Source organism: Xiphophorus maculatus, chromosome 18 (genome assembly GCF_002775205.1).
Source record: "Xiphophorus maculatus strain JP 163 A chromosome 18, X_maculatus-5.0-male, whole genome shotgun sequence".
NCBI classification, from domain to species: domain Eukaryota; kingdom Metazoa; phylum Chordata; class Actinopteri; order Cyprinodontiformes; family Poeciliidae; genus Xiphophorus; species Xiphophorus maculatus.
This window is the reverse complement of record NC_036460.1, coordinates 18,429,099-18,694,281: the sequence shown is the minus strand read 5'-3', so window position 1 is coordinate 18,694,281 and position 265,183 is coordinate 18,429,099. Positions and strand designations below refer to the sequence as shown.

The 265,183-nt window shown below is 36.7% G+C and overlaps 3 protein-coding genes across 11 annotated transcripts in view; 2 read left to right on the top strand and 1 right to left on the bottom strand.

Moving 5' to 3' along the window:
• Positions 1-53,472: 53,472 nt before the first annotated feature.
• pdgfd (platelet derived growth factor D) lies at positions 53,473-120,295 on the top strand. The gene is made up of 7 exons (XM_023350688.1): positions 53,473-54,055; positions 90,415-90,604; positions 93,595-93,772; positions 102,384-102,422; positions 104,329-104,536; positions 111,078-111,295; positions 116,037-120,295. The coding sequence occupies exons 1-7, from the start codon at positions 53,938-53,940 to the stop codon at positions 116,163-116,165; spliced, it is 1,080 nt and encodes a 359-aa protein (XP_023206456.1). The 5' UTR covers positions 53,473-53,937; the 3' UTR covers positions 116,166-120,295.
• Positions 120,296-147,010: 26,715 nt separating this feature from the next.
• dync2h1 (dynein cytoplasmic 2 heavy chain 1) lies at positions 147,011-252,448 on the bottom strand. Of its 8 annotated transcripts, none has more exons than XM_023351403.1 (97): positions 252,357-252,448; positions 250,812-251,015; positions 250,432-250,605; positions 249,981-250,119; positions 249,312-249,430; positions 248,927-249,071; positions 248,440-248,585; positions 248,219-248,305; positions 247,035-247,169; positions 245,705-245,818; positions 245,516-245,627; positions 244,744-244,868; positions 244,418-244,593; positions 243,873-244,068; positions 243,676-243,771; positions 243,353-243,514; positions 243,118-243,216; positions 242,017-242,156; positions 241,520-241,748; positions 240,860-240,987; positions 240,571-240,686; positions 240,302-240,429; positions 239,890-240,039; positions 239,252-239,457; positions 238,910-239,065; positions 238,706-238,820; positions 238,149-238,319; positions 237,215-237,373; positions 236,555-236,623; positions 236,273-236,427; positions 235,740-235,872; positions 235,538-235,655; positions 235,280-235,392; positions 235,022-235,135; positions 234,704-234,854; positions 231,415-231,620; positions 230,835-231,017; positions 230,150-230,332; positions 229,613-229,836; positions 229,268-229,383; positions 227,475-227,677; positions 227,242-227,373; positions 226,637-226,769; positions 226,267-226,474; positions 225,918-226,047; positions 225,441-225,596; positions 225,099-225,358; positions 222,399-222,645; positions 222,125-222,276; positions 221,864-222,008; positions 221,193-221,295; positions 218,568-218,732; positions 217,806-217,930; positions 216,728-216,976; positions 216,334-216,442; positions 215,706-215,819; positions 215,135-215,277; positions 214,362-214,440; positions 213,745-213,908; positions 212,979-213,116; positions 211,220-211,333; positions 210,949-211,109; positions 210,744-210,867; positions 210,466-210,587; positions 210,212-210,298; positions 208,964-209,090; positions 208,130-208,271; positions 206,659-206,768; positions 206,170-206,190; positions 205,303-205,401; positions 204,754-204,877; positions 201,070-201,233; positions 200,691-200,810; positions 199,333-199,467; positions 197,558-197,701; positions 194,820-194,909; positions 191,273-191,338; positions 191,116-191,166; positions 190,988-191,041; positions 190,619-190,750; positions 189,974-190,046; positions 184,507-184,667; positions 183,879-184,004; positions 176,872-176,982; positions 175,536-175,605; positions 175,177-175,262; positions 172,062-172,137; positions 170,354-170,580; positions 168,980-169,084; positions 165,707-165,823; positions 163,810-163,917; positions 162,495-162,596; positions 156,225-156,314; positions 152,692-152,801; positions 152,536-152,617; positions 150,351-150,467; positions 147,011-147,678 (listed from the first exon to the last, which is right to left on the bottom strand). In XM_023351403.1, exons 2-97 carry the CDS (start codon positions 250,992-250,994, stop codon positions 147,517-147,519), a joined length of 12,936 nt encoding a protein of 4,311 aa, XP_023207171.1. In that variant the 5' UTR covers positions 250,995-251,015; positions 252,357-252,448; the 3' UTR covers positions 147,011-147,516. The 8 variants fall into 8 exon arrangements, with proteins under 8 accessions (XP_023207171.1, XP_023207174.1, XP_023207175.1 ...); XM_023351406.1 differs by having other exon boundaries at positions 213,745-213,905; XM_023351407.1 differs by having other exon boundaries at positions 218,568-218,714.
• An 11,470-nt stretch (positions 252,449-263,918) lies between these two features.
• The window catches only part of LOC111611908, an 11,053-nt gene continuing 9,788 nt past the window's right edge, over positions 263,919-265,183 (top strand). For both annotated transcript variants that reach the window (XM_023350820.1, XM_023350819.1), the window contains exon 1: positions 263,919-263,987. In XM_023350820.1, coding sequence (XP_023206588.1) covers positions 263,985-263,987 — 3 coding nt within the window. In that variant the 5' untranslated portion in view covers positions 263,919-263,984. The remainder of the gene's footprint in view (positions 263,988-265,183) is intronic.

Below are 265,183 nucleotides of genomic sequence, written 5' to 3'. Positions count from 1 at the left end.
TTAGCTTTCTCCCATTCTCTTGGATTTCTCCTCTAGAATTTCAACTACAGAAGGAGAAGTTGAATGATGATGTCGTTTTTCTGCGCTGTTTTAGAACTGTAGTCTGGCTGTAATTTTAGCAACGGCAGTGGAGAAAGTGAACAAAGCTGTTCAGTTCAGGTTCTTGGCCAAGCTGATAATTGACCTGTTAATTAACTTAACATTCATTCCTTTGCAATGGGAAAGATTGCTGTTTACTGCACATGACATTTTGGTAAGCCTCACAGATGGTGCAGATGTTAGCAGTTGGGTAAAATGTGAAACTTCAACCAAGTCCACGCCTTCAGGAAGCAGGAGTCCAGATCCTCTTTACAAAACCAGGCCAGGAGATTTTACTAGGCTATGGTTGCTCATAAAGCACCATCTATTTCAACAGCAGCTCCTCCTTTTATTAACCATCTGATTTTTGGTTAATTTTTATACACTTTCTTTTCCTCAACATGCCCATTTTTTATGTCTGTCCATTCTGCCCTCAAATGATCAAACCTAGAATCAAAGATTTTGATAAAAAATAAAATAAAATAAAAAATAGCTGAGAAAATTTAAACCATAGATGCTTAATTTTACAAGGGGATATAAAGCACTTTCTAAAATACCCACTCACCAGAGTTGTGGTATAAAGATGCCTGAAAAAATAAACTTACAGATTATGAAGTCACTTAAATAAAAAGCAATAAGACGGAGTGAAACATAAATTTCAGCTTTTGTATACCTGGAAAATATTCTGTTGAAATCTTATTGTGGCTTTTGCTGTGCTGGGAACTCAAGATTTCTTTTGCCACCCTTTCCCCCCATCCACCTTTAAAAAAAAACTTTCTGGAAGCACCCCTGCGTCTTTCCCAAAGCTGTTTTGCAGCCTCAATCTGCTCAGCTGACTGAGGGACGACTCAGGCAGTTGTCAGCTGTGGAATGTCGATGCATGACAATGTCAAAACCTAAGGAGTGAAAACATCTGGGGACTGATGGGGGGACAAAATGGGAGAGCGCTCCACATGAAAAATCACACAATCATTTAATGAAAGCATGAAATAATGAGATGTTCTGAACATCCACAAATAAGCAATAAAAGGACCTAGCCAGCTGTATGTTGTTACAGCACATTATGTTACAGCCATGTCCCATTCAGGGTCGTTTTAATCTAGTCTGTTGGTAACAGGTTGGTAAAGCTGACAGACGGTCTGAGATCGAGTAGTTACACGGTGGAGAGCACAGTTTCATTCTTCCAGATGGCAAGACGAAAGGGATGCTTCACGGATTGTCCCGGTGAAAGATGCGGTCTGTGCTTCTCTGAAGGGTTTCCCCAGCCGGCGGCAGAGCAGACGAGTATATCAACAAAGCTCCAAAAATTGCCAATTTAACATTTTGCCACGCTATTCTTAGAGTCCTGACTTATTGAAAAGATACATTTTGTCAGACCATTCTTAGTTGAAAAAAGATGGCTCCTAATTAACAGTGTCATTTCTTAATGCTACATGGGGCTTCATGTGTTGCATAAACATGACATGAATTATACAATAAATGCATGCTCTAAATTAGCATAAACTCGAAATGTGTATAGAGAGCACAGCATCAAGTACCCCCAATTAGCAATGAGACTCTGTCCATGGTGCTGAACTCAGGCTGCAGACTCAGAGATGTAATGGTAACATATGGTAATATGTATACCCACTGCAAGTATTAGGTTTACATTTTAAAAAGTGTTTATTCTGCCTGAATGAAAACTTTTGTAATTGAATTTTGTATTTTGTAATTGTGTTTTTTACTTGTATTTGTTTCCATCTTATTCTTCAAAAAATGTATGATGACCATCAGTAAAATATTAAATTAGATGTTCTATCCTGTTTTCCTCTAGTTTTACTTGAGCAATTTATTGGATGGCTACGTTTTTGCTTTTACTGGAAAATAAATGAGTTGGAGTAGTGCTACTCTTACTTGAGGACAATTGTTTGGGTACTCTACCAATTTCTGTCTGGCAGTACTCAGGTCAGAAAGGTGGAATGAAAATGAACTCATCTTTTCAAAAACAGATGATTCTGGACTTAAGGGATTTTTTTTTTTTTACACAAAGCCAGGTTGGTTTGGATAACTTCTTTCATCCTAATAGATTATATCATGATTGGAAAGCTTTTTGTAACTTTTGCAATGGTTGAATAATATTAAAATTAGTCTGTTGATCTGAAACTTCAGTGTGTGACAAAACAGCAAAAACAGAGGGAAACTGTGAAGAACTAATACAACTCAAAGCAGTGCATGCTGACAACGGTATATCCCCTACAAGAAACACTAAACACTTTTGAGAGTATACTTCATCTCATATTTAATATACAGAATCCTAAATATCTGTCTCAAATACAGATTTGATTAAATAGTTGCTTCTTCACTGGGAAAACATGCAGCACTATCATGAGTAGATTATTCATGATTTTTTTTCATAAAGTTGGTAACTCACCTCAAGTATAGCATGTAAATAGTAGTGAGACCTGTGGCATACTTACACACTGTCTGTTCATTTTCCTGGTAGATTAAATGAGGATAATGAATAAGACCAGCAGTATAAGTACATCTTTACTTACAGTCTGTTTGCATAATGAGATTCACACATGTAGTCACACATATCCAGACACTTGCATTAAGCTGTCCCATGAGCCAATAGTTCTCATGGAAATACATTTATGTTATTGTTGGCATACTCATAGGGAGTGTAAAGATGGTTTTGGAGAATGTGTCTCCCATCCTCCAGAAATTCTTAAACCAGACAATATAGTAGCTGCAATGATTAAGCTTCCTTGAGCTCCCTTCAGCAATGATCCTTTAGAAAATAAAAAATACTTTTTTATTTTAAGAACAGCAACCTGCAGTAAGCAAAGAGTTACAATGGAGCGTTGAAGAGCTGACTGTAGAAGTCAAGTTAAGTTTATTTGTGTATAGAGGCAGTTTATGTGATTATTGTGATTATAATTCAACAGACTATAAAAAACTCTAGGAGGCTAGAAATGAATTACAGAACAATAGATTAATGTAAAACAGAAATGAACTCTCTTAATGTGCTTATCAGTTAAAAAAAAATAATAAAAACATGTTCATGTTTTCAAACGTGAACACAAACAAAATGAACTTGGGGTTCATTCAGATACAACTTTGCAAACATCATGCTGCCACATTCTTTTTCAGTTTACTTGGGTTTTTGCCATTTCTGTAGAACAGCCTAAGCCTAGAAGGCTGGCAACCATTTTCAATGTTGTTAATTAAATTTTTTGGAAGTTGACTTTGGAAGTCATCTATAAAATTTAAATGAAGAGGTTGGAATAATTGCCTTTGTAAAATTGTTGCTCATGTCTTTCTTTGTTTGATATTGTGCTACCGATTAATAAAATTTGGTTAGCAACTACTGTAGTTTTCCTCTTAGACCCCATGGACACAGCAAAGCATACCTAGTTTTATTTGGTCTTACTCTATTTAAAATCACTGAGGGATCTTTTCGTGGTGATTTCTTTTTTATCTCAATAGACTTGAAGGACTAAAAGCCAAAATATTTTTTACAAAAAAATAAGAAAAAAGATTATGCTCTATGAAGTTTACAAAAACATTGTTTGCTAAAAGTCTTAACCTAGATATATCCTTAAACTCAGAACTTAGAGAAATATGAAGAAATTCTGAATGTACTTCACATTTAAGATACACTTGAAGGGCAGCAGACATCAAAATGCTACAGGGCTGAAGACTACAGACAATTAGCATGTAGACATGGGTGAAGATTTATTGTGTTATTGGAATCAATGTAAACATCATTGTTTAACTTTATATTCTATTGCCTTCATTTATAGAATAATATGGAAGGCAGCAATCTAAAGATGCTTATTAAGGGCTTATTTGCAGAAGTAAAGAACTCTGTTTCTGTAAATCTATTTAACTTTGAAAAGTTTTTATTTCTTCAAATTAAAATGGTGATGCAACAAAATAAGAAAACCAAATTCAATTAATCAGTTATACAACCGCAAACCAAATACTCACTGTTTAAAAATCCAACATCATGAGTCAGAGTTTATGCACTTTAAATAAAGTGATTGTATTTTTTTAACCCCAGCTGAAATTTCGAATCTTTAATATTAATCATTCTGTACCTCAAACATTTTTCTACTCTATAAATACAGTGACGGATCAGATTACGTCTCTGTAGAACCTCATCTCTTTTTTCTATTTTATAAACAAACAGAATATGAAAGTGTTGGCTAATCCTTAAGGCATTTTAGTAACAAATAAATAGTTTCAATGATTCAAGGAGAAAATCAGTTTGCAATGCTGCAAAAAAACAATCATACGGATGATATTTTATTGTGCTTTCAAATAGCATTTAAATATAGTATCTGATACCCTGCACTAAAACCCAAATCTCGAATCAAAGCAGCATTTAGTTTAATAAACCATTTCGATACAGAAAGATAGCACTCTTGCTCTATGTGGTAAGGTTGTCATAACAGAAAATATGTCCCAGCCTCCCACATCTAGCAACATGAATAATCTAGATATTTATGTCAGTATTGAAATCTGCTGCCCTCGGGGCAATCTCTTTTGTCTGATGAATTAGTTACTTAGTTAACAGTCAATACACCATCTTTGTAATAAAGACCTATTAAGAGTAGGTCCCACTGGCGTGATGAACAATGGGAACTATAATTAGAGATAATTTTTTTTCTGTAACAATAACAAGAGCCCTTTTTATCTAGTGTTCTATCTATTTTTATATCAAGTGTGTAGCTGTAAAGTTAAAAGGAAAAGAATATGGTTGAAATCTAGCAAAATAAAATGATTTGATTTAAATGGTTCCACTGCAGTTCTGGCTGTTTTGTCCTAAAGGGAAACTTCAGCCTCCTGGTGATGGTCAGAGAATGGCAGCCTTGTTTCTGTCATACTGGAGCAGTCTGACAGAAGTTGATAAGCTTTTACATTATAGTACCATATACTGCATTGGAGCAGCTTACCACCACCAGTGAATGACTGAATGTAGAGCAAAGTGATTTAAGCATGACTTTGTACAATAATTAAACTATGAATGGTTTGAGCTCATTACATTACTAGGTGTCGTTTGCATCTAATCACAGATCTTGGGCAATTGGTTACTCGAGATATTATTTAGAGGACTAAATGCATATGCACACACTGTTCAGATTCATCATTTATTATTTTTTCCTGCATTTTATAATTAGGTGTTCCTTCCCATTGGTCTATCACATAAAATTCTAATCAAATAAACAGATTTGTATGGTTGTACTGTGACAAAAGTGGAAAACCTATCTGAAAAAAATCTATGTGTGGGTGTTGTGGTGTTGTAGGGGTAAAGCGTGTGACTAATACATGGAGGCCTTGGTCCTCGACGCGGGTGACATGGGTTCAAGTCCCAGACTGATGACCTTTGCCACATGTCTTTCCTCTCTCTCATAACCCACTTTCCTGTCTGACTATTCAAAACAGACCTATAGAGCTGGAAAAAAAATGCATGTTTCTGACTTTCTATTGATCTAACTTATATTTGTTGCTGCACGTTTTTTTATCCATCTAATTATATTCTTTCTCCATACTGAGCATGTGTCATCAATCTACAAGTCCTCTTCCTCATCACCTCTTCTTTCCTGAACGCTCTTTAACTCTTTTTTCTCTCTGCTCTTCCTTCTTATCCTCCACATTCACTGTGTGGCCTATAATTCATCCTCTTAGCTACATTCCTTCACTTTTTCCACCTTCCATTGACCCTAGCACATTTTATTGCAACCAGTCATTAGGGTTTTATCAGAACCTACTGGCTCTCTCAGCAGTCTCGCTGTATTATTGCAAATCTTCACGTAATGCTTTTGCACTCAAATCTCTTTCCCTCTAATGTGCCATATGGCACTAGGTCAGGTCATCTCATTTCTGCTTGTTTTGCTAAGAACAATCTATTTTTGACATATCTAGCCACTCCCACCAAACAGCTTGTATCCTATTAAAAACTGACAAATGATGCTTCCCTCCACTGAGTCCAACTCCTCTGATTTCAGACAATATACCACGTTGAAAACATGAAAGTTCAAAATGAACAACAGCAGGAAATGTTGGCTTACTCTTCAGCCCACAATCACATGCACTTCAGCTCTTTTTAAGTACATAAACACAATGGTACAAATGTGCAACCATTACTAACATTATCCATAAACATAAACAACCTCACTGCAGTGAAGTGAGATCTTACATTTTTGAAAGTGAAAGATTAAAAGCGGTTTTAGACAAAAATTTAAAGATGTATTCATGGCTCCAGGTTCAGCTGTCTGAATCAAGATCCCACACAACATTTCACAGACATTTGAGGGTCTGTGAAGGTCTTTTTTCAGAATAGTGAAGATTGACTAAAGTAACAAGCTCATTCTGGTTACAGAGTGTACTCAGTCTCTCTTAGAGCTGTGAAATTAGGTTTCTCTGTGCCAGTATACGGTGACTTGGATACAAGTGTTGTCATGGTTTGATTTAGTAACAGAGAGGCAATGTGTGGTGTCAATGTGATTGACACTGCGCTCTCCTCACATGTGGTTTGGATTTTTGTTTACATTAAGAGATTTATAAGTATTGCATGACCTAAATGAAGAATAATATTGGATGTGGTCAATGATTACTGACCGCATCAGTAATATGTGGTCAGTAATTATTATTTTCTATATATATATATATATATATATATATATATATATATATATATATATATATATATAGAAAAGAACAGCTGCTGAGCTTTTGCATAAAACTCTTCTCAATGCATACAGTGATCACATCATATATTGCTGCCCTTGTTGATATGTATTTAAAAAAAGCCTTGAAATATATTCAGTTTTCTTGTAGTGACATTTAAATTCATGTTAGGTGATTTCTTTCTGTCAAATTGCTGATGTCACAATTATTAGTGTGTTTCAGGCAGGAACATGCCTGCCTGAAACAGGTAGGTATGTTGGCCTGAAACAGCCAACACTCTTACAAAACAGTGACTTTTGTAAGAGTCACTCTTTTGGAAGAGTACAAAAGAGTACAAAAGTCGTCCACAGCCAACAATCTTACAAAAGAGTGTTGGCTGTGGACGACCCAAGTGAAGGCAAAGGAAAGCAAAAGTGAAGCAAAAATAAAGGTGTTTATTAAAATAAAAGACACCTTACAGAAACAAAATCCAAAGTTCAAAATCCAAAAATGTGAACTGGAAGGTAATGCAACTGAGAAAGTCCAAAACCAACCTAAGAGCGGTAAGAGTATGAAGTGTTTTCTTAATATAATTATCATTCATGTAATGACAAAGTAACCCAAAGTGTTTGTTGCTAAAAAGCTCAACTTACATCTCATCTGACCAACCCACATGGTTAATTTAATAGACCACCCACATTTATGTTTGTGATGGTCAGAACAAAGCCATTTTCCTCACCATTAGACACTGCTAGTGTCTAAAATGTATGTAAGCTTTGTTTAGTGCCACTAAGTCCTAAAGTGAAGTTTGAATTTAACTTTCATTCCTTTCTATCTTAGGGACTCTATCTTGGTGGGTAGAGGGTAACTTAGATCCTCATGGAGGTAATCACTTCATAGTCCATTTTCTACACAGCTTACTACATTAGTTGACATCTGACAGAAAGTTGATGATTCACTTTTGTTTTTTTGTTGCTATTCAATATATTGTCTTCAAGATATTGTGTTGTCTCTCACTGTATTCGAAATTTAAATTAACAAATCCCACCAAGGTACTTGGGAATATGTGCATTTGCCACTCTTGAATCTGCATGCTTGTTAAGTTGCCCTCATCACCTCATTTTGGAGAATCCTATTCAAGTTAGAGGGGAGCTGGTGAGGCAAATGACTTAGTTGGGCCAGTTGCCAACACCATTAAATGCCATCCCTGGGTGGCTGTCAGAAAATGATTACTCTCTTGTGTGATGGTCCTGAACCTTGTCTAAATGCTCTGCCTGGGTTCTGGCAAGGTAGGATAAACTCAAACTGTTTGACAGACCGTAGACAGCAGTGTCCCAAAGGCTGGCAGGTCGTTCAATCTACAAATCTGTACTAGCACGTGACTGAGTGGTGTTACTTTCTGTGCACAAAAATGCAAACTCAGTCATATTCCTACGAATTGGAACATACAGAAAGAAGAATGATAATGAATAGATTTTTGGCATATTTTGTCGAGGCTATACATAAATCTTTTCTAACACAGTTTTTACTGAATGGCTACACACAAAATTCCCCACTGTATTTCACAGTTAGTTCTCCTTTTCAAATCTGTGCCAACTCTTTTCTACTCCTCTCTAATCCTGCCATGGGCCAACATAAAACATCTGGGAGTTCACACTGTGTGCGACTATGTTCAGTTCACTCACTTCACTGCAGCCCATGTGTCTCAGTGTGTGTTGGCTTCTCAACAAGCCTGCCAGGCTAAGAGACCAACATCTGTGAGTTCAGATGTTTTCTAATGATATGCTAATGGTGCTGGAGGGAGACAAGCATAGAGGCTAATGTAGCGGTCACAAACCTCTGCTTTCATCTCTATACCTGCTTGTATGACGTGCCCAGCTTTATTTGTCTTTTCTCCAGCAGATTCTTTAAATTCTACATGTTATATCAGTGTATATACTGAATTAAAATGACCATTAACTAAAAATATGAAGGCATTTTCAAAAATAATTTACCTTTTGTGTGACTTCTTTTTGTCTGATGTGTAATGCAAGATTCTAGCAAAGAGTTTTGGTTCAACTGAAAGTAAAATTAGCTATTTTGAAATAAAAAGTGATTGAAAATGGAGGAATGGATGATAATTACGTCATCCTTATATAGTCGCCATTATGTATTCACATTGGGTGTTTTAAGTGTAACAAAAATAAATAAGTGGTGTACAGAATGTAAAGGGTATAGCCAACTAATATCTTGGTTGGTATTTTTAGTGAGCATGAACACTAAAAGTACCAAGATGACCTTTTATTTACTCCAACCGCATTCTACGTCACTTCAAAATATTATTATTGGACATCACATAATCACTTATCCATGCTGATGGTATTGAAATGTCCAAAAACATAGTAAATGAACTCGGGATTGTTATCCTCTAAACTGAAGGTCGCAGTTCCTTGTAAATGGCATTAGTTTACGTTATGTTGAGTTGGTTTATTTGTTTAGGGTGTATTCACACCTGACTAGTGATGGTTATTTCAGCTCTTTTCAGGGAACCGGCTCTTATTGGCTTGGCTCCCAAAAGGCGCAAATCAGGTGTTGCTCTGTTTGGCTGTTCACAGATTTTTGTACTGACTTCAGGGGTAATAAAATCCGTACTGAGCAGGGTATGCCACCAAAGTGATCTGATTAACTGCTGATCATATTCATTCATTGGCTCGTGCATACATTACTGAAAACTCCAAACATTATAGTTTAGCTGTATTATAGTTTAGTTTAGCATGACTGAAGACATGCGTTCTTCTATCAGAGAGCTGCTCAGTACAGACTAATCATGTGGATTACAGAAGGTCCAGGAGGACGGATCACACTCCCCTTCTCATAGATGGAGAAGTGGTGGAACGTGTGGACAACATCAAGTTCCTGGGCCTCCACATCACGTCTGACCTCTCCTGGAACACAAACACCTCCCACCTGGTGAAGAAAGCACAACAAAGGCTCTTCTTCCTCAGGAAACTGAGACGGGCTGGACTTTCCTCACGGCTGCTCGTGAACTTTTACAGGGCGATGATCGAGAGCATCCTCTGCCTCAACATGAATGTGTGGTATGGTAGCTGCACAGCACTGGAGAGGAAACAACTGACACGGGTGGTGAGAACAGCACAAGGCATTGTGGGATGCCCCCTCCCAGACCTGGACTCCATTTACACAGACCGGGTCAAGAAGAGAGCTGGATCCATAGCCATGGATTCCAGCCACCCAGGCCACAGACTGTTTGTGCCGCTGCCATCAGGCAAACGGTACAGGAATATACGGACTACAACAAATAGACTAAGAAACAGTTTCTTCCCCACAGCCGTCAGAGCCATTACTCCCTGCCGTCCCCCCCTCCCACACATATCATAACCTCGCAGTCACACATACATATCCCCCACCCCCACACGGCCATATTGTTCTGCACTTTGCACTGTCACATTATCTGTACTTTGCCATAATTGGACCTGCTGCTACTTCTTTGGTGTGGTTGAGTGCCTTTAGTTAATTTAGTTGTATATATTGTTATTATTATTATTGTGTTTGCTTATTTATACTGTATATATTTGACCTTTTGCACGGGAGCTGCAATGGAAATTTCGTTGAATTCTGTTCAATGACAATAAATGCTATCTATCTATCTATCTATCTATCTATCTATGAGCAGCACCAGGAACACATGCGGCAAGTTTTGCATTGGAATTTAGCAGAGCTGCTAGTAGCAGCCTGTCGCTTGGAAGAACAGACAGCTATAAAGAAAACAGAAACGGTTCAGCTGTGGTCAGCTTTCTGATTGGTCTGTCGATCTGCCCTGACAGTGTGACACATCGGAACTAAATAATATTAACTTGTGATGTGAATTTTATTTTTTCTCTGGTCCTCTTTAAGCAGGCCAAAGTTCATTTCCGCTGTTGGTGAAGGTGTGAACTCAAGCAAACTCTAGTTCAGACCAAATAACCGGACTGAGACCAAGATTTTTTAGGTCAGCTTCCAAATGAACTCTGGTGCAGTTCACTTCTGGGGCGGACGCAGACCGGCCATAGAGTTCATGAGACCATTGAGGAGCTTATAGCTCACAACCTTCAAGTGGTCCAGGTCATTGTTCTTGATCATGCCACTGGTCTCTGCCTCTAAAAATGACCAGTAGCTGTCATTTTCTGCTCCCTGCCTACACTGAGTTACTTTGAATCTTGGTTCACGTACCTGGACCCTGATTACTGCCTCATAGATTCTGAATTTGTTCCGACAGTTCTGCTTGTCCTATTGCTGTCCTAACCAGTTTCCCCGACCTCAGAGTATTGGACTGAGGACAATGAAACTCCTGCCTTTTCCATGGTGAGCTATGAGAAGTGGATCATTACTAGAGTTCCCTCTAGTGATGTCATCATTTCTGGTTTCCAGTGTATAGTCATCCCCTTTGTACGTTCCTGCTAGTAATAATTACATTACTAGTTTATTAACACCAACGTCAGTATTTATTCTTTTTTCGAAACTGAAAAAGCCAACTAAAGTCTAAGTCATAACATTGATCCCGATAGGGCTGGAGCTTGTCATTGTTTCACAATATTGTTTTAACAATACAACCACAGAAATTATACCTTGGTTTGTAATTCTTTTTGCAATATTGCCAGACATTTTAGATGCTTAATAACATGTCCTTAGAATCACCCTCAGCTTTAAGATGAGAAATGGTAGAGCAGTAATAAAAAAAAGCAATGGACACAACCCATCTCCTCTGTCTCGCCATCCATATGCAACAGTATCTCTGTAGTTCTGCTGCACACAGATAAACCACATTTGGAATGTGTTTATGACTTCTACAACACATTTACAATCTTTAAACATGACTTGGGGCCTAGAGGGGAAACAAATGTGAGTAAACCCACAGCATAATCAGCCATAGCAAAATAGCTTTTTAGAAATCATTTTAGGTCACAGAAAATGTCCTGCGTAATCGATTGGCTTAGTCAAGATTTGATTAGATTATTTCACAATCATAATGCTTTTGGATATCACAGTAAATAAGAATGCTGACTTTTGGGAAATATGTGGAGATAGGTTCAGTCAGTCAGTGGACCAGGATCCACACCTGTGTTGGAAGTGTGAAGCAAGTGCCGATGAATATTTAAAAGAAGTAAAGGTTGTCCAGATTTCTGCTGCTTAACTCAACGAACATTACTCATCCCCATGTATGTGTGCAAGTGGGTTGTACCTGTTAACACGAAGAATTTATATTACCATGGATGCTGCTGAGTGTAGCTGTGAGTCTGTTTCATTGTGTTGGTGTCTTAGCTGTTCCAGCTACAGTTAAAAATAAAAAGGAAAATCCACCTCTCTTCTGGCATTTCATTTGTAAGCACGGTTGGCTTCAGCATGGAAAACATGGTTTAGCCAGAATTGTTTACAGCCATTGCAACAATGCAGGGAAGGGTTTTCTTTGTGCCTGTAATACTGTATTCATTCAAACACAAAGGATATTTTTTTCACTGTTTGGAATCAGACAGGTTCTATTTAAACTTCACAGTAACTTAGGGTGAGCATTTTGATTTCCAAAAAATACGGACATTTGGCCCAGTCTTGAAACTGACATCCGGATGCACAAACTTTAATATGACCTGGAAAATAACTTTTCAACAACTGTGATCTGCCACTGTTAATGTACAAACAAGTCGGCAGAAACAGAGAAAAATTATAAAAAAACACAAATTTCTGAAAAAATAGTATTTTTCATATTTTGCAAAAATATGCTATTTTAAATCATGAAGAAACCAATCCATTCTTTAAATAGCAGTTTTGGAGGTTTTTAAATGGCACGTTTTGTGTTTGAAATCAGCTCATTTACAAAGTAAGTCTGAGGTTTGGGCCAATAAGTTGAAGGTTGAAGTAAACACATGGCTTATTAACATCTCCAACACATCACTCAAGTCATGCCAGTAATGGGCGTTAGAAACAGATACTTCAGAGATGACAACATCCACCAGAGAGCGGTCATGAACTCAGGATTCCCTCACTCATGCTTACCCACAGACGTCATCACAGTCACTGTTGCACAACCTGCTGCATTACAGCCCAGGTTAAAGAGATCTACCTGCACACACACAAGTTCTGTTGGGAAACTGAAGTCGCCTGCCTCTGTTTGTTCCCTGCAGCGGGCGTTTAATGGGACAGAATCTGATCCCATTTCATTATCTTACTTCATTAAAAACACTTATTGTGCTTTTACACATCTGTGTTGATGCTGAACGTCAGGGTCCTCTCAGTGGGTCGTTACAGTTCATATGTAATGTAGAATAGAAGGGCTGAGAATAATTTGAGTTCAGAAATTTCAATTGGGTAGTTGTACAGCACGTTTTTCACTTGTTTCCCGTCTTTTCTCTGTCCAATGTGGTGGTCAGGTTTGAGAAAATGATGAAAAAAGATTGCTTCCTATTTAGTATGATTTTCTGACATGATGCACAATGAAAGTCTATTATAAAATAAAACTTTACACCATGAGTTAAGACATCTTAATGGCCATATTTCAGTTTTCCAAAGTAAGAGTGCTATAAATGACTGGATGAATGCCAAATATTTAATGACATCTCACATTTTTGTAGATGACTGCTTAATTGTATTAATCAATTTAAACCTGCAGACATCATCTAAAGTATTACTAAATAAGTTTCACAAGAATCTCACACCAGTCTCCTTCCATTAAACAAATTAAATGACATTAGACCTCACTCCTTTTAAGTGTAGATATACACCGTGTTCCAAATTATTATGCAAATTATATTTAAGTGTCATAAAGATTACATTTTTTGTCGTGCTATTAAATTTATAGATGGTATTGTGTGTCAGGGCTCTTCAAATCACTATAATTAATTTCAGAGAGTTGGGTTGATTAGTTTGTCTGGTGAGCTCAATTAAAGAAAATCTACTTAAGAAGGATGTTCCACATTATTAAGCAGGCCACAGGATTCAAGCAATATGGAAAAGAGAAAGGATCTCTGCTGACGAAAATCATCAGATAGTGTAGTGCCGTATGACAAGGTATGAAAACATTTGATATTTAACAAAAACTGAAGCGTTATCGTACTGTGAAGAGATTTTGGCTGATTCAGAACAAAGATGGGTTTGTATAGATAAAGGCATAATGAGGAAGGTTTCTGTTAGACAAATTCATTGGATTAAGAGAGCAGCTGTTAAAATGCCCTGACAAAGCAGCAAATAGTTATTTGTAGCTGCTGGTGCCTCTGGAACCTCAAGGTGGAGGATCCTCCAGAGGCTTGCGATGCATGAACCTACTATTCGGCCACCCCTAACCAGTGCTCACAAGCAGAAACGGTCGCAGTGGGCCCAGCCGTAACCCTGGATGGTCCAGATGGACGCAGTAGTGGATTGGTGGTAGATGGCCACCACATCCCAACACGGCTGTGACGTCAGCAAGGAGGTGGTGGAGTCATTTTTGGGCCGAAATCATGGGGAGAGAATCATTGGTCGGCCCCTTCAGAGTCCCTGAAGGTGTGAAAATGACCTCAGCAAAGTATATGGACTTTCTGACTGATCATTTTCTTTCATGGTTCAAAAAGAACAGCTGTACCTTCAGTAGCAAAATCATCTTCATGCATGACAATGCACCATCTCATGCTGCAAGCAATACCACTGTGTCATTGGCTGCTATGGGCATGAAAGGGGAGAAACTCATGGTGTGGTCACCATCCTCTGACCTCTGACCTATTGAGAACCTTTGGAGTTTCCTCAAGCAGAAGATCTGAATGCAGTTCATATTAAAACAGCAGCTCTGGGAAGGTATTCTAACATCCTGCAAAGAAATTCAAGCAGAAACTTTTCACAAACTCACAAGTTCAATGGATGCAAGAATTGTGCTGTGATATTAAAGAAGGTCCTGTGTTAACATGTAACTCGGTCTGTTAACATGTTTTTGACTGAAATAGCTTTTGATTTTAGTACATGTGACCACTTAATGATGCACATTCATAGAATGACCGTTTGTAGTTCTTTATAATCCATAAAATGTTTAGAAAATCTGCTCTACATAATAATTTGGAACAGTGCATTTTGAGTTTTTTTATTTTTGAAAAAAATACTGTTCTCATGGGGAGCTTTGTTCAGTCAAATTTGATTTATACTGTAATAGTTCATGACTTGAAAATTATACTGACCATCATTTGAATTGATCATTTAAGAAAATCTGAGAAAATATCACTTGCATAATAATTTGAAACACAGTGTAGAGCTGTACTAGAAACACGGTGAACAGTCCAGTTATAGCCAACCAAATTTAAGTGTGGCGTATAACTTGTAAATGTGATGTCTTCACATCAGATAAAATCATTTATTCTCCCTTCACGCTTCCCGGATGTCCTCAAGCAGAAGCACATCTGCCCACACAGACACACTCACTCTCACATCAGGCCATGTTTAATGAGGTATTTCCGTTGGTAGTGGGGAGCTAAATGCCAACCATCCGTCAGTGGCCTGCCATGTGTGACTTACTCTTTGCCATCTCTAAACATCACACCGATACTATCCTCACACTCCTGAGCTCCTATCTTTGATTGCCTTACTTCCTTTTGTATATTTTTAATTTGGTCTATGCTCCCGCTTTTCTCTTCTATCATCAATTCTCTCTCACTTACATCATCAAACCCCTTTGGTGTATCTATCTGAGAACTGAACTCTTGCTGTTAGCAGTAGGAGAAGACACTAACCTTTTATGACCTTTATCTGCAGTGCAATCAACGTTCTCTCTCTAGGAAGATATTTTTTTGTGTTGAATAAATAATACCACTTTTTAATCTGAAAGACAAACAGTATTTAGATTTTTAAATCTCAATTAGGTCTTACTGCAAATAAGAAAGAAATGACAAATGATGCTATTGCTATAACTTTCAACTGCAATATTTGATCCTGATCATTGCACATTTAGTCCAAAACTGAAACACAGACATGTGACAAAGTAAAAAAGAAAGAAAAAAAAAACAGAGAATCATAGAAAATGCAGCGCACTGCAGATAAATAACAATGGTTCAGGAATGTATAGGACATTCTTAGACTTTGTGATGAAATAGTTTTATACTGTATAGATTATTCATTTCTATCCCATCTCTTGATATGGATTTCATACACAAGGATCTCATCAGCTGTGTGTCAGGAAACGTGCATGAGAAATCTGTAAGGATATATTCACACCAGACACACTTGGTCCACTTTAAACGGAGCAGAGTTTGTTTCTGAAACAAGAAAAATGACAAGTAGAAAAATGACAAGTAGATAAAGGAGAGGAGGCAAAGACAAAACAAAATATCTACTTTTCCCCATGTTTATGGGAAATGAAAAAGAAAATATATACATTTCTTGATGGAAACGTATGTGTAACGACAAGAAAAAACTAAATATATATTTATGCTTTTATTTCTTATTATGTCAGTTTTGGACCTTCATACACCTCACCTTCACAACATCAACGGCCAAAAAGACTTTATGACATTAACTTATCTTCACATGGTTGTTGCAGAGATGGACCTCAGGGACACTAAATGAGTTCAAATCCCCACAGTGGGAAGATCAAAAGTAGCTCAGGGCTTAGTGGAGTCATGCTTAAGAAAATCAACTTTATTCAAATACTCACTGGATGTTACAAAAAGGCTGAATGCATGGTGAGTGAATTTTATGATGACACTTGGGCACTAGAGTGCATGATGAAACATGTTTCATTGAAAGACCTACTCACATAAAACTGAACATAAAGCTTCTTCTTATATTTTAATTATTTTTACTGTCCTTGCGGTGAGAAATTATTGTATAAAAGTACTTTTCCTGAACTGCTGATATCTTTCTTTACACAGGAATTTATAGCAGTGCTTTCACAAAGTGTTTCCAACAACAGGGGCATGTTTAATGCGCCTGTCTTTTCCTCCTTTAGGTAAATCCTGTGCTCCCTGCCACTTCACAATACCTGAAAGAGAACTTATATCATTTTCTCCCATCAGATGCCTGTTCACACCACAGTGCAGCCTCTAGGTCCTTACCTCACTTCAAACTTTATGTCTGAAAATGCCAGATATTCTTTTAGATTCAGGGCAATTCCTTTTCAATTCACACCAAGTAGAGATAAAAGACACTACCTTACTTGTGTGACATACATAAATGTAGTGCCTTTTCCCCTGAACTCCAGTAAAGAGTTTATGCATGTGTTACCTATGTGTTATGTGGAGCTATGGTGCTTTATGAAATACAGGTCAAAAGGACACTTTAACATAGTACTATGGTCATATCTGGGTTAGTATGACCTGGTAACCAATAATTTGTAAAAATAAGGGTTTTTCTGTATTGTTCCCTGCCACAGCAACTAAGCCCACTCCAAGAAAGGGGAAATGTGCAGAATGCAGTCAAAGAGATAAATGATTTTTATTCTTTAAAGGAGTCAAGCCTATCACATCACATTCCTTTGCTATTTTTTGTCTAGTTTAATTAAGAAAGCAATCCCTCCTTCCCCTGAGCTGCTGCGCTTTAAGTCTCACTTGTTCAGGGAGAAACAACAATTAATAAATTATCATGATGCGAATGGGTAATGCTATAGCCATTTTTTCCCCTAACCACAAATGCTTTGTGGTACCCCCATACCCTGGAAAATTACAGTAATTCTGAATTTGTGAGTGCATTTCTCTTTAATTGATTATGGAACATTAAGGCTCAGAAAGAGAGCAAACTTTAAGTGAGATTAAAATGAGGACACAAAGTCCAGTGATTGAAACGTAACAACTGGGAGCGTGAAACAGAACTAGACTCCTTCTATAAAGTGATAGATAGATATGAGTGTATATGTGTGTTATGCAATTGGATATTTACCTAAAAACACTTGATAAAAAAACATTTAAAAGTTATTCTCTTCCCAGTACATGGTGCAGAAATATAGTTAGTATGGCATGTTAAACTGCATACAACAGTCAAATACTTAGAACGTGTCACATATACGATATTTAGTACATAACTTTAGTTTTTATACCCTTGTTGCTATTTTGTTTGTTTTGAAGGGTATTAAGTTAAACATATTTTTAAGCCAAAAAGAAAGAGGTGTGTGAACATCAGGAAGTGCATATTTGATCAAATCCAAAATGCAGCGCACCTTCAGCATAGCAAAATAGTTTGTTCTATTTGTCTGTCATGCCTGTGTCAGTTGTGCAAGCCTATTTCATGGTGGAAGCTGCTTGGGTGAGATTAAAACTAAACAACAGAACAGACAAGAACTGCAGATGGGAACATCAGGTACTCAAAGACAAGAAACAAAACTGTCACAGGACCACATTTTACTTCATGGCAGGGTGTCAGAATTAGTGTTTGAGGATGTTCAGAAGTGTGTTTGAGCATTAGCATTCATACCAGCTGCGTAGTGAGACGGATATTTCCCCTGCTCTCGCCCCTCTTTCGCCCGGTGATGCTGACGTTGCAACGCCGTGATCTAGCCTCCAGATCCTCGCACCGGGACCAGGGTAAGTTCTTTTTTTCATCCCAAACAAGTCACACTCCACAGCCTCAATAGAGCTGGCGTCAGCAGTCACTCCATTTTCCAACTCAGACGTGTGACTCTTAAGTTTGTCCAGCCTTTTATCGAGTTTATCAGTGCCGTTGCGCAGCTCCGTTTGGATTTCTGTAGACTTTCCGTCCATTTTCTTCAACAATTCTTGCCTCATTGGCTGTAATTCCTCCATAATGGCATTCTGGTTGCTCGTTGCAGTTTGTAATTGTTGCGTTTGAGCAAGCTAGGTTAGCTTAGCTGGCTCCCGCTTGTAACAGCCGTAATTGTGTAGTGTCTCTTTAAGATACTTTAGTATTGCTAATGACGTCACAAGTATGCGCCACGGCTTCTCTGTAGAGAGCGTGGGAGAAACGTGCTACGGACATGTTAGCTTTCTTTAGTAATGTTACGGGTTGTTTGGACTCTGCTAATTTTCATGTTTGATATTATAGCAGCCGTTCAACCGGGCTTGTAAGGTTGGTGAAGAGCGTGTTTATTAAAAGACAACACTGTGGAATTCCCAGTACCAGTGTGGTTGTGCGTTTTTGATCGCCCAGACGAGGCTGCCTCCTCCTCTCCTCCCTTAAATACAACCCAAGCCTTACACACTTCAGAGGCCCTTGTGTCCTTTCCCAACTTGTTGGCTTGAGATTTTTTAGGCATGGTTGTTTGTTGTCTAATATGTACACAAGAGCCCGTGTGGGTCTATATGGCATAATTTTTATACGAGAAGTAACATAAATGTAATGGTTCGTGAGCTCACAAACCCATGGCATTGCCTCAACCGGAAGTCTTGTTAATAAACTTATTTGAGAAAAGTATTATTCCAGACACATGTGTACCATCTTGTTCAGATATTGTCAGTGTGGGACTTATTCCTTCATCTGTTATATTACAACCAAGGCATTTTCAGCTATTTATAAATAACTGAGACTGAACTATTTGGCTATTTTCTTGACAATCAAGAAGTGCCCTAACTTAGTCATTTTTATTTAAATTACTAGTTTTCTTAATTACCCTGAGCAGTCATTGTATTTATACATAACCAAAACTAAACAAACTGCTAACACAACAAAAGCAAACGTACTGCAAAGTGCTTTTACACTGCAAGCTACCTTCACCCATCTCCAGACACATACTAGGTTGACCATAAATGTCCAACAAAGTGGACACTCAGAGTGTCCACAGACACTTTACAGACAATTTTGCATATCATCTGTAAAGCTTCACTTGTGCTTTTAGATCTTGTAAACATCAGCAGCAGTGCTGCATTGCAGCCTGTTGTCTGTTTCGTCTATGAACGGATCCGAACCACCAATTAGGAAGCAGCTCAGGGAAGACATCACATAAAAAAAGACTGTTGTATTCTATGAATTGCACAGTCAATTTAAGTATGCCTATTGGTCCCCTGATAATCAATGAAAACTGAGATATTTCATCAGTCAATGAATGCCCCCTGGATGGCCTGAACAGAATGTGAAAAGTGGACATTTGTTCACTCTGCCATACGTATTGGTTGGCAGATAAAGATTTACAGTCATGCGTGGAGACACTTAGCCATGTAGCTAGGCGGAAACTTGAATCATATACACAAACTCTTGATTGTTAGACTAAAACTCTTTCTATTGAGCCACAGGCACATCACACAGCACTTGTGTTCTTGAAATTGAGTGGTGCATTTTATTAGCTTATTTTTTCTGTGCTTGAAATATGGAGATAGATATGGAGAAGGTGCCTTAATGTGCATTTGTATGCAGTCAGTTGCATTAGCAATGTTCAACCACCCGTTCAGTCCACTCTCCAGATTGGTATTGAGCTTTGCAGCAGTGGTATTATTCACACACACCCACAGAACTCCTGAAGCTTGCCCCTTCAGTGATTAAAGGAAAAGACAACAAGAGTAAAAACAATGGCGAAAAACTGTCAGTAACAAATTATCATTTAAAAAGCGTGCCGTTACACTAAAAACATGTTAAAAATCAAAGAATATGAATTATATTTTTCCGTTAGAGCCTGAGGGACAAAGCCACTGAGCATAATAAGGTCACCCACTACAGAATGGTCAAGAGTTTTGCTCATTACGTGCCATTTCAGTTCTTGACTGAATTGTTGTTGCAGTCACATATTGCATTGCTCTTCTTTTTGTCAAAGCTGGATAAAAAAACTAATTATTTCTGGAATTAATTGTGGAATTGTGACATTGCAAAGAAAGACAAGTTAATTCAATCAATTAAGTTCAATGAAACCTTATTTCTCCCCAAGGGGCAATTTAAGAGGACAGTACAGCAATACCAACATAAGATATATACAAAAACATAAACATGCTTTATGTTACATAAAACATATGTTATATAAAAACTGTTATATGAGAAAAATAAAAATGTCTCTTGAAATTAAAAGATACATGCATTTATACATGATGGACAAAGAGGGATTAGTTAAGAGTTGAGAAATGTGCAGCCTTTAAAACAAAGGTATGGGAGGCAAGAATGCACAATATAATGGATGTGAGGAGTCTTTAATTTCTCGCACTAAGCTGCTTGTTTACTTGTTACATAAAGAAAAGTTCCTTAAAGGTAGTCCAATGGGGGCGTGCTGTGGTGGCGCAGGGGGTTAGCACGCCCCACGTTTGGAGGCCTTAGTCCTCGACGCGGACGTCGCGGGTTCGACTCCCGGTCCCGACGACCCTTGCCGCATGTCCTCCCCCCTCTCCCCACCCTCCCTCCTGTATGCCTACCGTAGAAAAAAAATACGAGCCACTAGCCACAGAAACTCTTCGGAGAAAAAAATGGAAAAAAAAGGTAGTCCAATGATCCTAGAGCTCACAGTGACAATTCTCTTTAGGTGGTTTCTGTGCTGAAGCTGGTGGAATGGAATCAGCACATAATGGAGAATGTGATGATACAGAACACCATTAAGATGCTTTTTCTGACTCCAAAAGAAATTAACTTGATAAAGGCGGTACTGGCTTTGCTGCCATTTCCTTACGATAAGCTTTGTGTTGGAAGAGAACTTCAATAATGGTCGACAATTGTCTCCAGAACATTTTCCACATGCTCTTTCACTGATGGTGGAAATGACGGTAACTTGGTTTCTTTATTTTCAACATTCTGTTGCAGACATAAAGTGTTGCACCCGTTCACAAACTCCTGTAGGACCTGACAGAGAAAAAAAAATTGTGTCACTCAGCAGACTTCACCAGTTGACCATTGGGCTAAGTAGTTATGCAGTTACCAGTACATATAATTAATAGTAAAGGCGAAAGCGTTGGGTAAAGCCAGTGCAACGGATGTTGGAAATGATATTGGCTGCCACTTTCTGTAATCTGTTTGTTAAAAAGTCCAATATCCACAAGATAATCTTGTCATCCAAGTGAAAAAGGGAGGAACGTTTGGTGGGCAGTATGTGAGGCTGCATGGTGTTAAATGCTGAGGGGAAATCAGTAAACAGAAGTATGGCTGAAGAGTTGGAATCTCCCAGATGTTTATGGGTAGTATTCATGATGTATGTTTTGCATTGCCAACACCTCTCTCAACTCAATATGCCAGCTGAAGTGGGTCCATTTGAGAGTGTGTGACATCATTAATGACATAAGAGCCACAGGAGAAAGGTCTCTGAAAGCTTTGACTGGGTTTTTTGGAGGAATGGAGACAACTGTGAGATGTTTCCAATGTGGGACTGTACATGTCAATAGAGTTCTGGAAAAGGTATTGAAACACAAAATCCCTGTTGTTATGCACAGGTTTTGAGGACCCTGCCACTGATGTGGTCTGGGCCAGGTGAGCTAATCGCGTTAGTCCTTTGAAGTGTTTTCACTACATCCTGAATGCTGAAGGGTAAATGCAGAGTTGCCAGTGTGAATCTGGGCAGTATTATCTGATTTATACCCGATTAGAGAAGACGCACACAGAATACAGTGAATGAGGGGATGACTTTGTAAAAACAGGGCAAACAAAATGCTAACTTTTCTTCTGTTTTTAACATTCTCTCACTGAGATCAAATCCAAAAATGTAATGGACTGTATCACATTGTTTTAGAGGGCAAAGTGCAAACTAAATATCTCAATATACTGAAGAGCCAATGTAAAGGATTAACTGTCTTGTACTGGGATGTAAATTCATGCAGTATTCCAATGACTCAGAAGAGATGACGTAGATTTTTTTCGGCCAGTGAACACACAGCTGTGCACTGTGCTCAGAGCCACTTGATCCAAAAAAAAAGACTTGCTCAATTACTTACAAAAACAACTGAACCGAAATGAAAGATTCTCTCATTTCACTGAAAGAGCTTGAAAGAACCATTTCCCTAGAGGCAAACCAATCACCCCGCAGACTCTTGGCAACTATTTACTGACCAACATTAGGGCCAATGTGGCAGAGGAGGACAACAGACTGTCTGTGAAACAGAGACTGGAGTAAAATTTGCTTTTAATTGAATTTATCAGTCAACTACGTGGAAACTGAGGATGAACAAGGGTTGTGGGTTTAGGGCTTTAGTTCAAATGAGGCCAAGTGTCATATTTGGCAGCAGTTTAGTGGTAATGGGGCCTCTGAAGCAGTCTAGTAAATGTATATCAGTCTGTCATTACTCTTACTTTTCTTTGCTTATTAGTGGCTATGTAAACAAGTAAAGAAAAGTATATAAGTGTACCAGTTGCAAACTGAAAATTAACCTCAAGAAGCTTAAAGCAATCCATAACTCAAGTGAATAATTCAAGCCTCTGGTGATGTCTATGTCCCCACCTCTCTCCCTGACTGTGGCACAATGGTGCCCTGTGGGTTTCCTGTGCTGACAGGAAGAGAGCGGCCTTTCACAGCCGGCCAAGGCACACAGCTGAGCGGAAGAGGGGCCCCCTTTCTGTGCTTATCTCTGCCTGCTGTGCCCCCCCACCAGTCCTTTCTGGATCACACTTTTGCTCAGACTTTTTTCTCCCTCCTCTCCTTTGACCATCTTCTCTATCTTTAATTTTCTTCAAAATAATTTTTCCTATTTCCTTTTTTCCCTTTTACCCTTCTCTCTCTTAAAGCTATAGACACATTGCATGTTATTGTTTACATTTGGAAATTTTGCGCATGCACCCCATGTTGGAAAGCAAAAAGATTATTCTTTTACCAGCCATCCATGGCCATGCTGCTGCGGTAGAACAATTTCCTTGATAAAATGAAACCTTGAGATGTAGATATTAGTAATTTAGTCAGTGCACCACAACAAAGGGAAAATCATTTAGAAAAAAAACACTCAAAAACCACTCATCGTTTTTTATCGCTTTCTGTTTCAGCTATGCTTCACACAGACTTGTTGCCAGCAACTGACAACAATGCTACCAATGTATGAGGATTCAACCTCAAAAAACACACAAACATTTGCCACATGAAAATCAGAACATTCAGTCCATTACAATTTTGAAGTTTATTTTGCAATTATTAATAAGTGACTGCTGTGGTAGCTAATCTGTGGCAGCAATAGCTAATTTACCACAGCTGTGGTATATTATTTCATTTAAACACCTGCACTTCTGTGCCAAAGTTGGTGTGTAGGTTCCCTTTATTTTCTTTTAACTGGACTGAAACACACCGAATTCTGCAGCACATGTTCACGTTAAGGTTGTCGAATTCAAGCTATTATCTAATTCCCTGTGCCTCACTATTTGTTTTTAATTAAAACTTTTCAACTTTTTCCTGACTTTTGTTATCTACGTGTCGAAGTATTGAGAATTAGTAGCAAAGCACTCTGTCCTTTTTCTTTTATACATCACACATACGTTTAAGATTTAGCGCATTATGTTGACATCTTGACAGCTAAAACCAATGACAGTAAGTCAGTGAGCCGTTTTTTGCCCTCCAGCAAAAGAGATTCATAGCGGGGTCATGCACGCGTGCCGTCACGCTGCAACGTGTTTACAGTTTTCCAACAATATTTTTCCAGACTTCTTTTCTTTTCTTCTTTATTGAAACTCCAAGGTGCTATTTCCCAGACTTTCATTACATTTTCCAAGCTACTTCTTTGCAATGATTTCCTTTAGACTTGTTCATCTTTCTGATCTCCTTCTTGTTGGCTGTCATCTTCCTCTTTTTATTCTTCTCTTTTTTGTATCTTTCCATGTTCCTTTTGCTTTATATGTACACTCAACTCTTTATCATCACAAGCAATTTTATTTCCTTTCCACACAGTCCAGCTTCCATTGTCCACATGCAGCAGTGATAATGTTGGTTCACTATTGTTTCTATGTTGGACCTATTTGTTTGATACTGACTACTGTAGACTGGGAAAACCCCTCAAGAGCTGCAGTTTTGGAGATGCTCAGAAATATCTGTCAAATTCTTCTGTTTTGTTTCTAACTCATCAACTTTGAGAGCACAATGTTCATCTGATTCCAAATATGTATTACACTCACTAATAGGTACCTTAACAGCCATCAATGATTATAATATTATGTCGGATCAGTGTAAAAGTGCAATTTTTTTCCTCTAACTGTAACATTACATTTTACAAAATGTTTTGTGTTTTTGGTCAGTGAGAATTACCATAATTATTTATTTTGCTAAATACCAGAATAACAAAATATATCTGTATTTATTATATTAGTTAAAAAGAATAAACAAAGCTCCAAAACTCACATGAAATTTGAATCCATTCTCAAATATTTTAAGATTTCAGCTATTTGCAGTGTACTTTTATCGCCAGTTGTTTATGGGGTTAGAAGCCTAATACCTCCAGCACTGGATTCATACTGAGTATGACTCACTCAGCCATAAGTGATTCATACTAACACTAAAGAATAACTACACCTAGAAACCTAATTGAACTAGAGTAACAAAGAATAACTAGACACAAGAAATAAACACAGTAAAGTAGAATCACAAAGGAAAGACTGAACTAAAGAGAAACAAGATTGATCTAATGAAAAGAGACTAAGATCCTAACAACATCGAATGGATTTTTTCAATTTTAAATCTTCCAACAGTCACAAAGATTTTATTTCATATGAGGTATCACATCCTAAATAGTGTTATGGTGGTACTGCAGTGGATTTCAGTCTGATTTTGTCATTTCATCTAGATCCCATTTAGTAGTCATTCAGGTTGCTTTCGTTGTAAGCCTCCTCGCAGAAGTGTTAGTTGACATACTGTTGGTGGCAAAATCTTGCCTTCCCAAATGGATGAATTTCTCCCAAGGCTAACATAAGTTTTTTTTGTTTCTCCTCCCCATGTTCAGACCCAAGTAGCCCGAAGAGCCGCACATGACAAAGTTTTGTCATGTGGTTTAACCACACCTGAGTAAACAAAACCTCCTTGCACTCAGCAATCAGACCGCAGCCATTGGGCACCGTTCTCCTCCAGCTACATCATTCAAACTACATGTTTTTTCTATAACAAGAACTTTCTGGTTGATTCAACACTTTACAATACTTGCTAGCTAATTGCAGACCAAATACAGCAACCAGATTGGCCTCAGAAAATATTGTTATACACTTTAAAATAACCTCAAATATACACTTTAAGTATTTTGCATGCAGTACCAGTGATGCCAGTTTTTCCCTTGTAGAAAGGGCTAGGATTAATCTTTGCTGTTTTCTTATACAGGACAAATAATGGTCATACACTCCCATGAAATAGAATAGTCTAGCTTTATGAAATATTAATACAGTATGATGTGAAATTTCCCTTTCAAGCTTTTTCTCAGGTTTATTTTGTTGTTTCTCCCCCTTCATTCCACAATGTGCCTTTGAAGTCGCTTTAGATTAACTACAGCTCAGTTCAGGTAGTCGAGCAGTAACCTTACGTTCACACTTTGAAGAGACATTGAGCAAGCCTAAAAATAAAGTTGCTAGAGATGGGAGGCAGCAGGTGCTCTGCATAACAACTAACCCAACATAAGTGTGAAACATATATGAAACCTGCCATATTTTCCTGTTCAAGTATCTAGGCAGCTGCCTAGCTCATTGGCTTACTATGTTACAGACTAGACCAGTTAGTGGAAAAAATCTGTTTAATCAGCTGTCTGTTCAAACAAAAGAAAATAGTTAAAATTTTCGCAATGGGTTCTCATCATGTAGATAACTACTTAGGCCTTTGCACCATCTCCCCTCAAAACGTGTAAGTCTTTCCTCCTTTTATATTTAATCTTGTTGTTATCTGTTTAGTTGGTTTGGTGTCTGTATGGAAACTTTATCATGGCACATGTGAAATTTATTTCTCTATAACCTAATAAGTTGCCCCACAAAACCATCGGAAAACAAATGGGACTTACATAGAACATCAAATTTGCATCACAACTGTGGTAGAATAAATCATTGAATAAACCCACTAGTGTGTGCAGGCTTCTGTGGTTTAGTTTACTTTTTAGTTAACCTAATATTCTTTAGTCTTATATCCATATTCAAGTATTTCTTTTAAAAGTTGTGCTATTTTTATGGCCGATTTCTTCTCAGCTTTCATCTCTGTTTTTCTATATTTTATTCATGTCCTAAGTGACTTGTGTGCCCTATGTGCTTTGTACGTTCCCTTCGCCAGATGTGTTCCATGCATGTCATTTATTTGAAATTATTACAGATTTAGATCGTGGAGCTTCTAGTTTTTCATTTATAAACTCTCATTTGACTCTTTTTCCACAAACACACACACACATAAACAAACTACATAACCCCAACATCAATATGTCAACAGTTGTGCTGACTGATTGTCAAGATCAATAGACACCTTGTGTATTATGCTAGAACATCGCTCAATATAAGCTGATCAGCACTTTCGGCAGAGCTGTTTTGATGCACCTGTGCCATTCTGGGAAATTGTGCTTCCCTGGCCCTGTCTTTCTTGAAGTATAACATGTCACAATGTTAAGCTGAGTTTAATAGGTGACACAAGAAGTTAATATAACATCTCAACAGCAATAGAGTCAAGCTTTTGAATCTATTTGCTTCAAGATTGTATTTTATCCCAGTACATGCATGTTTTTTTTCTGGGTGCATTGGATTTTTCCTAAAGTTGAAAACCATGTATGCTTTCATACACCTGCATCCATCCAGAAAATATTATTGAACTGCAGGTTTACTTGTGAAAGGAAGGAACATTGAGTTACCGTTTTCAACTTCTAATTACATGATGGGGATTAATTGAATTAATTTAATTTGAAAAAGACAGAAATCAAGAACCTCCAGAATGAAACATTTACTTTATGGATTATAATGGGATTTATTATAAGGAATTAATATCATGAATTATATATTAATCCCAATGACTTTCTCATTGTGTCATGAAATTATTTTGTTTAATGTAAGTCATTTTTGGAGTCAGTTCTGGTGGCGATGGGAGTGGTGGTAACATGCTCATGAGTTTGTTCTCTCATCAGTATCCCAGCTGCAAAGTTTTGGATATACTAAAGCCTCTGCAGGCTCTTAAGTGCACTAAGACAGTTCAGTCTGCAGGACTGGACTATGTCTGACGTTATTGGAGTAAAACTATGACCATACCTCTGTATGGGACTTTGAATATTGTTGTGTTTTATTAAAAACCATGCGGGAGAATTGTTGGGGCAGAGCTTTTTATTTTTTTATTTACTGACACCGCTAGTCAGTTCTGACATTTCAACAATGTCAGAACTGACATTTAGCCACAGTAAATTGACATTTATTATAAAGCGGGTGAATTTCATCTGCTGTTTGCAGGTAAATCTGAGACAATAAACAGCTGCCAGTTGGTTAATTATATTGTTTGGCAGTTAACATGTAACTGCACAGTCTCATGGTTCAGAGTCCTGGATTAAACTTCAGGTAATGCTTCAAGCTGTATCAAGTAATTACACTGCTCATACATATCTATTGCTCTATTTCTAACAATATAAACTAGTGTAGCTGTATGCAAATAGTAAGACGTGTTTAGATATTTGTATTAAATATTAATAAAGATCTTCAAGTGTAAGGATGAAATCTGCCTTTAGTGTGTGTTGGTCTAATCAGTTGCATCTTTAAAATGATTAAAACAGTGTGATGTAAAATCACTTATGCTAAACCTAATAAACATGGATGTCTATTGTCCACCATTTGATTTGTGATATGCACAGTTGCCAATGGTTACCTTAATGTAAGCATGTGTATACAGTATAGAATATACCGTTATATTAAATGAATTAGAATATTATTGAATGTGACTCCTTGTGACAAAAACTGCAATTTGGAATCCTAAAATAATGGGAGAATTCATTCTGACATTCCAATTTCTGTTCCAGTTCTGACCATCTTTGTTACTCTAAAACCCACAGTTATATCAGCCCTAATATTTCTCCAAGGAAGTCTGTCATTAGAGTAGTGTGTGTTAAGGAGTCATGTGATGTTCGAAGTCTCACTTTCCATCACATAATCAGTATGTTTTGCTTATGAGGTTTAACCAACATACAATATATTGCCAAACAGATTCCCTCCAGCATCTCCTGGAATATTATTTCCAAGGATTAACCTGGAGCTCCACAATTCTCTTTCTGATATACTGGTTGATTTCTTTTGTCTTTCCCATCATATCAAACAAGGAAGCAGTGAGTTTGAGCTTTGAAGTTAAAATACATCCCCAAGTGTGCCTCCAATTAACTCAAATGTGTCAGTTAACCTATCAGAAATTTCCAAAGCCATAAAATCGTCGTCATCTTGACTTTCCCTTGTTCAAAGAGGTATTTATCATTCTTTTTATAAACTTTTGAGTTTGAATAAATTAATAAATCAATCTCTTACATATACTGTTTAAATGTTGTGTGATTTAGCAATAGGTTATTTTAACTGACCTTAAACAAGAGCGATTTGGTTGGAGTTAACTTCAGACAATGAAAAAAAGGGTGTTCTGTTTCTTTTCAGCATATGTAAATTTCTGGCTTCAGTTGTATAAAAGACGGGTCTTTTGTGGCACAAAAATACTTTAAGCCTTTCATAAAAACATCTCTGTACTTCTAAACATAGACATTGCCAGGACTCCCACACAACCTCCCACTAATGCATTAACCATGTCCTTTTTATCTGAAGGTAATTCTTGTATATTTGACTCAGAATTGTTGACAGATGAAACATTTTCCACTGAAAGATTGTCTTTCAGAGACAGCCATCTAAATGCATTTTGAATGAGAGCATAGGTGGATGTGACAAGAGAGAATAGCCTTTTTTACTCGCAGTATGCTTGTTATTAACTATTGTGTCATTCTCTTACAGCACGAGCACACAAACATTTAAACCTTGCACCTTTTGGTACAAAGGTTTCCTGTTGCTTCTTTTAGAATGTTAATATATGGTCAAGAGGATGTGTGTACTGTAGGTGCATTGTTTACTTTAAGTGTGAGACTGGGCTGGACATTAATTTTGGCAGTAGATGTGAAAAAAGGGGCTCTCAGGCTATATCCACCTTATTCCTAGCCTCTATAAGGCTTTGTGTGATTTAAGAGGTGCAACTTCCACTGCCAACTGGAACAGGCATTTGTTTACATGCTCGCAATGTGCTAACCGTCTTTTATCAGAGGTTTTAGGCTATAAAATATGTGGGAACACCAGGTATCACAGCTCAAATGTGGCAGTATTGTTTTACCGCTACATAACCTTTGATGCATCCCTACAATTTTAACCTTCCCTTCTCCATCCTCCTTTCCAGACTCCATCCCTCCATCAGTCAAGACTCATCTTATGAACTGTCACCAGATTTGGAAACAGACCAGAGCTGTTCTCAACCGCACATCCACCCAAAAATGAAAAGATGGTTGTTTGCAAATGGATCCCTGCTCCCATTTACTCTGCCAGCCAACAAGTTTGGCTTTCTTCCAGGGATTTTCCTCTTAAAGGATACTCAAGAAAACTTTCATCCACATTCTTGGAACCTTTTACCATTTGATCAGTTATCAGTCTCTACACCATCTGTCTCAAAGTTAAACCTGTTCTTTCTAGCACTTTGTACCCTCCAGCCAAAGGGTGGAGAGCATCTTATATCAGATGCTCTCTAACAGTGAATCTCACTTCCCAAGCTGCAGACAGGACCACATCCGGTCACGCTGCCTTCACAGTCCTTTGGATCGTAGAGCTCTGTCCCCTGGATCTTGGGCACCAGTACTTGTTGGACTGGGAGGGATGAGGTCCAGAGGAGCGGCACGGGGTTACACGTTCCTTCATCCTGGTTCCCTTTCTCAATTCGGACATTGATAGACTCTCAACTTCTTTTTCATCTGGCGGTGTCCATTGAGGGGGGTACTGTTTTTTCCCCAGGGTTGTGTACTGGACTGTGAGCATGTGAGTGTCTTTATTTTCTTACCTTCTTTCATATGCAGGGTCTGAGTGGCAGGTGCAGCTTTCAAATGGTGTTCATCATCAGCAATCATGGCAGCAGTATTTAGATTAGCAGCTTCCCTGAAATAGACGTCAGATGGTTAACCTAGGCCCAGTGGTAACTGGTCTTTAAGTTGTTCTGATCCTCAAGTTCAAATTGCTATTTCTTGAAACTGCATGTGTTCTCCTCAGCCAGTCTTCTGCTGAAGATCTGTTCCTGGTTCTTCCCTCCGCTGTTGCTTGCTGGGTGTCATTCGGAGTCTCCTGGTCGCTCCTCCATTGCTCCCCTGGATCCTCAGTTGTAGTGTGGAGGGCAGAGATAAGTTAGCAATCTGGCTTATTAAAGACTGAAAAAGATCACAGTGGGGCTATTTAAATTTTTTTAGATCAGTTTAGTCTTTCAGAAAGAGTTATCTATTGCAGATAAATGTATTTAGGATTACATAAAAATTATGAGAAAAGACAAGTTAAAGAAATGTAAAAAAAAAATACTAATCAGAAAGAAAATTGGTAGACTAAGTTAGTTTTACATCATCTGAACTAGAGACAAACATTGACTTATTTAAGAGTATTAACCCTAACCACCATAGCCATCTGTCACAAAAGACCCAGGACTCTCGTATTTTCACCAATTGCCTGAATAACTGTGGCACTCTTGACATAGTGAAGTAGTTTTGAACAAAATACAGCTTATACCAGATGCTCTCTAACAGTGAACCTCACTTCCCAAGCTGCAGACAGGAGATAATTGTACAGGAGTGGTTACGAGAACTTTGTAGAAACCTGCAGCAACTGTATGGCTTCTACAATTAGGTACTACAACAAGGAGAGGTTTCCAAGCAGTGCCTGAGCAGAGAAATGTGTCTGTGGTGTTGCCAGAGAATCCGGATAGATGTGAGGGAGCAGGGATTTATTTGAGACACCAGCTACCCTGTGGTCACAGATTCCACAAGTTCTTTATTCTTGACTGGTGAATCATGAATTAGCAGCAGAAGTGTTGATGCTGTTGAGAGAGACTCAACCTAAGGAGGAGCATATATAGCCTCTGGGAAAACCATTATTCACAATCATTGGTGACAGAATAAAGTTTTCTCTAGGCCTTAAATTGATCCCTGTGGAATGGCACCTCAAAATTGTCTGGATTCAGCTGTACATTGTTTTAGGCCACATATATTTCCATTACAGCTGCCAACATGTTAACATTGGCAGCCATAATCTGAAAATTAATATTACATGATATAAATTAACTGAACTACCTATTTTGACCAAAGAGCCTTCCTTCTTCGGAGGGTTGTTCACAGCAGCGAGTTATGAGCTCTTCACACGGAGAGCGCCGAACTAAGCAGCAGCTTCAACAATAGTTGAAAAAACTCAACTTTTTTGTGTTGCGAGTACATTTATGAATTTGTGTATATATAAACTTCAGGTACACATTGATTTCAACACCTGGGAAGGTTCACCTCTGTTCCATATTTTATTTATGGATATTGATGAAGACAGAGACGGAAAACAGCCGGGCAAGGCAGCAGGCTAACAGGTTAAGGAAGGGAGAAGGAAACAAAGCTGAGACACTGGAAAACGTTAAATGAAAGGAAAAACCTAAAACTACCAAAAACAATAAACAAAAAGAAACTTGAATCTAAGGAGAGAAGTCTTAGCACAAATTGAGAATAAATGAGCTTGCACAAGGAAAAAACTAACATGGTGAGATGTAAGCAGATAAACAATAGAGAGGTGATCAAAACCGAAACAGATGAAAACCAAAGTTCACACTGAAAACCATCCACTAACAGGCCTCTGTTATCGTTACCTAACACTTATTGTAGACTGCTGACATTACAATAGCTGTGTCCAAATGACTGGCTGCTCCTAGAACTTGTTTTATTCTGTTAAGCTTGCTTGAAAAGGTTTACTTGAAATGTGATTTTTACTTTGATGTGGAACTTCATCTGAGTTAATTTCAGAAGTAGCCTACTTAGTTGTTGGCTGGTTTAAAATTCAAAAAGGCATGTATACTTTAATGAGTGTGAATTCTTATGTCATAACAAAAAAAAACTTGTCAGATGGTAAATTGGTGAAACTCCTTATAACTTTTTTATAAATAATCATAAAAAATTATAAATGTATGAGAGACAACAGGGATCCATGGCATAGTTAGTAACTGCATAAAATATTCTTAAAACAGATATGTATTTTTTGACCAATAAAGTTAGTGGTAATGGTAGATCACAGATAATTAAGACATTCAAAGTACTTTGAGAGCAAATCTGACAGATCACTGCAGTTTATGTCAAAAGAGCTGTTCACAAAGTTATGAGACCTGAAACCTTAAGTACACAGAGAGTAATGTTTCTTTTAGGTGTCCAGGCTGTAATTGTCACTGTGGTAATTACAAAAGAAGACCACTTATCTAAGGAAAAGATCATAAATTCTATATAAATATGTAATTATTTATTAGGTTTTCCAGTCTTGTACTTTTAATTCTGTCCAGGTAAATTTCCACTGGTTCTCTTCATATGTTAAATAAGGATATTCTTTATGATATATACTATGTATTATGCACAACCCCTCCTGTAGGCATTTTATCTATAGGTAGGGTTGCTCATGTATTTTCCCCCTACAGCTCATGCAGATATAATGGCTAATTAAAATGTTGGAAGACCTTTGCCTCTCTGATGGTATTTTTCACTGGGCTCCTTGAATTTTATTGAATCCTCACCTCAAAGCACAGAGGGAGGGAAGGAGAAAAGGGAGAACTGTGGGCAAGGAAGTGTGAGGGAAACAGAGGAAGTAGAAAAAGGTAGAAAGAGCAGCACTGCAATGCAGGAGAAAGGGGGGAAAAGAGAGAGATTAATGAGTCAGGGAGCAGAACAGAAATGTGACACGGGCAGAAGAAAAAAATACACATTTTGTGTTGTAATCTTTTAGGTATTGTTAGGAAATCACAAAAAGTGTAAAGTATTATATGTTTTAATGTTAATATTTTTATTTTAACATCAAATGAAAGATGAGAAAATAGACAAAGGACATGAACTTAATTTGCGGCTTAACAGCTGGATTGCACACTCCCAATACTGGCAGGAAATGCATTTTGGAAATGTGCATCAAACATCCTGCAACCAGTTCGACCTGTTGAGATGATTATAATGAAAATGATGACGTGCATAAAAAAAGTGGAATTGGGAATGTGGCTTTATCCGGGGTTTCAAACAGACTGCAGAACCACTTAATGGGGGTGGGGAAGCAGGTGGCACAACTTCAAAAGAGGGATAGTTCAATTACTGTGGCATTCTACTAAAGATCAGTGTTTGAATGAGACAGCAAACTGACAGTGCTTGGGCCTTCATTGCTGCATATTTTCAATTTTATTTTCTAACAAAAGTTATCACCTTTTGTTTGGTGTTAAATTACAAAAGTGTACAGGAGAAAATTCCTTTATTTTATATATTTTTTTAATGTACCTTTATAAATACTCCCAGTTCTGTCTGTGTAAGTGTTTGCAGCTACAGCCCATCCCCTGACTTTTGTATAGTTGTTGGCATTAAAATATAGAACCTTAAGAACCATTTACTGACATTCCTACTTCCTTCTTTCTTTGGGAATATTTACCCACAGTAAACTTGTAAGTTGCTGTTCGCGCAGGTCTCTGGCATTTGAAAAAGTGCCAGAAACAGAGCTGTGGTTGGTACAATTGTCAGCTCTGTCCACATTAAGTCTGGCTTCAGTGTAGGGGTTTCCTCAATCTCAAGGATATGAAAAGCTCTCTTGACAAGAGCTAAAGCACTTAGTGTTGACATTTGTTCTCCTAATGGGGTTTACAGGACATCAACAGGGGTAAATTTGGCAAGGGTGAGTTCCAGCTCTGGAGTATTGGCTGGCACACTTATTCTTTGGTGAAGCACAGCTTGTTTTTGGGTAGGGTTGGGACTGACCTTGGCCATAGCTGTGTCACAGACCTTTGTTGGTGCTGTGGTGAGATCTTTGGCATTCACAGGCACAGCAGTCACATGCCTAAGGTGCAGTCACTGTGGTGAAATGGCATACATCTGAAAATGATAAGAGATAGCTGCAGCAAAGTTGGATGTGACACTTTGTTAAAAATCACAGCCACTGTGAATTTTCTCCTGTGCCAAGGCCTCTGCTACACCATGCAGTGCATGATTCACAATAAGCAACACTGGAGGACCCAAACACAGGAACGTAACTTGAGGATAAGAAGAGAGTAAACTATCAAATCTTTAATAGCATGCCCAAAACACTATCAAGGCAAAAGGATAAGATTGGGGCAGCAGTACAAACTATGAAACAATGAGGCAATCAAAATCTAGATTTTATAGAAGTAATTGCTTTGAACTACTACAAAACAGATTGACAAAAACTATGGAAATCACAACTATATAAACTACATATAACACCATCTCTTATGTGCCACACTTTTTCATGAAGTGACATTTCTCTAATTAGTCTGAAAAAGGACGTTGCTGAGATAATGACAAGGTTTTTAAAATGTGTACTTTTTTTTTGTTCAAGCCAGACAATTCTTCGCCACTATGCAGTTGGGTGCATACAGACAGACCACATTTATCATTTTGACAGTTGTGGCAGTATCTCAGAGGAAAGTTTTTCTCAACAAACAAAAGAAGTCATTTCATTGAGAAGTGCTCGGAGACTGATGAATGGCATTTTTTTTTACACTCAAGGAAATGTGATTTGTGTGCACAAAACTTTTATTGTGTGAAAGAGTAGGACAAAGGCTTCGTGGACAACACTGTGGTGATGCCAAAGTGCAACATTTTAATGTTAACATACTAAAGTCTTTCAGTGTAAAACAGACTTTCCTGGAAAAAAGTTTCTACTAACAGCATGTGCAACTTGTGTTACACTTAAGTAGCAAAAAAAAAATCATACGAAGTTTGGAACATTTGTTTCAATTCACCACAAATTTGGAATATTCTACAACAAACTGGCACCATGTGTCTCAGTTGGCAGTCATTAGTCTTTCACTGTTTTTCATTTGTTTTATGTGTGTGTTGTTTTATTAGCTGTGTTTTAATGCAACAGATGCACCTTAATATCATGAGGGTCTCAATCAAAAGGGTTCCTATTGTTTCAATAATAACAAATCCATCAAGTCAAGTCCAACACAGAGTGCTATTTTAAAAGTTGTAGGACCAAAATAACCAATTGAGACTCACAAAACACTTTAATAAAATACTTGTGTTGATGATAAAACATCATCAACACAATTATTTGTGTAAAGTGAGAGAAATAAAATATATGGAATGAGAAACTATGTAGATAAGTAAGAAAACAAAGATTTAGATTTTTTAAAAGAACAAATTTTAAATAAAATAAGTAAAATGTATAAAGCACTAAAGCAATAGTGACCTAAACAACATACAGAAACATAAACAGCAAACAATAAAATCTAGATTAGTATGTGAGAATGTCATCATAACAGCATTTTGAACACTAACATCCTAAACAGTATTAGCATGATTAAAAATAGTTATCAAAGTTGCTTACATTTTTAAGAACAAAGATTTAAATAAAAATAAGCTGTAATAATAAGAGGTTATAAACTTTAAAAAACAAACTGAGTAGAAGTGTCTCAAATTTGCTTCTTAAAGTATTCAAACACTCAACTGCCTTCAGGTCTTCAGGAACGGTGTTCCAAAGCTGAGCTCAATAATTGCCTTACCGTGTCTTAGCTCTCACTCTAGCACCTTTCCAAAAGACCTGAGGGGATTGGAGGGCCTGAACGATGGAAGCAAGTATGATAAATAGGGTAAACAAAGTCGATGAAGAGGTTTAAATACCAGTGAGTTCACATTAAATTGCTTTTAAAATGGACAAGTAGCAAATGCTGCTACTTTAAAATTGGTGTTATGTGAGCTCATTGTCTGATTCTTGTCAGCATTTTTGTTGCTGGATTCTGAAGTAGTGCTGTGGTTCTGTAGTTCCATAGGGAAGACCAGAATGTAGATGTTTACAGTAATCTACTTTTGGCATGAATTGAAGGGCTTATTGCCAGTGTTTGAAGTTGAGCTGTGAGTTGGCCCCTCTGAATGTTTGTGACAATAACTAAAGCATCGGTTTTGTCCTGATTGAGCTGAAGAAAATATTTTGCCATTCAAGAATTAATATGTAAAATATAGTTAAAAGTGCATCAATGGCGTCTTCAGGAGATACGGCAGAATTGAGCTTGGTGTCATCATTGAGAGTATTAACATTAATGCAATGTCTCCTGATGACACCATCCAATGTCAGTAGATATAGAATATGAATATCAACAAGACTGAAACCTAAAATGGATCCATATGGAATATCAAAGTTTAAAGTTGAAGATTCTGATGAATGTTAAATGTTGAATGTTTTTGCATTGCAAAAACACAAACTCTTACCAAGTATTTTTGTCTATTCTCATTTACTATCGTTTCAAGCGCAAATATCTTAGAATACTTGAAATAGGGCAAAACCAACATAAATGTAACAATCTTTCAGCAAGATATAGGAGCTAGTTTTTAGTTAAGATTTTTTTAGTATTGGTGAGAAATTACTAATTCCACTGGCATATTATTTCACTTCTAACAAGACAGGTATTTTTTGGCAATGCTGTTAGACATTGAATTACAGTTTAGGTGATTAAAAACAGGTTTATATAAAATGTGACTTTCAGGTAAGAAAAAAAAATATTTGAAACTGCAAAATGTTGTGGCATCAAGATTTTTTTTCTTACAAGGCATTTGAAAAGGATTGAATATTTAAAGAAATGCACATTTTCTGTTTGAATAAAGAAATGGCTTCACTTAGCATTTTTCAGTCAATCAGGACAAAACTCACAAGTGTAATCTTATTAGCCAACAATGACTTTAAGGTAATAGTAATTTTTGTCAAGTATAGATAAAGTTTTATCTATCTTTATCTTTGCCCTGGTGAAAAATGTGGGAGGTTGTTTAGCTAAGCCCCTTTTCCACAGGAAGTGGCTTTAAACACTTCTACAGGCCATGAATCTTTGGCACAGACAACTCAGGTTCTGGAAAGTGAACCCCTTTTGTGTACAATGAAGGGTTCCTAGGTTTCTCTGGGAGGCAGCCATTGGTTTTTCACCCAGGTGCATCATGACTCACATGCAGAACAGCTATTTTATCACACTATTGTATTATGGAAATCTTTGGACCTCATTTGAATAAATCTCGCCCTCTTTTTCTAGAATACAATGTGTTAGAAAAGCATAGGTCTTGAAATTATCCTGAAGTGGTAAATAAAATACTTGTACAAAAAAACAACACACACGCTAACTTGGAAGAAAACTTTTGTCTCTCTCCCCACCTCTTCTTGTTCCTCTCCTTGGTATATTTAATGGTTCAACATGCATATCATAATTCAGCAATTGTTTTAATATTGATTCAAATTATTGCTTGAAATGTAAACATGGTCTTTTTTTTGTTTATATTTGCTTTGAAAATAGTACCTGAGAATATCACCTTTAAAATACTGTTGGAGATAGGTCAGTGATTCCAAGTATGTCTATTATTTATTTTCCTCTTAGGCTTTCATTTCATTACCTTAATATTTCTTAACTATATTCATTTGTATTAATTTTTGTTGTGTCAGGCTCTTCTCCAAACACCCTCAACTTTACTGTCTGTTAATCTCCTTTCCATTTTCTATGGATTATTTTTTTGTAATCTTTCTGTAGGCTCTCCATTACGTTTTTCACACCTCCCACTACTTTGAAATGCTTCCTTTGATCTTGTCTGTGTCATTTCTTCTCTTTTTGCCCTAACAGCATGTCTTCTGTTAATCGTTTCAGCTTATCTGTAGCTTTGTGATCTTCAGGATAGTCACTTGGTGTCACAGCTTCCTGCTTCAGCTGGCAATCAAATCAAGCTTTGTTAACATTGAATATGATGCATCCAATATCAGTGTAGATCAAATTGCCATACGGCTTAAACTACATATAAAGAAAATTTACATTGGTTTTTTCCTTTAAAATTTTAAACTTCTTCTTTAGAAGATGAAGGCCTATTAACATAGCAATTTTTTTGCCATAAAATGTAACAAAACTGTTCTTTGTTAGTTTATTTAATTAGACATTCCATAGAATTAACAGATAACAGTCGCATGATGATTTAAAAATGACAACACAATCAACTTGGTCTTAGGGATTTAAAGTCAGCCTAGACCCTCCATATCTTACTACTTTCTAAGAAAAATGAGCAAGCTAATCTTATGGGCTACTTTGTTGCAAGGTTTTAAAGCCAAGGAGTTTTTGTTGTACTAAAATTCCTTTTGCCAAGAAAGATTATTCAAACCATGTTAAGTACCTGACCTCCCACCAGATCTTTGAGAACATGATTTTGCACCGTTGACCAGTCTAAGCAAAGCTACACTTTGAAGAGTCTGTTTATTTGAAAAGTCCCCTCCTCGCCTGCTGTTACTGTACCACATCTGTTCATCCTCTTTGCATAATGAAGCAGTTGGCAGTGAGTTGCATGGCACTAATAATGTTAAATAAGTTGTTGTGGTATATTTATATGCTTGAAGCTGTACAATGAGGCTGTGGATAAGGATCTCTGTGTCCGTGCTTTCAAAATGATCTATTTACTAATTAACTAAAATGTAGATAAATCTAATTTGGGTCTTTGGAATATGTTTGCACTGTGCCAAAAAAGTGTATACTTTGTCTTCCAGTTCATCTGTCAGAAAAAAAGATAAAGCACCAAACACCAGCCATGAGACCTAGAAGTCTAGAATGGACAGGTGAGAATACTCATTTAGTGACTATAATTAGACTTTGTATGAGTCTAATTATAGTCTTAGTATGGTGTAGAACTGCGTTCTATAAAAAGTGCCCTGAGATCCTTGCCTCTTTTTAGAGGAAGTGATTTTTTCATTTTCATCTATCCTTTTCATGTTAGTAATACCTTCAGCTAGGATTAATGATATGCAAAGTGAGCGGGACGACATTAGGTTTTACTAGATGTTCACTACAGCAGACACAAGGAAAAGTAAGTAGCAATGCCAAAAATATTTACAGCACCCAGTTTCAACACTAAGCAGCTAAATAATACATGTAATGATAAGCATAAATATATGCTAAACCTGTGTAACCAAAACAACATACAGCAGCGCTTGTGGAATACCGTCTCAGCCACACAATCGACCTTTAAAGTTAAGGAGCAAACTCTGCTCTTTTCAACACTATCAGCATAATCTCTCTAAAGTTATTAGAGGCTGACTGCCAGGTGATGCGACAAAGGAAGGGCATAATACACTTCAATGAAGAGCAGCCTTTGTTAATGGCTTCAGCGACAGAGGCATTGTCACATAAAGCAGCAATACGTTTCCGTTTCCAGAGCCAATTCCAAAGGCAGCAGGCTACAGCGATGGGGGCGATTTTATAGAATGTGGAGGAGTTGTCGAGAAAGAAGGAGAGGGTCATACATCTGCAAACCATTTCCCCTGCAAAAATCCCCAAAACCAGAGGATGGGGCTGAATCCATGTAAAGGGAGTCGGCTGAATAAATAGCATTATCACAACAAAAAAATAAAAATTCTGTTCCAGAAAGCCAAATCAGAGCAGCAAGCTTTGTCAAGCAGGGAAGGAACAGAATTGGCAAGATCAAGCAAATGGGAAAGAAAGGAGCGACCTTATGGACTAATGCACATAGCAAAGTTCAGATGGCCCAAAAGAAACAGAAGTTGACTTTTGGAAAGGACTGAGGAAGAGACGTGGGACTGGGAAATTTCACGGGTGCGGGATAATTTATCAGCTGGAAGCGAAGCAACCATAGATTCAGAATCCAGAGTGATGCCTAAGAACTTGAGCTGTTTGGCTCGCCCAATAGTTTTCTCTGACAGAGGGATGCAGATACGGCAAAATAGTTGCAGTGGCAACAAAGAGCCATGGGAGGGCAGATAATTGTCTTTAAAATGCTTTGGGCTAATAAGGGAAATTGTGTTCACTTTAATCCTTTAAGTGAGCGTAAATCTCAGTCGTGGGTCATATCTTCACTCATACTGTATTTGTTTTATGGATAAAAATACAGGAAGCAATATTTCCCTTCTTTATGTTTTAGCCATGTTACTTTGCAGAGTCTCAAAGACATAATTTAAAGCAACACTTTGAAAAAAATAACAAAAAATAAAGTGTTGAATTAGTAGTTCAGTGCTGTTTCAGAGTCTTTTCAGCTGTACACTACACTGTGACTTGCAAGTGGCTTATTTTCTGCCCATATTCTTTTTCGCAGAGTTAACAAGCAAGATGATTTTGGATACAAAATGAGCTGCAGACTCAGCTGCTGTTGATTGCTGTTTGTGCTAAACCACAAACAGCTCATGGACCACAGCAGCTCCCAAGAAAAGAAACAGTCATGAGCTACCGCTCAGACATATTTTGAAACATTTGAGTTACAGATAGCAAATGTTTTTTTTACCCTCAAAGCAAATTTTTCACACATAGGACTCAGAATACCTACATACTCAGCAGACTGATTCAGGTCGGTTTGTTCCTGCTTAACTATACAGTAGGTATTTACTGGGGCTAAATATCTACTGTTGACGTATCTTCACTTTAGTAATCTGCAACTGAAATGGTTAAATATGTTGTGCTCTCAAACAAGAACAACAACAAATCTGGTTATACCACAAGTGGTTATATCAAATGTGCTAGCTCATTTAAAATGCTTTTTACATGAGTCCAAATATAAAGAAATTAAGTAGATTTTTTACAACATCGAGGCCAGTCACATATCTCTACCATTTGCATGTGTACTGGGATGAAGACTGAAAACTGCTGTGCCACTATATCGGGACAGACTAAGCTACCTTTTGTTGCTTTGTCATTACTTTTTTTTTGTTTTCCATCCTGATGATCACCTCATTCTAAGACTGAAAGTTCAATGTTTTTCAAACAGTCTAGGTGCGCCCGAAAGTATTGAAATAATTATTAGTCTAACAAATCTAACAAAAGATAAAATCAAATCACCTGCCATGTTAGCCACTCCACATATTTAACATCCCGAGGTGAGGGAATCTTTGTTGGTGTGTACATGGTATCGATATAGCAAAGCCTGAAATAATGTAGCATTAGTTTTCATTGCTATAACATTTCCATTCCATTGCAGTGATGTGCCATCCATATGTATATATAGTTCATCTGAGTTGTTGAACTCATCTTTCAGACTTTCCTCATAATCTATGTCATCAATGATCAGCTGGGAATTTCATTAAGTAACAGTGTCAGCTTGTGTTGGAGTGTTATTTATTTAACTGAGGCCTGTAGTCCTTTTGATGTGGTTGTTGGTTATTTTATGATCTGCTGGATGAATTGTTTACATGCTCTTGGAGCAGTTTGTAGGCCAGATTCACCTGGGAAGTTTCACCTGTTCCAGCTGTAGATAATGGATCCAGCTGTGGTTTGCTGAAGTACCAAAGCCTTAGAAATTGCTTTTTAATCTTTTTGGGACTGGTGGATATAATTTACTTTATTTCTTATTTGTTTTAAATTTATTTTAGTTCAAGCTTTTACATGTTGCTTTCGGAGAACATTAGCCAACTTTTTGTTTACATATATGTGCTATTTAAACAATTCATTCATTCTACAAGTTCAGAAGAGAACATTGGTACCCTAATAATATAAAGCACCACTTTCTGCAGCTAAGATACAACTTTGAGTGTGTGTGTCCAGGGCCTTAGTTAGCTTACACAAGTGAGTGTAAGAGTTTCTGGCTTTTGTGTTTTAGATTGTTATCAAGGCAGCAGTTAGTTTTTAGTATGAGTTTGTGGCAGAGTCACGAGACTCCATGATGGGATCCTGGCAACTTGTCATAAATTCAGGGTTTTATTTGTACCTCATATTCTTTTACACCCCCACCCAAAGTAGCATTATGGTTGGTTCAGTTTAAAATGTGTAAAACTTTTATACTGGGTAAAGAACTGACCTTTTTACCCTGATTTTACTCCTTTTAAGAAGTTCCTGCTCTTTTCGACACTCTGCCTTTGGGACATCATCACAACAATACCTTTCCATTATACAGTTTACAATTGTCCTTAGGAAAGGGTGCTTTGTGAGAGAAAAGATTGGCTGGGGACTACTGTTTCAAGGAGGAGCTTTGGGGAAACGGGATGTGCTTTGTGGGAGCAACCATTACTCACCCTCAAATGGCTGCCATGAGAGATTCAAGGATTTCTCAGACATGCATGAAAGAATACTCCAGGTATGTTTTAATGAGAGAATATAGCATGAAGCTAAAAAAAAAAAGAGCCATGTTTACACATACCACCTCCCCCTTTAATAATCAGCAAATAACACAGATTTGTAAAAATGTTTCACTCCAATAACACACACATGAAAAATCTGAAAAGTATTCCTTGTGTCAATGTTACTATTCTCTTATAAGGTCATTATGTTAATGAGGCATGAGTTTGTACATGCATGGATAAACTGGTGTCCTGTCCAGAATGTACCCTGTCTCTCGCCTAATGCAGCGAATGTGGAAAATGGATAGATGGATGTTACATAAAAGCATTTCTTATTCCTTTTTGTACCTCCAATAAATTTGGTTCTATAACACTACTGGTCAAATTTATGAGACATGGTGGTGGGTCTACAAAGCTACATGAAGATCCAGAGCCTTCGGTTGTAGGTTAAGGTCTGCAATATTTGACTGGTTCTTTAAAGAAAAACTACCCTTCAGTTTCTACATTTTAGAAACCTATGAGGGAAAATAACTACTGCTACTTTTTAAGATATGACTAAATAGAACTTTTGTTGTTATATACTTCCAGTCAGGTAAGGATTTTATATAAAAAGAAGAAAAAAACCTTTAGTGGTGTATTTTGTATTTAGATATTGCAGACACTGAATAGTGAAAATAGAAAGATTTATGCAGTTAAGCATTCAAGCAGGAAGAAAGATTACTAATGGACAAATCATGTTGCTGTTTTGAATACAAGTGCATTTGGCTCTCATTCGTCTTACTAATGCATCTAATATGTCATAATGAATTTCTTGGAAGAAGGGTGGATCTAGAGAGCTAGACATGGTAAAGGGATTTGATGTCTGAGAATAAAATGTATGAGGCAGATGGTACAAAAATTCCAAGGTGACAGCAAAAAATGCAGTCCAAGATAAAATGCTTAAAAAAAAACATTCCTCTCATCCAGCAAGGCTAAATGTAGGCTCATTAAAAATCTAGACATTGCAGTGGGGCAGAAGGGGTGTGATGATGTACACTGGGGAATGGGACAGAAGGGCAAGATGGACAGGAAAAAGATTTAAGAGGAAGCAAGAATGAGAAGAGGTAATAAGGAGTGTTATATGGAATAAAAAACTGAATCACAGAGGAAGCACTGTAGGGCATTCTGCTTTGTGCCACAATGCCAAGGGGTGCAACCTGCCTTCATCTCATAACAGCCACCAGCTTACCCGGTCTTTTTCTATTCTCTGAATGTTCTCACCCAGAATTCAATAGTCTGCACCTTTTCAGCCAACAGAAATAGCTAAATGCCTCATTGTGTTTAACTTCCATTTAATCTTTAATTAAAAACTGAAGCGCAGGAGTGATAGGGTATGCTTAAGACGCAAAGGAAAGACAGGGAACTAATGAAACATCAAATCAAAGGATTAATTTCTTACATGCCAAATTTCAATCAATTACCACTGAAGAAAAGAATTAGAAACTGACAATGTAGTTATAAGTTTGCAAAGCAACCAGTTCAGGTTGGTATACGAAACAGAAACAAAACAGGACATTAAGAAAGATTATTGGCCTTTTCAATCTCAAAGCAGTAGTTTTACAATTTGTTTTGCTATGAATCTTTAACCATAACTGGATTTTTTGTTGCAGCAGAAACAAGTGAGCTTGGAGGTTAATCATAATTAGCTTCAGTATCTGGTTCTTGCATGTCGGAAAATTCATTGGTGAAGCAGCAGAAACAATGACCTGATGAAATGTGCGTGGTGTGTTTTTAAAAAAATACCACAACATTGCAGACCTCAATAAGAAGAACAGTACACAATGGTACACAATGGCACCCAGAACAATAAGAGCCCACTGTACCAAACTAATAGAAAATAATATGTTCCTCTGTTTTTCCTATTGCTTTGGAAGTTAATTGATAACTGGATCATCCTGGCATCAACAACATATGTAATGTTGTGGATGCCATTAGGATGGGCATTGCTCTCCATCATGTTTTTCTCTACTTCACAGTCCATTGTAGAGCCTTTACGTGAAACAAAACAAGACATAGAAGCTTCAAGGCTTCTGCTATATACTTGACTCGTGTCCTGTTTGCTGCAACTTGTTGCACTCTTCAATGAGTGGGTCAGTAGCACCTTAAAGGAATATATCACCATCAATCAGTGTTCATTCTGCAGACATGGGTGGACTACTTCAGCCTTTGCTCATTGATTTGTAGTGAAATGTGTGGTTGTTGGTCTCTTTGTTCTTGAATGGTGTTACTGGTGATTCAGTCTTGTTGAGAGACTTCAACAAACTGGTATTGGTGGATGTCATAGACTGTCCTTTACGTATTCCCACATTTTACAGCATAGAACTGACCGTTAGTAGGTTCAAATGTAAAGGATGTAATGGAATTTGAATCTATCGACAATGGATGCTTAGGTATTCCCTAAGCTGTATTTCAAATATTTTAGATATGCTCTATGAACAATTCTACCAGTAGTTACAGTCTATAGAAAAAATTGTGATAAGTGAATCCGCAAATACTGATTCATGAATAGATAGGGGTGCACTGGACCTCATTTAATTTAGTTCTCAAAAACAAACCTTTCCATACTTACAAACTTAACCCTTGTTTATTATGTTATTCTTGATAGTTTATACAGGTCTATATAATGTAGAAGACTGTATCTTCTATGTTCAGGTAGTTTTGACTCCTAAGAACAAACAAGAGTAACTGGATACAATAATCCAAATAAATGCTGGCAATATTTAAATATAGGAATATTTCTCAATTATTTCAAGAACAGCACAACTCAGTAGAAGGTGTAAAAGTTTACTGGTTTGATACAGCCTGAATTCTTTAGGTTTCTGTCGACTTGTTTATGGAATATTTGCAAGCATTTCAGCGAGAACCGATAGGCAAGGTGAAATTAGCTGTACGAAAAGAGGAAAGTAAAAAAGATAGAAACAACGACTTGAGAGGAATGAAAGCAAAAGACGAGAAAAAGCCTTGAAGGAGAGAGCAGCTGTTCAGAAGATAAGCCACAGGGCAGAATTCAAAATCCATGACAAGGGAAACCTCTGAGGCCTGAGTGCATTCACTGGCACACAAACATCTGAAGAGTAGGATGATCCCAATGGATAATATATACATGCATGTGTACAGACACATGTTCATCTGTCATTCTGGGTAGATGAGTGCAATATAGGTTGGTACTATTCCGCAGTAAACACACCCCTACATGCACACGCCCACACACACAGTTATTTGTACTACATACATATTTGGAAAAACAGATATGTTTATATGCAGTCTAGAAAATTGAATGTTATTGAAAAGCTCCTTTGTTTCACTAAGTGAAACAGACTAGTTTTACAAAAAACTAATGTTTTTAAGCTATGGTGACTTTTTGTTTACAGGTAATGACAATACAACATTTAAGATTAGAAGATTAAATCATACAAAAATAAAAATGATTTCAGAAATGTGAGAATAATGGAAATATATTTAGTATCTGCTTATTTTATTTTATTTTTTTTCAAAATGTGCTTTTATTCTGGCAAACAAGCTTCATTGGAAAACATATTCTAACTTACTGAATGTGAATATATGCAAGCGCCTAAACATTGCCATGTTATATCATATCAATTAGAAGTTAACTACTTAGTATTTGTAGCTAACTATTAAGAAAATGTTTACCAATTTAAGCAAAATTTGATAAATTATATTTCATATGTGTATGTTAGAGGTTGATTTTGACATCTTGGTTTGATAGCACTTTAAGATACATCTTCAGAACCTTACACATGAAATCTTGAACCATCGATCTGAGAGGGAAAGAGGAAAAAAAATACATTTTGGCTCTTTCACAGAGACATTAGTTCAACATAATGTCTTCTATGAGGTTAAATATTAAAATTTGTAACCTTCTTTTTGAGAAAGTTTGTTTGTAAACTATTCTTAGTTGAAAAAAAATCTATATAGGACTCTACACTATAAGTCTGCAACTTGCTTGGTAAATAATTAATATAATTGATCAGTTTTGGTTTTGGATATGGGTATCATGGGTTTCTGCCCAGGGTAGCAAAACTTGTGCAACACCCAAGGCAAAAAAAAGAGAAAGAAATTAGTCAGATCTTCCCTAAATTTTGTATGTCCATATCCAGTCACCTGCCACATTTATATATATACACATATGAATATTCCAGCCCCACTATCTTGCAAATATCCAATACTTTGGACGCAGACACACTCATTGCATCAATCATAGGGCAAGTTAATTCAACCGTCATATTAGCAGCAATCCACTCTATTATATATTGCCAAGAGTATACATGTATTTGCCTTCACATAGAACTGCAGTGTGTTTACCTCTTCTTGGACCCGTCCTTGTTCTCCTAACCATAAGCTACAAATCTCCAGTAAAGTTTGCTTATATGCATCTGCTTTTTTCAGGATCCAATTAACTTCCATTTTTAGTTTCTTGTGTAAATAAATGTTTTAAACCTTCTCCCAGTCTCAGTGTCGTGACTGCCCGCTCTAGTCTTTGTCTGGCATTATGACAAAGACTAACATAATGAAAGACACAACGTTTTGCTTTAAATGAGTGATTACTCATTCAGTCACAGAGAAGCTGTTTTGTTACCAAAATGTCCCAACAGAAGATGCACTAGATCCAAAACACCAATGTACTGCATGGTATCACTTGTGAAAACAATTCTGATGCATCTAATCACTGCAGTGCACAGACTGTATAATAGTTATTTATGTGCATTGACCTGCGTCTAAAAGCTAGGCTGCTTTGATACAAAAATTGTGCAAAGTGAAATATGTCACAAATGAAGGGACAAGAGTGTAAGAAAATGGATGGACGAATATCAACCATTGCAAAGCTGAAAATTGAGAATATGTTGGCTTTTCACACTGTCCTGCAATGCCCCTCACTTTCCGCTTTATATTATATTATATTATATTATATTATATTATATTATAATATATTATATTATATTATATTATATAACATTATATAATATTATATTATTGTGTCATCTATTGTAAGGAAAATAAAGCACATTTTCACATTCCCTGAAGGATGAGAGTAGTGATAACTTGAGACAAATATATCCTGCCTGTTTTGATGTCAGTACTATGACAATTTCAGACATTGTAATGTAACACTTTTTGGTGATTATTGATTAGATTGTTCCCTGGTGTAGAGATGCTTTTATTTTTTTCCCTGATGATGCTTTCAAGGTTGTCATTTGGCCTCTTTTATATCTTGCTCTCTTTGGATTACTATTTTTAATAAATGGAATGCATGTTCTGGCAAGTGAAGGATGCCATGAGCTCACTGAAATACGCAAAATTGTAACAACCTTTTAAGTACTCCATTACGCAATCCTGGAATGAAAACAGACATTTATGTGCTAGTGCGAGTAGTAGCTGGTAGCTCAAACAAAATATAGAGCACCTAGGTACAAGTAAACTAAATGTGCACAGCTCTTTCTGAAGTAATTTTGTAAAATAATCAATTTATAGGAGATATTTGATAAATCACAGGAGATCAATTTGGAAGAAAGCTGAGGTTTCCTGACAGTGGAAGGCAGAGGGCAGAGTATTTGGGGAAAGTGTGAGTGTGTGGTTTGAAGAAAAACATTATTTTGTTTTATAAGTCCTATTTCTTCATAAAGAATAATCAGTACATTTTATTCTTTCCAGAATAATGTAGAAAAAGTCATAATTTTTATGGGCATTGAGATTCTTTCTTTCTCAAAGATGATTAGGCTACTATGAAACTTGAAATTATGTGTGTACTCACATAAGAAAAGTTTGTTGATCCACTTTCAAATGGACTATAAATTTTAGACAAAGACCCGCGAGTGACGGTCATTATACCCAATCGACAGAAGTGACGAGGGTGGGACAGATTAAAGACCTGAAAAAAAAAACAGGAAAAACAATGGAAGTCCCACATTCTTCATAATTGTTGTGCTATTATTAAAACTGCAATAGAATGTTGAATGTCAAGAGCAGTGCATACAGTTCAATTTAGAAGCTCAAAAATAATTTTATTGAATTAAACTAAAACTTCCATTTGCGTAGTTTACATCCACAGAATAAGTTCCTCAGCACATAGATGACAAATTCACATTTATTCACACCACATTCAGGACTGATTGTAAGATAATGTTTGCACAAATACACAATTGAAAGAAGAAAATCTGTATGCAAGCAAAATGAAACCACTGTGATTAAGATAAGCTAATTTGGAGGTTTGGAAAAGCAAACGAGTGAGACTAGAAAGTCAAGATGTTAAAAGGCTCAACCATAAACCTATCCACTATCAAACACAAATGCCTCCTGTTTGCAATGCTGTGCTTATATCCTGTTAGGCGCTGCGCGTAGTTTAATCTACTCCGGAGAGGGTTTTATCACAACGCTGCTGTTGCTGTAGAAGAAAGGTAACATTTGATTGCATAGAGAGAGAACCATCTTATCAGCTATGATAATCCCTTTGATTCAAGTTGGATTAGTTGTCAGAGTTTTAGTGACAGCACAGTGAGTGTTTTTAACCAACCAAATCTGCTATTACATCAGATATGCATAAATTATTTTCATATCTGTGATCATTTTTACTTTATGACACTAGTAGAAAGATTTCCAATTTTTTAAACTGCTGAAATCATTGCTTGATATAATGAGTTGTGTATTCATTGTCAAGGAATACAAACATCTAACTACAACCCCAATTCCAAGGAAGGTGGAACATTGTGTAAAACAAGCAGAACTCCTTTTCAACTTCTATTCAATCGAATACACTACAATGACAACATATAAAATGTTCAAGTGGAAAACTTTATTGTAGTTTTGTAAATAGTCACTCATTTGGAATTTGATGCCTGCAGTACTTCCAAAAACGTTGGGACATTGACTACGAAAGACTGGGAAAGCTGAGGAATGCTAATGAAAAAAAAACAAAAAACACTTGTTTGGAACGTTTCACAGCTGAAAATGCTAATTGGAAACAGGTGAGTGTCATGACTGAGAATAAACAGAGCATCCCTGAATTCACAGTCGTTCACAAGCAAGGATGGGGTAAGGTTCACCACTTTCTGAACAACTGCATGAACAAATAGTCCAACATTTTAGGAACAATGTTTCTCTTCGGACAATTCCAAGTTATTTATGGATTTTATCATCTACAGTCCATAATATCAACCAAAGATTCAGGGAATCTGGAGAAATCTCAGCAAGTAAGCGGTAAGGCCAAAAACCAACATTGAATGCCTGTAATCTTTGTTCCCTCAGATGAACATCAGGTCTGAACTTTCGCTTTCCAGCTGGAGTAAAGTAATCATTGAAATCTGATGTGCCACAGCAGGGATACGTCTCAAAATTAGGTTGTGGGGAGGTGGGATGGGTACTACTGCCTTAAGGAATTCAACTGTCTTAGAGAGCTGACATGAAATTGTTAAGCATAAATGCACTGACTCCCATTTCTAATTCCAAGAGATACATCCTTGTCAAAGTTAAACATAAGGTCTAAAAGATTTGTGCTTAAAGTGATAATACTTCCTTAACCTTTTTGTTTTACAAAAAGGAACTGCATGTCTTTTGTCCTGGGTACTTACTCCATGAGAGATTAATATCCTCTTACAAATAACTAAGGAGTTATCTAAATCTATACAGTGATAGGGGAATAATAAATAAGTTTAATTTTAAATAAAAAATAAAACAGTAAAATTGTTCTAAAAAAAACCAATAATTAATTTGAGTCTCTTTAAGAAGTCTCTGGATCTAACTTTCAAACTTGTTTCTCTCACTCTCACTGGTGCAAAAATGCACATACTTTACAAAGTTCTTGTCCAAACATACTGAACAAAAACACTGAACATGTTCTGAGAGAGCAGGATGTTGGTCTGTAAACATAGGTTTTAAGAAGAAACTGGTGAACAAAGTGTCTTGTTTTTAACTGTGCGCTTGTGCATGTGGATATAGAGCTGAATGTGAGTGGGCATTGCAAGTGTGTCCACCATTAGCCGGGTAGAGAGTGTCCTTCCTAATCTGCTTTCCCCTAATTAAAAGCCTGTGACTAAAAGGAGCAGCATTGGAGCTGTCTGCCAGGGAAATAAAAAAAAATGAGAGATGATTAGGGGACAGAAAGACGGGAGGTGGCATGAAGCAATGAAGAGGAAAGGATGAAAAGTGCAGAGAATGGGTTGTTGCAGGGTAGAGGAGGGATAAGGAGGTGAGGAATGTTGATAGTGAAAGTCACAGCAGAAATAAGTCATAAGAGGCATAGAAAGACAAATTAGAGAACATGAAAAGAGGATAGAGACAGCAACTGGAGGGTAAGGACATGAAGGGACCACAAAAGAGTTAGATGAAGACAAATAGTGACTAGGCTCTAGTATATGCTCCACAGTAGTTTTCAGTGATATCTTAAACTCTACATCCTTATGGTTTAGTACAGTTTTATACTGCCCTCCACACACCCAGTCAAACAGAGCAATGTTTGGGTTTGGTGAGCCTGGACAGTTGCATCATGGATTCACAGTTGCAAAAATGTGCAGCAACTGCATGATGCTATTATGTCAATATGAACCAAAATTTCTGAGCCCAATACAGGAATATTGTAACTAACAAACTGGATAGTGAGTGAATATTTCCACCACTTTCCTTTTTTGTGATCAAAATATTTTAGGTTTCAGAAAAAATATACATTCAAAGGGTTTGAGTAATCACCTGTGATAGACAATAGACATATGAGAAATACTGGCAATAGATGCAGGAGAATCAAATCTCTGTTTTGTTACAGCAGGTTTACGATCATCAGATTACATTCAAAGCTTATTGAAAGAGCTGTGGCTGCTGTGGACTTCCTGGTAAACCAAGAGTGAAATTGTTTCCATTTTTAGACCACTGAAATGTATCAGATTAATAAATCTTCAGTTTCTCAGACTGAAATGGCTTTCATAAAAACGTGTACTTCCAAGTCAATGTCATTCACTGGATTTGAAATAGTGCTTGAAATGTTCAAAGCTTAATCTTGAACCATACTGCTTTGCTCAAGGGCACCTAATTAATTCCACCATTTCAGTTTGTGAGGTGGACTGAACAAACGCATAGCGAGAAGGAAGCCTGTCTACATGCATGCAAACAAACACGCATTAGACATAAGCTTCAGGGAAGAGGAGACAAATGCCAGATCATTCAAGCACACACATGCTGTGGACACATACTAAGTAGAGAGGGAGTGGGAGATATGGTAAAAGACAGATTATGTGCATGTCTGCTACTGTAAACCCACTGCAATATAATCCACTAATGAATACCGTAAGCCTCTCTTTATAGAAGAATGGTATTGTAAAATTATAGTAACAGTAACTGATGTGCATTAACATGATTATGCTATTTTTTACATTAATGTTTCCCTTGGATGCTGTTGCACAGTCATATTTTAAGTGTGGTAAAAAATGTGTTCTAAGTTATCTTTATCAGTGTGTACATTTATATGAGGTGTGATACTTTTTGTGCCCTCCACCGATCTTTATGTGCATGTGCAGTTCCCTCCCTGAGTGCATATGCCTTTGAAGCTCAGCAGAGTGGTTTAATAGCCTTTAATTTTAATTAATTTCTTCTCTCTATTAATAACCTATATAATTCCCTAAGTGATTCCAACTTTTAGGTGCTGCATTAGTCATTAGCCAATTGCAGGCTAAGGGGAAGTCTTTGTGCTGAATAAGCTGAAACGGCAAGTTGGCAAGTTCATCCTATAAAGAAGAAATAACTCTTGAAATTAAATGTGACTGGAAGTTAAAAAAAAACTAAGGAGGAGTCACATATTTGAAGCCCCCAGGCACTGGCTGTGACTGAGTGACAAAAACAAAAGCTGATCTTTAAAAAGATCACATGAGCTGAAGCCAGTATTATTGTACCTATAAAAAGAAAGCCTGGTTGGCAAGCCTTGATTCTAAAAAAAAAAATAAAAAAAAAAAATCATGAATTCCAGTCTACCTGTAGCATCATGTTCAGCTTTTAGCAAGTTACAGAAGCTTTAGCAAGGTGTCATCATGGAGCACTTCCACTGAGCAGCACGTTTTATACAGATTGAACAACATTGTTCGGTGTATGTGCAAAAAAAAAAAGAGCAAAATATCTTGGCCTAATTCTGGGAACATATGCTGTTATTTAAATGTACAATAAAGGTGGTTAAGTGTAATTTAGTTCAGAGAAGCTAATAACAGATGTTAAAATACATTGTCTTAAAATAAATTACTGAGAAAAAAAAGAAGGATATCACTTCCATTATGTAGCTTTGGGTGTGATAATAAATCCAGCTCAAAAGATTACTTGCAACAGCTGGTTCAAGAGAACAAGGTATTTTGTGATTTTAATCATTTTTGGGAGAGCAGGGAGAAACAGATGACCCTCCTGGTCACTTAGAGCAGTTCTTCTGGAGAATCCCCATATTATAACAATAATAAAAATATGTTGGTAAAGTTTGTATTGTAACTTATATTTTAATCTAATATGCCCCTCACTTTACGCTTTATATAATATGTGTGTGTGGGTGGATGATTGGCTACATAGAGTTTATTTGTGACTTTAAATGTTTTGTAAAAATAAATAAATAACTCTTGACCGCCTGTGCCAACATCTGTTATTGTAACACACACTCCACAAATACACACGCGCGCGCTCGTGAATGGAGAGCGCGCGCCGCTCTGTTGGCAAACTTTGACGCGCCCTTAGTTTCACAGTGTAGATGCGTTAGATAGAAACTATTTGTCAGCGACTGACTTGAATTTTTTTATTTTCACGGTGATAAGACGTCCGACGCCTCTAATCTCATTGTCTGACCGTGAGCGGAGCTATATTATCCTCCACCTGCTCTTCCTTGTTTCGGAGTTTGCCCTCGGTTTCAACAGGAGCCCAACTTTCACAGCAAGGCAACTTCTTCCACACTTTGGTACTTTGGCACAAGCCGAGGCATTGTGTCCGCACCTCATAAGCTACTGGAGGGCAGCACTTTTATTTCCTTCATCTAAAGAGTAAACATATTGGCAGACACAAGAGCTGTTGAAAGAGAAGCGGTCAAAGCGTCGTGCTCGCTGGGAATTATAAGTTAATCGTTGATTTGGAAGGTGAAGAGGACAGTTTGTTAAAGAGGGCAAAAGTTTTAACAGCACCATGAATGGAGCGATGGTTTTCCAGATGTGGATCATTTTATTGTTGGCCACTTTAAGCAAAGTTGGGAAGGCTCAGGTCGCCAATGCCAAAGTGTTGAGGGGCAACAGCAGAAGAGACGGTGAGATGTCTTATTTTTTCTCTCCACTATAGAAGGTCGCAGCCTTCTTGTTTGTATGGAAGATGTGAATAATTTTAGACAACAAAGGGAAAAAAAGGTTTTGGGTGTTATTTTTGTAACAAATGATAGTTTGTAAATGTTCAATGAACAGAGGAGAAATGAGCAACGGAAATAACTAAATAAATGTTTAACTATCCCAACGAGCATCAACCAGTGGAGAAAGCAGAGGAAAAAAATAGTAGTTTGTGGCAGACTGTCATCTGGGTGCTTAGATCCCGTCTTTGGTTCTACAACTTCCCTAATCCAATTGCATACTTTCTGGAAGTGTGCCACACTTACTTTTTACTTACCCTTGAGGCTGAAGTCATGCAGCAGTGCCTATGATTGTACACCTTCACTCAACCGCAGGGTTGCTTTTAGCTGGAAAAATTGAAAATATGTGAGTGCATTATATTCTGTCCAGCAAAGCTGCTCTTTCAGGACTGCACTAACTAAAATCACTTTGTGTCTTTGTTGATGATGAGCAAAGCATGATGCATAAACATGAAGGACTTGAACTTTAAATGTGAATGTATTAAATGACCTCTGTTGCACAATCCAAAATACAGTGTCTTGAAAAAGCATTGATGCTGGTTGAACATTTAGTCATGTCACAGTCATAAACTTCAATGTGTTCTATTAGGATGTTATGTGATAAACCTGCACAGAGTAATGCATCACTGTGAAGTTCAAGGAAAAATATTGCAGGGCTCTAAACATTGTTTTTCTTGAATGAATATCTGAAATCTGAATGCAGCACAATCAAATGCCTGTTTGTATCAAAAATTACTAAACAGAGTCCACAAGTATATATACAGTAAGCACAGCTGTTTTGTAGAAGCCTCACAGATTTGCTAGCGAGCATTAGTGAACAAATATTTGGATTTTGAATATCCGTTAGCACTGCTCAACCCATCATCAGGAAATGAAAATAGTATGGAACAATTGCAAACTTACAAAGTTGACTTAACAAAGATAAGGTAGTTTAATATAAATGCCCACCACACATCTCAGATTTTTAATTGTGAAATGTTTGGAGAGCTTTTGATATTTGCTTTCTATTTCACAGCTATGTGGTTTATGACATAAAATTCTAATAAAATGCATTACAGTTTGTAAAGTGACACATTTAACACAAACAGAAAAGCTTAAAGAAGGGCCGATGCTTTTAGCTGGAAAACAGGAAAATATGTGAGTGCATTACCACATCAAACTATATTGGCTTAACTTGAGATCCATTTTAATTCTGCATGTATCTGTTAAAATATAAACACTTACATTTATACATGCTACTTGTTTCAGCATCAAGAAAATGCTAGTTTGAATGATAGCAAGTGAACTGTCAAATATACTCTTTCTGCTTGTCAAATGATTGTGTGTAAACTGAATTATCTCACACAAACAGTCACAGCTGTACTAGAGTGGCACTGTGAGAAAAAGCTGACAGGATAGAAAAAAGTATCTGAATGTAAAAAGTTAAGGTTTTTAGATGATATCAGATGAACCAGTGGCTGACAACTTACGTTCCCAGCTTCACATAAAAATTGCATAGAAAAGGGCAAGAAGATATGAAGCTAGAAGATCACTAGGATACATTATTAACATAATAATTTGCTTTTGAAGTAATTATTTGTTATAACTGTTTCTATCCAAAGCTGACGAAAGGAGTTTTAACTTATTCTCAAAACAGATATAACACAGTTAACACGATAAAAAATATTGTCAAGACTGTTTTCAATTTAAGAATCTTTAAAATTTAGTTAGAAACATCCAAGTCCTAAGGGACATGTTTAAAAGGATCCTTTTACTTACAACTAGTAAATTTCTGAGTAGTTCTTCACAGGCATCTGACAGCTAGTTATTTTACTTTCCATGCTGACCTTTTTGGTCTTTTTCAAACTAATGGGTTTGTTAGTGCCACACAGTCCCTACATGCATAGTGTTACTCTAATAGTGTCCTGTGTAGATCATTCTGTACCTGAGGAAGCTTTGCTACATTGCCAGCTTTGCTTTTTAAATATGTTTGTCTTCATTCCTTTGAGAAGTTAGTTGGAGTTCGTGGTGTTACAAGTTAAAGTCACAACTGGCAATAGACTTCACTCAGTTTCAGCATGCCCCTCCAAGATACTTGTGGCTGAGAACATCCCTATTTTGGTTATCTAGATTGCTAAGTGTTGTGAGAACTTTTGTTGTACACTTTTTCACTTGAAAATTACTACAACTCAAGACAAATATGTAGGTCATAATTTGAGCTATACCACAGCTCAAAGTGATTTGATATTGCAATAAACTTCATTTATATTTTAGACTTTTTATTACCTTTCATATGTATTACTATTAGTCCCATCACACTATTGTGTATCTCCTTAGTGTTTCAGTGATGTTGGAAAAATGTGCAGCCTTTGGTAAATACTGTAAGTCTTAAGTATGTGACACTACAGAACACACAGCTTGTTGTGCTACTAAGCCAGACTACCACTAGTTATACTTGACATGTTGGGATATTCAGTTGTGATGCTAACAATATGTGCCATTGTGACACAATTTGCATAATTGCATTTGCTTTTGAAATGTTTCAGCAATTACCTATTTATAATAATATTATTATGAACAACTAAACTCATCCTATGCTATGCAATCACTTTCGTTGCACCAGCAAAGTTCACTCACCTTGACATGGTAAATGCTTGGAGTGGCTTTGACACCAGGGTTGTGTGACGAACTTTCCGACTTATTTAGCTAATGATTATTTGACTGTGGACAATCAAAGACTTTGTAAACATCACTAAACATTCATCAAGTTTAGAACAAAATGAAAAAAGAAGGCGACATGAGAGCAAAAGTATCCTTCTCTCCTGAATATTGTAACATTTTTTTCCAATCAATTCAACACTTGGAGTTCATCTTATAACCGATGGGTTGCCGGTTTGAGCCCCAACTCTATCTGCCTTACTAGTTGTGTCCTTGGGTAAGACACTTTCTCTGCCTTGCCTGCTGGTGTTCTTCAGAAGGCCCAGTGGTGCCGTTGCATTACTGCCTCGCTTCTGTCAGACTGCCGCAGGGCAGCTGTGGGCAGCTTACAATATGTAGTGTGTGAAGTGGTCTGGGGTCCTGTTAAAGCATTACACAAGTATTGGCCATTTACCTTTTACTATATGCCTACTTTATACCATATGTCATTGACATGACAAATCTCAAAGTTATTTTCTCAAAATGCTAATTTCTTCATGCTTAGACCCAAGTCACACATGTTTTTAGGTAAAGTAAAGTAACAATATTTTAAGGATTATGAAGTAAGATACAAAAAAAAGACTGCTTTACATACACGAATAGAGACCTGAGTGAATTTATTCCTTCATATCTTTGTTCTGCTCTAACAGAAACTATGCCAAATGACTTCGCTATACATTAAGGATGATTGGTGCTACAGAATGTTGTTTGAGCTTGTTATGCCTTTTAAGAATATTAACTAAATCTTATTTTAGCACATGACCAAGCAAAAAATTGTTTCAATTAATTGTTAGTGTTCTGCTATATTCATTTTGCTCATCCATAACTCACAGTAAAGCAGTGCCATTATAAGCTGAATGTGGACAAAACAATACTTAACTGCTAAGAACTAGTGGTGTACCTTTGATGACCTCTGTAAACTTGCATTATCTTCAGAATAATAGCTCTAATGCAGCCCCACTTTTATCAAAAGTAAAGCATGTGGGGGCTAATTTCACTTAAGTCTAGTAAGATGGTTGTAGAAAGTTCAACTTGAGATTTTAAATGCCTAACAAATTCAGCAAAAGAAAAATGAACAGTCCAGTAAAGTGTTCTTCAGATTTCTGTCAGTTTTGATTTTGCTACATGTGCTTTACGGTGTTTTTTTATTATTATTATTTCGATATGAGTACATACAATATTTCTAAGTAGTAGAATTATTTGTGTAGAAAATCTTGTAGAAAATATTATTTTACTCAGCTGAACTGCTTTGCTACAAGTGAGCAAAGAATCAACAATTATGCAAATTATCTCAATTTTCTAAAGTCAACACACTTATAAAATATTTTTATGCCACAGAGTGTAATGGTCAAAATACCACTGAATAAAGCAGCACAGTTCTCAATTGCTCTGACAACTTTTGTAGATGGGATTCTAGCTTTATTTTAATATGTCACTTGGTAAGAAGTAGAGAGTGCAAATCCTAAACAACTTCATGCTTAGACCCAAGTCTAAGCATGACGCTCAAAATGCTAATTTCTTCATGCTTAGACCCAAGTCACATGTGCTTTTAGGTAAAGTAACAGTATTTTAAGGATTATGAAGTAATCCTTAAAATACAATTTTAAAGTATTAGTAGGATAACATAAAATTAGACTGATGTGATCAAAGTTTTTCAATGGTTGATCAGATGCAGAATTTGAAGCAATTCTGTTCTTAAAGTAGACTGATTGATTTAAAGGGGGGCAGTTATGTAACATTGACTTGTTGGAGGTTTATTTCATGTTATAATATTATTCCCTCATCAAAAACATACCTGGAATGTTGCTTGGATTCTTTGGTGCATGTTTACAAAATCCTTGAATCTCCTGTGGCAGCTGTTGGTGCCACCTATTTCCACAATTATACTGTTAGTAATAATTGTTAATTGGAGCTGCAGTTTCCAGAAAAACTTCTGTCTCACAGAGCGAGCATCCCTCCCTCATATGTGCCCCACCCAGCTCGTCCAGACTAGTGGCAGCATTACCTAGCAAACACCTTTCTGAGCTTATCATATGAAATAGTTCTCAGTCCAACGCTTCTGAGAACAGTTCTAAATGGATTAGGCACTTCTTAAAGAGACAGAGGCCCATTTTAAAGGTGTCAAATTGCAGAGTCAAATTTCTTTTATACACAGAATGCTACAACTGAAAGTAACATAGTTACTTGATTGTGCTGTAAAATGTCACTATGTGCCTGGAAAGTGCATAATACTGCCTCTTTAAGAGCTCTTTAATCCACAACAGTCTTGCTATACATCACTCTCTAGAAGCTCTCATAGCCAACATATATTTATAAGTGTGTGTTTGTTTTCCTCAGCTGACAGGTGGAACTTGAGAGCTTAGTTCCGGTATTTGATTGACTGGTTCTGATTAGAGTTGCTTCCATGTGCATAACCTCATGCTGATAGGGACTCCCAGGCATTCACTTGTCCGCTGACTACTGTGAATGAGCCTGTGTGTCCCAGAGCATATTTATTAAAGGAGGTGTTACTTCATAGATATTCTGACAGAAAGTTATAGTCCTCTTCAATTAATCCTGCCTCACTAGGTTCCCTTATTTCCCTCTTAAGCATTTTTGGCACTTGGCTAATTTTTTTTCACCTTTTCTAATGTCTGTATATTACCAGTCTGGTGAAATTTAGATCAACCTCCAATCTTTTCCCTCTTTCATGACCCAATTTCTAAAATAACCCATGAATAAACACAATAAATGCAGCAAAAAATATAATGCAAGCAGATGTTTTGCTGAAGTCCAATTTTTGTTCTTTTTTTTTTGCATGGTTGCTCATATTACTAATGAATTTGACTGCAATCAGTGTTCAAAATGACCCACTTTCAAAGAAGAAGAATGTAAATATGCAGAAGTAATAGTGGATGCCAACGTTATTGGGTCGACTTTAAAGGTATTCAGCAATGGGAGCCAAGAACATTCTTACAAAATCTTAGCAAGACAAAGAGAGCTAATAAATAGACAGCACAACTAATAGCAATGGCCTTTTGTGGCGGATTGGTGGCAACTTCTGTAGAAAAGTCTGTAGTCAGACCAGGAGTGGTGTGATTGTGATGTGATATTCTTCACTGAAATGGATGTTTTTTCATAATTTCATAATAATAATTTTCAGCCACTGTTTAGTTCCAGGTTAACTGCATCTGGTCTCTTCTGATGCAGAATTATTATTCATATCTCACATTAATAATGTAAAAGTTAGACGAAATGTGATATGCTTGTTCAGACTGCAGATGCTTTAAATACTATCAGATGTGCATACGCTGTAAAAAAAAAAAAGAAAGTAAAAAGTCTCTAATTTAGGGTGGTTACCAGAATTTTGCCATATTTATACTGTAAATTAGAGATGTTTTTTCTACAGTGTAGTACCACGTAAGGAAGTGGCAAAATTTGATTTTCTTTTGGGATGAAAATATTGGAATTGGTAGATTCACACTGCACTGAAAAAGTTGCATATAGGCTGCATTTAGGGTTGAAACAATTAATTCTGATTAATTGATTATTGAAATAATCATCAGCTAATTTAGTCATCAAATGATTGTTAATTGGAGTATACAGACTCTGAACAATATAATTTGCTTAAATAACTACACACTGAACAGAAATAAAGACAAAACTGTATAATAAATATATAGATAATTTTTCCCAGAGCTCCTCAAGTGGAATTTATGTAGCTTCACCTGATTCAAAATCTTATAAAATAGAATCTCCTATTAGACACTTTTTGCTGTCTGATTAGTTGATTTATCAAAACAAAAAATAGTTAACATATTAGCCTTACACTATGTTTATATTTACTCACACAAAGTGCTGAGTTTTTCTCATGTTGATGTTGGAATTTCTTTTAGCTGCACATAGTACAAATGATTAAGCATACACAAAAGTAATGCTATGTTATTGTAATATAAAATATTTATTTTTCTTTCAGGAATTGGATTATTTACTTACTTTATTTTGTACCTGGCCCAAAATACACCCCTTTTACATTGATTTATTATCTCTTTAGAGATCCTGCCGCTTCCTATCTAAAGCAAACTTCTTAGATTAATAAATATAATTTTAAATCTAAATCTTTTATGAGTATAAATATGTTCAAGAGCATACGAAATGCTTTAAATGAAATTTTAATTTTCACTAATACCAGCCTCTTTAACATTCCCTTTTGTCTTGGTGAGGTTTAACCGTGATTTTACAAACATTGTTTTGTGTTAATTCATTATTATTTTTTGTGGTTAACAGTAATGTTACATATTTTCTACAGCTACAAAATTTGTTTTTTTTTCTTTCATGTTGATGGTGATAAGGGAAAACAGATAAGGAGCTACTGGCTGGGTGCATTGCTAGCTACTCCTGGCCCCTTTCCACATTCCCTTCATCAATTTTCCTAATTTATTCACTGAAATATTCCGAAAGGAGAGATGTTTCCAAGTTTCAGATTAAGTTTATTGTCCCAGTGGTTATTACAGTTGATGCATCATTGGTTTCCAGATTCATGGTGAAATGTTTCCACACCAAAGACATTTGTAAGTTATTGTGGTTGCCTCTGCCACTTTGTTTAGGACTTGCTTGCATTGATTATTTTAATCCTGATCCTGTGGTCACTGCACATAGCTTATCAAATGGACAGTCTGATTTTATTCACTAGCCAAACAATCAGTTTATCCCCAGTTAACATACATTTGACCAGTTGTTAGAAGAGGACACAAATATGGATCATGCATTACATGTTTGCTTAAACCTTTTCACATTTTGTCATATTATTACTAGAAGCCTTGTTTATTTCTGTGTTTAGCACCCCTGAGTGAATTTGGTGTACCATCTTTTGCTGCAAGTATGTTATTATACTACTACAGTGCCGATTTGTAACCTTGAACTCTTAACCTATTTGTATGGCAACCCAGCCCAACGTCAATCAGATTAGATATAGATTTTGGAATATCAGTTTACCAGATTCACAGGTTAGACTTAGAACAGGACATTGACTGTGCCATCTTAACTGAAGCATGCTAAACCAAACCATCCTCTTGTAATTTTCTAGGTTTAGGTTCGGCCAGCTGGAAAGGGTCCTTTTGCCCCTGTCTAAAGTCTTTTACTTCATCTGGCAGGATTTCTTTTTAGCTCCATTCATGTGACCACATCACATCATGAGGACTCCACCATAATGTTTCACAGTGGGAATAGCAAATTTTAGGTGAATTTTAGGCACAGCAGTGCACAGTTGTGGAGAACAAACCTTTTTAATTACACACTGAGGGGCTCATTTAATAAATAGGTGACTTTTGCAGAAGATTGATTGGTTTGACTGGATTTTGCTTCGGGGTATGGGAGTTAAAAGGACTAAATACAAATCAGAACAAAACATTTCAGATTTTTATTCCTTCCAAAATTTGAAAACCATGTATCACTTAACAAATATGTACCGTTTTGAGATTTTTGGTTGTAACATAACAAGCTGTGGAAATTTTCCAAGGAATTAACACTTTTTCCAAGGTGCTGCATAGGTCAAAGAACTGTATTACACATATATCAGTCTAGCACTAAATATGACAAACGGATGGCAATACAAATGCTAATGCCCTCCTTTCTAGAGTATAATGGTTAAAAGCGATACAGGCGGGCGAGGATCAAGAGGCAGCTCTGGAAGCTCTTATGTGAGCAGGAGACGACACTCCTCAAACATCTGTTTCAGCAGCAGTCACTCTTAAATTTTCCAAGAACATTTCTGATGCTGCTTTGTATTGTAGTACATTGTTGAAGGTCGTCTCTGTTCGTGGGAGTTCTCATTTGGCAGTCGTTGCGAGTATGAAACTATCTTTATATATATTATTACTAAGATGGAAAATACACCAAACCCCATATTATCTCACTATTGTTACGCTGGACACATTTCTAAGATCTTTGATTCATATAGAAAGGCATAAAAACTATGTATGAAATATATTTCTGGGTTTGCTTATCCTAATGTACCTTTAAGCAGTAATTCAAAAAAGTTTTGAGGGCAAAGTTTGAATAAGACATTTGTGGGCAATGATAAAATCTTTCTCTTTAAGGCCTGAAGTTGGAGAGCAGCTTAGGCGCTGTAGGTGGTTATAATGTGACAAAATGTAAAAAAGGCACTTCTTTTGATATATCTAATATCTGTTCCTACGAATAAGGAAGTCACAAAAACCATGATCTAGAACAAGACTCAAATGATGTTTGTGATTGACTTATGTTGACTTGCGTATTATTGTGTACACACAATACCTTTTATTTACTGCTTTGTTTCTTAAAAACATTCATAATGCCAAGCAGAATTCTTTGATTTACAACTTATATTCATTGTTTAATTTTCAAAAGAGTTTTGACATCAACAAAGTGTGAAAAGCTCACATATTCACTTGTAAACTATGAAACATACCATGAAAAGTTCTGCCTCTTTTTATTGGTAATGTTTGTTGTACAGCAGCATTTCTCATAATGAGGTTCTGTGGTAGACGTACAACTGAAGCAATAATAAATGACGTACTCTAAGGATTTAGGAAATTTCTTTCTACCATGTTACTACACAGCAGATATGTGAACAAACATGCTCCAAACAGGTGCAGTTGAAGTGTTACATGGGAAAAGCAGTCATGCTTACAACCAGTGTCATGGTTAACTTCCCATACAGAAACAGGTTTGACTTACTGGTTTAAACATTTAATGTCAAGAAGCCATTATTTAGTCAAAGAGGAACTGAGCTTAACAGAGAATATAACGTCTGTTCTTGGTCAGGCCAAAGCTTCACCATGTTTTGTTAAAGGGCACTGGCATAGCAGTCTGAATCCTTTTCTTCTAATAACGCCCTTCTTATCTTTTGCCTTCCTCTCTCAGGCCCGTCTTATCATTCTGTGCCTCTCTACATATCACTCAATCTCTCCAGTTCCTTCTCTTTTAATCTCTCTCTGTCTTATTTCTGATTTTATCTTCTCATCTTTTTCCTTCTGTTTCAGCTGTTTTTAATCAAAAACTGCAGTTCTGTTAGCAAATGTTGCAAAATAGCATTGCTCGTATTCACTTTGGCATCAGACAAAACTGTTACATAAGCAAGGTTAAGGCATTAAAGTCAAATGCAGTTTGTAAACCTTTAGAAATTTACATAAAGCATAAATCTATAATGTGATTGATAGGGCAAAAACTGCATATCTGCTTTAAAGTTTCACTCATAATGATTCATAATGAGAAAAAACTTACAAAGTGTAATCTCAAGTGTAGTGGCTGTGGACGCAAAATGTTTATAATGTTTATAGTCAAGTTTATTTGTAAAGGACATTTTCAGCAATGAGGCAGTTCAAATTGCTTTAACTCATAAAAACATCATATAGTCACCAATTATAAAACAGCAAACAAACATTACATTTTGTCAAATACTATAATTAAAATCAAGTAAATGCACAATAAACACGATCAATGTTCTACTTACTACTAATCAAATGCAGCTTGAAACAGGTGGGTTTTAGCCTGAATTTAATGGAAGTCAGTGTTTGGTCTGTTTGCAGTTTTCTGGAAGTTTATTTCAGATTTGCAGTGCTTTAAAACTGAATGCTGCTTCTCCATGTTTAGTTATTGGGATGCAGCACAGACTACAGCCAGAAGACCTGAATGGTCTGGAGGGTTGATACAGTAACAATAAATCTTTAATGTATTTTGGTGCTAACCCATTCATTCAACCCAAGATGAGAAGATAAACTCACAGAAGTATTTTAAAGACTGTTCTCTGAGGTACAGGGAGTCAGTGTAAAGACTTTAAAACTGGGATGATGTGCTCTATCTTCCTGGGTTTAGTATAGAAAACTAAATGCACAAAGGTGGTCATATAGGTGTTTGCACTCAAAAAAATACAGAGAGGGGCAAACTAAATATGTAATCATTGAATGGAGTTCATGAGTGGAAAATCATATTGTACCCTGCATGTAAGCACACCCATGCGTGTGTAACGCTCTCGTAAAGGAAATTTTACAAAAGTCCTTATTGGAATTAAAACACAGTTGTGACTAATGAAACAGACTACACACTTTGACAGGGCAACACATTTATATATTATTCTTAATATAAATAATACATTCTACTTCTCACTGCTGAGCAACTGAGAGAATGGCTTGTAACATATTAAACTGATGTTTGATACTCATTTACCTTTTATTTATCTTTGGCAATGTTAATGTATCTTATCAGCCCCAAGCAAGGATATCCAAGCATAGTGTCCCAATGACAGGTTGTCACCAAAAATAAATAAAAAAACACTCTGCTGCTTTAAATGGTGTGCAGGAATTGAACATGTCATGACATTGTCTACTATCACATTGCACAATGGAAGGTGCCAAAACGTTTTCTTTTTTATTTTATTTTTTTTATTGCAGCAGAATCCCATCAGAAAGGGTCAAACTGACATTTTAGTCCAACAATGAATCGTCGTCAGTCTCAATATAATGCGCTTGTGATGTGAAGCCGATGCTAACAAGAGACAATGGACATTCGTCTGGACAAATGAAAACAAAAATCAGACATTGGTTGCCGCAGGTGTGAAGCTAAAAAGGTTTTCCCAGAAAAATATGTAACACTATTTGATATTTGTTGTAAATGATTACTGGTCAGGAGAGAGCTACATTGGGAATTGGTGTGCCTGCATGCCAAATGTACACAGACCACCAGTTCAAGCTCACCAGAGACATTTTCTATCTTTCATACAATAGACAATAATCTCAAAGTGTTTATGTAGTTGATTTATTTCCTGCATTTTATAGACTTCTTATGTCTAAAGGTAATTAGATTGACTATTAGATATTTCTTCTCCTGAAATGTGTTTTCCCAGAACCTCCTATTTTACTGTGGCCATTTGTTGTGTGTGTTTCTATTGCAGGCTCCAAAGCAGTTCAATTTTTATAAATAACATACCATGCCACTGAGCAGGTCACTTCTCCTGTTGTGAAAGCGATTACACTTATCAACTTACATAGAGTCACAACAAATGCTACAGAAACCTGGAACTGCAATAAATGTTCTTGTTTTGTCACCCTTAATACAAGAGGAGCAGAAACAGACGTCCAATTTGGATTAGAAGTTACATTTCTGAAACATAACTGAAGTCAGACAAAAGGTTGTGACACTCACAGATTTTAATAATTAAATTCAGAGATATACTTCCTGGAAACAATAACCTGACACACATGCATCGCTGTGTTTTGTGTCTTTCTTTAAAATCAGGAGAGGTTACTCCTTCGTCCTCCATAGACATCGATGATTTAGATTATGTTTTTGTTAAAATTAACAGAAATCATGAGTTTTACACACGTTTTAGCTGAAATGGCTGAATTATTTTGCTTTAAAAAATTGCCAAATAGAAGGGTTTAGCATTCTCCATATGTTCAAGTTTGTAGTAAATGAAAAGTAAGTAGTAGTCCTCACAAAAGCCCTTTTCTGGGAAAAAAGAATTTCCCTGGTAATGTGTATTTATCATGGGAATTGCAGTGAGTAGTAAGAGGAGTAATAATGACTGGCAAACCATTCTGGGTTCTTGAAAAAGCTTTGACAGTCAAAATAGACGTTGGAGTTGGAGTTAAGTTACTTACCAAACAAAAAGGTCACGTCACTTTCTGGAATGAAAGTCAGGGAAATTTAAAAATAACTAAATTAAGCTTGAAGAAACATTGCTAAAGAATTGGAACTAAAAATATATAGAGCAGACTTGCTCAGTCAGAACATTTAAGTGCATTCTTATTTATTTTGTTTTAAAAGTAGTGTTTACTTGACTTTATCTCCAATAAATTACAGCTCTGTGAGAATTTTGTGGGATCAAAAGATTGTTTTCATTTTTTTTATTAACTGGTTTTGACTTATTTGACGATATTTAATATGAGATCCTCCAAATCATAAAACACTGTGTATTCATTTGGCATGAAACAGAAAAATCCAGTCTCCTCTTTTTGGGCAATGATGTTAGTGAGCTTGTTTACCCAATCTTGTCATATTAAACAGCAGGATTTAAAGAGGGAAGCAGAGTCGCTGAAGTTATTTGGAATTCATGAGTCACATTGAGTCCCATCCCAGTGTGCTAAACTGCCCACCCACCTCAGCTCGCTCACATCCAAACACAATTGCAGAACCTCCCTTTCAAGGGAATCCCCCAATAAATAGCTGTCATCATGAAATATAAACATCCACAGTCCGCCCGAGCCAAAGTCACCACACCTCTAAATGTTTGGCAGACACTATTGTCATCTCCTGCTCACAAATATTAGGGTGTTCACCAGTAAGACATTGTGATGTGGGGAGGGGTAGGAGTTTAAATTCATTTCTTTCTATTACAAAAACAAAAACAGAACAAATAGTGTAAATTATGTCTTGCAAAAGGATGCATATGCTGATCCATAAAGTGATACTTGGATTTTTATATTTAGTGTGGGCAGCTGATGAACAAATCTAGAAAGAACCTGAAGGGCACAGAAGAGGAGGAGGGAAAAGGTGTTTGGAAAAAGATATGCCTAGTTCAAAGACCGGTCTCTCCACTTTTCTGCTTCGTCAGCTTCCAAAGAGATAGAGAGGACCAATGGCAGGCCAAATTGATGGAGTATAAAAGAAGAGATGGATGAAAGCAGGAATGATTGAGGAGTGGAGAGGAGAGATAAGACATTTCTGGAAAGGGAGAGCAGAGCCAAGTATAGTATCAAACATAAGCAGATTATCTGATCTCAACATCTGATCAGAATCGAAGCCAAATGAGATAAAAATACAGGATCATGACTTTTTTTTTAAATTCATTCTGTGTGCTCAGGGAAGTCAATGTAATTTAGCTTCTTAATCTCATACCTTAAATATGCATCTAGGAAATCCGTTGCTTTGACCAGATGTATACCAAAGATTATACCTATGAAGACAAACAAGATTTACATATTATACAGATTTTTGTACTTACTTATTGTCTAAAGGTTATGCTTTGCAACCTGAGAAAATCTTGAAATAATAAATCAATATACAACCTTTATTTATTTTATTTTTTTTTGCAGAAATCCAGCCTCGGAAGTTATGCGGGTATCTTTTACAGCTAGTGTTCATTTGAACAATTGGGCATTAATTGAAACAATACTAGAAATTCTCTCAAACAAAATACCTCAGTCCATACAAGCAAACCCCAACACAAATGTTTAAATGATAATCATAGCGGAGAAAATGTCAACTTGCACTTTTGAGCTGCTGACATTTTGTTTTTTGCACTTATTGTTCCTAATGACTTGTCTGATGTAATAAATTACCTGAGGAAAGCTGGATAGGGGTCAAAATTACAGCCATTAACTTCTTCTGTGGGTTGTTAGGTATGTGAACCATATTGCAAAAAAAGAAAAAAAACAACAAATACAACATTTAATGGGGATAAGAGACAGTGCAAAAGTTTTGTATTCAGCTGAAAATTACTATTATGGACCTAATAGAGGGCATTAGCTAGTATGAGTGTACAATGGCTTAATAACCTTCAGCAAAATACAAGTATTATACAAAACAGTGCTACATGAAAAGTGTGATGGTGGTTCTGTGGCCTCCAAGCCATGACTATCTTCGGTTTTCACTATTTGACAAATATCTGAATAGCTGTGTTTCTAAGAGAAGGCTTTTCATAATCTTCCAGAAATAGAAAATGTTTTTCTGAAGAAAAAAAAAAGGCATTCGGGTGACATAAATAAATGCTTCGAAACATCTCCATATCTATATTTTTTGTCTTTAAAGAACTATAATGCCCTGCGACAGACTGGCGACCTGTCCAGGGTGAACCCCGCCTCTCGCTCGGAACGTTAGCTGGAGATAGACACCAGCACCTCCCGACCCCAGTAGGGACAAGGGTGTAAGAAAATGGATGGATAGATGGAAATAACTATAATGCTTGCCATTTAAACAATATTGTCTGCACTTATGCAGTCCTGTAGCATCATCGGTGCTGAAAAAATGTCAGATTTTTTTTTTAGCCTGGAGGCACAGAATTCACAATTTCCAAAGAAAATAGTTTGTTTGCAAAGTTGTGAATTGTGCAGACTCATTTATCTCTTCTAATGTGTATTGTCTTCCTTTGGCAATAATAACTCAATTTACCATCCAATAAAGCACTTCTGAAAATGAGCTGAGTTGGGGACACAGTGAAGGAGAATTAGGAAGCAGGCTAGAGGGTGTTAGAAAGACAGATGTTTAGTTTTTGTGGAGCACAGTAAGCCTTGGCAGCGGAAGCATCTGAGTTTCAGTGGATGTAGTTAAAAAAAGGAAAATATGACACAGAAAGCAAGCAGTATTTGCATAAAACAAACATTGTCAAGAGAAGGACAAAGTGAAATCGTTAGAAATTAGAAATGAGTGAGCAAAGGGAGAATTAAGAGAACAAGAAGACTAAACAAGGACAAGGTCTTGAGTGGAAGATTAGGACAAGCAGCTTGCAGCCAAGAAGAAAAGGCAAAGAAAATGAAGGGGAAATTCTGCAGCCTGCCTATATGTGAGTTTCACAGAAAACAGCTGACAAGTGCATGAACAAAAGAGCTGATGAAAGATGGAGTCGGGAAAGGGATGAAATGAGACAACAGAAATAGAGCATGATGGATATGAAAGAGACACAGTAGAGGTGTGAAAAAAGCAGTGATGTGGGAGAGAGTGCATGTTATCACAAAAGAGAAACATGAGAACCAGGGTTGTGCTGCATAAGCAGAGACGGGAAAAAAATTAACCAGATTGTGATAAGACAAGTACAGAGGGAGAGATGGCTTTAGGAGGGATTCAGAGGTTCCCTAGAACTTAAATAAAACACTGATGAATGAGAAATGAAGTACAACACATGGGAGTAAAACAGCATGCATGAGGCAGCATGTGCTTTGAAAGTATGTAGATTAAGTGCATAGTGATCTTCTCTAAGTGTTGGCTCTGTCCCAGTCCTTAACAAACAAAGCTTATGTGGGTAAACAGCAAAGAGATGAAAAACCTGCTGATGTGCTGGTGGGAGTGTGTTAAAGATTCAAAGATGAGGGAAAGGCTGCTTGTTCATGTGTTTGAGAATAGATTTTGGATGACATTATTCCCCAAACTATAGAATGTAGCAGCTCAAATATTACTCACAATGTAATTGCCACTAAAACGCATATAATGCTGGTGAGAACTTTAAATATTCTCATCAAATATTCAGCATCAATTTTTAAGTAATTTGGGGATTTTACTGATACAGTTGAACATTTTCCTTTTCCAGAATGTAGGGACTATATAACAGAAAACTGCTATGAGCAGAAAAACAAGAATTGCGTGCAAAACATACATGTAGCTTTAAATGTATGCATACACTATTAACAATATTTGGTTGGACATCCCTTAGGAAATTGCAGACTGCTGACATTTCATTGCCGTCAACAACTTTTGATCTACCTAGATATTTAACTTGTCTTCCCATCAGAACTTATAAAAATTAATTAGCTTCCCAGTAAAGGTTCGGTTTATAAACCTAGTCTGTTACTCTTCAAAAGAGTGAGAAGTCAGAAGCTATTTTCTAAGATTGATATTAGCACCCTCCAAAAACTAGCCTTGATGTGTCTTTGAGATCACTGTCCATTTTGTGACATGCAGTTATGTCAAGGTTTCACTCTACTGACCAAAACAGTCTCCTCAAATGAAAATAAATGTGTTGTGTTTGTTTAGGAGGAACTCAGGCTCACCCCATCACACCCTAAAAGGTACTAAACACTTGTATAACTGCCTACAGTGAAGTGATTGACTAAGAGGCTGCTGACCAAAAAGGTCCCTACTTTAATATTATCTTCCAGCATGACTGAAAATTACAACTACTCACATGGACAAACCAACTACCTTGAGAAAGGTTTTGAGATAAAAAGATATGCAGAAAGAGATAAAAATTGAACTGTTAAATTGACTACTCTTAAAAGCCAGGTCTGTTGCAGATAACAAGTCATTTTAAAGGAGCTCTAACATTTCTGACTGGTTCAAATACCCTGAACCAGTCCAGAAGCCAAATAACAAGCTTTTATCACTTCTTAATGGACATTCATCCAACTATGATCAGGGATGTACACATTGCTTTGACCCTGTATCTATAATGTTGATTGTGAGATTTAAATAAATACGTTCAAACTTTTTCATTTGACTGAAGGCTGTGTATTTTAAAACAAATATTGCCCAGGAGAAAGGAAAATAATATTTGAAGTTCAAAACTTACATGACATTTATTCTCATAATTTCTGTACATGAACTTGTGCTTGGCTATGTATGTACATTGCTTATAGAGTTAGTTAGACTGGTACATCAAGCACAGACATCCCCAATGCCAATGTCGGCATCCACAGTCTACAAGAAATATTTTTTTCAGAGATGTTACATGAATGAGCAGAGTCCTGAAACACTTGACAGCTGAATGAGTGGAAGCACTTTGCACCAATCTGACAGTTGAAAAGAATGTGATAAAAGGTTAAAAACAACAAATAAAGCACTAATATATATATATAACAATTCAAGCTGCTGATTGTACTTCTATAAGGATCCTTAGGAATTAGACTTGCTTTATGTTTTCAGCAGCACAGATGGTTGGCTTGACCTGCAGGTTTGTCCTCTTAGGCTTCAGTCTTTTATGTTTATCTCCCCAATGCAGTATGTTTATGCATTCAGCTCCAGCTCCCTCTGCGCTTATGGGAGCTGCTGCTTAAAAATTGTTCACATCCACAGACAAAGTCTCCAGTTATTCTGAAAAACACTGAATATCGGCTCTGTTTGCATCATATAGTAAATGTGCAGTGGGGGAAAGGATTATCAGCCTCAAGAGTATGGCAGATGTTTTCACTCTGTGAAGTTGTTATTATTATAGCAAATAGTCTTCATAGAGACACATAATGAGGCAGCGACTACCACAGAGTCTTGCAGGTCTTTTTTGACAGATTTTATCAGCACAATAACACAGCAACTGTACAATACATATAAACAATGTGTGGCTAGAATCAGACTGAAGACCTGGCTAAAATAAAGTCTTTGTCCAAATAATCAGGATGGTTCTATAAGTTTTGCATTAATAAATGAAATCATCTGTTGAAAACTGAATTTGTTTACCTTTGCTATGTTTCTTTGGCTTTCTCTGGAATTTTACAAATTGGTTCTTTAGGGTCACTCTGGCTTTCTCTGAGGGCTCAAAAACATGCATATTAGGTTAATTGGTCCATCTAGCAGATGCCTTTTGGTGTGATTGTGTGTGCATGGCTATTTGCTTTGTGTCTCTCTATGTTGCCATGTGATGGAATGGCATCCATTTCAGGGTATGCCTCACAATCTGACTGAGGTTAATAGGGTAAACAAAATGGAAAGATGAACTTTTAGAAAAAGGATTTTTCATTGAGTTTGTTAAACTGTCTTGGCTCCCACTTGACAGCAATCCAGTAATGCAGGAGGTTGGAGTGTTTTATCAAGAAAAAAATCAGAAAAGAGTCAAGCGTTTTAAATGTTTTCACTTCCTCCTAAAACACTAGAGACACACACCCCTCCCCACTAAAAGAACCTTGAAATGAGCAAAATAGTGTTTGCAGGACTATGCAATAGTAAGAACATGACAAGTGTCAAAAGTGACACTACAGAAAGATGAGAGCAGAAGCTGCTTTCACCCCCAGGAGAGGCATCCCAGCTGAAGAAAAGAGATAAACAGTGTATGTTTTATACTGCGTGTGTGCGTTGAAAAAAGTCTGCGTTTGAGACATCCTCTAGTGCACTGAGAGAGCTACGTCTTTGTTACTCTGACAATGCTGCCCTGACACATTTGAAAAAGACTTTTTCCCCCCCTCCTCTGTCAAACACTTTTATCTTTCCTTCTCTAACTGTCAGCGTTTCGTCCCCCTCCTCTCTGATTCTTTATTTGTACATCTCAGCATTTCTTCTGCTGCCCCCATACCCCCAATCTCTGAGTTGTCTTCATTAGTTTTCTCTTCTGGTTTCATTTCATAGTCAACTCTTTGTTGAGTCTTAGTTTTTTTTTTTTTTTTTTTTTGGTATCTTGGAAGCACAGAGTGAGGAAGAGTTAGAAGCAAACATGGGGAGAAAAGCAGAGAATATGCAATGTGGAGAAGAGAGGATTGGGGATAGGGGACACTGACATGAGAAAAGGCGTTTTTAGAGTGCTATCAGAATAATGAAATGATAGGCAGAAAGCTTGAAGCTAAAAGAGAAAAATGGTTACAAAGAGGAATAAAAAACAGCAGAAGGATGAAGTTATGTGCTACTGCAGCGCCTGCAGCAGGATAAGTGATCCCTGCGGTAGATAGAAGGTCAGACACACACTTGACAGTCAGATCGCAGCTTAACCCTGCATTATAACTACACACATGCAGGCAACGCTGCACTTGGGCACATGCTCCCTGACACAAACGTATACAAATGTACACTCACAGACACATCCAGATGATGCAAGGCAGACGGCCTGGGAGCAGGATGGCTGTCAAAACAACAGCATCTGCTCAGCATCAAACACAACGCTCCAAGCAAACACACACAAGCATATATCCAGCAAACAGCGCCCAAGCAGTCCTTAGAGGGATCAACTCTGATTTTTGATAAACTAATGCAAGCCCAGCTGGGGCCTGGCAAACACACTCAAACTCGCACACTTTAAGAGTGCAAGGTGCACATAGCTCTAACCATTTCACACTCATTTTTCTGTTTTAAATGTAATCGTTACATTTAAAATTGTTATTTTTAAATGAAGAACTGCAAATAACGGTTTATGGAAACCTTTTATTTTTTGTTTTCTTATTTTGTGGTGTTATGCAGAAATATTTAAGCCCTTTTGCCCTTTTCACATTTTGCTAAGTTCCTATCACAGACATCAGTGCATTTTATTGGACATTTATGTGATAGAGCATCACAAATGATGGTTTAATTGCGTACAGGGAAGCTAAGGATACATGGTTTTCAGTTTGTTTTTCTAATAAAAATCTTAGAATTTTGGTGTGCGTGTGTACTTAGTCCATGTGTATATTGCCCAATACGAATGCAATTTCCATCATCTAGAGACTGATATTTATGTCAACTTTTCTTTGCAAAAATAAACTCAAGCTCAGTCAGATTGGCTGGAGAGCATCAGTGGCCTAAACACGTATGTTTAGGTCTAGCCTTCATTTCTCAATTGGATTTAGGCCTAATTTTCAACTGAGTCAATCTGTCACATGAACGTGTTCCTCTAAACCATTTCACTGTACCTCTGGTTGTATGTTTAGGCTCCTTGTCCTGTTGGAAGGTCGACCGCTGTCCTCCTAAGTATTTTGCAGACTCCAATGTATTAAACTCAATCACCTCTACCCAACCATCTCCAATCTAAACATGATGATCCTCACAGGCTGCTGCCAGTATTATGTATCACTGTGAGAATTTTATTTGTGTAAAAACTCAAAACCAAAAGTTGTCCCCTTTACATATTTTTCCACCTGAGCTGCTGATATTGCTAACTCCTCCAGACTTAGTCTTCACTTATTAATGCTCTCTGTAGTCAGTTGGTAAGTTTCTCCTAAGTTGTTAAATGTGCTGTACTCTTTGTTATAACATGAAGGATTAAACAAGTGATGTTATGGTTGTAATGTGACAAAAACAAATGTATTAGTAGTTGCAAGTCAGTGTATCATTGCAAACACTGGTGCCTCAAAATTTCTGAATAGATCCAGATAAAGGTAGATGGAAAAGTTAAATAAAATTTAAATAATCTCTTAATTGCTTGTAATCCAGAAAACACATAATGTAGTCAAGGTATTTATACTTTTTGCGATTGTGACCTCATTCAACTTTCATTAATTGTTAAAAAGTTAGCACATTAACTTTGCCATTCAAGGAGCATTTATCATCAACGATAGATACATCAAAGACACAAGCCAAAAGTTAGTATCACCAAGTTCTATTTTATTTTGTTTTATTTTTTGCTTCATTGGGTCTACAATATTGATGCAATTTTTAAATCTTCCATCTTATCTAATTTGTCCTAAAATAGATGAATTAGTGCCCTTCATTTCTCTTCATTATAGAGAGACATTTTATTGTTTTTGGACAGCAGTGCTTTGTCCTTGAGGCCTGATTTGTCACAAAATGCTTTAAAAATGCACAAAGTCAGTAATCTGACCACAGTGGGGAGATACTGTTAGTCAGCAGGTCCTGTGGTTTACTCACAGAGGGAGAGAGAGCTGCTTGGTCAGGGAAAGAGGAAAACACACATTTATTAATAAAAAGAGATTGATGTAGTCAAAATAATCTGGAAATAATACTTCAAAAAGGCAGAGATCAAAAGTGGCAAGAATTAAGACATGCAATGAAACATTGTCATACTCAAAGCGGTGAGGTTTTGAAAGGAGATAAGAATAAAACCTTTTTTCTTTAAATCAAGAAACCTTTCAGCGACTTTACTGAACTGACCTGATCTCTCAGTTGTGTTCCTCGATCAATAAACACTAACGTGATTGTCACCTCATTAGCCAAAAAGACCTAGCTTCACCTTCCAGTTAATGTCCAGTTCTGGCCGGTGTAGCATCGGTGTAGTTTGCTGAGTTTGCTCAGTAAGCAAGGACTTTGTCTTTTATTTAATTTAGTTGGGTAAAAATTTTCCACTGTATTCTTTAAACTGACATAGGTAATCTAAAGGGTCCCAAAACCTTTAGAAACCACTGCATTTTGTAAAGGCAACATCTGTTTGTCTGCTTTAGTGTAAATCAGGGCTAATTGATTGTCCTCGTCAGCCCTGCTGTTCAGACTGCGGTAGCTGTCAACAGGGGCCGAGTGTTTCTCTAACAAGCTGCATGAACACACACACCTTCACAATCTCCTAAGCTCATACACTATTATGTCAACTCCTAATGTGAAGATGGGCTCAGTAAAATTTAGCTACGAACCTTCATAGAAGCACATATTCACACCTACAAAAGGTCGGCAAAATGCAGGTGGCATGATCTTGTCCCAAGTGGTTTCCGTGACATTTGCCAGTTTGACAGATGTTGAAGATTTCTGAAGAGAATCCCCCTGCCTTGATTGATATGTATTTATACAGCAGCCACACTTTAGGCCTAAGTAATAGAAAATAAAAATAACACTATCTCGATTCTTTTGCAAAAACAGTCAGTAACACTTATTAATGTAGAATAATGCAAAGGCAACAGTCTTCATCAAGCTCAACTGTAAAGACATATTTGTTCACACAGGGAGGATGTAGTCGATGAGGTCTCAGCAAAGGAGTTCCACCGTGGGAGGCTACAAAGGGAGAAGATTCTCTCATCCCTCATCCTTTCCTTCTTTCTGTCTAGCCCTTCTTTCAACCTCAACTCTCTTCCCACACCCACAGACTTCCCCCTCTTTGCTTTCTTCCTTGCAATGATGGATTTCTGCCCTATCCATCATCCTGTGCTTCCTTTTCTCTCTTTCTCCTCCTATTTTCTGCATGTCTTCTTCTCTTTATCTCGCTATTTGTCTTCCAATTTCTTCTCTTTTTTTATGGTAATGCTTTTATTTTTGTTCATGTTAAAACATGCACAGTGGGTATCAAAAGTATTCCATCCCGTTTTAATGTAAAGTTATCATCATACAAAGAAACCATAATACATTCTTCTAATGACTTTCCTACATATTTTGTGTCTCTTAATGTGTATATTTTATAACTGACAAAATTATTTAGCAAGAAAAAATTAGAAAGACTCAATTAAGTGTGTTGACATAAATTTAAAGGGCTCTATGAATGTCTCAGACAATGGAAACTTGACGAGACGGAGTTGAAGGAACCATAATGGGAGGAAAAACCCCTGCATGGGATATACCATGGATAGATAAATGCAAAAGCCTGGCATTTTAAGTACAAATTTACTGTAGTTTTGCATATCATGCAGAATATCCCTTTAACCAACTTGTTGTTTTTGCTGAGTTGTTTCTTTTTTTCAGCAGTTTGGTGTGTAAAACATGATGTAGTGCAGTGCTGGTGTTTTTTTTATTTTTTATTTTGGATTTTTTTTTTTTTTTTTTTTCATAAATTGCATAGTATGTAGATTTGCCGTTAAAACTTTGTAGATGATGTTTGAAGTTGCTGCCATAATGTACAGGATGCTGTTGCTAACTGGTCAGCTATTCCAGTTCAGGGAAGGGATTTGACCTTAAAACAAGCTATAATCCATATTATTTACACATTCCAACATAGTCTCTTTGGTTTGCACAGAGATGCATTCTACTAATTGTGTGTGGAGCAAACAATATTTGTGTGTGCATGTGGTGTGTGTGAGAAGTGTGTGTACTGCTTCTGCATTCATGTGACAAGGCTGCCAGAGTCGTTCAAACGCAGTGTCTCCACTGACCTGTCCTCAGTGCTGACTCAGCCAATGCTGCTCTTTCCTGCATTATTCAGCAAGCTCAGCCAAGGTGTTAAACAGGAGCGCATCAGAGCAGAGGATGGGTGCCTGCTAAGTGGACTGCCAGCAGATAAGGAGAATGGAAACGTTAGTTTTGTGCATTGCAAAGGTTGGGGAAAGGTGGACATTTTTAGATAAATTACATTTCAGCTTTGTTTTAGAAACATTCAAATGAGTAGCAAATCATAGTTTATTATCGTTATTATTTTTTCTTATTTTAGTGAACTCAAATCATAAAAGATCTGACATGGTATAACAGTATTATCAAGCTGTTAAAAAGAACAAGGCCCTTGTAGTTTAACCCCTAACCTACAAATATTTATGTACTAGGTTTCCATGTGTTTTTCCAGTCTTGCAGATCAACAGCACAATTAAAGTGCAACTAACTCCCCTGTGAAAGTATCACCCCTCATACCATTCAGCTGTGCAAAATGCCTGGGTGGACATAGTGCCGCCTTCGAGACACAGATCCACCTCGGAGCTGCAGTTTTCAAGCTTTCAAGCTTCCACCTCACAGAGCACCTCTCCCCTGCGACGTCCTCCCTCAGCTCCTTCAGACTAGCCAGCAGCAATTAGGAAAACACCTGTTCAAACTGTGCGTCTGCTAAGCTCATTGTATGAGCCACTTCTCAGTGTGACCCTGGTAAAAACGTTGTTAGAGGTTTAATAGAGGAGTGATGTTGCAATGACTTCTTGAAGGCAGAGTTTTAGAAAGAGAGCTTAGCCATTAAATTATGAAGTCAAATTTCTTTTAAGTCATATTTCATATACAGTATATAACATTTTTATTACAACTGAAGTTAACATAGTTACTCGACTGTGCTACAAAATGGCAGTTTGTGCCTGGAAAATGCATAAGACCGCCCCTTTCAACCACTGTTATGTTCTGAAGAACATTGCGCTCCCTAAAAGAACATTGCGCTTCCTAATCATTCTTTAGTCTCAGGTTGTGTTCTAATCAAGGGAAGAAAAAAAAATCTGACCCACTTATACCTAAGTAACAGTTTGAGCAAAATGAAGGCAGGGCAGTAATTCATTAGCAGACGCCTGTAAAAGCTGAATAGGACGAAGTTGGTCCAGCTAGTGGACAGGTGTTTCTACCATAGCATATTCAGCAACACTAAAGCATTTTTTACAAAGGCTGACTTTGTTTTTGGGCATATTTCTTCATTAAAATGCTGTGCTTAGAGGCTATCTGAAATTATCTAAAAATATTCCCTTTTTGATCTTTAGAACCACCCTTTCTAGCAGAGAGCAGACCATCCCCCCCTTTTCTGCCCATTAGGCTAATTTGCCCTCTCAGAAGGTGTTGAGTCACAGATGTCTAAGAGGCCCTTGTGGAAGTTAAGTGGATGCTAATGCTAATCAACAGGCCCAAAAGGACCATTGAAACCTGCTGGCAAATATGTAAGAACCAGCAAAAAAGATGCTGCAGTGGAGAATATTGTAAATGCATTGTGATTTGCTGATAGATATCTTGAGGTGTTCCGCATAATTTGACAAAAATAAAAATAAGAAATGAAGTTGTACGCATGGCAACAAAACACTAGAGACATTGAGCCAAACAGATGGTATTTCGAGGATAGATCTGCAACAGTTAATGCCCTGCCTTCTTTATGAGTCAACCTTAGACATGCTCTTTGGTGTAGCCTTCACAGCATTTGAAGCGTTGAGGCCCCTTGGGGTCTGACTTGTTCTTTCCCTTGTCTCTACTCCTTTCATTTTTCTATGCTACATGCATTTTCATGTTTCTTTTTTCTTCATCTTTGTCCTTCTCTATCTCATTCAATCGCCTTCTGCTCTTGTGTTTTTTTTTTGTTGTTTTTTTTGTCTCCAGTAGGTGACTGCCCTTCGTCTTTGCTCTGTTCTGGTCTAGTTTATCATCCCCAATCTACCTTTTTTTGTAATTCTGACTCCATTTAGGCTGACGTTTCCGTCCTGTGAGGATGTCTGCTCTGTCATATGTGGTCCTTATGCTGAGCAAACAGGCTCTGGTCATGCCCACGTTTGTTTGTCTAACCTTGCCTGTCGGTGTCACAGGGCATGCCTTTGTTTTGGCTTCAAAGGTATATTCACACTTTCTCACACAAATTCACACACTCAGCTGCTCTTAGACAAAAATCTTTGCACAGAAGTATGTGATCACAACGAACCCTTTTTGCATGCTGATGCTGTCACACTGAAAACATCCACCCACACAGATGCACACGGATGTTACCCCCTTCATAAGTAGAGACTGCAGAGACAAACACCCCACAGTGTTTCTGACTGAATCAAAATTGTCCTCAGGCAGGGGGGCTCTAAGGACAACTGTTCAGTTTTAACTTTATTTTTGCAAAGACTGAGGAAAAGACAGCTAAATTAAGAAAAAAGATAATAGTGATAGTACAAAAAGGAAAGTGATTGATGTACAATTATGCAAATCATAAATACGTTTATTAATTGTAGGAACAATACTCATTCAACAGTCTGAAGGTTGAGCAGAATGCACTGTTGTACATTTTTACTAAACAAGCTATATTGTTCCTTTTATGTAAGAATAATCAGAAGTGAATGTTTCATGTGAGATAGCCTAAGAATTACAATATTTGGAAGTCATATCCGATTGAGCTTTATTCACCAAGTCTGTGCACACAAACAATGACTTCAGTTCTACTTTGCCCTCATTGAAGATGTTTGAAATATAATAAAAATGATTTGTTTTAGTAAATTTGAGTATATGTATGCAGTGCTTTTTTTCCCCAAAAACGAAACACAAGGTTGAATTAGCTCAAATATGAGCTGTATTAATCTGAGCATTGTTACTCACCAAGGAGATGGTCTGGGTTAAGAAATTGTCTCTATGGCGGCTGTTTTTTGTAAACAATTTGTGTCCAGAATGTGTGGGGTTTTCAGACAGTTAAGCTGCCTTTTTTTCTGACTTTAGACATGTTAAAGTCTTGGATGGAGAGAAGGTCAGCCTCAGTGTTCCTTTCTGCAGACTTAATTGTTTCTTGTAGTTTCTAGATGAGCCAAGCAATAGTGATGGGCAAAGACAGAACAGACTGAATAAAGGTAATGTAGAAGATGACCAGCAGCTCATGTGAAAGGTTCTACTTTTTGAGTTACTGAAGAAAATGCTCTGTCTCTTGCTCAAACCTTCTTCCAAATGATATTAGTGTGAGGGCAATTTTAGGCCTCCAGAAAGTTGTTGGAGACGGTGAGTGGTGGAAGTGTGCTGAGTGCTCTGTAGAAGTCCACCATAATCTCCACTGTCATAAGCAGGTAAACCTCCAGGGTTCTGATAGTGGACCCACTGATCTTCCTCCTGTATGTATGCAGGCTTGTCATTGTCCTGACAAATTTCAGGATAAGTGTTATCATTTGTGTAAGGAGAAAAAATGTGTGGGGAGTGGAAATAAGGTGTGGGGAGTGAACACATCCTTCAGGAGCACCAGTGCTGATGGTTCTTGTATGGGAGAAGATGCTCACCTGGTGATGATCCACTAACAGATGGTGGCTAGCACTCTGAGTTGGGTAAACTGAAGTTTGTCTAAGTTGTTGGTGTTGAAGTCCAGGATCTGTGGAAGAGCAGGATCTTGGTGCACTGCCCTGGGTGCAGAATGAAGTCGCTTACAGACTTTCAAGGGCAGATAATGTGTTTCTTGGGGACCAGGGTGATGATGGAGAGTTTTGAGCCCGAGGGAACTTCATGCAGCTTCAGTGACTTGTTGAACATCTGGGTTCCAGTTGGGGCCAGTTGGTCAGTGGATGTTCTCAGGTATGAGAAGAAGACTTCTTTCTGGAGCTTTCTCAATCTTCTGACTCTAAACAAAAGCATATTTACATATTTACTTCTTCAGGGATCGTAAGTCTAGAGAGGAGGTCAGAGGAGAGGAGGATGGAGGATACATGGAGAGCTTTTGGGTCAGAGTGTGATGCAGATGAGTTGGTGGGAAGTGTGAACGGCTACTTTTCACACCTGCAGTAGAAGCTTTTAAGGCCTCCTGCAGGAGGAGGATTTTGCTGAGATTGGAGGAATGAGCTCCTATAATTAGTGATAGTTTTGGACATTTCCAAACTGATGTTGGGTCTTCTACTGCAAAACTGTTCTTTGCTTCAGTAAAAGCCCTGTTTGCTGCTCCATAGCAGGGCTGATGTTGGACATGGTGAAGCCTCCCATATTCATATGGAAATTCACAGATTTATATAAAATTCACTTGCAGATTGTTGGGAAATATCCTAGTGCATCTCAATCCCAACACTTTTAACATAATTCCAACACTAATACTACACATTTACAACATTTAGCATCTTGGCCTTAAGAATGATATTCAAAGTTCACTATAGTCTAATAATCTGAATAAGAAATAAGTGTTGAACAACATACGGCATGCTCTTTTAAAGTACTTCATATTTTAAAATACTTTGAAATATGAATGCAAAGTACTCTTGACCCTTAATGCATGAGGGTCAGAAATGATGTGGTTAGGTTGTTTCTTTGCTTTATCTTTTTAACAATAAAGGTTATCTGATACCTTCACACATTACCTTCAGTTTTTTACCTCAGTTGTTTGTATTTGTATTGTGTGAAAGAATTAATGAAACCTTAGTGAAAGGTTAGCACTAGCGAGTTAATTAAGATAGCTAATTTTATCCAGTTCAATTCCATTCAGTTTAGCACCGATTTAAAACATATCTCATGAGGCACTTCTAGACTCTTACTTTAAATTGTGCACTATCTTAGGTGATTAGCTCGAACAAAAACAAAAATAAATGTTTTCTAATAATTCAACAAAATGTTACAGTAGCACCACACAGTCCTTAATACATTTTCTGTTGTGGAAATGTAAAACTATGACATTTGAGCAATAGCTTGGACTCTATGGAAGGATGTTAACACTAAATTATTATGTCCCTTGGCACCCATTTATCAAGAATGACATCAAAGGAAATGGACCATGCAGCACTGCTTTCAATAGAGATTACTTCTAACTTGGTCAGGCCTGTATTCTTCTCTGCTAAGTCACATGGTCAAATAGGTATTTTTAATAGTTTTAAACAAATAACAGATATTGCTAATGCACTTTTAAAGAATAAATATTTAATATTGTGTCACTTGGGATTATGTCACTGTTCCTACTCTTCCACTTAATATTACATCGACCTGTTGCTTTCATCTGTCCTAATTCTCTCTCTGTCTTGTTTCTGTCCATCCTCACAGCTGAGAGATATAAAATTTGTGTAAAGTATGTTAAAAATATGCAGCAATTAACCACATAAAAACATGACTCTTTAAATTAGATTTGTTTTAGATTACACACTGCATCTGATCAGACTTATTAGGTCCATCACAACTATGAAGTATCTTACAGTGTTAAATTGAGTGACAACATTTAAACTCAAGTTTATCACTTCAAATACCAGCATGTGTTTTATGATTCATCATCTAGTTAAACAAATGATTACAAGAACCACAAATAAACCACTTTATTTTTCTTGTTGTGATCACATAGCAAATACAGCACACAGATGCAGGGCAACAGGGACTTTTCACTTTTCTATTAGTAACTAATGCCAACCTGTGTGGGTTATACAGTAACCTGTAACCAGTAACTACTGTTTGTCAACCACTTTGAAAAGCTTTTTTAAAATTTCCTATGATATATTTATCTTTTTCCCTGTTGTGTTTTTGTGCCCATGAGAGCTTTCTTTTCTGCTTCTCCATCTCTAGCTCTGTCATCTAATGACAACACGATTCAAATGAAAAAAAAAATTGCACCACAGTGTGTTCTCAAAGGGCTGCACACTGGCGTGTGTTTGTGTGTGTATGTGAGGAAATGACGGGAGGGAAAGAGGGGAAGGAGCAGGGAGGCACCTAATCCATGCCATATCTCTGATATTGATCATATCATTTACACTTGCACAAACAGCTCTTAAATACGGAAAATGCTGACTAAAAATATTTTTTCCTCCTTTGCTTTGTTGTTATTCATCACCCCTATGCTCACCAGCTAGCTCACATAACCCTATTTATAATGTGTGTCAGTATGTCATTCATGAATATTGTGTGAAAAAAGATCTCAGTAGTTATAATCATTTATCATTAATTTAGCCTATTTAATAACTTTATACATTTGCTAAACTAGCAAGCTGCCATTAGCCTACTGTGTGCATTGTTCTAGTGTTTCTCTGTGTGTTGTCTCTTGCATGTGTGCTTGCGTATTGATAATTATTTTTACTTATAATTCAAAAATATAGTATGTTTTCTCAGCCAATATATGGCTGCAAGATATACAGCTGAAATGGTCCTACACACAGACTCTTGCACTCCCCCCACACACACACAAAATAGATATTGATATTGTTCTATTGCTGTTGTGCAGTTTTTCTTCCAACTTTCAGAATGTCTCAAGTGTTTAAAAAATGTTAAATATGTTAAAAATACAATTATTTATATAAAACCTTGAAATCATTAAGTGAACTCAAATATTATACAAAATATATTACAAATGAATGACCGAAACCAAAATGACAAAAGTAACTGCGAAACATATTGATTCTAAAATGGATCATTCTTGTCACACTTATAGAAGAGTGTAGGGTCCTGTCACTCAGGCATAAGGGTTAAGTAAACTATAGGGGGAAATGCAGTGAAAATGGAGCAGGATGGAGACACTGAAGAACCAAAGGAAAAGTAGTTGCAAGCACATTTGGGGCGATATTTGATGCTGACCAAAGCTGACACCCCTCGGTATGCAGAGCACACTCCTGAACTGTGTGCATGTCTGTGTGTCTTTTTCTTTCTTTTTACATGCCTCTATGCTCTTGTGAGCGTGACTGAAAAACATGCAAGAAAATTTAAAGCTGATTTGTCATGAGAGAGTGGCAAAACAGTGGAGCCCGCATCAGCTCTGATAAGCAGCACAGCAATGCACATAGGCATAGGCACACACACTTGAGATCCACTCACACATGCATTGAGCTAACATTTAGCCAGATGGAAAGGGCTTTGGTTATTTCTCATGGGTGGAAATACGCTGAGGGAGGAAGTAAAGACTCACATCTACAGCCAATGCACATTTACAACACGGAGCATATATAACGCTGAACAGATGCTAATAGGGGTGTAACGATGCTTAAAAGTCACGAGACAAGACAAGGCACTATATTCAGTTCACAAGAATGAGACGGGACAAGATTTTAAAATAACTTTCAAGAAATGTCTTTGGCCTTTATTCTGCTTTTTATTGATTTTGTCAAACTCACAAGCTGTCTTTCTTTTTTGATCTCTTTTTATATTTTCAGACCTTAGCAGTCCTTCAACTATGCATAGTCTGCAGCACAACAGTTACCATTTCCAAGTCGCTATTGATATGATGTGTTGTGATTGTGATGTTACTCAATGTACCCCAGAAACTTTGCCATTGGTTGTTATAGCTAACTCAGTGACACCAATCCTGTGTGGCGGAATGGGGCAAAACTATTGTGGAAAGCTTGTGAACCCAGGGCACTTTGACACAAATCACATAGTATACAAGTCAATTTTTCCAAATAGTAAGGAAATATATGTAAAATATTGCCAAATGGTAATAAAAAAATACTACAAAAAATGGTTTGTGGTTGACCTAAATTATAAAAGGTTTAGTGTAATTTATATGGTAGACAGTGAGAAAGAAAAGGTCATCTCTCTTACAATAATGTTTATGTAAATGTCAGTGTTTAACTCTATGTGGCGAATTAAAAACTACTGTAATAGCAACTTAGGCTCCATTTGTCATTGAAACTGAAAGAGTTTTCTGATTTATGGGTGTAATAATCTTGTCATACAAAATATTGGAATATTGACAATTCATAATATTTCTTGATGAGGTGAGTTCTACCTCACTAGCAATTTGTGATCATCATGGCTTCGCCTGAGGAAATTGCAACAGAAGATCCCCCAACCACACTGAAATCATGTGTAAGAACATTGAACATTGCCTCACTTAAACAACAGATGACTGGATGTATAGGCTGTGATTGTGCGGTATGTCACATCACAGTGCACATTATCAATAGAAGCAGAGAAATGTTAAATGTTATGCTGCAGATAAGCATTATTGAAGCACTGTCCTAAGGTCTAAAGAGATAAAAAAGAAATCAGAAAAAAACAACAGTTTGTGAAGTCTGTTGCAAAAGTTATAAAAATGCCGACTATAGGCCCTCTTGTAGCATACATTTTGTCTTCGAAGTTTTCTTGAAATCGATGAAATCTTGTCCTGTCTCTTTCTCAAGAACTAGACATGTACAGTATATACACATATATATATATTTTAATTCACATATTTTTCACTGTTCTTACCTGTTTCATCGACATGAATGTCATGAAGAATGCAAACATCAAGATTCCACTATTTACCTATGGTGTTATTCACAATCGAAAGATGGGATTTTAAAAGCACTGTTGGCTTGTTTTTGGTTCAGAAAAGTTTAGTTTAAGAAGATGAAAGACAGACTGGATATGTTAGAAGATGAGAGACAGAAGAAATTGGGTTGCCTTGTTTTAGGCATTATCTTGTGGGAGTTTGTTCCTGAGTGGAAATGTATCAACTGTCAGTCAAGAAATAAAAATGTGTTTGGTCTGCACAGAACAGACACTTTTATTAAAAATGGCTGATGTTTAATATTGGGTAAATGTTTGCACCACTGTGACTTCAGCAAGTTCAACTCGTATTTCAACTAAATCAGAGTCTTGAGAGATTAATATCCTTTGTTATCAACTCCTTCAGTGTGACTTGCTGTACTCCAGCGTGAGATCTATTTTTCAGCCTCTGATGCATCATGTTGCTGGGTGATTAGAGTGTGATTGGCACTTGGATCAGAAATAGATCTTGAAGCCACGGAGAACATCACACCCTGGCACTGGAGGTGGGAGAGCCAAGTTTAATTAGTGAGAAAATACCCACATAAAACCAACCTGACAAGCCTACATGCAAATCTGCACAAAGTATCATGAACTTTTCTCCTGAAACCTGGCACATCCACTCTTTCGTCTGCCCACCACACATACGGGTTTACCACACAGTCACGCATCATCATTGTCACAGTTACTTAAGTGTCTGATCAGGAGTCTTAAAGTCTAATTGCTGAAGTCAGATAATGCGTGTCGGTACATGTGAAAGAAAAACAAGAGAGAGTTGGTGTGCTTATATGTATTTAAGGTGTGAGTCAGACTAAGGAATAGAACAGCACCAGCTTTTCTGCAGCAGCAAACAAATTAACCTTTAGATAAGTTTTGAAGATATTAACTTTGTTTAGTTGAAGAACTGTGGTGTTTTCAAGTGTGGTTTAATGGAACTGATTTTCAAGTGTAGTTGCTTTACAAAAACTTGAGTACCTGTCTTTTTTACATTTTATCCTGCTACAAACATAAATTGCACGTTTTTAAGATTGTATGGGATAGAAAAACACAAAGTGGTGCAGAAATGTCAAGAGGGAGTAAAATAAAACACGTTTTTAAAGTTTTATTTTTTCAAACAGATCATCATCTGTATTTCTTTATGTTGTTATTTAATTTCAACTAGCACACCCTCACAATGAAACATGATGGTGGCAGCATGATGCTATGAGGATGATTTTGTCTTCAGCTTGAAGTGGAAGAGGTTGATTAGAGGTCATGGGAACATGGATGGAGTTAAAGTGTAACTAACACCGCAGTGAAAGCATAACCCCAACCCTGACAAACTTTGAAACATTCAAGCAAAGGCGGCGAAGCCAAGAGACACTGAGGGGCATGGCCGAGTGAAGAGATGAGCAGAGGGGGTAAGCAGGGCTGTGGTCAGGACGAAAGAAGCACTTTTGCTTACTTTGTCACTATATTTAGAAACTTTAATATATACCAACAAGTGATAAATTAAGCATCTTTTTCCTGTGTTGATAAGAGACTTATCACACAGAAACATATAGATGGAACATAAAGATAGAACCCTAAATAGCCTATTTAGATGGTTTATCAGCAAAGAATTGATTTGGAGGTTAGTTACACTTTAAATACTGGATGGTTATGGAAGCAACCTGTAAGAGGCAGCTAAAGTGAAAAGAGTCTCACCTTCAAGCAGGACAACAACTTGAAACATGCAGCCAGAGGTAGAAAGGAATGGTTTAAATCAAAGTATAAATATGCTAGAAGGACCTTGTCAAAGCCCAGATGCAAATCCATTTAAAATTTGTGAAAAGAATTAAAAATCCATCTTCAAATATTATCATCTAATGTGACTGAGCTTGAATTTGTCTGCAGGGAAAAATTATGGCATCACATTCCTGCCAAAAACCCTGAGGAGTGTATTAAGCAATCACAATATTAATCAAGAGAGCACATAGCGCTTATCGTGGCCACATTTATTAACTGAGAGCACATAGCTCTGGCCAAGCCCAGCCCTGGCTGTCACCGCATTTGAGCGTAAAATCCAGCCAATCAGATCAATCAGAAGAATCGCTGCCTCCAGATGACAAATATGACCACTAAACAGAGAGTGCAATTTTCTGGCAAGAGCGAACAGATGGTTGGAGAGAGCATATTTTACTGCTCAATGATTATGTCCAAAATTAATGGGACCATTCCTTATTTTCATTCATAATATGATTAAAAGATAAAGTATTAGCATCTGGAATAATGACAAAAGGCCCAAAACCCAAAGACATACATTTAAAAAATATATATTTTCTCTTATGAAAGTAAGCTATTATCATTTTTATTGCAAAAAAAAATCATAATAAAATCATAATAAAAAATCTTCCTGTAAAGACTAGACATCTTTACAGGAAGATGTCTGGTCATGTGAGGAATGAGACATTAAGGCAGAATGTTAACAAGAACTATGCTTCTCAGGGTTTTAGGCAGGGAAGTGATGCCATATTCCAGTCTTTAAATGTTCAAAGTTGGCAGCAATATAACCAAAGATTTAGGATAAACTGCTCAAGGCAACAAAACCACATCAAAATACAAGCAATAACCAATAAACTTTAAAATATTTACAGTGTAAAATTGTTGACATTATGTATCTGTCCGTCCATTCGTCAGTCTGTCCATCCTCACGGATTTCATTAGACTTTCCTTACTGATTGCATTTTGCTTTTTCCCAGTCATTTATAAAATAACATGGTATATTGAAGGTGCCAAAGCATACCATATGTGGATTTTTCTTTGTAGCATTATCCAAGTAACAAGGAATTACATGCATGAGTAAGCCGAGTAATAGGTTACTTTCTGTTTGACACTAATGCTTTCTTGTCTTCCCCTATTTTTTGAATTGGTTTTGTACATCACCTCTTTGAAGCCAACTGTGCTATGATCATGAAAATAAAAAAACTTATCTGGTAGCTTGAAGCAAAATAGTGGTGTGGTTTTACTCTAAACTGGAACTAAATAGTTTTTATTAAAGTATTTTCCAATAAAACCAACAAAGGCAGTCTGAAAACCAAATTTGGGATATAAAATAATATATACTTTCATTTCTTATTTATCCAAGGGTCAATAATACGACTTTGTAGCAGCAGCCAAAAGGTGCCGTATGAATAGGTTTGCACAGTTTTTCTTCTTGAACTATTTGTCTTCTTTTTAATATGCTCATAAATAAATTCATACCACTGATGGTTAAAGTCACTAGGAACACACAGAGAAACTGCAGTTGTAGTTTTACAAGGATTACATGTTTACCTTTTATGATGCCCTCTATAATATCACAATGCTAACAATTGTGATATTACTGACAATGCTGGTTGCAATTGATGCATCTCACTCTTTTCTTTCTGGTTTGTCATATCACTCTTGAAAAGGCTTTGAATCCTGGCCAATGCCATCTACAACAGGGGTGATCATCAAGAGAAATGAGAGTATCCAACTGGCTAATATAACAACAGTACGCAGAAAGTGAACGCATTATATTTAGATAGTACCAAAAGATTAGTGGATTATAAATATAGCATATAGCATCCAAGTTATGTACTGTGTATGTTTTTAACTATGTACACATACACTGCGGTCTTGATTGAAGTTCTATATAGGCTCTAGCTTATAACTTGAACAATACCCAAGCAGTCCTTGCATGACACAGATTATGTGGAGCATAAAATAACCTTTCTGCTTGCAACAGCAACATGTGTGTTAACCATAATGACTGTAAGCTGTGCTGAATTCCCTTTAGACATTAGTGAGTGAAATTCTCTGATACATAAGCACTTTCATGACTGAAGGGAGCCTCACAGTGAAGCGTCTGATCAACAGAGTGTAAAAATTCCTTTACAAACAAATTCATCTTCATCACGCATGCTCACATACACTGACACGTCCACCCCAGCACACAGCTATATAACTATAGTATGACATGTTGTTTCTCCAATGAACTGCAACTTTAGGTGCTTATGTTTTGGATCAACATATCAGAGAATCAGAAGATAACCAGAATAGCTACGATGAGTAGAAAAATACACTAAGAGAGGAAATTGAGTGGTGGGAGAGGAGTAAAATTTAGGCAAAGTTTTCAGCAAAGAGGTAGATGAGAAGGCTGAAGCTTCATCATCATCTCTCAGGGGTGCATGCTGCGGCACCTTGATTACGGATTCAGCTCTCCTGCAGAAAAAAACCCACACAGCAGTCAGAAAATATCGCCCTGTCAGCCCAGTTCAGCACAAATCCTGACCTTCTGACGGGGTGTGTGCAAAGGGGGTGTGTGTTTAGGTGGGTGCATGTGAATGTTTTGTGTATAAGAACACAGTTTTGTGGGCAATTGATTTTTGAAGAATGAAGTATATGTGTATCAGAAAACACATGACAGATAATAATCTTCTTAAAGCTCCTAACAAGTCTTTTTACAAGACACACTGTTCGTTGAGGTTAAATTAAAACTTATTTTTACTTGTTTTCTGGTTTCTATGGAAGATTAGCATACATAGAGTAAGTGTAATGTTTAAGTTATGAAATCACTTAAAAGCTCTGACACAGTCATTATTGTATTCATGTATCATATATTCTTCATCACATTTTTCTTTTCTTTTTTTTTTGCATGTTTTAGCTTTCTCTGCTGATGTTTGCTAAAATCCAATATTTTGATTCTGTTTGTGTGACTATTTGCTCTGAATGCGGATGTGTCTGTAAAATGGATAAACGTACTCATCAGTTGTAACCACTAACAGACAGCAATCACCCTACCACAGACTTGTACCACAAGGACGAAAACATCACGGTGACTCCAGCGGGTGGCGTCATCTTCAGCCCAAACTACCCCAAAGCTTATCCCCGCAACCTGTGTCTGTCATGGAAACTGCTAGCACCACCTGGGAGCCTCATCCACCTTCAGTTTGATGAACAGTTCCACCTGGAGGAGCCTGTGAATGGAAAGTGCAGGTAAAACACAAGATTAAAGAAGACAGAGAGAACAGATGGAGATGGTGGGGATGGAATTCAGATTATATGATTACGACAGATAATATGGAAAGACAAAGAGTAAGACATAAGGTACCCTTAAAGAGAAAAGGAGAGAAAGACAAAGGAAGATTGAGATACTGAGGACAAACAGGAGGGAGCACTGATGCATCACGAGCATGTGTAATGGAGAAAAGTTGTCTGAAAGACAAAAGTGATTAAAAAGTTTGAGACTGAGTAATGGAGAGAATGGCTTAAAGTAACACATCAAGGACAAGTAAAAATCTACTCTGTATAAAATGTCAATCTAAAAATTGAAACTCTTTCACATTTGGATTATTTCCTTGTGTAATTGTAATACCACTCCAATGACAGTTCTTTGTTGATAGGATGTGACAAATGTTTAGAGGGAAATTTTTCTTTTTTGGCAAAACCTTAAAGAGTTTGATGGTTGAACAAAAATATGTTTAATCCCAAAATGTAACTCAGCTGTCAGTGTAAGCGCCATAATGAAAGACAATCTTGCAGTCATAATAAAAAAGGAGGAGAAAATATCTAAGGCTGAGAAAAGGAGAAAAACTGTGTTGCTGAGTACTTTGGATTTTGATTTAACATCAGATATAACTACTGTGTACATAGAAGCGAGTGAGTTTTAATTACTTCTCATCATTTTGTGTTTTAGCTTGATGGCTTGAAAAATGGCTGTAAAGTTGTCAGATTAGTGTAAAATTTAGGATGTATATTTTTAATGTTCATGTGTTTGATTTCCTGATATTTGCTTAAAACAACAAACTCAAATAGGATTCTCATATGATTCAGTTTGACTTTGACTTCTAATCTAAAACAGAGAGAAGATTTTACTATTGGCTAAAGATGTCTCCTCAGAACTTTGGTCCATTACACAAAACAATTTGAAGAACATATAAAAGCTACAGTGTATTTTAGTCCACTGGCTAAAGAAACAATATATATATATTTGTAGATTTGTGGCCAGATGCTGCAGTGGACAAACATAATCTAGAGATGTGTCCACAGCAGGAGCAGCGGTCCAGTAATTAAGACTAGAGCTTTAAGTCCAATATACTTGTGATTTATTTCTATCTACGTGGCTACTTTCCAGCTTATCTGTAAAAAGTGCCTTGAAAAAAGTATTTATATTCCTTGAACTTTAATTTTTGAAATACCTTAGCCCACTAAACAGTATTTTTTAATGCAAATGTTTTAAGTAGATGTTGTGGGCTGAGCTTCAAAGTAAAAAAGGAAAATGTTCACCTTACCGGTAATAACAGCATTTTTCATCTAATAGAGGTAAAACATTGTGTGTTTCTCTGTCAACAGCAAGGAGTTCTCCATGTTGAACTACAGTAGCTTTAGTCTAATCTAAAACCAATTGTAATTTTTACTTTTTCTCATGGAAGGGTCTCCATAGTTCCTTTCATTGTTTGCCACTCAGGATGGCCGGCAGGTTCTGATTGTGAAGTCGTTGCAAACTCCCTTTTTAGAACGAATCACATTCATTAAACTTTGGTTGGCTTTAGTTTTCTGCAGAGTTCCTGCTTGATGTCAATTGCACCAGTGACAACAATGTGAAATGATGTGCTGGACTTCCTTATCCAAACGCAGCAGTTTCTTTACTAACACAATATTTCAACAAGTGTTTATGGTGCTTTGAGAGCACAATAAGATTGGCCCTGTAGTTTCATACCACTATTTTCAATAGCTTTTCTCACACTTATGATATGGTACTTCAGTCAAAATACCACGTGGTACATTGACTTATAAGAACTGACATTACAACACACAAACACAGCATGTATAAAAACAACCAACCAGTTAAAATGGGAAATACTTGACCACTTATATTTAAGTGGTCAAGTGTTATAATATATCTGCATTTCCTTTAAGTGATGAATGAATAAAATCCTTAACATAATCATAGCTATAATCTTGGTGATAGATTTTATAATGTCTGTTGTGTGTTGCAGCATTTTTGGTCATGGTCTGGTCTTTCACTAATTTCTCTATGGACTGTATTTGATCCACTCGGATCTAGATTTGTTTGGTTTAGGTCATTATCCTTTTGTATCACGAAGTTGTAGTTGTAGTTGTTCTATGAGGCATGATCAGGCATAACATTGTGACCACCTGGCCCCCGAATGTTTGCGTTGGTATCTTGATGTTAGCAACACACCCTTAAAGCCCATAAAGTTGTGTTTTGGGACCCTCATGGATCAGACCTTAACTGGATTAAGATTTGCCGAATTTTGAGGCTAATCTAACTAATTTATTTCTGAACCAGTTTTGCTTTATGTCACGCCATGTTATCCTTACTGGAAAAGCCCACAATTATAGTGGAATATCATTCCCATGAAAAGGGAATGATATCCCTTAGTGCTGTTCTGCAACACCACTAGGGTATGTGGTATGTGTCAAGATAGCATCCTCATATGCTATCTTGAACTGGATGACATAAAGTTTCCTGGCAGAACATTGCCCAAAGCATAACTCTGCCTTTCTTCCCAAGTAAATCTTGGTGCCATTTGTTCTCCGGGTCAGCAATGCACAACCCTCCGGCCATCCACATGATGTGAAAGAAATGGTGATTCATCAGACCAAGCCACCTTTTCCCATTGCTTTGGGCTCCAGTTTTGACTGTGATGCACCGTGCTTTATGGGACTTTTCTAGCAGAATCATCTTAGTGTTGTTAAGACAGTGTCTTAATGTAATGCCATGGAGGTCTCTATATATTTATAAATGCATCACTTCAGGATTAATTATCACATCTTGTACTATTTTTTTAGTCAAACAATATAACATTTTATACAATATCAAAATGAATGAAGTAAATCATCATTCTATGCATAAACACAGCTATTGGTCTTTTTTATGTTTATCCCATAAGTTTTTTCCATCTGCTGCCATGAATTGATCTGTTTATACATTTTTATCTTTCCTTTTTTTGTTATTTCAGTTATGACTTTGTTGAAGTGGAGGAAAAATCACAGACCAGCATTATAAAGTGGGGTCGTTGGTGTGGGCAGAAGGCACCCTCCAGTCTGACTTCAAAATCCAACACACTCAGAATCATCTTCAATTCGGACGATTACTTTGTGGCGAAGCCTGGATTCAAAATCTACTACTCACTGCTGGTAAGGAAGCCTCACATGTTGCAGCTGCAATTATTAGAGACACACAAATATGTTTTTAATTTAACATGTTTGTCTTTAAGCACTTACGACTGAATTTGACAGTAAGCAAAACGATGAAATGAAGTGCAATAAGATATGGTACCACAGTGGTCATAGCAAAGCTTTCTGTAAAATACGAAGCTGTAACATGTAGCCAAGCCTTTCCTATCCATCCATTTGACAGAAGAGGAGAAATCGAGAGAAATAGGACAGGACATTGGGAGGATGCAAAACTGTTCTCTTAGAGGCTGGCAAATGAATGGATAAGGTGATTTGCTTTGTCATTTTGTCAGGAAGCCCAAAGAATAAAGAGAGAGGCTCTGAATTTAAGATGTTACTCTGCTCTGTAATCAACGGGCTAGAGGGGAAGAGCGAGCAGCAGAAAGTCAAAGAGGCATTAAAGAAGGTTCCTAGTAAAAGCTAAGAAAGAGGAAGAGATGAAGAGCTCCTGGCTCTGTCGATTATCTGAGAAGAAAGAGTCATGAGAAGAAATAAAAGTCAAGACAAACCAAAAAGAAAGTGAAAGCATTCTCTTTTTATTTGTTCATAAACCTTCATTTGTGGTGTCATTTTTGTACTTTATTGAGTGAATATGAAATAAAAAAAAAAACTTTCGCTGTTGCTCTTGCAACAATTTGTCCTTTTAGGAAACAGATATAAGATAAATATTTAAGCTACATGCATTAAAATTGACTACAATCACTTTTAACAATTCCTAAAAGTAAATTATATAAAAAAATAAAAATAAAAATTCCCTTCTCACCCACCGCGGGTGGTTCTTATCCTCTGAGCTCGGGTCCTCTACCAGAGGCCTGGGAGCTTGAGGGTTCTGCGCAGTATCTTGGCTGTGCCAAGGACTGCACATTTCTGGACTGAGATGTCTGATGTTGTTCCTGGGATCTGTTGTAGCCATTGGTCCAGTTTGGGGGTGACTGCCCCGAGGGCCCCGATGACCACAGGCACCACTGTGGTCTTCACCTTCCAGGCCCTCTCCAGTTCCTCCCTGAGGCCCTGGTATTTTTCTAGTTTCTCGTGCTCCTTTTTCCTGATGTTGCAGTCGCTTGGTATTGCTACATCTACCACAACGGCTTTCCTCTGTTGTTTATCCACTACGACAATGTCTGGTTGGTTCGCCATTACCATTTTGTCTGTCTGGATCTGGAAGTCCCACAGGATCTTAGCTCTGGCATTCTCCGTCACGTTTGGGGGTGTTTCCCACTTTGATCTCGGGGTTTCCAGTCCATATTCTGCACAGATGTTTCTGTACACTATGCCTGCAACTTGGTTATGTCGTTCCATGTACGCTTTCCCTGTCAGTATCTTGCACCCTGCTGTTATGTGCTGGACTGTCTCAGGGGCCTCCTTGCACAACCTACACCTTGGGTCTTGTCTGGTGTGGTAGATCTGGGCCTCTATTGCTCTGGTGTTTAGGGCCTGTTCCTGGGCGGCCAGGATGAGGGCCTCTGTGCTGTCCTTGAGTCCAGCTTTTTCCAGCCATTGGTAGGATTTACTGATATCAGCCACTTGGGTTATTTGCTGGTGGTACATCCCATGTAGGGGCTTGTCCTCCCATGATGGTATCTCTGGCACCTCAACCTCCATTCCCTGTTGTCTGAGACATTCACTGAGCACATTGTCTGTTGAGGCTTTGTCCCTGATGTATTTATGGATCTTAGTTGTTTCGTCCTGGACTGTGGTTCTCACACTCACTAGTCCTCTGCCTCCTTCCTTGCGGCTCGTGTACAGTCTCAGGGTGCTGGATTTGGGATGGAACCCTCCATGCATTGTTAGTAGTTTTCTAGTCTTAATATCCGTGGCTTTTATCTCCTCCTTTGGCCAGCTAATTATTCCAGCAGGGTATCTGATTACTGGCAGGGCATAGCTGTTTATCGCACGGATTTCGTTCTTGCCATTGAGCTGGCTTCTCAGGACTTGCCTTATTCGTTGGAGGTATTTAGCTGTGGCTCCTTTCCTTGTGACCTCATCGAGGTTGCCATTTGCTTGTGGTATACCTAGGTACTTGTAACTGTCCTCTATGTCTGCTATTGTTCCTTCTGGGAGTGAGACCCCTTCTGTGCGGATGACCTTCCCCCTCTTGGTGATCAGCCGACCACACTTCTCTAGTCCGAATGACATCCCAATGTCTGTGCTGTAGATCCTGGTGGTGTGGATCAGTGAGTCGATGTCTCGCTCACTCTTGGCATACAGCTTGATGTCATCCATGTAGAGAAGGTGACTGATGTTGGCCCCATTTTTGAGTCGGTATCCGTAGCCAGTCTTGTTGATAATTTGGCTGAGGGGGTTCAGGCCTATGCAGAACAGTAGTGGGGACAGAGCATCTCCTTGGTATATGCCACATTTGATGGACACTTGTGCAAGTGGTTTGCAGTTGGCTCCAAGGGTGTTTCTGTCTGGTATATATATATATATATATATATATATATATATATATATATATATATATATATATATATATATATATATATATATATATATATATATATATATCATGTATACAAACACACACTAAATGAATTTTATAATATAGAAAATATTATGATGTACAGATCTGTATTTATGGTTTTCTTATCATAAACCTAGTACATCTACAAAGAATTTAACTTCTCCAGGTTACAGTTTGGTTGATGTTTTCACTGGTTTATGAGAATGATATAATTTTTTCTTTTAACGTAAGAGTTTGCTAAGCCTGCTTTCTGAAACAGGGCCATGGTCTGTCTATTTGCCCCTTCATCTATAACAACAAAAGGTAAACAATTGGCTTTCTGTGGCCCATGTCTCGTTTTACCAAAAAATATCCAAACAGTAAAAGTTCAAATTGCCAAGCAGCCTCTGAAGTCTAGCCCCCTGCTGCAGCTACCTGAATGAACTGCTGACATGCCTCTGGTTTCATTTTAAAATGCTTCTTCTAACTTTCCTGTTTTCTCTGGCTTCATTTTTTAACACCTCTTTGATCCCAATACTTTGAGTCCTCTTTCCTCAACAGCGGCTTTGATACAGAGGAGTGTTGTTGTCAGTGCAGCCTGTTAGTGTTCAGGTATGGTGTGCTCTCTCTCTCTCTCACTGAAAGAATGTCAGAATTTTATTTTCCAACCAGTCTGTCACCAGTCAGGTCCAGTCAAACTGAAAACTCTTTGAGTCTGGTCACCACCCGATTTCACTGCGCTTAATATTTATGATTAAGCTGCAGTGCAGTTGAGCACACACTGAAATTATAACACATGTCTTTTAGATTAACATTGAGGATAAAATATTATATCAAAAGGAAATTTTAGAGCAGATTTAAAACATGTCATAACAGATAATTATTTTATTCCTCTATTCTTCCAGAATAATCTAAAGTATTAGGATGTCTTACAGCAGCTTAGGACTACTGATGACATTTAGCTTTTGTGTCATTTTATATTTCCATTAGAGCATAATGCAGATGTGTTAATACACACCATTCTAAATAAAGACCCTCACTTAAATTTAAAGTTGCTTCCTAAACAACAGCTACTCTAACTTTATCCTGAAACTACTGAAGCGTGTGGATTTTACCACACTTCACTTGCTTTGTAGTGGTGCTCCATAGTATTTTTTGCTGTGTGGAAGGACTATTTGGAAGGATCTGGTCTGTCTGAAGCTTTATAGTAACACGAAAAAGATATTTTAAGCTGTCTGACTCTGTAGGCCTTTGCTAACTTTAAACCAGTCAGCATTTTTTTCATAAATATTTTACTAACAAGCTACAAAAAAACAAACTCTGTTTAGTTAGCTTTTTAATGAGTTTATAGGAATTCCTATATTTTCTGAATAATCATAGTTCTTAACTTTCTGGATGGTAAGATGGATGCACCTCGGTGCAGTCATGTCCCAGGCCTGTCCCAGCTGGTAGTTGGTGAGAAGCAGATTACATGTTGGAAACTAACTTGTGAATCACAGGACTAATGCTGAGAGCCAGACAACGACTCAGGCTCGCTTTCTAATCTGCAGTCACCAATTAACTGCATCACTTATGAATCTGGACTGTGGGAAGGACCACCTGGAGAAGACCACCTGCAGAAATTCAAACTCTAAAATAGACTCCAGTCAACCAGCTGGGTATACCCTCAACTATCTTGCGCTGAGTGCTACCTTTCAGTCTGTAATGATGACAGGGAAATGTGAAAGCCTCCCATGATGAAGTTCTGACCTAAATATACCTACTTACTTACTCTGCCACTGTGTAAACCACAAATAACTTTCTTATCTACCCCTCTCAGAGTCTTACAGCTTTTTTCCCCCTTCCTCCCTCATTTTTTGCAATCTCTCCTCTGGTCAAATAATCACAACCCTTTGCATTACGAACAGAAACCAATTCTTGAGGCCCTTCTCATTAGATCAGTTTTACCCAATTTTTAAAGAGCTCCTGCGTTTGAGTGTGAGTGTTGCATCTTTCTATCTTTAACAGACATGCACACACTCACACACATAAATCCCCTCAAGCTAGACTGGAGCTCTGCGTGTGGCTTAATTTAGTAGGTCTAATTTGTTCTCTTCAGACCTGTCGAACAGATAAGGAGAAGGAGAGGAGGCACAAAAAAAAAGTGTGAAGGAAGAAGAGTTAGAGGGAGAGAATGAGGAGAAGCAGTACTGGAAGGGGAGAACAGGTGTCTGAGATGCTATCAGGATGTCAGCTAATGACTAAAACAAGCCAAACTGCGAGAGACAATGAGAAAACTGGCAAGAAAGCCAGTCGTGAGGTACTGGGCTATGTGGAATAAATTGGTGTGGACCTGATAAAACAAAAATCCATATAGGAAACTAAAACAAAGACAGCATATAGAGAGGAATAAAGGCAAAAATGGAGATCCAGAAAGAAACTTAAGATCAGTCCTATCATTAAACTACAGCTATTCCGATTGGGAAGATTTTCCTTCGTTGCTGCTTACCCATTGCTCCTCACTGACCTCCAGCTTTCTGAAAGAAGACTTAAACCCTTTTCTTTTACTAAAAAATGATAAAATTGACTGTTCAGAAGCATTTTTTGTCACAATAAACATGTACAACTTTGATTTGGAAACTAAACGTGTATTACTTTAGTAAGGCAACAATGTTTTAAATTTAGTTAGACAAGCTGCAAGCACCATGTCTGGTCAAGCAACCAAAAGCAGGTTACTAAGTACTAATTAACTCAGTAAATAACCAGCTACAATGCTTTTCTTGGAGCAGTTTCCAATGTTTCTCATAATTTTTCAATATTTATGAAAGACTGCTCTGATAATACTCATTTACGTGTAATATGTCCCGTTTGATCTAGTAGTTCACCACACAAGCATTTATTGTGTCACAACAATACATGCATAACATTTCTTTAGATAAATCTCTTAAGGGGTGTGCTGTGGTGGCGCAGGGGTTAAGCACAACCCACATATAGAGGCCTTAGTCCTTGACGCAGCTGTCGCAGGTTCGATTCCCAGCCTGGCGACCTTTGCCGCATGTCTTCCCCCTTCTCTCATTACCCTCTTTCCTGTCAATTCACTGTCAAATAAAGGTCACTAGAGCCAATAAAATCTTTAAAAAAAAAAAGATAAATCTCTTAAGAAAAATACTAAAACTGTTAGGTAGAAGTGTGCAAGTTCAGAAGTGTGATACTAAAGGAAAGATTTATTGCTGCATGAGAATATTCTTTAGGTTATAACCTGAGAATAAGCTTCAGCTCAGGCATAGATGAAACAGCAGAGATGTGGTCAGTGTAATTTATCCTCTAACTTGAATGTCCTTCCAGCTGCTCATGCGTTGTAAAAGCTGATGGGGAAACGCATTCGCTTTCCTCGCTGTCTACCCCATTCTTGATTCTCTGCTGTTTGAGTGTCCAATTGTACAAAATGGAGTTGAAAGGGGCACCTTCCTTATGTCCTTTCCACTGGGCTGCTACTGTAAATAAGAATCCATTCCCTCACCACCAGTGAATATGCCAAGGTACATTTTTTCTTTCAGTGAACCAAAGTATTAAAAGCAAAATTGAAAGCAGGACTGTCTGTTTCTCCCAGCAACAGTAATACATCATATAAAACAAAAGCGTGTTAAAATAACACAGGCTTTATGTTAACTCTCTAAGGGAATAATACGATGCTTCAGGTAGTTCCACAGGAAATCAGTAAGTTTGTTAACATCTGATCATGATAAAAAAGAAAACATTTTCTTTTAATTCAAGGGTGTCAACATAGAAATGGTCCTGTCTTTACCAGTATGTATATTTTTTTCTTCAAAATTTAACCTCAAGTTGAAAACATCCCGACATGTCGTTGTTTATGAAGTAAAGAAACATGAATAAGTAATGACACCCTCAAAATGCCAGATACGTACAAACTATGTAGAAATTTGTAGAATTTTAAGAGACTGTCTATTCTTACTAACGTCTACAATTAGAGTTACATTGAGCTACATCTTTTAGCTACTGCAGCTCAGAACAGTCTAATTGTGATTGTTTGGGAATTGCTGCATCTATAACTTATCCAAGAGACATCCCTGTTAAATTGAAAAAACAAAACATACATTTAATAAATTATCATTGAAGTTTTTTTTCGCACTATCTGCTACAACTGAAAGTATATTTTTGTTTTTTTAATGAAAATAATGATAGCTTCCAGTGCTATATGGAATTTAAGATGTGTTGATATGGAGGAAGATCAGCATAGCCAGCTGCTGCAGAGGCGATTAAACCATAATAATTTTAACATAGATTTTTTTATCTTAAAATTGCATTCACTGGGACCTATATTTACATAGGGAACAAAGACTTTGTTCTTTGTAATATTACAAGTGTGGTTGATTGAACCAGAAAAGTGATCCAGAATTTGGTTCACATTCAGCATTTGGTTTTTGAAAAAAAAAAAAAAAAAATAGACAAGAATGCTGTAAACATCTTCTTGAGTTAGTCAACTTCCCTGACCTTAGTAGGTCTTACATTGACTCAGATGTATTTCCTTTAGACTTAGACTCATCCAAGAAATATTTTCTAATTGCCCATCCTTTGCTAAGTTTAGTTCTCCTGGATTGTAACTTTTAAGTAGATTTAGGCCATAAATTTAGAGATCCAAGTCACCGCAGAGTGAATAATAGTAGTGCTGACAATCTTATAGGAAACACTCTGACCTCAGTCACAACTACTTTGTACATCTATGTTTGTGAGTGCATTTCAAGCCACATACAAGAGTCTTTTAAAACGACCTCTGCACACTGACCACCTTTTATCTCAGCCCTATTACATCTACAGCTCACCCCAACACATGCAGCAGAACAAAGTGAGTGCGGGGTGTTCATTGGAGTGCATGGAGACAGATTTACTGTTCCACATTTATCAGTAAGGACATTTAGGACTTTAAAAAGGAGACAGATCTAATAGCTAGCGCAACTTGATGTGCTTTGTGATTCCTTAAAGATGTCTATAAATGCAAGTATGCGAATGGGAATATTCAAAACAAACTTGGTCAACCGTGTCCAGAACAACACACTGTGACTGGAGTCTGATTTGTTTCTCCAACAATTGCACATATCTGCATAGATGTGCTATGACTAGGTTCTTTGGAAACCCTCTGCTGGCAGCCAGTCAGGCAGACACCTGGTTTTCCTGGAAAACATGTGAATGCTCCACCCAGTTCTTTGCAAGTTCTTTTTAAGGTCAAGTATGTAATAAAAAAAATAGAAAAGTAGAGGAGCACTGAACTGTTAGGTGGGAGGTCACTTCTTAAACAATCTGACTTTTCATTTTCTTTGATGTTAAAGACCTTCAGCTGACCTTTTGCTTTATGTATTTCAGCATGACTTACAGTAGCTTTAGTCCAGCTTACATGTGGACACTGAATAGTTAAGATGATTTGATTTAATGGGAAACTTAAGAATGACTGACACATCTTTAAAACAAATGTGGTGAACTGTCTATTTAAACTTCTGTTGATTTGTATCTTTTAAAGTCAGCCGCCAGTCAATGTTTTGACTTGTGTTGAATATGCTGCTACTTGGCATCAAAGTAAAAGAAATCATTGGAAAGTACAGTAATTTTGATGGTAATTAGCTCAACAAAAAGCAAATCCCCTTGTCTTTCCTATGTCCAATTTGGAACTACAGCTAAGTTGGGTGTCATGTCATTCCTGGATAGATGTTTTGACATCTGGGTTAAATTAAACTTTGCGAAGCTGCTACTAGGATTTGTTCCTGGTCCTAATCCTCCACCTAATTATTTTCTGGAGGTTTTCAAAATATTGTGCACCTCGCTTTTCTTTCTGATTAAAGAAGAGATGACGTGTCTAAATGACGTGTATGGTCTGATGTTCTTAAAACTGTTATTTTCTGTTATATTACCGGTACTTTGGAAATGTTAACACCAAATTTATTTGCATACCACTAAAGCCAGCCCAAGTACCACCAGTCTTGCTTGATCCACTGTTTGAACTTTATATTGCACTAAAGCCAGAAAACATCAAAAATAATTAATACACTAAGTGGGTCAGGCCTTTACAAATAATCCTCCAAATAATTATTTTAACTGACATTACATTTACTTTATCTTGTTCTGTTTTACATTTTCTAGGGTGACACCAATTGGGAAGCTGTCACTGAACTCATGTCGGTGAGTTATTACACTAGCAAATAGAAAGCTAAATAGAAAGGCTTGATTTTCCATTCATCCATCCATTTTCTAACACTCTTGTTCCTAGTGGGGTTGGGAGGGGTGCTGGTGTCTACCTCCAGCTAACGTTCCGGGCGAGAGGCAGGGTCACCCTGGACAGGTCGCCAGTCTGTCGCAGGGCAACACATAAGGCTTGATTTTGTTATAGTGATTTATGAAAAGACTAAATGCATACTTTTGTATTTGTATTTTTAGTGGAAACTTTAAAGTTAGAAATTTATTTTATATATTCTGTTTTATACTAGACTGATATTGCAATAAAACAATTTTTTTTTCCATAAAATGCTTTTGTATTTCACATAGTAAATGCATGCAGTTCAGCTACTTTCCAGGTACTTCATGCTGAGACATTACCAAAAAAAGAAAGAAATCCATTAGACTTGCATTTATGACATATTTTGTGACTAACACACACACATTAAACATAGGGCATATACCATATTTATTATATTAGTGGTTTGAAATGTAGAGCCATGCTTACTTATTCTAAATTAACAGTGGGATATTTTTATGGATACATTGAAACTTGTGGGCTTTCATTTATTGGTTCATGATGTTTTTTACTTGCATCTGTTTGCTTTGTAGACCTCTTAATAATTTCAATAATACAGCCATGCTAAAATTTGATTACACTCTCATTCAATTTTAAGGTGTTGCATCAAAAAATAATGCCTAACCTTCTAGTCTTTGTTAGGTTTTAAAAGAATTTGAAGAAACTTCAAATCAAAACAGTTAATGGCCTGTTACACAGTGTTATGTATTTATTAAAAAATGAAATCACTGCAGGGACCATGTGTAAAACGCTACACCCTGGAAATGAATTTCTTGTGGAACCTCAGTCAGCGGCTATAACTTGCAGTAATTATCTTTTTCTTGACCTTTTCACTACCTTGCCTCTTTGAGGAGGATTGTTTTTTGTGTTAATGAAAGCTACTACTTCTTCAAGATCAGTGGTAATGTATGTCCTTCTTAGCATTCTATTAAGTTGGACCTTAATTTTCCAGATCAGCAAACTGATAGAATTCCTTATTTTACAGAAGTGGGAACACTTGTTGATATTCAGTAAATTACCTGCAACGGATTGGCAAAACTAGCTGCATGCATTCACTTTTTAATTATTTTGTATTTACTAAAGCATTCAGACATTTATTAGATAAATAAATAGATGCTAACAATAACCAGTGAAAGTCAAATAATTAGGTTTTTGCTATCTCTTGATTTATAAAACCTGATAATTGTATAAAGCTACCATGCATCTCCTCCTAAGTCCATTTATGTAGCTGCTGCCAACTAAGCAGCAGATGTAAAATGTGGTCCATCCGTTATAGCTATTTGTCCTTTTAAATTGATTATGCAAAGGCAGACATTTTTCAGGTGTTAGCCTCACATTCATAAAGTACTACATCTTGATATAGTGGCTTTTAAAATTCCCTTTATAGTATTATCTTGAGTTGGGCTGATCTATTTCACATTTTAGAGAAAAAAATGGAGGAAGGCATAAGGTAGTGTGATTGATTTATGCCCACAAGGCCACTTAATTTAAGCTCTTACAGTAAATATTAACAAATGTTAAGTCCCAATGGAGTACTTCTGTTTTATTGTCATCTTTAATCAGGCCAACTCTCCCATATAACCTTTATAAATCATTTCATTACTTACCTTAGTCCTTTGAAACATGACTGCTAATGTCTCAGTCCCAGTCTACGTAAGAGTTTTACTGCCTTCTGTGGGTATTTCTTTGCTAATACTTAGTCTAAAAAATACATTTTACTGAAAAGCATTTTAATTTTGTTATTTTTAAATTTGAAAATTTTAGTTTTAATCTTTCCTCCTTTATTTATTGCAGGACATGAGTGCAAACGAGATGCCAGTCACAGAGGCTCCTCAGACACTGGAGGACTTGGATAGAACCATAGCTGCCTTTGACACTGTAGAGCAGCTTCTTCAGTCTTTGAGTCCAGATACTTGGAGACAAGATCTGGACAATATCTACACTCAAACATACATATATTATAGATCCAAGTCCTATCATCTGGCAAGCCGACAGAATAAAGGTAACAGTAACAACTCTGTGTTTTCCAAAATTTGTGAGACTTTAACTTTTAAGAGAAAAAAATTCAGAACCCGGTAATATGCAGTGGGAAAACTGTGTGATGTGCCGCGACATGTTCTACTCACCAGAGCAGAAACAGAGAAAAAAAGTTTAAAACATCAATTTCAATAGAAATACTTGAGTTTATGAAGAAACCACCCTCTGTTTATAACAGTTGCTAAACATATTCCCACTTTTTTTGTCATTGGTTTCAGCCAAGAACATGAACGTTTGAAAGAAACACATGGTTACTTAACATTTCCATCACAGTGCAGTATTTTTATAGCACTTATCGACTACAGTACCTCTGACCCAGAGCCACAATCTAGATCCACTGCGTAAAAAAAGACCTCAGCTCAGGCTTCTTTATGCAGCAAGAATGAATTTTAAAAAATCTGTGTTTGCTGTGCCCAGCTGGAGTGCATTCATTTTACCTTAATGCAGTGTTTCTCAATTCCGGTCCTCAGGCCCCCCTGCCCTGCATGTTTTAGATGTTTCCCTTCTGCCACACACCTGGATTGAATCCGTGGGTGATTAACAGGCTTCTGCAGTACTTGATGCTGCAGAAGAGGTCATGCAATCATTTGGATCAGCTGTTCTAAAATAGAGACACATATAAAACATGCAGAGAACGGGGGGCTGAGGACTGGAATTGAGAAGCACTTCTAATTTCAGATTTAGATTTTTTTCATTCTTACTGATCTGGAGATTAAAGTCTACTGTCCTACCTACAGCAAACTGCACAGGTGTCAAACTCCAGTCCTCAAGGGCCGGTGTCCTGCAGTTTTTAGATGTGCCACAAGTACAAAACACTGGAATGAAATGGCTTAATTACTTCCTCCTTGTGTAGATCAGTTCTCCAGAGCCTTGCTAATGACCGAATTATTCTATTCAGGTGTGGAGCAGCAGAGGCACATCTAAAAGTGTGCCTCTGCACCTAATAATTATTAGGTGAATAAATTAGATAGTCAGGAGGAGTATGTCAGTCATAGACACTCAAGCATTCTGTATCGTGTGGTGAGTAGATCACCATCCTTGCAGACAGAGCATCTGAATAGAATAGTATGTGATAAGGTAATGTTTTTACTGAACCATTGCTGCTCCAGTTGAGTAACATTTGCATTGATTATGTGGCCTTAGTACATATCTGTGACATATGTGGCAATTTAGAGACGCAACATTAAACTGGTATAGCTGATGATTATGTTTGCGAGATAATTTTGTGGCCATTATTACATGGCTACAGCTAACATGAATAAAATGTTTAAAAAAAAAAGAAAATCTTTAATAGTTCCCAATCTGAGAAACCTCAAACAGAAAAATGTGCACATCTCTTTTAGAGGTCTGTGATTTACTTACTATAAAGCTTTGCTTGACGAAAACATTAAATAAAACTAGAAGCACTTGGAAGCTGCATTTAGCTTTTTTTTCTGGAATGTAATGTTAAGAAAGATTACTAAGAAGCCAAATGTTGTGAGTGTAATGTAACCATGGCAATCAGTCATTTTTAGCTGAAAGCTGACAAAGTTTATTTGATCATTCAAATGATCTACACCTACACTCACGTTTACCCTGACTACATGAAATAAAGATTCAAGTCCTAGACCTAGAGATTGAGTTGAGTCTTGAGTATTTAAATCAAATTCAAGTCAGTTCTATGCCACTGTTTTTGCATTATTAATGTAAGAGTTAATATGATAACTTATGTACACATTTGCAGCAGTGTTTATGTGAAAATACCAGTGTATAACCCTAGTGCTTTAGACTCCATCTCTTCCAGCTGTGCCTTTATATATTTCTCTATTGCTGTATGTCTATCTGAGTGATGTTCTGTTCCTTTGTAAATATTTGCACCTGACAGCAAATCTATTTCTATTTAATAGTAAATGTGTGTGCTCTGTTGGCATGGGAAGGATTTCTGTGCGAGGAGTATTTGCATTTTACTGTGAAGCTTTAAGCTGGGTTGGCACTTGGGTCCTTAATACACCAGTGTTGTGCTCTCTAATTGGAAGTTCAACATGTACAGCAGCACACAATCTGCCACATTCAGGAACTTAACTTTGCTTTTATTAAGGCACACAAAAATGTAGACCCATCTTTGTTTTTGCAGAGAAAGTTTGCATGAAGATAATATTAATTGGTATGCATTTGGAACACACTATTAGCTGCGTTCACAAATTCAAATCAAACCTACACAATACATATATAAGTACAAGTACACAACACTATGCACATTGATGGCAGCACAAAATAGCTAGTATTTCCTACAGTAATGTAGGGGGCAGCTTTTTCTTCATGTTGTTGCCTTTATGTGTGACAGTCTTTCCAGCCACCTTTCTTTTTTCTTTTTTTTTTAGTTCTTTTCCCTCCTACACACTTTCACGGGGTTCCACACCACTGCTCTTCTGAGATTACACTACTTTAAACAGGCACAGCTTTAGCTCTGCCTAAGCAAGGAAGCACACATGTAGACACCTATGTACAACTCTTGCAGCATCTGTCACTTCTGAAAAGATTCAACTAAACATAATAGAGGCTTCAACAAAAACTAAGAGTTTAGGAGTAACAAACACTTATTTTCATACTCCACTTTGCATTCTTTCACCACCTTTGTTATGATCATCCAAAAATGTTTATACAATTTGAAAACTTGAATAATTGTTTGGAAAAAGTTTTTTAAGGTCCTATGTTAAGTGTTGTAAGTAAACAAAAAATATATTTTTTTATTAATTAGAAAAGGATTTCACTATATCAATAAAACATGAACTTGTGATATTGTTGAAATTTGGGTTGACAATATTGATAACAAAACTCAAATTTTTCTTACTCCTCTCCTTCTTTTCCATCAAAAGGTTTCCATCACTCTTTGAAATGTAGAATCTCACCCATTAAATTATACAAACGTGTTGGCATCAAGGGCAACAAAACATTTTTCGAATGGCCAAATATAGTATTGATATGCATAGTGTGAAAATATAACACTCTAGTATTGTAGTATTTTTTAAATATATTTCAATGTACCTCAGCATTACTGCTGACCATGTCCATCACATTATGACCACTGGGTTCCCATCTGCTGATGGATACGTCCAGCAGGATGAATCACCCATGTAGCAAAATTTAAATCAACTCAAGCAGGGATAAATTTATCTTAAAAACTATTGTCTTCTAATAGGTTGTGAAATAAATTAATCCCCAAATGTTTTATAATCTCCAAGTAAAATTATCTTTTAAATGATAGACTTTTCCTCTTTTGTAAATATGTGAAGTTCTTCAGTCAGAGAACTCTTCAGAACAAACAATAAATATTCTTACCTTACGCAAACTACAGACAAGGCCAACATATACAAACTTGTATTCGACTTCCTTTCAGTCAGCTTATAGTGTAGTGGACTCTAGCTGATCATTGGGGAGTTTGATTGTCACTATAGAGGCCGATGCTCTCAAGAAAATCAATTTAAGAAAAGTTCAGTGAGCACATGCCTGTATTCAAATAGCCCCTCATTGTTTGATCCCTGAACAGCTTCAGAGTTCCTCCCTGTGGTGAAGAAGGTTCCACTTCAAAAGGATTGGTCAATTACTATGGCCTGAATGGTTGAATGTGGGGTGGGAGTGCTTGATGCACCGTTGTTGACTGTTGATGATTTTAGAACTTTTACTATTGTGTCTCTTTTTTTTTTTTTACCGTTATGTTCTACTGCAGAGATAAATGCATCAAGAGTTTCTTCTTTCTCCTTCTCACGTTCCCTATTAGGCTTCTCTGTCATCATATTACCTGCAAAGTCATAATGTTGCCTCTCAGTTGGCATCTCCATTGGTGATCAAAGATAAGACAATGAACTTTGGTAGGTCATGGCAGGAGGAATCATATTTCAGCACTTTTTCCACATAGAATGAAAACCTTGAAGCAGGAATGTGCATTCTTTGTAGTTGAGATTTCACCTGCTATCCTCTGCTTCAGTGTTTTTACATAAGTATTGGGAATGTTTTCTATAACACACAGACAAATAAGGAAAAAAAATATGACTGAGCATGCATTCCAAGTAGGGCTTGCCTTTCTTCTGCTCTTTCACTAAGGGTTTCTGCTTGAGCCAAAACAATACTAAAAATGTAATACATTACTGCCTTAAAAACAAAGATGTATTTATTTTTTCTGACAAAGCAGCTGTAGACAGATTGGGGAAGTACAAATATCCAAACATTGCAATACCGCAAACCACACTAGTTATCTTGAACTGAACCAAGACGTAGGTTTGTAGATGGACCAGAGCTTGCGTTTTTTGTCCGCATTAGCGTTCGATTGGAAAGAGAACTAGAGTTCCATTAAAGTAGACTGAACTGGAATAGAGTGAATGCTCCCTAAATCACAATCCTGGAAAAGATAGTTTAATCCCAACTGAAAGACTCCATCAATGTACATAGCATTTTGGGCATATATTAGTCTGGTTTTATAGCATTTCACAGTGCAGAAACTGCTCTTTTGAGGGTTTTATTGATATTTTTCTGTAACTAATTCTGTTAACACTGTACTTATGTTTTTCTGAAGTTTAGTCTTTATACTCAAGTTTATTTTAACAAAACTGCCTCCATCATGGTGAAGTGTAACTCGTGATGTAATTGCTGCCTTTGCTATGAAGTGTGTTGATTATTACCCTGCTCACTACAATCACAGACCACTCAGCTCTGTGCTGATTGTTCTTCTCAGGTTTCTTTTTTTTCTGTTCCATTCGTCCTTCAAAAGTTACATTAGATTATCCTTAAGAGCATTTTCACATTTTATTTGACTGATAATATGTAGTTTTTTAGGAAAACAAAACCAATTGTTGCACTTTAGTCAGTTTAGACATTTTAACTGTAGTAAGGCAGTGATAAAGACATGTTTTATCAAAGTTGATGCTTTGGAGTTCTCCCTTTTCTGACCTATCTTTTCAAATTCTCATAATATATAATTTCCATCATTGTGTCTGATCCTTTTCACCTCCCTGAAATGAGGCATGGCAGAGGGTCTTATGTAGACAAATGAGGCAATTTTGCAGCAGACTGATGACAAGAAGAAAGACCAGAATCATTAGATTGATCTTTGATGAATTAGGGCCTCTCTGCTCTGCTTCGTTTTCTGTCCAATAGTGTGTTGTCTTTCATCTACTCTTCTAACCATCCCTGCCATCCATGGTTATAGCGTTATGGCATTTGTCCTCATAACAATAAGAAGGACTTTACCTCCCAGCCATTTCATCGTATCGATTCCAGTGTACAGTATGCCTAGAGTATGCCTTCACAATGTTGGAACAGCAAGCATTTGCTTGTAGTTGCTTGTAGTTGTTGTTGTACAAAGTACAAAGTATATATATATATATGATGTTGACTGTTTTTTGTGATTATGTATATTTATCAACTTATATCAACTGAAAATAGTCTAGATAAATGTTCTCATGAATGTTCTCTTTACACCAGGGGTGCCCAAACTTTTTGAGACCAAGATCTACTTTTTCTGTCACCAGCCGGCTGAGATCTACCTCATAACACGAAGATATAAAAATTGTAAATGAAACTCTATTGACTTATTTCATATGCAAATATTCATTAGTTATAGCAGCAATATTAAAGTGATAGAAAACCTATTGCAGTTTCTTCCTCAGTGAGATTCTGACACTGGGAGGAGGTTACTGGTTTGCAACCAGAAGCTGGTTGCAAACCTGAGGCCAGCAGGTATTATTCAGTTATGGTAGATCTGAACTTTGGTCTGATGACCTCAATATGAAATTTCAGACTAATAGGAGGAACCACAGAGCACTGTTAAGATAAAAACACATCTTATGATGTTGGGATATTTTTCCTCCAACAGGATCCAGAGGAATGTAAAGTTTACACTCTGAAAACATTTTATTTATTTTTCAACACTTTATAAAATAATTCATATCAGACTCACTGACCTCCAACACACCAAACAAAATTGCTTTTGAGAAAGAATTTAGTAACAGTAGGAAGGAATGAAACTCTCTTTAGACAAGAAGAACCAACAGAGCCAGACTCCATGAAGAGATGGAAAAATTAAAGAGTAGCGTGATAGTAAAATGCTCTGCCTCTCAAACAGTACTATAAACAAAACATAAGTAAGTCTACACTGGAAGCAAAGTGAATAACATGGCACTGTGACCTATTTAAGATATGACAGACATTAATCTTTGAGATGCTTGCACAGTGTTTAGAAGATGGTGCTTAAATTATTTTCTGGGTCTCACAGAGAACAGACAAAAGGAGGGTAAAATCTTTCTTTGACTGCAGGAGGTTTGTGGGTTGATACTGGTAGTAAAATTGTAACAGAACAGAATAGAATATATTTTAGTGATTCCACAGGGGAAATTGCTTATTTGATGACAAGCTACTCCATCTATCAGCAATATAGAATTTATATTATATATATATATATATATATATATATACAAGTTGTCTTGCAGAAAATAATTAGAAACTATTCTCTGTTTTCTCTTTTAAATACCCAGTTGATCTGAATCGTCTCCATGACGATGTCAAGCGGTATAGCTGCACACCTCGGAACTACTCTGTGAACCTTCGGGAGGAGCTGAAGACCACCAACGCTGTCTTCTTCCCTCGATGTCTGCTGGTGAAACGCTGCGGAGGCAACTGTGGCTGCGGGACCAATAACTGGAACACCGGCTGTACCTGTCAGCCCTCGAAAACCACTACAAAACTACACGAGGCAGGTTCTTTTGTAATGTAAAGGTGTTAGTTGATGCACAACTCAAAGGACATAAATGTTAAATACATTTGGGACTTTTAATTGATTTTTTTTCTTCAAACTGCTCTTTTCCAGAGTGGAGTGATTGTACAGCTAACATCTGTAGCTAATTTTACAACAACAAACCGAAACACAACACATAACATAGTGGATTATCCATTATCAAAAGTCAGCATGATTTGTACAAGTTCAAATGCAGTACAGTACATACACACTCACTTATATTTGGTCAAATGACCCCTATCGAGTTTCACCTAGACCAGGTGCTTCTTGTTGCAACCAACCACCTTCTTCCACAATTCTTGTTTGATAAAACACCACTATTCATATCATAAAAGGTGGAATTTGGCTAAATTGTACGGTTTTCTCAGATAGATCTGGCTTTTAAATATATGTCATAAATGTTCAACATGGTTCAGATTGGAGCTTTGGGAAGGGTAATAGAAGGGCTTGGTGTTAGCCTGCTTTATCCACTCCTAAAAACATTTTGAGGTCTTTCTGGGACCAGCTGCTCAACATGGACTAAGCAGATGTTTTCCAGAGAGAAATGTTCTGGTTAGATTAAATAAGCAATGACCTATTTTGCCTTAATGACTCTGAGTATTTTTGGCATAGTCATGGTATTTCTACCAGAAACTTGTTGATGGCTACAGGTAGTCTGTGGTTAAGGTGGAACAATTTTAACCAAATTCTAGTGAGTGTGTATACATATATTTGAGCCTGTATATAAAATTGACTCTCATAGATTAGATAAGCCACCAATAAAACTTCAGATGTGCACCTAAGTCTTCTTTTTAAAATATATATTTTTTTGTCTATTGATTCCATCATGAAGAAAGACTGGCTCAAATATACAACTTATGCATGTGATCAGTGCTTATAAACTTCCAATAGAAATTCTTATCTCCACAATCTCCAAAAATGCCAAATCCTGAATACAAAGGAATTTCCCTGAAACCTGAGTGAAATGATGACTGATGGCTTTATCCTGCTCAACAAAAAGACTGCAGAATAAATGTATTTTGAACTTGATGCCAGCAGTGTGTTTGAAAAAAGTTGGGACAAGGTCAAAGAGAATCCCATAGAGGATGATCTGTTCTGAGGTAACGGATTCACTGCTCCATCAAACACTCACTGAATATATTTTAACCAGCAGAAACTTCTATTTTTAGATGAAAGATGGCAGACTTTAAGGAGTTAATTATCTTCAAAATATAAAATTACTAGAACAGTGGAGCAATCCAGATACATTGCTAAATTCATGGAACATGACTGAAAAGCATTGCTGAGTAGTTGTGCTCTATGGGTCTTCAGGCCATGCAGCTTTAAAAACAAACATGACTCTGAAGTGGAAATGGCCACAGGGCCCCAGGAACGCCTCTGAAAATTATTGTTAGTGAGCAGAGTTCATACGGAGCACATCCCAGCTGTCACAGGCATACAGCGTGCACATCGGACAGGTCGGCAGCGGAAATTTAAAATTCTTTTTGAAATCGAGAAGGCATCATGCTTGCTAATGAGCACGGGGACTAACAGGCCTGTTATCACAGCACAGTGAGAAGTGAACATCTGTTGTGATATATATTAAGTTACAGCAGTCCATGTGGCTTGGCTAACTTTGACATCTCCATTAACAATGAATGGGTGAGTCTCCCAGCAACATATATTGCTATCAACATGGTTCCTGTTTCAGATGAGACCCTGCTGATTTAATAAGACTACTAAATTATAATTGGTACAAATTTCATACAATCCACTGAAGATGGATTTCTGCTGTCCAACTTAATAAAAAGAAGATTGGAAAATGTAAATCATTTGAAACTACATTTTTTTATCTCCTTTTTGTGCTTAAATTGATTTAGCTATAAATAGCAGGTTTTTGTCTGAACTTTCAAAATGCTGCTGTTTTACAAACGTATCTCCATAAATTAGATGACCTTTGACAAGTTAATGTGTTTCCACAATTTGATTCAAAACACTCATATATTTTAAACATTCATTACACATACATACATAAAGTGATTGGTTGTTTCTAGTTAGCACTGGGAGAAGGCAAAGGAGCAAGATTTTATTTTTTCACAAATTATCTGCCTCATATCATACTGCCACAGCATACTGACAATTTTAACAAATATGTAAATACCAAAATTTTGTAAGAGTTGCATACTGCAGCTGTAATATTAATTAACTAAAAATAATATTCATTTAAAATATATTAATTGGCTTGTTGTTGAATTTGATCACTTAATTGTTTTGACACAACTGAGACATAATTTTAAAATATTCATATCTGAAAATACACCACTGTTTATGGAAAATTGCTATATGACTCACTTTTTGAGTGATCACTAAAATAAATTCATTTTTCTATGATATTTTAATTTGTTGAGCTGATTTTATAAATGTAAGGATTGTAGGAATGTAAAGTATAACAATATGAGTAAAAGTGTTAAACTTTTGCTTTGTTAGTAAAAAAAAACAACAACAAAAAGACAAGCAAATACCCAAACTCAATACCTGTAAATGTGTCAGTGCCCATAAAACACCTAAACAAGATCTGCTGGTGAACATTCATCAGGATTTTCAAACATGTGCTTCTATTTAACTTTTATTCACACTTGAGTGAATTTCTCAGAGCGCCTTAAAAAGATGGCGAGAGAGTAGGAGACCATGTAAAAGAAGAAATATATTGAGGCGCTCAATGTGGGAGGAGAAGGAAGAAGAAGCTGAGCGTGTAGAGGCCGGCGCTGCATCAACAGCAAAAGCAACAGTGCACCAGTCTGGCTCTTTCTCTCTGCTTCTCATTTCCTTCCAGTCATTCCATCTTCTGAGCATTCTATCTTCCATCCCCTTCTCCCTCTCCTTTCATTCTTCCCAATTCCCATTTTCAATTTGTCCCTTTGCAATGCACCATTCTTGCTTTTTAAGCCTGTCATTCATTTCTTTTCTCTCGCTTCCCTCCATTTCTTTGTGCCTTTGTTCTCCTATAGCTTCATTATTGAAACGTGGTCCACAGGGCTCTTTTTCAGCCTTAGGCTCTTCTCAGAGTTAAAAACCACACAATAGGAATTTAGACAAAAGTGGGATTTGGGATTGTAATTGTTCTCTGTCTGTGAGTGTGTTAGCATGTAAATGTGTGGAATACAGTCAAAAAATGTGCAAGCATGAAAGAAGACCATTTGCCCGGATGAACAGTCAGATTTCGTATCTTCATGAATATTTTTCTGCTATGAATTTTTTGTGTGTCTGATGGGCAGCTTCTTCTGGATTTCTTGGTCTCATTGTGGATCTGTTACTGCTTCCTTTAGCAGCTACTACCAAAGGAAACAGCAACTGCGACACACAAGTATTACCGACACTGCAGCTTCTGTGCTGGGAAATCACACACACACACACACACACACACCCACCAATTCCTTCATCCAGCCGTGTTAAATAAATTCACTGCGTCACTTATGGACGCAGCAGCAACAATCGTTGGGAGTTGTTGCTGCTGTTGCCTCGCAGCCAGATGGTACTGGATTCAAACCTTTGGACAGGGACTTTCTTTGATGAGTTGCATGTTCTCCCTGTTCATACATGGGGTTTTTCCAGTCTCATACCTCCTATTCAAAAACCTTTCATTCTAACCTACCTTAACGTGTGCGCATGCAGGGTTGTCTGTCTGCCTTATGATGGAGCAGCATCTGACCAGTTTTTTGTTTTATAGAGTAATCTCTAAGCACATTTATGTTTCTTTGTAGCTTCAGGGTTTCCTTTCTGTGCCATGTATTTGTTGGAAATATTCATTTTTTATTGAGATCCCTTGGGACCTTCTCCTGTTTTCCAACAAAAACAAAATAACAAAAACACAACCTGGAAATAAGAAGAAACGAACGAGTGATAAAATACAGGATTTCCAGCATAGCTTGTTATTTTCAGCTGTCGGGGTGGTTGTTGTACCCCACATTTGTCCATCCTTATCTGTTTAACTCTTTTTAAAGTAGAATAGCTGCAGCATATTCTGTAACACACAATTACTGAACATATCGCCAGATCACTCTAAGACGTTTTCTTATATGTGATAGTATTTTTAATACACCAAATCCCTTTTGAAACCTCTTACAGGTGTCCAAGTTAAAGGTTGTCAGCATTGCTCCCATCCTCTGGAGTAAAGTTATTTCCTCCCCTACACTGCTTGGTCAGTGGTGTTTGATGGATCCTTGCCCACACTGCAGATAAATCTGGTGTCTCAGAGCACAACTGTAACAGTGTCCTAATGTCATTTCTGATGAGTAAGAGAGAGAAAACCTCTCTGTCCACCGTGGGTAGCTGTCTGTCTGAGAGAGGAGTGTGATGCACATAGAGGGGTTGGGACCAACCACTCTGTCCCTCTGACCACAAGAGTGATAGACAAGCCCACCTGGCACAAAGTCTGTAAGGACTCTGTTGAATGCAGCCAGCCAGACGCTTCACTTATAGATCAGCCTACTAACTTTACATTATATGATAAGTAGAAAATATATCCATTCTCCTGCACGATGTGTCAAAATCTAACCTTTTGGCAACTTGCTCCTTTATTTGAGTCTTTTGCTGAAAAAATTCACAGGCATTCTTTCTAATTAAATAATTCAAGAGATTTAGTTGCATAGTCATAGTGCGTTCTGTTTGGCTCAGTTGTTAAGTTTTCATCCATTTTTATCTCTTCCTTTGTCTCCTGTAGGTGCTGAAGTATGCCCCAGAGACCACTCCGTACCAGTACCAGCAGCGGGTGCGCTGGGTTATTGATGAAATTTTCCTCTCGCATCATGAAATGTGCGAATGTGCGTGTCCGCTGCAGCCTCCTCGCTGAGACACTGATTCCGGCTCTTGCATTTAGAACTGATGGATGAATTATTTTCCCTGTTTTGCAATAGACTCTATATCCCAAACAACACCGCTGACAAACATGCAGCAGAAAAGAGGGCAACAATCTGACTGATGCACTGCAGCTTGCATTGTACAAAATGACATTTGCTTCAGAAAGTAAATGACTTTCTCTGAGCATAGATTGCTTTCTTCCTTTAGAAGTGGACAAAAGTTTCCGATGAGACAATTTCTCATATTTCTTTAAGCCTTCTCTGTTCATACCAAATCTTAACTCAATGTACTGTGTCTTACAGGAGTATTAAAACCCTTCAACCTTTGTCACATTTTTGTCACATTAGAACCAGGAATTTCAATTTGTTTTTGGAGATTTTATGTGATAAATCAAGACAAATTATAATTCTACAGTAAAAGGAAAAGGACACATATGTTTCTATTTTATACTTAATAATCAGAAAAATTCCTACTGAGTCTGATGAAACCTGAACAGCACCCCCACAGTATGATGTTGCCACCGCCATGTATCACTATGGGTTTTTAGGGTAATGTGTTTTACTCTTTTTATAATTACCAAAGTTTCTTCTTCCAAATAGTTGCCGTGTCCCAAACATACATTGGATGAGCTACAAACGGGGCATCTTGTGACTTTGTTTTTCAACAATGGCTTTTTTCTTGCAATTCTACGATAAGGGTCAGATTTGAGATTGTTTAACTAATTGTTGTCCTGTTGACAGATTATCCCATCTAAAGTGTGGATCTCTTCTCTACTCTTTCCGTCTCTGGTTATTGCTCTCCATTCCCAGCCTTTCAGCTTTGATGGACAGTCATGTCTTGGTAGGTTTATGGTTGTCTAACATCATTTTGAAATGATGAGTCAAACAGTTCTCCTTGGAACGTTGCTTGGAGTATTGTACCTGACAATTAAAAAGGGATATATTTATCTATGCCACAGATTTTATCTCCTTCCTATTCTTTAATTTCCCTTCCTCCCCAAACTACACAGTACCTTTTGTGGGTGTAATGGTTGTGGAAAGACAAAATGTGTAAAAGAAAATTAAGGGGTGTGAATATGTCGGTTTAAACTGAATAATGTTTTTCTTTAAAAGGAAACAGAAAAAAACACATTTGAAAGAAATTAACTGTGTTGAAAGTTACTTTAGGTTTCAAATGGCTTTACTAGTTGCCAATCTGACTTAAGTGAAACTAAATCTACCCAGTGAACTCTTTACGCTTTCTGGGTTTTCCTTTGTTTCATGTTTATGCATTTGCAGGGTTTTGTGTTTAATGACTGTTTCGAGGAACTTCATGCAAATCCTTTGCCAGGAGGAGGCTGAAATGAGTGAATGAGAGGAAGAAGGAGGGAGGGAGAAAGTTTACACCAAAATAACACATTGCTAGTTGTGAAATTAGGCAAACTAGAACCCTTCATGTCTGAATTTTACAAATTTCACACAAACATGAAGTACAAAAACATTCACTCTAGGGAATTTTAGGCTCAAAACCAATACATATGTGCAAAGTGTGGCTTTATTTTGCTCAAATTTAATTCAAATGTTCCCCTTGACTTTGTGTGTCGGTCAGTTCATTCACCCCAGAACACTCATTCCCTTCATCACTCACCTTATAAGACATCAAAGAAAGCATCAGATCACGCTGCAGGGCCAAGCCCATTTTCATTCCTGAGCTTTCCTGGCATTCCGGCTGCTAAGCGAAATCCTGCTGCAGCGGATAAAGCTGTGAACCTCGGACCCCAAACACATTGCAGAGGAAAGAGAGCTGGAAACTCAGGAAGAGCAACAGAGAGGAAGTTTTTTTCTAAAGGTGTCTGAACAGTCAGAACGTCTATTTGTAGATTAGCAGTATTTCAGGGTGAGACACTTTCTGCACAAATAAGAGCAAGCCTCCTGTGAAAATACAATTAATACTTGAATGTGTGCGTGTGTCAGTCTAATAGCTCAGGAAGAGACCCTTTTGTTTTAAAAGGTGGAGGGTTATGAACAGTCTGTGAGAGTTGGCAGCAGCTGCGGAAATGTGAATGGTCAGCGTGTGCAAGGTGTGTGCATGATATCAAACCAGTCAGTAGCAGCAAAACAGTGTACTGTTTGCAAAACTGAGCAAATATCTATAAATGTGGTAAACTGTTCATCTGTCACTTTTCTTCTAACCTCTCCCATTCCTCCTTCCTAACACACAGGCTCATGTGCAGGCTGGATTTCAACAGAGAAAATTAGATTTCACATGCTACCTCACCTCTAAAAGCTGAAAAACATAAGAGCTTGACATAGAAATGGTTCTGCAGTCAGACTGTAACCCAATCAGTGCAGGGGGTTTGCATGCATGTGTGTGATGCAAGACACGGCTGTTAAGATCCTGGACATTTAATACTTTAATGTTGCCAGTTGGCCAGTAGTCACGTTTTTAGGTAATTTATACCAGGCAACACTGATAAACAAGTGTGGGTTAATTTATTGGCTCCCCTTATAGGGATGTGTGTAAATCCTCTCTGTGTTTCATTTTATTCTGATGGTGAAAAGTTTAGACAACTACAACTTTTAAAATGAGTACAGTTATTCTGTTGATAAGAAAACAAGCACAGGTGGTTGATACAAATGGAAATTTTATTTTAAATAAAGTTCTAAACTTTCACAGTTGTCAAATTAAAAATGGAAAATATTTGATAAAACACTATTTCTCTTTAATATTTTTTTTTCTTATGTTTACTTTTTCTTTCATTTAAATTTCATAGCAAATAGGACCAGAGACATCCAGTAAGGGCAACTCATTCATTGAAGTTAATGAAATACAGTAAGTGTTTGAACGCATTTTTGTTCGGGTTTTTTTTTTTTTCCTAAAAAGCTTAAACTTAGTGTCATCTGATCAAAGCACACAGTCCAAGTTACAGTCCAACTAGAATTTAAGTTTATGAACTTTGGACAGGTGAGCGTTATTCTGCTGCGTCTCCCATCAGAAATCATCTAATGGCTGTTATGGAGACTTTGTGACCCCAAGGTGACACTCCGTGCTGCTAACAGGAAGCTTTGAAGATTGAAGATTGAAGATTTGTACCTCCCTTATCGTCTTGCTCGATGTGTAGTGACAAGATAAATATGGTTCCTGGTCCAGCTTAATGCCAACTGGCTGGAAGAAACTGGCCTCTATGTCACCTCACATTTCGAGGGAATCAGGAAGTGAGGAACTCTTAGCAAACAGTCTAAAGAAAAGAAAATCTGACTACTATATTTATTACAAACAAAATATAACGATTGTAAATATATGTGCAAGAATTATTTGTATTCAAATTAAAAGTTGTATTACTTGACTTTTTTTTTTTCAATTTGAGATTATGGTGCTAGAATAATCGTAATATTTCTAAGAGGCGGCAACAAATGTGTCTATATCTGAATACACGTGTGTTGCATTTAAAAATGAAGGGGAAACTCAACGTTTATGAAAGGGACCAAACATTCCCCTGTATGCAGCAAATTGTTTATGCATGACTTTGCTTTTAACTCTAGAAGGAAAAAGAAAGACTGATTGGGGTAAATTAGTGTATCAATGTCAATAAAATATCTGGACATTTTATTGATGACACTAAAAAGAAATATTTTACACAACCTAAAGAGTAAATGAATGCAATCAATTGCAAATGTATGCATTGTAAAAATATGTGAGTGGATGTGTGTGTGCATCCTGTGTCTGCCACTTTCTTTGTGTTAACAGCACATTCCATTGTTAGCTCCAAAGTGACGCTTTTCTTTTAACAGATAAGAGGTTTTGTTTTCTCACACAGTTCCTTACAGAAACCTTCACACATTCATTTGGTTCACTTACGACAAGTAACGGAATCAGTGCCACACAGTTTTACTTTTTAAACAGATTTATTCCAATATTATTTTACTTATGTGCAATCAGATGACTGTGCTGTTGTCAACTCAGAGAAAGTTTCTGATGTCAGATTGGCAAAACAAAATAGTCAATGTCCTTTGTTGCATTGTGAAAAAAAATTATAATAATGACCAAACTCTATGCTTCACTTCAGTAATTTATTGTTTCTTTCTGTTTTGTTTTATTAAAATATCAGCTGGCTAGTTTTGATAAATAAAATATTTGAGACGGCACCGTGTCCAGTTCTTTGTTTTATTTCTAAAAACTGTTTTTGCAAACAAAATTGGAGAAGCTCCAAGTTTAAACATGAGAGCAGGGAGAAAGTAAGAAGATATAGAGCAACAGATGTGGCGTAATGACACAGAGACTCGTCTGTTGCTTAGGTGTCAAAGACCTACTCACACAGTCGACAGAGAACAAAGATCACCACGGTTATCCAAAAATTTACTCATGTGTTATCTACCAGCTTCTGGTTTAGGAAGGGTGGAATAATGAAGAAGTTTACTCTTTGTAATCTGAGAAAGGGAATTTATTGCAAGTGTTGTGACTGATTGGATCCTTTGAGCTGCTACCAGTTCAGTCAGATACATTAGATCTGGGTTCAGATAAGATTGTGAAACTACAGTATATCAAAAAAAACTTATGTTTTATAAACAGTAATTAAGTTGGTGTTAAATTAGCATTTTTTTTCTGGTAACAAACTGCCACAAAGTATAAATCAGGTTTTTACTTTAGTGTCGAATGTCTGTTTTAGAATACATTCACCACCAATGACAAAAAAACATTTTCACTTTTCTGCAAAATTCAGCAACTGCACATGTAGATAGATAAGGCAGTTCAATGTTTCGTAAACAGCGAGTCCGAGCAGAGACTAAGTCTGAGCGGGAGGAGAAGTTTTGAGTACAAGCATTACAAGTTTTGAGAAGAAAGATATAAAGTTCTGCTTTCAAAATAAAAAGTGAGCAAAAGTATTAAATGTTTTGAGAACAAAAGATATGAAATTCTGCTTTCAGACTGAAAATGTGTGCTCTTGGATTATGGCAGAAAAATACCTCCATAGCCCTGCCTGTGTTGCACTGAAGGTAAAACGAAATCTGAGGGTTTTGGCCAGAGATTAAAGAGGCAAGAATAAAAGGTCAAGGTCCCAAGATAGTACCCTTCTCAAATATGAGGTGAAACAAACAGCATGTGCTTATTGTCAAGAATGCACAATTGTTTGGTTTTTTTTATTCTGACAGTACATAACCGTGTATTATGGTCCCTTTGTTTTGCATTTCTATGCATACACAGTCAATCTGCATTTTGAATCAGATGTTGAAATAAAGCATAAAGTACATACAAAATGCTCCAAACATCAATATTTATCTGATTTCACTATAGATTATTGTGTCAAAGACTGATTTAAATAAATGTCCTATGTTACCAGATTAATGGACTGTTTATGGTGTCTCTTGAAGTGTGTGGATGTTGTGCTACTTAGACACTGAAACGTCAGCCAAAAACATCTGCATTTTGTCATTTTTTAGATTCGGTTCTTTTTGCCAATTTGTTGCCATTTTTCAGACAAAATTCCTTTTCATTACGAATAGCTATCAGAACTCCTAATATAGACAGCACCTGTGGTTTCTGAAGAGTGTTTTGTTTTTAGTAAGCAGCTAATTTAACAAGACTGTCCAACTGAAGGACATGAAACAATGTGTACTGTTGCAAAAGTTAGCAGATCTTCAAGCTGATCCACAATCCTTGTGCAATTTTAGGGATAAATGAAGGTTCATATTTACCCCAGTTTATGCAAATTGTGTTCAGTGGGTTAGAACATCTGCCTCACTGGCAACCAATTTGAAACGGCACACTGAATTGAAGCCTGTCGAGAGCCTTGGAAAATACCTGCAAGCAACAGATAAAAACAACACACCATTATAAAAGTGTACCTTGGGAGAGCAGCTGTGACATTAACTCAGAATTACATTTGTAATGCTCTGGTTAAGAAGGCCTCCTCTAAAAAAATAAAAGAACCAAGAGATAAATGATAGACTATGAGGTCCCCCTTGAAAACAAAGAAGGATCAAAAAATAAAAGAGTAGTCTACAACAAAATAAATAAAACCATCTCTAATTTCCTAATCTTTTCCAAAAAGATAGTTTCTAGTAAACTTTTAAGACTCAATGATCAGAAGTTTTTCTTTCTGAGATTTTGAAGGTTTCTCAGAGACTTTGGGCACAATACTTTTACTTAGGTGTTGACAGCTGAATGTATAGAATGTCATATATAAAAAATAAAGAAAAATGGACAAATGTTCTACCATAGTAGCTACAGTTTATCCCTTATCTTCAACCCACTCCAAAGATTCCCTATCAAATTCAAGTCAGAACTCTGACTGGGTCACTCAAAAACATTAATGTTACTTTCAGTCAGAAGAAACGTTTTGGTTAAATTAAAAGATTACTTTGGGATTGGCAGGTGGTGTAGCAGTAGAGCAGGCGACACCAAACAGAGGCTAGTACTTGATGTCACTAGTGTTCAGCTTCTAACTTGGGACATTTGCTGTCTGTCTTTTCCCTCTTCTCTCTGCCCATATCCTGTCTGATTACCGTAAATAAAGGCCTTTAGATGAAAAAAGAATAAACCCAGGTTTTGAAAAGAAGGGGCCATATATTTAAAACAGCTCTCACTTTTTAAAATGCCAACACTCCCAGCCTTAGCATTGTACCCATGCATTTTTCTACATTTCTCAAGGCTGTTTCCTGTCTTTTTTGTTGCTGTGACAACCCTTCCTGTGCTGTTATCATGACGCAGCAGTCTCCCACATACAGCCAGACAGCCACATCCCACAGTCTACCAACAAGCTAGACATTTGTCCATCTGACACCCATCACTGAGCTCCCCCCCCCCCCCCCCCCCCCCCCCACAGAACAGAAATTCAACAAAGCAAAGTAGACTCTTGAGTCTAGAGGGAGCAGAGCAAGACTGAATACAAAACACACATGGAGGCAAACAGGAGTGATCAGCATGAAGATTGAGGTTTAAAAGTGGAGCAAACAAAGAACAAGACAGTAGGGAGAGGGAGATCAATCAGAAAAAAAGGTCAGCAAGAGTTGGGTTATGTTGTTTATTTGAACTCATCATTCAGAAGGGCTTGTACTATGTCTGTTGGCAGCTTCTTATCTTTTCCTTGTAGTCCAGAAAATATACTTTATATACCACTCATTTGTCCTGCAGAATATCCTGCCCTCAGGTTGGGATCTTATTCTTCCTAAACTTGCACACGTTTGTACGTAGTCATTGAAGCTCCCCTGGTCTTCATTACTGAATAATCTCACCGATGCACTCAGCCTTTCCTGCACTTCATGCTGGTATCCTGCTGTTATTTCCATCCATGACTTACTTCAGAATGAAGTATTTAAGTATCTTTTCCCTCTCAGGCTCAAAATACTCTTGGCTTTTCTAATCAGTAAACTGAGGTTACCTGGGCAACAAAGAAATGAAAACATGAAGAGCACGAGAAATTAGTGTTTCTCAACCAGCATATATTATTTTAAATGTGCTCTGTTACATTTGTCATTTCCTCTAAAAACATCTTTGATACTCAGACCTAGAACCTTAAAAATATAGTAACAAATCAACCATGAATCAATTCCAGAGACATTCTCATATTCACAGACAGCACTGCATATTTATTACATGTTGACATGATCTGTGCAGGTGCAAATCACAATTATAAATCATGAAGACAGAAATGCATTTTTGACTAACAAGTCAGTACTGTCAAAAACTTCTAGCGCTGAAAGCGTACAAATATTTCAGTTAGGTGCAGTTGCCTCTTAAAATACAGATATTTATACTTGCACAGCCTCAACAGCACATATAAATTATTTTAATTTATTGAAATTAAGTGGACTGCATATAAACTGTGCAATTTAGTTCAATTCAGCTTGTTGTCAGTCAGAACTGAGGTATATTTGTTGTGAAAAATGGGTGGTTGAAAAAAGTTTTGCCAAAAGCATGAGATAATGTAGGGTGGAGAGATTTTTGTGTTTAATTAGCATGGACAACATTTGAAACGAGAAGAAAAGAAAAATCTGAATGGATGATGGATCCAACGAGTTGGGAGTTATTCCTGACTTGAGTTGAAGAAAAGCAATGAAAGACGTTTTTGGAGAAGAGAAGACAGAGTTAAACAGAGAAAAGGCTCAAAAATAAAAAAAATAAATAAAAATTCAGACACAGAGAGAAAAGGCGACACATGGACAGATGATGAGGAGGTGGAGGAGAGCCGATGAAGTCACTGAGGCGTGTAGAAAAGAGTGGTGAGAATATGACCCTCAACTGAGACACGATGTAGCAAGACAGCAATGGTCTACATCACCAACACGGGAGGGTTACTGTCAATCTGGCAGGCTGTTTTTGTCCCCAATCAGAGGCTGATTTCCATCATGAGAGATAGCATTCCTCTCTATGACAGCTTAATGTTGCACAATTTCCACCAAACAATAGCAATGGCAACAAAATTGCTTTTCCCCCCTTTACTGGGATGTTTCCATGGATAAGAAGCAAAGACTACAGATGCAGATTTCACTCAGATGATTTTGACCTCACTTCTGTCAGAAGTCCTTCGTATGTCTGAGTCTAACATTTCAACCCGTCATCATTTAAACTTCTCACATTTTGTCACTTTACTGCCACAAACATCAATTCGACTACTACTGTGTACTTTGAATATTAATGCACATCATAATTTTCTTTCTTTTTTTTTTGCATGTGAAAGAATTTTATAAACATGCATCACTTTATTTCTTCTTCACACTTAAGCACTTCTTTGTCAGTCAGTCACATAAAATCAAAATTAAATTCACTGGCATCTGTGGTTCTAGTGAGGAAGAAAATATGTAGAGGTTCAAGAAAACCAAACACTTTTGCAAAGCACTATATTTTATAACCACTGAACCACACACAGATATAAGCAGTCACCCATCTACAACACCCACACCATTATTCTTGTGTTCGCCACAAACCTCAGGTCCTTCATCCCTGTCCCTCGCTCCCATCCTACCCTTCTTTCACCCTACATTATAGAACAGCTTTCATTTAGGTATGAATATTAGATATTTTTCCTGAATTATAGAAAACGACCGTAAGTGAGGAATATGCAGAGATAGTGATAAAAAGGAGCGCTGTACTTGTCGGTCTTCACCCGCACTTTCAAAATAGTCCAATAAAAATGACATTCTCAGATCCAAACTGTTCCATTAAATAAATGATTAATATAAAGTGCAAGCAAAGAGGTGAGATATCTGTCTCTCTCTCTGAGCTGTTTTGCATCAAAGACAATAAAACTGCAGGATTTCTTCATATTTCTGACTGATAGTCTACAGAGGCAGGTTAGTGTGTACTCAGAGCGAAAATATGTTATAGCTGTTCTCTTGTTTGGGATATTTCACCCAAGTTGGCTTTAGGATGCATTCGCTGATGAATTATACCTGGAATGAAGACAAGCAACAGTTTATTCCTTAAAAGTGCCTGGTGTTAGAAAGAAAATTTATGGCAGCATCATATTGGCAACTGAACAGAGCAAGGAGACCTCTGAAAGACAATAAGGAGGAGAGTCCAGGAAGAAACAACAATAAAAGCCCAGAGGCACCAGACTTACTTTAATTTGATGAAAGTGGTTCAGCTTACGCCGTGTGTGTGATCTTGTATTTGATACATTGTATCATTTTCCTAATACATACTACATGGTAGGGACCAATCGTTCCTTATGGGACCCGAAGCCAGTGTCCCATAAGAAGATGTGCTGTGTTTGTGTTAGGGGCTAGGTATAGGACTAATGTATGAATTGAGCTTAAGTCAAGTTTAGGATTAGGCATGCAGTGGTAATGGTTAAGTTTAGGATAAGTGTCACAGTTGGGCTATAGAAATGAATGAAAAATGAATGGAAGAGTAAGTTCTTGTGAAAGTAGACGTGTGTGTGTGTGGGGGGGGGTTGCGTGTGTGTGTGTGTGTGTGTGTGGCCTTGTTTTTGATACAATCTAAGGATTCTTCCTTTATTTACTTGAAGTACCTGGTGCATAGGTGGAATGAGTTTTTCCTTGTACTTTCATTATTATTCCGGTGACTTTTGCAGTCAAAGAAATGTATTCCAACAAAAGCAGTAATAAAAAAAATCATAGACAAACAAATGCGCAGAGAGAAATACAGTTGACACTGTCAGTAGATTACACTATTTAACCTAACTTGCATTCTTTTAAACTGCTAGTACAAGTCAGAATGGCCTGCACAATTAGCAATAATAGTGAATTGTTTTACAAGCAGTTGGAGCATCGAGGCAGTTACATATTAAAGGAATCTAACGTAAGCACTGAGCTGAAAGGTATTTTGTCTGCAGCAGAGATTATACACAGATGAAACCACACACGGCTAAGAGACAACAAGGAATTAATGACTGGGTGACCTGAAATGTACTTTTCCTCTTAGGTTTGATTAATTGGAGTTCCTGTCTGACTCTGTATTTGCTTTGCACAGGGATTCCCGAGAGCTGCTCAGTAATTCATTTGTTCATACTATTGCCTTGAAGCAAAAAGGTCTTGGGTTCAACTGGTGAATGAAAACTTCTGAATCTACAGACAGCAATGAAAATATACTCAAAAACATTCCGTCTTACTCTGACCTTTAACAAATAGAAATATGTTTATAATTCTAACTGAAGTAGAATATGAAACATTTAGTCTAATTTGATGTCAGACAGTGATAGAAAATAAGTCGTGTTTACAAGTTTACCTTATAATCCAATTTTAACTGTACCCACTAAAGGTTTTGACTCTTAGTCTAAACCGTATTACACAACATAAATATCTAAGCCTCTGAAAGGATTTGCATGTTTCTTACTGTGAGAATAATGTGATAAACTTCCAGGCACCAGTCTGTAAGACCAGTGCACCAGGAGCAGGAAGAAAGGTTGCCAGTCATCCTGCATTCACTGTATGAATGCAGGTGAGTCAGGACACCTGTCTCTAGTGATGGATCAGTCTGCAGGAAGCAACATGAGTGTGACACTCATCACCAAGTATCTGAGTAGACAAACTGTGGTCAGCTCTCTGTACTGGATGACAAGCACCAGCCTTGACACAAACTACATAGACAATTTAAAAAAAGAAATGTTATCTTGTTCTACATGGTTGGAGTATCGACTGTTGGATTTGTCCTATGAAGTGAACCCAGCATCTAAAGTTTATTTTATGCACAAATAGGACGTATTGATGGAAAAACACAACCTAAGGACAGATGAACATAGACTGTTAGGTAGGATACAGAATGTAATAACACTGATCTTAACTACAGAGAACACAAATGTTTTTCAGGTAGCTACCATCCTTTCAGCCAAATATGAGAAATTCAATATTTATTTAGAAAAATCTATTGGATCATTTTCCTCAATAAAATACGGTTAACTCCGTGTCTCGCCTAAATAACTGGGATATATTTATTTATAACTAGGATTTTATGGATATGTAAGAACTTCAAAGCACAACAACGTCATGGTGATGTGTATTAAAGAAAATTTAGCTCAGTTCAAGTGCAGATTACATCTCTGTAAGGAGTAAAGTCATATCGATTTACATTGTCTAGGAACGTTATTCCATTCAGAACTGCTTATGTTTCTTTTTGAGATGGATCCATTTAGGTGTCAGAAATATTTTTCCGAGATTTTGGTTTGCATTGACCCAGCTCCTGCACATTCATGATGCCGATCTCCTGTTTTACCAAATACAAAAGGAGCGCCAATTGTCTGTGATCTAATTACTGGATCACAAACTAGTTTGAGATTATTTAAGTTATAAAGAAACAATCCTAATCTAGAGTAAAACATTAATCAACTGGAACTAAAGGACCAAAAGTGAATCAAGAAAATGCCCAGACTATACAACCAGAAGCACCAGGATGGATCCATACTTTCATGTTGCTTACTTCAAATCATCTGAGTGATACTTATTATACCAGTTAATGTATTTTTAGTATATTGTCTAATTGTCTAGTTCTGGTGAGCCTGCATGAATTTTAGCCTCAGTTTCCTGAATTTAACTGTTATTAGTAGGACCCAGCTTGGTCTTCTGCTGCTCCCCATCTGCTTCCAGGATCAACATGTTGTCTATTTACACCAGGAATTGTTCCACATGCCTTTATGGAAATCAGTTGTTCAATGATAGCAAGGCTGTTTCCTCTTTTATGGGCCATTCTCTATAAGCCTGGGAGATGGTTGCCATAAAAATCCCATTTGAACATCAGTTTATAGAATATTCCTTCCAGCCTTGCTTGTTTATCTATTGTTCAGAAATGTAAATAAGAATAACCCAAAATTTTCCAAAGTGACTAGTCATGACGTTATGTCTATTATAATGAAAACTTGAGGATGCAGCTGACTTGTACACACTAACCTTACATAAGAACAGCATTTAGCCTTAAATGAAACTGTTTTTACTGATCAGTTACTTGTGTGACTAAATGCTAAGGTATAATCTACCTCTGAGGTGAAGATTAATGGTCTTAAATGCCACTATGTAGCAACTATGTACAGCTAAATAACAAATAACACATTGAAAACTATTATTTTTCAATAACAGAGGAAATAGCATTACTTATTTCCTCTGAACTTGTAGAAGGACTTTTTTAGCAACTAAAAAAAAAAACCCAAAATAAAATCATCATCCCAGTTGCAGCTGGGGAGATCTGCCTGTGGTCTCAGCAAGAGTAAACACATTATAGTCCTTCTGCAAACACCTTGAGAGAATCTGAGCATTCCAGGGTTGCTTTCCAGGCTGGATTGATAAACACATCCTCACTTGGTTATAGCAAAGGTAACCACTATGGAGTCCCTGTTTACTTTATGCTTTCACTATTGGTCTATAAACAGCTGCATTAAAAAGTACTCTGGGACTTATGAGGCTCTATTATCATAATAAAACTGAGTTTACTCTTCATGTGTATAATATTTCCTTCTGTTTCCTCTGTAGATAAATCAAATTGGTCTTGTATGAGCACATCAGTGGTTTGGGGATTATTCTCACTCCTACATTGTCTCTAACTCACCAGCCAAAAAATCCCAAAGTGAGTCTGGAAGCACAATAATGATTAACTTACCAACACTGCCTGAAGCTTTGCATATCTCAGCTACAACCTCTGCCTCAGAAAATACTTCAGACCTTTCTTTATGCTTCAGGGTCATGCTGCTCCATCAGATTCTTATTTTATTGTTTTTAATAAACATGACTTTTGTTCCCTGTTCAACTGTGTGGTTCCTTAATGGTTCATGCGCAGGTGTCAAAATGCATGGCAGTCAAACATAAACTAGCAAGAAGTAAAGCAAAACACAGGGATCAAACTAAGAGAATCAAGTAGTGTAGCTCCTAACATGAACAGTCAATAAAAATAAATGTAATAACAGTGCTTAAAAAACTTTTTCATCATCACCACAAAGAACCATCACTCCACAAGTGTGGAAACTGACTGGTTTTATGTCAGACTTCCTGTATTTGCTATGCAAACACAAATGACCCATGAGCTACTTGGGTGCATAGAGCTGAATGTTGAGCCTGATGGAAAATCTAAATTAATTGAAAAATATATATTTGTCACAGCCTTATAGGTACCAAAACCAAACATTTCCAAAAAGGCTATGAGTGGTAACAAGTAGTTTGAATCTTGCACACACTTTTGACTTGATTGTTTGAAAAAAAAAACCTTTATTTTTTGTAAAAGAAAATCAACAAAAATAATTACTAAAAATGTCTCACAACTTAGTTGAAAACGAAAGTTAACTTAATCTAATGTTTCAAGTTCCAAAAGTGGTAAAAAATTTTTTTTTTACAAAAGCCTCCCACCAACATACCAGACATTTGCCAAACAATAGACCTCCACCAAGCACATTACTTAATTACTCAAACTAATGGGAAAGTCTAACAGTTACCAAAGTAATTTAAACAATTACAGATTTTGGTACTAAACTAAAGTATATTTTAACTGCCTAAAGAAGAAAACTAAATTGGTAGAAATTACAATTCACTAAATTTAACATAAATGGCCTCAACAATATTCCTGATTGGTTTACATATAAATGTAGTGTATAGTAACAAGATAAGCAAGCCACAATGGTAAACTATGGCTGGTACTTTGTTAGCATGATAAAATGTTTTAATTGTGGGGGGAAAAAATTACGTTCACGTTGTGCAATGGCCAAATTGTAAAAGAATTATCATATACAGGTTGGGAATAAGATGAAAAGTTACTCAGTCCAAAATGAGTAATAGCCTTACACTTTTGTTCTTCATGTATTTTGTTTCTAATGAAAATGTACATAAATTGATATCAATTTTATTATTATTTCATTACACACATCCCTAGATCCAGAGATGTCTTGGCGTGGGTGTGTGTATGTGACATATGATTTTTTATTTATCTTGCAGATTTCATTTAATGAAATAGAAATCTCTCCATTGCACTTTAGCAAAAATGGAGGAAAGGCCAGGGGCCAAACAGCATCTTTCCCAGGGTCCCTAACAAACTGGAAAATGCCCTGTTTTATGCTAACAAAAAGATAAATCACAGACTGCTATCTGGGGAGAGGAACATCAGTTTGAAGGACTAACTCAGGTGGATTCAAAGTAAAAGCCATAGATTTTCTCTGATTTTGAAAGCCAAATATCTGAGACAGAAAACATAATACAGGAAAGAGTCATGAGAACAGTTCCCATCTTTGAAAGAAAGGAGAAAGGACTCAATGTGTGTGTGTGTGTGTGCGTGTGTGTGTGTGTGTGTGTGTGTGTGTGTGTGTGTGTGTGTGTGTGTGTGTGTGTGTGTGTGTGTGTGTGTGTGTGTGTGTGTGTGTGTGTGTGTGTGTGTGTGTGTGTGTGTGTGTGTGTTAGGTGAACGTGATGATCAACATACAGGGGTGCACCCAGGTGTATGCGTGTTTAGCGTTTCTGAACCTGTAAGGCCCATTTTTCCTAGAAATACTATGTTGTGAGGATCCACTGCTCCTGTTTTTGGATACGAGTAAGATTATAGAAATGAATGTAAATGGTTGGAAATCACTGCAAAGTACCTGTGAAGATAGAAAGACATATGTGTGTTCCTGTACACTCTACATATGGAGAACCATTTTGACTATTTTACCAACAAAGGACATGAGTTTTGTGGAAAGTGGGGACATGTTCCGTGTCCTCACTTTTATTTCCAATTGGAATGTGCTCTACTTGTGAAGTATGTTTTGGTGAAGATGTTAAGAGGTAGGTAAAAATGTCTGGGTCAGGCATAAATTAATCAATGTCAATACAAAGTCCTCAGCTGGACTTTGTGTGGTGTGTGTATCTGTGTGTGTGCGTGTCAGCACGTTCACCGCAGCAAGCAGGTTATCAGCTCTGGGACAGGAAGTCTGCTCCCTGACACCTCGTTGTGACCGCCATAACTCAAAGCTTTCAGCAACCACAGAACACACAGAAACAAACTCCTGACGCTGATGCTAGGAGAACAAATATTGATCCTCTTGCCTGAGGTAGACTATTAAATATCAAAGACGCACATAAAATTACAGCATTATGTCCACACTGCCTTCACACTGTAATGATCAGCTAAATAATTTATGATGAGTGTCTGACCTGCTTTTGATGAACTTGGTGGAAACTTCTGGATCAGTTTTCATGTCCTGAGACAGAGAGATATTACTTCTATTAGTGCATTTCAGTTTTCAAAGGGGGAAAAAATTGTTTTGGCTCTCAGCTCTCTTCGTGCTGCCTTTGATCTACCTGATGTTTTTCTAAGATAACAGAGTTATCCAACAGGGCTTGGAGTCATTAAGACTGGCGAACACACTCATCTGTTAATTCTCTGTAGGCCCTTCAGACACTTGATAAGACGGGGTGAAGAAAAAACAATACATGACACACTTAGCTACTTTATCATGTAAAAGACTAGTCACTGCTTTTTACTTCAAATTTTATTCTAGGGGAAAAAAAATCTTAGCTATTTGCAAAATCTTTTGAAACCAATATATTTACCTCTTTAAGAGATATACCAAATAGAAACCTAGTGGTGAGGGATGAAACAACTTTACATACGCAGCAGACAGTGAGTGAATGTGCAACAGCTGTTTTTCATGGAGGAAATATTTCATACAGTTAGCAAGAAATTACAGATCTTATAGTATCCAATAAAAATGCTCTGCTTTTTGGGGAGTTAAAATAAGTTAACACAAATTCCACACAATAGCACATAAACTAGAGATTCACTCATCACTTGGTCAACAAAGGGACCATAAAACAATGTCCATTTTAGGACAGCCTCAGTTCTTTGGAAAACTTCTCATGACTTACCAAGAAAATCTGGAGTTTGATTGCCAGCAGAGGAGTTTCAGTTTGAAACTGCATGAAGTCCTAGTTCAAGTTTGTGTTTGCACCAGATACTCAGGCCACTCATGGGTTATCTTTCTATTTGTTGATGGTGACCCATTTATTGTGAACTTCATCTGCTGTCCATTCACAACTTAACCCCCACAACATGTCTGAACAAAATAAAACAGGTTTGTGAAATAAATAAGAGAGTTAGACCACAAGTGATTTATGTAAACACTGTATATCCTCTGTTGTGTGACTTCGAAAGGTCTCTGGTCTTCTCTCTTTGAAGTCTTCTAATCAGGAAATTCAATGTCTGAAAGGTTTGTGAGATAATAAGCATAGACGGCCATAAAGGCTTTGGTAACTTAAAGGGACAGCATCATCTTCAACTCCTTGTCAACACAAAGCATTCTTTCTTCAGATGCTGAAGTTTTGCCTACAGTTCTCAGAGTAAAAAGGAAAATAAATTCAACTCTTAACGGTGAATCATGTGTCTATCAATAGGCTGAAATGCCAATGTATTGCAAACTGTATGCACTCAAGTGGGTGATAAATTCACTTAAACAGTCTAAAGCAACTTTTGTTTTTTTTCACGATGAAGATGTTTTTGCAATCACCATGGTGCATTACCACCAAAGCAGCTGGAAATACCTCTGAGGCAAGCGGTTTTGCGTCATCCTAATTTTCAATCAGGAGATTCATAATTGTGCTGGAGAAAGTAAGACGGAAAAGGAAGTGTGGCTCGTGTGGGTAGGAGTGTTAAAAGCATTTTGGACCCATTAACAGCATTTTCTCCACCCTCCACAGCCTTTTAAAAGCAATGCGCTCTGACACTGTGCCTCTCTCAGTGATGTGTACTGTAACTGCATGTACGCCTTAACAAGAAAGTGTGAAATCATTTTGGCTGAGGATGAGTCAATGCAACACTCCTTTAAAAAAATTGTCATTTCCCTCAGTGGATCCCTCTGTTTCCCTCTCATTCTGTCACTCTAAGGTGGACAAGCATGAAGGAAATCCAAACCCCCTGCAACAGCCTGTATGGGTTATGTTTCAACATATTTGAATATATGAGTATTAAATATTAGTTATAACAATACCGAGAAAATCAAGTGTTTAAAATACACATTGAATAAGGTGAAATGCAACTAAAGTTCAAGACACATACACAGATCAGGATGACATGATTAGGTGATCATTACTCATGTTTGTCCTGTTTAAACTTCAGATATTTAGTTTGATGTGATCCTCTCTGTTGAAGAGAAAATGAGAAAATTAAATAGATCTCATAATAACATAAACTCATGTTTATGTGAGGACAGAATAAAGGTAAAATGATGACAGGAGTTACACATTTAAACTTCCTTTAGTCTCCTACAATGATGTTTATCAGGATTAGCATGGTTAGTAGTGGTAACTTAATCATGAAAATTTAGAACATGCGTTTTTCGTCTCTGTATGACATTTTTTAAGTGCATGAATGCTGAGGTTAAAACAACCTGGTAGGCTGGTCAAACAGACATCTTTGTTAGTTTGACAATTTTTAAAAACATTACACGTCCCCTTGGTCAAAACAGAGGATATTAGGGCTCCTGTTTCCACCCCACTGTTTGGAAAACAATCTACAAATTAAGGACATGGTGAAAAATTTGCAACACGCGCAGGTACTGCTTCCCAAGGAAGTTCACCCCAAAAGCAGGAGGCAAAAATGCAAGACTCTAAAATTGAATTATCTGAATGAATCTAAACAAATTTCTTCTTCAGATACACAATTCTACTAGATTTTAACATTGCTGCGTGAATTTTTTAAGGGGGCAAAATTATGTCAAATCAACTTTTCTGAGCTTTACATGTTGTTACAATGTTATTCCCTCATCAAAAACATTCATGTTTAAGGAATCCTTTAATCTGACCTGGCAGCAATTCGGGTGGGCAAAACGCTTGGTCTCATCGAGTGTCGCCTTTTCCACGCAGCTTCTCCTCTGAACTGCAGTCTCCAAGTGAAGCACCTCACAGAGCAACCCTCCTTATAACTCCCCCACTCAGCTCCTACAGACTAGTGCCAGTAGCTATTAGCAAACAGCCGTTGGAACTGCACATCAGCTGAGCTTATCATACTTTTCAGTCCAACTCTCCGAAGAACAATCTTAAAAGCTTAAAAGAGGAACGTTCTTGTGATAATCTGCAAAAGGCAGCGTGTCGGGAAGAGCAGGAGCTTCTTAAAGAGACAATTTCAAGGTGTTAATTTACAAAGTCCAATTTCTTTTATCCTGTTTGGGATTTTTATAACAACTAAAGGTGACATAGTTATTTAGCTGTGCTTTAGAATGCCACTATATGTTTGTAAAGTACATAATACTGCACCTTAAAAAAAAAGACAAATTAGGATATCCAAATTTTTTTTTAACAACTTTGTCACATCTGCACATCCATATATTTTTAATCTTTCACCTTGACTAACCATGTCTGGATTTTCATTGTTTGATCTATCTGTATTTTGTTGTGGAAATACAAATAAATATAGGTGCTGAAAATCCCATGACCTTGACCCACCCCTCTATTACCAACTGTCTCTACTCATCTTCCTGAATGGCCTCCACTGGTCCATCTGTTTGGTCAGACTGCATCCGTCTGCCGGCTTGGCTGCATTTGTCTCCACTAATGAAGCATGTTAGTAGCAGAGACGCCGAGCTGATCAGTCCCTGGCTGCAACTCCTCATAGAATCACACAAACAAATACACAGACCAAGTGGTTGATGTAAGAGCATCAGGCACAAGAGCTCTGTTGCATTGGAGCTGCTGGTCTGAAAGTGAAGAGTCCAGGGGAAAGTGAGATTTCTTTTGTCAAGGAGAAGAAAAGTATTTGACTTTTTCTAACAAAGGTTTAATAAACTAAGTATATATGAAGGACAATTTGTTGAAACAAAAATCAAAAGAATTTCAATGTACGCCATGGATACAGCAGCTGCTTTTGATTCCTTGGGCAGAAGAGAGCTGAGCAGAACTACTTTGGGACAGGTTTCAGTAACACTCTGCTGATGCAACAATGACGATAAGGAAGAAAGACAACTCCGCTCCTTCATTCAAGCACACACACACACACGCACACACACACACACACACGCACACACGCACACACACACACACACACACACACACACACACACACACACACAAACATAGAAAGAAAGAGGTACTTATGAAGCTACACAAAACATACAGTGGTATATTATTTATGCAGATTTTTGCACATTTTAAAATGGTGCAGTAAATTCAGTAACTGGTCAAAATGTTTTGTTTTATAGGCTTTTCTTTTTTCTGTTTAAATAACCTTTTTGCAGTATTTGCGGCTGATATCCTGATTTGATTTCAAATGATCATTTACAGTAAAAAGTCATGGAAATTTATTAGAGGTCCTCAGAGACTTTGATTAACTTTAAAAAACAGAAAACAGAAACAGAAAAAAATGCTTTATCCACATAGGTCTAATTATACAAATACACATTTATAGAAATATGAGTATATATTTTAGATCTACGTATAAATAGAAATCATATCAATTTCTATATCTATGTATGAAAGTTGATGCGAGTTAAAGTATGTGTGCCTTTACTTTTTAAAATGGGGATTTTATTCCATCCACATCTAACTGAATAAATGTACTTAAAACTCAAAGGTTGGAATAAAAAAAAAGAAAACATTGTTTTGAGTTTATGAAGCTGCATTATGCATTCATTTATTTCAAAGCTTTATCCACCTCTCTACCAGCGAGCTGATAACTGTGACTGGGCCAGGATTACATTTCCATGTGGACTCCTACTTTATGGTCTAAATATATCCCTTGTGAGTACGTTAATTATTTTCTGTTTATTTAGCTCCTCTTTGGGGAAGTTTCCTTATCTCTAAAGATAATCCTCTCCTGTTGAGAGAAGAAGCAGAGGATTAATTATCATTTACCTGAACGGAAACTAAGACTACATACCTAGGAGATTGGAGGATGGTTGCACTTGAAGGGAGTTACCTTGCAACAGATTCTGCAAACATTGTCATTCTGTGCTGAAGTGATGAGAAGGTTTCTTTAACCAAAAAAACAAAAAACTTCATATATTAGAAGCCAACATTGGACAGGATTGTGTAAAAGAAAAAAAAAAAACATCCTTATTATGCTGACCACTGATGAATTACAAAAACTCCCAACCCTACTTTGTTGGATGGAATAGTGGTACTTTTCTCACCATTTGATGATGTTTGATTTGCCAGCGTCAGCACACAGATGCTCTGAATCGGCAGGCCTTCACAGCTTGATTGGTATGGACAGTTCCTGACAGCGCCTCCCTGCTTACAACACCACAGCCAAGGTCATAATGACGCATCCAAAATGTGAAATGGACACAGGTAAGAAAAAGAAAACAGTGCTTGTGTCACTAGCTTCAGAGATTACAGCTGAAAATTAGCCAACTGTGCAAAATTTGCATATTTACAAAAATGTTCACTAATAGTTTCTGTCTTTTTATGTTTTAAGAAATAAAACTTTAAACCCTACATTGGGACGCTAATGCGACCCATCACTCATACTGTACCAGTTATGGGAAGTAAGAAAGCTACCACAAGCAGCCTTCATGCAGTATCACCTTCACTCTGGGGTGCACAAGCGTGTGAGCAAGTGATCCACAGTTTGTCTAAGGGCTGGTCGACAATCTGTGGCCATAAATCTGCCTGGCTGTTACCACGGTGATTTACAGCTTCATAGAAACCATAAACATCAGCACTGAGCAGGTCCGCTGCCCTCAGAAGGCTGAATTAAGTGGTGAGAGTGTAAATTTGTGTGTGTCCCCAGCTTGGATGCGTATGTGTGTGTTTTCTCAAGGGCATCCCTGGCTGGAGATGAGTGTCGACTTTTGTAATTGGCCGAGGTCCTGAGGGGTGATTAATCTACGCCGGTCCATTGGCTGTGACGGCAGAGAGGAGGGGTTACTGCAGCTGGACAGTTAGCTGCTGTCAGCTCTCTAATCTGAAGCATTCTTCAATATTAGATGGAGGCCAGGCGATCACCAGGGCCAAACTGGACTCAACACTTCTTTGTCCTGCCTCCTAATTTAACTTTTTAAATATTTTGTAACCATTTGTCCTACTGAGGGTTTAAGGATCTTCTCTTGATCTTTCCCCATCTTTCAGTCTGCGACTAATTTATTTTCAGGAATTTATTTGAAAATGTATATTTACAACAATATTAAATATCCAATTTGTTGGATTATTATTGTGAAAAAGGTTATAGAGGATGTTCTAAAATGAAATTACTGAACGTTGTAATAAAGCTCTTATTTAACATTTCGTTGTACAGACAGAATTATGGTGCTAGATGTCTGTATGGTGCTACATTTCTTGATCATTCTTTTTTTTAAAAAAAAAAACAGGTTTTTGCCGAACAGCAACTTCACAAATACAGATTGATCTTAGGTGCTCAGGCCATCTGTTGAGCATCTGCACTGAATGGAAATAGTTTTGAAGAGACTGAAGATCTGGGTAAAAAAAGTTCCTTTTGAAAACATGTTTGGAAAAGTTTAATAACCCAATATTATTAAGCTTCTATGGAAAACATCAATAAAGCCAAGGTTTTATGTGGACACATAACACTACTGAGCTGACTTTCTAAATACTGTCTGAACTTTAAACGAAGGCTCAAATAAAGCTGGAAACACAGATCACAGGATATTGAAAGAATATATATATATATAATATAAAAGAAAATAACTGAAGAATCACATCAGTGGTCTTAAAATCCAACCCTCAGGGGCTGGTGTCCTGCAACTTTTAGATCTGTCTCTGGTTCAGCACATGTCGAATGGCTGGATGACTTCCTCTGCATGCAGTCAGCTTCTCCAGACTCCTGCTAATGACCTCATTATTTGAATCAGGTGTGTTGAAAGAGAGACACATCTGTCTTGGAAGCCTCCTGCAATAGAGCTTATTACGTTTTCATTAGCAATTCAAACACAAATTTCAGATTGGGAGGAATGCTGTATCAATGCATTTGAAACCTTTAAACAATTTTCCTAAATCTTTTTGTTTTGCCACACACTGTTGTAAGTGGTGGTTTTGTATCCCCATGTGTAGTTAGACTCATCTTTCGGGGCTGAAGCCCGAGATGTTTTTTGGCTAGACCTGAATCTCATAAAAAAAGACATTTAAATACATATTTGTCAGAAAAACCTTCACCGATCCTCTGAGATGCAACTATGATTCCTCATGTGTACTTTAATATTAATTAATGTGCTTGCAGAACGTAATTCAGTTAACTTCCTCTTCTCCAAAACTGTTATCGACTCTCATATTGCTGCAGTGACAGCTGAACTGAGCTGGTTCCATTGAATCATGTTCCAGGCTCAGAAACATATCTGTCATCATTTATCAAAACAGTGAGGTTTTGTTTTGTTTTTTCTTTTAGAGCAGATGAGCACCAGATTAGTTTTTCTCTTCTACAATAATTCCCCATAAAACTGTTGGGATATAGTGACAGTTTTATTATATAGGTCACACGCTTTGTGGATGGCACTGATTACAGAAAGAGCATGTTCAAACATATGGTGTTAGTCTTTTAGGCGCATGTTTTTAATACCAACTAAAGTAATACATTGCAATGATGACTGGAAGGGCTGTTTATTCCACTGCATTGGGTATTTGGACTGGATTTTTGATTTTTGGCCTGTGGTCCATATTTGACCACTGATTAGATGTTAATGCAATGAGTAAATGATAATCCACTAAATAATTTGATTTCATAGACAGTTGTAAGTGAAGTCATGCAATGTAATTATATAATTTTTATTCCCTTCACAATCTTTCCATAAGTAAAAAGCAGCATATAGTCACCTTCCTAAAATAATGGCCTAAGGCATTTTTTGCCAGACATGATTATTTTTGCCTAAAAGATATTTTTGGAAAAAGGTGGAGGTTTTTTTTTTACCCCCAAAAACATTAAAAAAATTATTATTTTCCATTATTTTAGGAAGCTGACAATCATCTCCTCTGTGTTTAAATATTGCTGAGCTGCTAAAGCTCCGATTCAATTCCATTACGACTGATACGTTTTCAATAGATGTTGATCTCATTTGTGATGTTTGATAAACAATGTAAAGCTAGATAGTAAAATTAAACTAAAGATTTTACTCATTTTCTAGCTTCTTTCTGTTTAAATTAGCACTTCCAAACCCATACAGATAGTTCTTTTTATAAGTTCTCAGTGGGATTTAATGTAATATTTACTACAGTAATGATACAACTGACCCTGTCATACACTCAAGTGAAAAACAGAGTGTCAGAACCAAAGAGTTTCATTACCTTAGAAGCCCAGTTATTTTGAACAGACGGAGAGGAAACAATATATCAACCAAGTATAAAAATTATTTCGGATTAAATGGTAGAAAGACAGCATGTCGAGATGGAGAGAATAGAGATGAGTCAGTGCAGAGAGAGAGAGAAAAAAAGAAAAAGTCAGACATTCCCCTGAAGTGCGTCTGCGTCTCCAGAGAGGATCACAGATTTGAGAGCAAGTGACCTTGTAGTCATCTGTCATCCCCTCTGACTCAGCTGGAGGCCGATTATCTCTCAAAGGGGAAAGAAAAAAAATTACCCACCAATACACAACACGTTTGAGCACAAAAACCATTGTACAGCACACTGAGGAGAACATATGTGTTCCTCACACATTCTCATTCACACCTCCACGCATACAGATATAGCTAAGGCATGAGGTAACTTCCTGCAGCATGCAAAATTTGTTTTCCACACAGAAACGACTGCCGCTCTCCCTCAAAATGTTCCCTAATTACAACAAAAGGGTTTCACTCGCTAACATCCCTTGAACTTTATTCAACTTGTCAGCTACTTTGACTTATGCACAGTATCTCATACATGACACATCAGAAGAAAATGAGAACATGTTTTGATCTAGATCTATGTTCTAAATTAAATACTGAGCAGAAGGACACGGTTCACCCCGGATAGATAACATTTATAACCACATCTAATGGCCTTCTCTAGGATTGCAATGCCATCTGTCAGCTGAAAATTTTGTGAGAATAAATAAATAAATTCCACAAGCAGCAAGATCAAGATCACTTGATCAAGGTCTTTTTGACCTGAATAAGTTTTAGAATGCCATCCAAAAAAATAAAAATATAAAATAAAATGAGTTATGGCAAGAAAGACTTGGCAAACCCAAGGAAAACTTATTGACTGCCTTCCTGGGTAGAACTGGGCTACTGAATGGAAAGGTAGACTTTAAATAAAAAACATTAAATAAAAAAAAAATCAAATTCAGTTCAAGTAATTATGTGATTTTTAGAAATGCTTGTGTCCTGTCAGTGAAAATGGTTTATATTTAAGAATTGCTGAATAGTCATTCCCTCTGGAGTAAATGGTCTTTAGTCATTGCAAACAAAAATGTTGAACTAGATGTCCAAATCTGTCAATTTTATGCATTTCTTAATTGTGCTTCCCTGATTGAACAATTTTTATCAGGTGAATCTGATGTTTTTTTTCTCTCTTTTGTTCCAAACAAGTTTGCACTTTGATTTGCATAATGCTGTGAAAAAAATTGAATAGCAGAGTAATAAAGTGAAGAAAACAGTATGCATTCGGTGTTAAGCACTCATTTATCTCACTGTAGATTTCACATGACTGTGGGAATAGTGTGTAATGCCGTCTTGAGCATTTTCAGGTGTACATGTTGCCGAGATTGGACTTCTTTCCATTAGAAAACACTTCCAGACTGAGCTGTCACAATGGATACATTACATAACCTTTTGACTATATTCTTCATAAACATGGTGTCAGGATTTTTATTTTGATCACTCTGACACTTTGAATGACACAAAGACTGATTAATTAACTATTCGTTTTTGAACAAGTGACACACTTTCGCAACTGGGTTTTGCAGTTTGTACTTAACCGTTTTGAAAAATGAACTAAATATCTTATATCTTAAATATCCTATCTTAATGGCAATGTGAGAAATACACCAAAGTGGCTGAGGAAAACTGTGAACAAGTAAGCAGAATATTTGAGGTGTTGCCCCCTATTAACTCAAATGTTGTGAATAAATCATCGGAGCCTTCCTGGACTGCTAAACGTTATAGTAAGCTTTGTGTGTAAATATCTGACTTTAAATAAATAGACAGTATCGTCTAAAAATCTTTTGCATATTTGAAGAATTTATCATAGATTGATAATTTTTAGTAATGTGAGCTGAAACACGAAACAGCCTGATTTATTGTCAATTAGTGAGAAAACTTGTATAATTTGATATAGTATATGGTTTCAACTTTCTAGCAAAAATAACACAATTTATTGATTTGATTAAACTGGTTAATGTTTCTAACCTTATGAAAAACACTCACTAACACTGCTTCTATTTACAGCATAAAATGCCCCAGGTAAGGTTTCCTACCTTCCACCTGAATCCTGGGAGCTGCACCTGCTGCTGCAAGGAAGAAAGGAAGAAAAGCCAAAGGGCAGAACTACCTTTCTCCCTAGACCCCTAATTATTTTTCCAACAGGCATAATTTCAATTTCGAATGTTTAGATTCATCTCTTCAATATGTCTATTTGACATTTCTTCTCTATGTGTAATTTCAATGCTACATATTGAACCATCTAATACAGCTGCACAATGTTATCAGAAAAAAACAAAACAAAAAAACAATTGAAAGCTTTCTTTTGTCACAGCAATGCATTTATTTGACACATTGTTCTAGTCCTTTATGTATGAAAGAAAGTCCTCATGATCCTGCAACATTTTATTTTTATACCTGACAGGGCGCAAATTTTTAGAGTAGGGGCTTTTAGTGTTTTAAATATAATCTGTGCTCTCTTCTACAGAATGGAAAAAGCCATTAGAGTAATGCCATAATGTCAGTAAGTAATGGTTAAGAATTCATGAGTCAAGATTCAATTTTATTAAAGTTATTCAGCCAGAGATTATACGCTGAAATTTACCATGATGGGTTTTGTATGTCTGAATGAAAGAGTTATGAAGTTAGACAAAATAAAACTATTATTGCGCTTTAGTCCAGATATGAACTCTGAGGCCTCACAGCCTGAGGGAAGAGACGGCTCTGATGCCTGCCGGTACAGCAGCAGATACTTATGTGTGGCTTGCCAGAGGGCAGCAGGGTGAACAGGCAGTGGCAGGTTTGTCTTTTAGTATCCTGTGGCCTCTGTGCAGACACCTCAGGTCACCAACGCTGAGACTGGCGTCCTATCTCTGGCTGCACACGCATCCCATGCCAGTTTATTAACTTTCCAGTTAGGACGCCACTGCATGTGCCCTGTGAGACAGAATGATGTAGTTCCTGCCAGGAGGGTCTGAAACAAACAATGTGACTTTTAACAGGAGCAAACCTGGGTATGAGCAATCTTTTTTCAACTGTGTTTAGGTTTGTAGTGACTTACTGTCTGTCAATATGCCCTTCTGTGTGTTTTACTTTGAGGGTTTACCAGCACTAAAGCGATGTAGCTGTCAAATCTAAGCACAGAATCTGTCAAACCCAGTGAAGGACAAGTGATAAGTTGGTTTACAGACATTTGGCTCTAAGAAGTACTTGGCTGAAAGAGAAACCAAAATATTAAAAAAGAACAAGCCGTCATTTATTTAGCTCAGACGCTAAGAAACAATTCCATGCTGCTGATAGATTTATGGGTAAACATGCTTAAAGAATGTCTGGAGTGACTAGTTACTAATTTAATTAATATTTCAATCAGATGTTTTTTGTATCAGACAGGAGTTCAAGTGTGTATCTTCATTGAGTACTAAGAAAAAGTAAAATTCTGCCTACTTGGAGGGTTCCTACATTGAAGTTTTTTTTTTTTACATTTGCCATATTATATTTACATACCCAGCAAAAATAGCTGAAGGTAAAACTAACAAGAATAAATGGTAACTTGCATAAAATTGACTGGTAGGAATGAAATGTTACAAATGTCATTTTTCTTTTTTTTTAATAAAGTTTTTTCTGTGTTTGAAATTTTTTCTCCTGGTGTTACAAACATCTATTCTCTAACAGTGTTTGTATAAACTAAAACCATTTAACTTTTCCTTTTTCCCCCCTCATTCAGTTATGCTTTCATTTCATTAGGGATCTCTTCCATTTTGATCTCTTCTGTTGTGTTTCCATCCATTCCAACTCTCTTCTTGTGCAATTTGTAATCTGCATTAGCACTGTTGGCTACATCAAACCCATCTACTGATGTCAGACAAACTGTGGCCTCTTCTCTTATCCAGCAGTTGTGTTTGGAGGGAAGCAGCAAAGTGACATGTTTGGACTGCATATTGTCCTGATAAACCGGCAATATCAATGCCAGAAAACCCAGAGAAGAGTCTCCAGTGACAAATTTAAAAAGTACAGATTGCATAAAATGAAAAAACAAATCAAGTGTCACTCATATTGTTTCCACTGAGTTAATTTAGACAAATGACATGATGTGCTCAGAGTGGTAATTTTACTTTCGCTGCCCTGTGAATGAGGCTTATCTGGGATTCTTTAAAAGTTAAAAAACTAAAAAAACTAAAAAATGCACCACTGTAGTTTTATGAACACTAACACATACTAAAGTGCTGTCTGCCACAAGCTAAAATACCAAGGTGTGGATATTTTATTGAGGAATAAATAATAAATGTGGTGCAGAGAATTAATCCGACCCCAATCGCAGCAGAATAGATTACATATCTGCACTGGAGGTAAACAAATGAAAAGTTCTAAGTTATGTTTTGTTTGTATTCCTGCATTTTAATCACTTCTATGGTTTGAAAGATGTGTATATGAGATATGTACATGAGAAATAAAATGTTTATGTCTGACATCCAAATGCAAACATAAGCAGTGTATTGTCTCAGTGTTTACAGCTCTAAACACAGTGAATGGCGGACGTCAGAGCAGAAAGAAGAGGGGAAGTTCAAGAAGAATAGAGAATGTCTCAAAGAAAAGAGAGCAATTAAAAATAGAGGCAAAGGGGGAGGCAAAATCCATTTTTTGTTATATAGTGAGAAATGATTGTAATGGGTATGCGTCTTGTTGTTTATGTAAGACTGATTTAAGACCAATTTTACCAATTTGCAGATGTAAATTATAATTTTGTCAGCTGGTTGTGTGCTGCATTTGAATTTTTCCTAAGATGCTTTCTGAGGTTTACAAACAAAATCAAACTGACTCGCTAAAGCAGGCGCTGAAGACCATCACAGGAAAAATAAAAAACACCCCACAATAGTTATTTGTGTTTTTTTTTTTTGTCTTTTTAAACTATGCATCTCTCATTTGTTTTAAAGACAAACCCTCTGAACACATCACCTTGGAAACAAGCCCCTGGTAAATTATTTTCTGTTTGCTGCAGTGCTTAATGTCAATTTTCCACCTCTGCTTGCAGGTTTAGTCCTCAAAGAATAAGAAACAGCTCTAAAACAGCGGCTGCTGTTTTAAGTAGTTTCTGAATTTCTGAAAAGCTTTTAGAAGACAAATAAATAACTCAGGTGAGATATCATGCATCTCTAGAAGTAATTCAGACTAGTAGTTTGGTCTTGCTTTTCGAATGACAGTCTGTGCTCTTATTTACAAGTCACTTTTGTTTTAAGACCTCATCATCCAATTTGAACAAGTAGTTGAGGTGATAACAGACACTAGATCCTCTGTCTCTTTAAAACATTAGATTTCATTCAACTTTCAAGCAGATAAATCTTCTCAAAGTGCAAACACACTATTAACTTCAACTTATGACTACAGACACTGAAGCTGCTCACTACCAGGGCATCATGGCACTAATGATCGAGGACAAACGACAACATGAGAAGTCCAAAGGAAAATTACTCTGGATTAAATTATTCAACAATAACATTAGATATTATAGATATATTACCCGTATTTCAATCTGGAGAGACTCAGACGGAGATGAGAAGACAATTAGAAGAGTTTATTGACAAACAGAATTTAAAGTCTTTGGCGCTCGGGCCCCGGCTGGGGATAACGGTTATCGCAGCGTTAGCGATAGGCTTCAGATGAGCATCCTGATGCTGTTAGGAACGTCATCCCCCAGGGCCCGGCACTGGTGGTGGAGGTTGAAGAAGGGTGCGGGCCTCAGGACCGGGCGAATGGAGGAGAAGGGGTGGTGGTGGGTTGAGCTCGGCTGGAGAGCGAAGGACGCCATGAATGAAGGTCCTTATCAGCTGGGACTTGGTCGGTGATTGGACGTGACGTGGCTTGGTCCGGCGTTGATAGGTCGACGATTGTGGGCAGGTTGCTTCAATTAACGGGTCCCGGTGGGGATGAAAGAGTCTTCCAGTTTGAATTTGCGCCTAGGCTTCATTTGTAAAAACACAGACACACACTTTTGGTGTCTGTGACTTACCAAAAGAGGTCACATGCTAACTGCCACTGAATAGCATAGACTTCCCTAAGAAAATAAATATTGAGGGGGTTTAATATTCTGAGATTTCAATCCAACCCTGATCTATCCACAAATTCTTTAAAAAAAATCAGATCTAACTTTGAATAGATTATTAATGTCTTTTGTTTTATAGTTACGATGTAGCAAATATCAGTTATGTGAAAGCAAATTTTGCCTGACCAATACTTATTCGAGCAAAATGTGGTAAATATGCACAAGTATGTTTGAACAAAGACATTAAAGCTCCTAAACTTGGACTTCTTGACATATAAACTAACGACAGCTTTACTTTTTGTCTTTGATGCACCCTTCCTTTATTTTAATACAAATCACTCATCACTAGTCCTACCTATCTTTCCTTTTAGCTGCTCTTTTCCTCTTAAATTATGTCAACTGTGCCACCCTTACTTTCCTGTTTCACTCAGGTTTTATTGTCTTTTATTACTTTTTCCTGTTGCCTACATGATCTATTTTCTTTCTCTCTCTCCCTACGTCCCCATGTCTCTTTCCCCATCTGACCCAGAGGGCCTTGTTTCACAGAAATCCAATCCTCTCACTTTTTTAAACCCGCTGTTCCATTCCGCTCCCATTTTGTCACACTGCAGTGCGCACACAAAACCCCGCTCCTCCCTCGTTTCAGCTCCTTTCTCTGTCTCCACAAAAACACACAAGCTCCCAGTCAAACACGAGCACAAACATATGGGCTGACATATTAACAAACATTTGTACAACTGCATTAACACGATGGAAACACTGGCCAATAGAGAAAGAAGAAGACCTAATTAATCCATCAATCAAATTTAGAGCTCTTAGTTGGATTTGTACACACAGAAACACACATCCACCTCACACTCTCCCATGTTGCTGGACATTCATCTCAGCTTCACTGACTCCATTCAACCTCGACTCACAACTAATCACACAAAGGTTAGGGACTGACTTGTGTGTGTGTGTGTGTGTGTGTGTGTGTGTGTGTGTGTGTGTGTGTGTGTGTGCGTGTGTGTGTGTGTGTGTGTATTTGAGAGAGGATCACAGTCTGCTGGCTTTTCCTGGTGATCTGTATTGTTTACTGTGGAAACATTTTGCCCCCTGACACTGAGGAACAGAGGATCAGCTGCTCTCTGAAATACACTGAAAATTAGCCGAGGGCTGATAAACGAACTAATTCTCATTTTGCAGAACCTAAACCATGACAAAACTCATTTGAATACATAAATCATGACATTTTGTTATAGGTTTATTTTCGATAAATAGGGTCTATAAATAACAATAATGTAACAAAATATTTTGAAGCAAAACATTCAGAATTAAAGCCTTTCTTTGGAATATAACATAACCTAAGTGTTTCTGGTGAATAAATAAGAATTCCCTCATTTATGAAATGTGCAGAATGTCCAGAATCAAATTTGATTTAACTAACAGAAGTAAATACATATAAATTCATCTGCAACCTAAGAACTGAACGATAATAATGCTTTTATTGTATTAAGATGTCAACATCAACCAGAGAAGTTAAAGTTTTTGTCTTATGTTACTTCTTGTAGCTCTAGCAACAAAATGAGAACCAGAGCTGGAGACTGAAGACATTTTTTTTTCTCTCTATCTGTCTGTGCTTGACCTGGTCATGACGATGACACCCTTTCACTGTTGTTTGAGAAAAAGAGCCGCTCCGGTCTGTATCCACTGGTTGAGGTTTGGTCCACAGGGCAAGGAGATGTGAGTGACCACCTTCACTCTCTCTGCGCTGGTGTACAGCGGCAGCCAGATGCTCTCCTCTGAATCCGTGGAAACAGTTGCAGAGATCTGGAATAAAAGGTAAAAGTGCAATATCTACATAAATATATACTGTATGTGCAAACTATGAGGGGCCGTTTAGGACAAAATTTACGTTTTGTCTCTCACACACTACCAAAAACTCTCGCATACTCCAAAAAAGTAGCCACGCACACTCCAAAAAATTACGTTTTGTCTCTCACACACTACCAAAAAGTCTCGCATACTCCAAAAAAGTAGCCACGCACACTCCAAAAAATTACGTTTTGTCTCTCACACACTACCAAAAAGTCTCGCATACTCCAAAAAAGTAGCCACGCACACTCCAAAAAATTACGTTTTGTCTCTCACACACTACCAAAAAGTCACGCATACTCCAAAAAAGTAGCCACGCACACTCCAAAAAATTACGTTTTGTCTCTCACACACTACCAAAAACTCTCGCATACTCCAAAAAAATAGCCACGCACACTCAAAAATTACTCACGCACATTCAAAAAATACTCAAATTGCGTATACACACACTACTAAAATGTCACACACACACACACAAACGTTAACTTTCTCGCTCACATACACTACTATCAGCTCGCGCACATACACACAAATGTTAATTTTCTCGCTCACATACACTGCTAACAGCTCGCACACACACAGACGTTTATCTCTCACATACACAAGACTAAAGTTGAACACACACACAGTACTAAGACTCGTTTTATGTATGTGTGAGAGCGAGACTTTTTATGAATGTGTGAGAGTCAGACTCTTTTTGAATGTGTGAGAGCGAAACTCTTTTTGAATGTGTGAGAGTTGTCACGGGAGAGGCGGGGCATAATTTTTGGATCAAACTGCGCATGCGTAGATCCTAAACTATAAGTTTCGATTGTTGACTCACTGTATGTTCTATTACTTAGTATATTTGTGCTTTTAAATATATATAGAACGTTTAACTTTCTTGTAGATTAAATGTGCTATAGAAATAAATGAATCTGATTGATTGATTAAAAATAGCAAAATTGCTGTAGTACAATCTGTCCACTGGGTGCCAGTATTACAGGAATTATTAACCGGCGCCAACTAGTGCCGAAGAAGAAAGAGTTTGCTATACCGAACATGGCTAACTCTAATTCGAAACGAGAGAGAATTGGTCAGGCAGCTGCCATTTTAAACACCGCTCCGGAACGGAACAGAGATGAGAGTTCTGAATCTACTGTAGCACTGCGGGCAGTCGTTGAATCGTTTAATGCGCCTGTCAAAGTGCTGGTTGCCTCCGGAGAAGATAGAATGGTGTTTAAATGTAATTTTTTTGAGTATGCGAGAGTTTTTGGTAGTGTGTGAGGGACAAAACGTAATTTTTTGAGTATGCGAGGCTATTTTTTGAGTATGCGTGAGTTTTTGGTAGTGTGTGAGGGACAAAACGTAATTTTTTGGAGTGTGCGAGGCTATTTTTTTGGAGTATGCGAGAGTTTTTGGTAGTGTGTGAGAGACAAAACGTAATTTTTTGGAGTGTGCGTGGCTACTTTTTTGGAGTATGCGTGAGTTTTTGGTAGTGTGTGAGGGACAAAACGTAATTTTTTGGAGTGTGCGAGGCTATTTTTTTGGAGTATGCGAGACTTTTTGGTAGTGTGTGAGAGACAAAACGTAAATTTTGTCCTAAACGGCCCCTCATAGCAAACCCTGCCTCTCGCATGTTGACTGTTGGAGATAGGCACCAGCACCCTGGTGACTCCACTGAGGATATGCTTGTAAGATAATGGATGGATGGATGAATGTGCAAGTTATAGACGGAATGTGTGTGAAATGTGAACACTGACAGCACTGTTTTTACACGTTTATCACATGGTTGTTTTTTATTACGGAGATCTGTACCAAATACACATTTGCTTGTGCTTTTTCTGTGACTTAAACAGCTTTAATTTGTGTGTACCACATGTGAATTTTAAATGTGGTCCAAGAAATTCACATGTGATTTTTAAATTTTAAATCATGGGATGTCACCATAAGGCACTGTAAAATAGCTTCAATTTTAGAGTTATTTTACTCCAAAATTGAGTAATTAAAAATTATTTAATCTGTGAATTTATGCATTAACTGGCAGATTTATTGTGTTGAAAAATAATTAGTGGCAGCCCTAAGAGCTGCCCTCTCCATTTTTCTAGAGAATATACTGCGTTGCCTGACAGTAAAGACTGCAACTAGTAACTCAGTAAAGGCATGTTTTACCTTTGTACCCACTATTCAATATCTGTAATGACATTTAAACGTCACAGATTAAAGTAGAATATAACCACCTTCCTCTCCTGTTTCCACACTGATTCTAATGAAAATGAGGTAGACACAAAATGCAAGTCCACTCAATTTGCACAGGCAACGGCAGTGCATTAACAAGGCTTTTGCTTGACCTATAAAACTGCTGACAGGATTGTGGAAAGAGAAGATTGCTCAAATAAAGGGTGCACCTCAGCTGCAATGTTAAAATGAAATCTTAAATGCACATTTAGTCTTTTTTAAGCAAATCACTTTGACTACTACATTTAGATAAAAATAATTAGCCTCTGAAATTTACTCAATGTGAGCAATTCTTTTTTTACAAGTTAGAATGTCAAACAAAGGTGAAGTAAATTGATTAAAGTCCAGCCAAGTCACAGAAAACCTTGCCAGCTTTGTGAATGTAAGAAGGTTTAACAACACTGAGCTACCTGTGGAGCCCAGGCCATGTAGCATGCTGGGACAGCCGAGACGCTGGGAGAATCGTGTTGGTTCTCACTTAAGTGGATCCCGTCAAAACGACATCCCTCCAACTGGAGGCCACCAACCTACAAATCCAACGGGAAAGAAGGAAACAAAATGAATCTGACTGTGATAATGAAGAGGAGAAACAGCATCAAAGAGAAGAGTAATGACAGCAGCATAGTTGGGGCTCATGCATTAAAATAGCCTTATGGAGCAAATATAAACTATGAAAGGGTGACGAACACTGAGGTCACTTGTTAAAGAAGTTGCAAACAGATCACATGAGAGACACTGTTTGGGTGACTCAGGGATTTTCCACAGAATGCCAGACAAAAGAAACCTTGGCACCAAATCTGACAAGCACAGACGACTAAAACTCTAAATCACTATAATCGGAGGAAGAAAAAAACAAGGGAGTGAGGGAGAGACAAATCTAGAAGAGAGATCATTGTGTGCATGCATTTATCTGTGCGTAAGAAAGCTCAACAATTATCCTCTCTCTCTTTTTGTGTGATGTTTATTTCCTTTCCCTCCCTGCAGCTGCAGACTCCACCCTTCCTTTCTTCCTTTGTGTAGTTTAGCAAAGTGCATCTTAAGTCATGCCAAGTTCTATTGGCATAACTTGAAATGAAACCTTACTTTAAAGTATAAAAGACAATAAAATTGCATCAACCTCTGTCACAGCATGAAGGACAGAAATATGCTGTGCTGTTAGGATGATTTACAGCTTTTTTAAATCTTAAATATTCCTGCCTGTCAAATATCTTAATCAAGCAAGACAGCTTTCAAAGACACCAGACATGTCTGTCTCTAATTATTGTGCAGAAAATATTTTGCTTTTTGTCTGATTCTATTTTCTTTTCAGTTTCTGCTTCAATCTTTGAAAGCCTTGCTTATTGTCTTTTGCTAAATTATTTTGCAATTATCTGTCATTCTACCATACACCATTTTGATTATGGTTCCAGTTTTCTGTAGCCCAGTGGCAGGATCAACTGTTGGCACACATTATCTGCAGTGTAATATGCGCAGCGTATAATTACACTTAGACTTTGACCTTATCTTCTCCAAAGACTCTGCTCTTCTGCAGACACTTTGGCTCGTCACTTTGACAAATTCAACACTAAGTCTAGACCACCCTTTGTCAAAATCTCGACTTTTCCAGATTTTAACCTAAGGAAACATCAATCCTAGCCTATGCCTTGGTGTCCAAACATCAAAGTTCAGCTTTCCCTCAGACCTGCAGCCATTTGAGAGATACCTGTGTGGGGACAAATGCCAGTCATAAATATTTTGTCCTTGCAAATCTGAAGGTGTAGGTCTGAATTGTTTTTTTGTAGCGTTGTAAAATAAAAGGGCAAAGAATTTAATCTTTGTGAATCCATTGAGAAGAATTGTCAAATTATTCAACCTGCAAGTCTCTTATTCATCTGATTGGTCAAGGTCAAGTCAATCACAAATTTCCTGATCCAATCGGATTACAGGTAGGTTTAAAGATAGTAGGTCGAGTTAGACGTCTGACTCCGCCCTCAAACAGTTTTAATTAGACAATCCTTCTCCTTTGCTCCAAATGTCTCATTTTACTCACAGACGTTTTACTCCTACAATGAAGTTACTTTTAAATTGGATATTTGACAGAGACATGTGGAGAATGTCTCTGTCTCTAATGTCCCTAAATGTTTATTTAAAATTAGGATTGGCATCATAAAACCGTAATGGAGAAGATTTTGTGGCATGTCAAGTCCTGTGGTGTCTTTGAAGTATTTAGTGGGGAGAAAATTCAGTGTCCAGTTGTGTTATAACCAGGTATGTTACTTTCTTTAACATCACAGTCTTGTTGTTAATACTTGACCAATGCCCCCAAGTGGTCAGATAAATCTCAGCTGATCAAATCAGACTGTGAGGAGTTTTCAAGTTTTGCTGTCAGTTTGAAGAATTCAACCTCTAGAAACAAGTGAAAAATCTGCATAGGATAGAAGGAGATTATGAATTATTACTCTTGATCATTGTTGATATATTTGAGTCAGAGTTGCATTGATTCTTTAGTATCAGTGCAAGAGTATGTGCAATTTACATGATATGTAAAAGAAATTGAGCATGACCTTCATAAATAAAGTCATTCAAACTGACTGTCAGCTGCTACATATACTCTACCTTGACTTGTAGCTTGGCCTGAGCAATTGGACTCCTCCAGGAAGAGACAAACACCAAACTATCCATGGAACAGCCTATGGATCTGAACAAAAAATGAAAAAAGTAATGCTTTAAACTGTGATTGGCTCACATAAACATGCAAACTTTCATTCCTACCTGGCCGTTTCTTGTCTCAGAGCGTTCAGGAAGGTATCAGGGTGGAAGAGCTCTGATAAATCAAGAATGTCAGAGAGGAGAACCTGTCTGCTCGCACGTTCAACCCAACTCTGTGTAAAAAATATACCAAGAGGCACACACAAAGACACAAAGATTTATAAATCTTTTAGAAAATAAACAGACTCAGATAATATATAATTCAAGCATTACATCAATTTTCTTCAAGTCAAAAAGAAAAAGTTTACAGGTGATTTTAATATGAGAGTATTTACAATGTACCTATACTAATAAAATTGCTTGGATTAAAAATTTTAAAAAACTATTTACCACTGAACAAGTTTAACGGTATTATTTGGTCATAAAAATGTTCAAAATGAGTCAATCGGCAACCTGACAGTCCATGTCTGAGTTAGATAGTACATTAGAAATTTAAACTAATAAAATAGAATGAATATTTAATATAAATGTGTGATTAATAAGCTACTCCAACTTTCCTTGCATTTTTTATTACCACACAACAACCTGAAAATACCACAAACACAATAACCTGCTAATGAGAACATAATGCATAACTAGAACAACTATTATTGACCTGCTTTTAATCAAAAGAATCCAAATTGTTTTAATTTTCAGCAATCAATGTCATGTGACAGTCATCCCCAGAAAGAAAAATAACAGCTAGGCATTTTACTGCTCTCCCTATGCATTGCTAGGCAGGCCCCAGTAAGCATAGAACACAGGGCGCTATAGACATGCAGAGTAGTAACTGTTTGTACAAAAAAATACATAAACGGAGAGAAAGGGATCGAAGGAAAAACAGAAATAACCAGTATGTTATGAATATTTGCATAGCCAGAGATAAGAGCCAGAGATAAGAGTCCTATGAGCCTTATCCATGATGGTGATCTAGGGCATCAGATCAGACATCTGCTTTGATTAGATAAGCAGCTTCCTTCTGTGTCACTGCAAAAAACCATTTAGTTTTGTCCCCAGGACAACTCATCGGGTAGAACACTGTCCTGCTTCTTTGCATCTTTTTTTAGTTACATTGATGTTTTTGGGAAAATGCTGCAGGACTTCAGAAATGAAGTCACTGGAGCATATTTTTTATTCTTAGAGCAAAGCATCTTTTCATTTATGCACAGACAACAAAAGTGGAAAGATGTAAGAATCAATGTTTGATTGCGGTCTCCATCTACTCTCTCTTCCTTTAAACGACTGTATTTAAGCAACTGCACTGGCTTCATCATAGCGTTTAAATCAGGCATAAAACATCCAACACGACGAACACCGAGCATATAGACACTGTGTCCGAGTCAGGGCTGTGAGAATTAGCTATTCAGTGTGGTACGCTTCTTACAATCTAACTTCTCCACCTTACTTTTTTTCCTTCACAAGGTAATCTTCATACTCGTCTATTTAGATAGATGTAATTATATAATAATATAAAGTTGATTAATACAATTTCATTGCTTTGTCTCATTTAGCTTTCTCTGTGCTGTAGGTACTGCAAGCGTATCAAAAACGTCACAGCAGCCTAAACTCTGGGTCATTAACAGACCAAAATCTGTCACAATCAAAGTGAACTCATTTTAATCTTTGTTAGCAATGGGTGATTTTTGGCATGGTATCAGTCTGTATTAGAAACTGGGCAATGATCGGCTTTGACAATTTCATGGTTAAGTAGCTCTGACTAGTGATCAACGAGTAGGAAACAAAAAGATCTAATATATGTTTTAATTTAGCTAACACACCCTATATAAATGCTAATGGTCACATTGACATGACAGACTTTTGGGTAAAAGTTGTTGCAGCAGAAAAAAAAATTAATGGGAAATTCACAAAGCAGAGCAATCTCCATTTATTGCCCTGCTTTAAATAAAGGTTTAAAGAAGGGCAATAAATGTGTTTTGAACACATAATTAGCAAACAGATTCTCATCAGGTCTCAGTTATTCTTTCAGTAGCCATAAGCACAACATGTGGAATGAAATAATAAAACAAAATTAATGTTTTTTTTTTTTACTTTTTTGATTAAAATTTGCATAAGTTATGGGAAACTCCAAATTTTGACCTGACATAATGCTCCTTAAAATGTGTAAGAGCTACGTCTGACTGGAGAAATCATGTTGGAAGCTTTTAGAAGTTTGTTTTTTTCTATGAATGTGCATAACACACCCACCCACACAACCTTTGTGTTCCAGAATAACAAGGAAATTGCTATGGATCTAATTTACATAAATATAAATTAGTGTGTCCCGGTTTTTCCCTAAATCAATGCATAATACCTCAGTTACATATGTGTTATATATATCAGAACAGACACTATTTGCTTGTTGAAGATATTTTAGAGCAGATCTCCCTCACCTTCTACTTACAGAATTACAAAGATGCCCAAACTCAAATTTTCTTAAATTCAGCACCAGCAAATATCTTAGCATATGTGCCCCTATGTTTACAATTTTAAGTATACTGAGCAAGTCAGTCTAAGCACAAAAATTGCTAGAAATGTGTAGACCTATAATTTCTAGAGAGGCTCTGCAACAACAGGGAGAAGATCAAAGAAAGGCTGAATATATTACATCAAAGTTCTTCTGATTTGTCTAAATTAAAGATTAGTAGGTTAGGGCTTTATAAAAAAACAACAAAAACAAATATTAGATTTTTGTCACAAATTATCTTATTGGTACAGCTCTAACTTCGAGGAATATATGCTAAAGCTTGGCAGTGTGTACTAATTATACACAGGTTACTTGGGGTAGAGTTAAAACATCTGAGCTTGCTTATTGCCAAGGTTGATTCATATGTCCTGGGACACTGTGCTGCTGGCTCTTGGTTCTTTAGCAGCTCTGGATGGCTCTGCTTTGATTAGCTGAGAGAATACAGAAAAGCTGCTAACACAGTTATCACTCAGCACTGATGAGCTGAAAGAGACAGTGAAGGACACTGCAGCCTCCAGACAGACACACATGAAGACAGATAGAGTTCAGGTAGACAGTGAGGCTAGAATAAAGGATAAAAAAGAGAAGTGTCAGGAAGACATATGCACAGAGAAGGACAAGCAGTCCTGCAAACGGAAACAGGCACAATGCTTTGCGATGCACTCCAATAATGAAATGCATCCACACAGAAATGAATTATTTTCAGATGCCTGAGTGTCTGTGTGTGTAGTAGTCTGTTGGAGCATATTGAGGTAGGCGTGTAGTCAGACACAGCTGAGAGGAGAACCCTTATTTTCTGTCACTGACCTAAGAGTGAGACTTCCTACACCGTTCTGCTTTCAGATAATGTAGAAAACTGAAATTATTTCTCTGGTGTACTAATTAATAAGTACATCTACAAATAACTACTATGATTATAAATCAAACTTTAAAATCCTGCATCCACAGCATTTTTTGGATGAATGATAAATAAAATAAAAAAGCATGTAAGAAATTTTAAATGCTTTATAGCATCCATTACTGGGCAAAAATCCTGAGCTTGCAGTTTTTAAGAGGAGAGCATTCATTCCATGTATGCACACTGTTGCCTTACCTGTGTGGCTAGAGCCCGTGTTACAACAGCTCTAAGGTACTGCATAGGCTCCTCTGGTCCTTCCCATTTATTCTGCCATGTTATAGGACACTGACACAATGGTGAACACATAGAAAAAGACAGAAAATTAGATCTTAGACGATATAATGAAGAAATCACCCCACCTAATATGTAATAAATGTTACTACAGTATTTATTTGACATTAAAAACATTATAACAAAAACACTCTTATTCTCTGCTCTCTCTCTCACTGATAAAATCATTTGCAATTATATCTAGACATAACTGAGAAGCTTTAACTGTGTTCAGTTGTTCTTTAATTGCTCCTAATACTTGCTTCACAAAAGTAGATTTAATATTTCACATGTTTTTTATGTATCAGGTAACTGCACACCCTCCTCCAATACATAATCATACACGTAAGTAAATAAAACATCAATAAATCATCAACTCAAGTCATATCATGCTCAGGCTGTCATTACATATAGATAATGCCTAATACATTCTATTATAATAGAATGCATTTGAACTATATTGCTAAAGCAGAGAGTGGAAAATATTGCTGCATTATGCTTATAACATTAATTTTAGATGATAACTCAATAATTTCCTTTTAATGTGTGACTTGAAAAGCATTGTAAAGGCACAGACAAATGTAATAATTTTTTATGTTGGTTGATAAGGAGTGTCACTATTTTCTTGAAAGCAAGTAGTCCTTGAGTTACCCGGGAATGTTGATGGAGTTTACTTCTCATTAGGCTGGTTGAGACCACTCATTTGCAAAAACCACTGAAGAAGCCGCAACTGCTTTTAAATAATTAGTGTAGCAGCATTGTGGGTACTCATTACAAAAAGAAACAGTGACAGTGTCAGACAAATTGGTTTGGAAGAACTGTGAGAGTACCAGGTTAGCTAACTGTTTACTGCTAACGGTATAACAGTTGGCATCTCATTTATAGCTTCCAAGCTGCACTACATGAAAGGGTCTCTTTAATAAGTATGGGATGTATTTGGTTGTCTCTTCTTCAAAAGCTAAAATACCAAACTAAAATATTCCTAAATGAACAAAGATTTAAAAAAAAAAACAGTTTGAGATTTGAGACCTTTCTTCTCCGATATAGAAAAGATATAGAAAAGAATTAAACTGATCTACAGACTAAAATATTCTACAATGTTCACATTTCTAATTAAAACAGTTTGTGATTTGATACCATTTCCATATATTTAAACTAAATGAGAGACAACAGTTATGTCTCAAACAGCTAAAGCATCCTGCAGTACTTACTGTGAACTCTTGGACAAAAACAAAGAAATGTCTAACACTTATACAAAAATATAATTATGAGACTACAGATTGTGAGTTTGGAATAATCCGAGGATCGATATCAGAAACTAATTAGGATGACACTGTAAAGTAGAAGTTAACGTTTAGTCTGTGTCAAGTCTAAGGTACAAGCAAGAGATTTAAAAATGTTCTATAATCATTTATCATTTTGAAAAAAGATGCCAAAAAACAACAATAACCGAAAAAGGGTGGTACCTAAACTACATTTTTTGATAATTTGATCAATAATATTTTTTAACTTATTCAAGAACCTAAGTTTTTCCAGAAAATATCGATATTCTTTAATTACAGCTGGTACTGAAAAGCTCAAGGAGGCCAAAGACTGCTTAACTTCTAATAAAAAAATGTCTTACCAGCATTCAAATTATTGACCTTTACCCTAACTAAAGGCAGTGCAGATATTTATTGCTGTTTTGCAGTACTGCTTACCACTCTCCTCTGATGGGTATCTTGGCCACTTTCCAAGCAACTAATTATGTTTTACTGCACAGCTGAGCAGAGTGGCAGTGGAGCTGATCTCTCACAGCTATGCATACCATACTTTTACATTATTACAATCCCAAACGGTCCATTTTCCAAATAGATAAATTACCTCTCCAGCTCATTCTGATCCTCTTCCCCTAGTTGAAAATGGCCCAATCAGTGACGGCTGGTTGAAGCCTGTGATCTGACACTTATGCATCATAATGTTTTCTGAAAAGTCTCCACAGTTCATTTACAAACAGGCTTTCTGATGCAGTGGCAACCATCTGCTTACTAGATAAATATTAGATGTAATTAGGTCTTTTTGAAGTAGTAGTTGAGAAAGTACTGCTTCGTGTCTTTTAGCTCAGAAGGTCATAAAAAACTCACTTTATTTGGTTTTATTAGTAACCTTAACTTAAACTGTTCTGAGAAAAACAAGCTCTACAGAGGCACCAAAGTCAGCATAGCTATAAAAAAATTATTTGCATTGGGTGACTTCATTTCAGTTTGTCACTGTGTGTCCTCTTTGTACTGCTGGGGGAACATTGGCTTACAACGGTGATGTCTAATGCATTGCCAAATGTGGCTACAAAAGTCATCAGATGTTTGATAAAAAATTGGCAGCAAATAAATGTAGTGTTCATCTAAAATGCCCTGGCCTGGCAATTCAGAAAAGCACAATCAAAGATGAAAGTCACTCCTGTTTCTCTGAAGCTCTAGAAACCTTTTTTTTTTACACTTCTCATTATGTGTTTGATACAGTGACATGCACATGTACATGAATCAGTCATGATTTTTTTATTTACCATGGACAAAATGCGTACCCCTTCTGATTAATAAAACAAAACACTTAAAATTACCCAATAGTGTCTTGTAATAGGAACATCGGTGGTAGACCTGTTAACTTTTGTGGGTTTTCAGTTTAAATAAAGTTTGACACACAAATCCTAAAAAATCATCAAATTAGAATTTTGGGCATTTGATGCTCTGGTGACTCATTGTTGCGCTCTTTGGGTTTTTATGGGAACTTTTTTCAAAGTCTTCAGCTCTTGTGCAGGAGGAAGAAACTCTACTGGCTGGGTGTACATGTGAGCAGATTAGCACAGGGGTCTCAAACTCCAGTCCTCAAGAGACAGTCCTACAACTTTTAGATGAGAGCTTAATCCTACATACCTGATGAATCAAAATATTTCCTAAAAATGCATCAACTCTCTACAAAGTTCTAAAATATAAGAGTCAGGTCTGCTGAAGCAGAAACAAGGCTAAAATTTGAGGACGCTGGGCCTTGGGGAGGGGAGTTTAGGACCACTGCTTTAATTTTCTCAAAACCTGTTAGGATAAGTGTTGTCAAAATGTGACTGATCATGATGGATATAGATATCATAAAACAGGTTTAGCCAGCAAACACGGTAATGCTACTTTAACCATCAGTGCTCATAAATGTGCGGCTTAGCTATACAAACATACTACCTGAGAATCGCCTGATGTTAACAAACCGTTCTTTATCCGGTGCAATCTGTTCAGCCACCAGAATGTAAACTGGCTTCATTAAATAAATAGTTAACTTCCATTTGGAAATGTTTTAACACAAAAGCTGTTATTAAACTGGTTCTGGTCTTGCCATGCATGCTTACATTTTGAAAAACAGCTGTTCTATAGGTTTGTATAAGAAAAAATGGAAATAGAAATTTTGTGGAACACCAAGCAAGTATCTATATTAAGAAGCGAGTGTGTAACACTACTTTTATATCATTGCTGCAATATTTGAGTAGCCTTTGAGTCAATTCTGTTGCAGTGAAGTACATTTGAGGTACATCTTGGCTTGTGAAAGCCATGATCAAAAATTACTGCAGCATGAGGACATGTCCAAAAACTCTGGGGCAGTCTGGTCAAATTGTGTGCTACAGTAAGCCCCTTTCAAAAAGCACTTTGACATAAAGACACACTTATGCTGGCTCCATGTGTTGTGTGAAAAGATTAAGGTGCAAGGGGGGGTTGAAGTCAACTTACCATTACTTCACACCTCAAATTTACCTAGTAAAGAAGTCACAGCTGTGTACCAGCTGGCTTGTAAAATGGTAGCTTGTCATTGCAGCTCCACTGTGTGACAGTGTTTACAGAGACTATGTGGCCAGCTGGGTTGGGATTCAAAGCAAAAACACAGATAGCAGCTCTGTGTACTGCATGTTTGACACATAATGTTTTTTCATCAAACAGACACTGGAGAAATCATGATGAATAGCATAAACTCAAATGTGTAGTAAAGCAATGCCAGAGTTTTATTTTCCAATACATCAATCAATCAATCAATCAATCAATCAATCAATCAATCAATCAATCAATCAATCAATCAATCAATCAATCAATCAATCAATCAATCAATCAATCAATCAATCAATCCCCTATGCCATTGTATCTTCTTCTTTCTTGAAATGACAGGCAGACACCCAGCAGTGTGGCAGGGACGGTACAGATCCCGTGGAATATCTTTTCACTCCTACTCAATTATCCCTCCATTAGCAAAGAGTGATTAACATATCGATATTACTCTCACAATTACGTTTTCCTAACCATTTCCCAACTATTTTGATAATGACAAAGAGATACCATACATTATGCTAAATAAGGCCAGATAAAACTTCAGACACTGACACTTGTTGTGGCATCAATGATATGATTTCAAACATTAGGAATGGTGCAAGCAAAAATTGTGCAAAATTAGAACTATTTAAAACCTTGAAACAGAAACAATGTCCAAGTAAAAACAAATCAAATATGGTGTTGAATCATAAGCTTGCCAAATGATTTTTTTGGGGGGGTTTTGTCACTTCTTTTTATTTTTTATTTTCTTATACAATATACTGTATCCATATTTAGGATCGACATTGGATGTTCAAAAGATGGGAATTTAATAGAAAAAATTAAATGTCAAAATAAATAAATAAAAAGCAACACAGATATACAGGTCCATGTGATCACTAAACCACAGAAATGTTCAACAACTGATCCTAATCTAGGGATCTTTAAAGAAATGTTTGTCGAAGATTATTGGAACAAAATGCACTTGAGAACTTATCTTAGCATTTTTTAGATGTCTTTAGGACTAGACTTTGAAGTATAAAAACAATCATGTTGACAGATGAGTTCAGATTTCAATTCTTCTAGATAGAAATGTGATGGGATGTCTTATGCTAAAAACCCATGAATTTGACTATCTCTCAAGGTCAACTGAAGTATTCATAACAGCTACAGATTTCCATCAATAAAGTGACTTTTTCAGTGACACCACAGACATTATATGAGATATTACTAGAATTTAACTTGCATCAGACCTATGAGACATGGGGTGGCGACAAATAATTTAAAACCTTTAGCCCTGTTTAGAATAGGAGGGATATAGACTTTGAACACAATGGTCTATCTATTCCACTATCGACAAATTCTTAAATTGCTCATATTCTGGGTATGTATCTCAATTAACTATAAAATTTCATATGATGTCAATTTCTTTTCATCTGCTTCCTTTATTTTGAGGTGAACATTGTTATAGCATGTCCCTTTTGTTTACTTTTGGTAGATGTAAACAATTATTTAAAAACTAAAACAATTATTCTGAGTTTTATTGCACACATGCAAAATTATGGCTAATTTATTGGTGGTACAATTTTATCCTAATTCAAAAAAATTGGCCTAATTCTAAGTTATACGGACATAAATCATAGGAAAAACAGTAAAAGGGTAATAGATTGGAATAGGGAAAAATAGAAAGCATAATGAAGTAGCTGTAAACTAGAGAATGATAAAGTAGAAATGTGAGTAAGAGGGTGAGGGGGACTTAATACCTGCTGATCATTACAAAAAAAGAGAGGAGAAATGTAGTGAATAAGGATTTTGGCCCAAGGCTTCTCTTAGGGGATTATAAACACAAAAGAAATGAGATGGGAACTGGGAGTCGGTTCCCTTCCACATCATCTTTTCCCTTTTGTCCTCAATTCAGCCTTAAGATATACACAGATACAGATTGTGTTTGTAAGATATCTACATGTCAGAGCAGTATACTATGTACTGTATGCTACACCATGGCCTTGATTTCTCCACAAAGTGTTTTGCAATAACTCTAAAATAATTGAGGGAAAGGAAGGCATTATGATATACAACAGTGGATAAAGACAAAAATATATAAATATTTAAAAGCAATGTATAAATCTTTCTGTGGAAAACACATTAAATCTCAGTGACTCAAGTAGTTTATTTTTTCAGCAAGTGAAAGGGAACTCCTTCAGGGAAAATGTGAGGCAGCATCTTATTACTTGCCATTTTATAATTCACCAAAAAAAGAAAATCTGTACCTGAATAGACAATTTCTCAGCAAGACTAAACTACTTTTATAGTTGGTGATCTTACTTAATGCCACCTCTGCATATCTCAGTGTGACCCCTTCTGGGAATCTTTTTCTTACCTCTTGATTTAGCAAGGCAGTGGCCAGTTTCTGAACCTCAGGGGTTAACAGTTGGGTTCCTCTGATGACCTTACTCAGTGCAGCGAGAGACTGGTGAATACTCTGTGACAAGAAGTACATTTTAAGTACAGGACATCCTGTCCTTAACACAAACTGTACAGCTGCTCACTAAAAGGTTTACTGTAGTTACCTTGTCCATAATGACTGTATGTGCACAGCATAGCAGACTTCTTTTTTATTTTCACAAATTTTGATTTCTTTTTAAACTTGAATTTGAAAAATGTTTTACATTAGAAACATATACTGAGTCAACTTTTAAAGACACATTAGGTCCTTTTCGTAGCTTCGTACAGAGGGTCTGGGATCTCGCCTATTGAGAAATAACTGCTTCCTGAAGGCAGAGACTCTGTTCATGTTTTAAATGTTACCCAATCACTAGTGTTTGGCTGTGTCTGTGTAATGTGCCAGCTTGATGCTATGAAGCTTACAGAAAACGATGTGCACTGTTAACAACCATTCTCTTCTGCAAAAAAAGAAGTGCTGAGCCGAACGAGACAGCCGTTAGTGTCAATTCAATATTTGGAAGAATGGCCAACGCGGACTGAATGGCTTCATTCACTTCCTTCGCTGCCATTGCTAAAACTACAGGCACACTACAATTCTAAAATGGTGCATAAAGTCAATGACATTGTTCACAACTTCTGCTTCTGTTCGCTGACTGGCCCAGTAGAAATTCTACCAGGGAAATCCAAGTAAATGGAAGAAATCCCAGCATGTTTAAATGAACAGCAATGTCATGGTAGCTTGTCACTTGTGCCCATTTTTAGGCGATGTCTTGACGAGAGCTCTGTAGAATGCCTAAGCTTTAACTATTACTGTTTGTATAACCTAACCAGCTTAAAGTTTTCAAAAACTTTGAACTTTGGAGTTCATGATACTTTCTGTTCACTAATGTTTTCCAGCAAATTATTTGGAGGTTTCAAAGTAAAGTGGGGTGAACACAAATGCAAGTCACACTTGTCATATTTTAATTTAAAAATAATTGAAAACCGTGTATATGAACTGTGTATGTGTAGCTGCAACATGAAAAAAATTTGAAAAGTTCAAGAGTTATGAATGCTTTTGTAAGGCACTGTAAGTGAGGCAAAGTTTGCCAAATCAATAACTGATTTAAAAGCTTATTGTGTCAATGGCATTTATGTTGAATCCCTGTGCTCTTTAATGAAATCCTTTTCACAAACATACACAATACACACAGAAATCAGCAAACACCATTTAAACAGAATGAGAAAATAGTTTTGTCACAGACACACACCTGGACCAGGCGAATGGCATTAAACTGCTCCAGAGCAATGAACGATAGGATTGGTGACTTCTGGCCTTCTGTAGGTGGCTCAACCTTCTGATGGATCAGCGTAGAAGCCTGATAGAAAGCAGATAAAGACACCATCAGCTTTCAGAACTGCATGGTATACATCAAAAACAGAACATTTTTCTGCAGTGCCGTTAGACTAAGAGTATGTGCATTACTAATAAAACACCAGGATTTAAAGGTTTAAAAATAACAATAAAGAAGCTATTAGGTGAGTAAACGAGGTAACAAACTCAGATGTTTAGATTTATTTTAATGGGGGAGTGTTATGTGTTTTCCAGACACACGGTGCCATTTTATAGGACAATCAAGTAACTATGCCAACCTCAGTTGTTATAAAAGTGCTACATATCTCAAATATGACATAAAGTAAATTTGACATCATAATTTAATGATTTGAAAGTGGGCCTTTGTCTCTTTAAAAACTCCTGTTCTTTCTCAAACTCCAGCTTTCTAGAAGTCATTTTTATTGAGAAGTAGCTTGTATAATGAGCTCAGCAGGTGCGCGGTTCCACCAGGTGTTTGCTAATTGCTGCTGACTCGTCTGAAGGAGTAGTCAGAGTCTGACTACTCTAGTCTGGAGTAGGAGCGTAGGAGTTGCGGGGGAGCGATTCTCTGTGAAGCAGAAGCTCGGAAGAGGAGCTGTGCCTCGAAGGTGGGGCTAGTTCCACCCAGGCATTTTGCACAGCTGATGGTTTACATGGAAATTAAAAAAACTTCTCAAACATGCTTGAAAGAATCAAGACAATACTCCAGGTATGTCTTTGATGAGGGAATGACATTATAACATGATGTAAAGTTTAACAATGCCAATTTTACATGATGCTGCCATTTTAATAGAGTGAAACTTTTTATCCGTGCTGTTCTGTACGTTTCTTGTACAAACTCACAGTTAGGAATGTGAGATGCATGAATGTGGATGTTGAAGAGTGAGACAGAACAAAACTACGATAGCCTAACTGCAGCAGTCCCATTGTCTGTTCAAAAATGTAACCTAATAACTGCATGAACATTCTCAGTTTTGTTTAGATTCTCTAGATTCTAGACTTCTCCCTCAACGACAAACATTTTTACAGTGAACAAATAGCTTGTATGCATGAAAGTGCTTGAATGTAATATTTACAAGATACACTTCAGCAGTTCACATACATAATGAACTTAGCAGTGCAAGTCACACTCTGAGGCACATACGCACTGATGGTCAAACACTGTAGGCCAACTCATGACTGATAAGCAGTTAACTGAAAGCATACAGCAGCAGATTCAGAACTAAGTGACACAGCTGTAATGAATGACTCAGACATTCTCTGTTCCTCTCTAGGTAAAAACAACTCTGGTTAAAATGAACTACAAGAGCAATGAGAAGCTGCGAGGTTGAGCAAAGTAAAGGTGCAAGGAGAGAGCAAGCATGTGTGCTTTATAGCACTGGAGTGAATAAAAGAAGCAGAGCAAGAGGACGGGAATATGGAAGCTAAATTATTTAATATAAAGGTACATGTCCGTTTCACTAAAAAAGAAAAAGGTGCCTGTCTCCAAGCAACCACACACAAGAGTGCTGGCTGACTGGGCAACCTAGGATCTATTATACTGTGACTGTCACTGACGACTAATTTACAATTATCTCTTGGCTACTTGCTTTGATATTAGCGCTGCAAAATGCTGGGGAATTCACACATTTTCAATTATTGCATGCTGCACTCTCCAATACAGAGAAATCACAGACATTTTAAAATACTGAAGCAGAATTACAACATTCCTGCCGTTTGCTTTAATAAGAAGACTGAACTAAAACCAATATTAAATTCAGAAAACCAGAAATAATTTAAAAGCATGAACTGACCTGGTTTAGTTTCTTCCATAAGTTGAGAACAGGTGATAGTCCATTTGACCACAGCTCCCGATCAAATTTGGAACCTGTTGCCACTGAGCGGCTGAGCACACGCAATTGTGAAATCACCTACAAAAAACATTAAAAAGTCAAACAAATATGCAAAGAGGGATATTTTCATTCATGTATCTCTAATTAGTGTGTTGCATGTAAAACTGAATTACATGCAACCTTTTGAAACCATTTTTTGGATTTTACTAAAAGACCTGATAAAAGACAATTCCTATTGGAAATGGAGGCCTAGACATAAGTAAACTGGGCATTGGAGACTATCTATCTTGTAGAAATTTTGCAGGACTAGGAAAAACCTTTTTTGTTCCTATTAAGCTGTAGTGTACCAGGATAGCTTCTTAGCTGTCATTTTTTTCAACAGAAAGTATATGCCATAATCTAGCAATTAAGTTGATGAAAACTGACATTACTTTACCTGGCAGCTAAAATACTGAGAATAATTATTAACCAGCGACAGTAAACTAAAGGAAAGCTAACTTTTCATTTACAGCCACTATGACCTGAGCTAGGTCAGTCCCACAAGAATTTGACTTTAATTTTTTAACAGCATGCTCTAAAATTGCAGCATGTGCGTGTGAGTGTGCGAGGTTAGTTGCATAGCCCACAGACAGTGACATCGGTCCTTTGGGGAACAGAGAGAGTATATTAGGGGAAAAGAGAGAATTAAAAAGAGAGTGCATGAAAGTGTTGGTGACAGATGACAGCAGGAGGGGCGACAGTAACATATGTGGAAGACAGGTGAAGAAAGAAATTCAGAAACACACATACACACAAGCAGATCTATGTAAGAACCTTGTAAGTGCTACATGAATTAAACTTGGTTGTTGGTTTCAGTGATCACCAAAGACCGAAGATAATTACAAATAAACAAGGATGTGCAAGAACTAAATTAGTCTATTCTTTTTAGAGATGCAAAAATTCAATTTATGATTAATTGTTGATTAATTGTTTATTAGATTAAAATTAGTTCCATTTCTATTTGCTAGTAACTCTTTCAGTGTTGTAGTGTGGCCACCACCTAGAAGAGGGCGAAGCTAGTTTTCGTTAGGCGGAGTTGATGCAGGGGTAAAGATGGCAGAGGAATCCCAGAACAGGAAAGACAAACTCCACTTTATGTGGATCTGTTTTGAAAAAAAAAACATTTGACAAGTCCCTTATGTTTCAACTTATTAGTGCTCAATCAGTTGTGTGTAGTGCAGCATTAAATTCTCAATTAGAAATTATTGATTTACTATGAAGGCGAGGATGTGATGACACAGCACAGAATAACACAGAAAAAAATCCAACTTGATGAAGAAAGACATGATGAGAATAAGCACGGTTGATTTTGAGGGCTGTCATGAGTTAATGGACTTCATGGAGCAAAGTTATAACATTCCTGGCCACCTTTTTAGAGGGATACTGAATTGAAAGCATGACTAACAGCACAAACACAGATTGTAGACTGCCCTGAGATTACATCACACTTTTTGTCCTTTTCTTTGACACGTGATGACAAGTAAAGTCTGTGGTTCTTACTGTATGAATGTTTCTCTGTTCATGGGAGAATAGATGTTTCAAATATTTTATTCTTTTAATCTTTGATTTTTCTATTCAGCATCCCAGATTCCTGTTTTGTTATATCTTATTAATATGTCTAAATTCAATAATATATGAAAAAAAATATTTTCTGTTTATACAGCCAGTATGTGGTACAGCTGACACACACACACACACACACACACCAAAAAAAAAAATCTGTTTCCTGTTATGTGAAGAAGGTTTACCCTCTTGCTACAAGAGAAAACTCTGTTTTCTTTTTTTAGATCAATGATGTGGATCAACAAGATCAATCAATTTCAGTTCAACTCATTAATTAATAACTTGCATTAGTAAATCCTTTTCTGTCTTGTCAGTCCTTGTTAATTTATTGTTCATATTTCCCTGAAAAGATTTATGAGACTGTTTTGTGTTTAAAAACAGTAAACAGAACCATTCACTAAGGAATAAGGTAATATTTAAGTCTTAACTAAATCTTCTGATCTTCAAAACAAAGTTCTTCATTTATGAAGCCAGATAATTCTTTGCCTGAATATTGTAGTGAAAAATGCAATGATTCAGATTTTTAACAAGTCAATAAAAAACAGAACATAAACATGTAAACATGCTATTATTAGTCTAGAACTTAAGGAAAATGTATGAATGAAAACATTGCCAGCTTGATCAACACATACATTGTTTATCAATGCAGTTGTATCTGGAAATCAAACTTATATAATAAATGTATATAAGAAAGCTAATTTTGCATTATATTAGCTTTATTAGAGTTAACCTAACTTAGACCACCATGTTGAGAGTAAACTGGAGAAACTCTGGTGGGACAAAATATTTGTTGGTGGAAAAAAAAAAATAACTGGACAAGAGACTGGACTGTAGTGAGTGTATCAGTGTAACACTGATGAAATGCAGTGTTATTTTACTGCACTTTGAAGCTGCCAAGATTTCAAGCATGTACTTGGCATTGATTTTATTAACTTTAATGATCTACTGGACTGGAACTTGGGAGAAAGTCTAAATATAAAACTTGGATCAGTATCAGGTAACAAAAAAAACAAACTGATTGGGACATCCTTGATACATCACAGTGAAAAATAGTAGGTGTAATTTTATATATGCCTACCCTGCTTGTAATTTTTTAGGGCTAGACATATGAATGACAGTGAGTTTACCCTGATCAAGGAGACATACTACTCAGTTCATCAGAGACTTGCTACACACCTTCCGGTTTCCATTTTTGTGGAGAAGAGTTCATGATGCAACAGAATATATTTGCCCCGAGGGCACCTCAAAGGTATGCAAAAACAACTCAAAGATCAAAGTTGACCATGAAAAGTTGACTTTTACATACTTTCCTTTTTGGGCCCTAGACCTCAGCCCCCCTGAACTTCTATGAGGAAACCTTAGAGGCAAGAAAACCAAGCACTTCTGACATCAAAAGAAGCTTATTGAAACACTGTCAAGTAATGCTGTAATAGAAAATCAAATTTCAGGAAAAGCCTCTTAACTTGTGGTTAGATTATGGATCCCTGTGTGTAAAGATCCATCTACTTTATTTTTTATTGAAAACTATAAAGATCTACACCATTATGTCTGTCTTCAGGAAAGGTGTGGTGCTGATTGGGATGTGTGAGAGAATGAAGAAGGAGGGAGCTGTATGGTGGTGTCTGAGTGAACCTGGGAGCTGATGATTCTCTGTGAGGATCGCTCTATGTTGGCAGGTAGACCGAAGAATGCAGGTCTGTCATCCTCTGGGAGATTCTCCACCACACTACGGTAATCCTGAGAGGACACCATACACATCATTTCACACACATAGCCATAGTATCAAAAGAGAAAGAAAAAACCTGCTGAGTTCCTATTATTATAAGTCACTTTCTTTAGATTTAGCTTAACTTATGCTAAATCTTGTAGACTGCTGCTCAATTTGTTTTAATTATTTTATAATAAAGCATTACAATTGCATTTTAAGTAATACGTTTGAGAAATAAAATTACTTAAGTTTGTGATGTGGCTTAGAAAAGCTAACAATATTGCTAGCTGATATAGTACAGTAATATTCTGTATTACTTTTTAACAAAAAATAACACACTGTCCATAAAAAATATCAATAATTTTTTAAATATAAATAAAAAATAAATGTCAAAACTTGGGAGTAGCTAAAAGGCTAATCTGTTAGCCTCTGTTAATGTCACCTAAGGAAGCGGTCAACTAATCAGAGTTCCTATGGCTGTGTTCACTAGTATTTTTCTTTTTAAAAAAATCTTATTAAAAGGTTTTTAACAAAATATTCCGTAGTATTAGCAACAAATTTTGCGTGACTGCAGACTAATACATAAACTATGTGCGCATGAATTTGTGAAATGTTTTGGAAAAGAATAAAAAAGAAGTGATTCCTGCAGAGGGCAAAGACAGACAGGAAAATACATGTTTTATTATTTTTAGAGTTGCTATAATCCTTTCATATATAGCATGATTATAAATCTGAGCTGTAGTCATCAAAGAAAAAGTCAAGCAGATTAGTTTAAAAAGCTTAAGAGTCTATATTGGAACATGTCAAATGGTGCTTGTACTTCAAAATATCTACAACAGCCATCTGATCACTTTAAACCTCAGTGACCACTACCCAAATTGACCAGAACAAAGAGGAATTAGAAGATAGGAACTGTACTTTTATAAGGAAGCTTTATTAAAAACTGCATGTTTGCAAAATCTTTCAGTGGGAATTAATGCTTTATTCCATTATCACGGTACAGTTGTTGGTGAAAGGAAATGCTTTACTAAACAGCATATTTAACCTGAAATTTGTCTAACACTAGGTAACAATATTAAACGACTACCAAAGGGTTCCAATATTAGGTCAGAACAATCATTCAGTTTACATTTGTTTTTTTTGCTTGCTTGGGAAGCAGTTTTAAAATTGAACTGCCCTATCACAAAAATCATACCATGCTGCAATAATTGTATTCAGTCACACACTCCAAGTACTAAACTACCTATTACTGCAGTGTTAAATTTGTTTGTACCATTTGTGTCATCTTAGCAACTTACCATGATGGAGCAGGAGTTTGGGAGGCTGATTTGAGATGGAAAAATGCGTCCCCCTCCTTTACTCCTCCTTTGTCCACCAGAATGGGTGGATGAAAGGAGTCTTGCAGAGAAGAACTGCTCGAGGTAAGAGCGCAAGATGTGGAGATCAGAGGGGTTGTCTATTCGTCCACCATAGATGGCGCTCTCCAACAGGCCATGGACAAACTCCCATTGGAAAATTTTACCACCTTTGACATAAAGAATATAAACAGAAAAATGTAAGCTATAAAAATGTGGAGTGAGTTCACTCAAATGGAAAACAACCCTGTCTGGGTTGCATTGTTCCCAAACAATTTGTTCAAAAGAACATTTTGGGGGAATAAAGTGAACAGAGCCACTTCATTTGTTGGAACAGCGAACACTGTGATTTGCTCATTGATTGTATTACACAGTGAATGAGGACTGTAAGATTTAGAAAGGTGTTCAAATGGCTAAAATCACACTAAGAAAAGCCAAGAGTACTGCTTGGTTGTAGTTCAGCTAAAAAAAGGTCTTAAAGGTCAGATGAGCTCCAACTTTAAAACAGATATCCATTAAATCTCTTTCAGATAAAAGCCCAAAGACCCGAGATCATACAGTGAAACTGCAAGATTCACTTTTAACCCAATGAGGACACATCCCATTGTAAAGAGGATTATTCAGTTCACAGTTTTGGTTCAAGCATCTGTTAAAAAGATGAAGTTTAAACCTATCCAAACCTCTCACCCACTAAGCAGACTGAGCTCAGTAGTGAATTATAAAGAAAAGATGAAAACATTATGTATTTGAAAGTTGCACTTTAACACTAAGAACATATATTAAATGACTATATGTCTGCCTGTGACGTCACATTCAATGAGGATACACATGACTCAAGGAAATATAGTATGTATATTTTCAACCTTGTAGCTATTTGTTGGAGACATTTTCTGATTTCTGAGACAGCTTGACTTAAGCTAAGACTGCCTTATTCCTGTGGTATATTAAGCCAGTGTTTTATTCCTGAATTTAAAGAAGTATTATATAAAAAAGCTTGTCACATTTTAACAGAAATTATTAAGATATGTCAGTAAGTGTGGTGCCAATGTTTTAAAAACAATTATTTTATTAACGTGGTATTATTTTCCACACTAAATACATTTTGCTTTTAGGATATCCTATTTTTATTTTTAGATTTTAACAGAAATGCCAATAATTATTGATTGCAATACATCTTGTTAGACTGTTTAGCTTCAATACATAGGGCAACCAAGGAGCAGTTCTGATGAAGCACTGGGAAGAATCTCTTAATGATAATACAATTTATAAAATGAAAGATGTTGCTTTCCACAGCACAATTCTATATGTGGGGAAGAAGTGGCTCAGTGGGAAGAATACTGTTCTCTCTTAATGCTAAGTTGCCTACATAACTGAGTATAAGTGTATGAATATATGTTTCTGATTACAAATCTGTACATTCGAAATGAGTGTAAAATCACTTTGAATAAAGGTATGGCTAAAAAAAAATCCTTTATAAATTCTGTCCATTTACCATAAATAGTGCCACAGAGGTAAGCTGATTCATATTTGCTATTCAAGAGTGATATTTTCAACAAATACTCATCTATGAGGAGTCTCCACATTTTCCAGTTATTAATTTTCTGCAGATGCAGAGAATTACCTACAACTGTCCAGTTTGCAATGATCCTACCTTCAAAGAGCCTGTCGATGATCTCAAAACCAGCACGGAGGTCAGAGAGGGAAAACTCATAGAATTTTGTCCATCCCTGAAAATAAAACACATTTCACAGGAACTTAAAGCTGAAAAGATAAAAGATAAATTGTGGTTTGTTAATTTGCAACCGGATGCTCATAAATGTAGTGCTATTATGTTTCACTGCCTCTAATTTGTGAGACATTTATTTCGTTTTAAAAAACAAACTCTCAACACAAAGTTGCAAAAAGCAGCTAAAGTTAAATATGTGTTAAATATAAGAACATCTGGAAACACTTTTTACTTGGATCCAAACATCAATTAGCCGAGTGTGTGGAACATCAAGTACTATCACGTCTATCACATTTGAGTATAATTTATGATTCACCCCTGAAATACATCTTGTTTTACTAACAAGACAAAGAAGAGTCGTATAAAAGAACAACTTCTGCTCATCTGTGAGCTTCTAGATCCCATGCACATTGTATATTTTGAACTTTGACTCAAGTAAAGCCAGTAGTCCATGTTTTAGTATTGGACTGGGACTACTTTTTGCACAAACTTCAGCTGACATAAGAACAAGAACATACTACACTATGTTCTGGAGCATTGAGAAGTAAAGGTGAGTTTTAGGGTTGAACAGTCAAAGACCAATCTGAACCAACTCAGATTATCACGCATAAGAACATGCTTAGACAAAAAAGCAATTACCTAGTGCTGATCATTTCAGAAAATCAACAGAGATGTTAAAATGTAATGGAGTGTGAGGGCTGTCTTAGGTTGCATTTATGTGTTTAATGCACTTCACAGCAATTCAGTCAGCAGATGTAATCTGTTTACTGATGCTGTAGTTGGAAAAGGCATTGGAGCAAAACTTTGAGAGTATTTTTAATAACTATGAATGATGAAGTGTACACTGTTTTACAGTAATTTTGAGCTTCAGTTTACATTCATTCATAGTGATGGGACTGGTCTGTATCACATTTGATAAACGTGCTCACAGATGAATGTCAGCATTAATTCTGTTTATATATCACTGACTGCTTATTGCTTGCTTTGACTGGTAAAGATATAGATACCTCTATGAAGGTATCTACATCAAGAAACATATCTCCACTTTTTACACCTTTTTTTGTTTCTGTGAAACTTTCGGTTGATATGAAGTGTTTTCTGCACAACTGTATGAAAAGAAGTAATATAGAACAAAGGATGAAAAGCAGACAGGGAATTAAATAAATAAAAGTGTAAGTGAGTTTGAATAATTAGAGGGTTATTCTGGAATAGGATGATAGGAACTGAGAGACATTACAGGCGAATGTAACAAGAACATGAAAAAACAAAGTTTAATAAAATGACAAATATCAAAATAAGATTAAATGTGGATAATAATGAAGGCTTTATGCAAATTGTAGAACACAATTATTACTTCACACAATAATATATAAGAATAAATGCTGAAAATTTGATAGACTAATAAGGGTTAGTTTAAAAAGTAAACTCACTGTGGTATGAAGGGGGTCATAAGAGTCATTATGTAATAGTCATTTTGTAATTACACCACAATAATAATGTCTTTCTGTCTCTCTCTCTCTAAATCTTTTTTATTTTGTAATTCACCCTCAGATTTATCAACAATATATATATATGTCTGTGTGTGTGTGGGGGGGGGGAGTGTAGGCGTGTGCATGCAGGCATATGTAGGGGTGTGTATGTATATATACAGTATATATGTATATATAGGTAGAAAGGTCAACAGTCATTTCTTAGAAAACATAAAAATGATATAATATCTATGTGAAGGGAGAGTGTTGGAGGTTCTGGTTTGTGCTTCTTAAATAACTGTACTTTTCAGTTTTTGTCACAAAATGTCACTATCGATGATACTTGCTCAACGACCATAACTTGCCATCAACTGACTGCATTTCTAAAGTCTGTACCTTCTGAATATCCCTCGACAGTGTCTGACATTATGGAAGTTGGGGAACCAACATTTCCATTGTCTGACAACTCAGGGACCAAAAGCATTAATTCAGTTGTATTGATCCATTAGTCTACCCGCAGCATGAACGAGAAGTATCAGGTCAACAGGCTGCTCTAAATTCTTAAGGTGGGCGCAGTTTTAAATTGTGTGGTGTGCAGTCTGGCCAGCAGACAGCCTTTCTATAAAGGCTTATACATTCATGCACAAGGCAAAACACAGAGAAACATTCCCCAAAGCCTGAGGCCCAGCACAACGTTAAATACGATTACAGAAGTCAGTGAGGAAAACAAAACTGACCTCTGGGGAAACAGTTTTTTCTTTAACTATTTATCGTAAGTGCTTGTGGAGTGGACAATATGTGTAAATGAACTAGTTATAAATTCAGACAGGTGTTTGCATATAAAGATGTGCACAATGATTATGAACACTATAGTTATGCATCTAGTTAAAACTAAAATGAAATGACAAAACTGAAACCAGACAGGGAGGCTGCCAAGAATTGAAAGAAAAAAACATTTTTTTTTACAAAGAAATTACCCTTTAGTACTGCATTAAATATTTCCCGGTAGAAGAATATGTTATATAAAACCAAACTAGAACTTTCAGCCACAATTTTAAACAAATTGTTGGACATTAAATCAGACATCAACAGCATCAACATCACTGTGATACCAAGTTTATATAAAAATTAACAAAAGAAATGACTTTGCTGAAAGAAAATTATGGTTTTGGCATGAAGAGGGATACTGCAAAGAGACATTCTCACAATCTAGTCAATTTAGCAAATGGGTAAAGATTGCCATTTAGGATTTGGCATGCTGATAGACATCTACCAAAGAAGACTTAATTCCTAAATTAAATCTAAATGTGGGATTAGTAAGATATTTGCAAAGGGTGTGGACACATATGCAACTAGGTTAATAAATCTTTTTAATTTTTATTTTGTAATTCACCCTTAGATTTATTTTTCAGATGGAATGCACATACTAAAAACCACAATAAACTAAAATAAAATCATTTTAAATGATTCATCGCAGTCTCAATTTGTTATGTCAGAAATACCTGGCATTTTAACAAAAGAGTAAAGATCTTTTCTATCCAATACATACTTGCTGGGTTTGTGTGTTCTACCTGGGGAATGTAGTTCCGTCTCTCTTGACAGACAGCATGGAACCAAGCCAGACAGAATAGAGATTGGGCTCTGGCCAGATTGCCTCCTACACATACAAAGTCATCAGCATCTCACAGTCAAAACAAATCCAATGCCCAGTCATATGTACCCTAATTTTAACAATCATGTTGTTATATTGTTGCAGAGTGTATTGTACAACAAAAGGGCAGGCACTGTTCTGCGGTTACATAACAACAAAACATAAGAAGGGACACAAAGAGCATGGCTTTGACTAGCTGAATAACTGTTTAGTACTATTTAGTCTTTGCTTTGTAATATTTGAGAAGTGAAGTAAAGAGAGTGAAGGACGGGAGACAACCTTTACTGATCTGCTCAGGAGTCCAGGACTCATATGTTCTCAGCAGATTCTTTTTCAACCCTGGGGGAGCCTGCAGATGTCAAAAAAGCAATTAAATAACATAGTTACTGATAGAAAGGACATTTTTCTTTACCTCATAGTAAATACAATTCAGAGTTTCTATACAAATCAAATATTGGGGTTAGGATATGATATGACATAAAATAATTGAACATATTTTTTTTTCTGAGTTGGTAAATGTAAGGAAAAGGCAAAACATAAACTCAGAGGAAGACACATCCTCTGAACAAGGTCACTAAATAAGATACCACAAGGGCTTAAAAACATTTCTACAGTCAACAGATACCCCACTGTTATAGTAATCTGTTACCAACTGTCAATTTTATTGAGATGAGAAAATAATACAAACATCAAGTAAAGCAATAAACATGCAAGGTTGTCACTGTTGGATGCCTCATTGTATTTACCACAGGGAGACCTGGAATGCAGAATCATTTTGGTGCTGCTTAAAACTAGGAGTTTTTGTTATTTGGCAGTTTATATTAACTGGACATTAGAATGGGCTCTTTAAATATTTGAGATATCTGCCAACAGTATGTTCAATTTATAACAAAAATAAGGAGTACACAATGACATTTGTTCATGTATTATCAGCCTTGTTGAGCATTTGGTAGCCCCATCTGGAGGTTTTGATAATACACACAAACACTAATGCATCTACTAAATTTGCTAAGATTTGCTGGATATGTGTTGTTAACCCAATAGGTTAATTGAGCCTCATCAGGGTGACTTCACATCTTGAAAAGCAACCTAATACCACAAAGTCTGCAAATTTTGCCATGTCAATTAGCAGAATTTACAGTATTGATTTTAAGTTTTAAATGATAAGGCTGAAAGCTGCCTTGCAGCCAAGAAACAATGTGTCTAATACATTTGTTGGCAGTGAGATAAACTCAAAAATCTGTGCAAATATGTACAATGTCTGTAAGCTTGGCCATGAAATACTAGGAGCTTGCCTGAGGAAAAAGACAGTGGTCTGACTTATAAAGAGAAAGCAGACAGACAGAGGCTGTTGGTGCAGCATGCTTGGCTGCTGAAGCAGCTAACCCCATGAGCATGGCTCCCATCAACAACACACTGAGCACTAAAGCATGCATCACATACAAGCTGTGCAATTCTGCATATCCCTACACAGTATAAACAGCAGAAGAGAGACATGTGAATGCTGTTCACATTTCAGTCTGGAGGATGAGTGGAGACATATTAGCATAGATACATAGAAACTGACAAAAAAATGCTAATATTGTTTAGCCTTACAATATTATATGTCACCAACCTCATAAGTGATTTTAAGGCTGGACTGCAGTAAAATTGGGGGAAATCTTGGGTGGACTTCTGCTGTCAGCCAAAGACGGAAGTTTGCTTTAGGATGCAGGACATTTAGTTCCTGTGAAGGAAAATGAGAGGAGAAATTAGATAAATTAAAGACACCAAGAGCTCAGAGCAGAACTAGACTATTACTAGACTATGTCTTCTCAGTTTTGATTTACATCCTTACTGTGGCAAGCTGGACCAGCAGCGAATTACTCTCCCGAAATAACTGAGGGGATATTGGTGTCCAATTAACATGTCTTTCATGCTTCTAGAAATGGCTTAAAACTCTGTTCCCCGAGACTTTTTATTGGGGGTGTTACATCACTATGGAGTGGTAGGGATGCGCCTACTAAATAAACTTTAAGAGCAGCAAAACCTAAACTAATTCTTGGAAATAAAACACATGCTCTACAAGCTTGATTAATAGCTAGTAAATTAAAAACAAAATCAGTTTTAAGTTGTCATTAAAGAACTACAGTTTAATTTTCTCTTTTTAGATTTAAACAAAAGAAAAACCCTTAAATATGTTATGAGTAGCATGAGACAGTATATTTCATACATATTCATATACTGTACATGGAAATACCATTAGTCGTTTTGTGATATTTATTTCAAGACATAATTCTTTTTTGGATATTGTTTTTGTGTCAGAATTATTAAGAATGATAGTCTTAAGGAACCACATATGGTTCTGGAACAACAGGTTTGAAGAGCCTTGAGCAATTCAGTCCTTACATAACCAAAGAAAGAGCTGTACCTTTATTCTTGACATAAAGTAAAACTTGTTTTCAGTGTGGGCTGGACTTTGTCATGGCTGTTCCTTGTTTATGATCCTTTTTGTGCTGTTCATGGACAGGATATAATGGTGTGGATGTGGAGACAAGCGAGTCTGCTTTGAGGACCTCGGGGCCTCATTTCTGCCTAATGCAGATGATGTGGTTCTGTTGGCATCTTCGGGCCTGATTGCAACTAAAGACTAAACATGGAGCTAAATAAACAGACAGGCAAACAAATAAATAAATAAATATGATAACCATATTTTACTGTGTAATTGTATATAATGAGAAAAAGAGCACTAACTCTTTTTCACGGGAACACAGCAAAGTAGAAGCTAATCATAATGAATTTTAATGACTTTCTTCATTTCTGCCATTCATTTTTTTCCACTGATTCTAATCTCTTTAAAGCCTTGAACTGTGACTAATTCTCCACAATTACAAAACATTCACCTACTTTTATACATAATTTCTATCACACTTTCCTCTCTTTTCTCTTGTTTTCACAGTCTTCATTGTTGTCCTTGAGTTTTCCGCATTTTTTTTTTCTACAAACTTCACTTTCAGCCATCCCCCACATCCCCCACCTCCCTCTGTGTTACTCAAAGGCGGTTAAAAATAGCCTCCTGGCAGCTCAGGGTCTTGTGTCATCAGATTGGGTACTCGAACACAAGGGCACACACAATGAACTGTAATCAATGTGTTTCTGCATCATTTGCCGCCTAATTCATTCTTGTGGAAGCACACGTGATCACAGATAATCAAAGAACACGAGAAGTGACAGCCCTCAAAGGAAACTCTTCATACCCTTGCTGTACTTGCATGTGTGTTTTTCTGTGATTTGTTTTTAATCATAATTCCACTTGAAGGAACAATGGCTGCAGCATAAAATACAAGAGGACAAAGAAAAAAAAGAAGATGTATGAAGGGCAAATAGAGATGGAAGTAAAAGTCAATCTCTTCTAGTATCTGGACATGAAAACGTGTCTTTGCTAGAATTTATTTATGCAGTTCAGAGACTGAAAGCCAAACCATTTAGCCAAAAATAGATAAGGATATATTTCAAGCCAACAGGCTTTGCAACTGCACACTACCGATAAGAATTATTACATGTAGAAAGTCCTGATAATACTGCGACACCCTATTTAGAACAGTGATAAGAAACAAATCACAACACATTAAATGGTGATTGTCACTGCAACAAACACAGATCACCCATAACATCACTGTAATTTATAATACACAAACATTTACAAACAGACTGTTGGACCGATCAGTTTGTTCTAAAACCTTCCAGGTCACAAACAACCTCATCTACATAATCTAGTCAAGGGTCAAATGTCCCTTGCTGGTGGGATCCAGCTACAGATTGATTAAACAAAAAGTAAGAGAGAGAGTGGGGTTATAGGCTTGACTTAGCATTTAAGCTTGTTAAAACAATGGGAAGTGGTGATTTATACATGCTGAAATGTTGATTTCCCTGCAAAACCTGATTTCACAATATACTTCTCAGATCTTAGATAAAAAATAGAAATGAAAATGGTGACAAGATCAAATGAAGGACTACAATCAAGAAGCAAGCCCTCTTCTAATATTCGCCGACATTAAATCAATAACAATCATATTTACTCAAGCGGCCCTTTAAGAAAGTGAAATGGTCAACACTGATCTAAACAGTTCTCATCTAATTCTGTGGAAAAGTTTCACTGAAGTCTGACAAAGGTGCTGTGAATTTCTAAACTGCAGTGTGTCTTCTCTGATCTAATAAAGTCGGTTACAGTTTTTAACCAAATGTTTGGTTAACTCTACCCAACTTCAGTCCTAAGCACATTAACCCAGTATTTGGAATACCAAAACAATTCAGTAGTTTTAGAGGTGTAGATAGGGAGAGTAGGGATCTAAAAAAAAAGGAATGATTATGAGCAAATGGGAATGAGATGACAGCTGTACTGTCAACTTAAATTATGAACACATACCATCTTGCCTCTTCTTGCTCTCTTTAACGAGCCAACTGCTAAAGAGAATGAGGTGAGCTCAAACAAGACAGATGGTGAAAAGATGCAAGATCATGAAGAAGCTCAACTCAGACATACAGTAAGACTGACCAGATGGACATAGATACTGAAATACAGAGAGATGCTCAAACATAATACTGCCATTGTAGATTTCCCTCTACAAACAGCATCTCACTATTCCTTATTCTTCACTGCTTTGTTCTTTCTTTCCTCCACCTTTAACACTATTATTAATTTGGGTTGTGTAGCTTTTTCATTTTAAGCTGATACCTCAGTCTTATGAGTGGATGTGCAAAAAAGTAAAGCCACGAAACAGATGAGTAGTTTATGTCATGCAATTGAAGAAATAAAATTGGCAATAAAAGTTGAAGAGTAACAAATGCAGAAGTGGAAGGAACTGGATACAAAGGACACACAAGGAGACAGAGTGGTGAGAATGGTGAGATGGATGAATGAATGTAATAAGCCCTCTTTTAAGCCATCATATGAGAGCATCCTGAACAGAAGGGGATCTCTGGTCCACACGCCCACATCGGTGAGAGCACACATATATGCCATCATACAGACACACACACAGACCAATTATGACCAACAGTTATGTCTCCCAGTGAGAAATGACCTACTACTTTGATACAACACTAAAACAGAGCCCCAGGAAAACCAGGGAGCACAAACAAAATCTAAGAAATGGCAGGGAATAGATAAATTCACCCACGATTCGATATTCCCCCAAAAAATAGACTCCAACCAATGTCATCAAAAAAAAAACACACACTTACATGTATATCTTCGAAGGCAGGAGACACACACACACACATAAGCACCTCCAAAGCCACTAATATGTCCTGACAGGTGGAATGCAAAATGTGCATGAGAAAGCAAAGGACAGAAGGTAATTTTAGATATGATAATTTGGCCAGGCAGCAGAATGCGCATGCAGGGGTGTGCGTTTGTGTGAGTTTGTGAGTGTGGCAGTGTATTATTACAGATAAACACTAATTAGCTGGGATGAAGCAAGGGACACATATGCAGCATTAGGACAAAACATCCTCCAGGCTGTACTTTCCACCGACCTTTAACCCTAATTCCAACTAAAACAGGAAGTTTTGATGCCAAGGCAGCCATCACTCTGGAAGACAAGAAATTGACTAGGCTATAGCTCTGTCCATATAGCAAACTGTTTTTTGGGTGTAGCACTGAAATGATTCCATCACAAGAAAGACTGCAAAAAAGGGACAACTTTCACCTAGCTTGACCATGATCCCCAATATTTTTAATGTAGGTAAATGTACCCAAGTTCTACAACAACACACTTTGTTGTGGATGGTGTGAGTGAAGAAAATTATCTACTTTCAGTGTTGATGAGTTCCTTAAGCTCAGAGATATAAGAAGCTATGCCAACAAATTGAGACACCTCTGTTGTTCATTCAGGATGTGAGAGAGCACTGAATGTTCAGCAGATAACATAAAAGCTAAGGACAATATAGCAAAATTATTCTCTAAACTTGAAAGGACTGAACAAACTGTTATGGAAAAGCCTAAATTTGGCTGACTTTGCAAATATCAGAGTTAAGGTACACTATATATCTGTATTCTCTAAGGCGCTCTCTCTTATTCTTGCACCAACAGCAATTCTGTGCTCTCCCTTTCTCATTAAATGCATTGAACAGATTGATTGCTGGTTTAGTGTTTGGACCAAAACAGTATAGACTAAAAATCAGTGATTTCAGTCCATCAGTTTAAAAATCTTTGACAAGGCTAGAAACCTACTCACTATACCAAAGGTCAGAAGCAAACATTCTGAAACAGCCTAAAGGTTTTATGCACCAAAAAATTGGAATAAGCTTCCTGTACAATGCAGGTCTGCTGCCATCTTGAGTTCCTTTAAAACAAGGTTAAAACGTTTTTATTTGCTGTTGCCTAAGCTTAAGATAGGTTATTATTTTATTTTTAAATCTGTTTAATATGAATCTATTTTGATGTGTTTTATTTATGTTGTTATTAATTCCAATTATAACAACATACACATAACCTCAAGTTGACTTTGGCCAAAAGATGCTATAAAGTTGCTTTGCCTCCACTGCACATATGTGGAGACTTTTCTACAAAATCTAATAGCCCCTTGTTCTTTCATGTTTCTGTGCAGGGAACAGATTTCAGAATTAAGTAGACTTGCAATGAGCTGAATAGTCCAATGTGCCTTTATTTATTTATTTAAATCGATGGACTTCAAGAAATGTATTTCTCTCTGAATCGGCTACATAAGATAATGGCAACAAATGGATTTTATGTCTTCAGTTCCACACTTCCTTTGAGAGGTAGGCTTTGTCTAAATTCAGTAAATTGAAACAGAATTTTCTCTCAATTCATGTTGCGAACCTGTGCCATATTTTTCTAAGCTTTGCTTCAGTTTATTACAACATTTTATTCAGTATGCTACATTGATCTTATTGTGAAGAGTGAAAAAAAACAACAAAAAACCCCCAAAACAAACCACAAAACACTTACATATATATATATACTGTACATGTTAATATCACATAGCACAGATTGATCAAACTACCTCTGAAGCTTCTCTCCCACAGAGTCAATAAGTTCATGGCACCACGTTATGAACTCGACACACAGGGAGTGACAAATGACAGTGAAAGGCTAAAGTTTTCTTTGACAGCAGACAGTAACAAATGTTGAAAAATTGTAAACTTTAATGTGTTGCATCGCTAGCCCGTGTGCAAACATCTTTGCGTACGAGCTCAAAATTTCATATTCAAGAATTACGCCAGCCGCTCAGCTGGATGAGGACAGGTGACCAGTGACTCACACAAGTTCCATAGGAAATGAATAGAGAGGAACAAGTTTTTGGTACTGGCTATATGGCAGCTACTCAGGGCAGCATCAGAAAAGGGTGGGGCACACAATAAATAAAAAATAAAATATATCTCATCTGTAAGTTTGCTACTATTTGCATGTATGTGTAGTGGAGTAAGCCTCCACTGCACAGTTACTCACTTACTACACAGTTGCTGTTGAGTACTAGGAGACTACATTATCTGCTTTCTGCTACAAAACAACAACTGATAATTACTTGAATTTTAATTGGGGTGCGTGAGGAGAGGCTTGCCCACGGCACCATTTCCACAAGAACCACAGTGCTAGAGTGTGATTATTCTGATAAAATTCTTTAATCAATTGACAGCACCAATACATACAGTATATTCACAATTAAAAACATTGGTTTTATGTGACTGCTAACTCTTACTCACTGATGAGAGTATTTGTTATTTCTGCCCTGAGTTGCATTAATGAAATATTTTTCAACTGACTGAATTTTAAAATGGTGATGGAAAAATCTGAAGGCCGTCCGTCATTTTAACAAATTACAATTCACACCGCTGACAAATGGACCACTAGGTGCAGACATCCAAACATTTTCAACTTAACACACAGAGTACACATAACTAACTCAATCAAAAATGTTCATCTGAGTATCATCTCTGACCTGGACTCAATGCATCTCGCTATCCGTGAGCTGACAGAGCGCAGCAGGATTATGGACAGGAATACATCTGGTGCACCAGAAGGAGTACATATGTTGTGGGATTTCCTCCTGCTGCCCCTCATTCACAGAGCTTTTCTGACTTCTGATTGCTTCAGTTGGGGAAATGTTTCCCAAATTCAAAACTTTGGCTGAATTGGCACTTGTAATTCCAGTTCATTAATCCTCCAGATCAACATCAAAACCCTGACACATTTGAGTATGCCCATTCTGGTGGACAATTCAGGTCAATTGACTCTCCTTTTCTTCTATATATGTAGATATTGGAATGTTTCTAATGAGGAAAAAATATTGCAAAATTTCTACATCACCACATAATCTGCAAAAAAAAGTGAAATAATGGAGGGACTGAAGAAGTAAAGATAAAAATATGTTGAAGCTTTCCTTTTGATTTTTATGTATTTTGTGAAACTCGGCCACAAAACTCTGAACACTACATCTCTAGTGAGAATGGATAGTTTGAATCCAATTTGCTAATAAAATAATCTTTATGTGGATTAATTTTTATTGTCATGTATCAAAAACAACAAAACACAGAATTAACAGAAAACAATATAAAACAAATATAATCTAGTGCTTAAAGCCATATCCCACAAAAACAGCATAAACAGAAAGTACCTACCTTTTCCAGAAGGGGCAGCCAGGCTGTGACGAGGTGAAGATTTTTCAAACAAAGCCAGTCTCCATTTCGAGAACATTCTCTAAGTGTGGCCAGGGCCACATCAGCCTGTCCCTGACCCATGGAGATCTAAACAGGTAGAGAGGAAGGGTTGGGAACAGGGGGAGACAAATGGAATCAGTGGGAAAAAATATGTTCTGTCTTTCAGTCCAATGCTGTCTTGTACAATTAGAGAGCTGAACTTTTGCCTAATATTTTAATTCACCTATGTCCTCAGTCAGCATTTTCTCATTTAAAGCCAGTGGCATAAAGTGGATATTACTTATTTGATTACTTACATACACTATTTAGCCATAATACTCCTTAAAACTTGACTTTCTTTTCTTAATTTAATGCTAAGTAACTTAAGGAATAAAAAAATCTTTAAACACCACTTTCCCTTAGTCGGTGTATTACAAAACCTTATTGGTAGAACAGTGACACAGGATTTATGTTAAAACTGTGATACACAAAAACATTCAACAAGCTATTGCACACTAGTCTGTGGATGTGATTGTGCTAGTCTGTCGAAAACCCTTTTGCCCCTGTTAATCTCCTGTGTGTTCTATATTTGTATTCTGCTGTTCCCTACCTCATGGTAATTGTCCCTGCCAATAGTTTCTGCTGCTAGTTCTGCAAGCTCCTGGGATGGGTCTGCCCCTGGAGAGATGATGATTAACACCGGCTCCCACTCCATTGTCTCAGTGTAGAGACGTCGCAAATTCAGAGGAGGAGGGGAAAGCTCTTTCATACCTGCACAAGAGGAGGAGACATATTAAATGATAATGAGGAGCGTGAAAGATATATCTGTGAAATGTCTTTAAATATTTTCTCCCGCCCCATTTTGCTATAGACCCATGTGTCTTTAATTAAGTGAACTAACTAATTAAACCCTCAGAATGGAACATCGGCATTTCAACATCATAACCCTTAATGTGTGAAGATAATTTAATAATGAGTGTCAAAGTAACATTGTTCATGTGCTAGATGGACAAAAAAATCATGGAGCATAGCAACAAAACAAAATTGAGGCAAATGGAAACACATGAGAGCTGAGACAGATTTGGTGCACCTTAGGTGTAGTAAGATATGGAAGTTTATTGGCAAACATAAAACAAGGAAAGTCCATGAATAGAGTAAGTTACGCAGACATGTTGAGAGAGAAAATGTAAGGAGGATGGGGAGGCTAAAGGGAAGGCAATGATGAGGAAAGGGGAGAGGGCAAAAAAGGAAGACACTAAGAAAGACAGAGTGAGGGGATGGGAGGGTGACGTGCTATGCATATTGAGAGGTAGGATTGCGGCAGCAGAAATCACCACGCAGCAAAAGAATACCTCGTCAGCCAGCTGGTGTTTGGAGAACAGTCTCTTATACGTAGGTATAACTCTAAGTGTGTAATTGAGTCTGTGTTGCTTTACTGAAACCTTTATGCTCCTGTGATATATTGATTTTGATGGTGAGGTATGAGTCAACCGTGAAATGCATGCCCACACAGCACCAGAGTCTGTCCTGGAAATTCCGATGGGATGTTACTCGTGGATATATTAAAAGATGTGTTAATGTGAACACACCCATACACTTGCGCAAAATGCTGTCCACTTTGATTGAGGTGAAAGATCAAGCCTAAACATTAACTTGGTGTGTGCTACCAAATTCAAAGTGATTTACTATGGCTTGCACAGTAGAACATGGACAAAGTCTTGGGAGAATGAGTTGAATCGCTAAAATGAATTAAAACAGATGTTTGTCTGCAAAAAATTAAGCATTTGCATAAGATCTGCTAACAAAAATTCATACACAACTGGCTTTGGCATGGTCAGATAATCAGTATTCGCACTGCAGCCCAGCATCCTCTGCCTGTGAATAGAAAAGTTCACCTTGGACCCCATAACACAGAACAGAAAACAGGGTGAATATAAGTGAAGAAGATAACAGCCCAAGTCTCACTAAGGCTGCTGTAAAGGCCAAGACATAGATTCAATACAATATATTTTTTAAGTTCCCTACCAAAGTCACTGTGTATATATAAGTGCAAAAGATTTAGTACTTTTTGAAAAGTCCTGCATATGTGTGTGTTGTGTTCACTGAGGCATGCCTGTGTGTGTGTGAAGAGAGAGCAGTGCCCAGGCCTGGACTGGAGGGATTGAGTGAGATTAGCTGTAAGAGGATTACAGACCATGCCTCATTAGCATACTGATTTACTGCCAAAAACACATACGCATACACAAAAAACTCTTCCGCCGTCCTGTTCTGATGTTTCATCCCTCTGTCTTGCATGTTTTTCCCCCCAAATTCAAAACCACGCGCAATCTTATCCATCTCATGGCTTATCCACTCACTGAATGAGTTCACTGGGAGTTTGAGGACTATCGCTGTGTCATGATTAAGTTAGCATTTTAATACAATCCCCAACAAACAAACAAGAAAAGAAAGAAAAAGGATTCTAAAGATTTTGAAGAACATATGAAAGCAAATTAAACAATAATCTTATCATACCGTCTCTTTTAATAGAGATGGTATGATATGGTATATCATACCGTCTCTTTTAAAAGAGATGGTATGATAGAAACCAGCAATCTATATGTAAAGAATGATACTTTACACTACCAGAGAAGAAATGTAGAAATGGTATCATTGACACTGTTGTTTTTAAGGTCATCTTGCTTTATTGGTACATTTGGCCCAAATACTTAAAACATAACCCTATATAATCCTACACAAAAATGAAAATAAACTAAGCATAAGAATTTGTTCACAGTTTAAGTTGTCATTATAAAGTCTGGAGCCAAAATATTATAACTAATCAGAATTAAGCTTTGTTTGCCAAGTATGTTCACACATACAAAGAATTTGTCCTTTGTTGCTGTAGCTCACAGTGCAACATTACACACTGTGACAACATTACAAACAGTAGGCACATATACAACCAAACCATTATATATATATATATATATATATATATATATATATATATATATATATACAGAAACACTTACATATCTGTAAAACTTTCTAAAATGTAAAGTAAACATTGAAAAACAGATGAATACAAAAAATGCTAGAGAGAAAAGTGTCATAATGTGGATGGCAAATTATTAGGAAGAGGAGAGTTATTCTTATTCATATTGTGTGAACACAGAATGATCCATGTGAGAGCAGAGAGTCTAAGCTTTTCAAGCCAAATAAATGTGATGATAAATTTAACTGGGCATTGCACAAATATCATCCAAGGCATGCTAGTGGAATCGTCTTATTATTCGTGAGTTTGAGATTCACACATGACATATTATTCAACAAACAACACATTTGTCAAAAACACAAGCAGATCAATGTTTGATTTCAAGGTAAAAACTTACTTTTTAAATGCAATGGTCCATTTTTATTTGGAATAATTTAAAAACACTGGTAACAAATTAATGTCTGTCTTTGTTTCTTCAATGTTATGTAAATCTATTCAGTCTAGGGAACAAATACTGCTGGTTTTACAATGGTACTTCCAAAAAGTTATGTTGCAATTGTTTGATAGTTAATTAGGAACGATATAATAAGCACTAACTAATAAGCACCACCTGTAAAAAATATTAGTTTTTCAAACGTTAATCCAGCAAACGTTAATGTTTGCTGGATCAGAAACTTGTTGTGGTTGTGCACTAATTACCTGAAATGTTAGAATCTGCATCTGGAAATAATGTCAAACCCAGTAAACTGTTTCACATAAAAAAAGTTTAAAAAAGTATGACTTGCTAACTGATATGTTTAGTTACCCTGTTAGCACAAAGAAGGTAGCAGTGTACTTCTCTGTATTACAAAAACTATAAGATGACAAATTTAATTACATCAAAATAATTAAATGTGCCAGTAAACAGTGGCTGTGCTCATTACATACCAAAACAGATTTCGGCGACTAAGGGCTGGATTTCAAACATCAGGGAACATTTTTGTAAATTCTTCAAATCTGAAAATTGGAGGTTCTAACCTCTACATATAACCCCTATCAAATTATTGTTAAATTATTTTAAAATTTTGGAAGACAAGATTTTAGTCAGACTCGTAAAATGACTTTTTCATCATCACTTTTGGAATATTCTGCGAATCATCCGGACAAGGATATATTTGTCATATATTCTTATAATCAGCGATTATAAGAATATTAGTGTTTATTTCCTATGACTAAAATTATGATGCAAATACTCCTGCAATAGCAATTTTATTATACAAAAAAAACAGATGAAAGTGAATAATAACGGATGTAGAAGGGTGTAACCTCTGAGAAAACAGATTAATATGTTAGTGCAATTATTTTTCATTGGCAAACATGTTAGAGGGAGTAGGAATCTAATAAGGTCTAGTTTTAGTCATGTGGAAACAAGTTGAAATCCTGGTCAGTGAGCCTTGATCCATGTGAGAGCAAGAAAGTGAATGACTAAATACATTCAATGTAGGTGAGGGTCACATGTCTCCAGTTAATATTCTCCCCACAGTCACAGTTACAGCAAGACTCTTCCAGAGTGAAGCAAAAAAAATGTCAGTGCCAGGAAGAATATGGGCATGTTCTTCAAACCATGCAGAGCCACAATGACACAAATTAGCAGTAGGAAAGAGGTTTCTCTGAGATTTAGCAAATGTAAGTATTCGTTAATTTTATTTTGAACTGCAGCATAGCTATAAAACAGTAAAAAAAAAGACAAATTGTAAGGTTCATTCTGTGTAAAGGGTGTATTGTATATAAAGGAGGTAAGAACATTGATCAGTAACTTGGTTAATGCAGACTGTCATCTTCATTTATCTCGTTACCAAATTATGCAAGCTTATATATCTTTTATTAGCAGCTATTATATCTTAATACTGCCATCATTTTGGGTGAATTACTACTCTTTGCTGATTTGTGTGGCAGCTTAATTTTTTCTCAAAGCCACCTATTCAAATCTTGTGTACATAATTACCCTCTCCCCCTACCTCCTCTGCCCCATTAGGGTGGAAATGGTGGATATTTCAAGGACACTGATGACACATGTTGTAAAGCCCTGCTGCTACACTTTTAGTTAAAAAGGAACCTACATCCTCAGGTTTGTCTTCCACCAGAGGATGGTCATGATAAATAACTGAGATAGGCACCAAGAGATAAAACCCATCCATCCATTATCTTTCTCCCAATCCTTGGTTGCGTTGTGGAGGCAACAACCTAATCAGAGAAGCCCAGCCACTGGGGCCAGCTCATCCAGGAGAATACCAAGGTCAGTCGAATAAAATAGTTCTCCACTTCCTCTGGGTATCCTATCACTGCAAAATGGCCAGAAAACTTCACCAGGGAGCCATCCTGTAGGCATCCTAACCAGATGCCCAAGTCACTGCAAATGGCTCCTCAGATGCTTACATTTCCTCCAGTTGAGGTAGGGTATCTTCTCGGACCCAAAGAAGGCATACTATCCTTTTTAAACTCAAAACTATGGTCTCACATTTGGAGGCACCGATCTTCATCCCATTCACACTCTGCTAAAACTGTTCCAGTGAAAGCTGGAGATCACGATCAGATTAACCAAATAGGATCATATCATCTACAAAAAGCAGAAACCCAATCCCGAGGCCACCAAAACAAATCCCCTCCACATCTTGGTTGTGCCTAGAAATTCTATCTATTAAGGTTATGGACATAATTGGTGACAAAGGGCAGTTGATCCAGTATTCCTGAGGCTTAACTATCCTTCCAGAACTCCTGAGTAGACCTTATCAGGTAGACTTAGGAGTGTGATGCTCCTGTATTTGGAACACTTTTTGTGGCCATTACTGTGTTCTGCCAAGCTAGGAGAATTGCCCCTATTACATTCTGTTTATAGCTCATTTTTATATCACAACCAATTTTATTTATGTGTGAATTTTGAAAACACATTTATCTAAATTTCTTTCAAAAAAGGTTATTCTTTTCTTGCTCTGTTATTTCGTCAAATTATATGCAATAAACATTAAGGTGTGATAATTAAGAAGTGCAAATGCATTTGTCTGATAAAGTATGGACCCCCACAAAACCTTTAAAAGTTAAACAAAAAATTTAAAACTCTTACCAAGAGCTTGAGAGGCAAAGGCTGTCATGGCGCTCTGAAGACGGTCAGGTCTCACTGCCTGAATTAACAGCAGCTGCATATATGGTAGAGTACATACAAGTAAAAATAACAAAATAAAATCAGAAAATAACACTCTGCAAAAAAGGTTGAATTCACCTATGTCGTAGGAGTTAAGTCATATATTTAAACAGTTTTACTTCAACATACAACTGGTACAATCATTGTAAAAAGAATGCACTTTATGCCATTTCTAGGGTTTTAACATATGCAGGTGCATCTCTGTATATCCAAATATACATAAAGATTAATTTATTTCAGCAACTCAATTAAACAAGAGACACTTCTTTATTTTTTAACTCCACACATAGTGATCAATTTCCAAATGTTAGGTTAATATAACTCAGAGCAAATAAAACCTCAAAACTTGCATCTCAAAACTTTTAAGTGATCAGTCGCATAACATATTGTTGAAAAAGGGTTAAAATTATTAGTTTATCAGAAATAAAAAGTGATTGACAGCTTGCTGTCGTGACAGAAATAAGAAAGATTTCGCTGGCCAAAACAGAAAGCCAGCGTTAATCAAACAGCTGGGAAAATCTGATTTAGTTTCATTACTTCACAGCTAAAAGCTGAATGGAAACTGACCTGCTGGAAGAGACTAATCTTTCTGGTGATGGAAGATGGGATTTCCTGTTCACACTGTGAGCTTTGCAAGAAGGACACCCAAAGGTCTGAGTCACTCAAACACAGAGTCTGGTACAGAGCTGGGAAAGTAGCCTGCAAAGCAAGAGGTGGTTAAAAATGACAAGGATGAAAGTTATTACATTAGAGAAGCATATCTAATCTTCAGATGGGGAAAGATTTGTTTACTGACAAACTTACCATCAAATGTTAATTGACCCCATATTATACTACCAATGTCTCGAGTTGAAGTAAATATCTAGTGTTCAGTTTTAATGTTTGATCACCTTTTTAAATAAAGCAACCTGTTAAATAATATTTTAGTGCACATACCTTCAAAATGGCCACAGCTCCATGCCTCTCCTGATCAATCCAAGAAGGGAATTCCTGATGAAAAAAGAAAAATGTTAGAGAAAGAAATATTTGTTTTATGGTGCAAATGAACAAATATACATTCTTACCTCCTTTTTAAACATTTCTCCAACAATAGATCCGATTAAAACTTCCCATTCCTGCAACAAACAGCTCCATCAAAAGTTGCATCTGGGCAAAACCAGAATTTTTGCAGTCAAAGTGTCACTAACTTCAGACACCCTAAAAAAGCAAACATTTACTCACATTCTCCTGGAAGAGTTCAGAGTACATCCCTTTCACAAAATGCATTGCAAACATCAGTTGGTCAGCCTGAGACAACAATAGGGAGATGAGTCATAAAGTCAATTAAATACATTCAGTGTAACTGTCTTCAGTATATCAAAAATAATGGATAGGTAATAATGGATAGAAAACTGACTAAATAGTATGTTGACTGAAAAAGAGGATATTGTTGGTGCAGAGCACAGTCTGGCGAATTTGTAAAAGCTCATAAGAGATAGAAAAAAGCTCTCCAAAGACTGAAAGTATTGCATGGGCTGCTGAATCATCCTTAAACACTAACAGTCCTCTGGTGTACCTACCTTACTGTCTTTCACATCTGCTAGTGAATTAGAATAAAGATAACAGATACAGCCATTAATCTAGATGCTTATCCTGCTCCCACACAGAGCAAAACAGACAGTTGCCAAGAGATTTTAACTGTTAACACAAACCCTGTTAATCCAGTATGTGTTTTCCTAAATATCTGAGAATTATATTTTGAGTTCATGTTATAAAGAGAGTGAAGATAGGACTTTATAAATGAACGCTGGTCACTGGAGTGACAGTATCAATTTTATTTCCTGTGTAACAACACAGCAAAACATGGAAATTGTGCCCCTATTTACACCCACAATGAAATACAGGCATACTGCCTCACTGGTTGACATGCAAATTTATGTAAATCTAATTTTTATGCACTTAACAACTAGCTCGCAAGGACAGCTAAATTAGAATTACAATACAAGAGTAATATATGTCGACGCTGTGCTTTGTGAAGTGGCAGAGTTAAGAGACCTTGTTGATCTAATCACTTAGCTTCAGTCAGATCTCCCTTATGTGTAAACCAAGTACATATAGGAGCTTAATTTCTATTTGCATACATAAATGCTGCCATTTAAGAGTTTGATAATGGTTAGTATAAGCTTAGTAAATCTGAGAAAAAAAATAGCCTTTGGAGACAAATTCGGAAAGTTTTGATTTAAATGTTTGAGTGCTAACCCTATATAGGAATTCTACTTCTGCAATTCCGGTCTGTGTAACTTTGTATCCAGTCTGTACATTTAAATAAATACAGAAGAATGAAGCAGCAGACAATATACAATAAGTAGTTCAACAGGTGCAGATGTAGCTTTCTAATATCAACAGTTACAGCTCTACGTTTAGCTGTGAAATAACCTATAGACTTAGGCTTTCCCTATATCGCAAGGACTTTGTTGCATGTTATGATTCACAAATTCAGCTCTGATTTGGCAAGATGCAGAAATCAGAAATTTCTTGGTAATCTTTGGACAAATAATAAATATACCTTTTTTTAAATTAATAGGTCTGCATTCACACTGCAGCCTCGAGTGACCCAATTATTTTTTTTTTTTTGACGTAATGCGACCTGCATCTGATCTTTTCATAACAGTCTGAACAACAGAGATTCTTTTCGAATGCAACCTATATCCTATACATATCCGATTCAAATGCAACCTAACGTCCAGGTCGCTTCCATCTGACCTGAATGTCACTGATACTTGACAAATCTCACTACTTTGCGTCCTGATACGCGCAAGCGGGAAGAATAACAACCATGACGGACTATAATGAGGATTAAGTTGTTCATATGCTGGCTCCGGCTGGACAACAACTTCAAATATGTAAGCTATGCTCCACCGTTAACATCTGTGTTTACTTCTGCAAAACAAAGAAATCTGATTTGACAAGAAAATCAGAATTGGATCACTTTAGGCTGCAGTGTGAACGCAGCCTAAATGTTTCTCCATTTAGTACTTTATTTCAAGCATTTGGGACACACATCGGTTTCTCCTACGTTTCATGTTTTACTGAACAGAGAGGTGGAAACTGTTTAGAGCATTTCTAAGTAACATTTTCATTAGATTGGCATTTTTCTTAAACATTTTGGTGAGCCTGAAAATCACTCTGTCAACACATTAAGTATAATCTTCAACTTGGCTTGAAAGTATTACATTTTATTTGTGGCGTAAAGGTAAAGTTTTTTCTTTTTTAAAAAAAAAAAAAGATTAAACAGATTTATTGTTTGGTTTCTTGGGGGCGTTGGGATAAATCAGTTCCTGCTGCGCCATATGCAATCAGGTAATGCTCTCTTCAGTGAGAGGTGTCCCATCAACAGTAATCAACAATAGGCATGACTCAGTGTGAGATTGTGATGGTTTTACCAGAGTAAAATTACAACAGTATCATGGTTTTAAAACAAAAATTTCCAAACATTTAATGAAAAAGATATAGCATATCCCAAAAGTTTTTATTCAAAAGAGAACAGCAAAAACATTCCTACTACAGGTAAATATGTTGACCCTTGTGTTTGTAAAAAAATTTACCTTTATTTATAGCCATTTTGATTTTTATAAATATAATATACTGCCTGCTAATTTAGTAGTAGTTTGTAGGAGGTTATTGTGTACAACATACAGTAAGTAGAACTTTAGTTTTAAAACAGGTTTATCTTAATAAGCATAATGGGTGGTGCACAGTATTTCTGCACCAGAAATATTTCCAAACTGACATGTTAAAATTTGTAATTTAATTGAATTAATCTGTTTTTATACAAAAAAAAGTTTATTCAACACTACGCAGTAACAATCTCTAGCCTATTGATCATATAGAAGCTTCACATGGATGTTTGGTTTAGTTTTTCAAGCTTTATCATTAGTTTCCCACAGTGCAAGCTATTCACCCTACCTATATCTATTAATTTGAACCTGCTATATCTCTTTTATGCTCATCATGTGAGCTGCACACATGCTGATCCTGGGTGAAGAGAAAAGATTCAGTTGTTTTCTCTCAGGTAGTAGCTGAGCTGCTGCTGATCATACTGTAGATGTGTGTTGTTAACTAAATATACATATATTATCCTTCACCTGCAGTTCTTGAAAATCCCACAATCCCACAGGTGATATATCAACATAGCAACACTCACAGAGCACAAACATTAGAATTAACATCCATTGCCTAATCAATAACCCTGTTGTTACCCTTGTGGCACATTGTTAGTGTGTTGGCTTCAAAGGTTACACTGCAGAAGGGAGTTAATATCTAAGGTTATGTGATGGCGTCTTTGACCTACAGGATCCGTAAGAACACTGTTAGAGATTAATGTACATCTAATTAAACTGCTAAATAATTCAGGGTGTTTGTCAAGGTAAGAGTAAGACGTCATATTTCTAATCAAAGCACTTTATATTAGTCCACATTTCTGTTTAGAATATGAAACAGTGCATAAATCTAGTCTCAAGAAGAAAAGATAGCTCTGTTGCTAATAGAGACAAAGGAAGTAGATTTTGTGAATATATGAAAATATTATTTGTGGACTGTTTTTATATTTTGGATCAACTGCTTATCCTTAATTTGAAATAAATTTGCCAAAGAACACGATGTTCACAAATTGCAACCAGTAGGAAGTATTACTTTGTCACTATCATTCATCACCTGAACAAATAAAACTGATTAGAAATATTTTTATAGATCCTCAGAAATTCCATTTGCTCACATGAATGTATTTTACCTTGAAAAGTGACCGGCAGACATATTCATACACCATAATTTTTAAGTTGTTCTCCAGGGCAGAAATCCTGTCTTCGGTATTTAGGTCCTCCTAAAATGTGCAGAGAAATATTTCATGGTTAAGTTTGATGGGCATTGATTATATAATGAGGATTTTTATTATCAGAATGAATTTTAAAAAAGAGACAGATAAGTTTGTTTCAGTTCTTTTAAATTCAGTGCTTTACACTGAATTTGAGCAGCAGCCTAAGGAAAATTTTAATGACGGTATTGATTTTTAAATGTGTATTTCCCAAAGCTTGTCTTGCCTTTCTCTACTTCTGGATTGTTTCATTAGGTATTCCTCTAATGGACAAACAGACAAAACAAAATCTGCCTAAATATACATAAACATAAAAGGACATATTTGACAAAAATTGACGTTTTGACTACAAATTAGGACTTCATAGAAAGAGCACAAACATAAACCAACAGGAAAGTAGCTTCCATATGTATGTGTGTGCTTTGCAAAGCAGGATGTGTTGTATGCGTATGAAAACAATAGTGTGTTAAATCAGCCATTACAAGGTAAAGTCCTCTTCCAGATCTCAGGAACCACATGCAGCACTTGGCAAATTAAAAATGCTCACTCACTACACCAAACAAGTGAACAACACAAAGTGAATTAGACTCTGTAAATCAGTGCACCTATTATGATCACAATTGCTGACAGTGTCCACAGGCGTTCCTGCACGCACACACACACCCCAGCAGTGGCAAGCTTCTGCTATCAGGTGATACTCTTGGATAACAGCGCTGGCTCTGACAACCCACACAGGATGTCAGAAATTAGTGCTCTCTATCTCACAACTCTTTGTATACCTGCATGTGTGTGGGTGTGGGCTCTCATTATCGCAGTGTTTTAAGCTCAGTTCGAAAAAAGCAGTCTGTGTTGCTCTCGGGCTGACCTTACTTTTAACCTCATCTCTTGATTTTTTGCGACGTCTCCTATTCATTCAATTATTTTCACTCTTTGCTGATTTTTTATTTTACAGTTGTACTTTATAGAAATTCTATGGTAAATATTTTTTGCTGTTAAGCCATGTAAGCATCAAAGTTTAGCCTAACATAAAAGATTCAGGCCACATAAAAATACTTGTTCTGCTGCATTTTAACTCAAGGATAGCTGCATGTTCATGCAATAAAGTTATGATAGATAAAGAATACAACATCAGCATCAAGGGTGTCTGCTGCAAAGTAAAAAAAAAATCCTTGGAAGACAGCAGCAATAGTTCATCACTTCCTTTAAAATAAAAGTAATCAATGACCTTCTGCCAGCCAAAAGTACACAGATTTTCAAAGCAACAGTTTGACATTGGATGAAAGGCATTGAGAAATAAAGTATGAGAGGGTCGGAGAGGTGCTGTTGGACTACATATTGTGTCTGAACTGTTGCCAGGCAACTAGTAAGGGCTTCTACAAGACATAACATGTTAATCAGGGAGCTACAGTGTTTTTTTGTTACCACTTGACTAAGAGAAGCCAGCCACTTCTTCTGCTGTTGGGTGTTTCTTCTAAGCTCCCCAAACACTCTGAAAAACAAGCTTAGCATAACTTAATTTTCAAAAATGTCATACTATCCCACAAAGCTGGACCAACTTCATTTTAATCACACAAATAACCAAGCCAGTTTCAACTGAAAAAAAATACATATTTAACCACCTAAATTAAATGTACCTGGTTCCTCAATGAAGAAAGTCTGGTGTTAGTACAGTTGATTGAATACAGCACCATCCATCATGTTGTCAGATATATTAACCCAGCAGAAGAATAGTTTGCACTTTTGTCACATTTTGGAAAAGATTGATTACGAACAGAGATGCCCATATTGATTGGACAGAGATTACAATCAGACAATTTTCCTCAATTGGCTCCACATATTTTTCTCCATTTCATAGATTTCAGTCTATAAAGACATTGAACACTCACCGAGTTTATAAAATGACAAAAGTTAGTAACCAGCACTGTGTTGCATATGATTCCTTTTTTTCTTGGATTCTAAACTAACGTGAAAGGACACACAGGAATTTCTTTTTTGTCTTTTAGGTGTTACATTTTCTCAAAAGTAATGAAAATAAAGCTGAAATATTTCTTATCGACAAAAAATACCACAATCTACAAATCTGGATTATTTTCTTTGACATTACAATTTCACTGTCCTCCCTTCCCGGCTGGTCAAGGGCCTTAGTGTCATCCTTAAGAGAAACCTACCTTTCACAGCTCCTATATATAACATCACCCGATCTGCATACTTCCTTGACTACCTTGAAAGTCTTGAAAGGCGATTCTAAATTAAATGTGTTATTATTTTATTATTGTAGTTCTTACAAAAAAGGCCTGGAACCAGCCAGTCAGACATAGAGAACAAAGGGAGATTGGTATCAGTTCATCTCCAATTAGAGCTAATTCCAGTGTGATATTACAAAAATCATTAAACTAAAGAAAACAAATGAGGTTTCTCTACAACAGCTTTAGTTCTTAACATGATGTAATCCAGGTTTGGCTGTATCAACACATCAATGAGTCTTTGTGTTTCTGAACAGAAATAAGAACTTTCTTTAATCGGGTTCATTTTGACTTTTATCATTTTTCAAGTTTTATAATATGTAGTATTTCAATATGCGGTAAAGAATTTAAGAGTGTTTTGATATAGGTAAAAATGGGACAAGTATCAAAGCAGTACAAATGTTATCCTTTTACCTTCTTGGCCTGGAGAGCCCTTTGGAAGAGGCGCAAAAAGGAAGCAAGACTGAAGCAGTACATGTTGTTGATCTTTGACAGGTCTGTGATAACAAAATACATTTTGCTGGCACTCTCTGCAAAGGGCAGGTAGGCATCTCTCTCCTAGAGAAAGAAAAAACATGTCAAAAACGACAGGACAAAAGATGAAACCAAGAAACAGTAAAAGAAAATAAATTACAGATTGTAACGACTTACATAAAACACAACACATTGATGATGGACAAGAGAACTGATATGTAGATGATAAGCAGAAAGCCAGAAAAGATTTTTTTTTATTAAAAAAAGGATGGGAGGAAAGAGAGGGAAGCTTGAGGTCTGATGGGATATGGAATGTGAGAAAAAACAGGACATGCATAAAAGAAAATGAGAAGAGAGAATTATGCATCAACAAAAACAACTGAGAAAAAAGACTAACATCAGTTCTGGTGTAACACTGCTCCCTAAAGGATTATCTGGTAATGCACCTTCAGCACATATGCTTCCAAACCTGTATTCCCTTGGTCAGCAGTACTGCATGTTCTGTAGTTATTTAGACAAGGTTTAGCTGTAAGCTACACAATATTTTCAGTCTAAATATCACTTTCAATACATTTTTCCAAAGTTTGGATGAAGATCTGTTCCAAAATAAAATTGACTTAGGTCCACATATTTAAATGAGACATGTTATGCTTCCATTTAAACAAGTTAGGATAGGTCAATGGGCTATATGGCAAAAGATATTCTTTACACGTATTGCACAAAATCCTTCTAAGATACTAAGATTTAACTCACTCCATTCAGCTTATTTTGAGCTCAGAATGAGCTGTAATAAGGCTTTAACAGATGCGCAATTGTATAGCCATACATTTTTGAACAGAGGCAGAGAAGCAAAAGGAGTGGAACCTCCTCCTCCTTCCAAAAGGAGTGGAACTCCTTCAAGAATGAAGCAATTTCTGAATACAAGTCCACAACAAAACACTTGTCTTTTCCAGCAGTCACAGTACAGTGCAAATGGCAGTAAAATCCGCTGACCAAATGTGCTTATCTTCTAATAATGGAGAGGGCACAGCTCCACTGGGGTTTCTAGCTGAGGTTAAAGGTGCATTCATCTTTCAATATGAATTCCATTTATTCTTTTTTTATTTTATTTTAGGAAAACTTACATTTTAGGAAAACTGTATTCCAGTGCCATTCTTGCTGAACCATGGATATGCTTGTCTAGCTTAGGGAAACTCATTGAAAGTTAATGATTGTACTGTGAACAAAGTAGCTTTAATGCTGCTGGTAAGTAATGTCTGGCCACTAAAGTTTGGGCCATTTATTCACTAACCTGCCTGTAATGTGTATGGGTCATTCATGGCTCACTAATGTCAATTTGATAGCATAACTTATTTTATCACACTGTGATAAAGAGTTGTAGTATGCTGACAACATGCTAGCTAATGTTAAAACAGCAAGATAAATGCGGGTAACAATGGCAACCAGTCTGGGTAAAGGCTAGCCTACTCTTTGTGCAGTGAAGTTGCGCATGCATCTGCTGTGTTTACAAGCAAATAATACCACTATAGGATTGAACTATAGAAATGAATGAAACATGAATAGAAGTCAATGCAAAATTCCTGTCAAGATAAAAAGACACTGCATATGTGTGTGTTTATAAAAAAGCAGTTAAAACAAGCATTACCAACACATGTAAAGGAGTAAACTGCAAATTTTTTTCCGGGTGATTTTTGAACACAAATGACTTACAGTACCTGGTCCAAAGACACCTGCAGCCTGTGTGATTCCACCAATGACTCCTGGATGAGGGCACTGCTTGCCTTGGTTTGGTTTAAGCTGTCAATCAGCTCCCTGTTCTCAAGAATATTACCTTGAGCTGTAGCCAAAGTCTGATGCAAAGAACAACAGACAGATGGACAGGTTGTAACAGATGAGTGGGAGAGATGGGAAAAAGAGAGGGATGGGAGAGAGAGCGGGTATGTTGTTAGGTTTTTGTGATTTTATCTCAAGTCTGTAATCTGATAAAAGTTGCAAGAAGGAGTGATGCTAGGGCTTCAACAGCCTTGTGTAAGGAATTTTAAACTCTTAAAATAAGTGTTCACTGAGTTCTAAAATTCTCTCACTCAGCTCTGAGGAACCAATTCTGAAACGAAGTGATAAAATGTATTCAAATAAATTCAAGTAAAATAGATGAGAAACCAGCAGAGCATGGAAATGTCAAGTCGAATATGCTCCTACGATTCAAGAATAATTACATGTCTAATACCACAGAAGCACCGACATCTGGCTATTGGCATTAATTCTCTCTGTGTATGAGCGTTTCCAAATGTCCCTCTGACCACACAAAAAAGGATTTTTATGCTGTATTTCTAAGCCTGAATATCCATCAGAATGGTGTGCAACTTCAAATGTGAAAGTACATCAGCATTAATCTGTTGTGGTTACAGGAAGAGAATATTATGGTATTAGACTGCAAATGATAACTGATACCTCAGCACATAATCAGAAGATTATGTGCTGAGGTAGAAACATCATGATAGAATCTACATGGCACATAATGCCATTTTTAGATGCTTCCACCTACTATATTGTTGTGAAATTATTACACAGTGTTTAATCTGTACATTTCCAAATAACACAGAGAAGTAAAATGAACAAAAGGAAAAGCACAGCCATTAAAGCCCCCCAACCCTGAGGCACCCACTGATTAAGGAGGATGGGTGGTGCAGTAGAAAAACCCCTCTTCCTGCAACACAGAAACATAGGATCGATAATGAGGGCTGGTTGTTTCTACCTTCATCTGATACATTGGACAGGTATAGTGATTGCAGCAGTACTCACTGCTCCTGATTCGCCTATACACAAAGTCTTACAAAGTCTAGTTCACTTTCATCACACTAGCAGTGGAACTTAGCAACTTCAACATCTGTAGTGCAGTGGACAGTAATTATTCCAGAAACAAAAGCTATGATTCCAGAAACAAAAGAATACAACCTGTCTATCTGTCCACATGTTTTTCTTTTTGGTACACAGGTTAATAATTACATATGCATAAAACAAAGATTTTAAATTGTCAAACATGTATGGCTTGTTAATGTTGTGAAATTTCTACCTCTAGCAAAGATTCTTCCAGTTGTGCCAGCTGTATCTTCTTGTCCTCTTCTTGTTGCAGCAGTCGTGTTTTCTCAGTCTCCAGTTCTGGCTTCTCATGCTGGATGGTCAAGGCTAGCAGCTAAAACATTCACACAAACACAAAGGCAAGATGAGATACAAAGCAATTACTACTCAGACAAAGCTATTCTAATATTCTTAAAAGTTCTATAGATTTTGGTCATTGGATATTAAACTCATAATTAAGTCAAAGTGCATTTTGGAAAAAAAAAAATCATACACAGGCAGCACATTCAGTACCTCTGCTTTATTTCCCAACAGGGTTGTTAAAATATGTAGCTGACGAGCTTTTGCCTGAGTGTTTGTGTCAGCTCGGATACCTGTCCTCGCAGACCTGCCCTGGTCGTGGTGAAGTTGACCTCTGTGACCACTGAAGCGGCATCGGGGGGGATGACGAGACTGGGATTCCGCGTTGCCAGGAAGAGACGGAAGTCCTCATTGTAATCAATAACTTTGTCCCCAATCTGAACCACATACCTGGGACCTGTAGGTATGCGTGTGGGTGCGTGAATGTCAACATTAAGGTGCGAGTCACTTCATAACATACTGTTGTACTCAGACATGCAAGTGCGCCTATAATGGCCATTTAAAAACCTTTCTATTCTCATATTTTGTCCTCTGCTTTTTGTCTTCTGGTTTCTGCAGTGCAGCATTTCCAGGCCTATGTCCTCACTCTTTTTTCCACCTTGTTAAGCATCAAATCTGAGTGGATAACTTGCCCTTTCACATAGTTCTTCTGTCTCCACTCGTTCTAATTTAGCTTCAAATTGACAACCTCCTTTCTCTGGATGATTCAGAGCCTTATGAGTCATGCTCATTTTCACAGGTAAGGCTTCCAGTCGGAGTTATATTTATGTGATCGGTATGCAATTACCTACAAGTAAACCAAGAACTTATAAATATTGTTGGTTATATCACAGAATCCAAAACAATCAAATAGAAAACAAGATATTTTGTGGTTTTTTAGTTGTTTTTTTTAATTTTCAGTCTAAATATCATATTAGTTTCTAGACTGTTTTGATAAATTAAATAGATCAAATAATACATTTGGTCTATTTAATGAATTTATATGAAGACATATATACGTACACCTTTATCACCATATGTATATTCAGAGGTCTCTTTTATTAAAATCTCTAGACCATAAAGACATTTTTTCAGGAGCTAAGAAAACCAGCCACTTATGGGAGGTGCTGCCCTTATTCTTGGATAGTGCAAATAATGGAAATTGATAGGCAAAGAGCAAGTTTTTATAATAAACCAAAGTAATTACTTTAAGAGATAGCAACATCAATGTGACACACTTCATTTCTTCTTTAATATGTGCTATTTATTCACACTCTATGATGACATTCACCTATTCAATTCTGTGAGAGGCTGCTTCAAAACACTGTTTTTAATTCCTTCAAAATCCCCCTCCTTTGATAAATTTGGCACTGTGAATTTAACATTTTGATAGTCAAAAATGTGTGTATTCACTTTAAGTCATGTGCTGGTTTCTAGTTTAAAGGTATACCGAGGTTTGCATTTGTATATTTCTCCATTATCAAATTAACACTAACAATAAAAACCTGTATTTGGATTATCCCTGCAAGATTTTCCAAAACACAAAGTTTTTATAAAAAGATAAAAACACTGGAAAATGTGTTTTTTTTTATGTTTATCTGAGAATAGAGCCAAGCACAGGGCTATCTTTTAAAATTGCCCTTCTGCTGAATTTCTGACCATTACTGACCTCTCTGGCTGTCTATTTCAGACACTCCTGCCTTCTCCAACAATATTTATATACAGCACCACCTGCACCCACTGACATATTAGTTGATAGGCTGTATATTCAAATAAATTAATATTCGCTGAAAGTTTTATTTCAGGTGAACATGAGCACAATAATCAAAATTTAATAGTCAACAAAAATCTCAATATTAAATCATAAATTCTAATTTAAACTGAGAGGGTTTTGTTTCTGTTGCCACAAACAACTAAACCTCTGCTCCTTTTCTCCCAACATGCCTTCATACAGTTATTGGATGAGGCAGAATGTCCTTCAGATTTAACTGGCCGTGTTTAGCAGCAGTGTTGACGACGTGCTGAAGCATGTCAGCAAAGCAACCAAATCATGAGGACAAACATCTTGTCAGCACAGTTCTAAGCATTTCTCTGTGGTCTTATGCTTGAGGTGTGTATTGAGAACTGCAGTTTTATCTCTGAAAAACAGCTTTCTCTGACTGGGGAGAAAGGAAGAGGTGTGTCATTTCACACCCGAAGTGCTGGATTTGTGTCTGTTATATAAAAGCTCTTTGCCCCACTCGTCAGAACACACAAGTCCGGCTCTTTAATTTGTTTGGTTGGAACAATTTTTAGAGCTTTTCCAAATATCAGATTTTCCTTTATTTTCCTTGGTTTCACTCAGTACTAATTAGTTTAACCAACCTCAGTTTTATTTTCCACGTATCAACAACATTGGGATCCAATAATTATTTTTTGCCACCCATTCTTGCCCCCAGCAATGTGAAAACTGCTCGCCCTGGCGAGGTTAGCGTCGAGTTCTGCAGAATCCCAAAATCCAATGCAGCGACCTACATCGCCAGACAGCAAGAACGGAGCTGATCAGCAGCCATTAATAAACTCTGACAGACAACAGGCTTTTGATGGATTTCGACATGCATTTTAAGTTGCTTTACTGCATTCAAGGATGTTTTAACTACAGTTTAATTTGGTGACTGCCAAACCATAATGAATACAGCTGTGGATGGAAAAGCTAAAATCTTGAATATTGACTTCAGAACTAGAGCAAATCTGTTTATATTTCAGCTCGATTTTTCCTAACTGACTGGTTTCCATGGATATCTGCCTCCTGGAAAATGAGTAAAATACCACATTCTGCTTGGATTGCTTTAATTAGTTACATAAATAAACTCATACTACTTTAGCTTGCCAGAATGCCAGGTGATGAGTTTTTGTGTTTGTTTTTTCTCTCGAACCTTCTACTATAAAGCAGTTGCATGAGAAAGTACGGGAGGGAGTTTAACTGGTGGGATTAAACTTATAAATCTGTCAAGCTTGCGATAATTTTTTTGTGGATGACACCAGTGATGCAGCAGGTCCGCAGGAAATTTCATTGAGTCTTAACAAACGATTTTAGCTGTGATACTTGGTCTGCAGCAGTCCTCTTTTTTTTTTTTACAAACCACCTAGAGGTGTTTTATACTGTAGTTGGCAAACTAAATTCCATCCAGTGCATGTCCAGAGAGACTTCACAGGTAGAGGTTTATTCTTGAGAGACTAGATTTTACTACACATATTACAAATAGCTGTTTGGAAAATCATTGAGTGGCACTTAAGGGGCAGAGCCCATCACTTTCATACAATGAATTTTATATTTGACCCAAAATTGACAACCAATCTGTCTCTATAAATGAAATAAATAAAAATCAATTGTTGAAAATGATCCTCAAAATTTGTTTTTTTACCTCCACATGTGCATCTGTGTAACAACATCTAAATAAACAATACATGTTTTAGATACTATTACTAAAATAATTACTACTACGTTTTATCAGTAGAAAGAAAAATACAGATTTTCGATTGTATGCCTGATGTCTCCCTTTACAAGGATTGTTAAGCAACTTTTCTTATAAATCAAGACTAAAACCCACCTGTTTAGAGTTGCTTTTGAGCCATAATAAATGGAACACTGACCAACATATATGATGTGTATTGATGATTTTGATGATAGCACTCAACAAAATGTAATGTGTGTCACTAATTTTTCAATTGGTGACTGTTCGTTATGATTTTTCATTTTTTGTTTTCATGATGTGAAACACTTTAAACTGCCTTTTTGCTGAAATTTGTTATACAAAAAAACTTGATTGATTGATTTATTGATTGATTAAAGCTACAAGTAACTGATACTTTTAACCTGCATAAGCAGCATTTACTGACTTACAGGAAGATTGTGAAGCAGACATCGTAGAAACGCATCAGTATGTGGATGTGAATACCTTGAGCTATGAGGTCTTTCCTCAAGAGCGGATAGAGCACAGGTTCAACACCATCCATTTCCTGGATGATAAGTGTTTTACCAAATCTTACTGCTAGCTCCACTGATGTGATGAAGTTGTTGTCCTGGAAAAGCAGACACACAAACATTAAAACCACTAGTGGCCTTTATTAAGAGTTATCAGACAGAAAATGGTCAAAGGGGAGAAGACATGCAGCAAAGGCATCAAGGCCAGGAATCCAGGACGGCTGCGTCAAGAACCAAACCTGCTGTAAATGAGGGGCACACGTTCTACCACTCAAAAATCTGAATAAAACACTAATTGTTTTCATTTTCAATTAGTAAAAGAAATAAAGTTCAAAATTCTTTTGTTAATCTTTTTTTTGTTGTTGTGCAACAAAAGTGTTCGATACCCCAAGTTACATAAATTATAGCAACTTATATCCTAAATATTGCCTTAGTGGAGTAGATTAACTTGGAAAGATGAAATGAGGGGGAAAAGAAAAAACAAAAAAATGAGGATTAACTGAATCACTTGGTGAATTTTTACCTGCTGGTTAATAACCTCAAGCCTTTGTTCTTTAAGATGTGTGCGTAACCACTCTGTGGCTCTGGACGATGGGTCGATCAGGAAAGGACAAGCAACACTCTGACACAAGAAACACATAAAACACCACGTTTTAAGATAAGACAAACTTATTTAGAATAGGGTTATGTAATTGTGAATTCATGAATAATGTTGTTACAATGCTGCCATCCTATTTGAATGACATCACAATCATCGAGTCAAAGAAGGTTAATGTTCTCATGTTGTCAGTCCTGCAATTTTATGCCTCTTGAGGGATTCTGTAAACTATTGCAAACATCTGTTCTGGACACTAGCTGTCTCTTTTCTTTGTCTGAAATAACCAAATAAAAAGATGAGAAAAAAGAAAAACTGAAAATTGACATAACAAAAGATTTTTTAAGTCTCATAAACTGAAGACAAATTAAATATAGCCACACTTTAATTACCTTCATATGCATAATGATTTTTGACAAAACAGTGCTGCTAACACAGATTTGACAGATGATAATACTCAAAAGAAAACTTTGAACAAACTGAAAATATAACCGTAGTACTTTCAGCTCTGAGTGCCAAAACAGGCTCAGTCAGAAGGAGTTTTAGTAACTGCAATGAAGAAAACCATCAAGTGTCCCCAAAAACATCAATAAATATCAACATTAAATGGATAAATTTACATCAGTTGAGATTTATGTTGAATGAAAAAAAAATGGAATCCCTTTCTTACATTACTAACAATATTTCACCTCATAAAGAGCAAAAAAGACCTGTTCCTAATGGTGACAAAAACATGAGAGACAAAAGAAAAAGTAGATGTGGACAATGGGGGTTAATGAGAGGACAACTTCTTACCTGTAACTTGAGAGTATTAATCTGAAGGCAGCAATGGCAGAAACGACACACAAAATAAATACATGCAAATGGAGGACAGGTGAAAGGCAATGATGAAAGCATTCCTTTTGCAATGAATACAAACACTGTTAAGTTCTCCAGTTTCTATTTTAATATGTGTATAGATAAATATAAATCTGTCACAACACTAAAATCACATGTCCATTATCGGTTCCTTCTTTGATTCAGGGAACAAATCCAACTTTTCATGACCATAATTATAGTTCCAGTTCATCTGTGCAATAGAAGCCTGACTGTGACACAACTTTACATTTTTATTTATGCTTAATTCTTAGATTTACTTATTTTCCAGTGATACCCTCAGAGAAAACAAATAAACATTCAGAGACAACCTAGTTTATAACTGTTGTTGCTGTTTGAGACATAAAAATTCACACATTATTTTATTAAACCAAAAGCCTGTAGAACATGGTGGGGCATTTGTCTTACCTGTAGAATAACCAGTGCATTCTCCATGGAGAGGTCATCTGATGGCAGCCCTTGACTCTTCCATATCAACTGTTCACTCTCCGAGCACAGGAACGATCGTAAGTCAAACTCTGATAAACAGATACAAATAGAGATGGTCAGCTATAGTTCGTGTGTTTTGGTTCTGTTAAAACCTTCATGCTATTGTTGTTATAAAAGGGTGTTATTAAGTATTTTCCAGGCACACAGTGCCATTTTATAGCACATACCAGTAGCCATATTACCTTTAGTTGTTATAAAAATGCTGTATTTATCAAGTATATCTTAAAAAGAAATTTACTCCAGATCATAGTCTTACCAAATGCCTTAAAATTAGCCTATGTCTCTTTAAGAACCTCCTACCCTGCCCAACACTCCCCTTTCAGCAGGTCATCACAATAATGCTCCTCTGATTCAGTTTACAATCATTGTGATGTAGTTTGCATGAGAAGCTCAGCAGACCTGCAGTTCCACCAGGTGTTTGCTAAGTGCTAGTCTGGTGGTGCTGAGTGGGGGAGGCTCAGGGGAGGTATGCTCGGTGAGGTGGAATCTCAGCTGGGGACTGCAGCTCCGATGCAGAGGTTTAGGATAAATAGGCTTTGCATTGTATGAGCACACATTTAGGCACCCAGAGGAGATTCAAGGATTTCTCAAACATGCAAGAACAAAATCAACATCAAAGTAACACTACATGCGTGTTTTGATGAGGTAGTAACATTATGAAATGATATTAAGCTCACTAATGTAAATTTTGCATAATACGCCCTGTTTAGTATTATTTCTTAGATTACCTTAGTTTGTTTTTCATCCAGAAAGCAAAGGAAAAAGGATTAATCCATAAATGAACATATCAATAAACATCTTTTAGCAATGTGTGTTAAACTGAATTATTCTCTCCTCATTCTCTTCATTCATTCTTTCAAAAGTTTTTACCTTTTTTCAACCCCACAAGGCTGAAAGAAACATTCAGGGTTTTTTTGTTTGTTTTTACACAAAACAGAATGAACATTAATCTATTCAAACTAGTAAGACACTACTGTAATTGTCAATGTTCATTTACAGTCACTATGGTCCTGATATTTTACAGAAGTGCTTTAGCTATGAGTATAATTAGTCTTGGGTACTAACTAGCAATTAATTATAACAAAAAGGATGTGAGAATGCTTGAATGAGTGTCTCGTGTAAGTAGATCAGACAGCAGCTGTAAAACAGAATAAGAAGGCAACTTTAAAAAAATAACACAAATCATTCAAATTTGACAAATAAAAAAGGTTATTTTACCTAAATTATTGCTAAAAACTGTAAGTGAAGGCATAGTAAGTACTTTCACAATATGTATCAACACAGGGCATTGGGCCATGTGTGGGTAGAGGAGCGTTAGTGCGAATTGTAAGCACACGACTCATACATATGGTGGTCACAGTATGCTAAAGGCACAATTTCTGTATTTTACTCTGTAATCCAGATTGAGCCATCCACGTATCCAGGCAGTGTCTCCTTCGATCTTCAGAAGCCGCAGACAGGTAGGTGATGAAGGCTGCAGCAAGCAGAGCCCTGAGAGGAAGTGTGTCCAACTCATTCTGTATCTCAGACATCTGAAACAAAAACGAACAAGACAGAGAAGATTGCTGAGCAGACAGAGGAACAGGTTAATAAAGTATGAAACACAGGCACAATTGGGATTTGAGAGAAATAAGAGGAAAGATTGTAAAGAAAGGTGAGAATGAAAGGAGATAATGAGCAAAGCAGGACAGTTAAATGACAGCAACACACTTCTGTTTTGATCAGGATTCCTTTAGAGTACTTTGGTGGTATGAAAATTATAGCGGAGGATAAAATTAGGCTAATTGAGTACAGGTCTCCTTTCTTTGGAAAAAAGTTAAATAGCTTAAACAAATTAACATATACTGTAGCTAGTGATGAGTGTGCAAAAAAAGTGCCGATGTGAATATGTTTAAGCGAGACTGTATAGAAATACGTGCTCAGAAAGTTAAGTTGCTGCCTTGAAAAAGGCCATGAGAGTATGGGAGTGTGGGTGTGAGTGAGTGAGTGTGTCAGCCTGAGATTGAGTGTTTTAATTAAGGCGCAGACAGATGCTGTTGAGAGGAGTAAAAACAGCCAGAGGGGACCCAAGGCAGCGGGATCCATTCCTCTATGTCTCTCTCTCACGCACACTCACACTGACGGCTCCTGTTGCTTCTTACATTGTAAACGAGCCCCTTTTGGAGTACATTTGTAAACCCCCCCACAGCGGTGCGCATGTCAGCACACCCATGCATCAAGCTACCTGTGCATTCCAACGTGTGTGTTCTCCGTCCAGCTGTGATATGAGCTGCTGGGCTGCAGTGATCGTGTCCTGAGCTTTAGTCACCTCAGCCTCCAGCTTTGCAGCCTCGGCAGTGTGACGCTGAAACCTGAAGAGTGAAGATTGTGTGGAGAAGATGATGTGTGGAAGGATTTTTGTGGCTAAAACAATAAGTTTAGAGCTGAATCATCTTAGTAGTTTTATACATTATTTATTTATTATTTAATTTGCTTGAACCCTTGTGCAAAGCAAAGTTATTTTCAGTTTCTATACTGACCTTTTTTTTATTTAGAAAACAGACAGAGATAGACAGAAATTGAGACTCATTCATATTATGTAACAATATTCAGGAGGATTATCTGGTCTTTTAAGACCAGATAATAACACAGGCTGAGAGTGTTAAAATATCCAGTGGCTTGCACTGGAACGTTTAGACATTTTGTAATTTACCAATTACACGACTAAACAGTAGATAATTATGAAACACAAGAAAATAAGAACAGAAAATAGGTCTAAGAAAAGAGGAATAGTATGGACAAATCTCAGAAACATGACAGAAAAAAATGCTTTTCCACCCTGATCCATAACTAACACTTTTGATGAACCTGGAAATAATATTATTATGTAAACTGAAACTATATGAGGCTAAAGAAGGACAGATTAATTCCAACAGATAACCAGAGGATGTGTTCTGGGACTGGATGTGTTTATGTGCAAGACTGCTTTTAGGAAAAATAGAAATTGATAAAAGACAGTCTGCTATAAAAATGCTTTTCTCAACAAAATGCAATATCTGTGGTACTAACAGTGACAGGTGTATGCAAAAAAAAGAGCATTGATAGAGAGGCTTTTATCTGAATTTCAAACAAACATTGTCTTTTCCAAGGAAGGGCTAATGTAATTTCACCAGCTTAACTTGTTTTGTAACACTCAAAGCAACACAGATTCAAAGAGACATAGGATGTGTACTATCTGCATTTCAAGATCGTTTTTCACTAAGTTATTGATATCAGTAATTTGACTCACTTCCCACAGCGGCATTTTGTTATATATATATATATAAACTCATCCATGTTCTTTTCATGCTGGGACTCTTGTACTAAAAGCAAGAAACCTTTGGCTAGACTCAGACTACTTAGGCAAAATAGGTAACCATAAGTCCCACAAGATAAACAAAAATAAAAGAATTAACAGATAATAAAAATTGATGGAAGACAAGGGAGGGCATACTTCTCTTTCAACTTGTTGACTTTAGCTCCAACATTGTTGAGCTGGTCCTCTAGGTTATTCTTCCTACTTTCTGTTTTTTTAAGGTTTCTGTTCAGATAGACAAACACACATAAAATTGTTTCTCATACATTTGTCTTTCTTAGAATTGACAGAGGCTATACATTCTGTATGTGTATAACATAATATTTTCAAGCAGGTGCTTGATTAAATTAAAATTATATCAGGTGTTTTTTTGAGGCGTGTTTGTCTCTTACTCCAGAAGTCCAGCTTGTTCTCTTTCCAATGGCTCGATTCTCTCCAATACAAAGGAGTATTGGACATTTGCTTTGACCCAGGCAGCCAGAGGAGCAGCTGCTGCACTCGCACGCTTTGCATTCTGAGAGCAAAAACAGCACCTACTGTCAGAAACAACTCAGACACAGCAGTCACAATGTCACCTCCAAGCCCCAGAAACAGAACAGCATCAAGAGAATACTAACATCTACCAAAAACACATTTATATCTCATTCGGCTGCAACCACGGCTGTCTGACCTTAGGGTCAAAAGAAGCCTTGTTCCTGTTGAGGAGCTCTTCCACACTCTGGCGGATCTCTGCGGTGATGTTTCGAGCATCAAACGTAGCAATATCCTCCCTCACACCACGCTTAGCCAGAAAGCTGCAGAAAACAACAGAGTTAAAGAGAAGCAAGAGAGAGCACTCTGGTATCAGAGAAGTCAGTAAGGAGTTGAAAAGTTACCTTTTCATGCTGACCCAGGTGGTATCAAAGACGCCCATAAGTCTCAGTACTCCCTCAAGGATGTCTCTGATGACATCAGGGGGCATGCGGAGAGAGCGGATCTCAGACAGAGCTTCAGGCTTGATGTTTCCAACTGCACGCTTGGCTTCATCTACCAAAGGCTGCAGGGCAGCATGGTTAAGTGAGCGATAATGCAGATGAGATTGCTAGCATTGAAAATGTAAGGCATGCTTTTCTAGTAATGGGCAAGGCAGTCAAGCCACGAACTTACTTGAACTTCCTTCAACTCATCATCTATTTTGGCTTTTCTCTCTTCAATCTTGGACATTTCCTGAGCCATTTTCTCTTTGATTTTTTCCATTTCTGTCTTCTGGTCACTGGCATTCTGGATTGTTAAAAAAAGAACTTGCTCTAAATTAAAATGATACACTTTAATAACCTAAAGTAGAGTACAAAACAAACTAAAAAATAGCAAGGTGCTTGAGAAAAAAGGGGATATTTAATATTTTGATATTCAACTTATTACTGATGCAGTTCTTGTGAAGGTTTACAGTCATTCAGCAAAGGCGTATTATTCAAAATTTTTTATTTGAATTACAAAAGCAAAAATTGAGTGCTCAAGTTTGAATTTATTCAAACTCAGATTAGTTAATATCAAATTAACTAATCAGATTAGTTAATATCATATTAGCTAATCTGATATTAGTTAATCTAATTCAATATTAGATTAACTAATATCAGATAAACAGTCCCTTGAGATGCACCTCAAATTCACAATCTGAAGCAAAAAGGTTTCTGTGATAATCCTAGCTTATTAAACACTCTTCTTGGCAGAATTGCTAGAATTAAAATTAAAATAGTTGGTCATCTGAAAATGCCCAAAGTTTAGATGCCATGCTGAGTATTGAGTGAATGGAAAATTTTTATTTTTATGTCATACAAGACTTTCTCATGGATCCAGTTTTGGGATTACCAAAGACAGAAATTGCAATTCAGGATGAAAAGGGAAATTAAATTTTTTGAGATCTATTAATAATGACATATGCCTTTATACTAGAACTGGACAAGAAATAGCCACTCAATCTCTTACGGCCAGCTAAGCATGGCAACTGGCATCAACTAATTCACTCACTCTTTGGTCACCCAGCAACAACTTATTGTGTAACTTGCGCAACAACAGTTTAAGGTTTTGCCACTGTGCCTCATAGCTGCTTAAAATAAACAATGACATAGAGTAAAAACTGTGGATATAACAGAAAAGGATGTTTGGCAGCATTTCAGATATTTACAACAACAAAAATGTATCAATAATTATTGATATTGACTGAAATTAAATGCTTATATTGTGATACACTTTTCAGCCATATAATCCAGCCACACTTGATCCGATGCAAAACTCTTAACTTATTGAACTCTTCTAAAGTCAAAAGGTGACTAATATACGACTTTTACGCCCTTTACTGCATGCTGGATTGAATGTTTCCGTTATGATTAAGCCTCAATAGATGTGTGTTTGCAGCTTTCCTCTTGTTGTCTCAGCTCATTTTTTTTCTCTCCTGCTGTCTTGCTCTCCACAGGCAGCTTCCCTGCTACAGTCCAAGGGGACGAGTCTAGTGGTTAATTATCTCTCTGCAAACTGGTTCCACTGACATTTGTTGTTTTACTTTTTCACTTTTCTCCCTCCTTACTCCATCAAAATGAAAATGCACATTCCCCACAGAATGAATACTGAAGAATTTCAGCTTCCTTTTTATCCGTCCTTACATTCAGCTGTCTGTCCTCAAGACAGAACCCGGAAACCAAAATGGAAACAAGTATCAAGAGATGAGAAGAAACAAAACAAACAAGTGCACATATGCTCATAAGGTAAATAAAAAAGTTTTCACTACAGGAAGGCACAGCCAGGGGAAATCCAGGAAAAGTTTGGTGCAATATGAGAAGAGGTGGGTTGCAAAAGACATGAAAGCCTGGAGGAGAATTGCCCTGCTTAGCAATGATTGCCACAAACATACATGTACACCCAAACACACCTGCATGGAGGAGGTGATTTCCTGCAGGGCAGCATCTGCCTCCTGTTGTTTGGTTTTCAGCAGCGCGCTCTGCTCGGCAGCTCGCCTCTTTAAATCATCAACCAATGCTTTGGCCTCGTTCAGCTTGGACACACCTGCCTGAAGACACAAGCTAACTTAAGATGTGATAGATGAGACACAATCAGGATTTATGCAAATTGGGAACATGTGGCATCTTACTAAAACACTCACTTGTAAATGTTTAAGATTGATGTCTTAACAAAAATCCCATTGTGCCAAAATTACATGATCCCAAATACTCTACCAAATAAAAAAAAACATTGCATTAATATGTTTTAATCATCTACTAGGGAAGGTACTCTCCATTTGACCAAAACAAAATGTTATTACTTTAACTGTTTTGAACATCATTACTGTTTTATACTATTTTTCAGAACAAACCTGAAAAGCTGTTGTTTCTACAAAGTATTACTTCAGGTGGTCGAATACATACAAACAAGCTTTTCAATTTCATCACCTTTAACTGCACTGTACATAAATTCATCATTTGGTTTCCATATATCATCAAATCCCAATAAAAATATTGAAGTATGTGTTTACAATGTGAAATATTGTAATACAAAAATATTTAAATGTATAGATGTATGAATACTTTTAGAAGGCAAAACTCCCAAGAAAGTAGATAATAGCAGAAAAAATATTTCTTAAAGAAAAGGATGTAAAGATGGGAAAACTATTTGGTGCATAATGCATGGCTGACACTTACCTGTAGATGCTGCTGTCTTGTCGTAAGCTGGTTTTGCTTCCGGCTGTGTAGTGTTGTGTACACGTGCAGGAAGGCCATATACTGGCTCGGCGTCGCACCATTTTCTTTGCATGATTCATGAACCATTAAAAACAAACGACCCAGGTCTCCTGGTTCTGACCCTGCTGATATTCAAGAATAAAAATGGTTTTAATCATAAACTTCTTTATGTTTATACTTATGCATCAACCTTGACTTGGACGCAATCAAACATCTGAAGTGTTATTTTAAAGAGTGTTTTAGTTAAATGAGAGCATAACAATAAATGAACAAAACATGGAAAAATAATATCTAGCAAGACATGTTCAGCAATCTTTTTATTGCACGTGTGGATGCAGCTGTTACAAGCACGTTAGCTTGAAAAACACAAATTTATTTTTGGATCATTAAGACAGCGAGGAATACATTAAGAACGTGTCAGACACATTTTTTAAAAATTAACACACATGCATTGATGAATTTATAAAAGGAAATGACACAATAATCCAGAAAAATTCATTAATAGACACACAAAAATAGAACCATGTCCTAAATCATTTAAAAATATTACATTTGTATTTTTGTCCATCCGCTCCTACCTGAGCTTTTCCTTTTGGTTGCCTTCTTTTTTTCATTCTCATCTCCTTGTTCTGTTTTCGCCAGCACTAACTCAGGAATCTAATCCAAAATAGGGAATGTTAGATTTTCATAGAAAGCAATGATGAATCTGTTCCTTTGGAGTCATAGATAAAACATGTTAGTTTCATGTGAATTTAAAACAATATATTTTTATGAATTTTGTCACTGACTAGATTCATCGTACTGAGCAAGAATTTGAATAATTTCTGAGAAGACAAAAAGCAAACAGTAAAAACACAAAACCCTCATCCACAAGCACTGTCTATGGGAGAGGAAGTCTGACAAAGCACTGCTAATGTCAGTAGTAGCTCTACTACTTGGTTCATTTAAAGGTAATCTTAGTTCATTAGGACAGAAGATCTATAGGTGAATTTATAAAGTCAGATTATGTTTTGTCCAATAATTTGTCCATAAGACATGTTCCTTGTACCTAATCTTTACTGCAGTGTTTTAAAGATGCTGTTTTAATGGCTTTGAAGATACATTTACCCTTTTTTTCAGAACAAACCTCTCCATCAGACCACCTCCTAATAAGGGATGTTTGAGAAACTGGATCAGGCTTCTGGTTTGGAAATGACTTTCATTTAAATATCTGTTGTTTCTGATATATAAATCTCGTATCAAGCAAACAATTACATTTTGTTTGTGCATTGCTTTTTCAATTTTATAGTTCAAAATTAATTATAAAAATGCATAAAAACTCAGCAGCATTAGTTGGTTCTCCTGCACTGACCTTCTTCATGCTGCTCTCTGACCATCCTTCCATCCACTGGACAGAGCACTTGCGGTAGAAAGCTGGGTTACTTTCACAGTTGATTGTGAAGTTAGAATTGGAGCAGTCCATGATCAGGACAATGTGGAGGTTCTGTTGAATTCCTGAATAACATGAATATTGGATGTTTTATCACAAACGGTACAGACAGAAACTAGCTTGGTGTCTAAGATAATTTTTTTCAGTATATATTGCTGCAGCAGAGGTGGAAAGTGAAATTGCGCAGGGAGCTTTTCAAGGGGGGTTAACTGTGACCATAATACAGCTATTGATTTGATTTTCTCACAGTAACCTTAGCATTGGTGGCACAGTACTGTATCTAGAGCTCACACCGCTGCACAGCGGGGACACAGAAGACCAGAGTCAGATAAAATCAAAGACAAGAACAAGTTGTGATAGGAAATAACACGTGTAACAAAAATTGGCAGAGAAAGGAGGTTGAGTACGTGCTTCCCAGATGAGCACGTACTGAAATAAATAAAAAAATATGGGCATATATGGAATATTATTGTAATCATTATCCTGCACTCACTGTGAGAAAAGTAGTCGTAGAGAGGTCTGGTGAAGCCATCCTGGGATGCTGCATCCTTGAGTGATGAAAGCAAAGGCTCCAGTTCCTCTGGGGTATACAGACCTGGAACCTCACCTAGATGCAGAACCGTTTGTTTCAGATCAAAAGAGCAGAACAAGGCTTCCTATACATTTTTAATGCCAAAGTACATGACTTTACCTGACTTAAATTTACTAGGTATTTTCAATACAAGCTTAAAATTGTGAATGCAAAGAAATCAATATGATATAGTGTTTCAGCAGTGGTTGGAGTTCAAACATGAATCCCACATTTTTGTAGAGGTTTTTTTTTAATCACTTTTCATCGCTCATCAAACAATGCAATAAATGTACAAGCCTATGCAGTGGTATTATAATTCTGCAGTTTTATGTAAAGTTTCTCCCTTTGTTTCCCTTTTTCTCAGCTTTTTAAATGTGAGAAAAAGGGCTTTTTAAATGTGTTGCCATAGCCATTTTTAAGATTTGTTTTTAATCTTTAATAAAAAGCATCTAAAGTTCCTTAGATGCCACAAATAGCAGTTTCAGAAAAAAAATATAATGTTGATATTTGGAGTCACATGGAAGGATCAGGCAGATTATGTAATACAAACCTGAAGACAGCAGGCTGTTTACCATCTCTAAAAAAGCTGGATGGACAAACTGATAATCCTCCAACAGGAGAACCACCTGCTGACCTTCCAGACCGGCCATTTGCATCACCTAAGTGTCATGTACACAAACATATTTGTTATACCTGATACATAAAAAAAGGTCCGTATAAATACAACAGGGGCATACAGACAAAATCTTATTTGGGTAATAATAACTTTTTTCTTTATGCTAAAACAATTGTTGTTAATTACTATGAAAAGACAAAAAAAAGTTTTAAATGAATCACAAGCCATTTGTAGCTATTTTGTGAGAAACTCTACAAGCATTCTGTAAAAATGTATGTAATTGTTTGACATTCATATAAAGCAGCCAAGGCAATTAGGCCTTTCTCACCATCTTAAGATCATTGCTGAAATTTTTAAGGGTATATCCACGGGAGATTTTAGGTGTGAACAAGGTGTATCCGTGCATGTGTGACACCAGGCACGTGGCGGTGTGCCGACCCACTCCGCTCCTTCCTGCCAGAAGCAGAGAGCCACCAGGTCGACTCAGGACCCGATCCACTCTGGACACAAAGTCACACACTTCCCAGAACAGTAGAAGGTCGAGCTCTTTGTTGTCACGACTGTACAGTGTAACTCCCTATTAGAAAGGAAAGCATGAACCAAACAATAAAATGAATGAAAAATGTGATGAACAACAAAAAAAACAACAAAAAACAAGCGTGTAACCCACAAGAGTAGAGTGGCAGCATATGACAACAGTGTTTATAATTAAGGCGTAAGAATGTGATTAATTGTGCATGTAAACCCATATTGATGCACAGTCAAACCGATACAGAAAATATTTAGTTTTTTTTCTTTTCATACTGTTAGGTAAATTGTGTTACTAGTATTATCAAATATTCGTTGTATTATGTAGCCTTGTAGTTACATTTAGATAATGTTTACTTATATGCTTTTACTCTTTATTCTTAGTATAAGTAATGCTTCTGTGTGTTAAATAATTCTGATTCTTTCCTAAGGCTTCCTTGAGAGAGAGAGGTGATAGATATTCTCAGCATGACTCCCTGGGAAATGGAGGTGTGAGTTGCTCCCAGCAGAGTTTTACAATCCTGCAATAAACTCTGCTTTGTGATACAAAGCAGTTGCTTTGAAGCTATACAACGTGTCCTATTTGACGCCGTGCCTGGAGCAAGAAAGATTTAGAGTATAGATAACATGTGTCTAGATTAGTGAATGTCATTAGCGCTGCAACTATGTGCCCCTCCACCCTTTTAGAGTTGCAGCGCCCCGTGTGGCAGGGTTCCTAAAGAGCAATAAAAAGAGAGGAACAGACAGATGTGTTTCAGAGCGGTTGGAGATTTGTAACTGAAAGCACATCTCTGTCTGCTCTCCTCGCGAGAAACAAAGAATCTAACTCTCTTGTCTTTCCTGTGTTTGTTTAATAGGTATTTAGACCTGACACATACCTTCAGTATAACCTGTTTCAAATCAGCAGAACCCAGACAACCAAGCTGTTTTCCGTGAGGAGGCAGAGGCTGGCCTGGAGTCATGACAGGCCCTTCAGAGGATCCCCATGTCACATAGAAACCATCTTCAGAAAGGGAAAGAAATAGTCCAAACAATTAATAACATAGCTACACATGTTAGATTGAAATGGTGTAAGAACAATTTTTATTAAACATTCACACTGTTTTTGATTGTCTATACAGCATAGAAACTAAGGGATGGTATTCTTAATTCATTCATTCACTTGATCTATTTTTTTATTCTAGAAGGTTCAAGCAAAGTATATTTGACACCTTGCCATCTACAATCTATAACTAATTCCTGACACCTCCAACCTGCAACATGTAGATATAAATTAGATTTTATCAACACTGGGGGGCATTCCTCTACAATCAGTGGAAAAAATACTTCACTAATCACACAATTTGTGTGTTAGTCATGTGATTTAAAGAAACCAAACCAACTGGGAAAAAGAAAGAAATGATTAATTTGCTGCAGGTTCGCAGAATGTGGAAAGACCATTAGGAGAAAAACTGCCAGATGTAAAACTGTCAAACAAACTCTGAGGTTATACATTACAGCTATTCTTCAGGCATGAGTGGCATTTGGCAAATGTACATGACATGCACAGCTTGAAGCAAATTATCTCCAGTATAAAACATACTTCTGCTATGAATAAACATAACGGCTGATGATTTAGCTAAGTAAGAGCTGCTTCATACCACTCATGTTGTCTAGAGCAGCAGAGCCCCAGTCTCCCTGAATGATGGAGGAGAGAATGTTGTCGAAGTTGTGAATGTCTTTAGAAGAAACCAGCCGGTCTCTGAAGAGCCTCCTGCCCTCATTAGCCACCACTTCCAAGATGCTGTCTGTTAAGTTAGATTGAGCTGAAAAGGAAGAGGATACACAAATAAAGACATTTTCACACTTTGACTTACAAAAAAAGATATAGATTTGCTATGAACATTACAATTATGAACTTCTATTCCCAATTTTTAATTAAAATAAAATGAATAGAAAAGAAAAAAATACTTTACAGTTTTTTCCATAACTGTGGCTTTGCTCAATAGTATGACATTTTAACATAAGAATGAGTTACAAAGTATTAACCAACTGAGTTCCTGTGGCAGCTACTTTAGTTAAAATAGAACTCTCTCAGTCCTACAGAAAAACACAATTCATACTTGGAAATCGACATAAAAAGTTGGCGACATTATTAAAAACTAAACAAAAAATCATGGATAATTTTAAGGCCACTACTATGAGCAGATCCCTCTTTTGCTATTAAAACCTCCTTTGCTCAGAAAAGTTTGTTTTCTGATAAATCACAAAACAAACATTTCACAGGGTGATAGTTTGTTTTGTTAGGCTCTGACTGTTCTAGTATCTCTGTGGAGTGGACTTGGATTCTACAGATGCCTTCATATCCCATTAAATTGGTATTTGGAGTGTCTGAGGGCTATGTGTACCACATTAGGCTGTGCTGTTAGAAAATGTTCAAACCAGTTATTGAAGGGCTCCCAGCTGTCTCTTTCTCAGAGCATGATGTCACTGTAGGAAGGCCTTCTGGCAGGTGTGCGTAGGTGGGGGTGACTAGTCTGAAAAATGTTTTTTTCGTAGGTGGCAGTTTTAAATGTAATATCCATATATACAGCTAGATCTACGTATGTTATATAGGTATGTTGTAGCGAGATGACAAGATGATTCCGTGCCTTAAATTTGCTGTCAAAAAGTCACATTGTAATGACTTAAACACCAAGGTCATAAAAGTGAATAAAAATGGTACCATGCATGTATAGAGAAACTCAGCAAAGACAAATGCACAAGGAAAATCACAGAAAAAAGAAGAGAAAGTTTATACATACCAGAAAGAAGGTAATCAGGAAGGTAGGGAAATGGGAAGAAGATGCAAAGTTAGTTGAAGAATTGATCATCATGGGAAAAGAGAATTTTGTATATCGACATTTAATTAATTAATTAATAATCAGACTATCACAGCTGGAATACATTCAACAAAGAGGAAAATGAGCAACAGAAGAAGAGAAGAAGGAAGAGAGGATCAAAGAAGGAGAGCAAGACAAGTGACAGAAAGGAACTGAACAAAGACAAGAAAGAAAGAAAAAAAAGGGGTGGTAAAAATTTAGAGCATCCAAACACTAAGTCTCATGGAGATTTTTTTATGATTATATATATTGAAGCTTCATCTTGCCCAACAATTTTTTTTTTCCTGAAATGACTACAAGGACTTAATACTTGTCATTAAATTCTAATTTTTTTGTTTATCATAAGCTTTAGATCTAAAATGGATAAAAAGTTATTTACAGAAACAAGATCAATGGTGTATTTTCTCCAGCTGAACAGAAACAAAACTGAAGTTATTATTTTTGGACCTAAAGAGGAACGATCTAGAGTCAATGCACAGCTTCAGTTATTACAACTGAAAACTAGCGATCAGCCCGAAACCTGGGAGTAGTGATGGACTCTGACCTGAACCTCCAGAGCCACATAAAGACAGTCACAAAGTCGGCCTTCTATCACCTGAAGAACATTTCCAGGATTAAAGGACTAATGTCTCAGCCAGATCAAGAGAAACTCATCCATGCGTTCATCTTCAGTCGTATTGATTATTGCAACAGCGTCTTCACAGGTCTGTCCAACAAATTAATCAAACAGCTGCAGCTGAGCCAGAATGCTGCTGTTCACGTTCTCACTAAAACCAGGAAGATAGAGCACATAACACCAGTTCTAAAGTCCCTCCACTGGCTCCCTGTAGCTCAAAGAATAGACTTTAAAATACTGTTGTTAGTTTATAAATCACTGAACGGCTTAGCACCACAATACATTAAAGATCTGTATCAACCTTCCAGACCTCTCAGGTCTTCCGGTTCTGGTCTGCTCTGCATCCCCAGAACCAGAACCAAACGAGGAGAAGCAGCTTTCAGCATCTATGCACCACGAATTTGGAACAAACTTCCAGAAAACTGTAAAACAGCTGAAACACTGACTTCTTTTAAATCTCAACTGAAAACCCACCTGTTTAGAATTGTATTTGAAATGTAATCAATTACAAATTTATTGATGTAACTTGACTTAATGATTGATTCTAGATTGCATTGTGATTCTGTGTTTGTTATGATGTAAAGCACTTTGAAATGCCTTGCTGCTGAAATGTGCTATACAAATAAAATTTGATTGATTGATTGATTCAAAAGAATAGAAGATTTACTTTTTTTTTTTTTTTAAAAAGCAAAAAAAAAATTTTAACCACATTTTATTGAAAAAGTACAAAAACACATAACATGACCAGATGCTGATTTAAGTGAAATTTGACTATTGGCTGTAGTTACCTGCAGTAAGGTCATATCGCAGCAAACTGAGAACCCATTCCGTGAGGATACAAGGCGTGAACAGGTAGTGACTGTGATCGTCCACTGTAAACCTTGTTCTGACCTAATAGGGGCAGAAACAAAAACAGTATATGTTAAAACAAAACCAAGTGAACCAGACCTTGACAACAGGTAAAGAGAACTGTTCTGTACACAGCCTTTAAAATCTAATATATGGGGAATCCTCCAAGGATCAACTTCACATCAGTTGGAAGTTTTAATACATTTATGAAACATAAAAGTTACCATTTAAGCTAGTTGACATTTAAATTAGATTAACTCTGAGTGTTGTGGTATGGCTACACTCCTTCATCCATGACATGACACTAAAGCCGATTCTTTTTAGGAAAACATCAACAGGAAATCATATAACCACTATAGTTGATTCAGTTTGTACCTAAACTGAATCAGCCAGTTCCTTTGTTTTGCACTCATTGAAGAACTATTTGGTCAAAAGAGGTAATCTGCTTCCCAAAATTATCTAAAGATCCCTTAGATCTTTAGAGCTAAAGGAATATGGCTGATTCAGTTTAGTTTGTACCTAAACTGAATCAGCCATAACCATGACTATATGTTTTTCCCTGACATATAGTCAGGAAAAAACAACCCCTGAAAATGAATTCTCTTAATACCTGTTCATAGACTTGCACAAGAGATCCTGCAAGCTGGTGCGTTTTTCCTGTGCTGGCCCAGGCAGCTTGGTTCCCCAGGCTATGATGGAGAATTGGTTGAAGGTAAGCTGAGTAGATGGTCTGCAGCTGCTCTCTGTCTGGATAGCTAGACGCAGAGTAAAGTAGTAGAGGATAATAGAACAGAAAGTTCAAAATTAACTAATGAATTAGTTACTTTGAATTAACTAATCTTTGGGTCTGTGGAAGTAGTTGCACACTTACTCTATGGTGCAGATGCGTACGATTGAGGAGAAACGGGAGGTGAGTGAATGGGTGCCGACCGTACCTCCTGTTGACATGGAGGCCACCACCTGAATATTCTCAAGGCTCACCCACTCCAGGTTTTCATCATAAAACCCCTTATATGTCAAAACCTAGATCAAAATTGAAGAGTAAAAGAGGTGCTACTGTAAGATTATGTCAGACTGGCTTTACTTCACTGATGTAATTGGACAACATCATATTAGCTGATCTCCATGTTTGTGATCATCTTTACCTGTTGCAGAAAGGCTATAAGGTTACTGGTTCCCCATTTGTCTGGTTTGGGCAGATTGATATTCTTTAAGTAAAGGACTAGGTTCTCACAGTCCTTAGGTCTGAACACCCGGCCCGTGTTCGAGCTTAGCAACAGACATGTCTGGCTGAGCTTCTGGAGGACGTGGCGAGAGGAGGTCTGGGCGCTGCAGTGGACCACGGCGACTTGTGTGGAACGCAGTGAGGCAAAGGCGTAGCGCAGGAGCATGCTAGATAGTAAGTGATATACAAAAAGGGGACAAATAAAACACTCAAGCACTTGTGTATTGCTAGACATGATCACATACTGCAGCAACATTTCAGATCAGTTTAAATATATAGCTTACTTTTAACACAGCTCAGTATCATTTATGTTTGGATTGTGTCAGAACAGTGAGCAAGAATGAGAAGAACTACATCTGTGTTGCTTTTAATAAAAGAGTCTCTTTGGATCTTAGGACAATGTTTGTAATTGCAGACCCAAAGGGAAGGATACATATTTTATGAGGATGAGACAATATCTGGCAAGTGACTGCATGTACAAGCGGATTAAATTTTGCTCTGATATTGCTTGTTACTAAATTTCTTGTTATTTTTCTGAGGAATCAATTGAGAAGCCCAGTGCCCTACCTGGAATAGTGACCTTTTAGACAGAGGAGAGCAAGATAAGAAAAAAAAAACAACAGACTGAACTTAAGAGTAAAAGGCAAACTGAGTGGCGATTGTTCTTTTAGTGCCTGGTGGAGGACGCAATTATTTCCAACAGAACAACTCCTGGTGAACATGTGCACACCTGAGAGCAGTAAACACAGATTGCATTCTTATTTTGAGCTGTCAGTGCTTTCATAAGAAAGGTCAAGTTTTGAATAAAAGTTCCTTTGATTTGGTTGCTGATTGTGTGATTTTGTCATTTCTCGGGCTTGATTTAAACAACTCTGTCTCTAAAGCATAATAAATTCTTCTCCACTGTGATCTTGTTAACCTTTCCTTTCCAAAAAAAGAACAACATAAGAAAATGGGACAACTGGATATGTAATTCTGAAGAAAAAGTTTATTCAATAATATACTGTTTTAGTTTTTCCACATCAGTCACCTGAGAATTAAATTATTTCATATGTTGGATAAAAATCTTGAATTTTCATGCAGGTTTTCTACTATTGGTTAAATAAAAATCTGTAAAATGTGGCATGTATTTGTGTTCAGCCTATATGAGTCAACACTCGGCAACAAAGTGAAAGGGGTGTGAAGAGAAAGACATGCCACACTTTACAGATTTTTTTGAAGAAAAAATATCTTTAAAACCCCTTAGGTGTCCCCCTCAAAATGTTTACATGTAAGTCAATGGGCACATGAGAACACCGGTCATTATGACGGTTAAGGGGTTAAAAACCATGTGTCCTTTTCTTTTCACTGCAATATTATGAGTAACTGTGTTTTGATGTAACCCAAATAATCCCAATAAAGCACATAGATGTTTATGGTGTTAATATGAGAAAATATAAACAAGTTTAAGGAGTTCTGGTTCTGCATTCCCAGAACCAAACATGGAGCAGCAGCATTCAGCTTCTGTGTACCACAAATCAGGAACAAACTAGCTGTCTTGCAGAAAACTGCAAAACAACCAAAACACTGGGTGCCTTTAAATCGTGACGAAACCCCCAACTGTTTAGAGTTGTTTCTGAAACATAATCAATGATAACGATGGCACTTGACAATTGTTGACTGTGTTCTACAACTTTGTATTTGTGTGTGTGCTTTTATGATGTAAAGCACTTTGAACTGCCTTGCTGCTGAAATATGTTATACAAATACACTTGATTGATTGATACAAGAAGGAAATGAACATATGTCTGTATTCAAAACAGTTTTCTCTGCCAAAAACACAATCTGGTAACGTTGGCCTAGTTTCTAGTGCAAATATCCTAGTACATTTGAAATAAGACAAAACTAACTTATAAGTAACTTTTAAGCAAGCTATATTAGCTTGTTTTAAGTCAATAATTCCTTGATATTGATGAAAAGTAGAATTAGTTCCATTGGCAGATAATTTCACTGATAACACAACATTTCTCAAGTGTTATCAGTGAAATAATCTCCCAATGGCTGGCCTCTTGGTGAGTCCATGAAAAACTAATCTGTGGAATTCTAACCATCAGGTCCTGAAGTACTGATGCGCTATTCTGTTATAACCTGCAGGGGACAGCAAGTATCCTCAGGCACTGACTCCCAAACCCATTTCCAAACCCACAGAGTGCAGAGGAGGAGTGTTTAATAATATTCATACCCGTACGTGCTCGACTGTGGAGTATTCCACCTGCCTCCTAAAATCACTCTAAAAACTGAACCTGGTAAAAATCGGGAAATTTAAAATTCATGTTGCACATAGTCAATATTTAGTAAAGTGCTGTTAAAATGTGTATGTTTAAATGGTACCATCTAAAACATAAAGGCTAAAACTAACTAAACTAATATTTACTTGATTTTGGGTAGTTTAATGCTGAATATTTTACACTTAGTTTCAAGAATAATTATTTGTTTAAGTGGTATTTAAACAAGCTGCCTTTTCAAGTGCAGGAAACTGCAGATTAAACCTAAAAGGTGGGAACCACTTGACAGTTTTTTATGGCTTAAATATATCTGCATATTGTGTTTGTGTGCACTTGTGTAGTGCATGTGTAACTACCCCTTTCCGCAGCCCTCTGGTCCAACCACCATGAAGGGCTGCCTGTGCCGAGCTGTGAGCCATGGAGAGAAACCGTGCAAACCTCTCTGCATGCCAGGAGTCTCTATTACAGGTAGAACATGTGTGTGAAAAAAATGCTCCAAGGTGAGCTCCTCAGGACGTTGAAATGTATAAGCTGCTAGGTGGCCACTGTCGGAATTATAGAAGGTATCAAGTGGTTTTCTGGCATCTGGTGGACTTTCTCTTGCCCAGCTCAGCAACTGCAAGATTAAAAACCTTAACTTAATTATGACTTTAAGACTTGCAGATTACAACTCAAAAGAAAAAAAAAACAGTTCTTACCTCTTTAGCAAGCTCATGTCGTGTCTTGAGATTGAGATTTCCTCCAAGGCCCCTTAGAAGACCAACAATAAACTCTCCTCTCTCAGACACAGCATTGAGGTGGGACAAAGAATTCAATACTGTGCCCACCAGACTAGTTTCCACCACAAAGTCATTCTGGAGGTCAGAAAAAAGATGGAATCTGAGATATACAAGGTTCACTCAAGACGCAAGTGCCAACAAGAAGTGAGTCTTGGTTTTTAAGAAGTGATTAGTGCTCCTAGAATGTTAGCTATTAAAAACTAATGTAGTCAATACATTCACCTGTAGTTGGACAAGTCTAGAGTTTACCTATATCTAGCAAACACGGCCACAGTTTTTGGGGTGTGTAAAATTCTATCAACATTGAATAAACCTCAAAGAAAAAATAACGTATTTTGAATTAACCACAATAACAGATTGTTATGTTTGACCCATGGTCTATTGGAAGTAACCTGCCTGTTTAAGAACCCAGTCCAGAGCTCTTTGGAAGTAGTCGCCCAGCCAGTTTTCTAGGTTACTGCGACACTCCTCAGGCTGACCCCTTATCCACGACTTCACTAAAGCACCAACATCAATGTCTTCATCACTAGGGATGCAAGCAGGAAGAACAAGAGATAAATTTAAAGGTTAATTTTGTTTCAACAGCACTTTAAAGCAAACATTGCACCAAAGTGCTGCACACCAATGACTTAACACAGCCAAAATCAATAAAATAATACTTCATAAAAAAATGAAACCACAAACTAAGAAATTGAAAAGATCAGACATAACTGCATGTTTAAGCTTTCTTTGAACACTGCCTGACCTGAGAAAGATCATGCCCATGCGAGATATGGTTGCTGGAGAGGCACAGCTCAGGTCATGGGTCTCAAACAGGAAGTTCACATTGGGTCCAAACTGGATACGCTCGCCACTGGGCATGGTTAACAAACGATTATCATCAAGGACAGAGTTTAGACTTTCAACCCACTCTGGGTCAATGTCTCCATCACACACTATCCAGGAGTTCACATCTAGAAAACAAAAGGAGTACAATGCATGTACCATACTCCAGTCAGCATCATTATGTCAAAATAAAATTTAATAGGTAGGGTTTAAATAAGTATTTTAACTCCATCTCAGATGTAAAATGTCTTGATAAGCGGCACACATCGGTGAATTTGGGTGCATCTTACCTTGTGGTTCTCTGACCACAGTCCTGGCGCTGTGGGTGAGAACACCATCAGACCATTCTCTGGTGTCCATGTCTATATGTCCCAAGAGCTGCTGCCTGGGCATGGCTTTAGGATTCATTGTGTACTGTTTCACCTTCAGAGATCAGAAGAAGCACACCTTGATGACAGGCTTGAGAAAGCTTGCTTTTTTTAACTCTGTTACTAAGCTTCCAATTTTTTCAACAATCGCAAATCTGGATGTTTCTAAAGAATTTTACTTTAAGTTAAACAATAAATTGCAACATAAATATGTTAAAATCCAATACTGATCATGCTAAACTTATAGCTGCACCTAAGATTTTTGAATTTCATTAAAAAGCTCAACTACTTTCAGTTAACTCAAAAGGTGAAACTTATGTAAGTTAAGATTCATTACACGCAATGTGATATATTTGAAGTTGTTTATTTCAGTTCATTTTGATGATGATGGCTCAAAGTTAATAAAAACCTACAATTTATTTTCTCAGAAAATTATTTATCATAATGATTAATAATACCATTATTAATAATTTAGATGGAAGTGCATACTAATTTCTGAAAATCTAAGATGGACATTTTTTTCTCACCACTCTGCCAGTCTTGTTGAGAGCTGCTCTTAGCATCCTCCACAGCGTAGACTTGCCAGCTCCGCTGGGCCCCACAATCACTACACCCATACGTTGTCTCAGCTGTTCATTCAGCTCCATTGCTTTCTTCAACTGAAACAGTCAACAATCAGCCTATTTTAGTGTTTCTTTGACTTCTAATTTTTGAAAACATTTGTTGTTTAGCCAGAATATTCTGAATGTACAACACACACCTGGCTGGGTATGAGTTCCAGCTGTGCCTCCGAGTAGACTTGTGTTAATGCATCTATCAGGATCTGGTCCTCCACATCAGTGAAATTAACTCCAGAGAAGACATCTCTGACCAGGGCGTCAAAACGAGAGCTGTCTGCAAATGTCAGCTTGGACATGGTGTTCAGTCTCAGTGCCTGCACCACCAGATTACTCTCCTGAACTGCTTGTGGATGAAAGAGACAACACCAACAACATTAAAAACATGTTGTAAATCGAAAACTGTAAAGAAAAAACAAAATAAGGCCAGTGTAGAATTAAAGACAAAAGAGTAAACTACTGAAGTCACTATTACCTTTGTTCTTATGCACATCCCTTGTTAAAACTGTGCCAATTGCAAAAACCTATTATAATTTAAGAGTTTGTCAATACTTTTGTTCTCTCCAAAGTCATTTGTCTTTCCTGCAGGCGCAATTGCGGTTTGTCTTTTTTTCTATTCTTTTTTTTTTTACACACACAACACAGAGACAAACAAGACAACCTTGGAGACTCGTAGAGTGTCTGGCTGCATGTTGGACAGATAAAAAGTGAGTAGTGGACCACTGGGATTTCAAAGAGAATGGAGGAAAGAAATAAAGAGAAGGGATAGGAGAGAATTAGAGGAGAGACAGAGAGGAAAGCACTAGGAAGTTAGGGAAGTGGTGAGTGGAACAAAAGCAAAAATGACAGCCAGGTATAAGAGACCGCTAACAAGAGGTTTGATGAACAGGAGAGGAGATACTGCAGTTAACTTAAACATTTGAAATTAAAATTAAAAATTGTATTTTATTACAATATATGTGGCATGACAGGATTCTGCTTCCAGCTAAATTTTACAAAAAAGATCTACATATTTTTAAAGCTTCCACAGCAATGTTTTTGTCCATATGATTTTTGCTTTATTAGGCATTTTAATGGAGCTGTCACCCTAAAGGTTGCATCCACAACTACCACCAGACAACAAAGCAACGGAAAGCAAAGTATGGGAATGTGGAAAATCAATATTTCTTAATATTCTTATTTTCTATTTCCATACTTATCCAGACCTGAAATCAAATTACACACCTTTCCAGACTGCACAAGAAGCCTGGCAATATGCATGGATGCATGAAAAACCGTTTCAAAATGCTCTTGAAGTTGCCACAAATTTAGTCATTTTCCTAACACAGCATCTAATGTCAGTATTTTAGTGATATTAAATTCTGACATGACTATACTACTGTGGAAAGTGTCAGACAATAAAACCTCTGCCTTCAGGCACTGATGAAAAACAATCTATTTAACTTCGTTCTCATAGCATAAACTAATATTTTCAGACTAGGGAGTATAATCAGTCAAAACATCAATTCATGACACTTGCAGCCATTTTTACTGTTTTTTTCTTCCAAACTCCATTAATCCTACAAATCAAATGACTTCCTTTATTAGAATCACTTCAAATTCAGAAGGAAAGAAAGCATCAGTCATATCATTTGATTGTAGGACTGACTATAATAAAGATGTCTCTCTTTCAGCAGTTGATGGATTAATGGTCATACCGCTCAATAGGATTTTCAAATATTTCCCTCTGCTTTTGCAACATTTTTCAAATATGATACTCAGTGACAGATTTGTGTACCACAAGTGTGTTTTAGCTTAGGGATAGCAAAGGATACTTCTTGAGAGATTAGCAAAGCAACCATTTCCTTATAATTTTCTTGTCATGCTCTGAGATTGGAGAGGTAAAATTGCCTCAGAAAAATATTGGAGAAAAAAAAAGAGCTAGTTGGGGACTTACTCCTCTCCTTGTTATGACCTCTCCTCTGTTGCTGTAAAAGACTGCCACAGGCTTTAAGCACAGTCTTCAGCGCTCGTAAACCCCAGTCATAGTGCTGCTGGGGTGTCAACAACTCCCTGGATACACAAATAGAGGCTTATTTCCACAAAGTCTCAGTTAACTTCAGCACCCACTGTAGCTCTCAAGGTTGGACATTTAGGGAAAATACACTCACAAAGTTAATATACACTTTTAGACATTAGTGATCTTAATACTTAATGAATCACAAAATCAGAGTAACATTTGCAATAGGAAGTTTTCAAAACAAATGTCAATACCACAAAGAATTCCCCACATAGTTTTTACCTGGCCAGGTTAAAGATCGCAACAAGCTTACGTCCCAGTATTTCTCCATTTTTGAAGCCTTCTGAGTAGAGGATGACTTCAGCAATGAGCTCATTGTCTGGCCGACTCATGGCCACAGGCCTGAACAGTTGCTTCAGGTTGTCTGGAAGCTTCTGCCTCCCCCCATAGCCTTTCCCTGCTGGGTTCAAAGTGATGAAAATCCCAGAGTTGGGGTCCAATTCCACCTGGAAAATAGGACGAAATAAAAAAGCTCTTCTCCATAAACAAAACTTTTTTATATATTATTTTAACACTTTTGTTTTCTTTGACTGATTGCAAAAGACACAACAACACTAACAGACAATGAATAAATAACCAATTAAAACTGAATTTGACTTGAGGTGAACATCAGTAAAAGGCACTGTACCACACGCAAGTAGCACATACAATTTTATAATAAAAAACTTGCACAATCACACAAAATATAACTGTTTAACTTGTTGTGTTTTAGTAGTTTAAAACGAATCTGTCAGGCTCTACTTTTATTTATTGTCTTACCTCCTTTCCCAGCAGCTCACAGGTTTTTTTGTGGTGTTTCAATGAGTCTTGGATGGCCTGAATCTGCATGGAAACTGCAGATAGCACAGCTTCTTCTAAACGGTTGAACTCATCAAAGCAGCCCCACGCTCCACACTTTACCAACCCAACAAATATTCTTCCCATTGACTTCACATCTATACCCTGGGAAAAGAAAAAGGGGAAAAAAGAATGTTGTGTTTTCTTCAATAATGAGTCAACCATCAATCCATCCATGACTTTTATCATTGACTAATTTTTGAATCTCAAAATCTGGTATTTTATCAGGAGTGGTCAAACTTTGAGAGCCACTGTATGCCAATAACATTGTAAATAATGGAACCTAATAAATAACTAAATCCTTACTGAATAATCAACTTATTAGAATATCATACAATAGTAATGCTCATCTAATTTGTTCCCAAAAAAATACATGTGGGAACTAAATGGAAATCGGATACATTTCCATTTAGTCCAAAGGAAGAAAAACAAAATGCAAATATATCATAAAACAATATGTCTCATCCAACTGACTTAAAACATTTTTCAAGTTCTTCAAATTTCATCCTTGTTGAAGGATTTAATTTGAATACTTTTTAAACATTAATACCCTTTAAAAAGTGTTAACAGTCAACTATTCCTGCCCACGTATGAAGTTTCTTTGCACCTCATCACAGTTGAACACCAACACCTGGCGTCCGAAGAGCCCCCCCAGAGCTTTGACGGACTCAGTCTTTCCTGTGCCAGCAGGCCCATAGGGGTTCCCACCGAGCCCCATCTTCATGGCCTGAGTCAGAGTCAGGTAGCATTTATCGGTCAGCGGTGTGTGTACCAACTTAGCAGCATTCCCCTGAGAGAGAGAACGAGTGCCATAGAGGAATCAGTTAAAAAGAAGAAGTAAAAATGTTAGCAAAACGGCACCAAAGGTATAAAAACACGTCAGCAACTACTAAAAGGCAAACAAAGAGGCATCTTTGAAGAAAAGGAAAACAAAATACAGGTAAAGAGTATGACTGAGTATAGCATGTGTTTACTGAGAACTGCAGTGGGGAAAAAGCTGTTATCTGCAGCAAGGTTATTCTGAGCTTGTGATATGTGCATAAACAGTGCCCTCAAAAGGTCAAAAGAGGAATTACCATTTCTGGTGCTAAGAAAATTCCTGCAAGGTGTGAAGAATAAGTGACTTTATTTTAAGTTAACGTGGAGCTGGTTTGTGGTTGACATGCTTAAATTTGCTTTCGTCCCACCTGGTACTCATAGGTATAGCTGAACTGTGCGTCCACCATGTGTATGCGGCAGCTTTTGTCTGTTCCCATGTAGAAGCGGAGCTGTTTCTTCCAGGCCCAGTCGTCAGTACTGGTGACGCCTGCCTGGTTGAGCTGCTTCGCCACGCTGATGTTGTGAATAATATCTAAGATCAAGGCTTTCAGCTTCAGCTGCAGGATATTGGACTCTAAACAGGAGGACATGCATAAATATTAACAACATGAATTTAAGCAACAACCAAAATCTTACCACATGAAAAGTGGTTTCACATGTATTAAGAGATACATGTGCAAAACAATAATCCCTATTATATCTCATATAGAAATAGAAAAACAGTGTAATGTAATCATATGTATAAAGTATTTTTGGTTCACAGGGAAATACTTCATTTGTAATTTCATTTGTCTGATCTTCAGGGTATAAGATTACTCTGTCAGGATCTCCTCCATGCTAAAAACAGAATGGAGATGAGAAGATGACACTTTTTAATCTATTATAAAATAGGCTGCTCTCATTAGAAATGCAAAGAAAGAATTAGAAATGCAACGATCAGACATTTTCCGGCCAACGCCAATTTCCAGTTTTCTTTTAGACCAATTGCAGTATTTAACAAGTTACTGCTGCTTTCTAAAGATTGCACAGCACAAAAGGCAAATAAATATGTTAATTGTTTAATAGACAGGATGTTTGAATCCATAAGACAACTAAAGAACTACACGAGCATCAGTCTGAATCAAAGCATGTTCCTAGCCCTAACCTAGATTTAATACTTATTTAACTACAAAAAAATATTGTAGTTAAATACACATCAAATCACACACAATTCGTCAATGAGTTGATAGTTATTATTTTTGATACAGGTCAGTGAAAGGTAAAAAACTGCTGCTTTTTTTTAATGCTGATGTTATGAGCATAAAATGCTGAAAATTGTACTTGAGGCAATTTAGAAAGTGACTCTAGTCTCCAACTCATCCAGATGAGTATTATGTTTGGTATACAGAACAGTCATCGCTGATGAAAGACAGTTTCCAAGCTGCAGAAGTAACTTTGCTTGCATGACAAATGCTGTGCCAGGAGGTCATTTCTCTTAGAGAACTTCCTGTTTTAAAATGTTTCCACAAAAATGATCCCTAATTCTAAGTAATACCATGTTTATATTTTGTCAAATGACTCAAAGGTTATCGGACACATTTATTCTTACGACCAAACACATAAGATTTAGCAGAGTATAGCAAAAAACTACTGAAGCCTTTATATTAACCCTTTTTATAATCAAAAAAATAATAATCTCAAGATAAAAATAGCAAATTTACTTCACTGATTTTAAAAAGAGATGCATCCAAGTCTGTGCATAGGAGCAGATAAAATACGTAGCCAAATATGTTGTCAAATTACCAATTTGTTTTGTCTCTGTGGCAAAGGAAAAAAGTTCCTCTTCTCCTTTTTGGTTAACAGCTCTTTTATGTAAATCTGAAAATTAGATGTTCCCTTCTGGCATTACTTTAGCTGCTTTAATTATTGTGAACAGGCTACAGCCTCTCCAGGTTGTACTTAAGGGATTCTGTAATGTAATGAGATGCTATCTTGAAAACATTTTACATTTGAATAGCTAAGGCTTAAGTGCAAAACAGTCTCAGAATGAACCTTGTTATCTGTAAACATCTTATAAGCCTAATCTACAATGCAATGCTTTAATAAATTACACAGAAAGGTCCTCTATAACCGTGCTTAAAAGCCTGGAGTCACATTTTGCCAATTTCTTACAGTGAGAAAAAATTGCCCCAAGTTACATTTCACAGACGAAAGTATAGAAATAAGCAATGCTGCTACAGTATGAGCATTTTTGAAAGTCATGCTGAATTACCATTTTTCAACAACGTCCCATAAAATGGTGCCATTACAAGTGCAAGGGAGAAACTTTTCATCTCATGCATGAATAACAAACTTGCATTAAGATAGAAAAGTTCTTATTTCTTTCTTTATATATGAGTTCTGAGGAAAAAAAATTGTCACATTTTGTGAAGCCATATTTTAAGCCTTGGGTCATTATAGCTTTAAGTCCGAAACTGTCTACAGAGTTTTAAACGGTACTTCCCCTATGAACAAATTCACACGAGATCAGTCATGAACAACTTATCTCAATGTCCCCTGTACAAATAAAACAAAACATTTTAATCACAGTGAGATCGCTAACAATGCAAGAGGATGTGAGGTGCATAAAAAGACAGTTTCTGTCTGACTATGTGACAATCAAACACACTATCCTTTACTTCATTTTTCTACATCATGGGACATTACTGACTAGGACATCACTGTGCAGAAAGTATAAAACAAATGAGTACTGGTGGATAATGTGAGATTAATTTCAAAGAGGTTCCACAAAACATTCTCATACAATCATAATGATATGCAATTTATCTGAAAAAAACTTCCACAAAACAAAAAATAATGAGTAAAGTACACACTAAAACTGGCAACAACTATAAGAATGATTATAGAATCATAATTTATCTTAAGGGACTTGCCACTAGTGAGTTATATGTCTAACCCAGTAATTTCAGGACAACAGGGTCAGAAGATATTAATGAAGGCCTGAGTGTGATTAATTTTGTGTTTTGCAGTGCAGAATGCAAATCATTGTCTCCAAAAGAAATTCCAACTCCAGCACACAATTTTTATGGATACCTTCAAAAATAGACAATAACTTACAATCTGTAAAGAACTGAATTGGTCAGAAAAACACACACACAAAAAAATATACATATATATATATACTGTATATACAAGTATTATATATAAAAAAGGCCTACCTATCACAAACCATGTTTCACACATATAACATACAGCAGACTTTTGAACAATGTCTCCTAAAGGAAAAGTGGAAACTGAACTTCAAAATGTATTATGATATGATACCAGTGACTGCCATTAAAGAAATTAATAGTCCTTTATGGGAAGAAAAGATTAAAAACTTCAAAACACCTATTAGGATAACATTCCCACATCTTCTGAGAATTCTGAATTACAGCATAATTATGAAGAAATAAAAGAGGTCCAAAATATTTTTGCAAATAAATATTTCTCAGCAGAGATCAGGGGATGTTAAATTGCATGTGGGATGATTGATAAGTGAGAGAGCTCTGTAGATCTGAAAGAAGAGCCTCAGATCTATTTGTCTGTTGTCAGGATGTGTTCTGTTCCCATTTTCTGGAATGAAACAAAAAAGCCAAAACCAAATGTTTAAAGATAATATTAACCACAACAACCCACCTGTGTTAGGATGGTCATCTGAGCTGGTTTCTACTGTGGTGTAGTGCTCCAATTTGCTATTAAGCTCCAACTCCAGCTGATGCAAACTTTGCTCCTTTATAGCTCTTTCCACATCTTCAGTAAACTGAATTTGCTCAGCCAGGCAGAGAATCTACATCAAACATAAGATAAATTAGACATATGTATTTCTTAGAGTGAATGATATGATTTAGACTTCCAGTCATCTTTGACATAATTTAATAATTTGAAACAGTTGTGTGGTCCAGTTTCACCAGACTTTAAAAACAGTTATGCATGTAAAGGTGTTTGTGTGTGTACCTGTGAAGGGAAGCGTGAGGGATCCACTTCCCCTTTCCTCTCCATAGACAGACATTCATTCAGCAGATGTTTCAGAGTCTCCTTCATTTCCAAGGACAGCTCACTTAACCAAACCTTGAAAAATTATAAGACTTAATGTATTGGCTCCAGTCAGCACAACATACAATTCTTGACAATGGAAACAATATTTTTACAACAAAAAACTCAAGTATACATCATGGACTACATCCTATAAAAAACTTTCAGAAGATTCTATACCTCAACAAGACTGGAGATGTGCACAACGTTTCTTAGCTGGACTACTTCTCCCTCCAAAGAACACATTGCGACAATGTTCTGGCATGGCTCGTCAAACACCACACTGTAGATGCCTGCACAATACATACATGCAGATTTCAGTGTTTAAATTATTACTGCCCAGTCGGATGGCAGGGAAACAAAAGGATGGAATGAAGCAAGATATATCAGCACAATATAGATGATGAAAACAACTAAAAAAAAAGAGAGGTGGTCGACCTGCAAAGAGTTTTTTCAAGTGAGACTGGATGACACTCGGGTTTGTCGCCTGTCCCAGAATTTCTAAAAGATCATCATCACCAATAAAATAGAATCGTGGGAAAGCAGAACGCTTCTCCTGCAAAAGCCACACAATTTTAACAATTTAACTATTTGCTGGAAAGCAAAATATATTTGGACAGAGCAAAGTCTGTAAATGTACCTCCAAGAACTCATTCAGTGACTTCTGGCAGCGCTGCAGCTGATCCAGCAATGTGACCAGGGAGTTTCTGATGCCAGCCCGTGAGCTCAGAGAAACAACTCTGTTGTCCCTCTGGATGTCTGACATTATACATCTGTTGCATATGTGGAAAAAAAATTGTGTTTGTTTTTTTTCCATAAAATGCATTTTATTGATTATCTGTCTATATCAGTGGTATCAAAGTCGGTCCTCGAGGGCCGGCATCCTGCATGTTTTCGTTCTCTCCCTGGTTTAACGCATTTGGATCCAATGATGGCTCGTTAGAAGGCCTAAGAAGAACATTGACAAACTGAGGAGGTTGTTACGACCGCAGGGAGAGAACTAAAACATGCAGGACGCCGGCCCTCGAGGACCGACTTTGGGCACCCCTGGTCTATATCCTCATGTCTTTTGTGTAACTATCATATAAAAAAATACACACTTATATAAAACAACTAGCAAACAGAAAGTATGGGCAGCATTTCGATGGGAATGTGGGACAAAGTACAGAGTACCTGAAATCTTCATCCACTCGTTTAAAGCGGGCCTCCTCTCGAGGCAACGCTCCTCTTCCAAAAATAGGCTCTAGGTAAACCCAGCGTCTCTGAATGGCATTAAGGTTAAGCAGATACTCATCTAAATCTGACAGGCGAACCTCCCACAGGCTGATCTGAAGAGACAATGCATCAATGTTATTATTTTGGCTATAACCACTTAAAAATGTTAAGATCTGTAAACTTGTCGAATCCTAAGGAACAAATATTCACAAATTCAAGTTTACAATAATCTGATCTAACCTTGTCCTGGAAGTTGCCATAGTAGGGTGAGTCTTTCAAAGACTGCAGCAAACAGCGGTTATCTCCCACCTGTATGAGCAGAGAATGGTGATAAAGTCAGTGTTTGCTAAGCCGTAACATTTCAGTGCATATTAATGTGCCTGTATTTCCTACAACATATCTTTTCAACATCATCTTTTCCTCTAAAACAGTAATTTAAGGTAAGTTCTTAGGTTTAAGTTTAAGACCAGCCTGAAAAATTACGTAACAAAAAGAAAGCTTATCTAGTTAAATAATAATATTCTCTTCTTTTTGAATTAAATGCTAAAATGTTTGCATGCAGCCTTTTTTAGAAGCAGAAAGTGGACAGAATTTGAGCCAAATCGATTAACATTTGCAAATAAATTGATAATAAAGCATGAAAGTGACACCTACTCAAAGAATATAAGCAAAACAGTCAAACAGACTCCTGTAAGTTACTCTGAATGTAATTTAGCACTCACTCTATGACTAGTGAGGTGATATATTTACTGTTAAATCAATTTTTACTATAATGAAGTTATTTCCAACTCTATGATAATAAATTGTAATCACTGTGTCCCAACATGTAATTAGTAGTCCTTATTTTATAGACCTTTTACACACACATCCACTTAAAACAACAAGGTGGTTTCACGTCACCTGGTTGACTATATCCTTCCAGTCCTTGATGAGACTTAGTGTGCGCCCACTGCTGTCTGTGTACTCAGTGAGAGTGAAAATGGCTGCAGCACCCCACAAATCCAGCTCCCTTAGGGCTTCTCTGATTGACACCTCTGCCTGAGCACGACTATTTAGATCCTGCAGTAAACAAAGAAAACATGTGAAAACAACAACATGTTCAGAGCTTACTGCTTCTTAAAGAGAGATAATTAAAAGTTGCTGGCTCACATCATTACTGTGCTTAATGCATTTTGAAATAGCCCCCAAAATCTGCTGTAAGACTTGTTCTACATTCATTCTGACTGAGCCTCAGCTTTTTTGCAGAGAAGAATGGATAAATTTCAGTTTTTTGATGTGCAAAGCTGCAACACATATGCCTCCCACAAATCTGCAGCTACAATGCAAGCAAAAGGTGGTTCCACAATGTATTGCCTCTGACAGGGTGAACACAAAAACCTGCCATACATTTTAGATTTGTGTGTGTGTGTGTGAGGTAAGACAAATTCAAATGTGTGCTAAAGACATTTATGTGAGACCTGGAGAAGGTATATCACATATAATCGCAATAAAATACATGAAATGTTAAGGATTCAACATGACAATATTAGTTTAAGGAATATGAATTCTAAGTACAATTGACATATTTATACAGAAAAGGTGGTTGAAAATACAAATTTTGCATTACAAATTAATTTTATTTATTCATATTTTCTTTAAGTACAGTGTCTAATATTATTATTTTTAAAAAGGCTCAGAATCATCAACCATTAAAAATGAAGGGGGCAAATTTTACATCTCATCCCAAGAAATGTTTAGATAATATCTTAACCTGATTTACCAACACTTGAAATTATTTTCACATTTACCTTTGTTTAGATCAGTAATTCTCATCCATAGGCATGCTCGTACAAACCTTAAGCTCCAACGCTTTCTCTATGATGGTATTTGCTACTCCGAGGAGGTCATTAAAGGTAAGTCTCTCTAAGGTGGTCCCTCGTGGAAGACCCAGCAGACGAAACATGTCCAACCAATGGTCCTGTGAAAGGTGCTCCCCGCGAACATACTTGAGCACAGGTACCATGTTCTGACCAAGCAGAGAAAAATACAGACATAAATACACAAACACAAAACCATTGCACCAAATGTTTAGAAAAATATATCTAGAATGGAAACTCATTGTAATGTAATGCTCAATTCCTGACTCGACTGTAATAAGGTAAACATTAACTCTCATGACATTTAAGAGCAAATTTGTATATCAACATAAAATTTCCAGTACAGGTATAATATGTTTTATTTTACCTTCAACTGGATTGTCTCAACTAAAGACACAATACAACACAACCTCTCTAGATATAACTCTTTGCTCCTTTGTAAGAAAATAGATATTTTTTTGTTGCAAAAATGGAAAACGTAAAAAAAAATCCAACACAGCAAAAAAATTTTTTTTTTTTTTCGTATTGTCCACACCTTGTATTTGTCCACTTCTCCTTGGAGTTTAACAGACATGGCTGTTGGTTTTTCTAGTTTTCTCAATCGGTCTTGCCATGTAAAGAGAAACTCCTCAAACACATATGTTTTACTCCTGTAAAACCCAGCAAACAAACACATGAAAAAATACATTTGATGTAATAAGCACATTATTATCTTCTGGGTCTATCTTAGCAGCCAAACCTGAATGTGATCCAATCTTCCTGGGCCTTTTCTGTGAAGCCTTGCTGCCACTCCTCATACAGAATCCACATCTGACTGTGCTCATCCATGTCTCTTTTTGTGTCTTCTGCCAGGGAGAAATCTGGAGGGTCCAGCTTAAAATATGTGCAGTCTTCCCTGCAAAAGGTAATGTAAAATATATTGCTTACTCTTCTATTAAAATTCACTTTGTTCTAAACTGAGGTGGAAGTGAATACCATTGTTAGAGCAGAATATGTAGAATATAGTATACAAGAAGAAATTCCCCCTGCCTGGTCTTCCATCTACCCTTAATATAAGTTCATCAAATTGAACCAAACTTACAGCAGTTTATTGCGTACAAGCTCCAAATCCTGGAACTCCTGCTGTTTGTCTCTGATTGTCTGAAGGCAAGCAAGCAGGGCGGCATGATCACCAGTCTCAAGCATCTCATCTTTAGGTTTTAGTTGGTCCCAGCGTGCTTTGAAGCGCTCCAAATCTGCCCTGTAGGCACTGATACGACCAGCTGCATGATTTCGCATCACCTCTACCTAAGAACCAAACAAGCAAGAACAGAGAAGCAGCAAAAACCTCACCTGTTAGGACAAAAAGTAGCTAAAAGAAATTACTCATGTCCTTGGAACTCCAATATGTTTTTACTTTGACAAATCATTATAAAGTACTGCTTTGTGAAGTTTGCAGTTGGAAAACATAAATAAGTCCAGAGATGTGAATACTTCTCTGGATCCGTATCTGCAGTAGGTTGCAGATACAGATGCACCAATATTAAAATTTGGGCTGATGTCAATACCCTATACTAATATTATTGTTATGGCAGAAATTTGATGTTCACCAATATTATATATGTAATATATATTGGTCTAACACTAACATCAGCCGATACAGATGTTAATGCCGATATGTTGTGCACTCCTAGTTGCTGAATAGTAATTCTATCTAAAGTTAATATGTGTTGACTTCACCTGGTCTTTGATCATTAGCTGATGGCTCTCCATGACAAGTTCCAGTTTGTCCCACTTGGCCCTCAGTGAGGATAATGAGTCCAGACCTGCCCCAGCCACAGCACGCAGAAGGCAGTTTTTCTCCTCAGCAAACTGGAATTGAGGCAAGATCTAGGAACAAACATCAAATACAATATCTTTCATACTATATAGGCAACATCTGAGCTACACTGCATTGCCATGTAAGTGTCTGAAATATGATACATTTGTAAAAAAAAATCTAAATTTTATTTGATTTAATATTAACAAAACCTAATATCTCTAATAGTTATACTGACTTAAAGGAGTAAAGTAAGGTAACAAACCCTACACAGTCTAACTTATTAACACTATTTTCCCAGTTAAGCAAGTTTTAGGTGTATGTATGTCTTACTTCAGGCTTACGAGCAACGATCTGGCTGTATTTGCCAGAAGCTGCACCAATCTCCTCCATGCTTTCAGGTCGTGTGACCAGTGCTTCCATTGACTCTGAAATAAAGCTCTCTATGGCCTGTGTATGGCCTGAAATTAAGGGAAAAAAATAAACATAAAAAAGGATCTGACTGTAAAAGGGGATTTCATTTGGCCTAACACTAGAGCAAAAAAGGCATTAACAAAATGCAAAGAATTAAATGACTGGAGGAAAAATGTGAAGGTGGTTACCTTGTATAGATTTCTTAAGTGACAAGAGCAGCAAGTCAAACAATCTCTGGATCAGGTCATCAATGGTGGCTTTCACCGGCTCACAGTTGACTGTAATACAGTCTACCCTCTCCTGGCTGACGAGGAGAAAACCAGATCTGTTGTTAAAATAATGTGAACTGCACCAAACAATTAACCAAGGATTAAATCTATGTATTTATTAAATCTATTTCCATTTTTGTTGTATTTGCTGTTTAATATGATTGGATTAGATTTATTAATTGATTAAATCTGTTGTTGTTACATGTACCTGGGGAGGCGTTCTGACTCTTTCCCTCTGGCCTTGAGGGCCTTGAAATTTCTCTCCCAGTCCTGCACAGACGTGAGGTGAGTCTCGACCAACTTCTCTAAATCTACCTGGCCCAGCATCACCCACTCCTAGACAAACCAGACAAATGTCAGTTAGTCGGAGAGCATATTTCCCATTTTTAAATAGCTTTGTGTTAAAGGTGACAGAAACTGAATGTCCTACCATGAAACACAAATGACGAAATAAAAACAGAACTAGAGGATAATAGAGAAGTATGAGGTTGAGGGTTTCTCCCCTGTGAGTTAGATATGCTTGACTAAGTGACAAGATAGCAAACTGTTCCTTAATGTTCTCGAGGGGGTACTCCTAGGGGGAAAATGCTGACAGTAAAAACAACAGAGCTACAGTATATAAATGGAGAAGCATGAGTGATCAAAGTTTCATTCTTTCAAAGAAAACAAATTAGAGAACTGAACAAAGTCTCACTTAGCAAAAGGTGGCAGGAGAGTAAATATTTAACCTTCTTTTAAATGTTCAAATCTGGTCTAATTTCTGAACAAAATGTCCTCACACTTGTATTAAGGCAATCTGGACATAAAGTTCTACCATAGCTTTCTGTTATACTCATCTTCAAAGTCACACTCTGTTCTGGTAATTCACCTTGAACTTATCTTGTGTGGCCTGAAGGCGGCTAAAGAGGTCCTCAGCTTTGCTGAAAATAGTGAGGAACCCAGAGGCGTTTCTGTTTATCATTATGTTGAAGATAACCTCCTCCCCCTGGATGCTGACTCCTTTGAATTGGTTTGGGATTGAGATGAAACGCTTCATCTCCCTGAAATACCGAGCTCGCACCTCCTCAAATGGTGGACGAAACTGTAAACGGCTCTGCCTGTTGAGAAGGTCACAGTAATATAAGAGAGCTCACAAGTTATTATAAATACCAGCACAAAAGTGTTCATGAAAGAGGAAGAGTTGGACAGGAAATGACGAATTATGAGATAGACGTGTGAAAATTCAAAGGTGGGAGGCAAAGTAACAAGTCTTGTTAGTGATCTGCATATAAAGGGGAAAATAAGTGGGGGGGGAAAAAAGATTAAAAAAAACAGGCAGGCAAAAGTAACAGAGAAAAATAGTTTCTCATCTAAAAGTACACTTACTTGAAAATGAGGTCAACATGTATGTCAGGCAAGTTCTTATTCAGAGCTTCCAGACCAGTCTGATACTGGTGTTCAAGAGCCTTGTAGAGCTGATAGTTCCAGTGCTGACGCCAAGCCTGCATGTCATCCCAACTGAACCCCTATATAAACACAAAGAGAAATGTGAATACACATATATTCATTATTATTATTTGTTCAAGTGTTTGGCTAAATTTGTTATTTTACTATTATGTTATTTATGTGTATTGTTATTTGTCTTCAAAATATCAGAGAATGCACATAACTTTTTATTTTTTCATCTGTCTGATGATACTATTGTAAAATATTAAATCACATTTTAATGTCAGTTATTCCACAGTTTTTTATTCTTACTTGAGTAAATTTTTGGATGTTTTACTTCTACTTAAGCAAAAATTTCTAAAACTTTTGTTACTCTTTCTTGAGTACAATTTTTGGCTAACCAGCTCTGATCCAGTTCTCAATAACTAATATCCTGTAACTTCTAGGTCATTGTGGTGTGTTAAAATTTGCCCAGTGGTAGTTCTTTAGAACTGAACTTAAGCATTCTTGTTCTAGATTCATTCCTCCTCCAACACAGAAGAATCAAATGACTGAAATACCTCATCAGCATTAAGTCATTTAGCTCTGCAGAGGCCTGGCAAGGTGCCATTTATTTAAGAGGGTTACAGAAGAGATTCAGAAGTTGCAGGGCATGACTGAAGTTGGGTATACCTGATTAGGAGACAAAGGCACCAGTTGTACACATTCTAGAAAAAAGGTAATTGCTTAAATGTTATTTTAACAAAGTCAGGATTTAAAGCTATTTAAATCTTATATCCAGCTTGTATCCAAGCTTGGAAAACATCCATAGTCAAATGTAAAAACAAGAAAAACCCATCAAGCACAGACATAGGTAGGAATTGGTGGTGCTGTGATGAGGGGAAGTCCCAACAGGAATCTGTTGTGGCATGCTTTAAAGTTAAATTTGTACCGTACTTTTATAGTTTATATTAATATATACAGTCAGGTTAATAAGATTGTTTTTAATGTAATCTGTTCTGTAATAAAAAAAAATAAAGAACTCTGTAATTTTGTAAATACCAGAGCCTCCAGAGTGGCAAAGCCAGTGCGGAGTTCCTGGAGGCCATCTTTCCATCGCTGCTGATGTTTTAGTAGGTCCACATTCATAAGCATCACCACCTGAGAAGTATACCCGGAGGTATGGACAGAAACATAACCTCAAGTTATCACTATCTGATTAAGTGAGGAAAAAATCAGACTCCAAAGACTTATGGCAATAATTCAAATTACTGTTGCTCTGTCTCAGTGCTATCACCTTGTCGATGAAATCAGTGTGCCATTTTCGTAGCTTTCTGTTCTCAGTGGAAAGCTTCTCTGCAGCAGACTGCAGATTGCTGATGTATACCTCCAACTCTTTGGGATTATCCCAGGTGATCTGGAGTTTACTACCTGATTCCTTTGACTGGGAACGATGATTCTGACAAAAAGAATATTACATCAAATCTAAAAGCACAAAATTGTATCATTGTTTAAAACAATCTGTTTTGTGGTTCAAGATACAGTAAGTACTTGTGTCTGACAATATTATAATTTTACATTTCACATTTAAAGCTTTTGTCTCGTGCTTTGCCTCTGTACCTTTATGACCTGCTCAAAAGCCAATGCAAGACTGAGCATCATGGGCTTCTGACAGGGGATCATTTGCTGGTCAATTGTGTTGTAGAAATGGGCCACCTACAACACAGAGACATTGTTCACAGTTTACAGAACATTTACATTTAGAATACATTTTTACATAAAAAAGAGAGATTATAGATCCTAACCTACTGTCTCACCTGTTTTAGGACGATGGCTTGCCTGTAGAATTTGTCTGCTGTATTAGATGCCTGCTGTATCTTGGCTGGAATGGGAAATCCCAGAGCTGAAAGCTGCCTGACCTCCTTGAGCAGACTGACCAACCTGTCTGAGTACTGGATCTTCAGCCTGCCATCTACATGGTCCAGTTCCATAACCCGATTACTGGCTTGAAGACTACACAGATGGAGGGAATCAATTTTGAGACATGGTTGCTTGTAGAACAAAAAAAGAAAAAAACACTAGGATCTCCGTCGTTTGATACCAATGCTATTTATGTGCAAAGCATTGTTGGGATTTAGACATAAAACTCATACAAAACATGGTTTCTGTAAGTTTTGCTGAATTAAAGTTAAGACTTAACTTTAAACTTATGAATGTTGAACTTGTGTAAATTACAAGCATTATACGTTACCGTAATACCCTGCTTAATGACTTGTAGTAAATCAAGTAAGTTAAATAGAACTGTATATCAAAACTCTGCATAATTAGTTTAAATCTCCTTTTAAAATTCTATATTTCTAACCTGATCCCTGATTTTGGGTCAGCCAATCCAAAAAGTATCTCTCTGGACCAGTCCTCAAACTGTTCCTGTTCATGCGCCCTCAACACTTCCAGAAGATCATCACAGAACTGCAGAAAACTCTTGAAGCCAGACAGGTCTGAAAGCAGAGCCTCTGATATCCTGACAGAGTCTTCCACCTGACACAAGAGAGCAAGCATGTAAAAGAAAAGAGTAGGGGTGTTTTCATGTGGTCATTTTCTTTCCATTTAACCAAAGAGAGTCTGTTCTTTAAATCTTAAGTTATAATACTGGAGGTTTCTTAACTTGTGTAAAACATCCTCCTTTACCTTGTGTAAGAGATGTCGCACCCAAACAATTTTGTTGACAACCTCAGGGAGGTTCCTGCCAACAAGTGGGCCAGTCTTGTCTCCAGGGCCTCCATGGCAACGGCTCTCAAAATCATTCTTCAGGCCTTAAAAAAATCAATAGCATAGAATTGACTCAATAATGACAAGCAAAACTGACTCCAAAGCTGCATTTTGCGTAGTCCATTTTAAGGACTAGCTTTCAGCTAAAACATGTTTTATGAGTCAGATACTTTGATTGAGTGGATTTATTAGTGATTTCAGAAAAGACCCAGTAAAAGGCATTCACTGTAAAAACAAAAGTCTCAATTCATCACTCATTTTTTGCTCAATCATTTCTAGATTGAGGTAGGCAGGAGTGTGGGTGTATTAGCATGCTCCACTGGTGAAGAACGGTGTTTAAAGTCTGACACAGAGGGCACCTTCAAGACACATTTAGAACAGTATTTCTCACAAAATTATCTCTATCACGTGTTCCTTTTCAGATATGACTTCTTTTTGATTCTGCTTTTTAATAAAACTTCTAAAAGTTCTCTAACCTTTACTGTTATATCTGATTACACAGTTAATTGACTAAATCATAAATTTTAAGTTGAAACAATAGTATTAATTCTGTAATAAGATCCAACAGTCCAGTAATTATGATCAAATGTAGAATCCATTTTTTTAAATTTTCTACCTTGCATAAGCACAATAAATCACAATCACATCTTCTCTGAGACAGTAACAGTGATTTTACATGATAATTATGTACCCTTGTTGTAGTCAAGGAGCTTGGCCAGTAGCTTCTCCCTCTCTGACTGGAGCTCTTTGCTGATTGTTGGGCGTCTGATTAACTCCTTATGTTTCTGAAATACCTGCAGAAGCTACATAATAAACAAACACACAACATAAGTTTCCTCTGTTCACTTAAATCATCAGTTCAAGTGTTGAGTTTCAGTACCTGTTGTGGGTTGTCCTGCACATCAGCGATGTGGCTCTTTAGTCTGCAAGCAACCTCCTGCTCCGATGGAGCTGTTACTCGGTCAAACTGAACCACTGCTGCTCTCCAAAGAGGCTACAATAACGTAGAACAGTCACAACATGAGCACAGGAAAAATTCAGTGCTTTCACATCATTTCATTCAATGATATACAGTACAGACCAAAAGTTCGGACACAACTGTGTCCAAACACCAGAACTTTTTATGTATTTAAAGTACTGAATCCATTTGGAGAACACACATGAGGACTACAACACAGAGCAGTACCAATGGGGGAATTAGATAGGAAAATATATTTGTTAGCCACATTTCTTTGTTCTGCTATTCCAGAAGGGTGACCTCAGTAGATCACCTGCCACGCTGCAAAAGAACAAAGTGATCTATAATAGAGGTTTGTGTTTGAGCGTTAGTTGAGAAACCATAATGTGAGAGAGGCTATTGATGTAAATATATTAGAGTAGACTCTCACTGCTTTCACCATCTTTGCGTTTCCTTTTCTGTAAAAATACCAATGTTGCATCCGGAAATAGGTCATGAGTTTATTTGCACAAAAAGTGAAGTAGTAAGATCATCTCACAAATGGTAAGGGAGAACACCACCAGAAGCTGGATGTTAATAAAAAATACCAAAGAGATTAGACTCATTTATGCTACTTATACTTCTATTGGTCACAACTATTGAAGCACATCTTATTAACCTAATAACAATAAACTTATCGAGATAGAATTCCCACATTTGGCAGGGGATTTCTCTGTCTGGAGAGATTACATATTACATCTTACTGCTATAGGCTATGAATGACTGAGTCTAAAGAGCTGTGCAGTCCCTGATATATCATAACATGACCACATCACGTCAACAAAAACAAAAAGTCCAGGCTACAAGTTCACACATAATGCAGTTTCAGCAAAGTGACAATTAATTTCATTTGTGCTGCTAATTAGGCCTTTGTTGTCAACCTTTAATTAAATTGTGGATAACTTGGATTAAATTGCCAATACATTAAGTTTCTGTAAATTAAAATGAGAGTAGAACTGGTTTTGTATTTTCATCTACAATTTTTAGTTCTTAAATACTCAATATAATTTTATTTTGAAGACTTAATACAATATCTGTAATTTGACTATGGCAATGGAGGAGAATAGGTCATGTAAATTATTTTTGCTATGTCCATTTTAAAAGGAAATGTTGCAGAAAACTGATTTAGCTAACCTTCTAATATGAGCAATTGAAAAAAAAAATACTAAATGCCTATAGATGCCAAGTTTTGACAGAGTGCTCTAAATCTGACCTCAGTGTAGGGATTGTAGTGTACAGGATTGAGTCCAGAAAATGGTTCAAACACACGATCGGCAGACAGGGCCTGCTGCTTTCCTCCCGGTAGCAAACACAGCAGTTTTTCATGAACCGTGCGGACAGTCAGCACCTAGCAGACACAGAGATACAATAAGGATCAAATATGATTGTTTTCTCTAATATTGCACAGCAGAAATAGCTGCACTATGCATTAGATTGTGGTTCCTTAGAATAACCTGGCAAAAACAGAAGTATCTATGAACATGATACATCATCAGACAACAACCTTTAAATAATAAAAAAAAAAACTCCAACAAGGCAGAGAAAAAATGAAACAGCACAAAATGAAGAGAAAAAAAGCTCCGTTATGTTGTACTGATTGAAAACATTTGGAGTCATTATAAGAAAATACTGAGATAATTTTCCAAGGTTCATGTGCTTTTCCGCAATTTGTTAAAAGATTCAAAAAGATTTAACAGCAATGAGATTTTGAAAGCACCCAATTCAGCACACAGTCAAAATATATTTGCTAGTGTGTCTTCAGACGCATATGAACTTGAATGACATCCTATCCTTAACTCTTAGAGTCTATTATGTCGGCCTAGTCTTCACAGCTATAAACACGCTACAGACTTCAAAAAAGGCTTTGCACAAGAGTAAGAGAATGTTTATGGGGAATGTTTTAACCATTCTTCAAACACTAGTGAAATAGGAGAAATAAGAAATAAGTCAAACACTAGTGTTGGACAAGAAGACCCCTGCTCCAATTCAATACAACGCTGTTTTCTCAGGTTACTCTGTTGTATGTGTTTTGCTATACCTCATACCTGTCAAGTCAAATTCACAATATAGATCATTTGATCAGATTTTTTAATTCCCCTTTATTATAAAAAACAGTTGTAGGTTTTACATTTCACAAAAGTGGGAATTTACAAGGTCTTTTGGCTGAAAATTCTTCTAAGAAAACAAAAACACTACATAAGAAAAGAAAACCTTCTTTTCTCAATAACAGTTCATTGTTGCTTCCTCTTTTTTATGTTTAGGAAAACAAGTCAAATCCCATGTAAATGTGGAAAAAGTGAAAGCATTTTATTTCACCCATTGATTGATTTAAAACAACATTTGAGAAATTATTCTTTCATATCCCTGAATCAAAATCATCTTGGAACCATTAGTTACCTCATTTAGCCGCTTTGCAAGGCAGTGAAGGGTTTGTGGACAGTGTTTATTTCCTTTCCAAGGATGTGGAGCATGTCTTTTCCACACCTGAGAAAGAACATAAAGGCAAACATAATTTTGGCATTCATTGTATTTCTTTTGATAAAGTGACCAACAATGTTTTTTTGAGTCAGACTTGCATATTTGAATAAAATCTTTGCACAGATCAACTTCTGTCATACCTGTCCAGTCAAATGCTCGCAGGCTACCACCCACTGCTCACAGATGGAGACCCCTGTTCTGAGATTCTCTCTCACTAATAGAAATGGCTCTTCAAAAATGTTAAGACCACTCAGCTTCCTCTGGACATACCTTCCTAAAGCTCCACCTTTCACAGGTACAACCACAAAGATAAAAAAAAAAAACTCATTTAAGCATATCACACTATGAGTTTAACACATACAGTAAATGACATTATTAAAATAATAGCATCCTCATACTTAAAGAAAAAATATGTATCAGCATAAAATGTTAAGTACATGAAGCTATTTTATGGAAACAAACTCAGTTTTGGTTCTCCAAACTGTACATTTCAACAATGTAGAGTGGTTCATTTGACTAAATATAAACACACTAACATATCATTTTGCTTTACAAAAAATATACAACATTAGCAAAAAATGTTTTTAGTTCCTCGTTTTGGTTCATGTGTGTCAGGGAGACTCCCACCAATAATGTCCATTAGCCGGATCATTCGCAGCTCTGAATAGGGCTGGAAATCTGTCTGTCTCCAAACATCATCAAGAGTGTCTTTGCTCTGTTCCACTAGATCCACGACATCTGACATGGACAAACTGTCAAGACCAACGTATTCCTGGTGGACACACACACACACATATATACCATGTGGAGTTTTACTTGCTAAATAAAAGAAATATCTTAGTAACAGTCATTAAGGGCAGTGTTTTTATATGTGTTCTAAAATCAGACAATTCACATTTTAAGATGTTAAAATGAAAGAAAACTGTTTCATGAAGCAAACTGTAAATGGTTTTGTTTTACTACCTTAATAGTAAGCTTGTTATATGATATCAAAAAAAAAACTCCTGCATACCTTTTGTATGGATTTGAACTGTTGTGTGAAATACGACGCCCTTTCTCTCAAACTGCTCTTCTCTGCAGACTCAGAAAGATTTGCCCAAAATTGGAACTCATCACTGGGGGTCAGGATTCCTGCATTAAGTGTTAAAATAATAAAATGTCAAACAAAAATAATCATTAAAACAATTTAACATTAACAAATTGATATTTTCTCTTCGTATACTTCATTAAATCTGAATACACTGTAAAGCTTTCTCTTTTAGGTGGAGATCATTTCTTTGAGTTCTTGCCATTATTGAAAATATTACTGAAGGCGTACAGTAAATTGCAGACGACCAAGTTTTATTTGATCTGCAGTTTTTAAGAATCAATTGATCATTTAAATTATTTAGATAATTTTTTTATATAAACTTACCAAATGAATAACTTATCTCTTATCTATTGTTGTGAGAAATTTACCTTTTGCTTACTTAAGAGAAATATAACAAAAATCGTGGGTGTCTAGCTGAATATTAAATTGGAGTATAAATAAATCTTAATATTAAATATTAATATCTGCAAATATTATGCAGATGGGTATTCATTACATTTTGCCCCAAAAGGGTTAAAGTGCCACTTAAACCATAAAGGAGTTGTTACCTTGATCACTATATCTCTTTAAATAGTTTATATAAGAACATACCCAGGACATCATCTTCTGTGCGGCCCTTCAGAGCAGAAGGTTTATCCCCAGACTGGCGGACCACAGAGCCCAGGCCCGCTTCCAGCTCATTTAGCAGACTTGCAAGCTTAGGGTCGAAAGCTGAGCGCCAACGCTCATCCTTGAAGAATACAAGGATTTGTAAGAAAAAAAACATGCCAAGCTCTACTTCTACGGAAGACCGAAATGTAAGAAAATTTACTCATATATATATTTGCATTCAGAAAGATTTTTTTTTTTTGCTCAGCCAGGAAGGATTTTTTTAAATGGTAAATGTCTCAAAATGCAATCAAACAATTATTTTTTTGTATGCTGAGATTTTTTTTCCTGACTGCATGATCAACAAGAATTGACCCTGCATTTACCCTCTATCCATCTTTCTAAATGAAAGATGCATGTTAAAACGCTAACCTGAAGAAGTGCAAAGGCTAACCTGAAGCAGTACAGGTGCAAAAACCTGCTTTACAGCCTGATAGAGGGTGGTGATGGGAGATTCCAACATGGAGGACACCAAGAGGCTCCTGTGAAGGTTGTCTTCTGTGATGACAGTGGGATGCAATTTGAAGAATACCAACACCTTCTCTTTGCTATTCCCCGAAGCCTCAATCTGATTTTTTTAAAAAATGGTAAGAAAAATGTTCTTGAAAGTTTTCAAGTACAGAATAGACATGTAGTGAAAATAAATATGAGACAAAATTGAGGTCTCTTAATTACTTTTGCATTCCTTACTAACATCAAATTAAACATTTGTTACTATGTTGGCTTTATAAATTTTACTTTTGTAGACATTTTCTGCTGCATTTTGTGTGTTACCTTATTCGACAAGTGAAGCTCATTATTATTTCTGGTAAAGGACAAGATAAATTCATTTCCATCATCCAAGAAATTATTCAGCTCTTGGTTGTCAGCCAGGGATGATGAAGGTGTTACACCATAGAAGTTTCCGGCTGTGGTCAGGACAAACTTTTTTCGAGGATCCTCTGGACCATGGGGCATTTTCCAGCTCAGTGTTGCGAACTAATAATGACAAAGCAAAAAAATAATAGTGACACTATCTGAAAGACAGGGTTAGGATTAGATAGGAAATCCCCTGCCAATTGTGGAAGACAGGCATTAATATATTACATAGGGGAAGCAGAATATTAGTAAAACATGAAACTCCAATATTGTCGCTGAACATGTTGATGGCAGCATCAATTCACCCCCATTATTTCTGAATTTTTCTTTTGTTTTATCAAAATACCCCTAATACTTTTTTGAGCTTTCCCTTGTCAGACATTAAACATGTTGATCAGGTGTGAGAACTGAGGGCTGTAAAAGCTTTTCCAGTATGCATAGAATATTACAGGCAGTTTTTTTTATCCATGTCATCTGAAACATAACATGCAATGACCTACTGCATCCTAGCAGTAATTTACAATGGCAATATTGCACTGATTGATATTGCAATTATAATTCTGAACCCAATATATTGTGCAGTTCAACCTAATATTGTTTATAACCGTGATGCTCAAACTTTTTACAAGTTCCACTTCAGTGAATACCAAAATCTTAACAGTCATCTTAACAATCATTTCAAAGCAATAGTAAAAAAAGACTTTTACATCAGTGTTAATTCACAAACAAACAAAAACGAACACATTCTTGTGCTGTATGATTCCACTCTCTCAACAGACACATTTCTACATATATCCTTAAATCCTACCAAAAAGCAAAAACTAGAGAGAACACTTTCATTCTGCTGGTTCTCTCAATGTGAGTACGCTTACGGTGTAATGGTGCAGGTATCATCAAAGGCACCACAGTTTAAAAGAGCCAAAGATCTTGCAGCTTTTTTTTTTTTTTTTACACTCTCAATCCTAGATCCACTCACTTTATGTAGGGCAAGGGTTTCTCTGAGGTATTTAAAAATCTGTACACTACTGACTAATAAAATGGATCTTGCATCAGATGTCCAAGCATCGTAATACCCTACACTTTTTAGAGGTTAAACACAGCTCGAAATAAGCAAACTGCACTGACGGTCTGTGTGTTAAATCAGTAGCCATGATTCATTTCACATCGAAAGAGAAAACATTAAAAGCACAAAAATATAATTGTTTAACAACTTAAGACGTAATTTCCACCATTAATATATATTACAAAGCTGTGATTTTTTTTTCTGTTTTCACCCGTAGGTTTAAACGGTAACTAAGTCACTATGCTATTATTGAGGCAAAGCAATAGCTCTGCATGGGTAGCTAACGCCAAAGTATTAGCTAACGTTAGCTGTTCTCTTGGAAGTAAACATTCATCGTAGCGATAAGCGAGGGTAATTGCAACTTGTTAGCAACACGAAAAAATTGCAATTGTATTTACCTTTTACCTGTAATCGTTGCGCTATCGCAGCTTTTGAAAATTAAGTTCTTGATTTGACGCTATGCGCTACAATGTTGCCAACAGAGCTTTTCTCAATGCTAGCGTGGTTACTAGGTAGCAACTACGACACGTTGTACCACGTGACACTAAGCAAATTTACTAACATCTTTTACGTAAGGCGGGTGCGCAGCTGAGGAGAAGTGTTTTTTTCTGTTTGCTGGGTTTCGGTTTGTTTTTTCTTTTTTATTATTATTTGCTGGTCGTGGTCTGCGAATGTAGTCCTTGCAGTTTATTTTAGTAGCATTGAAAATAGACTTTCTTTTAATGCTATTGTCTTTTTAGTAACTTTGAACATGTCTTTCTTTCAATAATAGGCTATGTCTTCCTCTATGAAGGTCAGATTTAGGAAGTACATCATTTACAGGTATCATATCAAAAGATTCTCCCTTCTAAACTCTGGATGTGCAACTCCTCTAGAGTTACTATGGGACTCTTTAATGTTCTTCTAGTTCAGCCAAGTCAGTTTTAGTAGACAATAATGTCTTGGCAGATTATGTTTGGAAGATAATTTAAGCACTGCTCTCTGAGATGGACAAAGTTTAAGAAATGTTTTTATTATTATTATTATTATTATTATTATTATTATTATTATTATTATTATTATTATTATTATTATTATTATTATTATTATGCTTGTAATGCTTTAAATATCTTCACAACTTACTTTCCCTGAAAAGTATGTGTTCTTTGTAATACTGAATGTATTCCTTCATAAGAGACTGAAAGGTACATATGTTTTGGCTAATGATTCAAGGAAACTAGAATAGTGTCCCAATTCAACTAAAGAAACTAACTTTAATAATAAGTTATTAATCATATTTGGTAATATGTTGGCATCCAAACATGGATGCATACAGTATTTTGATTCCCAGCAATATTATGAGTTTTACAAATGAGAAAGTAAAAATGGCAAAAATACTATAGTGGGATTTTCCCTCATCTGCACCCGATCTGTTGATGTGACCTGTAACTGGTTTTAGACTTCAGATTCTAACCACGTGTGGCTGACTAATGCTTCTGAATTCACTGAAATCAAACAAAAGGGGCTTTACTGTACTCTTAATATCTTTTGTACATTATATTAGTGATGCATTAACACTATCCTGCAGATTTCTCACTTAGGTTACATAAATGTAGCATGTCCATATAAAAAGAATCAAATGAGGCACCAGATGGCTCAGTGGTAGAGCAGGTGCACCATGCACAGAAGCTACATATCTTAATGCAGTTGTCCCCGGTTTGATTCCCAGCCCTGAGCTATTTACTGCACGTCTTCCTCTTTTCCCTCTGCCCTTCTTCCAGTGAAGCTAGAGTTGAATAAAGGCCATGAATGGTGTATCAAGTTAATCAGTAAACAAACAGTTTCAATAGAAACTGAGAAGGTTAAGTCACCATCTCTAAGAATCAGCCTAGTTTTATAGGAGTCCAATTGATCATAAACTACTATGTGTGCAAATAGGTATTTATGTGTTCAACAAATAGAAAGACCTGCAAAAGGCCACAATTTATTTGTTCATTTAATAATATCCTGCTGATTAGCATTTGAAAAAAGAGGGATATAAATGGCTTATTTTTCAGTGAAAACACATTAATTTAAATAATTTCTTAACTTGCAATATCTAACTTGTAACCAAGCTGCTGGCTACAAAATCTTTTATGCTACTACTTGTATGTCAGCCTCAGACAGCTGCTGAGTGTCATATTTATTTTAAAGTGAAGCTCTGAAACAAATTTTATTGCTCAAGTCAGTAATGTTTTAGCCTGAAGCACTTTATATACACTACTGATTTATAGTAGGACATACATTAGCAACATAAATTATCATGAAATTATCTTAAATTGATGCTACCCAACAATGGTGTTGAAGTCTATCTTTTTTTTTCTTGTTTTAAAGGCAACTCAAGGCCCTCTTATTAAATGCAGAGACTGTTATTAATTTATATTTTAACTGTGTGTTAAAGGGTAATTTTATCAATAGATTTTGCCACAACTGTCTCTTTTTAGGACATTCAAGATCGTGATGTTGCCAGAAATGAAAATGATTTTTACATGCCTGCCTTAGAGATGGCTAACAGATACATATCTGTTGCTAATCTCTTGTTTATTTAACATGAATTAAATGACCATGCACTTGTGTTGTGGCTGTTTGCTATAGATTTTAACAAAGATTATAGGAAAGGTGTGATTATTAAGTTTTATATATGTTTTGCGGAATCATCATGGATCTGTTTAGTAAGAAGTGGCGACTGCATTTGCTGAATTTAGTTTTGATCGTATTATTTTATCCTTTTGTTTTTGTATGCTTTTTAGAAAAATGTTTCATTTTTATTTTAAATATAAATATTTTGGGAGGTTATTGTACAGCATTTCTGTCACTTATGTGCCTTATAAATAAGGTTGACATTAGTTTATTTAAGCTCTCCTTACATTTGTAAGTGTTTTACAGGCTGTGCTGCAGATGTGTTCATAGTTTTCCATCTTTTTTAGACCAATAAAGCCATTAAACAATTAATCCTATTTCAAAGTACAAAAATCACACACAGGACAGTTCCACACTCCTAATACTGTTTGACTGTCTGGCAGTGAGAGTAATGTGCATGTTTCATAGTAGTCTGTTATTTTCTGTGTCAGAATGTGATCATTCTTTTTAGATGTTTCATTTTAGTGGGCAAATCCACTCTGACATTTTTACTTATGGCTAAAAGGTTTTCTCTGAACTTCCTGCACCAGTAAGCTGGCTTTATGACGCAGGCTCTGACTTAAATTGCACATAAAGTGAGGAAGTGAGATCAGGTCACAAGGGGTCAAGTGAAGACACCAACCAAAGACAGACGTTAATATAAACCGCAAACTTAACCACAGAGCTCCATCAGAACAGCCCATTGCAATCTGTATGCAATTATTCAACTTTGGGTAATAAATCCATGTGCTATCTACACCGAGTATTTATTTATTCCTTTTATGTGACATGAATAATTAGGCACATATTTTGAAATGTATTATTTGTCATCCATAAAATCAATCATTTATGAAAATTGGATTATGTAGTCAGGCTTTCCAAGAGCTGTAAGAGGCTTAACCCCCTTTTGATGAAAAACAGCTCACATTTCTCTAATTTTGAATTGTCTGCATTAGCTCTATTGATTTGACATTTTTTATATGAATTTAGCAGACTTGTGTTTACCATTTAAGCCATACACAACCCTAAAGTCTTTTGAAAAACATGTTTGAAAAACGTCTTCATGTTGTTCTTATGGCTCTCACCTGCTGAACAACCTCCAAACATACCTGCAGGCAATAAATTGATGTTGTATCTTTTTGGCTCATCTTTATAAGGTTGTCCTTTTAGCTATACCCATTTTTTTCTATACTACTACATCGAGTAAGCAACTTACCATATATTAGTTCTCTTTTTATTGGTTTTTATATTAATCATAAGATTCTTTTCCAGAAATTGAAAGCAGTTTATAATAATGCCTGTCTTCAGTGCCTCCTCATTATCACCAATGCAATTTGCTGGAACTAGTTAATCCTGATGACAATCAGGTATAAAGGCTTCTAGTGTATTTAGTGTACTTGTTTACTCATGCGTGTAATTTTACTCACACATATGAGTAAAATCCCCTGCTGTAGTTAAAAGACTTTATTGAACAAGCCTGTTTCCTCAGACCTTTAAATGTGACATGTGTTTATTGTAGATCTTTATAACCAATCCAGATTTGTTCAGCCCCAAATTTTATGTTTGTTTTATTGGTCATTGATGTTTATTTCTTTAAAAATGTTTTATGTCACCCATGAAAACTCCTTGATATCCATGATATCAAGAGTCATGGACATAATAATGATCCATGACTCTTATCATGGTTATATATTGATAAGAATATAATAATAAGAATTTTTTTTTTTTTTAAAGTTTCACAATACTTGTGAATGTCTTGTGGCAATTCAGACAGCACTGTAAATAGAATGGAATCTATTTGTGCTGCTGTCGAGACTTTAACTGTAGTGTTAAAGTAACACTACAGTAGTTTGTGAGAGAGTTAATTGCATTCTGACATCTGAGTTAAGATGTCAGAATTAAGATTGACCAATCCAATTTTTAATAGGCAACTTATAAACTTTTACTTTAACTCTAAAGGTCATGTTTGGTGTAGTGTTTTACAGATAACCAAGGGGAAAGTCTACTGCTTTTTTTATTATTATAATTGCCTTTAGCTGCCTGTTTTTCATTAATTCAGATTCAACTGTAACACAATCCATCTAAGCAGGATGTTGTGGTTATTCGGAATACCCTGGCCTTTAAAAAACAAAGTTGTCAACAAGACACTCATATTCATGGTTCACTGGAAAGTGCTAACAGGGCAGATATGCCTCACAGAGGAAATGAAACAATTCATTGAAAAGGGGAAAGAGGTAGCCTACATGTGACAGATCAGACGTGAGATTTGATATGACCAATACTCCTGCAGGAGAACGTAGTATGACACAGTTAATGGACTGGAGAGCTCCTTCTGTGACAGTCTGCTGCATCCTAAGTGCACAAAGAAACATCATAGGCGATCCTTCCTCCTAGGAGCTGTTCTTATTATCCTTAACCATTAATTCACCAGGAAAATCTCATTGAGATTAAAAATCTCTTTTGCAAGAGAATGCTGGCCAAGACTGACAGCAGAATACAGAGTTTACAGAATATTCACAGCAAAACGGAAAAAGTTAACACCGTCATAAATAGTTAAAAGATTCCTCAATTAAAACATCTACAGACTGATAATTCATTTGACTCTATAACTCCTAATCACTAACTGTTTTATTGATCCCTGCATTTCTGTTATTGCACATCTCTGTTATTTGTAGAGTTTTTATTCATCACATCTGTTGTCATTCAGTGCATAAATATACAAATGTAGCACATTTTAAATTCCATTCTGATAACTACACAGTATTTTAATGTGATAATCTTGTCGTTGCTACACAATGTATTAGTTTGAAGGTTTTTTTATTTTGTTTGTTTTTAAATATTTCTTTTCTTGATCAACCTACATGCCTTAATGCTGCTATTACACCTTCTATTCTATTCTAGAACAAATTAGAAATGGTGAATAGAGGATGTATTTGTTTGATGCTGTGTTGGATTCAAACATTCGTCTAACCAAATAGAAAAGTAGTTAATTTAATATCACTTTCATAACAAGAAAATTATGTGGAAAAAGGTAGAAGAACTGAATCTTGTCGCTCAGCATTGGTTATTTGCTTTCTTTTTCCTATCAGTAAGAAAACAAAACAATGGCAATTCATTTTTGTACTATAATACATTTACGTTAATGCAAGTAAAAATATTTTATCAAACAATCCATAATAGTTTGGTCAACAACAAGAGAAGTTGACAAATGCATCTTCAAATGATGTTAAAGCAGTTACAAATAATCAATCAATCAATCAATCAATCTACTGTAGTTTATTTGCATACTGTTATGCATAGAGGCAAACTGTATGTTGGAGGAATAACTGAACTCATTTAGTCTTGGCAAAGAAGTAAATGATTTGTTGGCAGTATTTCATTTCTAGGAATGCGGCGAATATATTTTTCACACCTGACAAAAAGAACAAGTTAACTGTCTTCAAGTAACTAATAAAATAGTGATCTAGCATTTTAAAATGATAAACTGTAATTTTTACTCAGGCTTTTTTCCAATTCAAATTATTCTTCCTTCTATTGTATTGCTTTAATATCATATGATACTTTATAAACTGTGATGGACTGGCGACCTGCCCAGGGTGTTTGCCGCCTCTTGCCCATTGACTGCTGGAGATAGGGACCCGCATCCCTCACAGCCTCACTAGGGATAAGCTTACAAGATGATTTATTGGTTGATGGATGGATGGATGGATGGATGGATGGATGGATGGATGGATAATAAACAGATAAAACATAAAATTAAAGCAGTAACACACAATGCATAGCCTCAGCAGCAGTTTAGTATTTTTCCAGCTTAGAACAGAAATCTTGGTTGGATTAGTTGGATTTTTTGTCTGATGGCATCAGTTTAAAAAACTTAATGGAGCAGCTTAAGAAGTCTTACAGTCTTTAATCAGAACAAATCTATAAAAAATATAAACTATAAAAAATATTTTCTCTTAACCCTCTACAGGGCCTCTTCACATGCAGCTATGCATTACATCAACACATTCTACCATATGGTTGCTGATAGGGAGTGAGGTTTGTTGCAGTTTTCTTAAAAAGAGCAGTGTCTGCTGGGACTACTCTCTGCAGTCCTGAGAGTTGGCTGTACATAAAAATTTCAGAGTATTACTCAGATCACTCTGGTACCAACAATCAAATCACAGTCAAAGTCACTTACATCTCCTTTCTTCACCCTTATGATGCTTTGTTTGAACTTCATCAATCAATCAATCAATCAATCAATCAATCAAATTTTATTTGTATAGCACATTTCAGCAGCAAGACATTTCAAAGTGCTTTGAAGTTCATCAAGTTGTCTAGATGTGTAGATGTCTAAATATACTGATCTGCTGCCAAGTGATTAGCTGATTTACTATGCGTAGTACAAAGCAATTAATCATTGACATGATTGTTAAGTGTTTGTTATCTGTTTTATATTTGATTACCAACAAGCTAAGACAAGGTATCATGTACTGTACACTAGGCAGTTCCTTAGTGTATAGTGAGTCATTTTATGTTCTGTTCTTAAAACATCAGTGAAGATCAGACTAAATGTTATCGGTCTGTTAAATAACCAGGTATAGATACCTGTGGGCCTTTGGAAGAGTCCAAATCATCTCAGATCTTCTATCATAATTAACAGAGGACATGTGGTGCTTTCGACATGAATCCCTCATTGTTTCATGCCAGATACACCTGGGGTGATTGTTGCCAAAATGCTTTGTTTATCAGCCTAGATTGCACAGTTCAAGTAAAAGTCCCTGTATGTCTAGAAAATTTGACATGTTCATATTTGTGGTGACAGGACAGAAACCAACTTTAGTTAGTCATCTATCCAATGCCATTTTCCTCAACATGCAAAATAGCAAGAAAAAAATTATTTTCAGTTTGCCTCTATTGCTGGTGTCTCGCTGGTTTCCCCTGTACTGTTGGTTTCTTCCCCTGGCATAGCAGCTATGATGTGTCTACAGGCACCTCAGAAAATACATAGTTGTGAACCCTGCTGTAAGGTTTGGTATAGACGCACCATTCTGTCTGCCTGGACAGAACACGGTTTAATCTTAACAAAGAAATAGATAAGGTTGTTGAAATTCATTTCATCCATCTTTATAACAATGGAAAAATAAATTACATGTACTACTTCTGAAGGTTTTGCATAAACCAGCCAGAGAGACGTTGAAGAAAGTTCAAAATATAATCCTAATTTATTACAAAAAAAATATCCAAAAATGATAAATTGGGCCCAAACTGAGGTCAACATAACAAAGTACAACTCAGGTGGTAACAGTATAAACTCAAGCACAAACTGACCTAACAAACAAGACATGAGGGGAACTTAAATAGTGGCTGATCAGACCATTAACACACACTAGGGGGTAATTAAACACACAAAAACCTAACAAATACTGGTCAGAATATTACTAAATCTGTAAATGAAATAAAGATCAGAATTTAACTAACTTTCCAAAAGAAGAAACATTAAACAAATGGTAAAATTAAACTAAAGACCAAATTTCCCCCTCCCCTGGTGAACAAATGGAACGGCCCGCTGAGGAAGTTTGACAGCCATGTATGGACACCAATCAGCTGGAGCTCATCTCTGATTTTCAGCAACAGGTCTAGAGGAAACTGGTAAGTCAAAAGAAAGAAATTAATTTGTTGCATTTAACAAAATATACAAAGAACTGACACATAAAGTTAACTAAATGGGTGCACAACAAATAGTTAACTAAAGAGTCAGACTAAGGAAAACAAATTTAAAGATAAAAATCTAAACTACTCACTAATGAATATGTAAAGTAATACTAAGGGAGAACAGAAAACCATTACCAATTCTGTCTGTGTGACAGTAGGGACAGCTGTCACACTACTTATTAAATGTGCCTAGACACTTTTATCTACTTTAAAAAGGCAACACTTATTTGGTTTATTCTAATGCTTCCATTATTTGTGTCACCAGTCACTTTTTAATAAATACGTATGTATCTCTGAATCCCTCCAGAACCCCCACTGAGTAAATTACTTAAAAGTTTTTGGACTGTTATGTGTCTAATCTGTCCAGTGAAGATTATGTCAGTGCAATAAAATGTTTGTTTTATTTTTAACTTCATGTGGAGGGGCATGTGCTGAGCTGTACACAAAACAATTCCATGGAAATTAAACTCGGTTTCAGTTCTCAAAAGATTACATCATCAAAATCTAAATAACTACATCTTTCATGGATCCTTTCAGATCTGAACTTTGATTTTATAATATTGCATAAACCTCTATTGCACTTTAATGTACAGCATTTTCAAGATGTCAAAAATCTTTTGTGGCATGAAGCTCATCTTCTACCAATTTACATCCTGGATATGTAAAAACCTCTTAAAATGAGAGAAAACAAAAAAATCACAAAGGTGTATTTCTCACCTTGTGTTTTGAAAAGAGAAATGGACAAACACACACATTGTTAAAGGACACTTCTAAGGCTATTCTTAAATAAAAGGTAGGAAAATCCTACATGCAGAGTGAACTTACTGTGTCTATAGTTTTAGAAAAGGGATTTTGTAGCTTCCACCTCTCCTTCCCAACAAGTGCTTCTTTAATCCCCACCTAAACCCTGGCCTTAATTTTAGAAAAAGAAAATAAATAGTGGTCTGGGGCATAATTAAACAGCTACAAAAAAACCACCTTAATGGTGAGAATCTATTTCCTTATACAAGTACAGTAAATGTAATCTGAGACCTTTCCGCCCACACACTGTCTGCAATTCTCCACTTTCTATTTACTGGGCCGATGTGCAAGAAACATGATGACCAGAATATCTTTTAGTAACATTGATTTAATCTTCCTTAGAAATGTTGTGCAACGTATGTTTCATTTGCAAACAGTTTCCCATTAACTTTCATCCAGGTTTTAAACTGCCCCTTACTTAATATAATACTTAAAATTCAAAGGTCACAGAATTATAACAATTATAATTACAATAGTTATTAATTATTATAATAACATCCCTCTCTGTATTACATTGAGTGCTGGTTTGCATGACCATCTTGAGATTCATCAGCATTTTGTTTAGGACGAATTCTTCCTCTTCTATGACAACTGTAGTGACCCAGGTGAAACTGATAGATCAGATTGATTAATTCTTGCATTTGAAGTATTGTGTGACTCTAGTCAGCAAAATGACTTTATCTGCTATTCCCTACTGACATCTTGTTGTTTTGAACCTGCATATATGTCGGTGACGCAAAATTCCTTATTCATTTATGACAAATTGCATAATCTAAAAGAGAAAAGGCTTCAAAATAGCAGAAGAAAATGGGATTCCGATGTTTTTACATTATCAGGCTGTTGGACGTATCAGGAATACTGTTACTCTCCAACAGGGAGTGCTGGAGTGAGTTTTCATTCATGGAAAATCCCTGGAATTCCTTGTTTCTTCATTCTGATGCTTCCAGAAAACAAAGTAGTGCTGAAAAGCTCATGTGACTTCTTGTGGGAAGTCTGTCAGCAGGAACTCTCCTGTAGGAGAGTGACTACTCATCCCAAGGCAATCCCCTTCTGCTAACAAGCCTTTGCCTCCTTAGTCAAACAGGAAATTTGGAGTAGTAAAGAAAACTCTAAGATGGGTCAATAAGATTCCTACAGAGCTAAATATGGGGGACCAAACTTAAACATAAGTACCCCTTAACAAAATGTGGTGGAGGAACCTTAAGCTGTATAAAAGACAGAATTAAGTTCTTAAATGACAGAAATAAGCAAAGAACATGACGTGAATGTGAAACTCTGTGGTTCATGACAGATAAGGCAGCTATGGAGGATCTAGCATTTCTGTTCAACCACTGAGGTAAATGTCAAAGGCAGACCAGTCTGGCGGTAAAGGCAAAAGTTCAGGGAATCCATCACACAATTACACACTGTTTCACGCACACACACCCGCACACGCACACACACACATGCACACACACAATCACACATCCCTAATGTTTAAGGATTTACCATCAACTGGAAGAATCCCCTTCACTTTCTGGAAGCATAAAGCAAGTGAAAGTTATATATTTAGTCTTATAATAAATACACTGACAAGGGTTGAGATGTAATTGCCTTGTAAATCTTCTTGAACGTTTTCAAATTTTTTGTGGTACCATCACAAACCTTATTGCATTGCGTGTTAGGATTATCAGGAAGAATTATGAAGCAAGAGGGAAATAATACATGGGAAGCTGTTGTTTTTTTTTTTAAAGCAAATTAAGTGTAATAAAAGCAAGCATTTATATTCTACTCTCTGGAATCAGAACTTTGCAGAATCCCAGTTGTAACTATTTATGTAATTTTAAAAATAAAAACAATGTTTTGACCACATTTCTGTGCAAAATAGATTAAGCTCAAACAGATTTCATTGGTAACATCTGAAAAATACTAATTATTTTTTTTATTCTAGTTTCAGATTCTCAATTTGATTTAGGCCTGAACTTTGACTGATCTGTTCTGATGCATGAAATTTTTGTTTTTAATTTAAATCCTGTCATAGTAGCTCAGGCTGATTGTTAAATATTACTGTCTTGTTGAATGGTGAATCATCACCTCCGTTTTATTGGTTCAGACCATCTTATGTAACACTGTGCTGCACAGTGTGGGTGCAAACATATTTAACTTAAATAGTTTTAAAGTCAACAGACTATCCCACCTGAGCTCTGGATATTTATGGCTCATCCAGCATTATAATGAACCTCCCGCCTGCTTTTCTGATCTATTGTCTTTCTTCTTTGCTGGTTTCTCAGTTTAGATGGTGGGTCTCCATTAGAACTGTACTCTTTCTGCGTTCAGATACCGCTGCTGTTTCTTAATGCTCTCTAACAAACCTCTAGGCTTCACAGAACAGCTAAACTTAAATTACATAAAGGTGAAATAACTGTTGGAGCAAGGTGACATTTGAAAAAAAAAATGCAATGAATTTTATTTAAGGTTATTAGAGTAAATATAAATGCATGCCACAGTTTTCATGTCTTTATTCATAAAGCAATGCAATAATCATGTTTTGCTTTTTCAGTCTGCGCAGACTGATAAAGGGTTATTTTAACTACCTTTCCCACTTCAATGAACTCTGTAGCAATTGAAGCAGATACAGATATTGAGATATACTTTATTCTAATAACCACATTTTTTTGGAAATATAACTAATTTCTTCTAGAGAAACTGGTTAATTGTCACATTTCTAACTAAATCAGCGCTCTCTCTGAACCTTTCCAAAAGCGTGCCTTTCCAACATGTACGTGCCGGTGTTACTACAGCAACAAACAGGAAGCAAACTCAGGTTATGACTCCACCCTCAGCATAAAACCGGAGGGAAGCGTTAGTCTTCGCAGACAGTACGCTCGCAGCGAACAAGACAAGACAGAATCATGGTAAGTCTATCTCTCCTCTGAAATGAGAGCAACTTTTATTCATTTTGAATCTCACAAAGTGTGTTGTTTAGTGATAAGGACTATTACTTCCTGCGGTGTAAGATAGGAAGTCAGTAACATGAAGTTCTTTGTAAACAAATACGTCATGCCAGACTGGCCGCAGTTGCTTTCAGCAGTGCTGTTTATATCAAGTCTGTTAGAAATGTATTTTGTGCCTGTGATTCAATCGCCTACTTCCATATAAAGTGCAGTTTTTAATGGTCGACAGATTTTCTGTACTAGAATGATTTGCTTTAAAATGAAGATGGAAGAAAACGGTGTCTTATCTCTTCCGGTGTGCGTATCTGTGTGTGTTGCTGATGAATGAAGCTTTATTTGCTCAACATGAGAGAACAAACTAATGATCTATTCCTTTAGATTCTGTTCTTTATAACCACCAGAGTCACTAAATTAAACCTTTTGCTGCTCTGTTTACATTTATCTAGAAATGCTTGACTGCCTCTACTAAAAGTACATAAAACGTTTGTTGACTAAACTGAATTAGTTGAGTGGGATTGATTCAGTTTCGGGATCAATCCCGAAAGCCTGTTTTGCTGAAGCAGTTGAACAAGATGAACTGCACCATGTGGAAATTCCCAGACAGTTTCATTGTGATGTCATCACTTTGTAATGAGAAAAACCAGAAGTCATAAACAAATTCTCTTACATAATAGATTAATTAGCCCTAATCTTTTTTAGGGATCACTAACTACGATCTTATATAGTACTACCAGATGTCAACTTTAAAACCGTGATAGATGATGTACTGTATAATCATATTGCTTCATTCTTAAAATTTATGTTAGTTTCATACTTTATGTTAGTTTGTTCACTCTTTTAAATTATAATCTTTATCCTCTGATTAAACATTTATATAAGTAATCTCTTACATGAGGAGAAAGTTTTCTTTAATAGAGAATAAGGAGTTAGACTAGAGCATGTTAGTTATGACCCCTGTACAATTCTAAAATTTTCAACCTGCATATTTTCAGATTATTGGTAATAACAAAAACTGCTTTATGAAACTGGATGTCAGATATGAACTGATCAAGTCCCTTTCTTTGCTTTACTGACGTTCACATTCCACAAAAGCTAAAATAGCACACTGGAAATTGAAAAATGATACTAAGGAATTTCAGAGCAAGTTAATATTTGAT

Bases quoted from the DNA above. Each gene is read 5' to 3' on its own strand.
- dync2h1 (XM_023351403.1), bottom strand. From the start codon at position 250,994: ATGCCCCATGGTCCAGAGGATCCTCGAAAAAAGTTTGTCCTGACCACA. The intron at 250,606-250,811 runs GTAACACACAAA...TAAAAAAATCAG, and splicing joins AGCTTCACTTGTCGAATAAG to ATTGAGGCTTCGGGGAATAG. The intron at 147,679-150,350 runs GTAGCTCAGTGT...CTTTTATTCCAG, and splicing joins ACATGGCCTGGGCTCCACAG to ATCTCTGCAACTGTTTCCAC.
- pdgfd (XM_023350688.1), top strand. From the start codon at position 53,938: ATGAATGGAGCGATGGTTTTCCAGATGTGGATCATTTTATTGTTGGCC. The intron at 90,605-93,594 runs GTAAAACACAAG...TTGTTATTTCAG, and splicing joins CCTGTGAATGGAAAGTGCAG to TTATGACTTTGTTGAAGTGG. The intron at 111,296-116,036 runs GCAGGTTCTTTT...TGTCTCCTGTAG, and splicing joins CCACTACAAAACTACACGAG to GTGCTGAAGTATGCCCCAGA.